We start from the raw sequence: 238057 nt of genomic DNA, 5'->3' as shown, positions 1-238057 counted from the left end.
CTTTATATAGCAAGTGTAATTGCCTTTGGTCAAGTCCTTCAAACTATATATTCCAAACTTTGAAAGCTCATTATATATGCAAACTATAAATTAGCTGACATGAAAACTTGAATGCGAAATGACTTCCTATATTGGTATAACCTAGTCTGGTTTCAGAGCAAAGAGGAGAACTGCAGATAATCTTCTTGTTTTGCGTTCTGCTATCGATCAACATGTCTATGCGAAATTTTCTCAGTCAAGCTGTAGTCCCAGTCGTAGGTACCTTTATTGTTGTTTTGTAGATTTTCAGAAAGCATTTGACAGGGTTTGGCGTACAGATTTACTTTGGAAATTACAGAAATATGGCATTAATGGTAATTTTTATAGCTTAATTAAGTCCATGTACGACAACATTAAGTATTGTGTGAAAAGTAACAACTGCTTTACTGAAGAATTTGACTCCAATTTAGGAGTTAAGCAAGGGTGTAACTTAAGTCCAACTTTGTTTAATATTTTTATAAATGATCTTCCCAGTACATATGGTTCCAGTCAGGACTGTCCTATCAAACTTGGTAAACTCCTTATCAATTGTCTAATGTATGCTGATGATCTTTTATTGATTTCAGAATCTGAAACAGGCTTACAAAGCTGCTTAGATAAACTTCATAGTTTTTGTCGTGAATGGAAATTGTCTATTAACATAAAGAAAACGAAAGTTATTGTGTTTAACAAAAGTAATCATCTTGTAAAAGGAGTTATATACACTCACTTACAATGGAGTGACTCTTGACTTAGTGAAAGAGTACTGTTACCTTGGTTTTGTCATTACCCCAAATGGTAGATTCAAAGGTAATTTTCATAATCTTAAATTGAAGGCAATATTGAAAGCTCTTTTCAGCCTTCGTAAGGGCCTTCAGAATGGTTCACTTTCTGTAAAAGTTGCATTATCACTCTTTGATAGTTTAATTGTTCCTATTATGACATATGGCTGTGAAATATGGGGACATGAAATTAATGACAAGTGTAACTTTCTCAATGATGTTAGTATATCTTTTTATAGATTTATCCTAGGAGTCTCTAAACATGCACCGTCTGATGGTGTTGTTGGAGAGCTGGGTAGATATCCAATTCACTTTATGGTGATAAAGCACATGCTCAAATACTGGCATAGATTAGTTTTGTCAGATGACATCTTACTGAGATCTGCTTATACATCCAGGTTGAATTCAGATTGGTCTAATTATATACAAAGCATTTTGAACTCTTACAGTGGGAGTGATATATGGTCTTGTGTTTGCAATATCAATTCCACAGTTAATAACGTATATGATAGTTTATGTGAAACTTATGATCAAACATGGTTGAGAAACATTCATAATGATACAAGGAAGTGTGGAATGCAGAGGAATAAGCTCCAAACTTACAGACTATTTAAGACAAAATTTGAATTTGAAAGTTACTTGCTAGATACTTACCTATAGGAGGTGGCTGACAAAACTAAGAATTTCGGATCACAACCTACAAATAGAACTGGGTAGAAGGTCAATTCCAAAAGTTCCTGCAAATGAAAGATTCTGCAAGCATTGTAAGTCTTTAGTTGAGGATGAATTTCACTTTGTGATAGAATGTCCAAAATACAGAGCTTATCGAGATAGTCTATTTTCATCCACTAGTTTGTATAATCCTGGCTTTCTTGATTTGAATGATAGAGAAAAGTTCATGTATATCTTTACTCACGAAAACAAACTACCTCTTGCCAAATTTATTTCTTGTACGTTAGTTCCTCCCCCAGCAGCAGCTTCATCCAGTGTTTCCTGAGTTTTGTAATTTTTGCCTTACCGCACTCCTTGAGTGTGTTGTTGAGCAATAAAGTAAAGTAAAGTAAAGTAAAGTATAATCATCAATGTACATAGCATGTTATACCAACTGTGATCAAATAAATCCAAGTATATATCCCTAATAAGGAAAGTTCATTAAATACACAAATTAAATTAAATTTACATGAAATTAATGTAAAAATGCTTAATGACATTTAATAATGTTCTATCACAGTATCTTTAATGTACATAGCAAGTTTCATCAATTTTGGTCATGGAACTTCAAATATATATCCTTAATTTCAAAAGGTCATTAAATATGCAAATTAGGATTTGGATGAAGTAAAAATGTGTAATGACTTTCAATATTCATATGCAATTCATATGCAATATGAATATGATGAGAAACTAAATTTCTATTTTTCGTGGCCTTATACATGGGAGTCTATGGAGATCTGTCTTATACATGGGAGTCTATGAACGTGTAAACTAAAAATATGCAAATTTCACCAAGATTTGCCCAAATTTGGGAAAGGTCACTCCTATGCACTTCCATACCAAGTTTCAAATCAATCGGACTTGTGGTTTCGAGAAGAAGATTTTTTGACCAAAAATGGGAGAAAATTACAAAAAAATTCATGAAAAATAGCAAGTCCAAGATACTGACCCAAGATGTGCACAATCATTTCATGTCAGCCCAAAGTACTTACATGCTAATTTTTCATGTAATCTGCTCAGTGGTTATTTAGTTTTTTCAATTTTGACTGTTTTTACATTTTTTCACTTAATTTGCATATTTTTGGCAATGACAACTTCATTTGAACAAAATCTCATCTACAGCCCATCATCCATGTACACACCAAATATCAAGCTGAAATGTACAGCGGCTTTGGAGTTTTTTATGTTGACGGACAGACATACAGACATACAGACATTTCCCTAGCCTTTAAGAATAGCTTCCATTGCCATATATACATATGGTTTAATCATATACTGGATAGTGGTAAATTTCCTGCATTCTGGAAATCAACATTGTTAGTTCCACTTCACAAATCAGGGGACAAATGTGATCCAAACAATTACAGAGCAATCACACTTTCAAGTTGTTTATCAAAACTTTTCACATCGGTATTGAACAAGCGTCTCTTTAAGTATCTAGAGGTCAATGATCTTTTCTCACCTTATCAATTTGGTTTTAGAAAGAATAGACGTACTTCAGACTGTGTATTTTTGTTAAAGACTGTAATTGATAAAATGTTTTCTACTAAAAGTTTGAAAAACTCAAGCTCAAACAAGCTTTATGTATAGCTTTTGTAGACTTTAGAAAAGCTTTTGATTCTGTTTGGAGAAAAGGATTATTTCTTAAAATGCAGAGATTGGGAATAACTGGTGGTTTCTATGATGTTGTAAAATCTATGTATGATAACACTCAGTACAAAATAAAACTACCAAAAGGTATTTCTGATGGGTTTCTTTCTACGTGTGGTGTTAAACAAGGTTGTAACCTTTCACCAACTTTATTCAATATTTTTCTGAATGATCTCCCAGGTATTTTTGGCGATATGTCTGATTTCCAAATAGATATTGGAGACCATAAAATGAGTTGTATTTTGTATGCTGATGACTTAATACTTATGTCAAAATCTGCAGAAGGTTTACAAAATTGTCTGAATAAGTTACTTTCTTATAGTAAATTATGGGGTCTCACAGTTAATGTAGATAAGACAAAAACAATGGTATTTAACAAGAGTAATCATTTCATAAACAATGTGCAATTTTATTTTGAAAACAATTTGATTGAAACAGTGAAACATTTTACATATGTTGGTGTTCTTCTTACACCAAATTCAAACAAAACCAGAATAATCTTAAAAACAAAGCAATGAAAGCTTTATTCAGCATAAAGAGGTCAATTTTATGTGAAAGAATGTTAAATCCTAGACTTTGCTTAAAACTTTTTGACACATTGATTGTTCCAATTCTTTCATATGCTTCTGAAATTTGGGCAACAGAAATCACTAGTACTGATAATTGTCTTGAAAGTCTTTGTATGTCGTTTTACAGATTTATTCTAGGAGTCAGTAAACGTACTCCTTTGGAAGGCATTATAGCTGAGTTGGGTAGACTACCATTAAAGATCTCACTTTATATGTCTGTTATAAGATATTGGTGTAGACTGAACAGTTTGCCTTCAAATCACATTCTTAAAAAGGCACTCACAGAAAACAGAAAAATTCAATCTCCTTGGGTGAAATTTATTAATCGCAATTTGGGGGATTGTAATCATATGCATGTTTTCAGTTCATTGGGAGTGAAATCATATTGTCAACTGAAGAAGAAAATAAAAGAAAATCTTACAAGTGAATATTTGGGTTCATGGAGGAGAAATCTGTTTGATGATGTAAGAAAAAATGGAAATGGTAACAAATTACGTACATATAGAATTTTCAAAACTGAGTTTGTCTTCGAAAATTACTCAGATTGCTTGTCTGACTTTACACTCCCTAAACATTTGTCCAAATTCAGATTGAGTGACCATAACTTGCGTATTGAAATGGGAAGAAAAAGTAAACCTAGATTACCTTTGAGTGAAAGAATCTGTCAGAGATGTGATTATAATGAAATTGATGATGAGTTTCATTTATTATTTTCATGTAAAAATCATACTTCAGAAAGAATTTTATTGGGACAATTAGTGGTACAGATTTTTGTAAATGTTATAGTCTCTTAGAAAAAGAAGAAGTTGTCAAAAAGTTAATGGAACAAAATGTTCTTGATCTAGCTGTACTTCTAAAGAATACAAATGTATGCTGAACCCTCCAGCAGCTCCGGGCTGAAAAATGTCCTGGTAACTTTTGTTCATTTGTCGTTCAGACTTTTACTGTTCTCTTAAAGAGCACATGTTTACACTGAGCTCAAGCAGCTCCAATGAATGTAATTAGTGCATGTTTCTCCTATTACAGAGATGAACGGTTGTTTTTCTTCCTCTGTATTGTTCACTTACATTTGTAACACATCTTGATGTACCATACCATACTCTCTGTTAGTATGTGTCGAGTAAATAAAGATTTATTGATTGATTGATATGGCTTAGTGGGAGCTAAAAACTTGTCTGTATGAGATATTCTAACGATAAAATATTACCTGCGAACCAGTTTTACGATTCAAAAAGAAAGTTGAGAAAGAATGGAGTTGTTGTTTTCTTCAATTTATGGGTGAACTTTATCATTTATCCGTCATCGGGTAGCATAACTTCGGCAATTAAGGGCTAAAATGTTGCGTTGTAACTACATAATGAGAAACGGATATTAAGAGGAGAGGTGACTAAATATTATAAAATACAAACCCCATTGTGTTTTGATTAACAGTTACAGTGATGTGAAACTTGGAGCACATTTTTAAAGTCGTTTTTAGCTACTATAGACTATAGTCTATAGAAGCTATTGGGATGGGTATCCGTCCGGCGTCCGTCGTCAGTCTGTATGTATGTATGTATATATGTATGTATGTATGTATGTCCGTTTGTGAGGCGTCCGTCCACTCAAATATCTTGAGAACCGCAGTACTTACTGATTTGATATTTCTTGTGTAGATGAAAAATATGATTTTGAGAAACAACTTTTTTTAATTTTTTGATATTGTTGAAAATAGGCAAATTAATGCCAAAAAAGGCGTTTTTGGTAAAAAATCTTCTTCTTCATAACCGCTGGTCAGACAGCTTTGTTATTTGGTATACAGGTCCCTAGGGATAACCCAACTTAGATTTGTTCAAATCATGATGAAATATGAAAATCTGTATTTTTAAGGAATTTTTTTGTCATTTTTGATCAAAATTTGACTTACTTTGTATGTAATTCTTGTACTGTATAAACCCTATCAATTCACCCAGAAAAAAATAATTAATATGATTTTAAATAATTGAATTAAAGGGATATAGTCGTCTGAACTGCGCCTGTGCGAGATTCTTGTTTACAAACAATGTATTTAGTGCACGATATCAAGATGCACCTCATCATCATAGCTGCAACATTTAAATTATACGATGATAGATTATGACAGATATGTTTTAACTTTCATCAATCACCATTGTGCCTTGGATACATTGTTGCCATGGGTGGTATGGGTCCCATACGACCTTTGAGCGCAGTTCCGACGACTATATCCCTTTAATTAGGAAATCATCAAAGCCAAAATAATAATTAGTGTCGAATTATCAGAAAGTTCAACTTTTTTTGACAGTTCATAGTGAAATGCTTACCATCTTGGAGGATTAAAAGATGTAAAGGCAACTTTCCTGAATCCCAACTTTGACATATTCTGAACCGTCATTTATTGTGCCCTGTATGTTATCTAAAAGAAATTGCTCAAAATAGTTTGTCATGATAGGATGGTCAAATAAATAGAGATAGAGAAAGTTCTAATTTCCATTTATGGTTGACTTGGTAAGGATAAAATAAAATTACTTTTTGAGGAAAAAAATAGAGTGGTCAATTAAAAGAGTGGTCAAAGTGATACAGTTTTTATGGTAAAGCTGGGCTGTAAGATTCCTCATGTGCTATTTATAGCAATTATGCAATCTGTGTAAACAGTGCAATGAAAGTGTTACATCATGCTTTTGATGACCTTAAACTTCTTAAGTTTCAAACATTTGTCTCTTCAGTGTGCTTTCTCTGAGTACGTACAGTCTCAACTTATTCAACAGAACTTACTTACAATGTTAATTTGAAAGTTAAAATGTGCTTGGTTAATAGGATGAAAATACTGATAAAAAGATAACGAGCTTAACCCTTTCACCACCATGGTTTGTCCCAAATCCATTGTTTTCTATGGTAAAGTTGGACCTGTATACAGGGAACTAGGGGTGAAAGGGTTAAGATTCTTTATAACCTGACAGATATGCTGTTTTTTTATGACGAAAATATTGATTTAAGCAAGTCTTGTTTACTTTAATTAGAATGTAATTAACTCTCGTTTATTAGCTACTATAGACTAATATAGTCTATCGAAGCTATTGGGATGGGTATCCGTCTGGCGTGCACAGTCAGTATGTATGTATGTATGTATGTATGTATGTCTGTTTGTGAGGCGTCCGTCCACTCAAATATCTTGAGAACTGCAGTACTTACTCATTTGATATTTGTTGTGTGGATAAAATTTATGATTTTAAGAAAATTTTTTTATTAATTTTTGATATTGCTGAAAATATGCAAATTAGCACCAAAAAAGGCGTTTTTGGTAAAAAATCTTCTTCATAACCACTGGTCAGACAGCTTTGTTATTTGGTATACAGGTCCCTAGGGATAACCCAACTTAGATTTGTTCAAATTGTGATGAAATATGCAAATCTGTATTTTTATGGAATTTTTTTTTCCATTTTCGGTCAGGCCATCCTGAAATGAGCTATCAAAGATATCCACCTTCTTCATCAATACATGTGTCACAAAACGTTATTCTCTACATAACACAGCAGAACTCTGTCAACTGTTGAGTTGCTTGTTTTTTCAAAACCGCTGGTCAGACAGTTTTAATATTTGGTTTACAGGTCCCTAGGATGACCTTATACTAAGTGAGATAGTTTCATACAGTCAGGAAATACTTAATTTTGTATCCATGTCTATAGTAGCTTCAGGGACTTTGGCCCCTTTGTTTACACTTAGGGAGCCATCATTATTTACTGCCTGGGGGGGTCGGAGGAATTGCTTTTGAAACTCCAAAATTTCGAGTAACCCCCCCCTGCCAACCATGACGTGTTTGAGTAACCCCCCTCTCTGCTACAGAAAATTTGAGTGACCCCCCCCTCCCCCCCAATAAAAAATTGGGAAAGTTAAATATCTATATAGTAAAATGGATTGCTGCTGCGACAGGCCCTGTACACACCCTGATTAAACCCTGTGGTATAGGTCTTTGTCGGAAGGAGGTTCCAATTGCTGTGGCAGGGGCTGATGTACAGGTCTGTATCCAGTGCTCTGGTGACATGCAGTTATTCTGGAGGATTTTTTTTCAAGAGGGGGAAGATGTGGTGCAAAAGTACCACAAGAGACCGCATAATCGGTCGCGGGGGGAGGTCAGGAGGGGGATGTCCCCCCTCCTGCCATTGGAGCTTTTGAAAAATAGAGATTAAAATGGTGTTATTTGGTGGCACTTGGGGAGTATTTTTTTCGAATAAAAAACTCAAAGGAAAATAAATCTGAGCCAGTATTCCAAAACTTACATTTCAGTTCACTGATTTCAACTATATTTTTTGAAACCAAAAAGATAGCGACAGACATACATTTATTCACATTTATTATTTATTATTATTTTCCTGCAATAAAAGATGGGTTTGTTGTCAAGGCATTCAACTGGCTTTAAACTTCATAGCATCAGAAAAAGCTTGCTTTACACATTTTCCCCTATCGGTAACCTATACAATGTAGAATATAGAAAGCAGACGTTTCTCATTAATGATCAGGCAAGTATATCAATCTTTAATCAGGAAATACTGAAAAATGTACTCAGTACTAGCCTCTAACATAAGGCTTGCCACGTTGAATAGCTGATCATTCTCGTCTGAAGATCACAATAACGTGAAACACATAGTATATATATATATATATATATATATATATATATATATATATATATATATATATATATATATATATATATATATATATATATATTATGTGTGTGTGTGTGTGTGTGTGTGTGTACACAAATACCGGGTATGAATATACATATCTTTACTATTATTGTTGTATTAATTCGTAACTCCACTAAATGCTTCAATACATGTCAACAAAATTGAGTAGCCCCCCCCCTTTCTTGTTCTCCACTTTTGAGCAACTCCCCTTGTAGCTTTCGATTTTTTGAGTGACCCCCCCCCAGGCCATAAATAATGACGGCTCCCTTATCATTCCATTAGACGCATGAATAATCTGATCTGACGCCGGTGAAGCTGACGCTGTAGCGTCATCATCATCCTCATTTTCGAGTGACCCCTGAGGCTGAGGATGAGTATGAGTATGACGCCAACTTTACGCTCGTTGATCCATTCCCCTGTCTGTCGTACTTTCTGCGCAGCGCCGTCTCATTTCGACGAGACGCTATGACCACAGCTGGTTTTATGAAGAGACTGAACAAAGTTTAACTTTAGTACAATGTAGGTTCGTCTATCGCCATGAGGCGTTGTCGTTTCAAAGTCCGCTTTGAAATACAAAACAGCTAGTTTTTTCGGTTAAATATAAGTTTAGCATTTTTTTCCATTGAAAAACTTTAACATAAGGATATTTTATCGATTTCAGCTTGTGAATGTGTTTACCAGAAATGTGACCTTTCAGTTCATTGTTTCGCCTGGTGGCGTGATGATTGACCCTTGGAGGACTACCTCCGCAGTCAGACACTCGCCACTCATCGGTTCGATATCAGCCTTTCGACCTTGCATTACCTTCCAACGGAGGTAGCACATTACAATATTATGGATGGACACGTAAATTCGAACTCATCAAACAATTTCCAAACTACTGTCGGGTCAACTGATGGCTTGTCACATCATCATTACACACAGGATGATGTAGCCTTTGTGTGTTCACAGTGTGGTTGCGTTGGACATACTGTAAAGGCCAAATCAACACCCTTCGCCGAAAAACAATCACATGTGTATGACGATGGAACCAGTAGCTATTTCTGGTAGGAATATATCTTGATTTTGTTTAGTCATAATTTGTTCTTGAACTTCTTGAAGAGTGTGATAGTGTGTTAGCCCTGCGTACAGGTCTGTGTGTTCCTGGCGTTATACGGCCTCCACCACAGCCCTGGAACAATGCAACGGTCCATAGAGATAACTGGGGACTCTGCAGCGAGATTCAAAATGGCGATCTCCATGGGTAAACAACTTGTCGAGTACGTTGCGTTTCAGAAAACGAGCGGTTTTGGACATAAGGAGAAGTTAATCGCATCTATTCTGGGGTTGGTTAGGAGGTAAAGGTAGGCAGGGAAAGGATTTTGCCTCGATGGTGATAGAGCAGAATTTCGGCCAAAAAGACCGTTTTATTTTTTGTTGCGGTCCGGATCCGGACCGCAGAGTCTCCAGTCATCTCCACGAACCGTTGCAGGGCTGTGGTGGAGGCCGTATAACGCCGGGAACACATAGACCTGTACGCAGGGCTAGATAGTGTGTGTGATTCTTATATACACTAATCCCATGTTCGGCTCGAAGTTGTACGGCTCCGCGAAAAACACTCGTATACGATGACGTCAAACAAAAAAATACCATGGGATTATATATTTATCACATGAACAGTCTTCTTATTTTTCTTTTGACGTGAATGGATCAAAATTATCGTACAACAAATTGCATGAATTTCGTCGCGATTTGTGTTTTACTTACGCGGATTACTTTCATTTAAAGAGTAAAGCGGCCCATCACCCAGGAGATACTTTCATTCATAAATCCCATCAAGCTGAAATTTGCTACATCAAATGGTATCTCCACCAACCAGACATATGGATTCTGTCACGTGAACCTGTCAATCATTGTCTGGCGCTGTACCGATGCCAAGGCAAGTTGGCCATCGGTACAGTGGACATAATCGTGCTAGCGACGGATAGCCATAGTATTCAGAGTTATTCAGAATATTTACAAATAGATTTATGAAGTAAATGCAACGACATGATCGAAACAGTAATTCTCATTGTCAGAGATTCCGTTGCTTTTCAAAATATCACACAAGTTTACGACCGTGGCGAGCGCGAAAGATTCCGTTTGATGACACACAGAGTGTACCTCATTGCATGTTTATGCCCACAACGCTGCCGTCACTGGTCTCTGCCATGCCGGTGTCAACTCGTTAATCCCGATCTCGGTCGTCAATGTTTTCATCTTAAAGTGTGAGTCCCACCACATTTTGAGGTTATTTTGTTTGACTTGAGGCGTATACTCTAGTTCTGGTTGTCAATGAAATTGGTATTAATAAAAAAAACATTTACACACAAACTGTTCAAAGCTTATTTGAGCGGTTTTTAGACGGTTGTATTGTGTTATTTTGACGAAAACACGGGAAAAGTTGCACTTTTCGACTTCAATCATGGCGACATTTTCCGGAAATTGCCGAGCTCGCCCCATTTTGGCGTAAGTAGCTGTGACGTCACTAATAGAACCCGTGATGGTGACATCGTGCATTGACTATGGAGATAGTGATAATTTCATGAGTGAAAGCAGTGCAACTGAGAATGTCATCCTCACAGAAGATATGACAAAGCTGTTCAGAATTTACAGGCCTGCAAATTTAACAGTCGGGACCTTAACCTAAACGAGAACAAGAGTGGAACTCTTGTTGACCGTCGCGTCTATGACAAGCCCACCGTGACCACAGTCAAACACACCAGTGCACTACCGTACACACAACCGCAAGCTACCAAAATATGAATAAAAGTCTGGAGTTGCCATCCCACTTCATTATTACTTCTCAACATAAATTGCCTCGTTCAAAATCTGTAATATAAAAATTTGAATTACACCGTGACGCTTGTAGATAAATGTAGTAGAGATCAAGTTGAAAATTGTCCACACACGTCTTTCCTATCAACAGCTGGAAGTGGAACAGGCTGAGGGTCATGTTAGCATAAACACCAAAGTAGTATTCTCGCCGAAAAATCTTCAGTTTGGCGTTATAAAACCTCACATGAACATTGGCACTTTTAAAAATATGCAACCGTGAAGACATGTCTAGCCAAATTCTCGGGAAGAGATAAATTAAAATTGACATGATGTAAATATCGGGTACACTGGCACCCGAGGCCGGGCGGCTCAGCTGGCCATTTCTGTGTCAGACTGTGACGGAGTGATCAGCTACGCTTCCGCAGGTTTTTTCTTGATTAAGTGTCAGCGATATAAAGCACAGTGTTCATTGTTTCATGACTGCGAAATTCTCAAAGAGGCCAAAATATTTCAGGGGAGACTTAGTCGAGCAGAAGGGAACAGATGACGACAACGCGACTGCTTCGTCAACAGTATGAAACTTTGCTACACGTTGTGTCTCTGTTACTGGCAGCGCCGTGCTGTATTATACACAACCTATAGTTCAGGCTCGCAGAGAGTCAGTTAATCACTACGTAAACTTTTTAGGAATAAATTAGATATCTCCTAACGTTACTAATTATAGAGTCACACATAATGAGATGTAGTACTTGTATTTATTTATTTAACAATCACTTTCGTAAAGTAGCTGAATCGGCCTTCAGTCCTGGTGGATGTAAACACGGCGATACTTCTCCGCGGGCCCCCGCATCCCCTTGACATGTTTTGGGCAACCTGTCGCAGTCTTGCTGCTGTTCTCGCTCTTGTCCACAGTTGATGATGATACACGCGAACGCTTCCTGGTGACAACAGTCGTACTGGTACGGCATTGCGATTACATAATTGATGTAATAAGTCCAGGAATTAAAGTCTATCTTACTGTACATCTGGCGGCCGAACCGTGTTTATTTGACGCGAAGTCACGGCACTCGAAAATGTGCACCGCAGAAAACACTTGTCTGAATGCCTCTTTTCCGACCCTTTCTTGTAATTTTGGCAAATGCGGCTAATACGGTATCCTTAAATGCAATAAACTGGCAATGGCTGCGTATACTTCAGCCACTAAAAGTGTAACTTCTCACCATGTTGAAGCCACAGCGGTAAAGCATTCGCTATGGCCGAGGTGAACACACTCACTCGTATGTTCTATTAGTTACGTCATTTCCAGTGGCAATGCCCGCGAATTCTGAAACGACCCAAATGGCAGCCAACTTCAAAGTCGCACAACATATTGCATTTTTATAATATTTAACCGCATCGTTTCCTTGGGGTGATGCACTTATTTGATAAAGTAGGGATTGCAAAATCATATAGCATGGCTCATTTTAAGCAAAATTAACTTTGAATTTATGCGGGACATACACTTTAAGGACTTTGATGTTTGCAGTGACATATATCTCACCCGTAGATACATCCTAATTTTACTTGACGGAAACTCTGTTTTGAGTGTTGTCTGAGTCAACTTTCGAAGTACATCGGATTCCACAGCACTGCAATGCATATACAGCTCAACAGTTGATGTCTTCGCTAGCGCTACAGCCTTACGCCGCAACACGTTTGATTCCGAGCAAGAATTTACAGAATTTTTTGTATGATGAAGGAAATTTATCGTTGTTAGTCGAATAACTTTATGCTTGTGCCTGAATGTCGCTTTCCCGAAGATTATACTGTACTCATTTATTCAGTTGAACTACTGTTGAGGTGAAGTGAAGATTTCAGGTTTATCGCCAACCGGGATCGCCAGGTACGACGTCCACATTGAGCCTTACGAGGCGACTCGACTGGATCAACGGTATCCCCATTTGATTCTCAGGAACAGCTATAGTTTTAGCAACTCAAAATTTCACTGGACATGGCTTCCATGTGTGGATCTATTGCGTCACCTTTTTTGAAAAAGTGTCATGAGAGCACGGCATCGATCATGACAAATCGGTCTATGTTCACGTCGCGACCCGCATGTATGAACGGTACCATGCAAGAAAAAAGTTCCGGTTGATGACGTACAACAGGGGTAATTCGGATTTCTTATCCGTCCTGTTCTACATCACACAGGTGGGAATTCGGGTCAGTTCATGTGATAAAGAGGTTTACAGTGTTTCCCCTGGGTTCCAAAATCTTGTAGCAAATTTGGCTAGAAGCCCTGAAACATTATTCGCCAAACCAGATGTTCAATTAGCCAAGCCGATATAGATTAGCCGATATAGATTAACCCTTTTCCTGCCGAGCGCCCTTGTCCGTTATCCTGCCAAGGCAGTAGAAAACCGCCCCATAATATGTGCCTGCAAAAGATTGGCTCTCCTGCATGTTATCCTGCCAGGCATTTTGGCAGAAATCGCCCATTTTCAGGGTTGTTTTAGCCGTACTTATACGTGTTAGACTTCGATAATTTCTACATGCCCGTAGACAGGGGAAGGAGCTCAAGGGTTACTGCAGAAAAAAATTGAGGTCACCGGCTTTGTTTGCCCCTGGGAGTGCGTCATTTTATTGCCGTTTCATGTTTATTTTTTCTGAAATAAACTCCTTCAGTATTGCGCACGTCCGCTAGGCACAAACATCACCTCACTCGTCTGTTAGTCAGAGACCCTGGGGGTCGTGCTAGGGGTGCGGCAGCACCGGCAAACCTGTCCAAGGGAATTTGCCCACCCAAATGGTACCAATCGACCAATTTTAGGGGTCTGGCTCATGGACTACAGTGGACTTTTGTCAAGTACAAAAATTTACGATGATACGAATAATTACTACGTTGTTTTGGCGACCCGTCATGACCCCATAACAAAGATCGATTGTTTATCTGATTCATTATTTCATCGCCCAAACTCTGAAATAATTGTTGCAGTTTACAAAAAAAATTAGTGCAACTGGATTTTTGAATAGATTACGTCGACTGAGACTGAACCAGCTTTGTAACTGAGGATCGATGAGCGACTTTTACGGCGTCGGATCGTGAAGCACGTGTTAGTGATTTCAAATAAAAACCCACAAAGATTGCAACATTGTAATAAAGGACGTCTTTTGACCAATATGACATTTAACGGATCTCGCAGGCACAGATTCAAACGAAATTGTTTGTTAGTAGTGAACAGAGAATTATTGAAGCGATGTCAAAGAAAATTCAATCCAGTTTATTTTCCTTCAATTTCGGCCCAGCCAGTGAACGGGCGGCACCGGCTCTAGACAATGACACGCCACAGTCACCCGAACCTGGCTCGGCCTCTGACATGTCCAGCCAAGAGGTCGCAAGCAGCCCTCCTGAGAAAAGCAAAATCCGCGATGGCGAGAAAGTACCGACCCGAGTGGGAGACGGAGTTCGTGTGGTTGAAGAAACAGAAACTGAAAATTGACGGCCATGAAGTCGATCGAATGTTTTGCTCTATATGCCGTTGCAGTGGAATGAATAATGCTTTCACAAGTGTTGAAGGATGTGGCGACCTCCAGCGATCGACGCTCACACGACATCGAGACAGAGAAGATAATAAAATTGCGGTAAAATCTAAGCCGCTGAAGTCACGCATGGAAACTGTCGTCAAGCAAAATGCTGATAGGAGAAAAGATTCGCACGCTGGCATGATTTGTACGGTTTATATGATGGCAAAAAACGAAATGGCAGATGATTTGTTTTCATCACTTATCGAACTTCAGCTACAAAACGACTGCAAGGCACTATTGGAGGCACCCCTGTACAAACACCACAGTAGCGTTTCTGAAATGCAAGAAGCAATCGCTTATGTTATAAACGAAGATCTTCAACCTGAAATTAACGCCAGTCCGCTAATATCAGTCATAGTTGACGAGACTGTAAATGTGACCATTGATAAAAAACTTATCGTGTTTCTGAGAATTACTGCGGACGCAAAACCGAAGAACGTTTTTCCGGGTAATATTACTATCCAAGCTGGTAATGCGGAGACGGTGACTGCAGCAATTTTTGCAGAGCTTGAGCGACGAAACATCGATTCAAGGAAGGTAATCAGTCTTGGCTCTGATGGAGCCTCGGTCATGACAGGTCGCCATAACGGAGTGGGAGTACGTATGTGTAGGGTAAACCCGTACTTGACACAAGTCCACTGCGCCGCTCACCGAGTCGCTTTTGCTTCGTCGGACGCTTCAAAGGGCGTTGAACAAGTAGCAATGTATCGACGTACTGTGAATTCTGTGTACAATTACTTCGAGTACTCTGCCTCGAGATACGAACGTTTGAGGGAACTTAACCGCGCACTCGACAATCTTGATTTCTTGAGCCTAAGACAACTGTGCTCTGTGCACTGGCTATCATTATCACGCGCCGTGAAATCAATTCAGAGCAATTGGCCAGCCCTTGTCATGGAGCTCGTTGAAGATGCTCGCACTAATCCTACTGCTGACGGAATTGTCCGAAAACAGTACGCGTTCATTGCTTGGACGCACACATTGGCTGATATTCTGCCGATCATGGATCAACTGAATTTGGTCTTTCAGCGGGAAAATGTTAACTTATCGCTGGTAAAACCCATGGTAAACGCTACGATTGCCAGCCTTGATGAATTACAGCGTGGTCAAATGTCAGGCGTCAATGAACGAAATTTTGACCGGGAATTTCGGGAGTCAAATCGCCACTTCAGAGGTCACCTCCTGACATATGCCAGTGACACCAATGTTGCAGCCTACGGCCGAGTACGGGTGGATTTTATCGCGCATCTCACCACAAGTCTGAGGGGTCGCTTTCCAGAGGAAGATCTCAATTTATTGAGCTGCCTTGACAAGGTTTTGAATGTCCGAAACTATATCCAAATGAAAACTTGAACGAGTACGCGATCGCCGAAATCGCAGTGTTGGCAGATTACTTCGGAACACCAAAGGTCAATGATGCTGGTGTGGCAATCGCGCCACTGCTTGACGGAAATCAATTGCGCGAACAGTTTGCCACCGTAAAGCGATCATTGTTGGGACACGGCATTGGAAACTTTGATGTTGCCTGTCGCGTTCTCATCGAAGATTACGGGGATATTTTCCCATCATTCAAATCACTGGCAAATGTGGCACTTGTTTTGCCGATGTCTAGTGTACCATGTGAGCGGGGATTTAGCACTCAAAGTAGGATCCAGACAGCCAGGCGATCTTGGCGTACAGACGATCATGTCAATACACTCATGCTAATTTCAATACACGGACCGCCATTAGCAGACTTCGACATCAATCGCGCGGTGACAACATTTAACACAAATGAAGAAATGATGAGGTTGATTGAAGACAGTTGTTGTGAGACACTAAAATGTTGTGTTGACTCCATACTGATATTTCCATGGGCATTTTGTCTCTCCGTGACTGCAAAGTTGTCTTCTAGTATCTCCGTCAAGCTGGTTTTACATGCAGTATAGTTAACCTTTTTCTCCTATTCAAAGATGTGAAGAATACTTACCATGTTTGTTTATTTTTCCCAGTCTCAGTAAAATATCGAGACTTGATTTATTGTTGACAAGGTGTTGAACGTTAATTTTGTAAAGGGCATGACCCCACTATGTAAACATGTAAAGCTTATCTGGCTTTCTACGTCAATGTGACAACTTGTTACATACAGTGTTCAAATAAATGGGCCATTACTCAAGTTTACGCGTGATTTTGATGTTTCGACGCGACATTTTTTATGGACGCGTCAAAAACATGCGCAGCCAAAAATCCTAGCGCGACCTCTGAATGTGTTTCTAATGAACTACCTGATGGCTATTAAAACAGAAAATATTTGCCATGCATGGTACATGCAGCTTTAAAATTTCACAGCAAGAGCTTACAATACGTAAATTAAGCAATAATATAGGTTTACTGTAATGTATAGCAATTGGTAGAACAATGATTTAGACAAATGATAAACGTGACATAACTTTAATCTTCTTACAGGCGAGCGCACACATTGACTGTGCTCTTCCTTATGCTTGCGGGATTTGTGTATGTAGCCTTGTTTGAATCTGTTGAAGAGGATACATCTTACAATGTCAAACGGTAAGCCTTGTCCTTTGTGTTTGTAAGATTATAGACAGAATACAAATGAATATGCAGGGTTAAAGGTATACTGTTACCTGTTCCAATTTTGCCACAGTTACCATGGAAAATGAAAATCTAACTAATCACAGATTTTAACACTTTTACTGCGTGGTTATACCAATGTGAGTTTATCATATAAGTTGAAGTCGATGGCGTCTGTATGTATGTGTGTATGTATGTATGTATGTACGTACGGTATGTCCGTCAACATCAAAAACACGCAAACCGCTGCACATTTCAGGTTGGTATTTGGTGTATGGATGCATCCTGGGCTATAGATGGGCTTTTGTTCAAATGAAGTCTGCATTGCCAAAATTATGCAAATGAGCTTACAAAATGTGAAAATGGTCAAGAATTAATATCTTGAGAACCGCTGTTTTGATTGATTTGAAAATTTGTGTGCAAGTACCTTAGGTGAACCTTATACAGTTTTTAGCGACGAAGTTACGTAACTGAGGAAGCTTATAGAGTTTGGAGAGGCGAAATTGACGTAATTTCCGTCAACAACTTCCGTAAAACTATTTTGTCACACCACGTGATCAGTGTTATTTGGGCATATACCATTCACCATGTTCACGTTGCACACTCACTATCAGCGAAAATACCAGATCGTGTTGAATTGACATTATAATTGAACTTAGAGCGTACGTGTGAGTGTATTGGCTTACAATAAAATGCGATAGACAATGATGCATTTACGTTAGAACGTCCATGCTCGATCATATTGTTTTTGTTCTGTCAGTGTAAATTACGAGATTGATGGATGTTGACGGACATCATGCGTGCGTTTGGTCCTGACATGCATGTCGTTTCGATCTCCTTTTTACTGTGCAGGGGAGAATGAATTACGTTCCTCATGGGTTTCAAATATGTCAAAAAATACGAAGTTTTGAGTGGATTTACGATTTCGTTTGTAAAATTACGAGCGAAAATTTCAGCTTTCCATTTCATCGGCGCAACCGTGCAAGAAACCTCAGTGTCCTACTACCTCCATGATCACATGTTCATGATGTTGTACCACACGAACATGAAAGGCGTGTGGAAATTTGCGTAGTGTTTTTTCTCATTTAATTTGGCAAATTATCAGCAAAAAACTCAATAATTCAAGGTAACCCTTTCTTCTAAATCGCTTCCTGGAGTTTCAAAGTCATACCAACGATAATGAGTGAAAAATTTCGATGCAAAAATCGTGCATCGACGAGAGTAATATGCGTAAGCTTAAAGAGACTGAGAGTATTCATAGAAAAATAGCCCATGATTCGAGCTTGGTTTTCCTGTTTTTCGTTTGAATTTTGGCCAAATAGTCGCTTTTTAGCGGGTTTTGAAATTTTTAAAGCATCTAAAAATATTAAAATTACTTTTCATTAACAAATGAAATAAAAAAGTAAGAAATTCGATTATTTATCTACAAAATAAAAATATTTTGGCAGGCTGAATCATATAGCTAAAAAGTGAGCAATCAATGTTTTGGACGAGTACATACCATGCTGCATACGTGTGAGTGATTTTTCGTGGGGATTCCCCGACCGTTCATTGCTGTGGCGCCCGGCTGTGGCGCTCGAATACGCAGTCAGTTTCCGTGAAACGGCATGAAATTTTCTTTCAGGCGAGGCGTTTCAAGTTACTCTTGAGAAAAGTTACTTATTTATCAGTTGTTGTTTTACTGTTTCATGACACATGTTTCTGATTCAATCACTTGTTGACCTGAAAAACAACGATATTTAAACACGATTGGAACTAATTTGGGATAATTGGATTGGCAAAATTTCTCAAGAATTTTAGAAATCTTTCTAATATTACACCATATTTGCTTACCATCTTTAAAATCTTATTCAAAATTTACGATGCTGTTGAAATGTTATGAGTAAGAATCAGTACATGATAGTATCTAATGCAATATTGTTCAAAACATATGAACAATATTCATATTTGAATGAAAATATGAGAGTTTGTCTGTAGTTTCCTTCCTACTGAAACACTAGTAATAATCTCAGTTTGTCACTTTTCCTCGACCAAAATGAAGTTGTTCGATTGATTTACAGTTAAGTCAGTCAGGGTCATACTCATAAAATTTGCCCTGACTCAATTTAGTATTTATGAAGCCCTAAATTCACGAAAAAGTCAGGGACATTTAAAGAGTGCCCTGACTCAAACGTCGTCAATTTGAGAAATTCTAAGCATTTTGTCCCGTTTCTTTAGTACATTTACACCAAAATGAATTTTTTTTCATGAAAATGAATCCGATGAAAGAGGTATGCAATAATCGTTGTGTTTTCGTTGTTTTGTTCGATGAGAACAATATTTCAAATTGTACACTATTCTATCATTTTGTAAAATTTCAGCTGTAAAAATTTCGATTTCCTTACATTTTCCTAATATGTACTCTCATCCAATTTTCCCAAATTAGTTCCAATCGTGTTTTTAGTACTCTTTTTCAACAGACTTTTAGTAAGTAGCCGCGGTACAGCTGCAGTGTTCGAAATAATCGGTGGCAATGGTGGCATTTGCCACCAAAAACTCAATCTGCCACCAAATTTTTTTTCTGCCACTAAAGTTTGGATCATCAACATCATGTATCAATCCTACGGCTTGAATGAAGGAACACTGAAGGAACACGCGTTGTCTGACGGCGGAAAAACTCATTAGCAAAAAAAAACAAACAAACTAATTGCGACATTTTGGCATGAATGAAAACATAGCGTGAATCCAAACTTGTGATTGGCTAATCTCCATATCGATGACAGCAGCTTTTGTACACTTAACATGTTGTTGCCCTATGTGATTGCCGCATATGCAGTCATACGGCACAAGATAAAAGCATGTTGTGACATTTTGAAAACAAAGCCAAACTGCAGCCATCATTAAATAATAATAAATAATTGCAATTCATTAGCCAGTACAGGGCTCAAAAATTCCTATCGCCCGACGATCGTGGCTAGTGAACTTTGCGTTCGGGTAAGTAAAATCAATATGCTTCCCGTCCGACGGGCAAGTGCACCAGCGGTTGAATCAACTAAGCTCTGGACAATTCAAGCTTGAAAACGTATTTCATTAGGTCTGTACACGCCTACAATCATTGTAAGTCCTTCAACTCTCTGAAGTTTTTTCTGAAAACCCTTGAAAATCCGCCCGACATCGCAAAATAATCGTTCTTGCTTTTGTAAAACACAAAAAGTCGTAAAAATAGAGTTTTGCGACATGTTCTCTCCGACGACACGGAGTGAACTCACTGTTTTGTATGTGTGCCGTAAAGTGGTATGCTCTTGACAGTGGTTGCCATTCTCTTTGTGCAAGTGTATGACTCGTATGACAATCGATCGGCTTCACGGGATAGTGTCGTTGCACCATGTGCTTGGTTAAAATGGATGTAAACTTATTCGAAGCCATGGATCTCGGCAATGCTTACTGTTCAACGTAATTAAATCAACACCCAGTTGAAAAGTACAAGTTAACATCGTAGTCGAAACGGGCTCAGACCAAGGAGGCCACATATTGCAGCTACGTAGTGTGTGAGATGCAGACAGTTTCAAATTACGTGACCTTGGTTGTTAGGGATCGGCTCTCACTTACAGAAAGCAAATCTGCACTGAAGAGTAACGAAAATGAAACTTGAATCTGCTCTCTTGACGAATACATTTATCAAAATAAAACAGCTGTGCTCAGTGAGCAAACATGTAAACAGGTAAAAGGGTTGAAGATGTACATGTGCGTATGCATTGGCAGATAAACACTAGCAGAGCAGTTGTCTGTGATCTCAGCTTGATAATAAAGAGCAGCAGCCAGCCATGCACATTGTAAATCACACAATCTTATAACTCTTATGCAAAGATTTTAATTTGGATTAGGTTGTGGAAAAATTCCAAATTCAAAGATGTTTTCTGGATGACCAAATCTACAGAAAATACTTAACCCTTTCACCACCATGGTTTGTCCCAAATACATTGTTTTCTATGGTAAAGTTGGACCTGTATACAGGGAACTGGGGGTGAAAGGGTTAAGTATTCTCACATTTCTTCTGCGACATTTCAGATTTGGTAATGGTCCTTCATTTTAACAAGAATGTAGTTCATGTTTGAATCTGTTTTTTCCCTCTTTGAATTCACTTCATGTGGCCAAACTCTTGCTCTCTGTTACAAATTACTGGTACAGCTATTAGAAATTTAGGGCAAGTAATTTTTCCTCTCGGGCAAGTAAAATTGAAATTCACGTGTCCCACGGTTAGTAAGTTTGAAAAAAATTTTCGAGGCCTGCAGTATTGGTTGACTTTTTGTGACGTGTACTCACCATATTTTCAAGAATTTATAAATTAGAATGAGTATGTGGCAATGACAAAATGTTTTATTATACCGATCACATGATATGTTAAACTGCGACCAGATTTTTCATAATTGCCACCTAATTTTATATCCGGTGGCAAACTTTTGCCACAAGAAATAAAAAAGTATTTCTATCCCTGAGCTGTCAGAGTGAACTTTGTAAATGAACATTCTGAACCATCGTGTAATCTATGCTTGGAATTTTGTTGCCTTTGAGGTTTATTCGTGGTTTTTTGTTTCTTTTCATCATCAAACATTGACAAGTAAGCTTGTAAAACTAGCCTTAAAGAATTATGTGTTACTTTCTGGTTTTGTAACATGTAAAGAAATAAATAAGTTGATTTCTTTTGATCCTTTCCACTTATTGGTATTTTTTCCTGGTTTAAAGTTACTAATATCCTTAACCTTTAGTCTCTACAATCTTAGAAAAAATGAAACGATTGATTTAATAAAAGAAACTTATTGTGACACATCAGTTTAGTCATTTTCATAACTCTGGTTCAAAATTCAGTGTGCTATACTCATATCTTGGCAGTGCTGAACTCTTCTATCATAGTATCTGCAATTGAAGAATTACTTCACGTAGAATAATTTGTAAATGTAAATCAGTGCTGTTTCCAACGTATTAGAACTTATTTTGTAATTACTACATGGCAGAACAAGGTCTTCTTCATTTACATAGAAGAAGAACAGTTTATTTCGCTAAAATGTGGTGAAATATGGCGAAAAAAGTCCCGCGTGTCAATAGCCAATTTTTGTCTATTGACAGGCGCCTGTCAATAGCCGGATTCTGTCTATTGACAGGCGCCTGTCAATAGACACTCTGTTATTTTTAATTGTCAGGGTGTTGCCAAATCTTGTGTTTATATAAGTATGTCCGATTCTGAGATGAGCTATATTGGCATACAAAAGGAATTTGTTGATAACTGACAATTTAATTAATACAGTCAATTTTGAAATTTACTCAAAACTTTTGAGACTGAATTTGAAATTTTACTAAGAATTTTCGGTAGCTAGAGGGGAAACAGACATACCAGTGTGATGGGCGGACCAGAAAGTCCATGGAAATCAAGCAGGTTGTTCTTACATGAACATTGCTGTTTGGTGTGTTGTTTTGTAATACACTATGCTAACATGTTTCAACACCCAAGGAAACATTTGTAACTTTATAGTCAATGCCTATTATTAAAATTATTTTAATTTTGTATCGGAATATCACAAAACAATGTTGTGATCATCGCAGTCCAGCTAGCTGTTATGAGTAAGCATGTGTACTTGGCTGGACCGATCAAATTACTGCAAAAAATCATTTCATCATCAATGACAAGCTAAAGTGACGTCTTTAATAAATGTGTCCATTCAATATCCAAAGAAAATCAAGGCTATCAATGACACGAAGAAAGTTTGTTTAGAATTATATTTTCGTTTTAAACTACAGTTCATTGATGCAGTGTTGTTGTCTGGCAATCCACCATCACAGCAGATGTAGTGCATGCAATACACAGTCCACATTGTCCAATCATGCGTGCTTATTTTCCTGTTATAATTCAATTGGGTCAGAATTTTGTAGCAAGGAACATACAAAATCTTGCAGATAAATCAATTTGGATGATCTATGTTGATCTATGCAAATTCCAAGTTTGGTGGACATGTGAAAATTATGTTTTTTGCCTTCATGTACCGTACAAGATGGCATGTTTACCAAGCTGGATGCTCACTGCTAAAATAACAATAGGTTTTATTACAGTTTCACATTTCAACCCTTTCTTTGCATCTTTCTCAGCAACATTCCCCAAACCCCTCTCCTTGCATCCCTACCGCTATAATGCACTGAGGAGCACAGTGTCATATCATTGACGCTATTTTATGAATATTGTGAAGATATCCTTAATTTTGTATTTTTGCTGAATTTTTTGTTGATTTTTCTCATTTTCAGTAAAAATTCTTCTCCGTTGAAACCGCCCGCCCAATAACTCTCAAATTTTGGTTAGATCTTTGTGAGGGTGTTACTCTTCTAATTTGTTAAAATTATGACAAAATTGGGAAAATTACTATTTTGGAGCAATTTTGTCATTTTTGGTCAAAAAATCTTAAACAGTATTTTCTTTTTAAAACCCCAAGACAGACAGCTTTTATATTTTGTACACAGATGTACAGACATGACAATAGCCAGATATGTGGAAATTGTCCTGAAATATACAAATTGGTATTTTTAAGACAATATTGTCATTTTGGGTCAAGAAAACTTGTTCTCAAAATTACTTGTTTGATAGCTTTGTAATTTGGTATAAAGCCCCGAGGGATGTTATTAGATAAATTTTCTGCTCAAAGTGTTGGGAAACCCCAAAATTTGTATATTTTAGGTAATTTTCTCAGTTTGTGACCTTAAATGACCTACACCAACCCAGGATATGTTGTGAGACAGTTTCGAAGGCTGTGAACATAATTTTGTCATATTTGGTATCAATTTTTAGGAAAATTTGATCCAGAAAACAAAGCTGAGGTGAATTTTTTCATTGCAGACCAATTTTTGCAACTTTTCTATGTAAGACATACAAGGACAGATGAGAAATTTGGATCCAGGATAATTCCAGATGTTGTAATCACCGCCCACAGTGGAAGGCATTTCACTATCTGTAACTAACTTAAGTGCTGTTTACATTAGAATGATAACACTCATAGCATTAATTAAAAACTCCCCAAGATACATACAAGATACATTTCCTGTAATCTGGCGTTATGTAATACCAAGGGATGGAACATTTGATATTCAGGAGGGGGTAGGGTCTAGAAGATTGATGAGGTAGCATTACTTTTTACCAGATCCCTTGTACATTTTTTTACCCACTTCCACCTTTTCTTTTTATCAAGCCTTCTCTGTCTATTTTTTGTTGTGGACATTTGCTAATGTATTTAGGATCTGCTTTTCCCCTTGCTATAGAAGTTGATATGCATGTTCCTAAAGATGACCTCCAGTACCTAAGTTGGAGACCTTATTTGCTTTTGTCATTCTTGTTTTTCCTGGTGTAAATATTTCTCAAATGGACCAATTCAAACCCAATGTGAGCACACTGTCCTGGACGGTATTTCTACAATACGTGCATTCCTGTGCGTAGTTTTCTATGGATAAATGGCCTTATAAATATTGGTTTACATGCATGAGCTGTATCTTTGTAATTATAAGAGTATTCGGGACAATTTTTCGGTGAGCATTGCAATATGACAGAGCATCATAAAAATGAACAAAATGTCATGTGACACACCTAGAAGGTCACGTGATCATGGCGGCCATATTGGATTTTACAAAAAAAATTCAAAAAATGTTGCATTTTTTGTTATTTCAATATATAAATGTATTTTTTCCAGTGTAACACTTTAAACATTAATACTTACGTTTTATTAACTCAAATACAGTAGGGGATACACATACTCTAAAACATATTCCACATAAATGAGATTAATATGCATATTTATTACAAGTTCATCTTCGAACAACAGGTATCATCTGACATTCAAAAAGAGAGCTATATTATATATAAGCTTATATACTGGTAGCTAGTCCGATGTGTAATTGTCATTGATAGATTGATGTCGTACAACATCCACAGGATACCCCATCAACGTTTGTGACGTCGGTCACAGGCCCTTTGTCGCACTTTTCTCTCAGCATGCTCAGGTGTCCTACCTTCTTGTCTTGCTTGCAATCTCTGTCTTTCTTCAACTGGTTCGGGAACATATTCAAGTTCGGTATGAGAGTTGTCATTAGTTCCAGAGACCAGCTCTGGAACTGTTAGTTTTTGCTCACTTTCCTTCTTTCTTTCTTTCTTTCTTTCTTTCTTTCTATCTTTCTTTCTTTCTTTCTTTCTTTCTTTCTCTATTTCCGGTTTTACTACCACAGAACATGCTATACACAAATTTTACCTCAATTACCCAGAATGTATTGCGACACGCTTATGATGTCATCGCTCAGCTCGGACGGGTTTTACGGGCATTTCTTGTTTGTTTATTTATTTATTTTTTATTTGGCATTGCTCAACTATCATATTGCGTTCAGTTATTAATAATTCTAGCTTTCTTTCGCTTTGTTTTTTGTTGCTTTTTGATTTTATTTTTCTCTAAATACTCGCCGTACGTGGCTATACTGTTTCGCCCGAATGCTCATGGGTTGAATGACATTAACAATGGCCGCGTATCTATCGCTTCGCTCGCACGAAGAGAGAAAATTAGCCTTTCCCTAAGTTTACAAGCGCGGCTGGGCACATCGTGTACCTAGGCGAGGTGGGTGTGCTCGAAAACGATGATCAATGCAAAATTTGGACTCAAAATCGGCTGTTTTGGCGGAGAAACTGCCCGACAGCCCTGCCATGCAGAGCTAGGCATTCATAGTGAACGTACTGTCTGTCACGCACCGGCATGCGTTGGCTGCACGTAAAAGCAACTCAACTTTCCAAGATCAAACGGCCAGTATCTTGTGAAAACAGCGACATAGCAATGAAAATTGTTTTAGTCTGTGCTTTTAATCAAATGCATGTGGCTCAATTTCAACGGCCTAGGTCCGATGTTTCCTCTCGTCTGATCATCGTCGTAAATCACACGCCTCTTTACGGCAACAACTCAGCGCTACCCGTCAAGCGATTGATTTTTGCGTAGGTCAGCTGAGCGAAAATTATTGCTCTGGCTCGCGAGAATGTCGTCTGATAAACATTTCCGTGCGTTGTCGCCCCTGTATGTATCTGTTGCGTTTTTACCGTACATGTAGGCATTTGTAATCTGTGTACTGTAATTCCCCGGACTGCCTTGCTTTTAGTTGTATTATGGTGTTTACTTAGCCCTGCGCTGTGTGTTCCGCTACAGCTAATCACCCCGCTCTGTGGTGAGCGGGGCGATTAGCTGTAGCGGAACACACAGCATCGTACGCATGCAGGGCTAGGTGTTTACTGCTATTAGCCCTGAATATTAAAATCTAAAGCACTCTTTCATTCTGCAGCTATCTTTGTCACACATTGTCTTGTTTCTTCCGCTGCTCTGGTCTCTGGAACTTCGCTTTTGCTTGCAAATGCTTTCTAGTTTGAAATTTGACTTCTGCTATCTCCGTCGAGTTCAGTTTCACGATCACTGACAATTCCACTATCATTGTCTAGAAAAAACATGCTCAAGGGCTTAGTCTGTGTTAAACTGTGCCCGCGTCGCCATTTTTAAATACCCTCTGACAGAAAAACAACAACTGTTCACATGATCCTTAAAAATTACGGCGGAGAAATGACCGAGTATGGCGGCATTTGTTTACAAATTTGGCGTGCATGCTCATTTAGGTTTGACCTCCACATCGTACGCTACGCCAGGCTTGAGGAAATAGTCAACAAATATGATGTAGATCAGACAAAGCCAACGTATATCGAACGCATATAAACGCGTACATTCTTGGGGCGTTTACGCGCCTCCCGCAGTCTGGCCGTTGGCGCAGAATGCGCCCTCCCGTGGTGCCATATGGGTTCAGCTACAGTTCTAGCAGTTCCATTTGGGGTAAATGTAAATATTGTAGTCCTATGAGGTGTGATTTGTTTTTGAATGAACATGTTTTGTCCAAAATATGCAATGAGCTAAAAAAGGCAAAATTTTGAAACTTGCTGAAGTTCTGTAACCATAGGCCAGATTTGGTTGAAACTTAGTACATGTATTCAGGTTCCTTAAACTATGCAAATGTGAAAAAGCCACTCTATGGGTAAGACGCACTCGATTTGCTCCAAGATTTCCAGAATTTCGACGTGTGAACGGTGTTAATTTCCGTTCAATCTCATACATGACAGTGAATGTATAGTGACTGCCTTTATGTCAAAAAAACTTTGAAAAACACTGTTATTTAACATAGAGAATGCATATTACCACAAAGCGTGGTTGCAGAATGTCTAGTTGACCTCTGTTCTTAATTTTAATCAGTGTTTGCTCCGGCTAAAATTACCTGCTAGCTATTCTGGCTAATTGAGACCAAAATTGATTAGCCAGAACTAGCCATCCAAATTTACATGTATTCGGCATTTGTGATTTTAGACAACTAACAGTTGAATATTTAGTGACAGTCACATTCACAAATATATACTCCGGTGGGTCCTATCAGCTGCTACAATACAGTAAGAAAAAATGGCAAAATAAGTTAAGAACAACTTTTACGGAACAAACTGCTTTCTTTATTACTTGACACATTCACAACAAACTTTATTTCCTGAGTGCTTTACACTTATGTGACTTCTGTATCACAAGTAAATCATTTACAGGGTAACTTCAAGATATTCTCTGCCTCAGTCATCAAGTGCTTTTATTTCTCTAATCACAGTCTAATTTTTGTACCAATTGTTCACTTTGAGAAACTGTACTGGTAATTACATTTTGTACACTTGGTGTAAACAGTCTCCTATCTCTATTGGTAGTCCCATGGATGTAAAATCCATGGTAGTCAAAACATTTAGTTTCAAAATAAAACTGCTCTATGGATGGGCCTTCACTAGCTATTCTCAACAGTGTGTCAACGTTTTCTGACTTACGTTATTTCTCAAGGATGTTTTTAGCTCCGCTGTCAGCGACGCGGAGCTTATCAAATAGGTTGATTTTCCGTCGTCGTCCGTCGTCGTCGTCGTCCGTCGTCCGTCGTCCGTCGTCGTCCGTCAACAATTGCCTTCTCCTCTGAAACCGCAAGTCCAATTGCTTTGAAATTTTATATGCAGTTCACTTAAGGTGACCTCACTTCAGTTTGTTCAAATCGTGGTGAAATTTGCATATTTGTAATTTTGAGGCATTTTTTGGTGTTTTTGGTAAAAAAATCTTCTCCTCTGAAACCGCTTGTCCGATTGCTTTGAAATTTGATATGCAGTTTGCTTAGGGTGCCTTCAGTCAGATTTGTTCAAATCATGGCGAAATTTGCATATTTGTATTTTAAAGGCAATTTTTGTCATTTCTGGTAAAAAAATCTTTAAAAATCTTCTTCTTCAAAACTGCCAGTCAGATAGCTTTGATATTTGGTACATAGGTCCCAAGGGATGATCTATTTCAGATTTGTTCAAATTGTGCAGAAATATGCAAATTTGCATTTTTAAGGCAATTTTTGCCATTTTTGGTCAAAAAATTTATTTCTCAAAAAGTACTGGTCTGATAGTTTTGAAATTTGGTATACAGGTTTCTATCGATGAACTAAGTAATATGTATTGAATTTCTGATGAAATCTGTAATTTTGTATTTTTGGGGCAATTTTTGCCATTTTTGGTCAAAAAATGTGTATTTCCAAAACTACTCATCCGATAGCTTTGAAATTTGGTATACAGGTTCCTACAGATTAACTAAATGATAGTTATTGAAATTATGATGAAATCTACAATTTTGTAATTTTGGGGCAATTTTTACCAGTTTTGGTCAAAAAATGTGTATTTCCAAAACTACTCATCCGATAGCTTTGAAATTTGGTGTACAGGTTCCTACAGATGAACTAAATTATAATTATTGAAATTATGATGAAATCTGCAATTTTGTAATTTTGGGGCAATTGTGCCATTTTTGGTCAAAACATGTGTTTCTCAAAAAGTACTGGTCTGATAGCTTTGAAATTTGGTATACAGGTTTCTACAGATGAGCTAAGTAATATATATTGAATTTCTGATGAAATCTGTAATTTTGTATTTTTGGGGCAATTTTTGCCATTTTTGGTCAAAAAATGTGTATATTCAAAACTACTCATCTGATAGCTTTGAAATTTAGTATACAGGTTTCCATAGATGAACTAAATGATATTTATTGAAATAATGATGAAATCTGCAATTTTGAATTTTTGGGGCAATTTTTCCTATTTTTGGTCAAAAAATGCGTTTCTCAAAAGTACTTGTCTAACAGCTTTGAAATTTGGTATACAGGTTTCTATAGATGAACTAAATTTGATCTTTTGAAATTATGATGAAATCTGCAATTTTTACTTTTGGAGGCAATTGTTGCCATTTTTGGTCAAAAAATTTATTCTCAAAAACTACTCATCAGATAGCTTTGGTTGACATGTTCTTAGAAATGATCCTATGTGATACATTCAAAGTATGATGAAATCTTCATTGCGTATTTTTGCAGCTTATTTTAGCCACTTTTTTCTGGCCACTGCATCGAGCTATCAAAGATTTCCACCCTTCTTCATCAACATGTCTCAAAAATAGTTATTCTCTACATAAACACAGCGGAGCTATATCGGCCGCTAGGTCGCTTGTATATCAATATTGAACTGACTCATATTAGCGGCTGCTTGCGGTGCATTCATGGCAAGTCATGTCCTGGTGTTTCTCAGGTTTCTTGAAATTGTCGTTCTCAGATCGCCTTCCGGATATTGTCCTGTCTGGCCGCCTGACACTTCGTATGTGGTACAGAAAAAACTTCTTCTCATTGTCAAACAATAACCATGGAAATTCAACAAACCATTCCTATGCAGTTTCCTCGTTTTTTCATAGCTTGTTTTACCCCGCAACTCGGCGGACAAGCTGCAGTCACAGTGAAATTTTCTTTTCCGCTGACTTGGAAGTTGTACTCGGACAGGCGCAGCAGTGGTGCACGTTGTATGTAGCTGCTTCTGAGGTTGCCGTCATGTCCTTCTCGTTTTTGTCACACTGGTTTCATTCTGTTTACCAACGTAGCGACCATCGGCTGCTGCTGTCTGCTAAGCTTTTGAAAATACCCCGGAATCAAATAGTGTTTTCTGACTGCGGAGGGCCATTGTTTACAAAGCACTATGCACTCGTCGTCACGAAAAATCGAGGTCACCGCATGCAGGCATCTGAAAGCATACCAAATTACTCCCTAAGTTACTGATTACAGTATACATGTATGTCTTAGACTGCGCACTAAAGCAAGGAAAGAATGGCTACCCAGGGATGTTGAGAAATCTCTCTGCCTGTCTGCTGCACTCTCGATCTGCGAATCAGCCCCCTGAAAAGTTGGGTTCGCCAGTTTGGCGAAGAGGGGCTAAAAACAATTCGCCAATCCGACATTTGATTCGCCATTTGACTGTCTGGTGAGCGGCAGCGGAAACACTGAATTTAGAGTAATTTTGTTGCTGAATGTTCATGGGTACTCATAACAAAGGGTTTTCTAGAGATAAAAACCCAGAAAAGATGGTTTAACAATGTAAAATACTTGCTCAGACTTTGCGTATATACATTTGTAACTTTTCATATTTCATCACCCAAAGTGAATGTCATTTGTTGTACAAAAGGGACATTTTTGGTCAAAATTACAGTGATCAGGGAAGTAAGTTTACCATATTTATATTTGAAACTTGTTGAAAAATTGTTTTTCTTTGTTGATATGCTTTGGTTGCACTTTTTAAACGTCAGTTTTCTTGAGTAGATTTTTCCAAACATGGCTAATTTTCATATTTAACCGGCCCTATTTTTGGTTATCCGGCGCCGCAAAGGCACATTTTGCAGTAAAGTTAAACTTCACACTACATTTAAGACTATCTAATTACCTTTCCTGCATGACCTTTCCTGTTTTTACTCACATTTGGTATACCAATGTGAGGTTATCGTATAAGCTGAATTGATTTACATGTCTGTATATTTGTGGGTATGTGCGGATGTATGTCCGTCACACACAAAGGCTCCCATACTGCCAAAGCTACCGTCTCAGTATTTGGTGTACAGGTAGATGTAGGGGTTGAGATGTGAATTTGTTCAAATGAACACATCAGTGTCAAAAATGTGCAAATGAGGTAAGAAAAAGGGAAATCCTGCAAATGTGCAGGAGTGGTGGCATGTCTATCCACTGACTTGACTCATTTCCTGTCATTGTTTATGAACTGTTACATATTAACAGACCTGCAGAAACCATAGACAGAAGAGGGGAGGAAGACCATCAGTAGAGGGGAGGAAGACCGTCTATGGTCAAACTAAGAGGGGGCTAGCTGCCTTTCTGCTATGCATGTTGCTAAAGTTGACATCCAGTACCTAAAGTTTCAGACCTTAATTACTTTTGTCATTCTTGTTTTTCTGGTTTAAATATTTCTTGTTGTTTTTCTGGTTGTACTGTGCAGAAATCATTGTCATAACATCAACGTAGAATTTTCCTGCACTGAACAGATAGAAACAACATTTATTGTTGATCTTTGGTACCCATACTGGTATATACCAATTTTGATCAAATGTGAGCGACACCGTATAATTGCGGTATTTTTTTAATTGCACTACAGCAGCAGTGCATATAGATTAACAATGCTTTGTAAGTTCACCAATAATTTTGCATCAGAATGACAAATCTGCCAAAATTTTTATTTTTCAGTCATTTTATAAATTTTCCGCGACGCAGAATTTGACAAACTGCCATATTTGGATGTGTTTACGTCAAATTTTCTTTGGTCAAAGATTAAATTATTTTGTAAAAAGAAGTTGCTTTACTTTAAGCATCATATTTGTTACAGAGTCATGTATTTCAGGGAAAACAAGCCTATTAAAATCTATAATTTCATCAATTTTAACTTTTTTCCAATACTATGACCTTTGGCCGCACGTGAGGTTTTATGTACACAAAAATCTTCATAACTTTTGAATGACTTAACCAATTTTGGCCAGATAAAAAGCAGTTTTCAACATTTTTCAAGCACTCTTTTGAAAGTGCATGAGAAAAGCAATTTAGTGATTGTAAAATTTTCACTTTGTATACCTTGAAACTTACAGTAAAGAGCCATATAAGACCCTTTGCCTCAGCCACGATAGAAAATTGCCATTGTTTTGTAACATCAAATTTGATTGGTCAGGAGTGGATGTCTGGAAGTATTTTGGCCAATAGAAAATGCCCAAACAAAACTACTATTCCTCTGTAAGTTTTGTCTAGCATGTCAGTACATAAGGATCTGCTGGCAATTTTCTGTTGGAATTTTCCAAACGTAGACAGACTATAACTGTGTACGTACATCAAGTAAGACGATAGTGAAAAGAAAGCAAATAGCTTAGAAAACAAGATAAGAGACACAAAGAAGCCCTGAGAGGATACAGAAACAGAACTGAACATCGTACAAATTTTGAAATTTACTTCAGACTTTTGAGACTGAATTTGTAAATTTACTAAGAATTTTCAGAAGCTAGAGGGGAAACAGACATACCAGTGTGATGGGCAGACCAGAAAGTCCATGGAAATCAAATAGGTTGTTCTTACATGAGCATTGCTGTTTGGTGTGTTGATTTGTAACACACTATGCTAACATGTTTCAACACCCAAGGAAACATTTGCAACTTTATAGTCAATGGGACATATTAATAAAAATGATTTAATTTTGTATCAGAATATCACAAAACAATGTTGTGATCATCGCAGTCCAATATCACAAAACAATGTTGTGATCATCGCAGTCCAGCTGTTATGAGTAAGCATGTGTACTTGGCTGGACCAATCAAGTTTCTGCAAAAAATCAATTCACTGTCATTGACAAGCTAAAGTGATGTCTTAATAAATGTGTCCATTCAATATCCAAAGAAAATCAAGGCTATCAATGACACGAAGAAAGTTTGTTTAGAATTATATTTTCTTTGTAAAGTTACAGTTCTTTGATGCAGTGTTGTTGTCTGGCAATCCATCATCACGGCAGATGTAGTGCATGCAATACACAGTCCACACTGTCCAATCATGCGTGGATGTTTTTAATCGGGTCAGAATTTTGTAGCAAGGAACATACAAATCTTACAGGTAAATCAATTGGGATTATCTATGTTGATCTATGCAAATTCCAAGTTTGGTAGACATGTGAAAATTATGTTTTTTGCCTTCATGTACAAGATGGCATGTTTACCAAGCTGGACGCTCACTGCTGAAAAAACAAGTCATCGTTGATGACACAGTCCCCACTTGTTAATGGGTACGTTGATTACAGGTCCTCAGAGAGGATAGAGTCCTCTTCATTAGGTCTATGATAAAAATACAGTACAGTCCACGCAGAACCTGTCATTGTGCTGGCATTTTGCCAGCACAATGCCAGCACTCTTAGCGCATTATGCCAGCACAATTGGGTGTGAAGTGCCAGCATTTTAGGAGCACTGTGCGAGCACTTTACGAGCACTGTGCCCGCACTGAACAAAATTTGCCCGCAAAGTGCGGGTATTGAACTCAAAAAATGTGCGCACAGAGGTAGTTGTCGGTGACAACATTGCTACACTTGCCTTACTGAAATAGCGGCGGCTTGGAGTAACTGAATAATCTTGAGTCCTAAACCGGCTCCAAACTCTCTTTGTCTGCCTAAGGCAACCCTAAAATCTTAGTCGTAAACAGGTCACAGTAAGATATTATCACATGCGTACAGTATGCGTAGAGCTCCGAAGAAATCTACCTCAAACTCTGCTGGACCTCGACACTAGACCTCTCATGAATCGTGGTCTAAGGTTGGAACACGGACGTGTAGACCTTGGTTGGACGTGCTTTGTGAAAAATTGCAACAAGTGAACATTATTGTAATACAAGAAATAAAGTTCATGACACATATTAGTAATATCACAGGCACAGACCACATATGCCAGGGGAATTTTCTGAATGAATTCGTTCGTCATTTGCCGTAGAGTAGTCATCGTACATGAGCTAAAGCATGATGGCAAAACCTGATACATAGAAGCACCAGATTGTAAACCATTTTATATGAGGGAGGGTGAAGAATAACAAGTTTTGAATTGTTGCCCGGTCAATTTGTTGTATTTGAAACAACGCATCCTTTTTACACAGGTAAGGAAACGCGAGCGACCAGGAAATAACAACTAGCATCGAAATAAAATTTGTTTTTGAAATCAACAGCTTGTATTTTTGTCCTGAACTTTTTACGATTACACGAACGACTTTGCTCTGGATCCGACTGTCTATAGTAGACACTGCAGTGAGCAATATCGAGTCACTGTCAGTGTCATACTGAAGTAAAGTCAGCGGTGATGTCATCAGAAAATGCAAGTGTTTTCATTGGCTTACTGATTTTTCGTGCTAATTCTGCCGTGTTTGTCGCAAAAAAAATTGGACTGAAGTTTCGAAGGTAGCCGAATCGGCGAACCATTTTGCTGAGATGCCAAGTCCGAGTTTTGTAGAGGGACCGTGGTCCGTGGATGTCACGTACAAAAATACATCCGCGGTCTGTCCGGTGCGTGTCCGTTTTCAAAAATATCTGAGCCATCACGCATGCACTGTGTTGAAAGAGGGTCAGTAGTACACTCTACCGGTACGACTAAACCAGGCACTGAGATGTTAGAATGTGAAACGAGAAAACCCAGTTCCAAAATGACCTATAAGTCGCGAACGTATCCAGACTGCAAACTGCATGGGATATGCCCTGTCCGATCTGGCATTTCCAAGCAAATATGGCTACCGCTAAGCCCGAATCTGCCTCTGTAGTCATCGTGTAAAATACAATTCTAGGTTTCGGTGACTTAAAGCTGGCGGCTTTATCCGACGGGGAGATATGACGACAGAAGTTCTAAACATTTATACAGGTCCTGTATTGTATTACGATGTACCGTCCCTCCACAGTTTGTAGAAAGTTAAAAGCATAACATTTTTTTTTTAAAGTTATATCGATGCGATACATACTAAAGAACTTAATCTGAGACTCTTTCTGTCAGTTTTGGGCTGCTGGTCTTCACAGCAACTTGCGTCTATCGGCTTTAAAAAACGTTAAAAATTTTCGGGGTAGACTCAAGTCGATAGTGTCTCCTGCGTGAACGTCTGTGGACTAGAACTGATCTTTGTTTCATGACGAGTCAAACATACATTGAAATGTAAATGTACCAAAATTTACAAATTGAAGTGACTTGACTGACTTATTTCGTGGTCAACATGTATTTGACGTTCAGAAGTGACAGATAAAAAATGTGAATAATTCCATTTTGTCGAATTGAAAGCCCTCTGTGGGACCATGGTCCGACAAAGTCCCATGGGAGCATAATGCTTCGAGGAATTCGCCTGCTATTCTTGGAAACTGCTGGTTTCCATAGCGACCATGCGATGTATAGACCATTGACTGTTGACCGATGCGGTCTTGTTCAATAAAACATTTTACATGCCGAACTTTCACTTTGAACCAAAGATTCGAGTCATATAAAATGATGGAAATAGCAAAATATACCAGAAAAGTTGTCATTGTCGGTGTAAAAACGCACTATACATTTTCCCATACATATCAAGGCTATATACTGTCAACATTATTCAATTCTGCAAACTCAAAGACGATGAACATGTAGGCCTACTTCGATAAATCGCGTAAGCCGTAGAGAATGTGTCATAAACAATAGATTTCCAGAAGTTCTCTGAATGGTGAAAATTGGTGTCATACATCTCTGCGTTAGCGCCCCACCCAAAACTTTTTATTGCAGTTTTAATTAGGTGTAATATTCAGACAATCACCGGTTCAGATTTTTTACTTTTTAGGGGGTGGAAATAAAAACATAATCTTTGAAATCCTTGTGTGAGTCATTTATTCCAAACTTTTACTCGTAATTCCTTCTTCAAATTTGGCGGCCCTTATGTGGACATTAACTTTATTTTCTTTTAGTTTTTGAATAGTCAAATGCATTGTCGACATTTAATACTGCGTCAAACAACGATTTAATCGCAAGTATTTTTAAATCGTACCGACTGTAACTCGGAAAGTTAGAGAATTTTTGGTGCTGATGTATCCGTGGATCAAGGCTGATACCAGCATGCGTTATTATCAAAAAACATCCAATGCCAGTACGTTAGTGTTTCTGCAAGTAGTGATTATACATCTGCTTTACTTCAACACTAAAATGTCGCTTTCTTTGACACGTTGATGCGAGAAACGACATCGTTCTTTCGTTACGACTACCCATTGCGCTGAAGTTATGACTGAAGTTGGCAGTGGGGAAAGTGCCGCCAATGTTAACAGTACCCTGTTTCAGCGTGGTTGAGTTCATCTAAACAATAACCCAGTTGCAGATTCGAAATGTTAAGTTCATGGATTTATGATTCCTTCAAAAACTTACGGAATTGGTTTTGTAAAAAAGTTATTTTTATTCCTTTAAAAGTGTTTCCGAACTTGATAGTATACACCAGCAATGTGATCGCAATTATTTAAACAATCATGCCGACGTGAATCTTTACTGTAAATTGTTGCATACTTCGATGACCTTTGTGACCCATTGCCTGATCATGCTGATTAGTGCGTAGACACTATTGAATAGGCCGAGGACAATGTCTACTCTGTGTGGCGATTGCAATCCACGTCAAGTCTTCAAGGTCATCTGGACGACAGTGTAGCAAAATTTGACGTGTTTCCCGGGCAACTCTTCCTGTTTCGGCCCCAAGCTTTTGTTCACAATGTAACCAGGAAAGTTCGTTCTTCTGGTACCTCAATGTGTACACTATACTTATTCGATGTGGAGGGAATGTCACCGCTCGAACGACTGTCACAAAATAAAACGACACTGAAGACCTGTGGTGACGTAATAGACTTCACTGTGATATACTAATAACGTTAAGGTTCCAAGACAAGAAATTTACCTTTTTTGCTCACGCATATGTCGCAGCGATGTCTGTGTGTCTGTGTGTCTGTCTGTCTGTCTGTCTGTCCGTCTCTCTGTCTGTCTGTCTGTCTGTCTGTGTGTCTGTCTGTCTGTGTGCTCAATATCTCAAAAACGGCTCATCAGATCAGAATTAAATCTGGTATATAGATTCAGTTTGCAAATGGCAAGAACTGATTAGTTTTTGGTGGGTGTGGCTTGCTTACTTTTTGCTCATTTGCATAATTAATGATTTTAGAAAAAGCAGATATATATTGACAACGATTGCACACAATTTGATGAGATTTGCTACAAATGTTGATCACACCAAGATATATCAGCTGTGAAAGATATCAAGGGGTGACATAAAGGATAATGGATAATTTGCATATTTAATGATCTTTCATAATTAGAGATATATATCTGATTTGACTTGATCAAAATTGACAAAACTTGGTATGTATATTGAAGACACTATGATTTAACATTATTGAAAGTCATTAAGCATTCTTACTTCATCAAACTCTTAATTTGCATATTTAATGAACTTTTGGAATTAGGGATATTTATTTGAATTGACTTGACCAAAATTTATGAAAGTTGCTATGTACATTAAAGATACTATGATATAACATTGTTGAAATTCATTAAGCATTTTTACTTCAGCCAAGACTTATTTGCATATTTAATAAACTTTCCTAATTAGATATATAAATCTGAATGGACTTTGCCAAAATTGATGAAACTTGCTATGTACATTGAAGATACTATGATATAACATTGCTGAAAGTCATTAAGCAGTTTTACTTCAGCCAAGACTTATTTGCATATTTAATAAACTTTCCTAATTAGATATATAAATCTGAATGGACTTTGCCAAAATTGATGAAACTTGCTATGTACATTGAAGATACTATGATATAACATTGCTGAAAGTCATTAAGCAGTTTTACTTCAGCCAAATACTTATTTGCATATTTAATAAACTTTTCTAATTAGATACATAAATCTGAATGGACTTGACCAAAATTGATGAAACTTGCAATACACATTCAAGATATTATGATATAACATTGTTGAAAGTCATTAAGCAGTTTTACTTCAGCCAAATACTTATTTGCATATTTAATAAACTTTCCTAATTAGATATATAAATCTGAATGGACTTTACCAAAGTTGATGAAACTTGCTATGTACATTGGAGATACTATGATATAACATTATTGAAAGTCATTAAGCAGTTTTACTTCAGCCAATTCCTTATTTACATTTTTAATGAACTTCACTAATTAGGGATATATATCTGAATTGATTCAACCGAAGTTAATGAATCTTGCAACATATATTGAAGATACTATAAAACAACATTATTAAAAGTCATCGTTTACTTCAGCCAATTCCTAATTTGCATATATAATGAACTTTCCTAATTAGGGATATTTATCTGTATTGACTAGACCAAATTTGACAAAACTTGCTATGTACATTAAAGATACTATGATACAGCATTGAAAGTCATTAAGCATTTTTACTTTAGCCGATTCCGTAGTTGCAAATTTAATGATTTTTCCTAATTAAGGATATTTATCTGTCTTGACTAGACCAAAGTTGACGAACTGCTTTGTACATTAAAGATACTATGATACGACATTATTGAAAGTCGTTTAACATTTTTAATTCAGCCTATTCATAATTTGCATATTTAATGAGAACATTTCAGTCAATTCCTAATTTGCATATTTTAATGAACTTTCCTGATTGGGGATATATACTTGGATTTAAAATTAATCTGTGGTGAATATTATTCATTATGTTGATCATAACACTTTAAATGAAGTTGCAAACATGTGGCAAAGGTTCAAATTTACACATAACTGCTATATATAATTAAACACGTGAGCATTTTCAGTTCATATCTGGTTAAGCTAGCAATTCTCTAGTGGTTAATAAGCTCTGAACCCCCATAAATTATATATTTTCGGAAAGCGTAGATGTAGGGGAACATTTTGGTCACCACATTGTCACCGTTGTTTACATAACTATCACGTGACAGGTAATTTGCATAACCTTTCAAAAATCGGTTTTCCCTATGTTTTGTTTCAATGCTTTGAGATATGTGGCTGAAATTTGTGTGAGTGCAAGCTGTTTTAAGGATCTTGAAGACATCTTCGTACTCCATGGGATTGATTGCATGATATACGCGGATGATACGCAAATTTATGTCATCTGCAATAGACCTGACGATATTCGTAATAACATTGAACTCTGTGTCGACGACGTCCGCAGCTGGATGAAATCTAATATGCTTGTACTGAACGACAACAAAACTGAAGTTATTCACTTCTCATCACGTTTAAAATCTGATGTGACAAAGCTAGACAGTCTGAGAATTGGTCAATGCGACATAATCCCTTCAATTTCAGTCGGAAATCTTGGCATTACTTTAAGTCAGGACGGTAGCATGTCTGACCATATCAATATGTTGTGCAGAAATGGTTTCTTCTCTTTGCATAGAATAAGTAAGATTCGTAAACTTCTTGACAGATCTACAACTGAAAAACTAGTCCATGCATTTGTGACTTCCCACTTAGACTATTGTAACAGTCTTTTGTTTGGTATCCCTTGAGGACAACTTGCTCGACTACAGTCTTTACAGAATGCTGCGGCGAGGTTAGTTTCTCGTATGCGCAAATTCGATCATGTCACACCCGTTCTCAAAGATTTACATTGGTTACCTGTAGAGGCCCGCATCAGATTTAAAATTCTGTTGCTTACATTCAAAATTATCCATGGAAATGCACCTATTTATCTGAGAGATTTATTAGATTTATATGTACCTGCTAGAGACCTGCGATCGAGTGACAAATAATGTTTAACCCAGCCCCGTGGCAACTTTAACAAGACCTATGGACAGAGAGCATTTTCAGTATGTTCACCCTTACTATGGAATGATTTGCCATTTGAAATTAAGACCGCCAGAAGTGTAGATAGTTTTAAGCGCAGTTTGAAAACCTACCTTTTTACTCAGTTTTATGTGTAATTTTCTGTTTTAATTTTTTAGTGTGGTTGTATTTTTAAATTATTTTATACAGCTATGTACAATGTGCTGAGACGTATGTGTAGTGCATTTTAAACAATTTTTAATAATAATAATAATCTTTCAAAGTGTGTCTCAGAATTTTTTTAAACCTTCTTAAACAATTTTTATGCCAGAAAAACTTCCAGAGCGGTGAATTTAACCCTGGTTGATTTCTTTAAAATTGTGCCTCAAAAAAAATAAGCAAGATATAAAAAATCTGAGACACTCTTTTGAAGAGCTTTGTGACAGCTTGCATTCCTGCAAGTTTGAGTCAGATATTTTGAAGTATAGAGACAAAACATAGGGAAAACCAATTTTTGATCGGTTATGCAAATTACCCGTCATGTGATAGTTATGTAAACGATGGTGACACTGTTGTTACCAAAATGTTCCCCTATATCCAGGCTTTCAGAAAATATATAATTTGCGGGGCTTCTGAGCTTATTAACCACCAGAGAATTGTTAGATTAAAAGAGGTCAATTTCTTGTCTTGGAACCTTAAGAGTAGGAGTACGATTCAGAACACACTGCACCGCGCATATTTTACCGAGTTTGATTTGATCAACAGAAAATACGACATGAGAAAGACATTTTTTTCTGCAGCAAATAGTTGGGGGCGGGGAACATTTGAAATTCGGTTCGTCAGGTGTCCACTTGAACGGAAAATACTATCAGAAACTGGCACAATGTTTTAGTTTTCGTCTCTAAAAAGTTGGGGTTGGAACAGTTTTTGAATATCAGACTTTTTTGGCATGGTAATGTCTTTGGCATTACATTGAAAATTAAAACAAACTGAAAGGTAAAAAAAAGAATTCTGTGAACTTCATAAATGCAAGTATCGACGAACTTCATACTTTGAATAAGCTAACGGTTTGTAAGGTGGATGAATCAATCACGCTGCCCTGAGAACAAAGTGTTGCTGGCTCCTCCGATGCTACTGTACTTTAATTGTCGTCGTAATGAAAGAACGACACAATTTCAGAAGACAGATGCACACGTCTGGCACTGAAATTCATGAACCTCTTTTCTGTACAAAAACTCGAAAGTAGAATTTTCTTGAGAATAACATAATCTGTCATCGGCCTTGGGCGCGCATGGATTTACAATCAGCATTGCGTATATTACGTGAAGTAGAAAATAAATTGTTTTCATAAGTCTCCGAGGTTCGTGTCAGTTTGATGATAAAATACTTTCGATCTAATAACACCAATTTCGGCAATGAAACACACCTTGTAGAAACAAAAACGATTTGATAAAGTAATTTTCGTAATCCAACAAATATGGAAAGAAGTAAATGCGCGAAATGGTTTTGAATTATATAATGACTCCGACACAATGATTTCCAAAAATTTCTTTATTCCCCTCCCCTTTAAAAAAAATATGAAAAAAATCTGAACGGCAGTTTTTCAGAATATTAATGTTATTAAAATTTTTTAGAAAGTCTTCAGTGGACGATAACAACATCAATATATTCGGAGAACCGTTGGTAGAAGTAATGTCAATGACACTTTTGTACTGATGTTTTGCTACGTACCAAAATAATTAGACAAGAGGGTTTGCGGAAATAAATAAAACTGAAGAAAAAAATCACATGACATGGTAAAAGAAAACGTTCGCTGTTTTGATCAACGACAATGGCAACTATTGAAGTAATTTGTTGCAATTTTCAACCTTTGTACATGACTTTACGTTCATGCTTTAAAGTCACGTACGTGAAGTCAAAATCAGCATGTGAAATTATTAAAGTTTACATGATTCTGAGATATACCCCCCTTTAGAGCATGCAATGTTTCCCACTGTTTATGCTCAGAATTCGATTTCATCCAGTTTTTCACCAACTACAACACTTTATTTCGAGTTGGAAAATCCCATGTGCCACTAGCTATTGTGTCAACCATTTAATCATGAATATTCTGGGTAGGCCACCGGCCATTGTTGTGCGTTAGCTTCTTTTGTTTGGCTTAACAATAGGCGCTAGCGCAGCTTCATAGAGCTCTCTAACGCTGCGTTAGCTCTGCGTTAGCCTTGCGTTTAACAAGGTCCGAAAGTGAGTTCTGAGCTGGACTGTAGGTCAATGTCCTTGTACCAACTTTGAATAAAATCGGTTGAGATATGCCTGAGTTATGGCTTTGTACATGAAAAAATCATAACAAAATGGCCGCACAGCAGCTATATTGGATCGTATCACAAAACAAATTAACGTGCATATGTATATCATTGGTCAATCTCCTTGTACCATCTTTGAATAAATTCACTTGATAAGTGTCTGAGTTATAGTTCCGGACATGAAAAAAACGTAACAAAATGGCCACACGGCGGCCATATTGGATCATATCACAAAAAACATCAACATGCATATATATGACATAGGTCAATGTCCTTGTACCAACTTTGAATAGAATCGGTAGAGATATGCCTGAGTTATGGCTCTGTACATGAAAAAATCGTAACAAAATGGCCACCTGGCGGCCATATTAAATTGACGTGCATAGCTATGCATAGCTAAACCATAACTCAGACATGTATCAAGCAAATTTATTCAAAGTTGGTACAAAGACATTGACTTATTGTATACATATGTACGTCGATTTGTTTCTCGATATGGTCCAATATGGCCACATGGTGGCAATTTTGTTATGGTTTTTTTCATGAAGAGAGCCATAACTCTGGCAAGTCTCAACTGATTTTATTCAAAGTTTGTACCTGGACATTGACTTATGTCATACATATACTTGTTGATATTTTAAACAGTAAGAACAAATATCGCTGCGTGGCTGCGATTTTGTTACGATTTTCTCATGTACTGAGCCACAACTCAGACATGATGTGTTAGGATAGTATGAAAAAATGTTTTGCAACATCCTGTCAATTAATTCCCAGTTACCTCATTTAATGACCTTTAGGATAGTGGCCTACATTGGTTTTATGTTTTCATCACCATGGAACTCATTCTTTGCCATTGAGTACCATCTGTATCAAAGTATTTTTATCACAGACCTAATGAAGACGACTCTATCCTCTCTGAGGACCTGTAATCAAAGTACCCATTAACAAGTGGGGACTGTGTCATCAACGATGACTTGTTTGTGCAATATTTTTGATTTACACATAATTCATTCTGGTGTGTTATTCTATAAAAATACTTTTACTCAATATATTTTGATAGCGGTTTTCAAGGAATATACACAGGCTTTCAATAGAAAATATCCTGTTGAGATCACCCATGACCCCAATGCTATAAATGATTAAGTGCAACTGTTCGGGCAGAATTTTCAAACACCTTGCAGAGTTTTTAACTTTCCAAAAATATGGTTAATATGATTTTAAATGTGTATTTTGATTTTCTCAATGTTAGAAATTTTCTCGTTTGCAAATCAAACATTGAGGATATTTTTCTTGAATCAAGGAAATATTCCCATTACTTGTCAGCTCAATACCAAACATGATCTTAAATCTAGATATTGATTTTCTTAACCCTTTGACCACCACGTTTTTTCTGACTAAATTTTGAAGCAAAATTTTTCATATTTTCTTTCATTTTTAATTGTTTTCCTTTTTCGGCACACAATGTATAGCATCACACTAGTTTTAGACTTTGGTCAAAAGTACTTAAAATTTTCATACATACTTTATTATTATTATTATAGCAGATAATAAGCAGGCTGTTTTGTGGTAGGTGTCAAAAGTTTACAATGGCCCTCAAAAGGTTGATGTAAGAAATAATATCTTGTTAGCAGAATTGAACACCTTAAAAATTTCTGGATAAAACTTATATTGAGAATATTTTTCTTGAATCAAGAATATTTTTCTTGAATCAAAAAAAATATTCTCATTACTAGTCAGCTCAATACTTAACATCATCTTGCTTGAATGGTTAGCATGATCATAAATCTAGATGATGATTTCCTTAACCCTCTAAGCGCGGATACCGAGAATTGCCGTTTAAATGTCCCTCTGCGCTTGCGCGGATACCGAGAATAGTCAGTTTTTATTAGCATAATTTATTCACGTTGATGTCCATTTATAAATACATGTTGGCGGGAAAACTAGCCAATCCATTAAAGGTACGCTATGTCCTTCAACTTCTGACCCGGGAAAATCCATGTCATGTGACCATCTGTGACGTCATCACCTGAAAATAGAACAGAAAATTAGTCGGTTAAATCAATTCAAAATGGCGGCCGCCGATGACATTTTAGCAAATATTTTTGCCGATTCTGACGATGATGCCATTGATTTTGAGGGATGGACGCTAGAAGAAATCAGATATGGGGATTTTCCAACCGAACCCTGCCAGAGTGACGACGAAAATGATCTTATTACTGAACATGAAAAGTCGCTCAGATGGGACGTGCACGACAACATCGAAGACGACCCAGCTGGCTTCACTGAGCTGCAAGTTTATTTTAAAGTGTGACCGAAATCTTGTGTTTTTGATCCAAAAAAGCATCTCATTTGGCATTTATCATCATTGAGGACATCACAGATCAATAGTGCATGAAATGTAGATAGTGTTTCATGTATGGATTGTCAATATTTGAACAACTATTCTCAGTACACAACAAGTGATAATTTCCAACGGTGATCAACTCGTTTAAGGTCGCATTTACATTGAAAATGGCTGCAATGTTTGTTGTTTACTTGTTGTTGTTTTTGTTTACTCATTCTATAAGAGACAATGATACATAGATAAAAAATTGTCTGAAGAAGTGCCAAACAACTTGAAATAATATTTTTGACGAATATAGATGAAGTTTGAAAGAAATTGACATTTTCAAGGAAAATTTTAAAAATTTGACCAAAATCGTGTGTTTTTGACCCAAAAAAGCATCTCATTTGGCATTTATCATCATTGATGACATCATAGATCAATAGTGCATGAAATGTAGATAGTGTTTCGTGTATGGATTGTCAATATTTGAACAACTATTCTCAGTACACAAGTGATAATTTCCAACGGTGATCAACTCGTGTAAGGTCACATTTGCATTGAAAATGGCTGCAATGATTGTTGTTTACTTGTTGTTGTTTTTGTTTACTCATTCTATAAGAGACAATGACACATAGGTAAAAAATTGTCTGAAGAAGTACCAAACAACTTGAAATAATATTTTTGACGAATATAGATGAAGAGTTTGAAAGAAATTGACATTTTCAAAGAAAATTTTAAAAATTTGACCAAAATCATGTGTTTTTGACCCAAAAAAGCATCTCATTTTGCATTTATCATCATTGATGACATCATAGATCAATAGTGCATGAAATGTAGATAGTGTTTCATGTATGGATTGTCAATATTTGAACAACTATTCTCAGTACACAAGTGATAATCTCCAACGGTGATCAACTCGTGTAAGGTCACATTTACATTGAAAATGGCTGCAATGATTGTTGTTTACTTTGTTGTTGTTTTTGTTTACTAAATGAGTATATTATAATTTTTTGAAGCTGAAATGTGTCAAAAGCAGTGTAAAGCTAAGTATCTTGATGTTTTTAGCTACTATAGACTATAGTCTATAGAAGCTATTGGGATGGGTATCCGTCCGGCGTCCGTCGTCAGTCTGTATGTATGTATGTATGTATGTATGTATGTATGTCCGTTTGTGAGGCGTCCGTCCACTCAAATATCTTGAGAACCGCAATACTTACTGATTTGATATTTGTTGTGTAGGTGAAAAATATGATTTTGAGAAACTATTTTTTTTAATTTTTAGCTCCCATAGCCATATGTATATATGGCAATGGAAGCTATTCTTATAGGCTAGGAAAATGTCTGTATGTATGTATGTCTGTATGTCTGTATGTCTGTGTGTCTGTATGTCTGTATGTCTGTATGTCTGTATGTCTGTATGTCTGTCCGTCAACATCAAAAACTCCAAACCGCTGTACATTTCATCTTGATATTTGGTGTGTACATGGATGATGGGCTGTAGATGAGATTTTGTTCAAATGAAGTTGTCATTGCCAAAAATATGCAAATTAAGTGAAAAAATGTAAAAACAGTCAAAATTGAAAAAACTCAATAACCACTGAGCAGATTACATGAAAAATTAGCATGTAAGTACTTTGGGCTGACATGAAATGATTGTGCGCATCTTGGGTCAGTATCTTGGACTTGCTATTTTTCATGAATTTTTTTGTAATTTTCTCCCATTTTTGGTCAAAAAATCTTTTACTCTGAAACCACCAGTCCGATTGATTTGAAACTTGGTATGGAAGTGCATAGGAGTGACCTTTCCCAAATTTGGGAAAATCGTGGTGAAATTTGCATATTTTTAGTTTACACGTCCATAGACTCCCATGTATAAGGCAGATCTCCATAGACTCCCATGTATAAGGCCACAAGAAATAAAAATTTAGTTTCTCATCATATTCATATTGCAAAAAGGATGCAGTGACACAATTTTTAGTCCCCACGGATGAAGTCCAGTGAGCTTATAGATTGGGTCATGTCCGTCTGTTCGTCCATCCGTGAGTCCATCCGTTCACACAGATATCTCGGATATTTTGACAAAATGTCATGTGACCTTGATGACCTTTGATCTCAAATATACATATTTGTCCATAACTCAGTAACCACAAGGGCTACCACCCTTCATATATGGTATGATGGGACAGCTTATGACGCCACATATTGTACCTCATTAATTATGCACATATCTAATTTTGAGCGAGCCAATAGAGCTAGAGGTCTGATTTTTGGTATATAGGGATAACTTAGCAATACAATTTTTTTGACAAAATGTCACGTGACCTCGGTGACCTTTGACCTCAAATATACATATTTGTCCATAACTCAGTAACCACAAGTGCTACAGCCTTTATGTATGGTATGATGGGACACCTTATGACGCCACATATTGTACCTCATTAATTATGTGCATATCTAATTTTGAGCGAGCCAATAGAGCTAGAGGTCTGATTTTTGGTATATAGGGATAACTTAGCAATACAATTTTTTTGACAAAATGTCACGTGACCTCGGTGACCTTTGACCTCAAATATACATATTTGTCCATAACTCAGTAACCACAAGTGCTACACCCTTCATGTATGGTATGATGGGACAGCTTATGACGCCACATATTGTACCTTATTAATTATGCACATATCTAATTTTGAGCGAGCCAATAGAGCTAGAGGTCTGATTTTTGGTATATAGGGATAACTTAGGAAAACAATTTTTTGACAAAATGTCACGTGACCTCGGTGACCTTTGACCTCAAATATACATATTTTTCCGTAACTCGGTAACCATAAGTACTATACCCTTCATGTTTGGTATGATTGGACACCTTATGACGCCACATACTGTACCTCAATAATTATGCGCACATCTCATTCTGAGCGAGCCAATAGAGCTGGATGTCTGATTTTTGGTATATAGGGATAACTATAGGAGAGAAATTTTTTGACTAAATGTCATGTGACCTCGATGACCTTTTACCTAAAATATATGTTTATTTCAATAAATAAGTAACCACTAGTGCTATGTCCTTTGTATTTAGTAGGATGGGAGACCTTATGACAACACACGCTTTACCTCATTAATTATGTACACATCTAATTCTGGGCAAGCGAATAGAGCTAGAGATCTGATTTTTTGGCATATAGGGATTAATTAGCAATATAATTTTTTTTTTCAAAATGTCATGTGACCTCAATGACCTTTGACCTTGATTATACATATATATGCATATCTCAGTAACCACAAGTTCTATACCCTCCAATTTTGATAGGATATTAGACCTTAAGATGTCACATCTTGTCCCTCATTTATAATGCACATATGTATTTCTTGGCTGGCCAATACTGCTAGAGGTCTGATCTTTTTTTCCCGATTTAGAACCATAACTTAGACATGCCTCATGTGTTTCAAATTGGGAACAACGACATAGACCTATGTGCCCATAGATCTCAACATATACACTCCAGTGATACTTCTTAATGACCACATTTTCCTGCCCCATCAAGACTATTACTCCTATTACAAGTGGGGACTATGTCATTGTAAATGACTTGTTGATTTAATGGTTGTATCACAGTATTCGATATATCTAATTCTGTATTTTTTCCATTTTATATTCTGAATAATTACATTAAACATATTTCACTGTCTCCAGTACATTTCATTTAAGTATTTTCACTTCATGCACTTTATCCCTTTCACACATGTTCAAATATCTGCCCAGAGAACAAACACTAAATAGTCCAGGATGGGAGCTACAGTGTCATTGACGCTATTTTTTGATATTGTTGAAAATAGGCAAATTAATGCCAAAAAAGGTGATTTTGGTAAAAAATCTTCTTCTTAATAACCGCTGGTCAGACAGCTTTGTTATTTGGTATGCAGGTTCCTAGGGATAACCCAACTTAGATTTGTTCAAATTGTGATGAAATATGCAAATGTGTATTTTCCAGGAAATTTTTTTTGTCATTTTTGGTCAAAGTTTGACTTACATTGTATGTAATTCTTGTACTGTATAAACCCTATCAATTCACCCAGAAAAAATAATTGATATGATTTTAGATAATTGAATTAATTAGGAAATCATCAAAGCCAAAATAATTTTAGTGTGGAATTATCAGAAAGTTCAACTTTTTTTGACAGTTCATAGTGAAATGCTTACCATCTTTGAGGATTAAAACATGTAAAGGCATCTTATTTCCTGCATCCCAACTTTGATATATTCTGAACCACCATTTATGTTATCTAAAAGAAATTGCTCATAATAGTTTGTCATGATAGGGTGGTCAAATAAATAGAGGTACAGAAAGTTCTAATTTCCATTTATGGTTGACTTGGTACTTTTGTGGAAAAAAATAGAGTGGTCAATTAAAAGAGTGGTCAAAGTGATAGGGTTTTTATGGTAAATCTAGGCTGTAAGATTCCTCATCTGCTATTTATAGCACTTATGCAATCTGTGTAAACAGTGCAATGAAAGTGTAACATGATTCCTTATAATGCTTTTGATGACCTTGAACTTCTTAAGTTTCAAACATTTGTCTCTTCAGTGTGCTTTCTCTGAGTACGCACAGTCTCAACTTATTTAACAGAACTTACTTACAATGTTAATTTGAAAGTAAAATGTGCTTGGTTAGTAGGATGAAAATACTGATATTAAAAGATAACCAGCTGAAGATTCTTTATAACCTGACAGATATGCTGTTTTTTTATGACGTAAATCTTGATTTAAGCAAGTCTTGTTTACTCTAATTAGAATGTAATTAACTCTCGTTTATTTGCTATTATAGACTAATATAGTCTGATGAAATATGCAAATCTGTATTTTTACAGAATTTTTTTCCATTTTTGGTCAGGCCATCCTGAAATGAGCTATCAAAGATATCCACCTTCTTCATCAATACATGTGTCACAAAAGGTTATTCTCTACATAACACAGCAGAGCTCTGTCAACTGTTGAGTCGCTTGTTTTTCAAAACCACTGGTCAGACAGCTTTAATATTTGGTTTACAAGTCCCTAGGATGACCTTAGTGAGATAATTTAATACAAACAGGAAATACTTAATTTTGTATCCATGTCTATAGTAGCTTCAGGGACTTTGGCCCTATGTTTATGAATTTTCATGAAATATTACCCAAAAAAATCGAATTTTTCATGAATTTTTAAAATTTTGACCAAAATCTTGATTTTTCACCCCAAAAATCAGTCATAATTATGTATTTTCAATAAAAAGGACGACACATATGAATGCGGCATGAAATGTAGATAATATTTCATGTATACATCATGGTACTCTGACATCATCTTATTGCAATAAAAACAATGTGAATGAGACAGTGTAACTTGTCCTATGTAGTCTATTTTTATTCAGCGCACCAAGGTATATCAATACATAAGGTATTCAGCGCTCTGAGGGTTAGTATAGGAAATTTTATCTTGCTAGCAAAACTAAATGTCTAAGAATTTCTTAATAAAACTTATATTGAGAATATTTTTCTCAAAGCAAGAAAAATTTTCTTATTACTTGTTCAGCTCAATACCAAATAAGATCTTGCTATTTAAGATGTTGCAATTTTTCTTATTAGAAGAAAAATTATCTCATATTAAGAAAATAATTTCTTGTAAGAAATTATTTTTAGCAGTGAGGGGGACTTTACATCAGCATATTACTTTGACAAAACTACATAGCAACTTCCTTCAGATAACAGACCTATAGGTTTGTAGGTCTTTAGAAACCTAAAGATTTTGTAGGGAAATAAACTTATAGGTTTGTAGGTCTATAGAAACCTAAAAAGGTTTCTGTAGGGAAATAACATACAGGTTTGTAGGTCTATAGAGACCTATAGGGTAATAAACTTATAGGCGATATGTTTATAGACCAGATATGAACTGAAAATGCTCACGTGTTTCATTATATATTGAAGTTATGTGTAAATTTGAACCTTTGCCACATGTTTGCAACTTCACTGAAATTATTATGATCAACATAATGAACAATAATCACCGCCGATTAATTCTAAAAGGTCATGAAGTATACAAATATGTAATTAGCTGAAATAAAAATATTCAAAGTTATTTGAATGCTCTTATTGTATCACCACTCTATATAGCAAGTGTAATTACCATTGGCCAAGTCCTTCAAGCCATATATGCCGAGCTGTGAAATTATAATTATAAATTAGCTGACATGAAAATGTGAATTGACTTTCAATATTGTTTTAACCTAGTACTTGGTATAATCATCAATGTACATAGCATGTTTTGCCAACTTTGATCAAGTAAATCCCGGTATATATCCCTGATAAGCAAAGTTCATTAAATATGTAAATTAGGAATTGGCTTAAGTAAAAAAGCTTAATGATTGTCAATAATGTTGAATCATGGTATCTGCAATATGTGTAGCAAATTTTGTCAACTTTGGTCAAGTCAATTCAGATATATATCTCTAATTAGGAAAGATCATTAAATATGCAAATTAGGAATTGGCTGAAGAGAAATTGCTTAATGACTTTCAATAATGTTGTATTATAGTGTCTTTAATGTACATAGCAAGTTTCATCAATTTTGATCAAGTCAATTCCGATAAATATCCCTAATTATGAAAATTCATTTAATATTCAAATTAGGTTTTGGCTGAAGTAAAAATGTCTTTTGACTTTCAATAATGTTATATCACAGTATCTTTGATGTATATAGCAAGTTTCAACAACTACAATCAAGTTAATTCAGATATATATCCCTAATTGGGAAAGTTCATTAAATATGCAAATTCGGAATTGGCTGCAGTAAAAATGCTTAATGATTTTCAAAAAATTTGTATCATAGTGGCTTCAATACATGTAGCAAGTTCATCAACTTTGGTCCAGTCATTTCAAATATATATATCCCTAATTAACAAAGTTCATGAAATATGCAAATTAGGAATTGGCTGAAGTTAAAATGTTTAGTGACTTTCAATAATGTTAAATCATAGTATCTCTAATATACATACCAAGTTTGGTTAATTTTGATTGAGTCAAATGAGACATATATCCCTAGTTAGGAAAGTTCATTAAATATGCAAATTAGCATTTATCTTTCATGTCACCCCTTAATGGTTCCCACTGCTGATATATCTTGGTGTGATCAAAATTTGTAGCAAATCTCATCAAATTATGTGTAGTCGTTTTTAATGTATATCCGTTTTTTCTAAAATCATTAAGTATGCAAATGAGCAAAAAGTATGCAAGCCACACCCACCAAAAACTAATCACTTCTTGCCATTTGCTAACTGAATATATGTACCAGATTTGATTCTGATCTGATAAGCCGTTTTTGAGATATCCGACCAACAGACAGACAGACAGACAGACAGACACACAGACGGACAGACAGACAGACATCGCTGCGACATGTGCTCACGTGTGTAAACACGTGAGCAGAAAACCATCGATTTCTATAAAAATATTACCTATAGGTTGATTGACCTATAGGTACCTATAAGTAACCTATAGCTAGCTATAGATACCAATAAGTTATTTGGTCACGTGTTTACACGTGAGCATATGTCGCAGCGATGTCTGTCTGTCTGTCTGTCTGTCTGTCTGTCTGTCTGTCTGTTGGTCTGATATCTCAAAAACGGCCTACCAAATAAGAATCAAATCTAGTACATATATTCAGTTAGCAAATGGCAAGAACTGATTAGTTTTTGGTGGGTGTGGCTTGCATACTTTTTGCTCATTTGCATAATTAATGATTTTAGAAAAAAAACGGATATACATTAAAAACGACTTCACACAATTTGATGAGATTTGCTACAAATGTTGATCACACCAAGATATATCAGCAGTGGGAAGCATTAAGGGGTGACATGAAAGAAAGTTGCTAATTTGCATATTTAATGAACTTTCCTAATTAGGGATATATGGCTGATTTGACTCGATCAAACTTGACCAAACTTGGTATGTATATTAAAGATACTATTATTTGATATTATTTTAATTTAATTTAAATTTATTTAATTTTAACTTTAGCCAATTCCTAATTTGCATATTTAATGAACTTTGCTAATTAGGGATATATTGACCGGACAGACGTTGATGAAACTTGCTACATGTATTTGGAGCTACTATGATACAACCTTTTTGCAAGTCTTTAACCCTTTTCCTGCCAGACAGTATTAAGACTATTACTTCCCCATCAGCCAAGTCAGTAAAAAGGGGTATTGAACCAAAACATGACGTATTTTCACCCGCTCGGCTTGGTATGTTCTAGCATCTTTAGTCCAAAAAAATCAAGTTTACAGTATTTATGTTTTCAACAGCCTTCAAATGTACAGTATTATGTTAAAATACACCATATGGAATATGTTGTGTTTCATTAATTTTAACCATCTTGACCTGATGGTGAAATATGGACTTGGCAGGAAAAGGGTTAAAGCGCAGTGGTCGTCGCGCTGCGCAGGCTCCTGAGGGGGTCCCCCTTGTTGACAACATATCCGAGAATGCTGCATGAGGTTACGGGTTGATTATTATGTTTGCGATATTGCCGCTGATATACGGTATGGCGGCTGATTTGTCACAAGCAAAATATTATTACCAACTTACCAAATCTAACACGCAATAAAAGGACAATTAATCTAAGTTCAATATCTGCTGAATATTGAACAGTAATTACACGCTGGATTGAGATCACATTTGATCATGATTTTCTTGAATCAGTTGAATGGGGCTCGCTCGAGCCATGGAGCTAAACACTTACCAGTACGCGTGTATATGCCAACAGACTATCAATGACCGGGCTCTGGTCTAGGACATGGCTAGCAAGGATGGGAACTTTCATTTCAAGTGGCCCAACAGCAGTACAATTGACAAGAATGCCATTGCTACAGAAATCTACAGCTCGCAGAGCAATGCCCGCTGCAGCAAGAAGCATCTGTTCCGTGGTCTGCATGAACATCGGTGTCAAGAGAACTGGGTATATGGTGCGCTACACTCGGCTGTGGAGAATCCAACTCCACTACAAAGTTAACCTCGTTGGGGGTGCAAACGAGAATTCGGAGTACAGGTATCAAGTCAAGCGAAGGACCTTTTATAGGTCTTCGTGATATGTGGAGGTTATCTCATTTGAAAGACCATTCAGACCTACCTGGCAATCAGGAGGTACAACAACGAAGTTTGCGTAGCACCGGTAGGCCTACACTAGCTAGCCGTTGGATCTCTGCCATGACCACTGTGCACAGGATCTCTCAATACGTCTCTATGTGTAGCCGTGCAATTTTCCTGCCAAATGCCGCGAAAACCCGCTCGTTTTGTATATTGTGTCCTAGCTGTCATTTGACTATTTCTTGCTACGTATTACTAGAAGAAGTAAGAAATGGTGATCAACAGTTGGTTGTGGGCCAAGTCATCGCGGGGCCGGTATGTTTTGCAGCTGGTTGTGGGACCAGATTCTCTTATATCCGTGTACGTCAACGCGGTGACCTTCTCGCTTATCGAAGTAACAGCATCTCCCGTGTCCTGCTCTGGCCACAGGGAATTGAGTAATCTTGTTGTTGTTGTTGTTGTTGTTGTTGTTGTTGTTGATGGTGATGATGATGATGATGACGATAATAAAAAATATTAAAAAACAATGTGTCATTCCTTGCTATTGTTTGTCGATGTTGTAGATAATTGTAAAAGAAAACTGTAATCGTGACCAAAAAACGATGTAGGTCGCCGAACGTCACTCCCGTCCTATTATACAACCAAGGGTGGAATCGAGATGCCCCTGATCAAGGCTCATCAGCCACCTTCAAGGCCCAGAAAAAACAACCCATTCACGAGCGATCGATTGAAATGTGCTATCATAGGCACTGAAATTTATCGAACTGACCTAATTTGGGCTTCACTTGAACTACCGACCTGCAAACGAGTGGAAAAACGGCGATTTCCAAGTCGTACCCGGTCAAAATCGATCACATTTGAACTTCCCGGTCGATGGTGATGGGTCTGTCATCACTGGGCATTTAAATTGACCAATTGGGGGCCCTGTAAAGGCTGCTTCGGCCAGCCGATTGTTTATGTTTCAATGCTCCCTGCTCGTACGCGTCCGTGTAACGTTCAAAAGTACGCGAAAAAGTAGAAATTCTTCATAGTCATGCAGATAAACGGATACTGTACTTACCAACTCTTTGTCAGGAAATCTGCCATTTTACGTCAGGATATACTGTCGATAGTTAGAGCGTACACTTCCGGGTATTTGAATTTCCCCCGTTACAAGAATACAAGCGTAATCAACATCCGGGCTCGTACTTCAGCGAGTGTACATTGTCGTTGTGAATGAGTATTCCAGGTGATAGTTTACAGTAAATGACGGGTTGATTTGTCATTGGTATCCATATAAGTATTATTCTACAAGAATGGAAATTGAATGAAGTTGAGACGGCGAAGTTTAAACTGTAGTGAAATTTTGCGTTGGGACAAGCCTCCACATGTATTAGTAATGAGAGCTGGCCGAAGCAGCCTTTACAGTAATTGTTTCACTATCAGTATCAAGGTAGCAATCTTACATGCAATGTTTTAGTTTTATCATAGAACAATTGGGTCTGTGGTATATTCACAGTCCATGTCATTCAATAGTTTAACAAGCAAATTCCCTTTTAAGTTTCACTGTTTTACTGTAGTTCGTTTTGTCGTGTGCTCCTTGTTATCCATTGTACTGAAGGTTGTATGAAGGTTACAGGCTGCTCACGCACTCTTCCAAATGATGATCTGAAGTAGTGTGCGCATTATGTGATGGGGTTCAACTATGGCGGTTCATTCATATCGCCGGGATGCCCAGGCAAACATTGAACATTGTTGTAACGAATAAGAAGGCGCTTTTATATATCCATGAACCCATCTATGGTCTCTATTTGGGTCGAATATTGTTTTGACTGAGGAATTTTGCTCTCGAAAAATGTGTAGAAAATGGCCGACTTTGTCCCTTTAATTAGTGTCAACTTAGCTTTACTACACTAATTCTAACCTCATAATTTGTACACTACACAGTGTTCTCACTGAATAAGGTAACAGGGGCAAATTCCGAGCGCCCCCTTGCCGGAAATGAAAAAGATTTATTTTTCTGAAAAATAAAATAATAAAATGTACGGGAAAAAAGTTGACAGTGATTTACAAGCAAAATGCAAGCGTGAGCGTCGATCCTGCAGGCTGCAATCGTAATTCTCATCAATCTTGCAAATCTCGCGAGTTTGTGATGTCATCCGAGATTATAAGCCCATGTGCAACTCTTCGATGGCAGCCATATTTGCATGGCTCAGGCCATAACGTTAGCCACGATCCCTCCATAGGGACCGTGCATTAGGTAACCGACTTAGCTGAGTAAACATGCCAAGGAGCTTGAGGGTAACCAAGGACATCAGAGTGCACTGAAGTTTTTAGTCCCCACGGACACCGTCCTGGGGGGACTTATAGGTTTGGTCATGTCCGTCCGTGTGTGTGTCCGTCCGTGCATCCGTCCGTCCGTCCGTTCATGCAGATATCTCAGACATGCCCAGGTCAATTTCTTTCAAACTTTGCACAAGGATAGTACCCTACCCCATACAGATGCACGTCGATTTGTTTCACAATGCGATCAAATTTGGCCGTGTTAGAGGACTTTTTAGTTTTCATCTCCATAGACTCCTATGTATAAGGCAGTCTCCATAGACTCCCATGTATAAGGCAGACCATAGACTCCCATGTATAAGGCAGTCCATAGACTCCCATGTATAAGGCAGTCCATAGACTCCCATGTATAAGGCCAAGAAAAATAAAAATTTAGTTTCTCATCGTATTCATATTGCAAAAAGGATGCAGTGACACAGTTTTTTAGTCCCCATGGATGAAGTCCAGGGGGCTTATAGATTGGGTCATGTCCGTCCGTGAGTCCATCCGTTCACGCAGATATCTCAGATATTTTGACAAAATGTCACGTGACCTTGGTGACCTTTGACCTCAAATATATATATTTGTCCATAACTCAGTAACCACAAGTGCTACATCCTTCATATATGGTATGATGGGACAGCTTATGACGCCACATATTGTACCTCATTAATTATGCACATATCTAATTTTGAGCAAGCCAATCGAGCTAGAGGTCTGATTTTTGGTATATAGGGATAATTTAGCAATACAATTTTTTTGACAAAATATCACATGACCTTGGTGACCTTTGACCTCAAATATACATATTTGTCCATAGCTCAGTAACCACAAGTGCTACACCCTTCTTATTGTATGGTATGATGGGACAGCTTATGACGCCACATATTGTACCTCATTCATTATGCACATATCTAATTTTGAGCAAGCCAATCGAGCTAAAGGTCTGATTTTTGGTATATAGGGATAACTTTGCAATACAATTTTTTTGACAAAATGTCACGTGACCTCGGTGATCTTGGACCTGAAATATACATATTTGTCCATAACTCAGTAACCACAAGTGCTACACCCTTCATGTATGGTATGATGGGACACTTTATGACGCCACATATTGTACCTCATTAATTATGCACATATCTAATTTTGAGCGAGCCAATAGAGCTAGAGGTCTGATTTTTGGTATATAGGGATAACTTAGCAATACAATTTTTTTTCAAAATGTCATGTGACCTTGGTGACCTTTGACCTCAAATATACATATTTGTCCACAACTCAGTAACCACAAGTGCCAAACCTTTCATATATGGTATGATGGGACACCTTATGACGCCACATATTGTACCTCATCAATTATGTGCATATCTAATTTTGAGCGAGCCAATAGAGCTAGAGGTCTGATTTTTGGTATATAGGGATAACTTAGCAATACAATTTTTTTTCAAAATGTCACGTGACCTTGATGACCTTAGACCTTGATTATACATATATATGCATAACTCAGTAACCACAAGTTCTATAAGCTTCAATTTTGATAGGATATTAGACCTTCAGATTTCACATCTCGTACCTCATTTATTATGCACATATGTATTTCTTGACTGGCCAACACAGCTAGAGGTCTGATCTTTTTTCCCGATTTAGAACCTTAACTTAGACATGCCTCTTGTTATAAATTGGGAAAAATGACATAAACCTATGTGCCCATAGATGTGAACTTATACACTCCAGCGATACTTTTTAATGACCACATTTCCCTGCCCCATCAAGACTAATACTCCTTTTACAAGTGGGGACTATGTCATTGACAATGACTTGTTATAGGAGGTTAGAATTTCGCCTGTGTATTCCTTCCCAAAGCAAAACGACCTATTTTTAGGCTCGGCCGGACGTGTATCAGGATTAGAGCACGGGAGTGTTATGGTGATAATTTTGCCATCGATGAATAAATGTATGTCTGTCGCTATGGTTTCGTTTTCAAAAAATGTAATCTTCATTGAAATTAGTGAACTGGAATAAAAGTTATGGAACACTGTCTCAGATCTCTTTTCCTTTGAGGTTTTTATACGAAAAAAATCTGAATAAAATACTCACCAAGTGCCACCAAATAACACCATGTTAATCTGTTTTTCAAAATCTCCAACGGCAGGAGGGGGGACACCCCCCTCCTGACCTCCGTCCGCGACCACTGATGCGGCCGCTTGTGGTGCTTTGGACCACATCTTCGCCCTCTTGTAAAAAATAGCGCCAATGGCACTTGATCACAACTGGCACATTGTGAAACTACTCTATCTCTGGGTACACCTGTACATGAAACACTGAATTGGTAGGTGCTGCGGGTTTGGAGTTTGTCAGTAAATGCACACAGAAAACAAAGTCCCGAAGTAGCGAATTCCAGCCATTTTCAAACCACACTGTTTGTCAGTGGGGTAAGCAATATTCGCAAAAATCACATTTCCAGGCTAATAGACTATGTTTTACGAAATCACACGTCCTTATTACAAAATAAAACGATCATTGTCTTTAAATCAATGCGCCAGTAAACAGGTCCAGCAGCTAGTTATGTCATCAAGTCTGTAATGTTAAGGGTCATAACAAATGTGAGAAATCTAAAACATTAAATATGTTGTTTTTTATCAATTTTATTACCAAAAGCGCATGAAAATCTCTGATACTTTGAATCAGCCATCCTGCATATTTGTAACATTCATCAAAACCTCATTTCTGTTCCACAACTCATTAAATAGTCCACAATGCAGGATTGGTGTACATTTTAAAACTACATATATGAAAGACCCCTAAAATCAATTAGTTAAAGGGGGGTTAGAAATTTCCCAAAACTATCTAACCGCTGCTCCGTTTGGCTCCATTTTTCGGATTCGGAACCTTGGAATTAGTCTGAATATCTCTACCAAATATCAATGCAGTCTGTTCAGCGGATTTTGACCTTTTGTCGTTTACGGAAAATGGACACTGTCCACCACTGGTTGAAGCTAACCCTATATCACAACTTCCAGTTGTGATAATGACCTATGGTCATTATGTTAAAAAATACCGCCAATGGCGCTTGGACATAATGACCGCCCAGTATTATTGGCATTTATCAACAACCACACTCACTGTGAATTAGACAGACCACGAAGTCAATGAGCAACATATAGCTGAAAGACTATTTTTCACATTGTGATTTTAAGCTCATTTTTATGAGAAAAGAGACATGTATATGTATATGGAGAAAAAGCAGAAGACATATTTGTAAATTGTTTGTTAAGTGACAATCATATATGCATCTCTTGAAATTTTGTGGTTATAAGGTATAACAGTAGTGTAAGAATAATGAGGTTAGAGTAAGTTAGTAAAGCTAAGTTGACAGTAATTAAGATTACAAAATTATACACTAAGCTGAGGAAATCTGAATGAAATAAATGTTGAAAAGTAGCAAAGTCATGGTCATCTTTTGTCTAATACCTTGTGTAAGTTCATGAACTTTACATAAATCTTGCTGTAGATTTGTTGCTAATGGGCAATAACTGTGTTTCAGATCATTTCAGAGCAATCCAAACTTCTCAAATAATTTTTTCCCCTGTAATTTGCTGTGAGAACACATGGACAGATGCTCAGGACTCTATGCTGGTGCTACCTTGATAACTAACCTACAACTTGTAACGTCATTGTCTAATCTCTTCACCCCAATTTCCTGTAGACAGGTCCACACTCTCCATTGATAACAATGGGTTTGGACCATACCATTGTAGTGAAAGACTGTAACATGTGAGGTTGTGGATACTTAATCTCTGGAATGTCAAAGTCTGTATATTGACTCAAGGATGTTTACTTAACAAATGCCTAGGGTCATCTCAAAAGTGAGGATCTAAACTATGAAATATGTTTTTTCTAATGCTTTTGATGCCCAAAAGACCATAGAAATCTGTTATACTTCGAATCAGCCATCGTGCATATTTCTAACATTCATCAAAACCTCATTTCTGTTCAACAACTCATAAAACAGTCCACAATGCAGGATTGGTGTACATTCCAAAACTACATATATGAAAGACCCCTAAAATCAATTAGATAAAAAGGGGGGTTAGAAATTTCCCAAAACTATCTAACCGGCGCTCCGTTTGGCTCCATTTTTCGGAATTGGAACCTTTGAACCAGTCTATGTATCGGTATCAAATATCAACGCAGTCTGTTCAGCAGTTTTTGACTTTTTGTCATTTACGGAAATGGACGACATCAAACACCGGTTTAAACCACCTCTATATCACAACTTCCAGTTGTGATAAAAAGTCCTGGGGAGAACACTGCTACTGTTATACCTTATAACCCCAAAATTTTTCAAGATGCATACATGATTGTCACTCAACAAACCATTCACAAGTATGTTTGCTGCTTTTTTCTCCATATACATATACATGTCCCGTTTCTCAGAAAAAAGGGCTTAAAATCGCAATCTGAAAAATAGTTCTTCAGCTATATGTTGCACATTGACTTGGTGGTCTGTCTAATTCACAGTGAGTGGGGTTGTTGATAAATGCCGATAATACTAGGCAGTTTTGGTCAAGAAATTTATTTCTCAAAAACTGCATGACTTATAGCTTTTATATTTGGCATACAGGTCCAAGAACTTATTTTAACCCCTTGACTACCAAGGCCAATGTATTTCTATATGAAATTTATTTCTCAAAAACTGCATGACTTATAGCTTTTATATTTGGCATACAGGTTCAAGAACTTATTTTAACCCCTTGACTACCAAGGCCAATGTATTTCTATATACCAGGCCCCTTATGTAAATATTGATAAAATCTTGGGTGTGGTCATTGCATCAATACTGCTTAGAGTAAATATCGAGTAAGTACCAATAAACCATATATTTTCTGAGTCAGCATGAAATTTCCCACTTTTTCATACATAAGGTTTGTATTTCTAGGTCACGTGACTGGTCACATGACTCGACATGTGACCAGAGTTGGCAAAGAATATGCTGGGGAAGAATATTTGAAGCATCAGGACTTGTCTTGAATCCATAAATTGACGCAAATTTGAATACAGTTGCAATTTCCATGGCATTGTCTTTACATATATGTAATAATAACTACCCTTTACTTTATTAGCTCCGCTGTCAGCGACGCGGAGCTTATCAAATAGGTTGATTTTCCGTCGTCGTCCGTCGTCGTCCGTCAACAATTGCCTTCACCTCTGAAACCGCAACTCCAATTGCTTTGAAATTTTATATGCAGTTCACTTGGGGTGACCTCACTTAAGCTTCTTCAAATCGTGGTGAAATTTTGCATATTTGTATTTTTGGGGCATTTTTTGGTGCTTTTGGTAAAAAAATCTTCTTCTCTGAAAGCACTTGTCCGATTGCTTTGAAATTTGATATGCAGTTTATTTAGGGTGACTTCAGTCAGATTTGTTCAAATCGTGGTGAAATTTGCTTATTTGTATTTTTAAAGGCAATTTTTGTCATTTTTGGTAAATAAATCTTTAAAAATCTTCTTCTTCAAAACTACCAGTCAGATAGCTTTGATATTTGGTACGTATGTCCCCAGGGATGATCTATTTCAGATTTGTTCAAATTGTGCAGAAATATGCAAATTTACATTTTTAAGGTAATTTTTGCCATTTTTGTTCAAAAAATGTATTTCTCAAAAAATACTTGTCTGATAGTTTTGAAATTTGGTATACAGGTTCCTATAGATGAACCAAGTAATATATATTCAATTTTATGATGAAATCTGTAATTTTGTATTTTTGTGGCAATTTTTGCCATTTTTGGTCAAAAAATGTGTATTTCCAAAACTACTCATCTGATAGCTTTGAAATTTGGTATACAGGTTTCTATAGATGAACTACATGATATTTATTGAAATTATTATGAAATCTGCAATTTTGAATTTTAGGGGCAATTTTTTTCCATTTTTGGTCAAAAAATATGTTTCTCAAAAAATACTGGTCTTACAGCTTTGAAATTTGGTGTATATACAGGTTTCTACTATAGATGAACTAAATCTGATCTTTTGAAATTATGATGAAAGCTGCAATTTTTATTTTGGGGCAATTTTTGCCATTTTTCGTCAGAAAATTTTATTCTCAAAAAACTACTCATCAGATAGCTTTGGTTAACATGTTCTTAGGGATGATCCTATGTGATATATTCAAAGTATGATGAAATCTTCAATTGTGTATTTCGCAGCTATTTGAGCCACTTTTTTCTGGCCACTGCATTAAGCTATCAAAGATTTCCAGCTTCTTCATCAACATGTGTCAAAAATAGTTATTCTCTACATAAACACAGTGAAGCTATATCGGCCGCTAGGTCGCTTGTTTATAGGTGTACCTGTTTAAGATTTTTCTCAAAAAATCAAAAAATAATTCACAATATTTAAAATACATTTTACTTTTAGGGAACAACATATCACATGACCATTCACATGACAGGTCATGTGACCAGTCATATTGACAATATGGCTGCTATAAAATTTCAAAGGGTTATAGTAAAAACTTATATTTCCTCCAGTTTCATTCACAGAATATTGCTGTTAATAAAACATATTTACATATTAATCATTTGTTTTCAAAAACAAACATTTCATTTCATTAAAAAAAGAAACCATAAAAATCTGCGCAATCGTAAGTACTTCTGAAAACTGTAAGCAATCAGTGCGACGCTTCTTTGATCAGCCTGACCTTTCAGGGTCAAGGTCATGGGTCATGACATTTGCTTCCAAATTTTGGCCATACTCAGACGTACGGGGACGCAATCACTTTCAGGCCAGATTGGAATACATCTATCTTAGTTATGCTGCGTGCGGATGCCAAAATTACAGGAATCTTAGGGAACAAAAATGAAACAAAATCGCCTATTTAAGTGTGCCGGATATTTCCAGCACTAAAGGTAATATGGGGCTGGATATATCTGGCGTTCAAGGTAGTCAAGGGGCTAATATGATCTATTGAAATTATGATGAAATCTGCAATTTTTATTATTTTGGGCAATTTTTGCAATTTTGGTCAGAAAATTTGAATCTCAAAAAACTACTCGCCAGATAGCTTTGGTTGACATGTTCTTAGGGATTATTCAATGTAATATATTCAAATTATGATGAAATCTTCACTCATGTATTTGTGGAGCTGTTTTTGCCACTTTTTTAAGGCCTCAGAAAGGGGCTATCAAAAATTTCGCCTTCATCAACACGTGTCAAAAGTAGTTATTCTCTACATAAACACAGCGGAGCTATGTCGGCCGTTAGGTCACTTGCACATTTATAGATACTGTGTTAACACTCATACAGTGAGTGTTTCAACATGTTTTTGGAGTAGAACAAGAAAGAAGAGTTGATATAAAACCTCCCCTACACCCTCCCCTTCACCGCAAAAGAAAAAGTAACTCCATTTTCATTTTCTCTAAATATAAGTTCATATCTTTTTTCAGGGGTGTTTTTGCTACTGTGACAGTGTTTTGCTTATTTGGCATGACACAAGCAAAAGATGGACCATTCAACCGTCCTCATCCAGCATTCTGGAGGATGATTTTAATGCTCAGTGTCATCTATGAACTCATATTAGTGTTTGTACTCTTCCAGGTGAGTGAATTTTACTGTAAACTGTAAATTTCACAGTTATTTCGTTGCAGCAGTTTTCAGGTCCTTGGGTTATTTTGTGTTCACAGCACTGCTAGAATGTCATTTTTAGCTCACATTTGGTATACCAATGTGATGTTATCGTATAAACTGAATCAGTTTATATGCATCCAATTTCATGTCTATATGTACATGTATGTATGTATGTATGTACGTATGTATGAATGTATGCATGTCCGTCCAAGTCAAAAACTCCTAAACCATAGCACCTACTGTCTTAGTATTTAGTGTACAGGTGCACCTAGGGGTGGAGATGTGAATTTGTTCATATGAACATGTCAGTGTCAAAAATATGCAAATGAGAGAAAAAAAGGAAAAATCCTGCAAACTGGTAAAACTCAGTAATCCTTGGTCAGATTTGGTTGAAACTTGGTATGTAGCTTCCTTCAGGTATTGTATATCAGGTGTGTACAACTGTGGATGAAATTTGGGTGTTTGTATTTTTTGGGTAATTTTTTTTAGTTTTTAGTCAAAAAATCTCAGAAATGACTCCTCCGATTGCATTTATAGTTGGTATCTATGTTCCTCGGGATGACCTCAGTTAAGTTTGTAAAAATTGTAGTAAATTTTTTGTATTTGTAATTTTGGGGCAATTTTTCAAATTTTTTGGTCAAAAATTTTTCTCCAAAAATTACTCATCTGATGCCTTTGATATTTGGTATGCAGGTTCATAAGGTTGATGAAAATGTGATGTATTCAAATTCCTATGAAACTTGCAATTTGTATTTTTTGGGCAATTTTTAGTCCTTTGGGCCTTTGGCCCAAAGTACTAATGTGATGACGCGGCCTCTGTTGTTGCATACAGTGGGCCGTATGCTGTGGACACAGGTGTCTCAGAAACGCTTCAGTAACTTTTTCTGAAATTTGGTCTGGTGGTCACTTTGGCATGTATCTCAAACGGTCTTTTTTCTTTTTTTGATTGAATCATTTTAAAGTCACTTTTTTAGCTTTTTTGTGAAAACCACTATTTTCAATTTTTCCTCAAAACCACTGATTTGATTATTGTGATATTTGGCATGGGTGTTCGTATAGTTGAAATGCCGTCAGAAATGTTCAAAATTTGGTGATACATGCCTTGTATTATTTTTAAACAATATTTTTATCCATTTTTATTTTATATTTACTTGATTTTGACTCGCTTTCGTTAAGTTTACCGTCTGCGCATGCGCACAACTCTTGGACAAAATCTGAGTTGAAGAATCGAATGGGACGCCATCTTGTTTCTCGGTCTGGGCACATTTTTTCTTTGTGAACGTTTCACTGTGTATTTCAATATGTTCTATAGTTATAAAGTTGACAGTGATGCACTTTTGCGGCTGTCTTGTATTTTTTGGTACGAAAGGGGCCTTTGATCGACTGAAGAATGATGGTACCGGCAGGCATATCAGTTCTACTGAGGAAGCAATCCACTGGCCCTCATAGGTCAGGGACTCACTTAGGGGAGAACCACTTGATTTCTCGGGGGGGGGGGGGTATGGAGGATTTTGAGAAAAAAAAATTGTCACCAGGTGAAATAAAAGAAAAAATAAGCCTGTAATGGCTGGAGAAAAAAAATTCTCATAACAGACAGAAATAAAAAAGGAATTGTCACAATGCAGTTGAAATGAGCAAAATTTTGGAAACTTCATTCTCATGTGTTCTTTGCTAGCATGCTGCCATAGGCAGCGCAAATGTTTTTACCACAAGCAATTCTCATGTGTTTTTTTTCCCAGCACTTATGATATAAGCATTCACTACTTTACACCTCAGTGCACTCGATGTTTTCCTTCCCTTTTCTGACCCAAGAAATCATATTTCAGGATTTCTGTTGCAATATCTCAATGGTACAGGCAATATCTAGATGGGACTATTTGACTTCTGTACATTGTGAAATTTTAAAACACAAGACAGGAGTCAATAAACTAGTGTAAAAACCAATATATTATTCTCTCAACATAAATATGTTAGAAAGATTACAAGTTGTCAAAGAAAAATTGAGGAACAACAAATATAATGAAATACAATGTGTGAGCCTTGTTTCTCTGACCACAAAAGATAACATCTCCCCTGAGAACTTCAAAGGAATTGACTGTTATAAAGAAAAGCAGGTATAGTACTGATCACTGTTGATTTGCCAAAAAAGTGTTCTATAATTTAAAGTTGTATATATACTAGACTTTCCATTTTGTTTTCATTCGTTGGAATGTAAAATGAATATATAAAACCATCCTGTGATATGTGAAACACTGGCTTAAATTTGAAAAATTGCACTGCTACTCCATTTGATAAAAAAAATTGATGCAGGTGTGACAGTTGAAATTAAAAAATGCTGTCTCTCTGACAAAAGAAGTTCCCATACCCACTTCCTGCATACCCCCCCCCCCGAAATCAAATGGGTCTCCCCTTAATATGCGCATGCGCATATAACAAGTTAGCGTTGTTTTGCAAGGACCAGCTCCTGGCAAGGACTTTGAAAAATCAAACCGATGCCGTCTTGTTTCTCGGTCTTGTGCGAATTTTGACGTTTTGAAGCTTTTAGCGTTTATTTGATGATGTTTTGTAAATGTGAAGTTCACAGTGATTGTATTTTTGTTGCTGTCATGTATTTTTTGGCACGAAACGCTCCTTCGTTACCTGCGAATCCATTGCTTTAGCGAGGCAATCCCACCGGCGGCCCGTTAGTAATAGCTGGGTGAGAGCGAGGGAATTCGCTCTGTCCTTCTACCGCCATGTCATAACAAACTAGCGTCGTTTTATGTTGATGTACTGTCCTTTCGACACAGCGATAACTTTAAGTTTTCTGTTGCTTATTTTGGGTAATTTCGACAGTTGTGCATTGATTTTGACATTGTTGACTTCGATCGCTAAAGACAGTGAGTGCTTTAGACTGTTGACAGTCCTCGTGCCTTCTTTTGACCGGAGTCACTTGCGGTAGTAATCCAACGTAGGCGATTGAGCGCCGAAGGCGCAAGGTCGAGTGCCGAAGGCACGAGCTTGTATAAATACCGAAAGCTACGCGAGACCAAGCAGTACAAGCGACTGGCGAGAGTCTATGTGTGCTTATGTTGACTGATTTACGCGCACTTCAGAATCACGGCATAATCCGACATGGTAATTTGGCATGATCATCAGATCATACATGATCCGAGATTGCACTTTAGCAAGGTCACGATAACTAATGTTGTTTGTTTCACTGTCGTTTAATACCTATATTTCCACTAAAAGACCATTAGAATTTCCTCCTTGCTACTTTGAAATTGTGCACTGGCATGCATGTAGTTGTCAACATCACTATGCTTGAATGTAGTAGACTCTTACTATGAATATATCGACTGTCACTGCATATTGCATATGTGTGCAAGTCACTCTATATCATATCAAAAAATGTAGTATTGCGACGTTTGAGCTGCCACAAGCCAGAATTTACAGTTTACGAGAAAGTTATCTTACATGTAAAACTCAGTTCTACTGTGAACAAAATGCAAGCTATGTTGCATAACTATGGTGAATAACATAATATTTTGTACCTATCACCGTGTCAGAAAATCAGAAGGAAACAACCACTCAGACAAACTCTGGTCAGGATGATACTGTCCAATTTTAATATTTGTCTCTCGGCACACACTAGATACTCATGACTGTAAAACAACATTTCCATATAATTGTATATTCAGTTTTTATATTTAGTTTGCTTTTCACCATATTCTATGTCCTTCCCTGCACTACATAATTCAAAATTAAATATTGTTTTTGGCCTATACATACTTGAGGGGTAAGCTTATTTAGTCTCATACATTAAAGATGCACTGTTGACCTTCAGAGTCCAAACTTTTTATCATTATATTGTAGATAGGTGTACACTCCAAATACTAAGTACAAGTGTGGTGAGTGTAACAAGCAAATGTTTTTTAGTCAATGGCCCAAATTTATTTTCTATTTGATGGACAATAAATACATGTGTAATCAATGCCAACAATCCAGTTTAAGTAATTTGGTTTAGATTAGCCATTGTCCATTATATTACAATAATTTGTGGCTAAATTTTCTCCCCTTCTGTATCATATAAGTTCACCGTTTCCTGTTTTAGATATTGTTGATCCTATTGAGTTCCATCTCTTATTCTTGATTCACTTTCATATTAACTTTCATTTATGTCCAAACAATTTTACTTTTTGCCAAATTTCACATTTATGGCAAATAATAAACAGTAAGGAGGCACAAAGGACGTCGGTGCCCCCGGGCCCCATGTTGTCATTCTTGGTCAAAAAAATGTATTTCTCAAAAACTACTCATTTGATAGATTTTATGTTTGGTATACAGGTTCCTAGGGTTAATCTTAATATGATACGTTGAAATCAGGATGAAATCTGCAATGTTGTAAATTTTGGGTACTGTAATTTTTGCCATTTTGGTCAAAAAATTTCTTTCACAAAATGAGTTTTTAATAGCTTTGATATTGAGTAGAAATATTCCTATGGACAATCTTAATTTAGTATGTTCAAATTATATCTTCTTCAATTATATATTTTTGCAGCTATTTTTGCCATTTTCGTGTGGCTGACCTGAAGATGGCTGTTAAAGATTTCCTCCTTCATCAACACATGTCACAAAAAGTTATTCTCTATATAACACAAAGGACCTCTATCAGCTGCCACTGAGGTCGCTTGTTTTAAATTTTCAGAGAAATATCTTTAATTTCCTGTTTTTGAGAAGCCTTCAAATTTTTGATGGAAAAAACTTAAAGAAATAGTCCACTGTATTGATTCCATAAATAAATATTATTTTGTGAAAAGATTTTCTGATATTTGGCAATTTTTTACCTACAGGAATTAAGAATACATAATAGGGTGATTTAGGGAGCTTGTCAAAATCAAAAGGCCAGTAATCTTACGTCGTTGTGCAAGACACCGTTTACAGACGCCTGACAATGCGTAGCAACGCAAATAAGTGTTAATTAGCTAATTACGCTCACGAATATCGTCAGTAGCTAATGAGCACGCCTGCACTGCAGCCGTCAGAAGCTTGTCATGTGGCTCTGTCGGGGTCACAGTTCAGATTAGGATGTCGCGCCGTGTCGTTACGTGTTATGCAGATCTACTTTGTGTCACCCCATCCATTGTTAATTTTTATCACAATCATGCACGCTCTATGCGATCTTGAATTTGTAATATAGTTGCTAGTGCAAGAAAAAGTGACAATTTTATGTGCAACATTCTATTCTTTACCATAATATTGTATTCTTTACCAGAGCTTTGAATGGGGGTGTGACGATGCCACATGAACCAACTCATTTTAATACTCAACATGGCTCATAATGGTACCGTTGACAACAGAAACTGTTCATTTTTGTCATTTGATGAAATAAAACAGAGAGTGGACTTGATCTTTTTTTGGCCAAAGTTAGTTTAAACAATAAAACAAGGGACTGGAAGCCATTTTGGCCAAAAGTTCCAACGACCCCAAGCCCCGATTATAAAACATGATATCTTTAGCTCTCATTAGCTCGCATTTGGTTATACCAATGTGAGTTTATCGTATAGGCTGAAGTCGATGGTGTCTGTATGTATGTGTGTATGTATGTAGGTATGTATGTATGTATGTATGTACGTACAGTATGTCCGTCAACATCAAAAACACGCAAACCGCTGCACATTTCAGCTTGGTATTTGGTGTGTGGATACATCCTGGGCTATAGGGATTTTGGGATTTTGGGATTTTGTTCAAATGAAGTCTGCATTGCCAAAATTATGCAAATGAGCTTACAAAATGTGAAAATGGTCAAGAATTAATAACTCAAGAACTGCTGTTTTGATTGCTCTAAAAATTTGTGTGTAAGTACCTTAGGTGAACCGTAAACAGTTTTACAAATATTGTGAAGATATCCTTAATTTTGTATTTTTGCTGAATTTTTTGGTGATTTTTCTCATTTTCAGTAAAAATTCTTCTTCTCTGAAACTGCCTGCCCAATGGCTCTCAAATTTGGGTTGGATCTTTGCGAGGGTGTTACTCTTCTAATTTGTTGAAATTATGACAAAATTTGTTGAAATTATGACAAAATTGGGAAAATTACTATTTTGGAGCAATTTTGTCATTTTTGGTCAAAAAATCTTAAACAGTATTTTCTTTTGAAACCCCTGGACAGACAGCTTTTATATTTGGTACACAGACGTACAGAGATGACAATAGTTAGATATGTGGAAATTGTCCTGAAATATACAAATTTGTATTTTTAAGACAATATTGTCATTTTTGGTCAAGAAAACCTGTTTTCAAAATTACTTGTTTGATAGCTTTGTAATTTGGTATAAAGTCATGAGGTATGTTATTAGACATATTTTCTGCTCAAAGTGTTGGGAAACCCCCAAATTTGTATATTTTAGGTAATTTTCTCAGTTTGTGACCTTAAATGACCTACACCAACCCAGGATATGTTGTGAGACAGTTTTGAAGGCTGTGAACATAATTTTGTCATATTTGGTATCAATTTGTAGGACATTTTGATCCAGAAAACAAAGCTGAGGTGAATTTTTTCATTGCGGACCAATTTTTGCAACTTTTCTATGTAAGACATTCAAGAACTGATGACAAATTTGGATCCAGGATAATTCCAGATGTTGTAATCACCGCCAACAGTGGAAGGCATTTCACTATCTGTAACTAACTTAAGTGCTGTTTACATTAGAATGATAACACTCATCGCATTAATTAAAAACTTCCCAAGGTTGTAAATAAAGTGGAATCTGTGTTTTATCACAGATGTGTTTTGTGATTACACCTAGCTATCTGCCTTCCTTACATCTTCACTGTCGTCCCCTTAGCCAATCGGCTCTTCTACCCATGACTGTTATCAATCCTCCTTCCCAGCCAATCAGCCACGTTTGCACACGACACTACATAATCAAGCCTTTGTCTCATCGCTCCCATTCATTCATTCATTCATTCATTCAGCCGCTGGGTTCATGCCATACCAGCGCCCTCCCCCCAACTCGTATCGCCACCGCGGTGATCCCTTGGGCGCGAGAACCTTGTCATCGTTCCATGTTTCCACCCGGGCTCGCACAGTTTACCTGTCCCCCGGGACCCCTCCCCCCAAGCCGTATCACCACCGCGGTGATCCCTTGGGTGCGAGAACCTTGTCTTGTTCAATCCACGTTTCCACCTGGGCTCGTACAGTTTACCTGTCCCCCAGGACCCCTCCCCCAAGCCGTATCATCACCGCGGTGATCCCTTGGGCGCGAGAACCTTGTCTTCGTTCCATGTTTCCACCCGGGCTCGCACAGTTTACCTGTCCCCCGGGACCCCCTCCCCCCAAGCCGTATCACCACTGCGGTGATCCCTTGGGTGCGAGACCTCGTCTCCGTTTCATCATGTTTCCACCTGGGCTCGTTCAGTTTACCTGTCCCCCAGGACCCCCCCCCAGGCCGTATCACCACCGCGGTGTTCCCTGGGTGCGAGAACCCTTTACTAACATCATTCTCAATTTCTTCCCTCCTTTTGGGGGTCACTTCAGTCATACTTCCTTCGTTTGGGCTTTGGATTCCATCCTGATCCCCATTTCTCGGGAATTCCACTCCTTTCCCACATTGCGGCCTCTCAGGATGGTTCATCATCAAGGTCATTCAGACCTTGACCCAAGGTCACCAATGACCGTTGCTCGGTTGCTTGACTGAAGGGGCCCTCTCCCATATATTTGCTCATATTTTATTGTAGGTTAGTTTGCTACTTCTATTTTGACTGTTTGTATTGTAAGTTTGACAGTGTATTTTGACAGTATTTAGTTTGAGATCTGCGAGGGCACTAGTTCTATGCCCTACTGCTTTATATTTGCCGTTTCATCTTGTGCTTTATTCTTTACTTTGTTGGCGTTTACATTCTCCTTTGCAATAAACCCTCCTGTCTTTCCTCAACTTAGCGGTGGTGTGTTCACAAAGTGGAATCTGTGTTTTATCACAGATGTGTTTTGTGATTACACCTAGCTATCTGCCTTCCTTACATCTTCACTGTCGTCCCCTTAGCCAATCGGCTCTTCTACCCATGACTGTTATCAATCCTCCTTCCCAGCCAATCAGCCACGTTTGCACACGACACTACATAATCAAGCCTTTGTCTCATCGCTCCCATTCATTCATTCATTCATTCATTCAGCCGCTGGGTTCATGCCATACCAGCGCAGCCTATCCCACCACCATCCCCTGTCTCCTCCTCTCTTTTTCCCTTTCTTTCAGGTGTCCGGGCTTTGGATTCCATCCTGACCCCCATTTCTCGGGAATTCCACTCCTTTCCCACATTGCGGCCTCTCAGGATGGATTCATCATCAAGGTCATTCAGACCTTGACCCCAAGGTTACCAATGACCGTTGCTCGGTTGCTTGACTGAAGGGGCCCTCTCCCATATATTTTGCTCATATTTTATTGTAGGTTAGTTTGCTACTTCTATTTTGACTGTTTTGTATTGTAAGTTTTGACAGTATTTAGTTTGAGATCTGCGAGGGCACTAGTTCTATGTCCTTGACTGCTTTATATTTGCCGTTTCATCTTGTGCTTTATTCTTTACTTTGTTGGCGTTTACATTCTCCTTTTGCAATAAACCCTCCTGTCTTTCCTCAACTTAGCGGTGGTGTGTTCACAAATTTCCTGTCATCTGGCGTTATGTAATACCAAGGAATGGAACAGTTGATAATCAGGAGGGGTTAGGGTCTAGAAGATTGATGAGGTAGCATTACTTTTTTTACCAGATCCCTGGTACATTTTTTTACCCACTCCCTTCTTTTCTTTTTATCAAACCTTCTCTGTCTATTTTTTGTTGTTGACATTTGCTTATGTATTTAGGATCTGCTTGTCTCATTGCTATAGAAGTTGATATGCATGTTCCTAAAGATGACCTCCAGTACCTTAAAGTTGGAGACCTTATTTGCTTTTGACATTCTTGTTTTTCCTGGTTTAAATATTTCTCCAATGGACCAATGCAAACCGAATGTGAGCACACTGTCCTTGACGGTATTTTTTATCAGTTGTTGTTTTACCGTTTCATGACACATGTTTTTGATTCAATCACTTGTTGACCTGAAAAACAACGATATTTAGTACTCTTTTTCAACAGACTTTTAGTATTGTTGCCGCGGTACAGCTGTCAAAATAATATCGTTTTAAAGTACATTTTGAGTGAACTTTGTAAATGAATGTTCTGAACCATCGTGTAATGTTATGCTTGGAATTTTGTTGCTTTTGAGGTTTATTCGTGGTTTGTTTAAGTTAGTTATATTTTGTGTTTCTTTCCATCATCAAACATTGACAAGTAAGCTTGTAAAACTAGTCTTAAATCAATTAATCAATCAATCAATCAGTCAATCTTTTATAACTCAACACACATTGACAGAGAGTGTGGTATGGTACATTTCAGATGAAAGAACAACATGTCCAAAACTGAACACCATCAAATGGATATTAAAATCCAATTAAATTGAATTTGAAGTACACATATAACTCTAACTGTAACCATGCAGCTAACTGTAGGTAGCTACTGAAGGGGTCAGCAAACACCAGAATTCCTTATACATATAGCAAGGTTTAGAAAATTCTGTTCCATAATCTTTTTCATCTCTTCTACTTTTTCTTCAACACTCATAGTGATAGAAAAATCTGTTCTGCTTTTCTGGCGCAAAATTGATCTCTCAGAAATATGACACTTGCATGTGAATAAAAATAAGTGAAACTCATCGTCTATTACATTACTATCACATCTCAAGCAAATTCTTTCATTTAAAGGTAAATGAGGTTTACATTTCCTACCAATTTCAACACGCAAATTATGATCACTCAGTCTATATTTTGTTTAACTTCTACGTAACCTGAAATCTGAAATGTCTCTTAAATATTTTTCAAAACCAAACTTGGTCTTGAAGATTCTATAAGTGCGCAATTTGTTACCACTTCCATTCTTCCTTGAATCATTGAAAAGGGTTGTCTTCCAAGTTTCTAAGTATTGATTTTCATACTCATTATTCACTTCTTACATAACTGAGAATAAGAATTTACTTTAAATTCACTGAAAACACGACTGTGATTGTAACTTCCCAAAACGTGATGAACAAATTTTGCCCATGGAGAATTGATTTGTATATTTTCTCTAAGTGCATTTTTCAAAATATGGTCTCCTGGTAAATTATTTAACCTACACCAATATCTTATCACAGACATATCGAGCTTAATTTTACAAGGAAATCTACCTAGCTCAGATCTAATACCCTCAAAAGGGGTGCACTTACTTTCTCCTAAAATAAACCTTAGATATGATATACAAAGACTTTCAAGGCAGGTATCAACACTAGTAATTTCCGTCCCCCATATTTCAGAACAATATGAAAGAATTGGGACAATCAAACAATCAAAAAGTTCTAAACACATCTTTGGATTCAGCATTTTTTCACACAATATAGACTTTTTAATACTGAATAAAGCTTTCATAGCGTTATTTTTAAGATTAAACAGATTTTGTTTGAACTTTCCATTAGGTGTAAAAACAACAACATATGTGTACTGATTCACTGCTTCAATCACACTTTTCTCAATAAAAAATTGCCGGTTCTTTATTAAACGGTTACCTCTATTAAATACATGTATCATTGTTTTTGTCTTATTGATATTGATTGAAGGGCCCCATATTTTACTGTAAGCATGCAACTTATCCAAACAATTTTGTAAACCATCAGCTGATTTTGACATAAGTATCAAATCATCTGCATATAATATACGATTTAATTTCTGATCGCCAATTTTGATAGGAGAATCAGAAATACCACCAAACTCGTGTGGAAGATCATTTAGGAAAATATTAAATAATGTAGGTGACATATTGCAACCTTGTTTCACACCACATGAGGAAATAAACCCATCAGAAATACCAGTTTCATTTTGTACTGAGTATCATCATACATAGACTAAACAACATTGTAAAAGCTACCAGACATACCCAACCTCTGCATTTTTAAAAAGAGGCCTTTTCTCCACACACTATCAAATGCTTTTTCTAAAGTCTACAAATGCCACATAAAGATTGTTTGATGAATTTTTCAATCTTTTCATGGAAAACATCTTATCAATAGCAGTCTATAACAGAAAAACACAGTCTGATGTACGTCTGTTTTTTCGAAAACCAAACTGGAAGTTAGAGAAAAGATTATTATCCTCAAGATACTTAATAAGCCTCCTATTCATCACTGATGTAAAAAGTTTTGAGAAACAACTTAAAAGAGCAATTGCTCTATAATTATTCGGATCACACTTATCCCCTGATTTGTGAAGTTGAACTAATAAAGTGGATTTCCAAACTGCTGGAAAATTGCCGCTTTGTAAAATGTGATTAAATAACTTAAGAATGCTACTTATACAAAGACTATTACTGACTTTAGTCATTAAAATTAGAATTATGTGTTGCTTTCTGGTTTTGTAATATGATTTCTTTTGATCCTTTCCACTTATTGGTATTTTTTCCTGGTTTAAAGTTACTAATATCTTTAACCCTTAGTCTCTACAGTCTTAGAAAAAAAATGAAACAATTGATTCAATAAAAGAAACTTATTGTGACACAGATCAGTCATTTTCATAACTCTGCTTCAAAATAGCGCTGATCGCAAATGACGTCACTGTTCTCTCTCATTAATATGCATAAATAAATATTTGTCCGCATTTTCCGCTTAAACGACGAAAATAAAACCTGCGAGTGCTAGAAAGGCTATATAGCGTCACACTTATTCGTATGAATTAATGACTGAGACTAAAAGCTGCAACAACAGCCGCTCTTACAATGACAAAATTTGTCTGAATTTCAGCATATTTGTCCGAAAGTCGCGCGCGTGCAGCTATATTTAGTAACAAACCCGGAATCGGGATCAACGCTATTCAGTGTGCTATGCTCATATCTTGGCAGTGCTGAACTCTTCTGTCATAGTATCTACAATTGAAGAATTACTTCACATAGAATAATTTGTAAATGTAAATCAGTGCTGTTGAAGATTATTTAATTGTCAGGGTGTTGCCAAATCTTGTGTGTATATAAGTATGTCCGGTTCTGAGATGAGCTGTATTGGCATACAAAAAGAATTTGTTGATAACTGACAATTTAATAAATACAATGGTTGACATGGAAACACTTGGTGTAGGTTATTTTTTCCAAAGTAGATATTCCTTCATCAAAATTTTGCTATGAACTTCATAAACATTTCAAAAATTTCTTAAATTTTCATAGCCAGTGGTAAACTAACAAAAGTACATTTCTGTATACCGGTATATGTACATGCCATGGCATGCAGGCTCTTAGCATATATACGCGTACGTGTACGCCATTCAATTCAAAGCAAGAAATTTGCGCAAATTGTTTTTTTTATCACATTTTTTTATCATTTAGAGTAATTTTGTTGCTGAATGTTCATGGGTACTCATAACAAAGGGTTTTCTAGAGATAAAAGCCCAGAAAAGATGGTTTAACAATGTAAAATACTTGCTCAGACTTTGCCCATATACATTTGTAACTTTTCATATTTTATCACCCAAAGTGAATGTTATTTGTTGTACAAAAGGAACATTTTGGTCAAAATTACAGTGATCAGGGAAGTAAGTTTACCATATTTATATTTGAAACTTGTTGAAAAATTGTTTTTCCTTGTTGATATGCTTTAGTTGCACTTTTTAAACGTCAGTGTTCTTGAGTAGATTTTTCCTAACATGGCTAATTTTCATATTTTACCGGCCCTATTTTTTTGGTTATCCGGCGCCGCAAAGGCACATTTTGCAGTAAAGTTGAACTTCAACGATTTTCATCGCCCAGTTAAAGCGATGAAATTCGTTTCTTCGCCTCGATAAGTTTATATGTGTGATGTGTGATAGTGAGCATGCGTGAGTGAGTGCTTCACGAACTCTACAACGTGTGGAGCGGTCTCAGTCAGAAAAATGTAACAACTTAGCCGGCTATTGAACCACTCTTTTTTGAGAGTGGGGATTTAGTCGAGCGGTTCTCTCGGTGGCCTCTCCGCTAGGCGACTGATGCCGTATGTTGTGGGTTCGAACCCGATTGAAAACTAGCCGTATTTTCTATCCTGGGTTGATAGCTCTGCTGGTGGACAGAATTGTCCCCGAGGTTATCGTTCGCCCAGTTAAAGCGATGAAATTCGTTTCTTCGCCTCGATAAGTTTATATGTGTGATGTGTGATAGTGAGCATGCGTGAGTGAGTGCTTCACGAACTCTACAACGTGTGGAGCGGTCTCAGTCAGAAAAATGTAACAACTTAGCCGGCTATTGAACCACTCTTTTTTGAGAGTGGGGATTTAGTCGAGCGGTTCTCTCGGTGGCCTCTCCGCTAGGCGACTGATGCCGTATGTTGTGGGTTCGAACCCGATTGAAAACTAGCCGTATATTCACACCACATTTAAAACTATCTAATTACCTTTCCTGCATGACCTTTCCTTTTTTTTCTAATTACGCTACAGCAGCAGTGCATATAGATTAACAGTGGTTTGTAAGTTCACCAATAATTTTACATCAGAATGACAAATCTGCAAAATTTGGCTGGACCAATCAAGTTTCTGCAAATATCAATTCACTGCCAGTGGCAAGCTTAAGTGACGTCTTCAATAAATGTGTCCATTAAATATCCAAAGAAAATCAAGGCTATCAATGACACGAAGAAAGTTTCGTTTAGAATTATATTTTCGTTTCAAACTACAGTTCTTTGATGCAGTGTGGTCGTCTGGCAATCCATCATCACGGCAGATGTAGTGCATGCAGTACACTGTCCACACTGTCCAGTCATGCGTGCATGTTTTCCTGTTATAATTCAATCGGGTCAGAATTTTTTAGCAAGGAACATACAAAATCTTGCAGATAAATCAATTGGGATGATCTACTGGTATGTTGATCTATGTAAATTCCAAGTTTGGTAAACGTGAAAATTATGTTTTTTTGCCTTCATATACAAGATGGCATGTTTACCAAGCTAGACGCTCACTGCTAAAAAAACAATAGGTTTTATTACAGTTTCACATTTCAACCCTTTCTTTGCATCTTTCTCAGCAACATTCCCAAAACCTCTCTCCTTGCATCCCAGCGGCTAAATGCACTGAGGAGCAACAGTGTCATCATTGACGCTATTTTAAAGGTATGCCGTTTGGTCAAGATTGATAATTCTGTTCAAAACTGGCTGCAATCTTACAGATAAAACAAAAGCAATGATCTTATAATCAATGTTCAAGAGACTTATTGGTCTCCAATTTTCCAAAACATTTCTATCATCTTTCTTGTGAATCAAACGAAGATGCGCATGCCTTTGAGAGTATGTTAGTTTACCACTTTGCATACCTTTTGAAATTGCTCCATGAACAAGTGGTCCAATACAGTGCCAGAATTCTTCGGCTGACTCGCAGCGTGTTTGCAAGGTTATATCTGATTGGTCGATTGTCACTATTCACAGCAACTTAGGGAGTTTATTTGTATTATTTCATTATAACGGTAAGATTCTGCCAACAGCTTCGAAATCGCTGCAAGTCGGCCCGAATTCTTTATAAAATTCGGCAGTCAGCCCATCTCTGCCAGGAGCTTTGTTTTTTTTAGCCTTTCAACTCCCTTTGAACACTCATGAAATGACAATGGTTTATCCAGTAAAAGCTTCTCTTGGACATTTAACTCATTTTCCAGGTGTACATCATTTAAATAATTATTCACAGTCTCATCAGAGACATTGTTGGACGAGTGCAGCTGTCGATAGAAACTATGTGTACCTCTAAGGATGTCATCTGGATTGTGAAGCACATTCTGGTCTACTTTGAGCTCAGTAATGTCATTTTGCATACTTCGCTTTTTTTCTTAATTCAGGAAATATTTTGTGGGTTTGTCACTTTCAACATACCACTGAGCTCTGGCTCTCACTTTTGCACCTTTTACCTTATCAGCATATAATTGCTTGAGCTCAAACTTGACATTTTCATACTCGTTTAAAACACAAGAATCAAGAGTGTCATCAATTTTCTTCTCAAGTTCAAGTTCAAGTTAATCTTCTTTTCTAAGACAGTAAACGATTACGCATTTTTTGCATACGTTGTTCAGAAAAACCAACAGAAAAATCTCTTATACTTGTCTTGCATAATTTTCAAGTTAAGTCAATGATACCAGCTTTGTACATTTCATTTTTTAGCAAATCAACATTCAATTTCCAGACACCCGGTCCTCTTTGATAACCAGAGATATTAATGGAAAGAAGAACAGCTCTGTGATCAGAATGAATCGTAGGCATAATCTTACATGTCTTGACAGAGTCAATATTCACCTTTGGCAAAAAGAAAAAGTCAAGTCTAGAGAGAACAAGTGGTGTCTTTTGACGGAATGTAAACTCTTTGTTGTGGGGATTTTTAAAATGCCAAATGTCGACAACTTTTAGAGTTGAAAAAAACGACTTAAGGGCAGAAATTGAGTTTTTCAAGTAGTTAACATTACCACCTTTTTTATCTTTAAGTTTGTCTAAAATACAATTGAAATCGCCAGCAAGGACAAGATTGTGTATTTCATTTGAGCAAATCCATCGTGATGTGTTACAGAAAAATGATTTCCTTTCACTTGGATTGTTTGGAGCATAAATATTCACAAAACTGAAAATTGTATCAGAAACTTTACAATTTACCAACAGCTTTCTGCCATCAGGAGTAGCATCAGAGGATATAAAGCTGACATTGAGGTTTGGCTGAAACAAAATAGAAACACCTTTACTGTTGGATGTGCCAAAGGTATGGAAAACGTGGCCTTTCCAATGGTGTTGAAAATCCTCTTCGATTTCTTTGGTTGTATGAGTTTCCTGTAGAAAAATCACCTGTACTTTCTGTTTCTGTAACCAGTGAAATACTGATGCTCTCTTTGTAGTGTCCCACAGACCTCTGACATTAAGAATCATACATTTTAACTCAATTTCACTCATTGCGTTCTGAAGTTCAGCAAATCAGTAGACAATGGTCACAGTTGTTTGTCTCTTTTCGTAGACTGTTGTAATGTAGGTGGCGACTCAGGAGGACGCTTCCTATTCGGAGAAACAGCGCCTTTCTCCTGATTAGCACATCTTGTTGAATTGTCACCACGTTGTTGACGTAGAAAGGCAACAATGGAAGATCGCAGCAAAGCCTCAAGGGATCTTGAACGTCGAATACTGGTAGCATTAGACGAAGAGGGTGCAACACCTTTGTCAATTCCACTACCAGGTGTTGTGTTGCTGACCTATGTCAGCTGGGCTTTTTCACCACTACGTTTTTGTTCGCCCCCTTGTTTATTCTTCCTAGATTTTCTCTTACCTGCCTTTTTAGTTACGATATTACCGGAGTTTGTTTTTACGTCAGTATTCACCACTTTTTGCACATATTGTAGTTACGATATTACCGGAGTTTGTTTTTACGTCAGTATTCACCACTTTTTGCACATATTGCTTGTCTATAAAAGTTTCCAAATCACCAATGGTCGCCGATGACACAGTTGACTCCTCAGACTGACTAGCAATAGAGGAACATTCTGCTTTATCAATATCAGAAGATGAGAGCAGATTTTTGTCTCTGACTGCGTTTGACATAATGTCATCTGTGCTGGCAGCAGTGATGGTAGTGTCGATTGGTAAACTGCTATCGGGTGGCAAATCTGACGTGGTAGCTACCGTACGTAAAACACTGAGTCAGTTTACCGTGTTCAGTACAATGGGAAGTTTACCCATATCTTTAAAGGGCCTATGACATGAAAATTAAAACCCATTTGAGCTGTAGCACAATCCATCTATTATCGACTTGTCAAATTTCTTTGCCATTTGTGCATTGCTTGTGCATTAAATTTGCATTTTAAGATGCGGTATTGGCTGGCAACTTTTACTGCTTCCACAATAATGCTGCCACCATGTTGTTACGTCATCAAAGGTACGCAGTTCACCTGCAGGCTGAGGTACCACCATACGCAGCAATGGCATTTGCTCCCACCTGATGCAGATTTCGATCGTATAAGCGAGCAGAGCGTTGGCATGAGTGACTTTTCCGAACCAATTGAGAAACAAAATAGGCGACAGTAATAACTTTCAAGTAGATATTAGGAATTGACAGCAAATTACACCGTATAAGCCAGCCACACACGAGAGAAAGTAGCTATGTACGCTGAGTAAAATTTCATTTGAAGCTGTTTGCTCAGCCATTCTCTTAACGGGAGATTTTTCGTGACTTCTTCCTTTTGTGCCGTTGTGCAAAATATTCAACATGTTTGGTATTTTTGCCTCGCTAGGCAAATTTCTCACAATGTGCACCGGATCGGAGAAAGTATTTTCCTCAATCACGCCCTTTTCACTGAAGCATGCATGTGGAGATCATATATGACACTGTGACAGTACAATGCAACGCCCGTACGTTGGCCCATAGACCCTCGAGGGTCTATGATTAGCCCAAAGCATTGAAACACAGTGGCGTGACACACGGTGAAGGATGGCGGACAAGATAGATTTATCTCTTTGTTGCGACTCGTTGAAAAATAAATAATTGTGGAATCTTAGGCTGTTATTTTGTTGACTTCCATAACTTGCAGTGGTCTTTGGTATTGAGATATCGACTTGTTCAAGTAAATCATAATAAAGGGCTAATTTCGTGAGTGAGTTGACTGACAGACGTGGCTGAGCAGTGTACACCCGGAGTGTACAATCACATGATCAACTTTACTGCATGTTTGAAAATCAACATTTTAGAGACTGGCACTATTAATTTGTAGGTTTTTTGCTCACGTGTTCACACACATGAGCATATGTCGCAGCGATGTCTGTCTGTCTGTCTGTCTGTCTGTCTGTCTGTCTGTTGATCCAATATCTCAAAAACGGCTGATCAGATCAGAATCAAATCTGGTACATAGATTCAGTTAGCAAATGGCAAGAACTGATTAGTTTTTGGTAGGTGTGGCTTGCTTACTTTTTGCTCATTTGCATAATTAATGATTTTAGAAAAAACAGCTATACATTGAGAATGACAGCACACAATTTGATGAGACTTGCTACAAATGTGGTTCACACTGAGATATGTTATTAGTGGGAACCATTTAGGGGTGACATGAAAGATAGTTGCTAATTTGCATATTTAATGAACTTTCCTAATTAGGGATATATATCTGATTTGACTCGATCAAAATTGACCAAACTTGGTATGTATATTGAAGATACTATGATTAAACATTATTGAAAGTCATTAAGCATTTTAACTTCAGCGAATTCCTAATTTGCATATTTTATGAATTTTGCTAATTAGGGATATATATCTGAATTGACTGGACCAAAGTTGATGAAACTTGCTACATATATTGAAGCTACTATGATACAATATAATTGAAAGTCATTACGCACTTTTACTTTAGCCAATACCAAATTTGCATATTTAATGAACTTTCCTAATTAGGGATATATATCTGAATTGACTCGATCAAAATTGATGAAACTTGCTACGTACAATAAAGACACTATGATGTAACATTATTGAAAGTCAAAAGACATTTCTACTTCAGTCAATTCCTAATTTACATATTAAATGAATTTTCTTAATTAGGGATATATATCTGAATTGACTTGATCAAAATTGATGAAACTTGCTATCTGCATTAAAGACAATATAAAACAATATTATTAAAAGCTATTTAGCATTTTCTCTTCAGCCAATTCCTAATTTGCATATTTACTGAACTTTCCTAATCAGTGATATAAACCTGAATTACCTTGACCAATGTTGATAAAACTTGTCATTTACGTTGAAGATACTATGATACAACATTATTGAAAGTCATTAAGCATTTTAACTTCAGCCAATTCCCCATTTGCATATTTAATAAACTTTGCTAATTAGGGATATATATGTGAATTGACTTGACCAAAGTTGACAAAACTTGCTACATATATTGAAGATACTATTACACAACATTATTGAAAATCATTAAGCGTTTTTACTTCAGCCAATTCTTAATTAGCATATTTAATGAACTTTCTTAATTAGAGATATATATTTGAATTGACTAGACGAAAGTTGACGCAACTTGCTATATACATTAATGATACTATGATACATCATTATTGAAAGTCATAAAGTATTTTTTCTTCAGTCAATTCTTAATTTGCGTTTTCAATGATCTTTTCTAATTACGGATATAGACTTGCATTTACTTGATCATAGTTGGCAAAACATGCCATGTGCATTGATGATTATACCAGGTTAAAACAATATTGAAAGTCATTTCACATTTTCTTGTCAGCTTATTTATAATTTGCATATCTAATGAACTTTCACAGTTTGGTATGTATGGCTTTAAGGACTTGGCAAAAGGTAATTACACTTGCTATATAAAGTGGTGATACAATGACAGCAGTCAAAGAAATTTAATATTTATATTTCAGCTACATATTTGTTTAATTCATGGCCTTTTAGAAATAATGTGGTGAATATTGTTCATTATGTTGATCATAATACTTTCAATGAAGTTGCAAATATGTGGCAAAGGTTCAAATTCAAACAGAACTGCAATATATATTGAAACACGTGAGCATTTTCAGTTCATATCTGGTTAGTCCCCATGGAGTTATAGGTTTGATCAAGTCTGTGCGTGCATGCGTGCCTCCGTGTGTGCGTCTATCCGTCTGTCCGTTCACGCAAATATCTCAGAGATACCTGGTGCGATTTCTTTCACACTTGCTACAAGGATTACTCCTTATGTCAGGCACATGCACATCAAATCGTTTTGCGATCAAACGTGACGGTCATTTTCATGGAAATGCAGGGACTATGTCATTGACAATGACTTTTTGAAAAAGAGCTCTATTTCTAAAGAGACTGCACTAAATTTGATGAAACTTTGTAAAGATGTTCATCACACAGAGCTCTGATAGCACACAGTCAGAATTGCATCAATTAATTGCTAATTTGCATATTTGATGAATTTTTAGCTCCACTGTCAGCGATGCGGAGCTTATCAAATAGGTTGATTTTCCGTCGTCGCCGTCAACAGTTGCCTTCTCCTCTGAAACCGCCAAGTCCAATTGCTTTGAAATTTTATATGCAGTTCAATTAGGGTGACCTCACATAAGTTTGTTCAAATTGTGGTGAAATTTGCATATTTGTCTTTTTGGGGGCATTTTTTGATGTTTTTGGTAAAAAAATCTTCTTCTTCTCTGAAAACGATTGTCCGATTGCTTTGAAATTTGATATGCAGTTTACTTAGGGTGACTTCAGTCAGATTTGTTCAAATCGTGGTTAATTTGCATATTTGTATTTTTAAGACAATTTTTGTCATTTTTGGTAAAAAAATCTTTAAAAATCTTCTACAAAACTACCAGTCAGATAGCTTTGATATTTGGTACATATGTCCCTAGGGATGATCTATTTCAGATATGCTCAAATTGTGCAGACATATGCAAATTTGCATTTTTAAGGCAATTTTTGCCATTTTTGGTCAAAAAATATATTTCTCAAAAAGAACTGGTCTGATACTTTTGAAATTGGGTACAGGTTTCTATAGATGAAGTAAGTAATATATATTGAATTTCTGATGAAATCTGTAATTTTGTATTTTTGGGGCAATTTTTGCCATTTTTGGTCAAAAAATGTGTATTTCCAAAACTGCTCATCTCTGATAGCTTTGAAATTTGGTATACAGGTTTCTACAGATGAACTAAATGATATTTATTGAAATTATGATGAAATCTGCAATTTTTAGCTCACATTTGGTTTTACCAATGTGAGTTTATCGTATAGGCTGAAGTCGATGGTGTCTGTATGTATGTGTGTATGTATGTATGTATGTATGTATGTATGTACGTACAGTATGTCCGTCAACATCAAAAACACGCAAACCGCTGCACGTTTCAGCTTGGTATTTGGTGTGTGGATGCATCCTGGGCTATAGATGGGATTTTGTTCAAATGAAGTCTGCATTGCCAAAATTATGCAAATTAGCTTACAAAATGTGAAAATGGTTAAGAATTAATAACTCAAGAACTGCTGTTTTGATTGCTTTGAAAATTTGTGTGCAAGTACCTTAGGTCAACCTTATACAGTTTTATGAATATTGTGAAGATATCCTTAATTTTGTATTTTTGCTGAATTTTTTGGTGATTTTTCTCATTTTCAGTAAAAATTCTTCTTCTCTGAAACCGCCAGCCCAATCGCTCTCAACTTTGGGTTGTCTCTTTGCAAGGGTGTTACTCTTCTAATTTGTGGAAATTATGACAAAATTGGGAAAATTACTATTTTTGTGCAATTTTGTCATTTTTGGTCAAAAAATCTTAGACAGTGTTTCCTTTTTAAAACCCCTGGACAGACAGCTTTCATATTTCTTACACAGACGTACAGAGATGACAATAGTTAGATATGTGGAAATTGTCCTGAAATATAAAAAATTGTATTTTTAAGACAATATTGTCATTTTTGGTCAAGAAAACTTTATCTCAACATTACTTGTTTGATAGCTTTGTAATTTGGTATAAAGTCCCTTGTTTGATAGCTTTGTAATTTGGTATAAAGTCCCGAAAGATGTTATTAGATAAATTTTCTGCTCAAAGTGTTAGGAAACCCCAAAATTTGTATATTTTAGGTACTTTTCTCAGTTTGTGACCTTAAATGACCTATACTAACCCAGGATATGTTGTAAGACAATTTTGAAGGCTGTGAACATAATTTTGTCATATTTGATACCAATTTGTAGGAAAATTTGATCCAGAAAACAAAGTGGAGGTGATTTTTTTCATTTTGGACCAATTTTTGCAACTTTTTAATGTAAGACATACAAAAACTGATGAGAAATTTGGATCCAGGATAATTCCAGATGTTGTAATCACCACCCACAGTGGAAGGCATTTCACTATCTGTAACTAACTTAAGTGCTGTTTACATTAGAATGATAACACTCATGGCATTAATTAAAAATCTCCAAGGTTGTAAATGTACTTCCTGTCATTTGGTCTTATGTAATACCAAGGGGTGGAACATTTGATATGCAGGAAGGGGTAGGGTTTAGAAGATCAATGATGTAGCATTACTTTTTTACCAGATCCCTTGTGCATTTTTTGCCCACTCCCACCTTTTCTTTTTATCAAGCCTTCTCTGTTTTTTGTTGTTGACATTTGCTTATGTATTTAGGATCTGCTTCTCCCATTGCTATAGAAGTTGATATGCATGTTCCTAAAGATGACCTCCAGTACCTAAGTTGGAGACCTTATTTGCTTTTGTCATTCTTGTTTTTCCTGGTTTAAATATTTCTCGAATGGACCAATTCAAACCGAATGTGAGCACATAGTGTCCTTGATGGTATTTTTTAAATTTTGGGGCAATTTTTGCCAATTTTGGTCAAAAAATGTGTTTCTCATAATGTACTGGTCTGATAGCTTTGAAATTTGGTATATGTATTGAATTTACAGGTTTGTATAGATGAACTAAATTTGATCTTTTGAAATTATGATGAAATCTGCAATTTTTATTTTTGGGGCAATTGTTGCCATTTTTGGTCAGAAAATTTTATTCTGAAAAAACTACTACTCAGATGATAGCTTTGGTTGACATGTTCTTAGGGATGATCCAATGTGATATATTCAAAGTATGATGAAATCTTCATTTGTGTATTTTTGCAGCTATTTTAACCACTTTTTTCTGGCCACTGCATTGAGCTATCAAAGATTTCCACCTTCTTCATCAACATGTGTCAAAAATAGTTATTTTCTGCATAAACACAGCGGAGCTATATCGGCCGCTAGGTCGCTTGTTTGTAATTAGGGTGATATGTCTAGAAATACCGGTACGGCAGCAATTTTGATGAAACTTGGTATTGATCTTCAGCACTCAGTGTCATATAAGTTTACGAAGGCACTTAGGGGTGTCATGTGAATTAATTGCCAATTTGCATATTTAATGAACTTTCCGAATTAGTAGGCGATGTCCAGAACCACTGCATCAAATGTGATGAAACAAGATACTGATGTTGATCTTGTAGTACTGTAATACTGTGTGAAGACATAAAGCAGTGTCATGTAAATTAATTGCTTATTTGCATATTTAATGAACTTTCCTAATTGTTGGGCTATCTCCAGAACCACTGCGTCAAATTTGATGAAACATGGTACAGATGTTGATCACTCAGTACTGTAATACCGTGTGAAGACATTTTAAGCAGTATCGTGTCAATAAGTTGCTAATTTGCATATTTTATGAACTTTCGTAATTAGTATGATATGTCTATAAATACTGCATTAAATTTGATGAAATGTAGCACAGATGTTGACCTTTTTGTGATGTAATAGTGTGCATGGATATGTAGAAGTATCGTGTCAATTAATTGCTCATTTGCATATTTAAAGAATTTTCATAATTAGGCTGATATGTCACGAAATGGTTCCTCAAATGTCATGCAACTTGGTACAGATCTTCTTCTCACATTGCTTTTACATTTGAATGAAGACATTTATCAGTGCCATTCAAATTAATTGCTTATTTGCATATTAAATGAACTTTCCTAATTAATGGGCTACATGTATGTCCAGAAATACTGCATCAAATTTGGTGAAACATGGTACAGATGTTGATCTCTCAGTCCTGTCGAGCATTTTTATAAGTTTGGATTACGTTGACAACACACGAACACAATATCCTAAGATAACATACGCGTTACGTTCATCAAAATTTCATTAATATTTACATACAACGCGAACTGCTGCAGACACAGAAATGGGTGAAGAGTTCAAAGTAAAAGAAAAAGTAACAATTTTTTTCTTAAATTTACATAAAAACAATAGCACTGGCTTTTTTGGCGTACTAAAAATAGATTTGTCGCATTCACTGTCAGTCCGGTGTGCGCCAACCGTCGTAACATTCAGACAGAGGAGGTAGTGCAGTGAGGTTACAGGTTCTATTTTTGATGGATATTTTGGATGGATAATTTGATGGATAATTTGTACCAGAAAACATGCAGTTTTGAAATAATCCAGACATGGATTACGGCAACTGTTATGAACAGTTGCAATATGGGAGCAGAGTGTGTTGCCCGATTCAACGAGAGCTGGACGCTGACACAGTGATTTTCGTCGCAGTCGCCAGGAATGATCGCATTGTTATTTGTAACTTCTTGGGCTACATCGTTAGAACACCCTGGTTTGTTATACTACAGCCCAAACTTTAAGAAGGAATATCTGACGTACCGTTACTGTGAGGAAGTTTAAATTTATTTATGTATGAACATATATAGTAGCTTCATTTTAAAGAGCGGTATGTCCCGTCTTGACTCCTGCTGAATCGATCAAGCAAACTACACAGTGTACTGTTACTCTATACAATTTTGTACATCATCATTCCCAAATAAATGTGTTGCTTCAGAGATTTCTTTCATCATCGACCGCTTATTTTCACCAAGAGGTGAGTTACAGACCCATACTTTATCTCTGTATCGAAATTCGAACTCGGCCTTTGAAACAAAGCGTACTGTTTGGGATTAAGTTCAGAGCTACATCGTTCAAATGCGCAATTTTCAAAAATGCTGGTTTAGGGGCCCGTTTTACCACAGCTATCAGTGCTAAAACAGTATTTCAGCATCGGTGGAATGAGCGCTCGTCCAATCAGAATGGCGCATGGTAGCATGCTATAATATAATGACTTATTTAATGACCCTATGTAATTAGGGTGGCTGTCCACATTTGTTTTATGTTTTCACTACCATAGAACTCATCTTTAACCCTTTTCCTGCCGAGCGCCCTTGTCTGTTATCCTGCCAAGTCAGTGGAAATTGGCCCCATAATATGTGCCTGCAAAAGATTGGCTCTCCTGCACGTTATCCTGCCAGGCATTTTGGTAGAAACTGCCCCTTTTCAGGGTAGTTTTAGGCTGCGTTCACAAAAAACGGTTAGGGGGGGGGGGCTGGAAGAATTCAGGGGGGGGATTCGAAAATTTTGGGGGTAGTGGAGGGGGGGGACTTGAAAATTTTGCTCTACCTGTAGGGGGGGGGACTTGAAAATTTTTTTTGGGTCCCTTTTGAGTTTTACATTTTCCAATTCCAAGTTTTTGTAGGTAATTCAATGAAAAATGAATACCATTTTTTATGTCATAAAATGTTGTAATGTTAGTAATAATTGAACAAAATCTAGAACCATTTTGTCACATTTCATGACTTTTATCTCAAAAAAAATCTAAACGTGTGATTTGTCGTAAAAAACAAACTTGAGCCTCGTAACAGGGCAGAAGCTGCAACTGTTAATGATTTCTGCAATATTTCTATGCAATATAACAACTACAGTTCTTGCAATATTTCTATGCAATATAACAACTACAGTTCTTGCTATCTCCCTACAGCATGCTCAAACACACAATATTTAGTTTGTCGACAAAGCCTGTATATATAAATATAAATATGTATTTGGTGATAATTTAATTGGAGTCCAGACTGACAGTCAGTTGTCAGTGATACAAATGCATGGTGCACATACATAGGCTGTGATAGCAAGCTGAATACTGGACAATTCAACATGCTGTAGGGAGTAGAACAAGAACGCAGTTGTAAAACTGAACAAAGATATTGCCAAAATTATCAAAGTTAATACAGCTACTGCCTACGGGTAGTGTCGCTATCAGATACTACCCTGCTACTGCAGTGTCACTGTCACTGCATACCTGAACAGTGACAGAGACAGCCCTGACTCTGGTGTACATGGTAGTTGAAGAAGAGTTTTGGTCAAATGACACTCATGACAGTGAAACTCACTTGTACACAAGATCAGGCCAGAGAGCAAAACATGGAAGAAAACATAGAAATGTTTGAATTCTGGCATATGAGAATAATCAAATATTAAAGAAAAAAGATGGGGTCACCATGCTTGATTTTCTAAATTTTCACACTCTTATTATAAAATGATACAGAAGTAAAACTTAAAAGAAAAAATATGTGACCAAATGGAATTATTTATTTTTCAACCAAATTTGCAATTATCACACCCAAAATTTCAGAGATTAAAACATTTATTAATTTGATGGAATATTTTAACCTTCGGGTATTGTCAATTTTGAGTAGCATCTAATTCATATAGGTCTTGTGGTTTTGAAACAATTTTTTCGTATATATATTAATTACCATATTAATTACTTCCATCATAGCCGACTGAACCATTGTGAAAATAACATTTATTTGATGGAATATTTTAACCTTCCGGTATTGTCAATTTTTAGTAGCATCTAATTCATATAGGTCTTGTAGTTTTGAAACAATTTTTTGGTAGGTCACTGTGCAATACAGCAATTAGCCAGAATTCACAATTTTTCTACTCTCTCATGATTGCATTTTGTGTGCTCTTCAACAGGAGCAATTGACCTGGCCAGAGTTGGATTAACTCAAGTTGGCTTTTAGACCAATAAATCTAAAAAATTCACTGATGCATTTAAAGAACTTGCCTTGGGAATATGACTATACAAAGTGCTAATACAGGTAGTGTTGAACACCTGTGAGCAGAACAGCGAAATACATGTTTATTTTTTCTGCGCTCACATCCTTTACAAATATGCTGGCCTGTGATAGTTGGGGGGGGGGACTTGAAAAATTTTGAATTATATATTTTAGGGTACTTAGGGGAGGGATCTGAAAAAAAATGAGATTTCAAATGAGATCGTTATTTGTGAACGCAGCCTTAGCCGTACTTATACGTGTTTGACTTCGATAATTTCTACATGCCCATAGACAGGGGAAGGTGCTCAAGGGTTACTGCAGAAAAAAATTGAGGTCACCAGCTTTGTTTGCCCCTGGGGGTGCGTCATTTTATTGCCGTTTCATGTTTTGTTTTACGGAAATAAGCTCCTTCAGTATTGTGCATGTCCGCTAGGTACAAACATCACCTCGCTCGACTGTTAGTCAGAGACCCTGGGGGTCTTGCTAGGGGTGCGGCAGCACCGGCAAACCTGTCCTTTTTCCCCAGGGTAGGATCAATTGAATATGTACCAGGGCTCGAAATAATACCTATCTGCCTGTCCCGGACAAGTGAAAGTACTTGTCCAAGTGGACAGGTAGGTTTTTACGCTCCCATATATGCATATATACATATGCAAATGGCGTCTGTGTGTATGTATGTAAGTATGTATGTATGTCTGTTAGTCCGTCCACATCAAAAACTCCTAAACCGTAGCACCTACTGTCTTAGTATTTGGTGTACAGGTGCACCTAGGGGTGGAGATGTGAATTTGTTCAAATGAACATGTGCCAAAAATATGCAAATGAGGGGGAAAAAAGGAAAAATCCTGCAAATGGCTAAAACTCAGTAAGCATTGGTCGGATTTGGTTGAAACTTGGTATGCAAATTTCTTTAGGTATTTAACATTATGTGTGCAAAAATTGGGATAAAATTTGCATGTTTGTATTTTTGGGTATTTTTTCCGTTTTTAGTCAAAAAATCTTGTTCTCTGAAATTGGTTGTCAGATTGCCATGAAACTTCATATTCATGTTCCTCAGAATGACCTCAGTCATGCTTGTACAAATTGTATTGATATTGTCATATTTGTAATTTTGGGGCAATTTTCCCAATTTTTGATAAAAATTTTTTAATCCAAAAACTACTGATTTGATAGCTTTGATATTTAGTATACAGGTATCAAAGATTAATCTCAATATAATGTATTGAAGGTATGTTGAAACTGGCAATTTTTTTTTTATTTTCGGGGCAATTTTTGCCTTTTTTGGTCAAAAAATTTTTCTCCTAAAACTTCTGATGAGGTAGCTTTGATATCTAGTGTACAGGTTTCTAGGGTTTATGTTAATTAGATATATATAAAATTAGGATGAAATCTGCAATTTTGTATTTTGTGGAGCAATTTTTATCACAACTGGAAGTTGTGATATAGAGGTGGTTTCAACCGGTGTTTGATGTCGTCCATTTCCGTAAACGACAAAAAGTCAAAAACTGCTGAACGGACTGCGTTGATATTTGATACCGATACATAGACTGGTTCCAAGGTTCCAATTCCGAAAAATGGAGCCAAACGGAGCGCCGGTTAGATAGTTTTGGGAAATTTCTAACCCCCCTTTTTATCTAATTGATTTTAGGGGTCTTTCATATATGTAGTTTTTGAATGTACACCAATCCTGCATTGTGGACTGTTTTATGAGTTGTTGAACAGAAATGAGGTTTTGATGAATGTTAGAAATATGCAGGATGGCTGATTCGAAGTATAAGAGATTTCTATGGTCTTTTGGGCATCAAAAGCATTAAAAAAACATATTTCATAGTTTAGATTCTCACTTTTGAGATGACCCTAGGCATTTGTTAAGTAAACATCCTTGAGTCAATATGCAGACTTTGACATTCCAGAGATTAAGTATCCACAACCTCACATGTTACAGTCTTTCACTACAATGGTATGGCCCAAACCCATTGTTATCAATGGAGAGTGTGGACCTGTCTACAGGAAATTGGGGTGAACAGGTTAGACAATGACGTTACAACTTGTAGGTTAGTTATCAAGGTAGCACCAGCATAGAGTCCTGAGTATCTGTCTATGTGTTCTCACAGCAAATTACAGGGAAAAAAATTATTTGAGAAGTTTCTCTCCTTTAAATAGAAGTATATTACAATTTAAACTTGTCATATGGATAGATTGCTCTCAAATGAGCTGAAACACAGTTATTGCCCATTAGCAACAAATCTATAGCAAGATTTATGTAAAGTTCATGAACTTACACAAGGTATTAGACAAAAGATGACCATGACTTTGCTACTTTTCAACATTTATTTCAATCAGATTTCCCCAGCTTAGGGCAGATCGTCCATGTAGCCGACACGAACACGAAGTTGTCTGTAACCTGCTACCAAACACTATGAAAAACAGTAAAGAATGAGCTACAAAATCACTATCAGTTTTAAGTTGCAGGTAGAATAATTCTGTGCCTTTGTATAAAATACTATAAAAATAGTAGAAAGTAAGGAACCAGCTGAAAGTTAGTAGAGGAGACCTTAACCGCATATCATTTGCATCTCATTGTCGGCCTCATGGACTGTGTGCCCAGCTTAGTGTATAATTTTGTAATCTTAATTACTGTCAACTTAGCTTTACTAACTTATTCATACCTCATTATTCTTACACTACTGTTATACCTTATAACCACAAAATTTCAAGAGATGCATATATGATTGTCACTTAACAAACAATTTACAAATATGTCTTCTGCTTTTTCTCCATATACATATACATGTCTCTTTTCTCATGAAAATGAGCTTAAAATCGCAATGTGAAAAATAGTCTGTCAGCTATATGTTGCTCATTGACTTCGTGGTCTGTCTAATTCACAGTGAGTGTGGTTGTTGATAAATGCCGATAATACTAGGCGGTCATTATGTCCAAGCGCCATTGGCGGTATTTTTTAACATAATGACCATAGGTCATTACTGCTGAACAGACTGCATTGATATTTGGTAGAGATATTCAGACTAATTCCAAGGTTCCGATTCCGAAAAATGGAGCCAAACAGAGCAGCGGTTAGATAGTTATGGGAAATTTCTAACCCCTTTAACTAATTGAATTTAGGGGTCTTTCATATATGTAGTTTTGGAATGTACACCAATCCTGCATTGTGGACTATTTAATGAGTTGTGGAACAGAAATGAGGTTTTGATGAATGTTACAAATATGCAGGATGGCTGATTCAAAGTATCAGAGATTTCATGCGCTTTTGGTAATAAAATTGATAAAAAACAACATATTTAATGTTTTAGATTTCTCACATTTGTTATGACCCTTAACATTACAGACTTGATGACATAACTAGCTGCTGGACCTGTTTACTGGCGCATTGATTTAAAGACAAAGATCTTTTTATTTTGTAATAAGGAAGTGTGATTTCGTAAAACATAGTCTATTAGCCTGGAAATGTGATTTTTGCGAATATTGCTTACCCCACTGACAAACAGTGTGGTTTGAAAATGGCTGGAATTCGCTACTTCGGGACTTTGTTTTCTGTGTGCATTTACTGACAAACTCCAAACCCGCAGCACCTACCCATTCAGTATTTCATGTACAGGTGTACCCAGAGATAGAGTAGTTTCACAATGTGCCAGTTGTGATCAAGTGCCATTGGCGCTATTTTTCTCATTTTTGGTCAAAAAATTAGTTTCTCAAATTTTACCAGTCTTATTGCTTTGATATTTTAGTAAACTGGTTCTTAGGGTTTTTGTTAATAAGATATATTGAAATTAAGTTGAAATCCATAATTTTGAATTTTGGGGGCAACTTTGCGAAACTTTCAGTTTTACTGGGATATCTTTCATTTTGTATTTTTAAGATTTTTTTTTGGTAATTTTATACCTACTGGAACTAAGAGTATATTATGTGGTGATTGAGTAAGCATTTGATATGGTAAACTGTATTTGGTGTTGAAATGCGGTAAAAAAATGCTGGCAGATTTTGAAAAAATTCCAAACAAATGCCAATAAAAAATTCAGCAAGAGAAGGTTTGAAAAAAAGGAAAGGTGGGAGAGTGTGGAAAAAAGAATGTACAATGGATCGGATAAAAAAGATAATTTACCTCATCGATCTTCCAGACACCATCCCTTATCAAATGGTCCACCTCGATGTATTCTTGTGCACAATTAACCATGCAGTGTATTTTACTTCAAGATGTCAAGTTAGGTAAGGATTTGAAAGGAATAGTCAAGTTCACCACAGTTTAACTTTATCTCTTGTGTCATCATCCTTGTGTAATTGGTTAAGTTTGTAAGTTGTTCCAGATGTGGATGCACCAGCTGTTCTGGAAGAAAACAATGTTTACTTTTCCCTGTAGGGTTTCTGTGTTGATGATTGTATGTTGAAAATTCTCCATGTATCTGGTGTATGGGCAAAGCATAAACATTGGTTGCATGTTATGTATTTCAGTCTATGTCAAATATTGTAAATGAAAAATCAAGAACAGTTTACTGTGTGCTTGTAAAAGATAACATATTTGTCAATACATAAACTGCCTTGCAGATTGAATGTCTTAAAGATTATCACAGAAGTAGAAAAGGAAAAGAAACTAATCAAATTGCTGTAACATATTCACTCTCAGTGCCTGTATAGGCCTATACTTAACTATTTTATCATCACATTCAGCTGTTTGTTATATCTTTATCACTCTCCATGGGCCAAGGCACACTTGGGGTCAATGTCATCACTCTGTGCCAGTCTGTGTATGTCAGTCTGTCTGTATATGTATGTCCATGTTTCATACAATTGTTGACTTGTTTTGATAACTATATGGGAGCGAACAGTGATGTTGTCACTATTTTTTCTGCCTGCAACCAGTATTTCAACCTATTGACTACAGCAAATATTCATAAGTTTAAATTTATATACCTTTTATATACCTTTTACAATTTTGAAAATCATTATTGGGATATTTACCTGTCAGAAAAAAGTAAAGGAAAGTTCGATAATGTCTAATCACTGTTTACAGGAGGCAGCCATATCGATTTATCTAAGGGCACGTCTCAAATCTCTTGCTATCTTGACACCGAGGGCGCTGTTACGCCAGTTTGCATATGATACAGGCATGAGTTTGTTGAATTGAATTGAAACTATGCTAGGTACTAGTATAGTTTCTTAAATAAATTATGCCATTTTGGACAGGTACTTTTCTCACTGGGACAGGTACTTTTTATTTTGACTTGTCCATTGGACAAGTCAAAATTGAAAAAAAGTATTTCGAGCCCTGCGCGCGTACCTTCAACGACTTGGCAGTGTAGGACAAAAACTAAGTTTTGCTGTTGTACTGACGGCATGGCTGAGCCATTGAGGCACAGCTTCCACATAGTTTCGCCCGCTCGTTTTGGAGTTGGCTTATGAGTGTTACCATTCATTACCGTCTTAATAGAGCGGTCCTCAGTCAGGTACGGGTTTGTAACGTCATGGCTTGGGCTGCAGCTAACCAGTGATAACCAGTCGCTACACCCAAGTTGTCAGTCTCACTATTGCGATGCACGGGTACGATGCAATATGCTTCCATTGTTCTAGCCATCGACGTCTCCACATGCCTGGCGGCCACAGCTAGCTGGTTTGCATAACAAAAGCAGTCCGTGCTCAGTACAGGCGGTATCCCCATAGCATTGACCTCATGTCCCCATTTGAATTCTCGGTAAGCAAACAGCGTACGTAGTTACCAAGTCATTGGCAAGAGGATACGTTGGCCTGAAAACCAGAGCCAATACTTCGGACGATGGAATAAATAAAAAATCTAAAGCCATGTCCATTGAATGGCACAGCCAAGGCAGAAGGACGTTGCCTGGCTTGAACTTGCATAGCTGCAGCCCAGCTTAATACTTCGGACCCAGTTTATAATGGTATTTCCGAGTCGTTCATATCCGTTCCATTGGAGGATCAAGTCGAGCCATCCCGTCAAAAATACATTCTCATTTTCAGTCACGCGCAACTGAAAAAGTGACTTTCATCTTACACCATCTGCACCATCTGCCAAGTTGTTTGCAAGAGGTAGCCTTCTAGATTAGCATTGCCGGGTTGGTCAAGTTCGGCAGCAATCTCTATAGTGCCAGGCAGCCAAGTATGTCCAACTCCGCCGGAAAACGTCACCATGCTATCCTGCCAAGTCCGCTAAAAAGCAGTAAAAAAACCCAGCCCTCCCTTGGGTGTGGGGGACTGGCGGACAGGTTTCTGCACCTTTCCCTGTCTATCAACTCTCTGCAAACCCATTTCGAGGGGAAAAGGCGTTCCTTGTCAGAAAACCTGTCCTCAGATGACCTCTAAATACACAGGGGATAGCAAAACGTAGTGCCGTCGACTTGGCAGGAAAGGGGGTACCCAAAAAGGGCCCGATTTCCACTGAGTTGGGAGAATAACGTTCACCAGCGCTCAGATTCTGGCTACACTGAATTTTTAGCAGATTTTCATTGACTAGGCAGGAAAAGGGTTAAACAAAGATATGCCTGATATAAATGCACATGGATGCGGGGCCGTGCCTTTGCCTCGTTTTGTCTCATTTTAATTGGCCGTTGGTATATGATGCCTGTCAAAACTTAATCACGTGCTATCAGGAGTAGGGGAATGGCGGGGTAGCTTTCTGTACCTTTCCCTGTCATCTGACTCCCTGCGAACCCATTTCGAGAGCAAAAGCCGTTCCTCGCCCAAAACCTGTCCTCAAATGACCCATAGCGTGCGCAGGGGTTTGCTACATGTAGTGCCATCAACTTGGCAAGAAATGAGGTACGGAAAAGTAGCCTGTTTTCCACCAACTTGGCAGGATAACGGCCGCGGCTGCTCAGATTCTGGCTTGCCACGTGCAACCAACTATACTGATGGATACAGCATTCTAGCCATGAGGTCAACCACCTTTGGCAACTGTTAATTTAGAGGTTCTCAATTTAGAGGTTCATTCGTGCAATTGTAGATTGTATGATCTTGTGAACTTTGATACGCGCATGCCTATTCAATCCCGATTACGTCACACGGATTTCAGTGGGAATGAGCTGTTGAACTGTACGCACTCGGAATTGGACGGTGACCAACCACAGTGCAGCTGGGCAAGTCGTAATAATGCCAGGACCGATCACTTAGCGAAGATAAATAAGTTGTTTACACACCAATTTCAAGCTGATTTAGACCTCAAGTTTCACTTTGCCGTATATTTTCCTCCTTGTTAATAACTGAGCGCCCATTCATTGGCAATGGTATTATCACTGTATGATGAAGTTTCGGAATGCGAATTAAGTTGAATTTGAAGGCGACGTGCAAAGTAACTGATTTCACTCCCAAAGTGTCCAGGTCGGTTCTGAATGTGTGACATACATGTGTTTGTAACAGCAGTGTATCTGTATTAAAACACGTATCTCAAGCATACTGAAGCTTCAACATATTTACTATGTGGTTTAACTTTAAATACAACTGAACGTCAAAACCCTAGTGTGGGGTATTCGGAAATAATCTTATGAAGCAAAAAGAAAAGCGAATTTCAAAAATCCAGGACACGTTTTTTGCCCAGTATACCCAGCCGTCGATTGCCGTAAACAGATCACCGAGGCCGATTGGAGATTTGTACCTACAATTTTTTGAGTAAAAAAACTAAAAAAAAACACATGTTTTTGCTTAAAACAACCGTATGTGCACTGTTTTAAAAAACTCACAAATTTTCTGAACTCTTCGGTGACCGAGTACAAAAAAGTACTACATGTTGGGTGTGTGACCACTTCTTCTAATAACTTCTATGTGAAAATGCGGATTGAAAATATGTGTCAATGAACCTGAGTCGCTACTGTAAAATACCATTTTCCTCATAGAGCTTTGAGAATTCCATTATTCCAGTAAATAACACAGCAGCCTGAAATAGTGCAATAAAACTCTTCACAGTCCATGTCATTCGATTGTTAAATCAAACTTCCAAGCAAATGCCCCTTGAAGTTGCACTATTTTACAGTAGCTTGTATGACAAGCATTTGTTTATGCGTGTGCTCCTTGTTATCCATTGTGCTGAAGTTAGTATGCAGGTCAGAGCGGCTCATGTCCTCCTACATGTGATGACATAAAATAGTGTGTGGGTTAATTCATTGTGTACTTGGGCTCAAACGTGGCGGTTGGTTCAAATCGTGCAGATGGCCTGACAAACATTTAACCTTTCCGTAAAGAGCAAGAAGGTGGTTTTATATATCCCTTTTCCTGCCAAGTCCATATTTCACCACCAGGTCAAAATGGTGAAAATTAATGAAACAAAATATATTCCATATGGTGTATTTTAACATGATACTGTACAATTGAAAGCTGTTGCAAACGTAAATACTGTTAACTAGATTTTTTAAGCTCCGCTGTCAGCGACGCGGAGCTTATCAAATAGGTTGATTTTCCGTCGTCGCCTGTCGTCCGTCGTTGTCCGTCGTCGTCCGTCAACAATTGCCTTCTCCTCTGAAACCACAAGTCCAATTGCTTTGAAATTTTATATGCAGCTCACTTGGGGTGACCTCACTTAAGTTTGTTCAAATCGTGGTGAAATTTGCATATTTGTATTTTTGGGGCATTTTTTGGTGTTTTTGGTAAAAAAATCTTCTTCTCTGAAACCGCTTGTCCGATTGCTTTGAAATTCAATATGCAGTTTACTTAGGGTGACTTCAGTCAGATTTATTCAAATCGTGGTGAAATTTGCATATTTGTATTTTTAAGGCAATTTTTGTTATTTTTGGTAAAAAAAATCTTTAAAAATCTTCTTCTTCAAAACTACCAGTAAGATAGCTTTGATATTTGGTACATATGTCCCTAGGGATGATCTATTTCAGATTTGTTCAGATTGTGCAGAAATATGTAAATTTGCATTTTTAAGGCAATTTTTGCCATTTTTGGTCAAAAAATATATTTCTCAAAAAGTACTGGTCTGATAGCTTTGAAATTTGGTATACAGGTTTCTATAGATGAACTTAGTAATATATATTGAATTTCGAATGAACTCTGTAATTTTGTATTTTTGGGGCAATTTTTGCCATTTTTGGTTAAAAGATGTGTTTCTCAAAAAGTACTGGTCTGATAGCTTTGAAATTTGGTATACAGGTTTCTATAGATGAACTTAGTAATATATATTGAATTTCGAATGAACTCTGTAATTTTGTATTTTTGGGGCAATTTTTGCCATTTTTGGTCAAAAAATGTGTTTTTCAAAAAGTACTTGTCTGATAGCTTTGCAATTTGGTATACAGATTTCTACAGATCACCTTAATGATATTAATTGAAATTATGATGAAATCTGCAATTTTGTATTTTTGGGGCAATTTTTGCCATTTTTGGTCAAAAAATGTATATTTCCAAAACTACTCATCTGATAGCGTTGCAATTTGGTATACAGGTTCCTACAGATCACCTTAATGATATTTATTGAAATTATGATGAAATCTGCAATTTTGTAATTTTGAGGCAATTTTTGCCATTTTTGGTCAAAAAATGTGTTTTTCAAAAGCTACTCATCTGATAGCTTTGAAATTTGGTATATAGGTTTCTATAGATCACCTTAATGATATTTATTGAAATTATGATGAAATCTGCAATTTTGAATTTTTGGGTCAATTTTTTCCATTTTTGGTTAAAAGATGTGTTTCTCAAAAAGTACTGGTCTAACAGCTTTGAAATTTGGTAAACAGGTTTGTATAGATGAACTAAATTTGATCTTTTGAAATTATGATGAAATCTGTAAATTTTATTTTTTAGGGCAATTGTTGCCATTTTTGGTCAGAAAATTTTATTCTCCAAAAAACTACTCATCAGATAGCTTTGGTTGACATGTTCTCAGGGATGATCTAATGTGATATATTCAAAGTACGATGAAATCTTCAATTGTGTATTTTTGCAGCTATTTTAGCCACTTTTTTCTGGCCACTGCATTGAGCTATCAAAAATTTCCACCTTCTTCATCAACATGTGTCAAAAATAGTTATTCTCTACATAAACACAGCGAAGCTATATCGGCCACTAGGTCGCTTGTTTGGACTAAAGATGCTATAATAGGCCAAGCCAAGTGGGTGAAAATACGTCATTTTTTAGCTCAATACCGCTTCTCACTGACTTGGCTGATGGGGAAGTGATACTGTCTGGCAGGAAAAGGGATATACTGGTACCTTGAAGCCATGTATGGTTACAATTTTGGTCTATTTATTTAACTCGGGATGTTTGTCATCAAAAAATTTGTAGAAAATAGCTGACTTAAAGGATACACTATAGCAGTGTGTTATGGTAGCATAGACAACAAAAAGTGACACTATTGATTTGGGAAAGTGAAAACCAACTGCTCCAATAAAGCAGTTCTGAAAGTAATATTCTGTTTACACAACTCATGTAATGATCACACCAAGTATTTAATCGTTTGTGTAGCTATATATTGGCTCATGGTAAAAAACAAATTGTAAAGTATATGTATGTCAGTTCATACAATCTTCATACCAACTTTGAATGAAATCAGCGAAGGTATGTTGAATTAAGGACTTTTGAGTCAATTATCATTTTCCTCTTTTTCTCCCTATAGACAGCTGATGATGCCAGGAAATTACTCAAATACTTAGACAAGGAACTTGGCAAACCACTTCCAGAAATCTCATATGGAGAAGATTGTACATTTTATGATCCAGGTCACCAAGATCCATTCCATAACTTCTGGGTAAGTGTATTAATCAAGTCAAGCTCTCTGTCGTAGTTTAGTGATGCTATTGACAATCAATCCATAAGCAGTATTATACCACACTAGGTTCATGGTGCAGTCATGCTGTAATCCTATTAAATTCAAACTCAATATATACCTACCGGGTCAACTTGCTTGGCAAAGAAGTGAAAGTTCAAAACAAACATACAAAATGCTGATGTTTTCTCCAGGTTTCTCTCAGAAGGGGGACTGTGCCCTCTGCTTGAAAATGTTTTTTGTTTTGTGGTTTTGTTTTTTGGGTTTTTTGGGGGTTTTTTGGGGTGGGGGGGGGGTGATTTTGCACTGATGGAGGGTGACCACAATAAATCATGCAAATTTAAGTTATGCAAATTGGTGGTTTTGGCCACATGGGGATATGCCAAAGGGGTCCTATTTCATCACTCACTCAGTCTGTATGTCAGTTTGTCTATCTCTGTCTCAACTTGTCCATTCATCCATCAATAGATTAGTGGAACTGACAACTCAAAAAATGGTCTGACCAAATAAGACGAGTCAAGGTATATGGAATGTTTGATTGAATATCCAGAACTGTGTGGAAAAATTGCTCAGTTAGTTTTTTTAAATAAATATATATTCCCAGTGATAATTGAGTGAAATCCTTGATGCTTCACGGACTTACTGTATTTGTGAAATGTTAGAATATTTTAAAAAAGAAAAAAGCATATAGATGTAAAATAACTGTACCAAATTACTTTCATTTTCCTTCCATTGCTAAAGATGTGATGATGTGACATCTACTTATGCACATACCCCGACAGATATCACACAGCAAACTGAAAAGGCCTCATTATTTTTTATTACTCCACCCAAGAATTGTGTATATATTCAAAGTCAAGGTCTATCCCTGAGACTTCTATTGACAAAAACCTAGCTGGCATACCCCGACAGATATCACACAGCAAACTGAAAAGGCCTCATTATTTTTTATTACTCCACCCAAGAATTGTGTATATATTCAAAGTCAAGGTCTATCCCTGAGACTTCTATTGACAAAAACCTAGCTGGAGATGGCAGTTACTTTTCCAGAGCCATCTCACATTTAAATTTTGGGTGATCAAAAATAATATTATATGGGGCTCAGCTCTTGGTGTCACGCCAGGGGTTAAGATGGGCAATGTTATTTGTATTGATTCATGATAAAAATAGAATTAATTGTTACTTCATATACGCTTGTATGACAACTATGCCCAGTTTCCCTCTGATGAAAGCAGTTCACGTACGTACACGGTACATAACGTCAAACCCTGCAGCAGTGCAGGTATAGATTTTCTGTAATGTGTAAAAATGTTGGACAAAAATGGGCAATTTTTACCATGATAACAGCCTATTGTGTTAAACAAGGGACGTATTATGCCATCGTTACCATTGCAATGGTAACCGCACTGTCCACCTTCCACTTGCAAGCTGAAAACTAGAGCGTTCCGTCTAAAAACTGGCAATTTTTGAATCTAGTTATTGACACAGGGGGCGCTTTCCTAAAATTCAATCCCAGCATTCTTTGCGTATGCACGACAGTTTTCTCCCATTGTCTATTTTTTATGCGTGATATTAACGATATTTTGTATCAGCGACTAGGTGGATAATAACACTAACTGTCTAACAAAAGAAATATTTTATAAATGGCATGTTATAAAATAATAATTTGCACGTTTCGTATTTGTTTATTTACAAGTACTCAAAAAAACATGGCGGCGCCCATGAAGGTAGGGTACACTTCCAGTTACTCGCATAGTATATCATGAATATGCGCATGCGTAGTCAATAAGCCGCTGGCGCGACTATTAAAGTATAGGAAGATCAAAGTTAGTTTAACATTTTACAAAAAAACATATTTGAAAAGATAGTTCAATTTCGTGGACAAATTAATGAAAATATGAGGTATGTAACTTAGGGTAGCTCAAACCCCCAACTTGGACCACTAACTGGGACTCCCAGTTGGCTCAAAATGCACTCTGGGACCGGTCCCAGTTGGCGTCCAGAACCAGTCCCAGTTGGCTTCCAGGACCAGTCCCAGTTGTCTTCAAAATGCACTCTGGGACCTGTCTTAGTTGGCCTCCATGACCAGTCCCCGTTTGCTTCCAGGACCGGTTCCAGTTGGCTTCCAGGACAGGTCCAGTACTCTGGGACTGGTCCCAGTTGGCCTCCAGGATCAGTCCCAGTTCACTTCAGAGACATGTCCAATTTGTGATCTAAGACCACTATGAAAAAAACAGTTACTGGTACTAGGTATCCCAAACCCAGTGTGCACTGAGATGTACCGGTACAATGTATCCATTGATGAAAAAAATAAAAAATGACCAATTTTTAAACAGTCATAACTTGGCTGTATGTTTGATATTTTTTACAAAATTAGAATTATATGAAAGTAAATTATCTCACCTTTCTATTGATATGAGTGGTTATCATGTGAAATCAATAAAAATTGCAAAAAACGTGCATAGACCCATCGGGTCACGCACGATCGCGGCCGTTACGGCTGCTCTGAACGCACTTCTCAAATCCATGAATTACAACTGTGTCATGGATCGCCCTCTTGCGCTCGATGTTGGACAGGCAAATTGCTAATTATAATTAAAATATTCTCTGAATTCAGAGCTGCCGATCGTGTATGTTTTTCTTGGCAACTATACCAACTTCCTGGTGAAATTTTGATTCAAAAACTTCAAAATGTCCGCAAATCTCCAAAACTTTAACCGTTTCCATCAAAAAATATATATTTTAAAAGCTCATTTTGTGAGTTTTAACTTCATTTTTCACTACCAACAATAAACACAGAGCGCGCCCCCATCGAACAGGGTGCTGCGATTATTTACCAGACTTCAAAATGGCGGCGATCAGCGATCTGTCTGAATGCGATCGCTGTCCTACGTCATCCTCAAAAATGGATGACATAATGACACTATTCCCTGAAATAAGTAAGTATTTTATGAAATAAACAAAAATTCAAGCCACCAAATGGTATTTTGTTGTCGAAAGTTCAGATTTACGAGGACCCATATGAATTGATCGCTCGTCTCTGTGAGATGCGTGTGTGTTCCTGTGGTAAAAATCAAATTATCGGCTGATCCGAGATGAGCAGCCTCGAGTTTCGGCAAGCGAAAAATACACCACTGATTTGGACATCGGTTGGAAAAAAAAATTAAATGATGGTAAAACTTAGTATTAAATGATCATAACTTTTTTTTCTCAAAAGTTTCGACAAGTGCAAGTAAAACTATCTATTTCATCGGATATATGTAATTTCTCTGAGTCTCTAGAAATCTAAGATGGCGTATATAGTCACTGGGTAGCAGTGTTTGACAAATGTGAAAACTCGGAACTCTGAAATAATTTTCCCATTCTAAAAAGAAACTTTTCTATCTTTTTAAACAAAGTTATTATCAAATTATGAGAAACTCCTGGATTACATAAATATTCTCTGGTACATGTATTTTAATAACCTCTAGAAAATATGTATCCCTGCAGTTTAAGGACTTGAGAAGTTGAGGTGATAGGAGTAGGCTAGTGCTACAACAAAATGCTTTGAAACTGGCCTCTGCATTGTCAGTTGTCTTTCCTAGGAAGTGATGTCATAGTATTAAATAATTTTTTTATTTCATTTCAGCTGATGATACAATGTATAGTCTCAGGGCTACATTCCTAGCTAGGGGTAGAGGTAGGTGTCAAAAACTGCCAGCGTTGCCACTAACTAATAGGCTCCTTCTGCAAGTTTATGTCCTGATGACAGAATGTAGTTCTTCCTGGGAGAAAGCACGTACTTGGCCCAGTATGCTGTTTCCACACTACCCTCGTCACCTCTTTCAGTCACACATCAGGGATGCTGTAGATAGGGCACTCAGTCAGTCAGATGAGTCCAGAAAGGAATTTTATGATAAGACAGCAGTCAACGTCAATTATATAGGCAAGTTTTCAATGAAAGCATGTGCATGACTTTAGCGAGTTACCATCATCAGCAAGGGAATGCCATATGACGAATGGTTTAGTGCTAGAACTGTCTGAGTTTTTTTCAATCTGAAAAGCTTACTAGTGTGCATTTGATGCACTTTCTGCATACATTAAATCCAGATCTTGAATCAACTATCCCTGACTCAAAATTTCTCATGAAAGAAATTGATAGAGTATGACACAGGTTCCGCAAACTTAATAAGAGTAAGTCTTGTGATAATGACGCAGGGGATAGTTTCAAAGAAGAGATGTTCTGTGTAGATTGCAGTCAGGCTGCTCCTTCCACCTTATCAAATTCCAAGAAAAAAATCAAGAAATGTTCTCCCTCAAGATCTGGTCACAGGAGTACTCAGAGGACAGTTCAACTGAAACACAGAAAGTTAAGATATCTGCCCTGACAGATGTTGTTGCAGAAAAACAGAGAGAAGTTTACAAACTTTCAAAATGCATTGAAGGAAAAACTAAAGCAATTCAGAACACAGAGACAAAAAAATCAGAGTTAAAAGCAAGAATTGTTGCAAAGGAGAAAATGATGAGAAACATGCAAAATCAGCTAAGACAAGTGAAATGCACAGCAGACTACCAACGAAACTTGAGAAAGTTAAAGAAGTTAGAGAGACAGGAGCAGGAAATTAACACACAAAGAGACACAACTAACTTTGATAAAGCCAAAAGTGCACAATTAAAGGGCCAAGTTCATGGATCACAAACTCTGCATAGTAAATATAAGCTTGTCAATCTAACTAATACAGAAAGAATGAAAATATTGTCCAGTCAAGTAAAGAGTTTGAAAGCAGAGGTCTTAGACCTTCAGGGGGCATTGCATAATCAACAGAGTAGTGCTTGTTCTTTCCAAACTAGGGAAGGGTCTAAAAATAAATACACTGATGCTTTAGAAATGTGTTCTATGGAATTAGCAGGTGAGTGTGAGGTATCATCCAAAAATGTCAAAAAAGGTATTAAATGTGTGAGTAAGTGGTTGCATGATGAACACATAAATGACAAGGACCTCCCCTGTGCTTCTACAGTACAAAATTTTGTAGACAGAGCACATATTTTGGCAAAGTATCAACAGGGATCACTTTGGGGCGCGATAACGCGATATTTACGCTCAAAAATCAGAAAAATCGCATTCAGAAAAAATCAATTGGGCAAAAAAGTCGCTTAGATAATTCAAATGGCGCGTACGTGATACCTTTACGCGATCTAAATTCATCGGTAACATTTGGCAGGTTTTCAGTAAAAAACTACTCATTGTGTGGCCGTAGAGAGCGCTATAATTACGCTAGAAAAAAGCTGTTGCAGAGTTACCCGTTTCAACAGCGTTTGTGATTGGTTTCCAACAGGAAGTTTTGCGTTCATTGACAAATCATTGGAGTCGATACAGCAAGTGTTCATTGCTGATGTACAGTGTGTTGTCGTCGCTCAAAATGGCGCTTTCGAAGGAATATTCGTGTCCAGTACGAGTGGTAGTGCGAAGAAAAAACAAATATGCACTATTCTGGACTACTGTACTTCCATTACTCCCGCACTAGAAAGTATGGATTTGATCGCCTCCGATTACAACTACACTCAGAATGACAGTTTTCGGACAGGGTAGTGAATTTCGCCCAAAGCCGTTTCATAAATGACGAGCACAACGAAATCTTATTACCATATCCATCGAAACTCTATTGTGTTTATCCTCAAACTGTTAACACCGACAGAAGTGGCATTTAGGGGGTCAAAGTTGCCAAATTTTTGCCCCCATGTTGAGTGCATGTAATCGGACTGCTATCGCAGTAATCGGATGTCGTATTTTGAATGTGATAAGGGGCTAAATATTGATATTTTGAAACTTCGAACCCTGATTTTCAATTTCGATGTGTTTAGAAAACTATATGGAAATATTTCGTGATAATTAGTTACGTTTAATCCATGGACGACGCAACTATATTTCAACGTGTATAGCGCTTCTAGATATCGGACACGGGCTGTCCCAGTGTGTTGCGTTCTACACCTCGTATTGTACGATGTGGCTAACTTCACCAAGTTTGTAGCACCCGAAATAGCTTTTACCAAAAAAAAAATCCAAAACGGGACGGCAGCGTCACCTGACTTAATATGCTGTAGCATGAGTTGTAAAACGCTATCAAAACGGAGCGAAGTGAGTATAACGAACAGCATGTCATTAAATGTTTGAAAACTGAGGTCATCCGAAAACTGTCTCACTGAGTGTATTGTTATGCAAATTAACCAATATGCAGAAAATAAGGGAAAGTTAGGTCCGGTTCCCACAGACTTTGAAATTCTCCCACTGTTTTTTTTCATGTGCGATTTTATCTCATGCCGTTCTTGAGCCAGGGTAATCCCTGTATCAAGTGGCAGAGGAAGGCTTTTTAACAGAGCGGTTTGACTTGCACACTGATTGTACCTCACGCCATCAAAGAAAGATAATTGGTAAACAAATAATTCTTGAAAAAAAAACAACACAATGTCACTTGGTTTTTCGCCAGTTGCAGTCGAGAATAGCTCCACTTTACTGGACAATGTTATCTCAATGATTGATGAATTGAGTGATTTATATTCAGAGTGTGATAACCTTTAGCGTGATGCCATTTTCAAAACTTTGCTTCAGAAAATGTTTGCTGTAATGGGTGACAGATCTAGTGTAAACAAACATTTAATAATCTTTTAACTGAATACAAAACTGAATATTTTGGAACAGAAATGGACACCCACTTTTTATTCTGTAATGCTCCTTTTCTTCTTGGTCTTAGCACAGCTGTTGAGTCAAAATTGAGGGAAATCGAACAACAACTAGTGTTAGAGCTAGGTCACGGTTTAGGTCGTGATGCCTCATCGAAATTCCAGAGATTCACTAATTCAGCCAAAAATTAAGACGAATAAGAGTTATGGAGATAGAGCTTTCTCGGTGTGTGCTCCTAAGCTGTGGAATAAGCTACCAGAGGCCATTCGATCAACCAACACTTTTAATAATTTTAAATCGCAGGTCAAAACTTACCTTTTTAAAACAGCTTTTTAGACTTTTTATTGACAAAATGTTTTTTAAATTTTAAATTGTTTTACCTTTGTGTATTTTATAGACTAGTGAACCAATGCATTGTATGTATTTTATTGTGTTGTGTAAAAATTTTTTTCAGATTTTAACTGTACAGCGTATAGAGATAGTGTATTCTATGTTATACGCTTTAGAAGAATAAATTATTATTATTATTATTATTCCACTCAGCCTCAGGTTTAGCTACTTGTAGGTTTGTCAGGACAGGGTGTGATGTGCTAGGACCAAGAGGAGATGAGAAAAATGGTTGCAGAATGAAGTGGTTGTCCTTTCTGGGTGAAAACCTGAAAAAGAAGTCATAGAAAGAAGTTTTAGAATGAACCGCTTAAATAATTTCTTTCTTGGAGCTGCCACTTTAGTTCATCATGCCACAGAAATATCAGATTTCCTAACAAATTACTTTGAGACCACGAATATGAAACTTGGAAGTGTCCTACTTGATTGTTATTGTCAACAGCTAGTTGCATTGACAAGAGCCCTTGGGATACTGTATTATAAAGTAACAGGTCCATTTTGGTCAATGCTACAAAGTGATGTTGAATATGTTGACCAATATATCTATATTCAAGCAATGCTTGAAAAGTTTAAAGAGTGGTCAACAGATTCAACATCACTGATGGCAAAAGACCAAAATGGAGTGTTCGGTGACATATACAATCCCCTTTAAGATGAAGTCTATGACAGCTTGTTCTGTGATGATTTCACTACTTCACCACTGACTAAAAGTACATTGGAAAGCTTGATGACATCATTTATTGTGGTCACTGAACGACAACTTGTAGACTTCTTCCCAGGGGGAAAGTACAGTTCAAAACCCACCCAGGAACTCAGAAATTAAATGAAACATTGTAAATTGACAAATCTGGTAAGTGAATATGAGTTTGGGGATCTTGACTTTGGCATGTTTAAACGTCGACATGCATCACTGTTTTGCCATTCAAGTATACAAATGGTGAAAACGAATCGCACCATCTCAGAGTGGTTATTTTCTAAAAGCTTTGATCAGCAACAACATTTGCTAAAATTTGCTCGATCAAAAGCTTCAGCAATGCGACAAAAATATAAAATCATTGAGAAAGATGTTAAAATTAAAACACAAGAGAGATTGGAAGAGTGTCGTAAAAAAAAAACCAAGAGAAAGAAGTTGCAAAAGCAGCTGGTCTGCAAACCATCACAGCATGTGTATTTGGTCATGGTGGACCATGCAAGAATGCAAGTGATGTTGCAAAGGTAATGTCAAAGGCCACATCTAAAACACAACAAACCAGCATTCTGAAAAATGAAATCAGATATGTTACAAAAGTGTTAGGTAGAAAAGATGACAGGCTAATAATGGGTAGAAAGTCATTTGATTGTCTCAAAACAGATTTTATTTCTTATTTAAATTCCAATCCTTCTGCAGCTGCAGATAATCATTCATCTGATTTTGCACAACAGTCTGGTAGTCTGCCTGAAAGTAGGAAATGAAAGCATGATCAGATTTCACCTGTTTTGGATTCCGAATCTGATTTAGAGCCTGTTTGTTCTGATGATGAGTTATCTGATAATGAGGAATCTGGAATTTTCACTATGAATTTACTCGTCAGGGTGTGCCTGTAGCAGTAGCTTACGATCAAGGTTATTTTATTGGAGAAGTTGTGGAAGCTAAATCAGGAGAGTTAGCAACAGTTCAATACATGACAGCAGGGTACAAAAATACATTCAAGTGGCCCACTGTTGTTGATGTTGATGAATATGTGATATCAAAATTTGTGTTTCATGCAGAATTTAGCATTATTCTAAAAGGTAGATATTGTGTAGTATCTGACTTGGCTGTCATAGAAAAGAGGTACAGTTTGTACAAGAAACTTTTTATGGCTTGCTAGCTAGTTAGCTAGTTACAGCTTGGAATTATTTGTTATTGAACTTGATAATAATACAAATAAAAGCTAGAACTTACCTTGAAATGCCCAAAGTACTAATGTGATGGCGCCGGCCTATATGCCCAACATAGTGGGCTGTATGCCTTGGACGGAGGTATCTCAGAAACGCTTCAGTAACTTTTTCTGAAATTTGGTCTGATGGTCACGGTCTTTTTTCTTTTTTTGATTGAATCATTTTAAAGTCACTTTTTTAGCTTTTTTGTGAAAACCATTATGTTCAATTTGTTCTCAAAACCACTAATTTTATCATTTTGATGTTTGGCATGGGTGTTCGTATAGTTGAAATGGTGTCAGAAATGTACAAAGTTTGATGATACATGCCTTGTATTATTTTTAGTCCCCGCGGACGAAGTCCTGTGGGGACTTATAGATTGGGTCCCGTCCGTGCGTTCGTCCGTCTGCAGCAGTTTCTCAGACACTGCTGAACCAAATTGTTCAAACTTGGCACAAAGGCATAGCACTATGACCTAAAGATGCACATCGATTTATTTTGCGATACGATTCAATATGGCCGCAAGGTGGCCATATTTTTGCGATTTTTCATGTCTTTGAACCATAACTCAAACGTCCTTGAACCAATTCTGTTCAAACTTGGCACAAAGGCATAACACTATGGCCCACATATGCATGTAGAATTATATTGTGATACAATCCAATGTGGGCATGAGGCGGCCATTTTGTTTGCGATTTTTCTTGTCTTTGAAACATAACTCAAACATCCTTGAACTGATTCTGTTCAAACTTGGCACAAAGGCATAGCACTATGACCTACAGATGCACATCGATTTATTTTCGACACAATCCAATATGGCTGCAAGGTGGCCATATTTTGTGCTTTTTAGCTCCGCTGTCAGCGACGCGGAGCTTATCAAATAGGTTGATTTTCTGTCGTCGTCCATCGTCTGTTGTCGTCCGTCAACAATTGACTTCTCCTCTGAAACCGCAAGTCCAATTGCTTTGAAATTTTATATGCAGTTCACTTGGGATAACCTCACTTAAGTTTCTTCAAATCGTGATGAAATTTGCATATTTGTATTTTTGGGGCATTTTTTGGTGTTTTTGGTAAAAAAATCTTCTCCTCTGAAAGCACTTGTCCGATTGCTTTGAAATTTGATATGCAGTTTACTTAGGGTGACTTCAGTCAGATTTGTTCAAATCGTGGTGAAATTTGCATATTTGTATTTTTAAAGGCAATTTTTGTCATTTTTGGTAAAAAAATCTTTAAAAATCTTCTTCTTCAAAACTACCGGTCAGATAGCTTTGATATTTGGTACGTATGTCCCTAGGGATGATCTTTTTTAGATTTGTTCAAATTGTGCAGAAATATGCAAATTTACATTTTTAAGGCAATTTTTGCCATTTTTGTTCAAAAAATGTATTTCTCAAAAAATACTTGTCTGATAGTTTTGAAATTTGGTATACAGGTTCCTATAGATGAACCAAGTAATATATATTCAATTTTATGATGAAATCTGTAATTTTGTATTTTTGGGGCAATTTCTGCCATTTTTGGTCAAAAAATGTGTATTTCCAAAACTACTCATCAGATAGCTTTGACATTTGGTATACAGGTTCCTACAGATGAACTAAATGATAATTGTTGAAATTATGATGAAATCTGCAATTTTGTATTTTTGGGGCAATTTTTGCCATTTTTGGTCAAAAAATGTGTATTTCCAAAACTACTCATCTGATAGCTTTGAAATTTGGTATACAGGTTTCTACAGATGAGCTAAGTAATATATATTGAATTTCTGATGAAATCTGTAATTTTGTATTTTTGGGGCAATTTCTGCCATTTTTGGTCAAAAAATGTGTATTTCCAAAACTACTCATCAGATAGCTTTGAAATTTGGTATACAGGTTTCTATAGATAAACTAGGTTATATATATTTAATTTCTGATGAAATATGTAATTTGGTATTTTTGGGGCAATTTTTGCCATTTTTGGTCAAAAAATGATATTTATTTCAACAATGAGGAAATCTGCAATTTGGTATTTTTGCAATGGGGGCAATTTTCCCATTTTTGGTCAAAAAATGTGTTTCTAGAAAAGTACTAGTCTGATAGCTTTGAAATTCGATATGCAGGTTCCTACAGATGAACTAAATTTGATCTATTGAAATTATGATGAAATCTGCGATTTTTATTTTTGGGGCAATTGTTGCCATTTTTGGTCAGAAAGTTTTATTCTCAAAAAACTACTCATCAGATAGCTTTGGTTGACATGTTCTTCGGGATGATCCGATGTCATATATTCAAAGTATGATGAAATCTTCAATTGTGTATTTTTGCAGCTATTTTAGCCACTTTTTTTCTGGCCACTGCATTGAGCTATCAAAGATTTCCACCTTCATCAACATGTGTCAAAAATAGTTATTCTCTACATAAACACAGCGGAGCTATATCGGCCGCTAGGTCGCTTGTTCATGTCTTTGAACTATAACTCAAATATCCTTGAACCAATTCTGTTCAAACATGGCACAAAGGCAAAGAACTATGACATACATATGCATGTATCAATTAACCTTGCAATAGGAGCCAATATGGCTGCAGAACTGCCATTTTGTTGGAATTTTGCATGTCTTTGAAGCTTAATTCAAAGGTCATTACACTGATTTTGTCCAAACTTGGCACAAAGATCATGCACTATGGCTACGTATACATGTCAATGTACTCGTGACATGTTCCAATATGGTTGCCAGATTGTCATTTTTCCCCAATATCGCTGCCAGATGGTCATTTTTGGATTTCTTCATGTTTTTGAGGCTTAATCATATGCAAATATTCCTTATCCAATGTTGTTGAGACTTGGTACAAAGATAAAGTCCTATGGCATGCATATGCATGTCTACTAATTTACTGCTATGATCCATACGGTCAATAGACAGCCAATTTTGGTGTGATTTTTTTGTCTTTAAAACATAAACATAGGTCACTGTCCTTCGATAGACTGATTTTGTTTAAACGTGATATGGCTGCATTCTTGTGCACATTAATTTGTTTCATTATATGATCCAAAATGGCTGATTACAACAACATGCTCGATCCCATACCATTTCTAAAATTCCACCAAACCATGTGTACAGTATGTGCCATCATGACACTAGAGGCAGTGAGGGCATTGTTATGTGTGATGTAATCAAAAGTTCCTTCAATGGTCATTACCGGCAGAGATGGGTCAATTTTATTGAACGTTCCTCAGATTACTTTATTATGCAAGTCACAGGCCTGATGCACCCGTTGCATCAATGTCATTCCACAGCTACCTAGACCACAGCTACCTAGACACCAAAGATGTAGTATACCAGAGTTGGTCCTTGGTCCACCCAAGTAGGGTGTAAAATATTTATTTACACCCTACTTGATTGAAACTTTTCATTTTATTTTCTTTTTAAAGTGGAAGTTCACCAAGGATGATTTTTACATATGTGCTAGCTTTGTGGTCACTTACCCTGGAAAAGCTATTTTCGCCATTTATAACTTGCAAGATTTTTTACAAAAACCGATAGAAATAATACAGGAAGTTGCCCATGTAATTTGAATCATGGGAAAAAAGCGCCAAGCTTGGAGCTTGCATAATGTGATATGGAAGGGACCATTTCTCCATGGGTATGGCATTGTCCACACATCCATGCTTAAACAAGTCTGTGGGTTTTAACTTTTGTTTATACTGAGTATCCTTGCATACACGATGATTCACTTTTAATAAACTGTCCACTGTCAGATTTTGTGTTGCTGTTTACCACTGTGTTACTGTGAGTGGACAATGTGGGGGCCATACCTGTCCGGAGATAGTCCCTTCCATATCACATTATGCAAGCTCCAAGATTGGAGCTTTTTTTCCCATGATTCAAATTACATGGGCAACTTCCTGTACTATTTTAACGGTTTTTGTAAAAAATCTTGCGAGTTATAAATGGTGAAAATAGTTTTTCCTGGGTAAATGACCACAGAGCTACCACATATGTAAAAATCATCCTTGGTGAACTTCCCCTTTAAGTGATTGGCAACTTACTGATCACCATTTGGTGAAGAGATACAAAGTTTATTTTCTGTCATTGTCAACTATATTTTTCATTCAATACTATATTCTCAAATTTTTTCTATTTCTTCAAGTGTGTACAATGCATGTATATATGTCTGTCCATGTCAAAAACTTGACCAACTTCCACACACTTCACCTCACCAACCATCCAGCTACTGACTAATTGCTGGGTCATCCATTTATTTTTGCAAAATTTTTAGTCCCAACATAACCCGTACAACACACCACCTATCATACACAAGACCACAATCCCTAATGATGGACCTAGATGAGGATATGTGCATAGTCTGTCTGCTGGTTTTGGACCAGATTTTCCCATCATCATTACCATAAAGTCAAATAATAATCATTTCCAATTTTAGACATAATTTTGTGTCAATCAATGAACTACAAGCTACATAAATTCTGGGTGGAACTCAGACTCTCAATGTACATTACCCTATCACCTAACACAGACATCCCAGTCAAACCACTCTGCTGAAGCTCACTTTTAAGTAGTAGTTCACCAAGCGTCCTATAGTATAGTGTGGTTGTTACAGATTTTCTGACTCGGATCCGCTGCATGGTATAGAACTCATGAGGCACCCTCATACAATAAACACACACACACACCAGGCATTGCTCACAAATTTCTCACTCCTTTACTTGTGTTACCATCCATATGGGATCTGCTGCATGGTATAGAACTCATGAGGCACCCTCATACAATAAACACACACACACACCAGGCATTGCTCACAAATTTCTCACTCCTTTACTTGTGTTACCATCCATATGGGAGCGCCACAATGTCATTGATGCTATTTTTAGCTCATATTTGGTTTTATATATAAATACCAAAAAGAGCTTGTATGATGAGTCTAAGTGGCGTCTGTATGTCTGTATATTTGTGGGTATGTGCGGATGTATGTCCGTCACACACAAAGGCTCCCATACCGCCAAAGCTACCGTCTCAGTATTTGGTGTACAGGTAGATGTAGGGGTTGAGATGTGAATTTGTTCAAATGAACACATCAGTGTCAAAAATGTGCAAATGAGGTAAGAAAAAGCAAAATTCTGAAACAGGCTTGAAACAGGATTACTCCCCTGACTTGAGTCACTTCCTGTCATCGTTTATGAACTGTTACATATTAACAGACCTGCTCAAACCATAGACAGTAGAGTGGAGGAAGACCGTCAGTAGAGGGGAGGAAGACCGTCTATGGTCAAACTAAGGGGGGCTAGCTGCCTTCCTGCTATGCATGTTGCTAATTTTCTAGTACCTAAAGTTTCAGACCTTAATTACTTTTGTCATTCTTGTTTTTCTGGTTTAAATATTTCTTGTTGTTTTTCTGGTTGTACTGTGCAGAAATCATTGTCATAACATCAACGTAGAATTTTCGTGCTCTGAACAGATAGAAACAACATTTATTGTTGATCTTTGGTACCCATACTGGTATGTACCAATTCTGATCAAATTTGAGCGACACTGTATAATTGCGGTATTTTTTTTATCTGCCACAATTATAGGTAAACACTGCATTTAATTTATCCCAATTAAGGCCAAAGTACGGTAATTTAATTCTTTGTTTGGACATACTAGGTTTTTTCTACTGTCAATGGTTTGAATAGGATTTTTCTGAGTAGCTATTCTGCCTACAACTCTTTGTTTACAAAATTTCACATCTTGTAGTATAACTTATGATGATCACAATGAAAGGAAGTTTTTGATGATTTTTTAAAGACACTTGTGTTGTTACACGGAAATGTCAAGAAAATATAACTTACTGGTATTTGTTTTAATTTTCTTGTAAGTGTTTTTGTACCGCCTTCCCACTCATGTTTTCAAACATTTGAGTGGGCGCAAAACAAAGAATTTTATTACTTTTGCCTAACTGTGATGTACACAATCTTAGCAATAGTGTATTCTGTGCTGTGGTGTGTGTGGAAATCTTATTGATTGAAAGACCATGTACTTATGAAAAAGGGAGATGAAAATAACTTTACAAGACTAGCAACTCATCAAGGCATACAAACATTAAACGAAAACTCGCCATGTTTAATAGAATTGCAGTTCATTTGAAATATGAGTGATATCTTAATTTGGACCTGGTTTTATTAGTCCCCGCGCTAGCGCAGGGGACTAGTAGATTAGGTCCCCTCCGTCCGTCCATGCATCCGTCTCCAATGATATCTCGGTCATTTGTAAAGCGATTTTAGAACAACTTGGCCTCAGTATAGTACCCTATGACCACTCAATGCACGTCACTTTTTTTTCACAAAATAATCCAATTTGACCACCAAAGATTCACTTTTTTAGGCTATTCAGAGCTACATCGTATGAATAAGGATCCAAAATTAGCCTTGACATCTGGTATTCAGACTCATATTTTCTGAATCCGAATCCGAAGTCATGTCCATCCCTCATCTGTAACCAGCCATTTCTCAGTCATTTCTGAAGCGATTTGTCAACAACTTGGTTGAAGTATAGTACCCTATGGCCTTCCAATGCACGCCTGTTGTCTTCACAAAATACCCAATTTGGCTATCAAGGATTCACATTTTTGGGCTATTCCGAGCTACAACCCCTGAATTAGAATCTAAAATTACCCTTGGTGTCTGGTAATCAGACATGTTTTCTCTGAAGCCGATTCCAAAATAAATGTCCTTGCAGCAGTACAGAATATCAATCAGCTGTTTTCACTGTGTTCACAGTAAGTTATCTTAACCCTTTTCCTGCCAGACAGTAATAACCGTATCACTTCCCCATCAGCCAAGTCAGTAAAAAGCAGTATTGAGCCAAAACAACATGTATTTTCACCCACTTGGCTTGGTATGTTACAGCATCTGTTGTCCAAAAAAAAAATCAACTTTACAGTATTTATGTTTTCAACAGCCTTCAAATGTACATTTTTAGCTACTATGGACTATAGTCTATAGAAGCTATTGGGATGGGTATCCGTCCGGCGTCCGTCGTCAGTCTGTATGTATGTATGTATGTATGTATGTATGTCCGTTTGTAAGGCGTCCGTCCACTCAAATATCTTGAGAACCACAGTACTTACTGATTTGATGTTTGTTGTGTAGATGAAAAATAGGATTTTGAAAAATTTTTTTTTTTTTTTTTTTTTTTTTTTTTTTTTTTTTTTTTTTTTTTTTTTGATATTGTGGAAAATAGGCAAATTAATGCCAAAAAAGGCGTTTTTGGTAAAAAATCTTCTTCTTCATAACCACTGGTCAGACAGCTTTGTTATTTGGTATACAGGTCCATAGGGATAACCCAACTTAGATTTGTTCAAATTATGATGAAATATGCACAGATGTATTTTTAAGGAATTTTTTTGTCATTTTGGGTCAAAATTTGACTTACATTGTATGTAATTCTTGTACTGTATAAACCCTATCAATTCACCCAGAAAAAATAATATGATTTTAAATAATTGAATTAATTGGGAAATCATCAAAGCCAAAATACTTTAGTGTAGAATTATCAGAAAGTTCAACTTTTTTGACAGTTCATAGTGAAATGCCTACCATCTTGGAGGATTAAAACATGTAAAGGCAACTTTCCTGAATCCCAACTTTGACATATTCTGAACCGTCATTTATTGTGCCCTGTATGTTATCTAAAAGAAATTGCTCATAATAGTTTGTCATGATAGGGTGGTCAAATAAATAGAGATAGAGAAAGTTCTAATTTCCATTTATGGTTGACTTGGTAAGGATAAAATAAAATTACTCTTTGAGGAAAAAAATAGAGTGATCAATTAAAAGAGTGGTCAAAGTGATAGGGTTTTTATGGTAAAGCTGGGCTGTAAGATTCCTCATGTGCTATTTATAGCAATTATACAATGTGTAAACAGTACAATGAAAGTGTTACATGATGCTTTTGATGACCTTGAACTTCTTAACTTTCAAACATTTGTCTCTTCAGTGTGCTTTCTCTGAGTACGTACAGTCTCAACTTATTCAACAGAACTTACTTAACAATGTTAATTTGAAAGTTAAAATGTGCTTTGTTAATAGGATGGAAATACTGATAAAGATAACCAGCTTAAGATTCTTTATAACCTGACAGATACATATATGCTGTTTTTTATGACGTAAATCTTGATTTAAGCAAGTCTTGTTTACTTTAATTAGAATGTAATTAACTCTCGTTTATTAGCTACTATAGACTAATTTAGTCTATAAAAGCTAGTGCGATGGGTATCCGTCCGGCGTGCACCGTCAGTCTATATGTATGTATGTATATATGTATGTATGTATGTATGTATGTATGTATGTATGTATATCCGTTTGTTAGGCGTCCGTCCACTCAAATATCTTGACAACTGCAGTACTTACTGATTTGATATTTGTTGTGTGGATAAAATATATGATTTTGAGAAACTATTTTTTATTAATTTTTTGATATTGTTGAAAATATGCAAATTAGCACCAAAAAAGGCGTTTTAGGTAAAAAATCTCCTTCATAACCACTGGTCAGACAGCTTTGTTATTTGGTATACAGGTCCGTAGGGATAACCCAACTTAGATTTGTTAAAATTGTGATGAAACAAATCTGTATTTTTACGGAATTTTTTTTTCAATTTTTGGTGAGGCCATCCTGAAATGAGCTATCAAAGATATCCACCTTCTTTATCAATACATGTGTCAAAAAGGTTATTCTCTACATAACGCAGCAGAGCTCTGTCAACTGTTGAGTCGCTTGTTTTTTCAAAACCGCTGGTCAGACAGCTTTAATATTTGGTTTACAAGTCCCTAGGATGACCTTAGTGAGATAATTTCATACAGTCATATATCCATGTCTATAGTAGCTTCAGGGACTTTGGTCGGATGGGTATCCGTCCGGCGTCCGGCATCAGTCTGTATGTATGTATGTATGTATGTATGTATGTCCGTTTGTGAGGCGTCCGTCAACTCAAATATCTTGAGAACCGCAGTACTTACTGATTCGATATTTGTTGCGTAGATGAAAAATATGATTTTGAGAAACAAGTTTTTTAATTTTTTGATATTGTTCAAAATAAGCAAACTAATGCCAAAAAAGGCGTTTTTGGTAAAAAATCTTCTTCTTCATAACCGCTGATCAGGCAGCTTTGTTATTTGGTATACAGGTCCCTAGGGATAAGCCAACTTAGATTTGTTAAAATTGTGATGAAATATGCAAATGTGTATTTTTAAGGAATTTTTTTGTCATTTTTTGTCAAAATTTGACGTACATTGTATGTGATTCTTGTACTGTATAAACCCTATCAATTCACCCAAAAAAATAAATAATATGATTTTAAATAATTGAATTAATTAATTAGGAAATCATCAAAGCCAAAATAATTTTAGTGTAGAATTATTAGAAAGTTCAACTTTTTTGACAGTTCATAGTGAAATCATGTAAAGGCAACTTTCCTGAATCCCAACTTTGACATATTCTGAACCGTCATTTATTGTGCTCTGTATGTTATCTAAAAGAAATTGCTCATAACAGTTTGTCATGATAGGGTGGTCAAATAAATAGAGATAGAGAAAGTTCTAATTTCCATTTATGGTTGACTTGGTAAGGATAAAATAAAATTACTTTTTGAGGAAAAAAATTGAGTGGTCAATTAAAAGAGTGGTCAAAGTGATAGAGGTTTTATGGTAAAGCTGGGCTGTAAGATTCCTCATGTGCTATTTATAGCAATTATGCAATCTGTGTAAACAGTGCAATGAAAGTGTAACATGATTCCTTATAATGCTTTCGATGACCTTGAACTTCTTAAGTTACAAACATTTGTCTCTTCAGTGTGCTTTCTCTGATTACCTACAGTCTCAACTTATTCAACAGAACTTATTTGCAATGTTAATTTGAAAGTTAAAATGTGCTTGGTTAATAGGATGAAAATACTGATATTAAAAGATAACCAGCTGAAGATTCTTTGTACCCTGACAGATATGCTGTTTTTTATGACGTAAATCTTGATTTAAGCAAGTCTTGTTTACTTTAATTAGAATGTAATTAACTCTCCTTTATTTGCAATTATAGACTAATATAGTCTGATGAAATATGCAAATCTGTATTTTTACAGAATTTTTTTCCATTTTTGGTCAGGCAATCCTGAAATGAGCTATCAAAGATATCCACCTTCTTCATCAATACATGTGTCACAAAAGGTTATTAGTCCCCACGGACACCGTCCGGGGGGACTTATAGGTTTGGTGATGTCCGTGTGTGTGTGCGTCCGTGCGTCCGTGTGTCCGTGCGTCCGTCCGTTCACGCAGATATCTCAGAGATGCCTGAAGCGATTTCATTCAAACTTTGTACAAGGATTTTTTCATATGTCATACAGATGCACGTCGATTTGTTTTGTGATACGATCCAATATGGCTGCCAGGCGGCCATTTTATTACGATTTTTTCATGTACAGAGCCATAATTCAGGCATGTTTCAACTGATTTAATTCAAAGTTGGTACAAGGACATTGACCAATGTCATAGATATGCACGTCAATTGTTTTTGTGATACGATCCAATATGGTCGCCGTGCGGCCATTTTGTTATGATTTTTTCATGTACAGAGCCATAACTCAGGCATATCTCAACCGATTTTATTCAAACTTGGTACAAGGACATTGACCTATATCAGACATATGCACATCAATTTGTTTTGTGATACGATCCAATATGGCTGCCAGGCAGCCATTTTATTACGATTTTTTTCATGTACAGAGCCATTACTCAGGCATGTTTCTACAGATTGTTTTCAAAGTTGGTACAAGGACATTGACCAATGTCATAGCTATGCACATCAATTTGTTTTGTGATACGATCAAATATGGCCGCCGTGCGGCCATTTTGTTACGATTTATCATGTTCAGAGCCATAACTCAGGCATATCTCAACCAATTTTATTCAAACTTGGTACAAGGACATCGACCTATGTCATACACATGCACATTGACTTGTTTTGTGATACGATCCAATATGGCCGCCGTGTGGCCATTTTATTACGTTTTTTCATGTCCAGAACCATAACTCAGACATGTATCAAGCAAATTTATTCAAAGTTGGTACAAGGAGATTGACCAATGTCATACATGTGCATGTTAATTTGTTTTGTGATACGATCCAATATGGCTGCTGTGCGGCCATTTTGTTATGATTTTTTCATGTACAAAGCCATAACTCAGGCATATTTCAACCGATTTTAATCAAAGTTGGTACAAGGACTTTGACCTATGTCATACATATGCACATTGATTTGTTTTGTGATTTGATCCAATATGGCCACCATGTGGCCATTTTATTACGATTTTTTCATGTCCTGAACTACAACTCAGACATGTATCAAGCGAATTTATTCAAAAGTATTTTTATCACAGACCTAATGAAGAGGACTCTATCCTCTCTGAGGACCTGTAATCAAAGCACCCATTAACAAGTGGGGACTGTGTCATCAATGATGACTTGTTCTCTACATAACACAGCAGAGCTCTGTCAACTGTTGAGTCACTTGTTTTTTCAAAACCGCTGGTCAGACAGCTTTAATATTTGGTTTACATGTCCCTAGGATGACCTTAGGGAGATAATTTCATACAGTCAGGAAATACTTAATTTTGTATCCATGTCTATAGTAGCTTCAGGGACTTTGGCCCTATGTTTGGAAAACTTGAAATTCAAAACAATCGTCTGTATTTTTTTAAATGTATTCTCTAACAATTGAACAAAGACATAAGTAATATCTTTCTCTCAACTTGCTGACCCTCCGTTTCAAGTAATTATAGTTTTAACAAATGACACTTTGAAACATTAAAGGAAATGAGTCTTCCGCTTGACTGTTTATGATCAAAGGCGAATGAACCTTCCGATCTCCAAAGTCTGAGCATGGACGTACGGTAGACCATGGACGTCCATGGGTAGACAAACGCATGTATCCCGGGCATGTATCCCATCGTCGGCCGATTTGCAAACAGTTGGAAAGAGTAATGGAAAGGGCTAAATGTAGAGCTAAAACCATCTTTATACAATTCTGGTCGCTGTATCATGGAGCTTATACCGAGTAAGAGTTAAATTGTGGTACCAGTGAACTCCTATAATATTGCAAACCTAGTAAGCCTATACGGAGCAGTGCACAACTTTCCAACACGGAAACCATATCTCCCGCCCGACGCATGGTCATTCAGAAAAGCCTACCACAATTTCACAGTTTTGCATGCATTAGCAGTTCAAACCACACCGTCTCCTACCTAGTCTGCGTAAGCTGAACTTCTAGTGCTAATATGCACGGATCGGACCGCTATCGATAGCCGCGACGGCAGCTAACTTGAAACAGCCGCCATTTTTGACATCTCTGTACAGTGATAGAGAGAGTACCTTTGTCAATAAAAAGGTATATTTCATAGTGTAAGTACACTCAGCAACGTAGCCTTAGCATTATGAGTATAGACAAATATTTCTGTATAGCACAAGATTGCTGATTGGCTAAGACTGGAAGATTCCATTTAGTAGGGACTGCTGGAGTCAAAGCGAGACCCAGTAAAAACTTTAGATTGATCATGCATAGCAGTTCGCTGTGAGAGTTTCGTGGTCGCTGTAGAACAACTTTGTTATGCACCAGCAAATTGCGTCTTTATTAACACCTTTGAAGTTCAAATCCTTTGAAATTGCACTATTGTAGACTTTGCGGAGTCCCCCAGCGTCCAGCGTGCGCGTAGCAGAACAGGACATTAGCATTATAGCAATGATTTTTTAGTCCCCGCGGACGAAGTCCGGCGGGGACTTATAGATTGGGTCCCGTCTGTGCGTCCGTCCGTCCGTCCGTCCGTCCGTCATCAACAGTTTCTCAGACACTGCTGAACCAATTTCGTTCAAACTCGGCACAAAGGCATAGCACTATGACCTACAGATGCACGTCGATTTATTTTGTGATACGATCCAATATGGCCGCGAGGCGGCCATTTTGTTGCGATTTTTCATGTCTTTGGACCATAACTCAAACATCCTTGAACAGATTCTGTTCAAACTTGGCACAAAGGCATAACACTATGGCTTTTATATCCATGTTAAATTATATCACGATACGATCCAATATGGGCGCGAGGCGGCCATTTTGTTGCGATTTTTCATGTCTTTGGACCATAACTCAGACATCCTTGAACATATTCTGTTCAACCTTGGCACAAAGGCATAACACTATGGCCTACATGTGCATGTCAAATTATTTTGCGATACGATCCAACATGGCCGCGAGGCGGCCATTTTGTTTGCGATTTTTTCATGTCTTTGAACCATAACTCAAATATCCTTGAACCGAGTCTGTTCAAACTTTGCACAAAGGCAAAGCACTATGGCATACATATGCTTGTCAAATTATATTGCGATACGATCCAATATGGGCGTGAGGCAGCCATTTTGTTGGGATCTTTCATGTTTTTGGATCATAACTCAGACATCCTTGAACAGATTCTGTTAAAACTTGGCACAAAGGCATAACACTATGGCCTTCATGTGTATGTAAAATTATTTTGCAATACGATCCAATATGGGCGTGAGGCAGCCATTTTGTTGCGATTTTTCATGTCTTTGGACCATAACTCAGACATCCTTGAACCGATTCTGTTCAAATTTGGCACAAAAGCAAAACATTATGCCCTTCATATGAACGCCACTTAATTTCATGATATGATCCAATATGGCCGACAGGCGTCCATTTTTTTGCGATTTTCTCATGTCTCTGAACCATAACTCAAACATCCTTGAACTGATTTTGTTCAAACTTGGCACAAAGGCAAAGCACTACTATGGCATACATATGCATGTATCAATTAACCTTGCGATAGGATCCAATATGGCTGCAGAACTGCCATTTTGTTGGAATTTTGCATGTCTTTGAAGCATAATTCAAAGGTCATTAAACCCATTTTGTCCAAACTTGGCACAAAGATCAAGCACTATGGCACACATACATGTATACATGTCAATTTACTTCGTGACATGTTCCAATATGGCTGCCAGATTGTCATTTTTGGATTTTTTCATGTCTTTTAGGCTTAATCATATGCAAATATTCCTTATCCAATGTTGTTGAGACTTGGTACAAAGATAAAGTACTATGGCATACTTATGCATGTCTACTAATTTTGTGCTACGATCCATATGGTCAATAGACAGCCATTTGATTTCAATTTTATAAACATAGGTCACTGTCCTTCAATGGACTGATTTTGTTTAAACGTGATATGGCTGCATTCTTGTGCACATTAATTTGTTTCATTATATGATCCAAAATGGCTGATTACAACAACATACCCGATCCCATACCATTTCGAAAATTCCACCAAACCATGTGTATAGTATGTGCTGTCATGACACTAGAGGCAGTGAGGGCATCGTTATGTGTGATGTAATCAAAAGTTCCTTTAGTGGTCAACACCGGCAGAGATGAGTCTTTTATTGAACGTTCCTCAGATTACTTTATTATGCAAGTCACAGGCCTGATGCACCCGTTGCATCAATGTCATTCCACAGCTACCTAGACACCAAAGATTATAACAAAATGGACAAGCGGGGACTGTGTCATCAACGATGATTTTTTGGATACACGTATTTGATCAGATCGGTACTTTGACAAACTCAGCTTCAAAAAAAAGGTGTGTAATGATTTTCATTTGCCGTGACTAAGCGTCACTGTCAAGATTACGAAGTGTAAATGACCTACCATTTGTATTGTACATTTTAATCATGGCAAGTACGCAAGTTGCTCGCTAACAATTGACAACTACAAGCTTCGTTTCCATCAAAAACAAAGAGGCAGCATTTCCAATTGCAGGGGCGGCACATTAGCTAGAGGGGCGGTCACAAAAAAGGGGGGGCCCGCGCCTCAAAAACCCCCCGTGGAGAACCCTGTAGTGAAGTCGAGATTGTTGATACATCTATCCAAAGACACATTGCTTGTGAAGTAGATATTGTTGCTACGTCTATCCAAAGACACATTGCTAGTAAAGTAGAGAATGTTGCTACATGTATCCAAAAACACATTGCTATAGAAATTGTTGCTACATCTATCCAAAAACACATTGCTAGTAAAGTAGATATTGTTGCTACGTCTATCCAAAGACACATTGCTAGTAAAGTAGAGAATGTTGCTACATGTATCCAAAAACACATTGCTATAGAAATTGTTGATACATCTATCCAAAAACACATTGCTAGTAAAGTAGAGATTGTTGATACATTATCCAAAGACACATTGCTAGTAAAGTAGAGAATGTTGCTACATCTATCCAAAAACAAATTGCGATAGAAATTGTTGCTACATCTATCCAAAAACACATTGCTAGTAAAGTAGAGATTGTTGATACATTATCCAAAGACACATTGCCAGTAAAGTAGAGAATGTTGCGACATCTATCCAAAAACACATTGCTATAGAAATTGTTGCTACATCTATCCAAAAACACATAGCTAGTAAAGTAGAGATTGTTGATACATTATCCAAAGACACATTGCTGGTAAAGTAGAGATTGTTGCTACATTTATCCAAAGACGCATTGCTAGAGAAGTAGAGATTGTTGCTACGTCTATCCAAAGACACATTGCCAGTAAATGTAGACATTTTTGCTATGTCTATCCAAAGACATATTGCTGGTAAAGTAGAGATTGTTGCAGCGCTACAGCTATCCAAATACACATTGCTAGTAAAGTAGAGATTGTTGGTATCTATCCAAAGACACATTGCTGGTGACTTACCATAGAAATTGTTGCTATGTTCTCCAAAGACATATTCTTGTGTCTATTACTATTAGCCACTCCTAGACTTGGAAAATGTAATTACTATCAGATTTGTAAACTTTTACTGTATTACATTAACAGAATTTATATTTTATGGGGCCTTTGTCATTGAAAATGGTGTGTTATTGTAGATTATTTGCAATATCACACAGCCAAGGCTACAACTGAAACAGTTTCCTTTTCTCGAAAAGGCTGACAAGTTTCATGGTGGTTTTCCGTGAAAAATCACACTGAACTTTTTGGTCAAGATTTCTACCAGTATGTGCTTTGATTTATAGGTTTATAATAATATTAGGATATGTGATAATAACATTGTATGTGCAAGTGCTAGATGAACTCTACAGTGTGTAAAGGGGTTGCAGTTTGAACTTTGTAACAACTAATCTTGATTATTGAATCACTCTCCATTAAGTGTGGTGATTTAATAGCCAAATGGTTTTGACTGTGATGTGTAAGCTGGATGCAATGAGCTCTTGGTTGTGAGGTCAAATCTGATTTAGAATTAACTGTTTGAACTGATAGCTTCAAATTTGGTTAGTATGGCTTTACGTATACCAGTTATCCTATTAGCGTTTGCCAAAATAGTAATAATTTAGAGTGTGTAAGGTGTGTTCAATCCCAGCAAGACAGCAGAGGTAGTGTCATGCCTTCATGATACTTATTTGTCCAAATGAACTTATGCTTGTGACATTAGTGCATTGCTGTTTCAGCGTGTCTTAAGCTCTCTCATATTATATGCTTACAGGAAAAATGGGACATGTTTGTGATCGCTCATATTTTAGGATGGTATGCAAAGGTAGGTGCACAACTACTTTAAGTGAACATTGAAAAGTACAGTATCATGTTTTACAGATTTATTTTATGATACTCTGTACATTCATTTTTTGCATATGTCGCAGCAATGTCTGTCTGTCTGTCTGTCTGTCTGTCTGTCTCTCTGTCTGTGTACTCAATATCTCAAAAACGGCTCATCAGATCAGAATCAAATCTTGGACATAGATTCAGTTTGCAAATGGCAAGAACTGATTAGTTTTTGGTGGGTGTGGCTTGCTTACTCTTTGCTCTTTTGCATAATTAATGATTTTAGAAAAAAATGATATATATTGACAACAACTGCACACAATTTGATGAGATTCGCTACAAATGTAGATCACATCAAGATATATCAGCTTTGAAAGATATTAAGGGATGACGTGAAAGATAATTACTAATTTGCATGTTTAATGAAATTTCCTAATTTGGAGTATATATCTGAATTTACTTGATCAAAATTGACGAAACTTGGTATGCATATTGAGGATACTATGATTTAACCTTATTGAAAGTTATTAAGCATTTTTACTTCATCCAAATCCTAATTTGCATATTTAATGAATTTTTGAAATTAAGGATATATATTTGAATTTACATGATGAAACTTGCTATGTACATTAAAGATACTATTATGTAGGTCATTTCCCCCACACTCATCATGACCTGAGTTCAATTAGTCTAGAACATTCTCAAGGTCACTGCCCTTGATGACCTCACAACCTTGAATTCAATTAGTCATGTTTGGAATGTTCTGGAAAGTTGATTAGTTGTGTAAGGGAGATAATTTTAGAACAGTAATTAGCATGTCAATAAAAGTTCTAGATTGTTCTTATATGCCTTTATAAAAGGGACGTGCTCAGCTTCCAGTCAGACTTTTGGGGATCGTGTCTCTTGTGTGTTACTAAACTCCAGCAGTAGTCATTCTCAAGACCTTTCAAGACCTTCACTGCCAACGCTGGATTTATACTGTGGACTTTGTGCAGCTTCAAGCCTGCAAGGACTGTTCATTCATTCGACAGACTGTTACAACTCTGAGACTGGAGCTTTGCCGTCCCAGCTGAGATAAGTAATCTGTACACTTTTAAAGCTTGTACTATATCCCTGACTTAGCAATTGGTTTTATTTTTGTAATAAATTTGTTTAAACGTTAACAGCTGAGTTCACCCTTTTGTTCGTTTTCTCTGCACGTAACAAAATTGGGGGCTCGTCCGGGATCCGAATATTTTGAGCCGTTTGACAACATTTTGCCTGCCTTTTCAAAACTACTGTATACTGTGAACTCAGCAAAATTCAATCAGGCGGAATTCAAGCCAGACGAATTTATGGATGACCTTGATCAGGACGCATTTGATTCCCTCAAAAAAGACAACCTCATTGCACTGGCCAATTTCCTTAAAAGTAGATGTCAAAAGATCTATGCGCAAGCGGGAAATACAGTACCACATTGCAAAACATTTAGTTAATTTAAGCCAATTTGAGGAATCCACCTTGAAAGATTATAGCCGAGTCTCCTTTTGAACTAAGACAATTGAATAGAATGCAGACAAATTTGGAGATAAGAGACTAGAATTACAAATGGGGGAAAAGACAGGCAAAAAAAAAAAAAAAAAAAAAAAAAAAAAAAAAAAAAAAAAAAAAAAAAAAAAAAAAAAAAAAAAAAAAAAAAAAAAAAAAAAAAAAAAAAAAAAAAAAAAAAAAAAAAAAAAAAAAAAAAAAAAAAAAAAAAAAAAAAAAAAAAAAAAAAAAAAAAAAAAAAAAAAAAAAAAAAAAAAAAAAAAAAAAAAAAAAAAAAAAAAAAAAAAAAAAAAAAAAAAAAAAAAAAAAAAAAAAAAAAAAAAAAAAAAAAAAAAAAAAAAAAAAAAAAAAAAAAAAAAAAAAAAAAAAAAAAAAAAAAAAAAAAAAAAAAAAAAAAAAAAAAAAAAAAAAAAAAAAAAAAAAAAAAAAAAAAAAAAAAAAAAAAACAAAAAAAAAAAAAAAAAAAAAAAAAAAAAAAAAAAAAAAAAAAAAAAAAAAAAAAAAAAAAAAAAAAAAAAAAAAAAAAAAAAAAAAAAAAAAAAAAAAAAAAAAAAAAAAAAAAAAAAAAAAAAAAAAAAAAAAAAAAAAAAAAAAAAAAAAAAAAAAAAAAAAAAAAAAAAAAAAAAAAAAAAAAAAAAAAAAAAAAAAAAAAAAAAAAAAAAAAAAAAAAAAAAAAAAAAAAAAAAAAAAAAAAAAAAAAAAAAAAAAAAAAAAAAAAAAAAAAAAAAAAAAAAAAAAAAAAAAAAAAAAAAAAAAAAAAAAAAAAAAAAAAAAAAAAAAAAAAAAAAAAAAAAAAAAAAAAAAAAAAAAAAAAAAAAAAAAAAAAAAAAAAAAAAAAAAAAAAAAAAAAAAAAAAAAAAAAAAAAAAAAAAAAAAAAAAAAAAAAAAAAAAAAAAAAAAAAAAAAAAAAAAAAAAAAAAAAAAAAAAAAAAAAAAAAAAAAAAAAAAAAAAAAAAAAAAAAAAAAAAAAAAAAAAAAAAAAAAAAAAAAAAAAAAAAAAAAAAAAAAAAAAAAAAAAAAAAAAAAAAAAAAAAAAAAAAAAAAAAAAAAAAAAAAAAAAAAAAAAAAAAAAAAAAAAAAAAAAAAAAAAAAAAAAAAAAAAAAAAAAAAAAAAAAAAAAAAAAAAAAAAAAAAAAAAAAAAAAAAAAAAAAAAAAAAAAAAAAAAAAAAAAAAAAAAAAAAAAAAAAAAAAAAAAAAAAAAAAAAAAAAAAAAAAAAAAAAAAAAAAAAAAAAAAAAAAAAAAAAAAAAAAAAAAAAAAAAAAAAAAAAAAAAAAAAAAAAAAAAAAAAAAAAAAAAAAAAAAAAAAAAAAAAAAAAAAAAAAAAAAAAAAAAAAAAAAAAAAAAAAAAAAAAAAAAAAAAAAAAAAAAAAAAAAAAAAAAAAAAAAAAAAAAAAAAAAAAAAAAAAAAAAAAAAAAAAAAAAAAAAAAAAAAAAAAAAAAAAAAAAAAAAAAAAAAAAAAAAAAAAAAAAAAAAAAAAAAAAAAAAAAAAAAAAAAAAAAAAAAAAAAAAAAAAAAAAAAAAAAAAAAAAAAAAAAAAAAAAAAAAAAAAAAAAAAAAAAAAGAAAAAAAAAAAAAAAAAAAAAAAAAAAAAAAAAAAAAAAAAAAAAAAAAAAAAAAAAAAAAAAAAAAAAAAAAAAAAAAAAAAAAAAAAAAAAAAAAAAAAAAAAAAAAAAAAAAAAAAAAAAAAAAAAAAAAAAAAAAAAAAAAAAAAAAAAAAAAAAAAAAAAAAAAAGAGAAAAAAAAAAAAAAAAAAAAAAGAAAAAAAAAAAAAAAAAAAAAAAAAAAAAAAAAAAAAAAAAAAAAAAAAAAAAAGAAAATAAAAGAAAAAAAAAAATAAAAATGCAATTACAAATGGAAGAAAGACAGAGAGAGAAAGATAGGCAGGAAAGATTAGAAATGGAAGAAAGACAGAAAGAGAGGGAATTGGAAATGAAAGAAAAAGAATTACAAATGGAAGAAAGACAAAGGGAGAAAGAAAGAGAGGAAAAAGAAAGGAAAGAGAATTAGCAGAACAACGACTGCAGTTAGAAATGAGACGTTTAGAGCTTGGAAAGTCAGGAAAATTCTTCCCTTCAGACAATTTTGACATCACTAAGCATTTCAGGTTAGTTCCCCCTTTCCAAGAAAAGGATGTTGATAAATATTTCCTTCATTTTGAGAAAATTGCTCAGAGTCTGGATTGGCCTAAGGAGTCCTGGTCTATGCTTTTGCAGAGTGCTTTGGTGGGTAAAGCCAGAGAAATTTACATTCAGTTGTCAGTAGAGCAGGCTTCAGATTATGATTCTGTGAAGGAATTAATTCTCAAGGGTTATGAGTTGGTGCCTGAAGCTTACCGTCAGAAATTTAGGGATTGTGAGAAGGTGAAAGATCAAACTTACGTTGAATTTGCTCGAACAAAAGAACAACTGTTTGACCGTTGGTGCTCTTCGGAAAAGGTCAGTCAGAATTATGACAAATTACGACAACTTGTTTTGATTGAGGAATTTAAAAGGTGCATCCGGAGTGACATCAAGACGTTTATCAATGAACAAAAGGCAGATACATTAGAGGTTGCTGCACGTTTGGCCGATGATTATTCATTGACCCACAAATCTTCATTTCTCAGCAAACCATCCCAGTCCTTTTCCTACAGAAACAATGCAGGTAAATTTAACTCCTCCTTTTCATCCAAGAATTTCTCAAAGGACAGTAGAAAATCAAATGACAACAGTTCACAAAATTCAAGTAACACTCCCACATCATCAGATCCCAAGTCTCAATCTCCTTCTGAAAAACAGTTTGGTACACTTTCTTGTAATTATTGTAAGAAAGACGGCCATTTAATGTCAGAGTGTTTCAAATTGAAAAGAAAACGTGAAGGTCAAACAGGTCAAAGTGGATCTAAGCCCACCGGCTTTATTTCTTCATCAACTCAATTAGAGTCTAATAATGTGTGCAACACATTTTCTGAGGTTAAACCCCTCTTATCCCCAATTAATGAGGTCAAGGTCAATTCTTCACAAGATAGCATTATGGGTATTTTCGAACCATTTATTCATGATGGTTTTATATCACTTTCTAGTGATTTTTCTTCTGCTACCCCTGTCAAAATTCTAAGAGATACCGGGGCTTCCCAGTCTCTTTTGTTGGCAGATACCCTGCCGTTTTCTGAAAAGTCATTTTCAGGTTCTAAAGTTCTTATTAAGGGGTAGATTGTAATGACTACATTCCTGTTCCTCTCCATAATGTCTATTTGTCTTCGGACTTTGTTTCTGGACCTGTGACTTTAGGTATTAGGCCTTTTTTGCCTTTTGAAGGGATTCACCTTCTTCTTGGAAACGACCTTGCTGGGGACAAGGTCATTACTAATCCACTTGTGACTGATAATCCTAATTTAGATCAGGATCCAGAGCCAATTGAACAAGAGATACCCGATTTATTTCCTTCGTGTGCAATTACTCGAGCCATGTCAAAGAAAACTTCCGAGAATCAAAATACTCTCAAGAATAATGTCACAGATGTTGACTTAAATGACACCTTTCTCAGTCAGGTGTTTGACACGGATCATTCCGTTATCCCTCGTGGATTTGAAACTTCCAGTAAAACTTCTGCTGACCAAAGTCAGACATTTTCTAGATCAAATCTCATTGCAGAACAACACAAAGACCCAGATATTTTGTGTTTGTTGACAGGGTAGATGATGAAGGTAAAACTTCAGATAGCTCTGTTTCCTATTATACAAAATCTGGTATTCTCATGCGTAAATGGAGACCTCCAGATGTCTTGGTTGATGACGACTGGGCTATAAAACATCAAATTGTGGTTCCAAAGCCCTACCGTGCTGAAATATTGCGCCTGGCCATGAAACCCCCTGGGCTGGTCACTTAGGAGTCAGGAAAACTTATCATAAAATTCTCAGTCACTTTTATTGGCCTAATCTCAGGCAGGATGTAGCACATTTCTGTAAAACTTGTCACACATGTCAAATGGTAGGAAAGCCAAATCAGACCATTCCAAAGGCCCCTTTACAGCCAATTCCTGCATTTCAAGAACCATTTAGTAGGATACTAATAGACTGTGTTGGGCCCCTACCAAAAAACAAGATCAGGAAATGAGTACATGTTGACAATTATGTGTACATCAACTCGGTTCCCAGAAGCCATACCACTGAGAAATATAAAGACAAAGACTATAGTGAAAGCTTTAGTCAAATTTTTCACTTTATTTGGCCTCCCTAAACGTGTCCAGTCCGATCAAGGCTCCAACTTTATGTCTGGAATTTTTCAACAAGTAATGGATCAGCTAGGCATTAAACAGTATAGGTCATCCGCCTATCATCCAGAAAGTCAGGGTGCTCTTGAGCGATTTCATCAAACTTTGAAAAACATGATTAGGACCTACTGTTTAACACAGAGAAGCAGTGGGATGAAGGAATTCATTTTCTGCTCTTTGCTGTTAGAGAGTCAATTCAAGAGTCTCTTGGTTTTAGCCCATTTGAGCTTGTATTTGGACATACAGTCCGTGGCCCACTTAAGCTCGTTAAAGAGAAATTCCTATCAGACGATGATGATTGTCTGAATATTTTGCAATATGTGTCAGATTTTCGTACAAAACTCTCTAAAGCATGTGAATTAGCCAGAGAAAATCTGAGTCATCTCAGCAGTCAATGAAAACCAAATATGATAAAAACACCTCAAAACGGAAGTTTGAACCAGGTCAAAAAGTTCTTGTTCTACTTCCAATTCCTGGCAAACCACTCCATGCTCGTTACTTTGGGCCATACCTAATTGATAAGAAATTGAGTGATTTAAATTACATCATAATAACACCTGACAGGCGAAAACAAAAACAGCTATGTCACATAAATATGCTTAAGCCATATTTGGATAGGGATAATCCTACTATAACTCAGCCTGTCAGTGCAGTCAGTTCAAGCCATTATGAAGATAGTGATACTGAAACTGACTTGAGTGAAAATACTCTAAACTCAAAGCTGGGCTCGGTCAAGCTTCAGAACTCAGAAATCCTGGAGAAGCTGGAGTCTACAAAGTTGGCACACCTCCAGCCAGAACAACAACAACAGGTGAAAGAACTGCTCCACGAATATAAACACCTGTTTCAAGATGTTCCAACGAGGACAAACGTCACCCATCACAACGAAGATGTCTGCGACAGTAATCCAGTGGAACAACATCCAGACGGACTGAATCCTGCAAAAGCGGAATATCTCCAGGAGGAAGCCAAGTATTTGCCGAACAATGACTTTATCGAACTCAATAAAAATAACTGGACTTTACAATGCATACTTTATGCCAAATTCAGTGCCATTTCGAGTTTTCCGATATCAAATTTCAAGAGGATAGTCATGGGACCGATCATCCTGTTTGCTATTTTTAACAAATTTTGCAAATTTAACAAATCCCAGAGAAACTACTCTACAATTGAAAAAGAGTGTTTATCTTTGATATTAGCTTTACAGCATTTTGAAGTTTATGTTACTTCTTCAAATCAGCTAATAGTGGTTTATATTGATCACAACCCTCTTGTTTTTCTGCAGAAATTTAAAGGCAAAAATCAGAGATTGCTAAGATGGAGTTTAATGTTACAGGAGTTTAATCTTGACATTAGACATATCAAAGGCAGAGACAATTTAATTGCAGACTGTCTCTCTCGTATTTAGAGTTTATTGTTGTTCACTTTCAAGAAATTTTACTTTAGAGTAAAACAAAATTTGAGTACTTAAATCCTTTTCAAGATTACATTTGTAAAAGAAAGATTTTTCTTTGAAAAATTTTCTTTTTGAAGAGGGGGTGTGTTATGTAGGTCATTTCCCCCACACTCATCATGACCTGAGTTCAATTAGTCTAGAACATTCTCAAGGTCACTGCCCTTGATGACCTCACAACCTTGAATTCAATTAGTCATGTTTGGAATGTTCTGGAAAGTTGATTAGTTGTGTAAGGGAGATAATTTTAGAACAGTAATTAGCATGTCAATAAAAGTTCTAGATTGTTCTTATATGCCTTTATAAAAGGGACGTGCTCAGCTTCCAGTCAGACTTTTGGGGATCGTGTCTCTTGTGTGTTACTAAACTCCAGCAGTAGTCATTCTCAAGACCTTTCAAGACCTTCACTGCCAACGCTGGATTTATACTGTGGACTTTGTGCAGCTTCAAGCCTGCAAGGACTGTTCATTCATCCGACAGACTGTTACAACTCTGAGACTGGAGCTTTGCCGTCCCAGCTGAGATAAGTAATCTGTACACTTTTAAAGCTTGTACTATATCCCTGACTTAGCAATTGGTTTTATTTTTGTAATAAATTTTGTTTAAACGTTAACAGCTGAGTTCACCCTTTTGTTCGTTTTCTCTGCACGTAACAATTAAAGATACTATTATGTAGGCTAACATTATTGAAAGGCATTAAGCATTTTTGCTTCAGCCAATTCCTAATATTTGTATTTAATTAACTTTCCTAATTAAGGATATATACTTGGATTTATTTGATCAAAGTTGACATAGCATGCTATGTACATTGATGATTATACCAGGTTATACCAATATAGGAAGTCATTTCGCACTTAAGTTTTCATGTCAGTTAATTTATAGTTTGCATATCTAATGAGCTTGGAATAAGTTTGGAATATATAGTTTGAAAGACTTGAACAAAGGCAATTACACTTGCTATATAAAGTGGTGATACATTGATAGCAGTCAAAGAAATTAATTATTTTTATTTCAGCTAATTACATGTTTGAATACTTAATGACCTATCGAGTTAATCTGTGGTGAATATTGTTTATTATGTTGATCATAATACTTTTAATGAAGTTGCAAACATGTGGCCAAGGTTCAAATTTACACATAACTGCAATATATAATGAAACACGTGAGCATTTACAGTTCATATCTGGTTCTGTCATATATAACGCTTCCCATTGATTTACATTTTCATTTTTAGAGTTCATATTTATGCCATTAATAGACCCAGTTATTCCCCCAGTATGACAATACACATAGTAATACATACCGGTAATGTCTGTTTCTCAAGCGTCTGATATAAGAGGTAGGATAATTAACAGTTTGCATTTTAGTGCACATTTGGTATACACCACATTTTGTATATGTAAATACCAGTATACCAAAGAGAGGTTATAATGGTAAGTCGGTTGCATCTCCTAAACTCCTAAACTAAACTCCTAAACTGCAGCACTACCATCTTAGTATTTGGTGTGCAAGTGCACCCATTGTTAGTCGGTGTCCGTGGGACTTATAGGTTCGGTCATGTCCGTCCGTGTGTGCGTCCGTCCGTGCGTCCGTCCGTTCACACAGATATCTCAGACATGCCCAGGTCAATTTCTTTCAAACTTTGCACAAGGATAGTACCCTACCCCATACAGATGCACTCGATTTGTTTCACAATGCGATCAAATTTGGCCGTGTTAGAGGACTTTTTAGTTTTCATCTCCATAGACTCCTATGTATAAGGCAGTCTCCATAGACTCCCATGTATAAGGCAGACCATAGACTCCCATGTATAAGGCAGTCCATAGACTCCCATGTATAAGGCAGTCCATAGACTCCCATGTATAAGACCAAGAAAAATAAAAATTTAGTTTCTCATCGTATTCATATTGCAAAAAGGATGCAGTGACACAGTTTTTAGTCCCCATGGATGAAGTCCAGGGGGCTTATAGATTGGGTCATGTCCGTCCGTGAGTCCATCCGTTCACGCAGATATCTCAGATATTTTGACAAAATGTCACATGACCTTGGTGACCTTTGACCTCAAATTTATATATTTGTCCACTACTCAGTAACAACAAGTGCCAAACCTTTCATATATGGTATGATGGGACACCTTATGACGCCACATATTGTACCTCATCAATTATGTGCATATCTAATTTTGAGCGAGCCAATAGAGCTAGAGGTCTGATTTTTGGTATATAGGGATAACTTAGCAATACAATTTTTTTTTCAAAATGTCACGTGACCTTGATGACCTTAGACCTTGATTATACATATATATGCATAACTCAGTAACCACAAGTTCTATAAGCTTCAATTTTGATAGGATATTAGACCTTCAGATTTCACATCTCGTACCTCATTTATTATGCACATATGTATTTCTTGGCTGGCCAACACAGCTAGAGGTCTGATCTTTTTTCCCGATTTAGAACCATAACTTAGACATGCCCCTTGTTATAAATTGGGAAAAATGACATAAACCTTTGTGCCCATAGATGTGAACTTATACACTCCAGCGATACTTTTTAATGACCACATTTCCCTGCCCCATCAAGACTAATACTCCTTTTACAAGTGGGGACTATGTCATTGACAATGACTTGTTGAAGATGTGAATTTGTTCAAATGAACATGTCAGTGTCAAAAATATATAAATGAGGTAAACAATTGGAAAATCATGCAAATTGCTAAAATTTTGTAACCGCTGGCCAGATTTGGCTGAAACATGGTATGCAGGTTCTTTAAGGTGACTACAGTAAGATTTGAGCACAGTTTGATGACATTTTTAGGGACCCAAGCCACCTATAGGGCTTCCGCCGCTTCTTTGTCCACCTAGATCTCTAAAACGGCTGAACGGAAACTTCTCAAACTTGCAGGGCTTAATTGTGTCACTCGTGCACCTGACCCTACAAATTTTGATTGGTCACGTAACCTGGCGGCCATATTGGATTTTCCAAAAAACTAAAAATGGCTTCTCCAGAATACCTGGGGGTCTAGTCAATTTGAATTTTTTTGTATAGCAAGCATGGCCTAAGGTTTTATGAATTTCCAAATAAAATCACATGCGGTCACGTGACCTTGGCCGCCATATTGGATTTTCGAAAAATACCCATTTAATCTTTAAAAATCTTCTTCTCCAGAACTAAAACACCGATTGACCTGAAATTTTACTCATGTCATCCTTAGAGTGATCTCTTTCAAGTTTGCAAAAGACATTTGAATCGGTCACGTGATTTGGCCGCCATATGTGATTTTCGAAAAATCCCAATTTAATCTTGAAAAATCTTCTTCTCCAGAACTAAAACCGATTGAGCTGAAATTTTACTCATGTCATCCTTAGAGTGATCTCTTTCAAGTTTGCAAGAGATTTTTGGATCGGTCACGTGATTTGGCTGCCATATTGGATTTTCGAAAAATACCAATTTGATCTTCATAAATCTACTTCTCCAGAACCAGAACAACAATTGAGCTGAAATTTTACACATATCATCCTTAGAGTGATCTCTTTCAAGTTTGCAAAAGGCATTTGGATCAGTCACGTGATTTGGCCGACATATTGGATTTTCGAAAAATACCAATTTAATCTTTAAAAATCTTCTTCTCCAGATCCAAAACACTGTTTGAGCTGAAATTTTACTCATGTCATCCTTAGAGTGATCTCTTCCAAGTTTGCAAACGACATTTGGATCGGTCTCGTTGTTTGGCCGCCATCTTGGATTTTGTGAAAATCAAACTTTAATCTTAAAAAATCTTCTCTTCCTGAACCAACGCTCCGATTTAGATGAAATTTTACTCACATCATCCTTAGTGTGCTCTCTTTCAAGTTTGCAAAAAACATTCTGATCGGTCAAGTAGTTTGGCCGCCATATTTGATTTTGCATTAAAGATATGATTACCAATGAAATCTACAGTAACTATGAGATGATGTTCAAAATCCTTCTTGAGGTAAAAGATACAAAAGACTTTTCCAAGCTCAAATTTTGCACAGAATATCATCAGTGCAAGAAATTGAAAACATGTTTATCGCTTGGGCCCCGCCAATGCTGCTTGCAGCTTTAATTAGGGGCCCACGCCTACCGGCTTGGCCCCCATTGGTTTTAATGGAGTTCAATATTCTTCTTCTTCTTCCTCATCTTCTTCTTCTACTGTCACTTTTTTGTCACTCTTGATCTCAGAAATCGCATGACATAAACTTCTCAAACTTGCAGTGCTAATAGCTTCTTATTGGTACTCGTGCATATTATCCTTAAAATTTTGATTGGTCATGTGACCTGGTGGCCATATTGGATTTTCCGAAAACCTAAAAATGCCTTTTCTTGCTGACCTAGGGGTCTAGTCAGTTTGAAATTTTTAGCTCACATTTGGTTATACCAATGTGAGTTTATCGTATAGGCTTAAGTCAATGGCGTCTGTATGTATGTATGTGTGTATGTATGTATGTATGTACAATATGTCCGTCAACATCAAAAACACACAAACCGCTGCACGTTTCAGCTTGGTATTTGGTGTGTGGATGCATCCTGGGCTATAAATGGGATGTTGTTCAAATGAAGTCTGCATTGCCAAAATTATGCAAATGAGCTTACAAAATGTGAAAATGGTTAAGAATAAATAACTCAAGAACCGCTTTTTTGATTGCTTTGAAAATTTGTGTGCAAGTACCTTAGGTGAATTTTTATGAATATTGTGAAGGTATCCTTAATTTTGTATGTTTGCTGAATTTTTTTGTGACTTTTCTCATTTTCAGTAAAAATTCTTCTTCTCTGAAACCGCCAACCCAATCGCTCTCAAATTTGGGTTGTCTCTTTGCAAGGGTGTTACTCTTCTAATTTGTTGAAATTATGAAAAATTTGGAAAAATTACTATTTTTGAGCAATTTTGTCATTTTTGGTCAAAAAATCTTAAATAGTATTTCCTTAACCCCTGGACAGACAGCTTTCATATTTGGTACACAGACGTACAGAGATGACAATAGTTAGATATGTGGAAATTGTCCTGAAATATAAAAATTTGTATTTTCAAGACAATACTGTCATTTTTGGTCGAGAAAACTTTATCTCAAAATTACTTGTTTGATAGCTTTGTAATTTGGTATAAAGTCCCTTGTTTGATAGCTTTGTAATTTGGTATAAAGTCCCTTGTTTGATAGCTTTGTAATTTGGTATAAAGTCCCAAAAGATGTTTTAAGATAAATTTTCTGCTCAAAGTGTTGGGAAACCCCAAAATTCGTATATTTTAGGTAATTTTCTCAGTTTGTGACCTTAAATGACCTACACCAACCCAGGATATGTTGTGAGACAATTTTGAAGGCGGTGAACATAATTTTGTCATATTTGGTATCAATTTGTAGGAAAATTTGATCCAGAAAACAAAGTTGAGGTGAATTTTTCCATTGCAGACCAATTTTTGCACCTTTTCTATGTACGACATACAAGAACTGATGAGAAATTTGGATCCAGGATAATTCCAGATGTTGTAATCACCGCCCACAGTGGAAGGCATTTTACTATCTTTAACTGCTTTTTGCATTAGAATGATAACACTCATGGCATTAATTAAAAAATCTCCAAGGTTGTAAATGTACTTCCTGTCATTTGGTCTTATGCAATACCAATGGATGGAACATTTAATATTCAGGAGGGGGTAGGGTCTAGAAGATTGATGAGGCAGCATTACTTTTTTACCAGATCCCTTCTACATTTTTTGCCCACTCCCACCTTTTCTTTTTATCAAGCCTTCTGTTTTTTGTTGTTGACATTTGCTTATGTATTTAGGATCTGCTTCTCCCATTGCTATAGAAGTTGATATGCATGTTCCTAAAGATGACCTCCAGTACCTAAGTTGGAGACCTTATTTGCTTTTGTCATTCTTGTTTTTCCTGATTAAATATTTCTCGAATGGACCAATTCAAACCTAATGTGAGCACATAGTGTCCTTGACGGTATTTTTTATATAGCAAGCATGACCTAGGATCTTAAGAATTGGCAAATAAAATTGCATGCGGTCACGTGACCTTGGCCGCCATTTTGGATTTTCGAAAAATACCATTTTAATCTTTAAAAATCATCTTCTCCAGAACCAACGCACCGATTAAGCTGAGATTTTGCTCATGTCATCCTTAGAGTAATCTCTTTCAAGTTTGCGAAAGGCATTTCGATCGGTCATATGACCTTGGCCGCCATATTGGATTTTGAGAAAATCATGATTTAATCTTTAAAAATTTTCTTCTCCAGAACCAACACACGGATTCGACTGAAATTTGACATGTAACATTTTAAGTGTGATGTTTTTCAAGTATGCGAAAGGCGTTTTGATCGATCACGTGGTTTGGCCACCATATTGGATTTTTAGAAAATCGTGATTTAATCTTTAAAAATCTTCTTCTCCAGAACTAACGCACCAATTCGACTGAAATTTGACATGTAACATTTTAAGTTATTAACAAATATGATTTAGATTACATGATGTATGCTGACGACACCCAATCCTATATTACATGCGACGGTAACCAGGTTTCCATTGCCACGATTAAGTCGTGTTTAGACGAGATTCGGGGATGGATGAGGGTCAATATGCTTGCACTCAATGACGGTAAGACAGAGGTTGTACATTTTTCCTCAAAATTTGGGATTGAGGGAACTGTCCCTCGTTGTAATTTTCGGATTGGTGATGTCAGTGTATATCCATCTGAATCAGTTCGCAATCTAGGTGTTACAATGGACTCTGCCTGCACCATGTCAGACCATGTTACAAATATTTGTAGATCAGCATCACATGCGATTTGGAGGTTAGGAAAGATTCGTGATCTTCTCGACCAACGTACCACGGAGAAACTTGTTCATGCCTTTATTACATCACGTTTGGATTACTGCAACAGTCTTCTTTTTGGTCTTCCGAATTTTGAAATACGTAAACTCCAGGCTATTCAAAATTCAGCCGCCCGGCTTGTTAGCAGAAAGAAGAAAAGGGACCACATAACACCAGTACTACAAAATTTACATTGGCTTCCAGTCCAGAAACGAATTGATTTTAAAATTCTTTGTTTCACTTACAAAATTCTAACAGGCCAAGCCCCCGACTATCTAGAAGAAATGCTAACAGTACGTCATACTGGTCGTACACTTAGGTCCCAGTCTAGTGGTGCGATCATTTTGCATCAGCCTGTTTGCAACACGGCTTTTTATGGCAATAGAGCCTTTTCTGTATGTGCTCCCCATTTGTGGAATGCTTTACCATTTGAGATAAGGCTTGCTAATTCTTTTAACAATTTTAGAAGTCAGTTAAAAACTTATCTTTTTAGATCATTTTATTCCTAGACACTTTTTAAAATTTTACCTCTTTGCATTTTATCGGTGTTTTCTCGTAATTTTTATTTATAATTTACCTCAGCTCTTTTTTACTGTTGTGTAAAGCGCATTGAGATTTTTATAATGTAATGCGCTTTATAAGAAATAAATATTATTATTATTATTAAGTGTGATCTCTTTCAAGTTTGCGAAAGGCGTTTGGATCGGTCATGTGATTTGGCCGCCATATTGGATTTTCGAAAACAACCAATTTAATCTTCAAAAATCTTCTCCTCCAGAACTAACACACTGATTGAGCTGAGATTTTTCTCATGTCATCCTTAGAGTGGTCTCTTTCAAGGTTGCAAAAGACATTTGGATTGGTCACGTGATTTGGCCGCCATATTGGATTTTTGAAAAATACCAATTTAATCTTCAAAAATCTTCTTCTCCAGAACTAACACACCGATTGAGCTGAAATTTTACTCATGTCATCCTTAGGCTGATCTCTATTAAGTTTGTAAAAGGCATTTTGATAGGTCACGTTGTTTGGCCGCCACCTTGGATTTTGTGAAAATCAAACTTTAATCTTAAAAAATCTTCTCTTCCTGAACCAACGCTCCGATTTAGATGAAATTTTACTCACATCATCCTTAGTGTGCTCTCTTTCAAGTTTGCGAAAACCATATGGATTGGTCACATGGTTGGGCGCCATCTTGGATTTTGAGAAAATCGCACTGTAATCTTTAAAAATCTTCTTCTCCAGAACAAACACACCGATTGAACTAGAATTTAATTCCTGTCATCTTAAGTATAATGTCTTTCAAGTTTGCGAAAGCCATCCTGATCGGTCACATGGTTTGGCCGCCATCTTGGATTTTGTGGATATCACACTTTAATCTTTAAAAATTTTCTCCTCCAGAACCAACACACCTCTTGAACTGAAATTTTAATCGTATCATCTTAAGTATGACCTCTTTCAAGATTGCAAAAGGCAGTTCAATCAGTCTCGTTGTTTGGCTGCCATCTTGGATTTTGCAAAAATCACAATTTACTATTTAAAGCTCATCTTCTTAAGAACCAACACACCAATTAAATGACATTTTAGTCATATCTGAGCACTTTATTGTTTCTGATAGGCAATTGGATCGGTGAAGTACTTGTGCAGCCATATTGGATTTTGCATAAAATATGCAATTACCAGTGAAACATACCGGTACAGTAACCATGAGATGATGCTTAAAATCCTACTTTTCGAGACTTAAATTTTGCATATAATATGATAAGTGCAAGAAGTTTAAACCTTGTTATCAGCTTGGGCTCCGCCAAGGCTGCTTGCAGCTTTAATTCTTCTCCTTCTTCTTAGAGGCCCAAGCTGACCGGCTGGGCCCCCATTGGTATTGCTCGAGTTCTACTATTTCCACTTCTTCCTCCTCTTCTCCTTCTGCCGTTTCTTTGTCCACCTAGATCTCTTAAACGGCTAAACGGAAACTTCTCAAACTTGCAGGGCTAAAGGGTGTCATTAGTACTTGTGCACCTGACCCTACAAATTTTGATAGGTCACGTGACCTGGCGGCCATATTGGATTTTCCAAAAACCTAAAAATGAATTCTTCAGAATACCAAGGGGTCTTGTCAATTTGAAATTTTTTGTATAGCAAGCATGGCCAAAGGTCTTAAGAATTTGCAAATAAAATTGCATGCGGTCACGTGACCTTGGCCGCCATATTGGATTTTCGAAAAATACCAATTTAATCTTTAAAAATCTTCTTCTCCAGAACCAACGCACCGATTTAACTGAAATTTTACTTATGTCATCCTGAGAGTAATCTCTTTCAAGTTTGCAAAAGACATCTGGATCGGTCACGTGATTTGGCCGCCATATTGGATTTTCAAAAAATACCAATTTAATCTTGAAAAATCTTCTTCTCCAGAACCAACGCACCGATTGAACTGAAATTTTACTCATATCATCCTTAGAGTGATCTTTTTAGCTTCGCTGTCAGCGACGAGGAGCTTATCAAATAGGTTGATTTTCCGTCGTCGTCCGTCATCCGTCGTCGTCGTCCGTCATCCGTCAACAATTGCCTTCTCCTCTGAAACCGCAAGTCCAATTGCTTTGAAATTATATATGCAGTTCACTTGGGGTGACCTCACTTCAGTTTGTTCAAATCGTGGTGAAATTTGCATATTTGTATTTTTGGGGCATTTTTTGGTGTTTTTGGTAAAAAAATCCTCTCCTCTGAAACCGCTTGTCCGATTGCTTTGAAATTTGATATACAGTTTGCTTAGGGTGACTTCAGTCAGATTTCTTCAAATCGTGATGAAATTTGCATATTTGCATTTTTAAGGCAATTTTTGTCATTTTTGGTAAAAAAATCTTTAAAAATCTTCTTCTTCAAAACTGCCAGTCAGATAGCTTTGATATTTGGTACATATGTCCGTAGGGATGATCTATTTCAGATTTGTTCAAATTGTGCAGAAATATGCAAATTTGCATTTTTAAGGCAATTTTTGCCATTTTTGGTCAAAAAATGTATTTCTCAAAAAGTACTGTTCTGATAAATTTGAAATTTGGTATACAGGCTTCTACAGATAAACTAAGTAATATATATTGAATTTCTGATGAAATCTGTAATTGTGTATTTTTGGGGCAATTTTTGCCATTTTTGGTCAAAAAATGTGTATTTCCAAAATTACTCATCTGATAGCTTTGAAATTTGGTATACAGGTTCCTACAGATGAACTAAATGATATTTATTGAAAATTATGATGAAATCTGCAATTTTGTAATTTTGGGGCAATTTTTGCCATTTTTGGTCAAAAAATGTGTTTCTCAAAAAGTACTGGTTTGATAGCTTTGAAATTTGGTATACAGGTTTCTACAGATGAGCTAAGTAATATATATTGAATTTCTGATGAAATCTGTAATTTTGTATTTTTGGGGCAATTTTTGCCATTTTTGGTCAAAAAATGTATTTCTCAAAAAGTACTGGTCTGATAAATTTGAAATTTGGTATACAGGTTTCTGCAGATAAACTAAGTAATATATATTTAATTTCTGATGAAATCTGTAATTGTGTATTTTTGGGGCAATCTTTCCCATTTTTGGTCAAAAAATGCGTTTCTCAAAAAGTACTTGTCTAACAGCTTTGAAATTTGGTATACAGGTTTCTATAGATGAACTAAATTTGATCTTTTGAAATTATGATGAAATCTGCAATTTTTATTTTTGGGGGCAATTGTTGCCATTTTTGGTCAGAAAATTTTATTCTCAAAAACTACTCATCAGATAGCTTTGGTTGACATGTTCTTAGGGATGATCCGATGTGATATATTCAAAGTATGATGAAATCTTCAATTGTGTATTTTTGCAGCTTATTTTAGCCACTTTTTTCTTGCCACTGCATTGAGCTATCAAAGATTTCCACCTTCATCAACATGTGTCAAAAATAGTTATTCTCTACATTATTCTCTCCTTTTCTGTCATTTACTTTTTATTTTTCTGTTTTTGTATATGGATTATTATATCTGAAATAAACAATAATAAAAAAAATAATAATAATAATAAACACAGCGGAGCTATATCGGCCGCTAGGTCGCTTGTTCAAGTTTGCGAAAGACATCTGCGCAAGTGAGTTAAGGCAGGGGTCCAGAACGAATTTCGAGCTGAATTTCATTTCTCAAAAACCGCTGGTCATATTTTGATGAAATTTGGTACACATACGTAGTTTTGATAGCTCTTTCAGTTTATGTCATTTAAATTTGCATAAAAGGTGTCACGTGATCTTTACCCCGACATTTACCCACCAAAATCGACTATTTTTTATTTTTTATTTTTTTAATTTTTTAACATGCAACTTTATTCGAAAAGAATAAAACAAAGAAAAGTTACAAAACAGAAGCAAGACAACTCCGACTCCTCTGGAATGTACTAATTGCATTTGTCATCGCAGCCTTTTTGTGTTCGGACTCATACTCGTATCTCAACTTATTTAACCATTCCACTTGTCTCGGTAAAATTTTGCGGCATTTACAATGGAAAATATATCTTTTAGTAAATATAATTAAAACATTTTCAATAGCTTTAAACTCTGGGTTACCAAGTAAGATATCAACTTTAACTAACCCATGGAAAATTCCACTTTGTGTTCTTAATAAATGAATTATGTCATTCCAAAATTGATAATTAATTGTACACTCATAGAACAAATGTTCAATAGTTTCAATTTCTCTCTCGCAAAACGTACAAAGATCAGAATCAGAGATATTTCTGAGAAAAAGAAATCTTTGTGTGGGAATAATCCTATGTAGAAATTTAAATTGAAAATTTCTGAGAGAAAAATCATTGGTCACTTGAAACGGCAATTTAAAGAAGATACTAAATGTATCTGTCCTAATTTCATTCCGTTCACACCATTTTCTTACAGCTTTGAATTCCTTATTTTTACTCAAAAGTTTTTGACTCAGTAATTCGTATGTATTTTTACATATTGCTGTTCCTGGCTGTGGTAAAAAACGTAATTTACACATTTTCAAATTTTCAATATTCTCCTTGATTGTTCTTTTCCAATGTCTAGGTATTGCAGAGATTAACCGATAGTAAGTAATACAGTCTATAGGTACATGATAAATAGTCTTAAATTCTCTATAACTGAAAAAATTACCATCAGCCCGATTAACAAAGTTGTGTACAAAAATAACCCGCTGATCATACAAAGCTTTTATAAACACAATGTTTTTTGCCATTCTTATGGAGGGGTGAAACCAGACGACTTGATTATAATAATCTGTAGGGTTATTCGGGCCTGTAGTTAGTCTTGCCCAGCAGTCGAATACATCGCTCCAGAAGGCATTTGAAGAAAAATTATCTCCCGAGAAAAACTTTATCTGCTCTGTTCCAAAGTAGAATAATAAATTCACATCTAGTTTTAACGAACTACAAAACAGCGTTTTCCATTTACGAGAATAAGTATGATCAAGTAAATTGTAAATCCATCTTGCTTTGAGGGAGTGTGCAAATGACTTGATATCAGTCATTCTCAATCCACCGTCCTTGATATCAGATTGAATTCTCCTCCTACTAATCTTGTCTGGTTTCCCATTCCAAAGAAATGAAAAAAGGGATATTTTCTAAATCTTTAACTTGCTTCTCTGAAAGACTTGGAAGAACTGACATGATATGAACTAATTTTGGCAGAGCTAGAGTCTTAATTACCGTAATTTTCCCTGTGAATCAAATTCTTAATATTTTCTATTTGTGGGTTATAATTAAGATCCTCCATGTCATTCAAATCAACATTAAATTTTACTCCGAGTACAGTGAACGGCTCGTCAATCCAACATAGTTTTTTTCGGGAAGTAAAATCCTGCCACAGTGGCGCGAAGAACCAATCCAGGTCACTTTAGTTTTGTCATAATTTGGGTTCAGTCCAGACACGTCTGCAAATCTATCTAACGTAATCAAAGTTTCTTGCAATGATTGTACTGAACCGTCCAGAAACATAAACATATCATCATACTGATGATATGTTGATATGGCATACTGGCCAAGTAAATACTCTTTCTCATTTACAGAGATACCAGCAATTCTCTTATTTGATTTACAAGCTAGAGCCAAAATTTCAACTGCTACCAAAAACAAATAAGGGGACAAAGGGTCACCCTGTCTAACTCCCCTTTCAAGGTTGAAAAATGGTGAGAAGTCGCCGTTATTCAAAACACAGCTTGAAATACTAGAATAAAAAATTGATATCCACTTACAAAACGAATCTCCAAAATTAAAAGCCAGAAGTGATTCTCTGATATAGTCCCATTCCACAGTATCGAATGCTTTTTCAAAATCCAGCAAAAGTAACATTCCTTGAATTTTGTGAGATTTAGTATGAGCCAGCATATCATAAATTAATCAAGTGTTTTCCCCAATGAAACGGCATTTCAAAAATCCCTTCTGATCCTCACTAATAATACTTGGTAAAACCTTTTTCATACGGTAGGCAAGGGCAGCAGATCCAATTTTGTAGTCTGTGTTTAACAGAGTAATTGGGCGCCAATTTTTAATGTAAAATCTACTTTTGTTTGACTTTGGAATACAGGTAATTACACCTTGTTTCTGTGTATGAGACAAGCTACCAGACGAGAAAGCTTCATTTAAACATCTAACTAGAAAAATACCCAAGTCTGCCCAGAAAAATTTGTAAAATTGAACGGTGAAACCGTCACTACCAGGGGACTTCCCATTTTCCATCTGTTTCAAGGCATTGGCACATTCTTGTAATGAAAAGAGCCCCCCAAGTCCATTTTTCTGATCTTCTGACAATTTTGGTATTGGACAATCGTGAATCATTTTAAAATCCCTGTCACGGCGTATACTTTTTTAGTCCCCACGGACACCGTCCGGGGGGACTTATAGGTTTGGTCATGTCCGTGCGTGCGTCCGTGCGTGCGTGCGTGCGTCCGTCCGTGCGTGCGTGCGTCCGTCCGTTCACGCAGATATCTCAGAGATGCAAGGAGCGATTTCATTCAAACTTGGTACAAGGATTACTTCATATGTCATACAGATGCACGTCGATTTGTTTTGTGATACGATCCAATATGGCCGCCAGGCGGCCATTTTATTACGATTTTTTCATGTACAAAGCCATAACTCAGACATGTTTCAACCGATTTTATTCAAAGTTGGTACAAGGACATTGACCAATGTCATAGATATGCATGTCGATTTGTTTTGTGATACGATCCAATATGGCTGCCAGGCGGCCATTTTATTACGATTTTTTCATGTACAAAGCCATAACTCAGACATGTTTCAACTGAATTTATTCAAAGTTGGTACAAGGACATTGACCAATGTCATAGATATGCATGTCGATTTGTTTGTGATACGATCCAATATGGCTGCCAGGCGGCCATTTTATTACGATTTTTTCATGTACAAAGCCATAACTCAGACATGTTTCAACTGAATTTATTCAAAGTTGGTACAAGGACATTGACCAATGTCATAGATATGCACGTCACTTTGTTTTGTGATACGATCCAATATGGCTGCCAGGCGGCCATTTTATTACGATTTTTTCATGTACAGAGCCATAAGTCAGACATGTTTCAACCGATTTTTTTCAAAGTTGGTACAAGGATATTGACCACTGTAATAGATATGCATGTCAATTTGTTTTGTGATACGATCCAATATGGCTGCCGTGTGGCCATTTTGTTACAATTTTTTCATGTACAGAGCCATAACTCAAACATATCTCAACCGATTTTATTCAAAGTTGGTACAAGGACATTGACCTATGTGATACATATGCACGTCAATTTGTTTTGTGATACAATCCAATATGGCCGCTAGGCAGCCATTTTATTATGATTTTGTCATGTACAGAGCCATAACTCAGACATGTTTCAACCGATTTTTTTCAAAGTTGGTACAAGGATATTGACCAATGTCATAGATATGCATGTCAATTTGTTTTGTGATATGATCCAATATGGCTGCCGTGTGGCCATTTTGTTACGATTTTTTCATGTACAGAGCCACAATACTCAGGCATATCTCAACCGATTTTATTCAAAGTTTGTACAATGACATTAACCTATGTCATACGGTACATATGTACATCAATTTGTTTCATGATATGATCCAACATGGCTGCATGGCAGCCATTTTGTTACAATTTGTTCATGTCCTTTGGACACGTACGATTTTATTCACCAATTTTATTCAAACTTAGTGCAAGGACATTGACCTATGTCATACATATGCACATTGATTTGTTTTGTGATACAATCCAATATGGCCGCCGTGTGGCCATTTTTTTTCCCGATTTTTTCATGTCCGGAACCATAACTCAGACGTGTATCCAGCGAATTTATTCAAAGTTGGTACAAGGACATTGACTTATTTATACATATGTATGTCGATTGGTTTCACAAGGTGGTCAAATATGGCCACATGATGGCAATTTTGTTATGGTTGTTTCATGTCGAGAGCCATAACTCTGGCAAGTCTCATCTGATCCTATTCAAAGTTGGTACATGGACATTGACTTATGTAATACATATACGGTACATGTTGATTTTTTAAACAGTAAGATCAAATATCGCTGCATGGCAGTGATTTTGTTACAATTTTCTAATGTACAGAGCCATAACTCAGACATATTTCCACCAGTATCATTCAAAGTTGGTACAAGGACATTGACCTATTTCACACATATGCTCGTCAATTTGTTTCACGTCATGTAGCAGTAACATGTCAATTATTGAAGTTTTGTAAGTAGGCTGATATGTCAAGAAATACTGCACCAAATTTCATGAAACTTTGCACAGATGTTAAGCTCACATTGCTTTAACATTGAAAAAGACATTTATCAGTGTCATTTTAATTAATTTGTAATTGCATATGTAATGAACTTTCCTAATTAGAGTGATATAGCCACAAATTAATACAACGTCAAATTTGATGAAACTTGATACAGATGTTGATCTCATAGTTTGTTGTAAATACTGCGTCAAACTTTATGAAATATGGTACCAGTGATAATCTATTAAGTATTAGGATTGTATGCAAAAAATTTTTGCAACACCCTGTTGATTAATTCCTAGTTGACTCATTTTATGAACTTTAGGATGGTGGCCTACATTGGTTTTATGTTTTCATCACCATGGAACCCATTCTTGGCCATTGAGTGCCATCTGTATCAAAGTATTTTTATCACAGACCTAATTAATGAAGAGGACTCTATCCTCTCTGAGGACTTGTAATCAAAGTACCCATTAACAAGTGGGGACTGTGTCATCAACGATGACTTGTTTTGTCTGGTAAAGTTTAGAGTAAAATAGCTGAACTTGTTGTAGAATTTCCTTCTGATTGGTGGTTGTATCGCCGTTATCTTTTATAATTTTACCCATCGTTCTGTTCATTGAACGACGTTTCTCAAGAGCACAAAAATACTTCGAGGGTTTTTCACCATACAATGACCAATTTGCCTTGGAGCGAACTAGAGCACCATGAATTTTACTTAATCTCCACTGTTCAAGTTCGTCTTGTTTCTCTTCGTATTCATTAATCTTATTTATATCTTTCAAGTTATGACATTCATTGTGTAGCCGTTCAATTTGTGTTTCAAGTTGGCGTTCTTTTTCACAGAAGCGTTTTTTCTGTCTCGCAGCAAATGGAATTGTCATACCTCGTATTTTAATTTTAAGTGTCTCCCAAAACAGCTGGTCACTTACTGAAAAATGAACTGTCCAAGGGTCGTAATCTGATGAACTTGGGGAGACATTATAGTCGTTTACTGTTTCCTTAAGCACATTTTTAACAGAGTTTACATAATTTAGGTCCCTTAAAAGATCATTATTAAATTTCCAGAACCCTTTCCCTCTCTGAATATTACACAACTGAACGTTCAGGCGGATCATTGAATGGTCTGACCTGTAACCCGGAGCAATGGTTGATTTTTTCACCATTGATGCAATATCAGGGGTGACTAAAAAATAGTCGAGCCTACTCTGTTTAAGGTGGTTGGAAAGGCTATTTTTGCACCAATTCTTTTCTCAGAGTTAATGTCAAGTTTCAAGTGTTAGAATCAAGATATTTAGTTCAAATTTTCAGGATAACTCCCATAGTTAATATTATCTCCAAAGAATATAAAAATTGTATATTTGCAGCCATGATTTTGAAATATGACACCAGTAAATATTAAAATTTAATTTTTTATATTTTTTTTACATATTTGAATTTAATAGTAATTGGATAGTATTAATATTACCAAATTAGTTATAAATATGTTGACACTATTTATTGTAAGATTTGTACGGCAGGATTTGTAAATAAAATTTGTTTTTATGATTTTACATGGGTTTATATATCAAAAAATTATTAAAAATTCTTTCAAATTTCAAAATGTGATTTTTCAAAAAGTACTTCAAATACAGGAAAATTGTGCCGTACAAATCTTATCTGTAACCTTGTTAATAGGCTGTAAAAATTCCATGTCCATATCTCATTTCAAAGTTGGATTAAATTGGTATACAATTATGTAGGAAAATTGTTATTCTGTCAAAAATGTTGAAAACAAGCCATATTTGCACCCCTCCTTTGAAGTCATAGAGGAGTTTTTTTTGTTAATCTCACTTTTGACACCTCTTTGACACTCAAAGAATCTAAAAATGCATTTACAATAGTAGTCACTCACTCTGAATGCCAGCACCACCTTGTCAAACTTTCCTGAAAAACAGCAAATAATGACTTTCCCTTTTCAAACATTTTATTAACAGCTAGGGGACCTCTACCATAGTTAATACACTAAGGACTCCCCAACTTCTTCTTATTTGGTCAGTTTTTCAGAAGTTTTAACAGGCTATAACTCTGCAATGCCTTTGTGCCCAAATGTCTAGTTTTTTTTATTCCACAGAGAATGTTGACTACTTTTATATTTTAATAGTTTTGTTGAAATTTATAACTGATGCTCTAGCCTTTCCAACCACCTTAAATGGTGTTCTCTTATACCACGTGAAACCACGGGTGTTGGGATAAAGTTCTCGCCAAACATCGACTAAACTATAATCCTCAATCCATGTATCTATTTCTAATTTGGCGGCTTGATTATTACGATGACTGTATCCATGGGTATCACTCTCATAATTTCTAACTACGTTCCAATCACCACAGATAACACAGGATTCATTGTTGATCTCGTCTAAAATATTACGAATCTCTCGAAAAAACTCAGGTTTATCCTCATTTGGGCCATAAAGATTCACTAAATTAAAGCGTTTGTCAGACATTGACATATCTAAAATAATGTAACGGCCTTCATTATCAAGTATAGTCTTGTGAATCGTGTAGTCGATATTTGGCATGAACAGGACACCAACACCCTGTTTATTTTTAGCTTGTGTATTTGGATTCATTACACATGCACCGCCCCATTCAATTTGCCATCTGTTTAAATCGGGTTCAATACAGTGAGTTTCTTGAAGGCAGACGATCGCACATTTTTTCTTACGTAACCATGAAAAGACATCTTTCCGTTTTTTGAAATCTGCCAGGCCGTTTACATTGAAGGAAATAATCTCAATACTCACCATAATATCTTATAATGAACGAGAAAACAAGATACATTCTCTCATTTAAAACTTTAACCGTGTAGACAAATTTGATCATTATTTCGACTCTATTTTGAAGCAGAGGAGTTGGCAAAGACAGGACCAAAAAAGCAACGAGGAAAAACATCGAACAGCGCAAAACAACATAAGCAGGAAAAACTAAAACAACAACTGGCGCCCCACAAAAATGAAAAACACTTCAAAAGAGCTAGCACAGAAAGAAAACATCAAAGCATCTACGGCACACGTCGACTGTTGATTAGGGTGATGCACAGTACGTATACAGAATGGCTCTACTTTCCTTGCTTTTCATGACGTACACATTCCCATTTCTAGTGTATGCTGGGAACCATTTGTTCGTTTTGACGAATTTTCTGGCTTCACTGAAGATTCGGGAGTTCTGTTTGGTCAAGCTCTCGTTGATGTAGATCTGCACGGATGACGTGTGGAGTCCGAAGTCTGTAGGCTTAATATTCCTAAGTTTCTTGCTCGCACGTAAAAAACTCAGAGCCATAAACTGAGATTTCCATTTCACCATAATAACGGGGACACCAAGGTTCTTGCGAAGGAGGGTATGACAGTGATCTATGTCCCATGGGTTTACATTGATACCTACGGCTTGCCCGATTTTGATGACTTGGTCAACGATGTTCTCGAAAGATGGAACTTCCACGTGCAGACCATGAATTTCGTTGCAGTATCGTCTTGAATATTGTTCCGCACTATTTCTTGCAGAATTTACATCCTCTATCTACTCCTTCACACGGCCCAACTCACTTTCCAAAACAAAAATAAGTTTATCATGGCCACTGACTGTTTCATCTATATATGTGAGAGATTTTCTCATGTCTTGCATTTCAGTTCTAATCTCAGAGGTGCTAGTTTCAATTTTATCTTTGAGCTTCTCATACAGTTCTGTCAACGACAACTCACCTTGCTGACGTGGCACGCCTGGCGAGGCCATCTTTCGTCTTTTGTCGTACAGACTGTTGTCGCCAGATGAACTGGAAGTTGAAAAGGCCTTTATTTCTCCGTTTTACCATCAGTACGACACCCCTACTTGAGCTTCACCAAAACAGAATGTTTACAAACGCGAAATAACAGTCGACGTCCACCGCATTGCTTGAAAATTACGAAAAACACAGGAGCTTCTCAAAACATGGTGCGTCTGACATCGTGGCATTGAGGGCGCCCCTAAAATCGACTGTATTATGTATCAGCATATTTCATCTTGTAAACAACGTTTAAACTTTATTTTTTCGACAAGTGATATTAGAGTAGAGTCAAGTCAATCGACTAACATACTTCACCAAGGAAATTTCGGAGTTAATGCCCTGATATTTCTGCCAAATACGTACAATTTGTAGGAAGAAATCAATTCTTGCCAGCAACAAATTTCATCATTGAGTTGCATTTCAGAGTGCGATTCGGGCGCGTAACTTTAATAATAATAAGACATATTTTTGAGAGCTCCCCCCCCCAACAAGCGCGAAACTTGCATATATCAGATGTATATCAGAGATATCTTTATGTTTAATGATTTTCGGCGCGCCCTTTGGGCGCGTTATTTTAAATTTCAAACATATTTTTCAGCACGCCCTTCATCCGTATTACTTTCATATATCACATATATCAGAGATATCTGGATGTTTAATATTTTTCGGCGCGCCTTCAGGGTGCAGTATTTTAATGTATCAGATATATGTCAGAAATATCTTGATGTCTGTAAATTGAAAGTAAGTTTTGCAAAGTTTACATGCACTAAAATTTCACAAATTTTGCATTTTGTCTTATAACAGTTCTGAAGATCTGGTTATGCATAAAAAGAGTGGAATATATTCACAGCTCATTCAAAATACTGTATTCAAACTTTAGAATTGACACTTTTAAGGTCCTATCTTACAACTGACATGACAACCACCTTTTATTTTACCTTTGTCGTGCACAGGGGGTCACCCTGTTTTCAAAAGTTGGAAAAGGGAGGTCAGCCACTTTTTGACACCGGCAAAAAATAATCCACCCCCTGGCCGAAGATACTGACCTGTCCCTAACATTTCCTGTCAAAGGTCAATGACTTTTAATGCCATAACTCTAATCTGAAGAAAGTTTAGCTATAAAAGTAATACCATCACACAATTCCATGTTCCTTACGTATTGCCAAATATGAGTCATGTACTTCTCCAAGGTTAAAAACCACTCCTTCAGCAAGTCCAACAAGGAAAAAAATTCGATATCTGCAGTAAGCATGGTGGTATTGTCATTACCAACATTTGCAGATCCAGTCTCACACAACGGATGTAAGTCTGCATTTGTGTTTAAATTTCGCAAGACATTTTCAACGTTCTCGGTCAAACATCTTTTGTGATATTTAATACCAATGGCTCTAGCATCCTTTGGATCTATTGCACCACTGAGTCTGACTTTTAACAAGTTTGATTTTCCTTGGTTTACTGCCCTTTGTGGTTTTCCCGAGTATTGAGTGAAGAAACCTCATGGAGAGGACCCAAAGAAAACCTATATTGTTGACAGAAAAAACACATGCTTTTGTCATATGTACTAGCTGATGGTCTAGTGAAAGCAACTTTATGTTCAGATGAAACAACACATTCCATAGTAGATGAGGTTTAAAGTTGCTTACCTGATATTATAGAGCTATCACCTTGCTCTAATGATTTTTCATAGCTCAATTTTGCTCTCTGGAGTAGACCTAGCGCCTCTGTGGCAAGTATTTGCTTAGCATTCCCTATGCCAGCTAGCACCACAAGCTCGAAGGGAAAAAGAATCATCATCCCTGAGTCTTGAATTTATTTCTGGAAAGACACCATCACCAAATACACCTCTCTGGTGAACAAACTCCGCACAGTGTCATATGCAGTGGGATTTGACAGAGGGCTCACCACTTGCTTCCTGACGTATCAGGCATAAAGAGAACGTTCTGAAACAGACTTTACCGGTAAGTCTGTTTCAGAGCGTCCTGTTTTTCAGAGGAATGATATGTTTTTCAATACTGAAAATTTTGACGAAGTTATTTGCATGCAATGTCAGTTATGTGAAACATTTATATATGAAACGCAACCACTAAATGTTTACTATTCCATGACATTACAATATCGAGTAAATAGCCTTTGGATAACGGTTTCTGAGAAACTACTAACACTGTCTTTGACTTCTCTTGTCATCTTTAACCCTAAATAACCTATGGACTAAACCTGTGTCTCAATAAAGAATCAACCTATTGTTAATGTGTCATTTTTCGTACTCTATATCAATGTTCTACCAATGGGAGTCTTGGTTAGTACAACATTGTGTGTACTAGAGTTGATTTTCAAAACACACAGGCAACAGCCTATATTTCTCAGTCAAGAGGCTTAGTTTTGATAAACGGCTTCTACATGTAGCCTCTGTTTAGCAACAAGTCTCTAATCCCAGCTATTGTTACTAAGGAAACATCCAAATCGTTTTACATGACTTGGAGAGAAATGCGAGGAAAAGGGATGACTTACTCTTACTACAAGCAAAGAGTACACTGCTAGCTGCATAGTAATCCAGTCTACACTAGTTAAATTCTGCGTAGAAGTCTGGATTTTACAACCTTGCAGAGCTGGTAATACTGCGGACGGCTTACGCTGAAATGCACAGAAATTGATAAAATAACGTCTATGATGTAGTTGTCAAGCGCAGTGCATGTCAGAAACCAATCCGTGTCATCAGTGCATGGGAAATGATGGACAACTGCAACACACACAAATCCTTGTAATTGTATATAAATCCATATAAAACGGTAAAAAAGATCCAATAATGCCTCAAACAAGGTTTTTTAAATCTATCATGAGCTGTTTAGTTCCCCTACACCACTGAAGGTAGTTTGGTCAACGATTATAGCCAATTTGTATGCACTACAATGCTTAATCAATGGAATTTGCCCAGTAACGAATGACCTTGAATTTGACCTCGACAAAGTGGAAAGAAAAAATGCCAACAATGTATTTTGGACTGTCCAGGTATTAAGGAACAAAATGATATATGTTGACAAGAGTCTTCACGAAATGCACACGGAAGCCAAAATCACGACAAGTGACCCCGGACTATACCTAGAACATGATAGTTTGGAGAACTAATGATTTAAATAACTGGTCATCAGTGTGTCATTGCACATCGAATCGACAAGTTAACGTTTATTAGCAACTTCGAAGTTTTACATCACTCACTGATAAGTTGTTTTTTACACAAAAACACATTCTTGGGTGAGCAGACCGTGGGGAAAACTGACCGAGTCAGAATTGGCGCAAAAGATTATTCAGACTCTGTGCATCCTCGTCTGTGCCTGATGTACACACCTCTCTAGGTAATTCCAGTTTCTTAATCGAATCCTATGTCATATCGTAGTGAACTCCAAGCTCAGATGAGTCCCGCAGATTGCATAAACTTTGAAGTTCTACACCCTTTACTATAAAGTTGTTTTATACGTGCGAGGGATAGACACCACGACTAAGTCCAACAGCTGCGCAAAAAGTTTTCTTTCCCCTACAGTAGTCAGATGTACAGTAGATTACTGTAAAGGATGTCCAAACATTGACAGAAAAAGATGTGTCTAACATCTCCCAAATCCGGTCTCAACCTGGTTAGGTATGACCGTGGTTCCAGCCATGTGTCTTGTCAGTTTTACAAAACTATCTAACCAACTATTCGCATTGGTGCATGTGCCATGTCCTACTTAGGCCTAATAGGTCAAATTAGGATGGAAAATTGAAGATGAAAATACTTTTGCCGACTTGTCAGTTTTTATGCAGCAAGCGATGAGTTTGTCAGCTCAAAGATTGACTGGCCGCCGTCAAAAGTACATAGATTATTTTGTCATATCCTTGCTCATAAACAGCGCTATGCTTGACTCACAAACCACGATTCCCAAGGCATCTTGGGTATTTTGTTTACCCATATGGATCATGTGGGCTTGAACAAAACATTTCTAAGGTCAAAAGTTTCCAGTTCTGGCTTCCGGTCTGACGGACCACATCGGGGCACTGATTCCACAGCTTTGATTTGCGTTCTACAGCTCAGAGAAGCAACCAACGAAATCATAGATTGGCCTGTCCGCATTTCAACATGTCAGAAAACTGTTGGCGTTTGTAAAATTGGGAAATGTTTTTTATTAAGTAGGTTTCTGTGGACACAGCTTTAGAGAGTTTCTCCCCTTCCTTTTGTTATACATTGCTGGTGCGTTCGTTGTTGACTTTGTCAAATTTAATCCTGTGATAATCTGGTGACTGTGTCCACAGATTAGTAATTTACCCTTGTTTGCTTTGGCGAATTAGGCAATCAAACACATCAGACGCAGCACAGTGATAAAAGTTTTCATACGATTGTCAAAGGACAAATATGTGACACAGCGATGCGGACGGAGATAAATAAATCGTTACAAAACCAGTTCTAACATAAGACAAAGACAACAAATGTTGGCAGTATAAATCTTTATTGGCAATACATATCATAGTCAAACGTATTAAAATAAAATAAACCATAGCAAGAATAAACCTACGCTGAGAGCAAAGACACCCTAGCCGCGCCCCTACCCAAGGGAACTGACATTTTTACCACCCCTCCCCCCAATGATTATACCAGATTATAGCAATATTGAAAGTCATTTCGCATTTTCATGTCAGCTAATTTGTAATTTGCATATCTAATAAGCTTTTACAGTTTAGCATATATAGCTTGAAGGACTTGACCATAGGCAATTTACATGTGCTATATTAAGTGGTGATACAATGACAGTACTCATAGAAATTAATTATTTTTATTTCAGCTAATTTCATATTTTAATACTTAATGACCTTCTGAATTGATCTGTGGTGAATATTGTTCACGTTGATCAGAACACTTTCAATTAAGTTGCAAACATGTGGCAAAGGTTCAAATTTGCACATAAATGCAATATATAATAAAACACAAGCATTTTCAGTTCGTATCTGGTTGAAAACTGCTTGTAGTGTGCAAAAATAATGAAAATCAAATTCATCATATGTGTAATATGTTAAAACACGGGAAGTCAGCATTGTGCTCTCTGTGTTTGACTTTGAATGCGATATAAATTGTAAATTATTATTGTTTTGATTTCCACCCATTATTCCATTTCAAAATAGCAGTTTTGCTTTGCACTGGCATATCACACACTGTTCAATGTACATAGTGATGATCACAAGCCTTTGACTGAAATAGCTACTCAGCTTATTCATACATAAACGAAACCACATGCATCTGTACAAAGCCTTCTATCAAAGCTTAATGCACCCTAATTGGTTAGACCTCTGATCTTCAATCATAACATTTAGTTTTAATTACTAGTTTTCTAAAAAGTTTTCTCAGTATGACACACTGATTAATAGCTAATTTGTATACTTGTGCAGTACTATACTAAGATTCTAATTAGATTTTAGTAATACTGAAAGTTTGAATTTGTGATTTGTCACAATTATTGCTATTCTTTGATTTTACTTGGCTTTACTTACTATGCAGAATGTTTAATGACTATAAGAAACGTATTCATAGATTATTTGCATATTTAATGAAACTGTGTGATTAGGCCATATTACAGAACACATACACAGCAATAATAATTTACTTTGTTCAATTTCAATTTTTCTCAGATCATGAACCAGGTCCATTACTTTCATTGAATTATTTTATTGCAGATGACAAGTAAATCTTCTCAATATTATTGTTCTTTTCAGACAATTATGATCCGTGACTTCTGGATTTGCCACATACTGAGTATCATGTTTGAATTCCTTGAATATAGCTTGGAACATCAGTTACCCAATTTTAGTGAGTGTTGGTGGGATCACGTAAGTATTATAATTATAAACAATTCAAATCTTCACACATTTATCATATACCCTTATGAACAGCGTGCTAGTCGAAAATGGTTTGTTGTAAAATAGGTATATCAGTTTACTTCAGTGAAGGAGCTGCCTGCTGAGTTTGGTGGATTCTTTATCAGTCTTCGGGCTACAAAAAAGACTCTTGATGAGGTAAACACCAGAGTATATAACAAACTCACAGCAAAGTAGTTGGGTAATTACCTAATTTGGTGTACAGAATATACTCACCTCAGCTGTTAATATTTTTACATCCTTGTGTGTTCCATGTCTTTCTTTACACATATCAAAGGCTGTCAGTTCAACTCAGACTTTGTTTCTGCTTTCATTTATATATTCCAACTCCTTCCAACAAGTACATTCAGTGTTTGCTAAAACGCTGCATTTACCAACTGGTTCAAATAACTTTCATGTTTGTCAGCATAATTCATTTTTAGCTCACATTTGGTTCACCAATGTGAGGTTATGAGCTGAATCAGTTCATTTGCATCTGATTTGTATGTCTGTATATTTGTGGGTATGTGGGGATTTATGTCCGTCACACACAAAGGCTCCCATACCGCCAAAGCTACCATCTCAGTATTTGGTGTACAGGTAGATGCAGGGGTTGAGATGTGAATTTGTTCAAATGAACACATCAGTGTCAAAAATGTGCAAATGAGGTAAGAAAAAGTGAAATCCTGCAAATGTACAGGAGGCATGCCATTGAGAAACAGGCAAACTCCACTGATCTTGACTCATTTCCTGTCATTGTTTATGAACTGTTACATATTAACTGACTAGCTGCAACCATAGACAGTAGATGGGAAAGACCGTTTATACTAAACTAAGAGGGGCTTGTTTCTGATATGCATGTTGCTAAAGTTGACCTCCAGTACCTAAAGTTAGACCTTAATTACTTTTGTCATTCTTGTTTTTCTGGTTTAAATATTTCTTGTCGTTTTTCTGGTTGTACTGTGCAGAAATCATTGTCATAACATCAACGTAGAATTTTCCTGCACTGAACAGATAGAAACAACATTTCCCTTACGAAAAAATATGGCTTCTGGCACATAGTTGTGCATGCTAACCCACAATAATTGTGGATACCAAGCTGCAACTGTTTGTGGCTTATAAGCAGGTTATTCATATTTTATCATGCAAAGATCTGTTCTGGCACAGTTTTGCGGTATACAGGCCGCTGTGATTGCAGGCGATATGCCGCAAAAAAATGGGGCTGGGCTTTTAGCGGCATAGAGGCCGCTGTGATTGCAGACAATATGCCACAAAAAATGGTGGGGTAAAAGGTTTCATGGTAAAATGCTGGTATGCATGCTTCCTGTGCTACCCCCCCTCCCCAACCATACCTGCATTTGTACCTACCTGTTTTATACTAGCCAGGTATACTGGTCCCATACACTTCACATCTTCATTTGTTTTAAGGGACAGTAGCTGTAACTTATGATGTTGTTCTTTTAACTTTTGTGTATTGAGGTAACTTTTCACTTTACTCACTTGGCAAAATGGGCAAAAATCAAGACACATAACAGTATAAAAATACTGCATAAAAATTAAGTTACAGCTACTGCCTTTTAAACCGCCTACTCACAGATGCAAACAAAAAAAAAACACTTACCATATATCTTCACGATAATACCCCATTGTTTATTTTGATATGTAAAACAATGATGTTGGTACACAATGCTGGACCACTAAGAAATTAAAATAAAATCAAAATTCAATAATCTAATGAGGTTCATGTGAAAAACATAACAGAACACGTCTAAAAGTCTGCATTTGATTTTTCACATTATACAAAGTTGTTTTCGATGCCATCCTAATGTTTACGATCTTGTTCTGAAACTTCACATTGAATGTTCCTGTTGATCCATTGGACTGTTCAGCTTCATGGCCTTTGCCCATACACTGAGAATAAAAATGATAAATAACAGACAAGGATATTATACATGAGCGAGCGACCATTCTGTTTCATAAGTATAGGATAAAGCCCGAGTAGGAGGGCTCTTCTGGTATATAAAGTCCAACCCATCGATAAAATGTCAAGGCCGCAGGCCGAGACATTTTATCGTAGGGTTGGACTTTATATACCAGAAGAGCCCGAGTAGGAGGGTGTTATCCGACTTAAAAACTATCCCCCCTAACTGATATATTTTCGTTTTCAATGTGTTTACGTCAACCGTCCCCTTTGTCAATGTAACATGTTTAGGATATGAATTAAAACTTTTATTTGTGAAATAGCCTTCCAATGTAATGGAACATTCTATAAATGCCCTAGGGCACATTATATAAATGCCCTAGGGCACAGCAGAATTTGTATTGCAGCTGGTTTCCGCTGTGTTACCAAATTTGAATATTAAAACGTACCAGATGTCTACAGAATATGACATGTTCACTTTTGATTGGACAGTACTTTACTACGGCGCTGTCATTCGTTTCTGGAATTTGGTGACCAAGGCTTTACGAGTAGATAAAACACCCTGAATTGAGCACTCTGATTGGTCAATCAACAGTAGATAGTTTTTAACTTCCTATACATGTATTTCTATTGCATACCACAGCGGTCATCGCATTGCTGTCTATCGAACCACAAAACGACTGTGATTTGAATTCAGTAAATTTTGATTGGATTCAAACTCACAACGTACGGCATACAGTCACCTTAGTAGAGAAGAAATCACAGTCAAGGAAAAATCTGTCGACCAGACCACAGCCCCTCGACCACTCCACCCTAGTTATAATGTAGTCTCGAATTGTGTGAACCCTACACACTTCCGTAATATTCAGGCAGAGGTTATAATCGGTAGTTCCTGGTGTAAAAGATAGTTTATATATGTTTCTCTGATAAGCCAACGACTAAGCAAGTGTTTAACCATCCCGCCCAGTGTTTGCCAACAACCAACGTCACTACGACGTTGCCTATTGTGCGCCCACGGCGCTGGACTTTCCTCTTTAAAACCTGTCATGGATCGATGGATTGCTCTCAAATGATCTGAAACACAGTTATTGCCCATAGCAACAAATCTATAGCAAGATTTATGTAAAGTTCATGAACTTACACAAGGTATTAGATAAAAAGATGACCATGACTTTGCTGCCCTACTTAATCATCTTGCCCCCTTTAATTGACTTATATAAATTTCGAACACCATGGTATGGACCGATTCCTGTGATGGCCTTTTAACAAACTTTTAGCAGTAATTCAGTTTATTCCTATCTTAGCTTCGATTTCTACTTTCAACATTTATTTCACTCAGATTTCCTTAGCTTAGTGTATAATTTTGTAATCTTAATTACTGTCAACTTAGCTTTACTACACTTATTCTAATCTCATTATTCTTACACTACTGTTATACCTTATAACCACAAAATTTTCCAAGAGATGCATACATGATTGTCACTCAACAAACCATTTACGAATATGTCTTCTGCTTTTTTCTCCATATACATACCTTTTCTCACAAAAATGGGTTTAAGATTGCAATGTGAAAAATAGTCTTTCAGCTCTATGTTGCACATTGACTTCATGGTCTGTCTAATTCACAGTGAGTGGGGTTGTTGATAAATGCCGATAATACTAGGCCGTCATTATGTCCAAGCGCCATTGGCGGTATTTTTTAAAAATAATACTGTTATCCATTTTAGTTTATTTTAATTCATAATGACAGAAGGTCAATATGTTATTGTGATGGGTTGAGTTGCGTCAGACAGTGAAAATTTTCCAACTGAATAGACTCTGTTCATATTTGTTACAAATCTTCAGACTATGTTGAAGGTTTCGATTTGTTAAAATGGAGCCAAACAGAGAAGCGGTTAGATAGTGTTGGGAAATTGCTAACCCCCTTTTTTAAAGGTGGAGCCTCCCTTTAAAAGGACACGAAACTATGGCGGCATTCATTGTGTAAGTGGACTCCAAACAGGCAACAAGCGGGTACATGCTCCAGAAAATGCCACCTTTTAGTTTTCCCTGACTGCAAAAATGCAGACAGACTGCCAAGCGGTCAGCGCGAAGCTGCTGCCAATCGAACTCTGTTGTTATATTCAAAGTCTAATGTGACTAGAAGACAATTTTGTAGGAAATTTGAGCGTTGGTGGTGGGGAATCAATGACCGTTGGCGATTTGAACCGACCATCAATCAAACGCTTGTATAAACTTTGTTTGCAGGATTAGCAAAAGGTGACAAAAAGTTGAGATCAGTTTGTGTAATTAATGGTATAGAAATCAAACATCGTACCTGCCAAGTGTTTGACTGGGAGGAGAACTCCACTAATGCGAGAACCTGGGATTGAAAAGTGCGGCTTTAACTAATTGATTTTTAGGGGTCTTTCATATATGTATTTTTAGAAGGTACCAGGGGTATACCAATCCTGCATTTTGGACTGTTTTATGTGTTGTGGAACAGAGATGTGGTTTTGATAAATGTTAGAAACATGCAGGATGGCTGATTCGAAGTATCAGAGATTTCCATGCTCTTCTTGGCAAAAAAGTGATAAAAATAACATATTTCATATTTTAGATTCTCACATTTGAGACGACCCTAGGTATTTGTCATATGACTTAGTCACATGACTAACTACTTGACCTATTTATACGCGCATTGATTTCAAGACCAGATGTTCTATGTTCATGATATAGTGGCAGAGATTTGTAGTGTTGTTCAAACTTGGTCTGTTAGCATGGAAATAAGTCAAATTCATGAAAGAAAGGTATATAGACCTCTGGCCAAAAGACCAAAAAAAGATGTCAGGTGTGTCGAAAATAGTAAGCGCATCCTGCCTGACATGTGGCACCGGCCATATATCAATCTGTAAGTCAGATAGGTAGTGGTCACAAACTAAGGCCCAATATCACCGTTGCCATCAGCGATCATTTGTCGAAGAGAGATATTGTATTTATCTACCAGCTTGCGATACCTGCCAAAAAAGTGTTTTAATGTAGAGACAAGTCTTGCTCTGGTGTAACCTTAATTTAACAGTTTGTAAGAGAGATGGCAATGTCTCTCTACAAAATCACCATATGAACTGCATGCTCTTGCATATCGAATAAGCTGGGACATGTATACCCCATAAGCTGGTGAGAGTGCAGTATGACTGATGAGGTGTGGAAAATTGATTATACTAAAGTTGAAATCATCTCTCATGTCATATAGCCTAGTAGAAAGGTGACCATTGGAGTCAAATTCAGGTAACATGTCCAAATATGGAGCAGAAGAGACCGTTTGTGTAGTTTCTTTAACCCTTTTCCTGCCAAGTCTGTGAAAATCAGGTTACTTTTCCGTACCCCGTTTCCTGCCAAGTTGATGGCACTACGTGTAGCAAACCCTTGTGCACGCTATGGGTCATTTGAGGACAGTTTTCGGACGAGGAACGGCTTTTGCTCTCGAAATGGAGTCGCACGGAGTCAAATGACAGGGAAAGGTGCAGAAAGCTACCTGGCCATTCCCCTACCCCTGTGGGGGACTGGTTTGTTTTTGTGGATTATTAGCGGACTTGGCAGAAATGCACGGTGAAGTATTCTGGCAGAGTTGGACGTACTCAGCTTTGAGGCACTATATAGATTGCGGCTGAAATCGACCAACTTGGCAACGCTAATCTATAAGGCTGTACTAAGACCGCCTCAGCTGGCATTGCAATTTTTAGCTCCCATATATGCATATGTATATCTGCAAATAGGAGGTATTCTTATAAGGTGGCAAAATGGCGTCTGTGTGTATGTATGTATGTATGTATGTATGTATGTATGTCTGTTAGTTCGTCCAGATCAAAAACTCTAAAACTGCAACGGCTGCCATCGTAGCATTTGGTGTACAGGTGCACCTAGCGGTGGAGATGTGAATTTGTTCAAATGAACATGTCAGTGCCAAAAATATACAAATGAGGGGGAAAAAAGAAAAATCCTGCAAATGGCTAAAACTCAGTAAGCATTGGTCAGATTGAGTTGAAACTTAGTATGCAGATTCGTTTAGGTATCCTAAATTAGGCATGCACAAATTAGGGTGAAATTTGCATGTTTGTATTTTAGGGTAAAAATCATGTTCTCTGAAATCGATCGTCGGATCGCTCTGACAGTTGATATTCAGGTTTCTCAGGATGAGCTCAGTCAAGTTTGTACAAACTGTGTTGATATTATCATATTTGTAATTTAGGGCAATTTTCCCAATTTTTGGTCAAAATTTTTTTTATCCAAAAAGTACTAATCTGATAGCTTTGATATTTGGTATTCAGGTATCTAAGATTTATCTCGATATAATGTATTGAAGTTAGGTTGAAACTGGCAATTTTTAGCTCCCATATAATATGCATATGTATATATGCAAATGGGAGGTATTCGTATAAGGTGGAAAAATGTCGTCTGTATGTATGTATGTATGTATGTCCGTCCACATCAAAAACTCCTAAACCGTAGCACTTACTGTCTTAGTATTTGGTGTACAGGTGCACCTAGGGGTGGAGATGTGAATTTGTTCAAATGAACATGTCAGTGCCAAAAATATGCAAATGAAGGGAAAAAAGGAAAAATCCTGCAAATGGCTAAAACTCAGTAAGCAGTGGTCAGATTTGGTTGAAACTTGGTATGCAGATTTTTTTAGGTATTCTAAAGTATGTGTGCAAAAATGGGAAAAAAATTGGGATGAAATTTGCATGTTTGTATTTTTAGGGTATTTTTTCCGTTTTTAGTCAAAAAATCTTGTTCTCTGAAATTGCTCATCTGATTGCTATGAAACTTTATATTCATGTTCCTCAGAATGACCTCAGTCATGCTTGTGCAAATTGTATTGATATTGTCATATTTGTAATTTTGGGGCAATTTTCATAATTTTTGATAAAAAATTTTTTTATCAAAAACTACTGATTTGATAGCTTTGATATTTGGTATACAGGTATCTAAGATTAATCCCAATATAATGTATTGAAGGTATGTTGAAACTGGCAATTTTTTATTTTTGGGCAATTTTGCCTTTTTGGTCAAAAAATTTTTCTCCTAAAACTTGTGATCTGGTAGCTTTGATATCTAGTGTACATCTTCCTAGGGTTTATGTTAATTTGATATATTTAAAATTAGGATGAAATCTGCAATTTTGTATTTTGGGGGCAATTTTTCTCATTTTTGGTCAAAAATTTGTTTCTCAAAATTTACCAGTCTGATTGCTTTGATATTTAGTAAACAGGTTCTTAGGGTTTTTGTTAATAAGATATATTGAAATTAAGTTGAAATCCATAATTTTGAATTTTTGGGGCAACTTTGCGAAACTTTCAGTTTTACTGGGATATCTTTCATTTTGTATTTTTAAGATTTTTTTTGGTAATTTTATACCTACTGGAACTAAGAGTATATAATGTGGTGATTTAGTAAGCATTTGATATGGTAAACTGTATTTGGTGTTGAAATGCAGTAAAAAAATCCTGGCAGATTTTGAAAAAATTCCAAACAAATAAATAAAAAATTCAGCCAGAGAAGGTTTTACAAAACGAAAAGATGGGAGAGTGGGGAAAAAAGAATGTACAATGGATCGGATAAAAAAGATACTGTAATGTACCTCATCGATCTTCCAGACACCGTCCCTTATCAAATAGTCCACCCCGATGTATTTTTGTGCGCAATTAACCATGCAGTGTATTTTAGTTTAAGATGTCAAGTTAGGTAAGGATTTGAAAGGGATGGTCAAGTTCACCACAGTTTAATTTTATCTCTTGTTTCATCATCCTTGTGTAATTGGTTAAGTTTGTAAGTTGTTCCAGATGTTGATGCACCAGCTGTTCTGGAAGAAAACAATGTTTACTTTTCCCTGTAGGGTTTCTGAGTTGATGATTGTATGTTGAAATTTCTCCATGTATCTGGTGTATAGGCAAAGTGTAAACATTGGTTGCATGTTATGTATTTCAGTCTTTGTCAAATATTGTAAATGAAAAATCAAAAACAGTTTACTGTGTACTTGTAAAAGATAACATATTTGTCAATACATAAACTGCCTTGCAGATTGATTGTCTTAAAGATTATCACAGGAGTAGAAAAGGAAAAGAAACTAATCAACTAATCAAATTGCTGTAACATATTCACTCTCAGTGCCTGTATAGGTCTATACTTAACTATTTTATCATAACATTCAGCTGTACGTTATCTCCATGAGCCAAGGCACACTTGGGGTCAATGTCATCACTCTGTGCCAGTCTGTGTATGTAAGTCTGTCTGTATATGTATGTCCATGTTTCATACAATTGTTGACTTGTTTTGATAACTATATGGGAGCGAACAGTGATGTTGTCACTATTTTTTTATTTTTTTTATTTTGGGGGCAATTTCTGCTAAAACTACTGATCTGGTAGCTTTGATATTTAGTGTACAGGTTCCTAGGGTTTATGTTAATTAGATATATTGAAATTAGGATGAAATCTGCTATTTTGTATTTTGGGGGCAATTTTTGTCATTTTTGGTCAAAAAATTTGTTTCTCAAAATTTACCAGTCTGATTGCTTTGATATCTAGTAAACAGGTTCCTAGGGTTTATGATAATATGATGTATTGAAATTAGGTTGAAATCTGGAATTGTGAATTTTTGGGGCAACTTTGCGAAACTGTCAATTTTACAGGGATATCTTTCATTTTGTATTTTTAAGACTGTTTTTGATAATTTTATACCTACTGGAACTAAGAGTATATAATGTGGTGATTTAGAAAGCATTTGATATGGTAAACTGTATTTGGTGTTGAAATGCGGTAAAAAAATCATTAGAAAACATAGCTGAGGTGACTTTAGTAGGTTTGGTTTCCAACAAATATATTCCAAAATTTGTTCAATGTTTAAGAGTATCAAGGTTGTAAATAGTTGACACACTTCCTGTCATCTGATCATTGTATATCTCATGCAAAGATTGTTAATACGAAGGGATGGACCATTTGATATCCTGGGGGAGGGGGGTTCCTGGCAGATTTTGAAAAAAAAATCCAACAATTGTCAATAAAAAATATCAGCCAGAGAAGGTTTGACAAAAAGAAAAGGTGGGAAAGTGTGGAAAAAGAATGTACAATGGATCGGATAAAAAGATAATGTACCTCATAAATCTTCCAGACACCCCCCCTTTTATCAAATGGTCCACCCCTGATGTATTTTTGCAGGCAATCAACCATGCAGTGTATATTAGTCAAGTTAGGTAAGGATTTGAAAGGAATAGTCAAGTTCACCACAGTTAAATTTCTTAACTTTATCTCTTGTATCATCATCCTTGTGTAATTGGCTAAGTTTGTAAGTTGTTCCAGATGTGGATGTACCAGTTGTTCTGGAAGAAAACAATGTTTACTTTTCCCTGTAGGGTTTCTGAGTTAATGATTGTTTGTTGAAATCTCTCCATGTACCTGGTGTATGGGCAAAATGTAAACATTGGTTGCATGTTATGTTTTTCAGTCTATGTCAAATATTGTAAATGAAAAATCAAGAACAGTTTGCTGTGTGCTTGTAAAAGATAATATATTTGTCAATACATAAACTGCCTTGCAGATTGATTGTCTTAAAATTATCACAGAAGTAGAAAAGGAAAAGAAACTAATCAAATTGCTGTAACATATTCACCCTTTGTGCCTGTTTGCCTATATTTAACTGTTTTATCATAACATTCAGCTGTTCGTTATCTCCATGGGCCAAGGCACACTCAAGGGCCAATGTCATCACTCTGTGCCAGTCTGTGTATGTCAGTCTGTCTGTATGTATGTCCATGTTTCATACAATTGTTGGCTTGTTTTGATAACTATATGGGAGCAAACAATGACATTGCCACTATTTTTTGCCAATGGTGCAAGATGAAAATCACGGACTTAGTCCTGATTGACGGAAAGTGCGGACGGATTTTGATGGGCTCGACTTGATTTGTTCCTCTGATGGAAGTGATTTGAATGGACTTGAGCAACACTTGTGAAGGGTAACTGCTGCTTTTAACCGACTTGTTACCTTCTCGAAAAGATTACCACTCAGATGTCATACGTTGTCGGCTGCATTTCACTCTTGATGTTCAAGCCGTGCAATGGAACACACTGCCTTGGCCTTGCCATTCACAAACAAGGCATTAAATATTTATAACAATTGTTCACTGACTTGGCGGCTGTGGTTTGGTGCGTGATTCATTGTTTACCGACTTGTTACACCTATGGTGTCCCAATGAAGTTTGGCTGACGGCCGTGTCTAACTGTAGTTGGCAGACCTGTGTTCGGTTGATACGTAGTACGACCGACTCAGGTAGAGGTACCAGTCAGTACATTCTGGGGTTTACCCACTCGGGTGTCAATGACGGGTCTTCCTCACCACTGATGGCGTAGACATGCTGGCCATGTTATTTGATCAAGCCATGTTTGCCCAACAGACGAGGCCAAGACAGCCCTTGGCAATTTTGGCACCTTCGATGTTTGACCGCCTTAGTTGGGTAAGCCGCCCGGAAGGCAACAGTTATGACCCAAACAAGCCCATGAAGCACTGTTTGTATACTGTACAAGAACGAGACATCCAGTCCATTACTGCTTAATGGGCGATCTTTCAAGTTGGCTTGTCAGCAACTTGGATGGCAATACGCCCTGCTCGGGTGTACTTAGAAGGGACAGAGGTTAAAGATACAGGTTTCCCACCCATACTAAACACGGACTTTGGCCAATGTGCTTGGGTGGCAGGTGCATACTGCTACGTACCCAGCTGGACAGAATGTCAGTTGAGATGCTAATGACATTAACTTTGTTATGCTAACTGCTCGGGGGATTGGCATTGCAAATCTCGTCAATGTTTGTTAATTTGTTAACCAAAGATTAAAATAATAAGAAATTGTAAGTTGAGTGAGAAAGAAGTGTAAATGTATGCAAACTTATGTAAATTACCCAATTTCTTGGCTTCTTTTTTCTCCCATTTCAACATTTAAAAAAATCAAACTTCACTCTGACTGCGTCAAATTTGTGAAACGCTCAAATCATATTATCTAAACTATGTAACAAAAGAACAGTTTTGTTTGGCTATTAAGCCCTTACATTTTGAATATGAGTCATTTGGGGGTCGCCAGAGGGCATTCAGGTAGAGATATATCGTACACTTTGTGTCTCGAGTATTGCCCTATTTTCTGCGTTTATACAGAACTTTTTCCACAACAGACTTTACGACCAGTTACTTAAAGTAGTCTGCCATCACTGTGCATATATAGAAGTGTGGAGAGCGAGAATTGGTTCCTTCAAGCAGCCACCGAGTGGGACAGCTGTCTGTCATCATTGCGCCAACAGCAATGATATGTGCTTGGCTGTTCGACTTATTCTTCTATCCATGTTACTGTTATCCGGTGACATCTGAGTAATCCGAGACCATCCGACAACCAGTTATACCAATTCTTCTCACGGCCCGACACATCATCAGCAGTGAGGAAGATGGAAATAGCCATTCAGGAAATTAAATCGTGGACGACTCAAAACAAACTTCAACTAAATGATGGTAAAACTGATGTCCTATTAATTCGATCCCAATTTGCTCGAACACTTCATCCTATCAACTCTATCAACATTGGATCATCTGTCATTCAGCTTGTAAGTTCAGCCCGTAATATCAGAGTGACTTTTGATGATCGACTCACCTTCAGGAAGCATATTGCCACCACATGCAAAGCCATCTACTATCATCTCAGGAAAATTGGTCACATCCGTCAATATCTCACAAAAGAAACCTGTCAGATAGTTATGCATGCCTTCATCTCATCCAAATTAGACGACTGTAACGCTCTCCTGTTTGGACTACCTTCAAAGGACATCAAGCCACTCCAACTTGCCCAAAACACTGCAGCTAGGATTGTGTCAAGGATAAGGAAATCTGACCACGTCACCTCTACACTTAAGGAACTTCATTGGTTACCAGTACAATACAGGATCCATTGCAAAATTTTTCTGATTACATACAAGGCATTAAATGGAACTGCTCCTGTGTATTTATCAGATCTGCTTCACATCAAACCTTCACCTCGCTTACTTCGATCAAATGAGAAAAGTCTTCTTCATGTGCCACGGTGTAACCTGCAAACGTATGGGAAATGCTCCTTCTCAAGATGTGCTCCCGATTTGTTGAACAGTCTTCCGTCGGAACTTCGCCAGTCGCCTTCATTGATCACCTTAAAAAGGCCTTGAAATCACATCTCTTTGAGAGAGCTTTTTGATTTTTGTGTTCTTGTTCAGCGCCTTAGAACATTACCTCGTAATGGATTTTGGCGCTATATAAATGCTTTTGATTGATTGATTGATTGATGACAGTAGATATACAGCTTTGGTCAAATTGAAATTAATGCATCAGAAAATTAGATACATATGCCACCTTCAAGAGAGATCTTGTTTTATAAACCATATTTAACCTGTATTGACAAAGATATTTTCGAAATTACACAATTTAGAACTTCTGCTTATAATTTGAAAATTGAATCCAGGCACAAGAATAATATTCCAAGGGCTTTAAGAATATGTGAAATGCGTGAAGGTGACCACATTGAACACGAGTTGCACTTTGTACTTGTCTGTCCACTGTATAATGAGCTGACACAGAAATACATTCCATAATATTACTTTAATCCACCTCTTGTACATAAGTTCAAGATATTCAATAATTGTCATCTCATGATGCAAATACACTAAGGAAACTTAGTAGGTTTATTTGTTATGCCACAAAACTCTATCCTCTGTACATTTCTATAGCGACCAGTCTATCATTTATATATATTGGTTTGTACATTTTGGCCGAAGGCCATGAGTACTGACATTATCTTATCTATCTATATCAGTCATTTCAATTTTGCTTATCATGATTGTTATCAGGTTTTCAACATGTTCTCCAGTGTAAATGAACTATGAAATTTCATAAAGTAGTATCAAGTTTTTGATTTACTTGATTTTCATCATTAACACCAAACTTGAGGTTTCCTTCGTGAAGCATGTACCCTTTTCATCCTTCAAGTAAACAACTGCTACCACACAAAACTGAAGATTCTCTGCTTTTTAGCTCCACTGTCAGCGACGCTGAGCTTATCAAATAGGTTAATTTTCCGTCGTCGTCTGTCAACAATTGCCTTCTCCTCTGAAACCGCAAGTCCAATTGCTTTGAAATTTTATATGCAGTTCACTTTGGGTGACCTCACTTAAGTTTGTTCAAATCGTGGTGAAATTTGCATATTTGTATTTTTGGGGTATTTTTTGGTGGTTTTGGTAAAAAAATCGTCTTCTCTGAAACTGCTTGTCCGATTGCTTTGAAAATTGATATGCAGTTTACTTAGGGTGACTTCAGTCAGATTTCTTCAAATCGTGGTGAAATCTGCATATTTGTTTTTTTGAGGCAATTTTTGTCATTTTTGGTAAAAATATCTTTAAAAATCTTCTTCTTCAAAACTACCAGTCAGATAGTTTTGATATTTGGTACATATGTCTCTAGGGATGATCTATTTCAAATTTGTTCAAATTATGCAGAAATATGCAAATTTGCATTTTTAAGGCAACTTTTGCCATTTTTAGTCAAAAAATATATTTCTCAAAAAGTACTGGTCTGATAGTTTTGAAATTTGGTATACAGATTTCTATAGATGCACTAAGTAATATATATTCAATTTCTGATGAAATCTGTAATTTTGTATTTTTGGGGCAATTTTTGCCATTTTTGGTCAAAAAATGTGTATTTCCAAAACTACTTATCTGATAGCTTTGAAATTTGGTATAGAGGTTCCTACACATGAACTAAATGATATTTATTGAAATTATGATGAAATCTGCAATTTTGTATTTTTGGGGCAATTTTTGCCATTTTTGGTCAAAAAATGTGTATTTCCAAAACTACTCATCTGATAGCTTTGCAATTTAGTATACAGGTTCCTACAGATCACCTCAATAATATTCATTGAAATTATGATGAAATCTGCAATTTTGAATTTTTGGGGCAATTTTTGCCATTTGTGGTCAAAAAATGTGTTTCTCAAAATGTACTGGTCTGATAGCTTTGAAATTTGGTGTACAGGTTCCCACAGATGAAGTAAATGATATTTTTTGAAATTATGATGAAATCTGCAATTTTGTATTTTTGGGGTCATTTTTGCCATTTTTGGTCAAAAAATGTGTATTTCCAAAACTACTCATCTTATGCCTTTGATATTTGGTACACAGGTTCCTACAGATCACCTTAATGATATTTATTGAAATTATGATGAAATCTGCAATTTTGTAATTTTTGGGCAATTTTTGCCATTTGTGGTCAAAAAATGTGTTTCTCAAAAAGTACTGGTCTGCGCAAGTAGGTTAAGGCATGGGCGTCAAACGTTATCATGAATATGCATTAGGGTCATGAATATTAATAAAACAACACTGCCCACACATGAAATCTCTAAAATCATATCACAAACAAAGTTCCTAACTGGAACATCATCGAGCCAACGAAGTGACAAAGGACACACTAGTGTTCACAACAAAAGATAGCCCATAAGCACTGTGTGGAACTTCGAACACATAGAATAGGCCGATCATCGCGTACAAACGAAATCCATACATCAGCCATCCTGAGGCCAAAGTCCACGATCTGCCAAAGTCCACGGCATGAGGAACGAGGTGACAAGGGTAAATGAACAGAGTCGGACACAAAACGATCCAAATATGAGTATTCTTGCTTCCCTGCAAGAAGAATGCAGAGATCAACAACATAGATACAATATAAAATTAAGGAAGAGATGTGCTTTCATGGAGATACATTTGGTATCTCCATGTTTATATAAGCCACTGAGGAACGAACTGGTAGGAAACGTGGGGGTCAAAAGGTCACGGTGGTCTGAGACATACTTCCACGTCTCACCATGGCTATAACAACCAATTTGTTAATTTTCTCACCAACAACCTTACCCGATACAGACAGAAAACACATTGAAGCACAAACAAGACGAGAGGGATGATGTGTGCAGCCACTTTCCAACTTAAAATTACAAATTGTTTCGGTAACAGGCGACGGGGTCATGACCTTTTGGATTGCTTGCGAGATGGCCCGATCGCGCACAAAGCGACCAGATTTCTTTCGAAAATTCCAACTTGTAGATCGCATTTTTTTCCTGAACTTTTGCTATCCCCAAACTAAGGCTTAAAATATCTTTACAACAATACCTTAAACATGTATGATTTGGTAGCGTGTCTTTAAAAAATCACCGAAACTCAACCAAGAATTGACTTTTCCTACAAATCGTACGTATTTGGCGAAAATTTGAGGCGATTAACTCAAGAATTTCTCTTTGTAAAGGATGTTGATCGATTGTACTAAACCCATTCTATTATCATATGCCGGAAAAACATAGTTTAAATGTGGTTTACAAGTTGGAATATGCCGATAAGTAATATACGCGATTTTGGCGCGAAAATGTCAATATAAAAATCACGTGACACCTTTTATGCAAATTTAAGTGACATAAACTGAAAGAGCTATCAAAACTACGTATGCGTACCAAATTTCATCAAAATATGACTAGTAGTTTTTGAAAAATGAAATTCAGCTCGAAATTCGGTCTGGACCCCTGCTGGACCCCTGCCTTAACACTTTCACTGCGTAATTAATTTTTATACGTGCATTCCTGTGCGTAGTTTTCTATGGATATATGGCCCTATAAATGTTGATTTACATGCATTAGCTGTATCTTTGTAACTATACTAGGATTCGGGACAATTTTTTCAGTGAGTATTGTAACATGACAGAGCATTATAAAAATTAACAAAAAGTCACGTGACTCATCTGGAAGGTCACGTGATAATGGCGGCCATATTGGATTTTACAAAAAAAATTCAAAAAATGTTGCATTTTTTGTTATTTCAATATATAAATGTATATTTTTTCAGCGTAACACTTATAAAATTACTACTTACATTATATTAACTCAAATTAAGCAGGGGGAATACATACTCTAAAACATATTCAACATAAATGAAGTAAATATGCATATTTATTACAAGTTCATCTTCGAACAACAGGTATCATCTGACATTCAAAAGAGAGATATATTATATATATGCTTATATACTTGTAGCTAGTCCGATGTGTAATTGTCACTGATAGATTGATGTCGTACAACATCCTCAGGATACCCCATCAACATTTGTGACGTCGGTCACCGACCCTTTGTAGCACTTTTCTCTCAGCATGCTCAGCTGGCCTACCTTTCTGTCTTGCTTGCACTCTCTGTCTTTGCTCAACTGGTTCGGGAACATATTCAAGTTCGGTATTAGAGTTGTAATTTGAAATTCGACTTCCGCTATCTCCGTCGACTTCAGTTTCACGATCAGTGACAATTCCACTATCAATGTCTAGAAAAACATGCTCAAGGGCTTAGTCAGTGTTAAACTGTGCCCGCGTCGCCATTTTTAAATACCCCTGACAGAAAAATAACAACTGATCACACGATCCTTACAAATTACGGCGAAGTGACCGAATATTGCGGTAATTGTTTAGAAATTTGGCGCGCATGCTCATTTAGGTTTGACCTCTACCTCGTACGCTACACTAGGCTTGAGGAAATAGTCAACAAACATGATGTAGATCAGACAAAGCCAACGTATATCGAACGCATATAAACGCGTACGTTCTTGGCGCGTTTACGCGCCTCCCGCAGTCTGGCCGTTGGCGCAGAATGCGCCCTCCCGCGGTGAAAGTGTTAACTCACTTGCGTGATAGCTTTGAAATTTGGTATACAGGTTTCTCTAGATGAACTAAATGATATTTATTGAAATTATGATGAAATCCGGAATTTTTGATTTTTGGGCAATTTTTTCCATTTTTGGTCAAAAATGTGTTTCTCAAAAAGTACTGGTTTAACAGCTTTGAAATTTGGTATACAGGATTCTATAGATGAACTAAGTTTGATCTTTTGTGATTTTTTGGGGCAATTGTTGCCATTTTTGGTCAGAAAATTTTGTTCTCAAAAAACTACTCATCAGATAGCTTTGGTTGACATGTTCTTAGGGATGATCCGCTGTAATGTATATTCAAAGTATGATGAAATCTTCAATTGTGTATTTTTGCAGCTATTTTAGCCACTTTTTTGTGGCCACTGCATTAAGCTATCAAAGATTTCCACCTCCTTCATCACATGTGTCAAAAATAGTTATTCTCTATAAAACTCAGCGGAGCTATATCGGCCGCTAGGCCGCTTGTTTGAAAATGTAAAGTATGAGGGATTTTCATGTCATCTTTGATAAGAAATTACTGTGAAAAAGTATATTGGTTATGTGCAGCTCCACCATAAATTACAGTTTGAATACTTGATTTGAACATGTATTATTGACAGTGGCTGTGTGTTTTTATTTCAGTGGATAATGGATGCCCTTATTTGTAATAGTCTTGGCATCTATGCTGGCAAGAAGACTCTTGAGTACTTGAACATGAAGCAGTATAAATGGGTTAATTTATGGAAGATACCAACCTACAGGTCAGAAGCTTTTATATTATTACAATTAGTACAATAGTCTGAAATTTTCTTTGAACTGTTTATCATCCTGCAAAATAGAAACAAAACAAATGAAAGAAATAGTTCACCACATTTTCACAAGGTGTATGATTGAAAGTGCATCCAGACAAAGCCTGAATAACATAAGGATTTGGCCCTGAGTCTGTCTGTGTAGCCACCTTTAGTCATTTCACAGATATACCAACACATTTTTAACTTCTATTTTACTCATATCATTATCAGTGTGAGCACTTTCAAATTTGCGAAATTTAAAAATTATCCTCTCTAGAATCAATGCACCATTTCATTTGAAATTTCACTTGTATCATCCTTCATGGTGAGTACTTTCAAGTTTGCGAAAGTATGTCTATAGGTCACATGGTTTGGCAGCCATATTGGTTTTTCACAAACTTCAACAACCACAAGATGCAGTGTTTCTGCTGCCCGCTCTCCCAATCGCAAATGCGAGAAAAAAGTAGCATTTGGCGAGAAGATTTTGGCAAAAATTAGCCAAACTTATAAATCAAAAATTGCAATATGACGTCATAATGTTTTCTGTCTGTGCGCTGCCCTGCATACAACAGGGGAGTGACAGCCATGCCATTGTCAGCAGTGAAGGACATGCGCATAGTGACGGTGAAACAAAGCAAAACGGCAAACTTTCCTTTTTAGCGACAAAGTTACATAACTGAGGAAGTTATGTACTGAGGAAGTCAAATCTTGATCATGATATACAAAAAAACTACAGACTGGTATCAAACCTGCCATTTCTTTCAAAAGTTATGGAGAAGATTGTTTCTGAAAGGTTAATTCATCATCTACATATCAACGAGCTTGGCAAATCAATGCAGTCTGCATACAAAGAAGCACATAGTACTGAAACTGCCCTGGTACGAGTTTAAAATGACATACTATTACTAATGGCAATGGATCAACAAAAAATTGTCATGCTTGTCCTCCTTGATTTATGATCAGCTTTTGACACAATTGACCATGCTGTTCTGCTTACTCGTGTGTCTCAAATGGGTATCAATAGTTCTGCTCTGGCCTGGTTTGAATCCTATCTTAGCGATCATTATCAGAAAGTTTGTATAGGGAACTCTTTTTTGAAACCGCAGAAGTTGAAATTTTGTGTACCTCAAGGCTCAGTGTTGGGACCAATTCTGTTCATTATATACATGTCTCCACTTGGAAATATCATCCGGCGACACAATATACAGTGCCATCTATTTGCTGATGATACTCAGTTGTATTTAAGTTTCAAAGTAAGAGACACTCACAAGAGCATCTCTCACATGGAGGACACAATTGCTGAAATACACAGATGGATGACTTTTAATTTCCTGAAGCTAAACTCTAATAAGACTGAATTGCTGTTCTTTGGATCACGACCTAAACTTTCCCTTTTCAAATTTCCGTATATTCAAATTAATGGTTGTACTATTATGCGAACTGCAACAGCCAGAAATCTTAGACTTCAATTTGATCGTCTCATGAATATGGATCGCCACATTACAGAAACCTGTACAACAGCCTCTTTTCACATCAGAAGTATTAGTCTGATCAGAAAGTACCTTACAGAGGACACTGCTAAATATCTTGTCCACACACTGGTGACATCTCGGATCAATTATGGAAATAGTCTCCTGGGCAGGGAATTATGGAAATAGTCTCCATAGACTCCGCTGTATAAGTCAGTTCTGCATAGAATCCCATGTATAAGGCCAAGTAAAATAAAAATTTAGTTTCTCATCGTATTCATATTGCAAAAAGGATGCAGTGACACAGTTTTTAGCCTCACGGATGAAGTCCAGGGGGCTTATAGATTGGGTCATGTCCGTCCGTCCACGCAGATATCTCAGATATTTTGACAAAATGTCACGTGACCTCGGTGACCTTTGACCTCAAATATACATATTTGTCCATAACTCAGTAACCACAAGTGCTACACCCTTCATATATGGTATGATGGAACACCTTATGACGCCACATATTGTACCTCATTAATTATGTGTATATCTAATTTTGAGCGAGCCAATAGAGCTAGAAGGCTGATTCTTGGTATATAGGGATAACTTAGCAATACAATTTTTTTAACAAAATGTCACGTGACCTCGGTGACCTTTGACCTCAAATATACATATTTGTCCATAACTCAGTAACCACAAGTGATACAACCTTCATATATGGTATGATGGGACACCATATGACGCTAAATATTGTACCTCATTAATTATGTGCATATCTAATGTTGAGCGAGCCGATAGAGCTAGAGGTCTGATTTTTGGTATATAGGGATAACTTAGCAATACAATTTTTTTGACAAAATGTCACGTGACCTGGGTGACGTTTGACCTCAAATATACATATTTGTCCATAACCCAGTAACCACAAGTGCTACAACCTTCATGAATAGTATGATTCATCGCCTTCACTAATTAACTTCTCTTGCTTGACATAGAGTGTATCTAATATTTTCAGGTTTCAGTAGAATAATATTCTGAATAATTTGATTCGTTAAGATAGCTAAAGGTATTTTTTACACCTTATGACACCACATATTGTACCTCATTAATTATGTGCATATCTAATTTTGAGCGAGCCAATAGAGCTAGAGGTCTAATTTTGGTATATAGGGATGACTTAGCAATACAATTTTTTTTTACAAAATGTTACGTGACCTCAATGACCTTTGACCTGAAATATACATATTTGTCCATAACTCAGTAACCACAAGTGGTACACCCTTCATATTTGGTATGATGGAAGACCTTATGACGCCACATATTGAACCTCATTAATTATGTGCATATCTAACTGAGCAAGCGAATAGAGCTAGAGGTCTGATTTTTGGCATATAGGGATTAATTAGCGATACAATTTTTTTTCAAAATGTCACGTGACCTCAATGACGTTTGACCTTGATTATACATATATATGCATAACTCAGTAACCACAAGTTCTATACCCTCCAATTTTGATAGGATATTAGACCTTAAGATGTCACATCTTGTACCTCATTTATTATGTGCATATGTATTTCTTGGCTGGCCAATACAGCTAGAGGTCTGATCTTTTTTCCCAATTTAGAACCATAACTTAGACATGCCTCATGTATTTCCAATTGGGAACAACGACATAGACCTATGTGCCCATAGATCTCAACATATACACTCCAGTGATACTTCCTAATGACTACATTTCCCTGCCCAATCAAGACTAATACTCCTATTACACGTGGGGACTATGTCATTGTTAATGACTTGTTGTTTTGTAAAGCGCCTATGGGCAGACTTTTTGGATATATGGCACTATATAAATTTTTCAGTTATTATTACTAGTTGACTTGAGGAGACAAAAGTGACGTCATTGCTGTCAACAGCTTCCGTAAAACAAATTTGTCACCCCACATGATCACACTGTTACGTAACGACTACCATTACGAAAATACCTCTGCCGCTGGAATAGCTAAGTCAAGGTCACTAGAAAAGACTGAAGACGCAGCTGAAAAAATGCTGAAAATATCAACGGATGATAATAACCACGATGATGTTGACGGAGCAATTGGAAACACTCCGAAAAAGCCCAAGGTGACACAAATTTCAGAGGTCATGGCTGCTGGGTAGAGAGTCTTGGTTGAAATATGATGATCGGAAACACTCGATGTTTTGCAAAATCTGTCCACAAAATCACTTTTCAAAACCGCAAGGTCGTACGCTTGTCTCGAATGTCGCGATCGTTTGACGTTAATATCAGTACGAATGAGTATTGTTTCACGGTGACATTTACACCTTCACGCGATTGATCGATGATATTTCACCATGTGTTCTAAAACTTACATTTTAATCACACATTTGTTTTATTGAACATAACATATAGAGTTTCAAGTTAACAAACATATTAATACCGATAACATGCATGTATTTGTATGTACCTCACTATGTATGTTATACGGAACAAGTTACAGTCAGTCAGTCAATTTTTATCACAACTGGAAGTTGTGATATAGGGTTAGTTTCAACCGGTGTCAGACGTCGTCCATTTTCCGTAAACGACAAAAAGTCAAAAACCGCTGAACAGACTGCATTGATATTTGGTACCGATATTCAGACTGGTTCCAAGGTTCCGATTCCGAAAAATGGAGCCAAACGGAGCAGCGGTTAGATAGTTTTGGGAAATTTCTAACCCCCCCTTTTAACTAATTGATTTTAGGGGTCTTTCATATATGTAGTTTTGGAATGTACACCAATCCTGCATTGTGGACTATTTAATGAGTTGTGGAAATGAGGTTTAGATGAATGTTAGAAATATGCAAGATGGCTGATTCAAAGTATCAGAGATTTTCATGCGCTTTTAGTAATAAAATTGATAAAAAACAACATATTTAATGTTTTAGATTTCTCACATTTGTTATGACTCTTAACATTACAGACTTGATGACATAACTAGCTGCTGGACCTGTTTACTGGCGCATTGATTTAAAGACAAAGATCTTTTTATTTTGTGATAAGGACATGTTATTTCATAAAACATAGTCTATTAGCCTGGAAATGTGATTTTTGCGAATATTGTTTACCCCACTGACAACAGTGTGGTTTGAAAATGGCTGGAATTCGCTACTTCGGGACTTTGTTTTGTGTGTGCATTTGGATAAAAAACGTGTATGGTGTGATCAATCCGTTCAGTGAGAGAACAAAGGACTCTTACAACAGCACACAAATGAACTGCAGACCAACTTTGATAAGCCCCTATCACTTTCCCTCCAATCTTCCAATATCCCTTGGAAAACTCCGAGGTACTTTGGTCAGAGAGCATACACTGTGCCTGCTGTGCTATCTCCATTCGATCTCCCTATGCAAGCTTCTGCATGGATCAAACCATTTTGCGCCAGTTTACAGCTACCTGGCTGTTTGATATCGGTGTATTCAACAAGCTCATGGCACACTTGTTATATATTACAAAACAATAGGACACTGGAGGTCCCGAGACAGTATGTATGTGTGTATGTATGTATGTACGTACGTACAGTATGTCCGTCAACATCAAAAACACGCAAACCGCTGCACGTTTCAGCTTGTTATTTGGTGTGGGGATGCATCCTGGGCTATAGATGGGATTTTGCTCAAATGAAGTTTGTATTGCCAAAATTATGCAAATGAGCTTACAAAATGTGAAAATGGTCAAGAATTAATAACTATAGAACCGCTGTTTTGATTGCTTTGAAAATTTGTGTGCCAAGTACCCTAGGTGAACCTTATACAGTTTTATGAATATTGTGAAGATATCTTTAATTTTGTATTTTTGCTGAATTTTTTTGGTGATTTTTCTCATTTTCAGTAAAAATTCTTCTCTGAAACTGCCAGCCCAATCGCTTTCAAATTTGGGTTGGATCTTTGCGCAGGTGTTACTCTTCTAATTTGTTGAAATTATGACAAAATTAGGAAAATTACTATTTTGGAGCAATTTTGTCATTTTTGGTCAAAAAATCTTAAACAGTATTTTCTTTTTAAAACCCCTGGACAGGCAGCTTTTATATTTGGTACACAGATGTACAGAGATGACAATAGTTAGATATATGGAAATTGTCCTGAAATATACAAATTTGTATTTTTAAGACAATATTGTCTTTTTTGGTCAAGAAAACTTGTTCTCAAAATTACTTGTTTGATAGCTTTGTAATTTGGTGTAAAGTCCCGAGGGACGTTATTAGATAAATTTTTTGCTCAAAGTGATGGGAACCCCCCATATTTGTATAGTTTAGGTAATTTTCTCACAGTTTGTGACCTTAAATGACCTACACCAACCCAGGATATATTATGAGACAGTTTTCAAGGCTGTGAACATAATTTTGTCATATTTGGTATCAATTTGTAGGAAAATTTGATTGCGAAAACAAAGCTGAGGTAAATTTTTTCATTGCGGACCAATTTTTGCATCTTTTCTATGTAAGACATACAAGAACTGATGAGAAATTTGGATCCAGGATAATTCCAGATGTTGTAATCACTGCCCACAGTGGAAGGAATTTCACTATCTGTAACTAACTTAAGTGCTGTTTACATTAGAATGATAACGCTCATCCATTGTAATTAAAAAATCCCCAAGGTTGTAAATATATTTCCTGTCATCTGGCGTTATGTAATACCAAGGGATGGAACATTTGATATTCAGGAGGGGGTAGGGTCTAGAAGATTGATGAGTTAGCATAACATTTTTACCAGATCCCTTGTACATTTTTTTACACCCACCTTTTCTTTTTATTCAGCCTTCTCTGTCTATTTTTTGTTGTTGACATTTGCTTATGCGTTTAGGATCTGCTTGTCCCATTGCTATAGAAGTCGATATGAATGTTTCCAAAGATGACCTCCAGTACCTACCTTTCAGACTTTATTTGCTTTTGTCATTCTTGCTTTTCTGGGGCGACTCGCAGCGATTTCGAAGCTGTTATCCAATTGGGTGGCTGAATCTTACCAATATAATGAAAACAATACAAATAGACTCCCTAAGTGGCTGTGAATAGTGACAATCGACCAATCAGATATAACCTTGCAAACACGCTGCGAGTCAGCCGGCTTTTCTTGGTTTAAATATTTCTCGAATAGACCCATTCAAACTGAATGTGAGCACACTGTCCTTGACGGTATTTTTTAAAAAATACTACCTGCTTGATTTTTTAATACTGCTCAGTGTTTACATATTGAATAAAATTTGTTTACAGTTAAAATCCATTCTTGTCCCGTGTCACTTTTCCCCAGCTGTCAGCTACAAATGCCAGGTGGCTATTCTTTAACATTTGAAGTGCAGGCACAATCAACAACTTCTCCTCTATGTCAGTATGTAGAGCTAACCCATTCAAACTCCCATATGGCCAAGAGTATATGTGCCAGTGAAAACTCTTCTTATAGGTTTGAGATTGTCTGTCTTTAAGTTGGTCTGTATGTATATGATATGATTGTGTGGGTGTGTGTACTGACAAACTCCAAACCCACAGCACCTACCCATTCAGTATTTCATGTATAGGTGTACCCAGAGATAGAGTAGTTTCACAATGTGCCAGTTGTGATCAAGTGCCATTGGCGCTATTTTTAAAGATATACTCACCTGTTGAAAATAAAATATGTTGAACAGACAATTTCATTAGGGCTAAATTCCAAGGTTTTTCAACTTTTTTTTTGTGTAAAATATTCTGACTACCAAGACTCTTCTGTTGACTACCAACTTTTGAAAATGGTAGTCAGCCTGACTACCATCACTAAAAGTTAATTTCGGCCCCTGTATGTGTCACAGTACAATAAATTACCCACAATGCTGTTCGATTTGTACAAACGACGATAACTAATTAATTATATTTATTAAAAGTACGTTGAAATATTGTAGTATAAATTTCAAAGAAACCATTAAATAACCGTAAAAGTCACATTCTGGAGGTACTACAAATGTCACACTTTTGGGAAGCAGGTTATTACCAACTGAAGGGATCATTCTCTGAAAATACTTAGCATGTAAATTTCTTTGTCTTTTCTATTTGGAAAAAATCAATATCCTTTTGTTTCATAAAACAGGTGCAACTAGTCTCCCTACTTTTCATCACTTTATTCTGTATGGCTGAGGACACAATCAGTGGAAAATTTCGGCTGACTCGCAGCGTGTTTGCAAGGTTATATCTGATTGGTCGATTGTCACTATTCACAGCAACTTAGGGAGTTTATTTGTATTATTTAATTATAATGGTACGATTCTGCCAACCAATTGGATAACAGCTTCAAAATCGCTGCAAGTCGGCCCGAAAATTTACAAAAATCCTTTCTCTTCTCTCAATCAAGCACAATTTTCTTAATCCTTTAAAATGGGAATTGAGAAGAAAGGTGTTTTTAAAAGTACGTTCTCAGAATTTTTTCAAGTGGTCCAGGAATTTGTCTACACATGGGAGACATGGTAGACTTCACAGGAGAATCTACGTTGGTACAAATCATGATGTATTGTGGGAAATCTCCAGTACTGTGTGTGTATGTATGTATATATGTATGTATGTATGAATGTATGTATGTATGTATGTATGTATGTACGTACAGTATGTCCGTCAACATCAAAAACACGCAAACCACTGCACATTTCAGATTGGTATTTGGTGTGTGGATGCATCCTGGGGTATAGATGGGATTTTGTTCAAATAAAGTCAACATTGCCAAAATTATGCAAATGAGCTTACAAAATGTGAAAATGGTCAAGAATTAATATCTCGAGAACCGCTGTTTTGATTGCTTTGAAAATTTGTGTGCAAGTACCTTAGGTGAACCTTATACAGTTTTATGAATATTGTGAAGTTCTCCATAATTTTGTACTTTTGCTGAATTTTTTGGTGATTTTTCTCATTTTCAGTAAAAATTCTTCTCTGAAACCGCCAGCCCAATCGCTCTCAAATTTTGGTTGGATCTTTGTAAGGGTGTAACGCTTCTTATTTGTTGAAATTATGACAAAATTGGGAAAATTACTATTTTGGAGCAATTTTGTCATTTTTGGTCAAGAAAACTTGTTCTCAAAATTACTTGTTTGATAGCTTTGTAATTTGGTATAAAGTCCCGAGGGGATGTTGTTTGATAAATTTTCTGCTCAAAGTGTTGGGAAACCCCCAAAATTGTATATTTTAGGTAATTTTCTCAGTTTGTGACCTTAAATGACCTATACCAAACCAGGATATGTTGTGAGACAGTTTCGAAGACTGAACATAATTTTGTCATATTGGGTTTCAAATTGTAGGAAAATTTGATCCAGAAAACAAAGATGAGGTGAATTTTTTCATTGCAGACCAATTTTTGCAACTTTTCTATGTAAGACATACAAGAACTGATGAGAAATTTGGATCCAGGATAATTCCAGATGTTGTAATCACCGCCCACAGTGGAAGGCATTTCACCATTTGTAACTAACTTAAGTGCTGTTTACATTAGAATGATAACACTCACGGCATTAATTAAAAAATTCCCAAGGTTGTAAACACATTTCCTGGCCTTATGTAATACCAAAGGGATGGAACATTTGATATTCAGGAGGGGGTAAGGTCTAGAAGATTGATTAGGTAGCATTACTTTTTACCAGATCCCTTGTACATTGTTTTGCTCACTCCCACCTTTTCTTTTTATCAAACCTTCTCTGTCTATTTTTTGTTGTTGACATTTGCTCATGTATTTAGGATCTGCTTAGAAGTTGATATTCATGTTCCTAAAGATGACCTCCAGTACCTGAGTTGGAGACCTTATTTGCTTTTATCATTCTTGTTTTTCCTGGTTTAAATATTTCTCGAATGGACCAATTCAAACCGAATGTGAGCACACTATCCTTGACGGTATTTTTTCATGTTTAGGGTCATTACTCAGACATGCACAGACTTGTTTTGTTCAAACTTGGCAAAAGGACAATGTCCTATGACATACATATGCATGCCAATTTTTCTTGCGATAGCCCCCAATATGGCCGTCTGGTGGCCATTTTGTTGCGTTTTTTTTGTGTCTGACTCTACAACACAGACATGCCTGATCTGATTTTGTTAGCTCCCATTTGCCATACATATATGGCAATTGGGAGGTTATATGGTTGAAAAAAGTGTATTTGAGATGTCTGTCTGTATTTCTGTATGTATGTATGTATGAATGTATATATGTGTGTGGGATGTCTGTCCGTCCAACGCAAAAACTCACAAACTGCTGCACATATTAAGCTGAGTTTAGGTGTAGTGATGCCATATATGGTGTAGATATGCCTTTGTTAAAATGAACTTTTTTTAGTCTCATAGATATGCAAATGAGGTAGAAAAACGGGCAAAAATGGTAAAAATCAATAACTCAGGAACTACTCATCTGATCATTGTCATATTTCGTTTTTAGGTACCTTAGGTCCAACTCATTTAAACATGTAGATTTGATGTCAATATTTGATGCTTTTTATTTTTAATGAAGTTTTTCTTTCTTTTTTTGCCATTTTAGTAAAAAATCTTTTCTTTTCAACGAATGGTCAGATCGCTTTTAAATTTGGCGTGCAGGTGCCTTGTGACAACTCAAAATAGAATTCATCAAACTTATGGCAAAATTTGCACATTGTATTTTTGGGCATTTTTTGTCATTTTTGGTTTCAAAAATCTTCTTTGAAACTGTGTATGCCATTACTTTCTAATTGTGTGTGCAGGTTCCTAGGAGTGACCTGAAGATGACTTAGTGAACTCAGGCGAATTTTGTGGTACTTTTTTCCATGCTTTCAAATTTAGTACACAGGTGAAATGTAGTAGGTCATTCATTCAAAGTCAAGTATGCAATGTTAGATGGTAATGTTTGAACTGAATTTGACTTGCATTGTATGTAACTCTTGTACTGTATAATCCCTATCAATTCACCCAGAAAAAAATAATTAAGATGATTTTAAATAATTGAAGATTTTATAAGGGCATGAAATGCCTGATGTAAAATCAGAATTATATGAAGGAGGACTTCGTGAGATATAACAGGTGTCTGGCCATTCTACCTTAAATTATCAACTTTCAAAGATAGCCATGATCGAGATCGGCAGGTGGTCATTGATTGTGAACGGCACTTTGACCACTGAGGATGTCAACACATGGCTTGATAAACATAGAAACTAAAAGACGTGGTCCTCCTGTCATTCAATGGCATCAGTACAAGTTCCTTGACTGTTCTGGAATCATGTAAATTCAAGGTAAATACCAAGACCCACTCAGCAGTGGTATTACGTAAGCGTAAGCCTTGTCTTATATCGGTGCTCGTCGTCGTTACTCCTTGGCCATGAGTCAGTTCAGATTGGAAATTAAATCCATGTGCCATGTGTGAGATAAATAAGTAACTATGAGACATGTTGTAAGTTTCTCTGCTACTTTTAATCTACCGTTTGTTCATTAAGAAAGTACATAACATGTATGTAAAACGGGAAAGAGTCCAACCCCTCTTGCGGAGCGGATACAATTGAAAAACTACGTAAAATATTGTCCATGTACTTGGAACCATTTGGGCTGCTTTTCCCAGATACGTTGATTTCTGTAAGAATAAAATAGTAATCTGTACAGATTAGTGGCATGGCAGCTGGAGTGAGATATAACAGAACAACAGGATGGGTGGGTGGGACCTGTTATATCACACTCCGTCCTCCTTCATATAATTCTGATTTTATATCAGACATTTCATGCCTTTATAAAATCTTCAATTATATTTCAGGACTTCGTTAGATATAACAGGTGTCGTTTAAAGCCCTAGTGCAGCCTTGCCAAATGTACTACTGGTATTCACAGTTTGTTGGTAGTAGCATTTGTTGAATGTGGTACAACGTGACCAGTCTGCAGTGTGTAGGATGTCATCCAGGGAAATACCCTGACGTTTTGCTGCAGATGTTGCAGCTCCTCTTGTCGAATGAGCCTTAAATTTAGATGCGTTTATACCTGCTCGTCCCAAAACAAGTTTTACCCATCTAGCCACTGTGCAAGGTTTTACTCCTTTGTGTGGTTTGATGAACGACCGGAGTAGAGGGTCTGGTTTAGATTTATCCTCAGTCGCTCGCCATGACAATGTCCTTTGTACATTAAATAGTTTTGCATTGTGTTACACATAATTTAGGAGTGTCTGGAAAAGTAGGAGAGAAAACTTCTTTCAGTTTCCCAGAGGCCCTGGTTTTTGTTAGGCCTGGTATCGTAAAAGTGACACCCTGTGGTGAAACTCTGCAGAATCTACTATCTATACTGGCTAGTTCTGATGAGCGTTTAGCCGCCGTGAGTGCCATGAGAATAGTTAATTTCAGAGTCAGCTCTTTTATTGAGAGTGACTGGTTGTCTGCCTGTGATATCAGATGGTTTGTCACCTTGAAACATCCCAGGTGACTGTATAGCGAGGCTGAGGCGGACGGTTTGTCTCTTTAAATTGTTGGCAAATTAAGGGATGTTGCCCCACAGGAATGTTTTTAAAGGGCTTATGACATGATTTCCAAAATTTTTATTTTTCCCTTCAAAAACTCAGCTAGGGGACCTGTCTATGGATTGCATATTGTGTCAGTTCGGAAAGATGTGCGCGAAGGGCGAAATTTGACTCCCTTTTCTTGCTTGGTGATCAGGGGGCCTCTTCGCACCCGAGCCAGACAGCGGTATTTGCATATTGACCAACAGGTAGAATTGACGTCATTTGTACAACGCTATTGTCACGAAAGTGTATTTAGCGGTCCTTGCATAAATTAGACCACAAACAAAGTCAGCTATATAAACAGTGCTCACAGACGCCCAGTAAACACTGGCAAGGAAGCCACACCGGCGGTCCAGCTGCAGGGACTTGTCAAGTTGCTTCCAGCGAGGACAGTGTTGACCAGAATTCAGAAAGTGATTTCGAGGGGAATTAGCTTAAAGACACATAGGCAACCCCAGGCATCCGGGACGAGTGGTTCAAAATCAGAGTCAGATTCTGACTCAGATTGACAAAGCGCGAGTAGACAAAGCAATGGAATGCTCGGGACAGATTTGACAGTACGACGAGCCTACTTTTCATTTCTTTGTATGAAATAAGACAGTATCAGTCATAGTTTGAACTTTTCACGGTTGAATTTATTTTTAAAAATGTGGAGCGATCCCGCGCCTGAGTATTTCGATTCAATGCATTGCATGTTGTAGCTGCAGTAAGCCTACAGTACACCATGAGTACATTCATGAGTACACTCAGTGTGCAGTTTTTGGACGACCTCAGTTTTCGGACATGCAATCACATTCTGTTCGTCGGACTCACTTCGCTCCGTAATGATAGCGTTTTTACAAGTTGTGTAACCTCATATTAAGTGAAGTGATACTGCTGTCCCGTTTTTGATAGTTTGCTTAGTAGAAGCGATCGGGCTATACAAATTCTGCGATGTTAGCCAGACCATACCATAAAAGGTGCCAAAAGCAACACACAGAGACAGCCCATAGGTAAACGCCAAAGACATCGAAATATGGTTATGTCGTATATTAAACGTAACTAATTATCATGAAATATTTACATTCAGTTTTTTAAACACATTGAAAATGAAAATTGGGGTTTTGAAGTTTCAAAGTATCAGCATTTAGCCCCTACTCACTTTCCAAATACGACGTCCGCTTATTGCGATAGCAGTCCGATTACGACACACTAAACACGGGGTCAAAAATTTTGCAACTTGACCCCTATATACCACTTCCATCCTGTTAACACTTTGACGATAAACACAAAAGGTATGGCACGGTCCCTCCACAAAATGAGGGACCGTGGGTATGGTAATAAGAATTCATAGTGCTCGTCATTTATGAAACGACTTTGGTTGGGCGAAATTCACTACCCTTTCCGAAAACTATCACTCTGAGTGTAGCTGTGTTGGACGTCGACCTTTGACAGAACTATCATTTCCTTGGAGCACGAGGCAAATGGTGCAATCGACCCATGTTCCCATGCATTTTCAGAGCAAACGAACCCAGCAAAAATGATGCGTTAGGCCTATTTTGTACATGTTTTGATGAAGAAAAACAAAGAAAGCTTGTCGCCGCATTGTCGGGTTGCCATTTTGAATCGCCGTCTTCACCGTTCACAATTGTGTAGAGACGGGAAGCTTCCTGGCTCGCAAATGTTTCCCGATGAAATTTCCCATATTTGGCATAAAAGCATAGTACACCTAATCAGATACCCTGACAAGTCATTTTAATTTCAGTCATTTTAATTTACTCTATCGGCGCGGCGATCGGCCGTACGCGACATGTGACCGTTGGTAATCTCCTGAAAAGACCATGTCACTATAAAACACTAAGCTTACAATGTTCTCTCGTGCGTTGCGCGCCTGGTGTACGTTCTGAGCAAAGGAAGCCCTTTCCTCACACCTTTACGGACATGAGATTGCGGAGGTGTGAAAGACTGTTTGCCCGTATTAAAATAAGTCGTCGGCTCAACTTCGAAAAGCCGAAAAAAGTCGAACAAGTTGGGTTAGGGGTACACGCCCGCCCGTAACTTTTACTTGCGTTTTATCTGGACAAGGGGGGCGATACGCAATGCAAGACAGTGACGTAGGCTAACTTCAAGACCCAAAGAGTGATTTTACGTTTGGTTGTATGGGGCATGTCATAGGCCCTTTAATTTTCGCCTGGGCTGATGATATCGCTGATCAATAGAGGTTCAGCGTACTGTATTCTTTGCCGGCCTTGTATTGCTATGTAATGAAACTCAAAATCTCATTTATAGTTGTGTGAAAGGGATCAAGCGCTCAGCTATCACACCAGCTACTCCATTTCCGCCATGCACTGTCATACTGTTTATTTGTTGACTGTCTGACCGATCCAACTAAGAGGTCAGTAGTGTCTTTTGAAATGCCTTTGTCAGTGAGAGATTTCCTGACACTTTCCATGCGGCTAAGTGCATGGTTTTGTTGGAAATTAATGGGTTCTCATCCTCTTGAGGATTGAGGAGGAGCCCCGGCCGTATTCTGATTGTTAATGGTTTGTCTATTAGGAGAGTCAGAAGTGTTGGGTACCAGGGTTGCGCCTGCCATACTGGCGCGATCAGTACGATTGTTGCTCCCTCTGTCATATTTTCCGGAGGCATTTCCCTATGAGTGCGAAAAGGGGGAATGCGTAGCAAACTCTTCCTTCCCAGGGATGTACTAGTGCGTTCATTGCCAGCGCACCCGGATCCGGTTTCCAACTGTAATAATGTTGCAGTTGGTGGTTTAGTCGATTTGCAAACAGGTCTGTTGATAGTGGACCCAATTTGGAGTTTATCTGGCGGAATACATGTTTGTCTAATTGCCAGTTGCTTGAGTCGAGGTCGACCCTGGACTGCCTTGTCTGCCTCCACATTCAGTTTCCCTGGGATGTGGTCGGCAGATAGTGTTATTCTTTTCGTTAGGCACCATTCCCACAGATTTTTTGCTAGTGTTACTAATGTGTGGGATCTTGTGCCCCCCATTTTGTTAGCTCCGCTGTCTGCAACGCGGAGCTTATCAAATAAGTTGATTTTCCGTCGTCGTCGTCCGTCAACAATTGCCTTCTCCTCTGAAACTGCAAGTCCAATTGCTTTGAAATTTTATATGCAGTTCACTTGGGGTGACCTCACTTAAGTTTCTTAAAATCGTGGTGAAATTTGCATATTTGTATTTTGGGGGCAGTTTTTGCTGTTTTTGGTAAAAAAATCTTCTTCTCTGAAACCGCTTGTCCGATTGCTTTGAAATTTGATATGCAGTTTACTCAGGGTAACTTCAGTCAGATTTGTTCAAATCATGGTGAAATTTGCATATTTGTATTTTTAAGGCAATTTTTGTCATTTTTGGTAAAAAAATGTTTAAAAATCTTCTTCTTCAAAACTACCAGTCAGATAGCTTTGATATTTGGTACATATGTCCCTAGGGATGATCTAGTTCAGATTTGTTCAAATATAGATATTTCTTCATGACTCAGTAATCACAAGGGCTACACCCTTCATATTTGGTATGATGGGACACCTAATGACGACGCATCCTGTACCTCATTAATTATGCATGTATCTAATTTTGGGCCAGTCAATAGAGCTGGAATTCTGATGTTCGGTATGTAGGGATAACTATGAGATACAATTTTTTTTGACAAAATATTATGTGACCTGGGTGACCTTTGAACCCAAATATACATATATGGCCACAACTCAATAACCACAAGTGCTACATCCTTCACATTTGGTATGATGGGAGACCGTATGGTGCCATATCCTGTACCTTATCAATTATGCACATATCTAATTCTGGGCAAGCCAATAGAGCTAGAGGTCTGATTTTTGGTATATAGGGATAACTATGGGATACAATTTTTTTTGACAAAATGTCACATGACTTCAATGACCTTTGAGCTCGATTTAACAAATACCGAACTCGTCCGAGTATAAGCCCCCGGTTCGGCAACACTAAACAGCAGTAAAACTAGGGGAGGGGCTTATACTCTAGCAACCCCACGTTATCTGCCATGCACGCTTAATTAGTCCCCACGGACGGTGTCCGTGGGGACATATAGGTTTGGTCATGTCCGTCCGTGTGTGCGTGCGTCCGTGCGTCCGTGCGTCCATGCGTCCGTTCACGCAGATATCTCAGACATGCCCAGGTCAATTTCTTTCAAACTTTGCACAAGGATAGTACCCTACCCCATACAGATGCACGTCGATTTGTTTCACAATGCGATCAAATTTGGCCGTGTCAGAGGACTTTTTAGTTTTCATCTCCATAGACTCCTATGTATAAAGCAGTCTCCATAGACTCCCATGTATAAGGCAGACCATAGACTCCCATGTATAAGGCAGTCCATAGACTCCCATGTATAAGGCAGTCCATAGACTCCCATGTATAAGGCCAAGAAAAATAAAAATTTAGTTTCTCATCGTATTCATATTGCAAAAAGGATGCAGTGACACAGTTTTTAGTCCCCATGGATGAAGTCCAGGGGGCTTATAGATTGGGTCATGTCCATCCGTGAGTCCATCCGTTCACGCAGATATCTCAGATATTTTGACAAAATGTCACGCGACCTTGGTGACCTTTGACCTCAAATATATATATTTGTCCATAACTCAGTAACCACAAGTGCTACACTCTTCATATATGGTATGATGGGACACCTTATGACGCCACATATTGTACCTCATTAATTATGCACATATCTAATTTTGAGCAAGCCAATCGAGCTAGAGGTCTGATTTTTGGTATATAGGGATGTTTTAGCAATACAATTTTTTTGACAAAATGTCACATGACCTTGGTGACCTTTGACCTCAAATATACATATTTGTCCATAGCTCAGTAACCACAAGTGCTACACCCTTCTTATTGTATGGTATGATGGGACAGCTTATGACGCCACATATTGTACCTCATTCATTATGCACATATCTAATTTTGAGCAAGCCAATCGAGCTAAAGGTCTGATTTTTGGTATATAGGGATAACTTTGCAATACAATTTTTTTGACAAAATGTCACGTGACCTCGGTGATCTTGGACCTGAAATATACATATTTGTCCATAACTCAGTAACCACAAGTGCTACACCCTTCATGTATGGTATGATGGGACACTTTATGACGCCACATATTGTACCTCATTAATTATGTGCATATAATCGCAATCATACCAATCCATAATCCAATAACACTAGGTCAAAATTTGTAAGACAATAGTTGTAAACATAGACACAAAACAGCACAGAACAGACAGTAAATAGACGGTACACAAACAAAGTCATATTCATGAAAGAAAGATATATGGACCTCTGGCCAGAAGACCAAGAAGTGATGTCAGGTGTTTCGAAAATAGTAAGCGCATCCTGCCCCACATGTGGCACCCGCCATATATCAATCTGTAAGTCAGATAGGTAGTGGTCACTAACTAAGGCCCCATGTCACCGATGCCATCAGTGATCATTTGTCGAAGAGAGATATCGTATTTATCAACCAGCTTGCGATACCTGCAAAAAAGCGTTTGAATGTAGAGACAAGTCTTGCTCTGGTGTAACCTTGATTTAACAGTTTGAAAGAGAGATGGCCATGTCTCTCTACAAATCACCATATGAACTGCATGCTCTTGCATATCGAATAAGCTGGGAAATGTATACCCCATAAGCAGGTGAGAGTGGAATATTACTGATGAGGTGTGGAAATTAATTATACTAAAGTTGAAATCATCTCTCTTGTCATATAGCTTAGTAGAAAGGTGACCATTAGAGTCAAATTCAAGTAAAATGTCCAGATATGAAGCAGAAGAGGCCGTTTCTGTAGTCTCTTTAATCTCCAATTCTGGAGGATAAATCATAGCGAGATATTTACTGAATTCAGAGTTATTCAATGAAATAACATCGTCTATGTATCTAAATGTAAGGTTGAAAGTACGAGCTACAGAGACCTTTTTCTGCTTGATAAGGTTCTGGATAAATTCTGCCTCGTATGAGAACAGAAATAGTCGGCAAGTAAGGGAGCACAGTTAGTGCCCATGGGAATTCCTATACACTGTTGGAAAATGTGTCCTCCAAATTCAACAAATATGTTGTCAATGAGGAAATCAAGCATACTGATAATGTCTTTCTCGGTATAAAACACTTTAGCGTTAGTTGTATTTTTAACAAAATATGTAGAATTATACCCTAATACCACATATTTGTAACGGCGTGAACCGTTTTTGTAGAAAAATGCTTGGTTGATGATGTTTTTCAAGCGCTCTTTCAATTTATCATGTGGTATTGTGGTATACAATGTGGAAAAATCGAAAGTTTTAATAGATGTTATTTTTGAAACAGATCTTGATTTCAAATTTTCCAAGAGATCTTTCGAATTTTTTAATATCCACATTTGATTTATACCACTCCGAGAAAAGACAACATCACAGTATGATTGAAGTCCCCGTTTAACAGTACAAAGAACAGAAGTCAGTATCTTCGATAACTCTGTTGTTGAACATTTTGAAGATCCTGCGATAAACCTAGCTTTGTAAGGTGTTTTGTGGAGCTTTGGTATCCAGTATAAGCTAGGCAACTTATTATGGTCATCCTTTGTTGTAATATTAAAATTATCCATGAATGACTTATGATTTGCCAAAATTTCAGAATTGTTGAACATTGATTGTCTGTAAGTGGAGTTGGTGGAGCTCTTAGTTACACCAAGTTCGTCTATAAGACATTCAAAATAATACTTCTTACAGACAAATACAATGTTATTGGCAGCTTTATCAGCAGGGACGACAACATATTTGTCATGGATATCATTCAAACACTTAACAGCATCAGGATCTTTAAATACAGAATAGGGTCTTCTGCAAACATGTGATCTTAGTCGACCAATACGGCCACGCACTATTTTCCTCACAGATTTGACCCATTCTGACAGTGTGTCCAGCTCTACATCCTCCCTTTTAGCCCATTTCCTGGCATATTCCTCAACTGAGTCCATAATGATCTTAAAATTATGGTTCCAGTTGATCCTGCGAGGTTCTCTGAACTTGGGTCCACAAGATAATATCTTACGAAGGTGGTGATGTTCAACCAAGTTCAGATCACCAGTGATGACATGGCCAACTGGAGTATATTTGAAGGGAGATGTAGAGCAGTCACAGGATGCTGGTGTTTGAAGGAATTCATCAATTTTTAAGTGCTGCAATGCCTTATTGTAATTGAATATTTTATTGGAGATTGTCTTGGTGTATTGATATGACAGAATAGGTACAGACTGGTTCTTAAAGTATACAGGTATAGTTGATGTAACCTTTTTGTTGTGTAGTATATTGCTGATATTAATGGCATCAATTCCTTTGTTAGTAAATGGAAGATGTATGAAATGACGATGATCATCAGTCATAGGTTCAGCACGAACAGGCTTGTATAGTCTGTATAGTGCAATGTCAGCAATAATACTGACCAGTCTGTACGTTTGTTTGTTCAGATCTGTCAAAGACAATCCCAATGCATAGACATGCAACCTTCTCAAGTCCTTGATGGAAAGAGCATATAATGAAGTACGAATGTGATGGAGACCTAAAGGCTTCTGCAATAAAAGAAGCAGTTCATGAAATTTGTCATGGCAATTGGAGGTAGCTGATGTATCCAATTTAGGCCGATGGTAACGCCTATGTCCATGACTACGTCTTCTACGGACAGAAGACTCAAATAGGCCCATCACATTCACTTCTGAACAACCAGGACTCGAGAGATTGCCTATATCTTTGATGTTGTCATTACAACCATAAGGCATTGCGGTACCTAACTGTCTAATCCAGTGGTATTCTCTCTGTCTACGGAATGGTGAACTAAGTGTGGGGCTGTTGGTTGGATGGTATATTTTTTCAAGAATACGGACACGCATAGACAAAGTGGAGTGATCGTCCTGGTTAAAATGCTTATAAAGTTGCACATCCAAAGATCGATTCACTCCACTGCGATGTCCGTTCATTCTAGATCGTAAGCTGTTTCCTGTTTCACCAACATAAATGAGCCCACACAATGAACACTCAATTCCATAGATTATGTTTTTTGTTGTGCAATTCAGAGGTTCCAGACATTTGGTAGAATAGGTCTTCCCTGTCAAACTACTACTGAACTGTTCTGTAGTGATGAGCATACTACAAGTTTTGCAGTTTTTAATACCACACTTTGTGATAGAACCTGTATAATCACAAGCTGGAGATGACTTTAAACAGTCCGTCAGTAGCAATTTGCATGGTGTAATTGTCTGGTAGCTTTCTCCATTTCTGTGATAAAAATTGCCCTCTGATTGCACGTATGATGTCTTAGTAACATCCCGAAGGATAATCCGAGGGACACACGGATTTTGAGCTACTGTGCCCCGTGTAGCTGGTCGGGACCTTGTTAACCCGGGCGACGTCCCAGCCGGTATGAATATATCTCTTATACAGTCCTTCATTATCATGTACAAGTACCAGGTGGATGATGCCCTCGGGGACAATATGTCCACCAGCAGGAGCATCGACCTGGTCGTAGTAAAATAATCGCAATCATACCAATCCATAATCCAATAACACTAGGTCAAAATTTGTAAGACAATAGTTGTAAACATAGACACAAAACAGCACAGAACAGACAGTAAATAGACGGTACACAAACAAAGTCATATTCATGAAAGAAAGATATATGGACCTCTGGCCAGAAGACCAAGAAGTGATGTCAGGTGTTTCGAAAATAGTAAGCGCATCCTGCCCCACATGTGGCACCCGCCATATATCAATCTGTAAGTCAGATAGGTAGTGGTCACTAACTAAGGCCCCATGTCACCGATAATTTTGAGCGAGCCAATAGAGCTAGAGGTCTGATTTTTGGTATATAGGGATAACTTAGCAATACAATTTTTGTTCAAAATGTCATGTGACCTTGGTGACCTTTGACCTCAAATATACATATTTGTCCACAACTCAGTAACCACAAGTGCCAAACCTTTCATATATGGTATGATGGGACACCTTGTGACGCCACATATTGTACCTCATCAATAATGCACATATCTAATTTTGAGTGAGCCAATAGAGCTAGAGGTCAGATTTTTGGTATATAGGGATAACTTAGCAATACAATTTTTTTTCAAAATGTCACGTGACCTTGATGACCTTAGACCTTGATTATACATATATATGCATAACTCTGTAACCACAAGTTCTATAAGCTTCAATTTTGATAGGATATTACACCTTCAGATTTCACATCTCGTACCTCATTTATTATGCACATATGTATTTCTTGGCTGGCCAACACAGCCAGAGGTCTGATCTTTTTTCCCGATTTAGAACCATAACTTAGACATGCCTCTTGTTATAAATTGGGAAAAATGACATAAACCTATGTGCCCATAGATGTGAACTTATACACTCCAGCGATACTTTTTAATGACCACATTTTCCTGCCCCATCAAGACTAATACTCCTTTTACAAGTGGGGACTATGTCATTGACAATGACTTGTTTATGCTAATTTTATGCACAGTTTTTTTCAACACCACTCGATCTTTCTATCGCTTTCAAAATCGACTTACACATGCAAATAAATTGATTGTACAATCTCTGAATACAGAACTGATATTTTGGTGAAATTTCAGTGTCAAAAAAAACCCCAAACTTGCAACAAAGACGTCATGTATGCTGCTGATCAACAGTAATGTGAACAGGCATGCATTGCCTAAACGGAAAGGCAACTCAATATTCTAGTATCAAATACGGCTAGTTTTCAATTGGGTTCGAACCCACAACATACAGCATCAGTCGCCTATCGGAGAGGCCACAGAGAGAACCGCTCAGCTAAATCTCAACTCCCAAAAAAGAGTGGTTCAAAAGCCGGCTAAGTTGTTACATTCTTCTGACCGAGACCGCTCCACATTTGTAGAGTTCGTGAAGCACTCACACATGGACGCTTACTATCACACATTGCACATACAAACTAATCGAAGCGAAGAAACAAATTCATCGCTTTAACTGGGCGAACGATAACCTCGGGGACTGTCTACATCTTGTGAAAATAACAACATAGCAGTGAAAATTGCAATAGTCACCAGGAAAAGTCTTCACAAATGAAAGGATAATTGCTTCAAACAAAAGAAACTGCATGTTTCGAGCATGAAGACATCGTGGCCGTCAATAAACAGTGGCGGACGTGAGTGAGACTATTCTATTTAGGCGACGGGGGTGAGCAGGGTCAAAGAATCAAGATAGTACTGGGAAAACATGTCATTTTCCTTACGATGCTGTCAAGGGAACTCCAGTTTTACAGGTGCACCTAGGGGTGGAGATGTGAATTTGTTCAAATGAATATGTCAGTGCCAAAAATATGCAAATAAGGTGAAAAAAGCAAAAATCCTGCAAATGGCTAAAACTCCGTAAGCATTGGTCAGATTGGGTTGAAATTTAGTGTGTAGATTCCTTTAGGTATTCTAAATTATGTGTGCAGAAATTTGGGTGAAATTTGCATGTTTGTATTTTTAGGGTATTTTTTTCTGTTTTTAGTCAAAAAATCTTGTTTTCTGAAATTGCTCTTCTGATCGCTTTGAAAGTTAATAGTCATGTTCCTCAGGATGATCTCAGTCAAGTTTTTTACAAATTGTATTGATATTATCATATTTGTAATTTTTGGGCAATTTTTCCAATTTTTTTTCAAAAATTTTTTTATCCAAAAACTACTGATCTGATAGCTTTGATATTTGGTATACAGGTATCTAAGATTCATCTCAATATAATATATTGAAGTTAGGTTGAAACTGACAATTTTTATATTTTTAGGGCAATTTTTACCTTTTCGTGTCTATTTATAGACAGAGAAGGTATTAGAGTTGAAAACCAGTATGCTGGTATCAACTTCTACTTCCGTCTGTCATTACTTCCGTCTGTCAAGATCCGTTGACGTCATGTCATTGTGATTGGTCATATCATAAACTGGTGGGGGTGTTCATGGTTCAGGTTGAGGAGTAGGAGAACGATTTTGAGCTGTGAAAAAAAATCAAAAGGGACTTAGCGGCATAGCCACAGTGTTACGCCTTTCTCCAAGGTTTCTTAGTTGACTACGATATATTACAGACTACTGAGCTGACGTTAGGGGTACTCACTTTGTGTTTGCTCACTCTGTGTGCGCTTGTGTTTGGTACTGAGTTGCGTGGATATCCCTGATATGGGCCTGTTGCATAATCTGCAGATGATCATATGCCTCTGAGTCTGAAAACTGTCATTGTGTAAGCCTGTCGGCATTTTCCTAGCATTTTTTCTCATTTAATTTTGCAAAATATCGGCGAGTACCTCAATATTTCAAGATAACTATTTCTTCCCAATCGTTTCCTGGAGTTTCAGAGTCATATGAACGAAAATGAATGAAAGTTTTAGACAGGAATATCGGACGTCGGCCGTGTTCAATGTTTACAGTGCAATCAGAAGTTTATGTGGAGGGAATAACTAACAAACACTGTTCATGATGCCCGCCCTCTAGAGGCAGACCTTCCTATATGAAGTACCACATTTGATGCTTGTGGAAAGCTTGACCACACAAAGGAGCATTTTAACTTTTAGAAAATGACAAATTGAATAAAAAGGTATTCTGAAAATGTCAAATACAGAGGAAAAATGCGCAAATATTCAAAATAAACAGGTTAACTGACTTGTCAGCTATAAAAAACAATGAAAATGTTTATGACAAAAGTTTTTGAGATGCGCACATTTTAACAAATACAGAAATTATTAACATTATAAATATAAGACCAAACTATTTTTTCAGGGATGGGACAGGTTGGAAATGAGGGGTGAGATACTAAGGCACTCCTATTGCTGCATGTGGATGCAGCCACACCATTTCATTTACAGCATACTTATTCACTGTGTTGTGTTCAAGTTCCATATTGTACTGACTGTCATACAAGGATAACATAAGCAAATCAAATCAAATTAGAAAAGGATCAATGCTGTTGTGTGGATTTTGCTGAACATGGCTGATTTTAATATTTCGCCCTATATATTTGGTATCCAGCAAAGGCATATTTTGATGTTAAGGGGGAGACCCACATTCGCAGACACTTTTCTTTAACCTGATTTTTCACCATTAAAATGAATCTTTAACCCGATATGTAGTATATGTTTGGGTAGCTCGACAATTGAAGATTATAAAAACTTTATGAATATTTCAAAACCTGTTTTTGTGTGTTTGTTTTGCTCAAAAATGTGTGTTTTTGAGTTTTTTCACTTAAAAAAGTGTAAGTCCGAGAGGGTGATGGCCATTGGTGAGCCGTTTACTGCAATCGATAGCAGGGTAAGGTGTGTAAAAAACCGTGTCTTGGATTTTTGATACTCCGCTTTGTTTTTGCACAATTAGCCTTGAAAGTGAGAAGTAGTGGATTCTGAATAAATTAACGGCTTTTGTCCACATTTGGCACGATATCTTTTGTTTCTGGAACATTATCGGCATTCTGAGACACGGTTTTGTAGAAACAGTCACTAACTACAACCTGTGCGAAGATAAGGCTAATCCGTCAATGAGGCACCAAGTTACACTCTCCAGAAGTTGCGATACATTGACAAAAACGGAACGGAGTAAATCGCAGAAATGTGTATGCGACCCTTGGAGTCGCACAAAGTCAGCTAAAATTCCGGTTCGCTCACATTTTCGGTGAAAATTCCCAGCCCATAATGAAGTACAGGACTTTTTACACAATTGTCTGAATTTGTGGTATGAATGAAATGATACATGACGTGAAAATTGGAAGAAAATGAACACTGAAACGGCCAGTTCGCGACGTAAGCGTTAGGCTTTATTTACACAACTGTCATTCCGAGCTAAATCTGGGGATAATCTTCTTGCTAAATACAAACTAGCGTATTAACTGTGCACTGTAGTGTACCAGGTAAAATTTGATTATCAAGCGAAGAAATGGCTGGCTGCGTATATACTTCGTAAAAATTATGTGATTTTGCATGCCTAGTCCGATGACATTGTGTTTTCCTCTCTTTTGGTTGCGCAATCGTCACCGCGTTTTCAGCTTCCTGCCCGGAGAGAGACACGTGACAATGAATATGTGGTACATACCGACAAAGACGAAGTTCATTCAGACGCCATGTTGCGTACGTTAGCTTTTACGTTCCGTACTGCATGTTGAAGTACGACCACAGTCCGCCTTGAACATGGCATGGAGCTAAAAACGGACACCTACATGAACGCGGTTTCCTACCTCAGAAGCACCAGTGCCGGGCTAACTTTGTGTTGTGCCAGGTTAGAACCCATCGTTAGGCTAAACTAAATATAGCACCTGACAATATCTGGTATCTCAAACGATTTCCTAATAGTAAGATAAAAAGTTGGCGAAAAACTGAAATAAATCGATTCTGACACGAAACTTGAACAATTCTAAAAGCGTGAATCTGTGACCGCGCTGATATTAAACTGAATGCGTCATTCTAAAATCGCGACGGTCGAATTTTGTACAAATAATGAAATGCGTGAACTTCCTCGTCAGTCAAACAGTTGAATATCGCGTTGGCTGATATGTGGAAACGAGCATTCGTCGTTCTCCGGTGGTGACTGTCCATTGAACTACTATGATAACGACGATACACAGACCAGCAGCACTCTGTTTTTCAGCGTGATTGAGTTTATCCACAGGAAAAAGTAGTTGCTGATTCGGAAAGAGCACGTTCATGGTTGTTTAATTGTTTTCAAGTTCATGGAAATTATTCTATCATTTTCAACTTTGGTTTCTTTAAATTCACCGCATAAGTTTATAATTACCTAATGACAATTCAATCGCAATGATTTTAAAGCTATACCGACATGAATTTGTGCTGTGAAATATCGCATACTTTTCAATAGAGATTGATTTCAACCCTGGACTTCGACTCACTTCATGAGCGGTCCGCCAATAAAAGTTCAGTTGATCGAGACAAATTATGTCTGCCGTATGATTAGCTTCGGTACAGATTGAAAAAAAAATGCAAGGTCAACATTGTGTTTACATTGTAAATCACGGCATCAATCTAATGTAATATAGCAAAACTGTACATGCGTTATCCCTCTGTGCCCGCATAGAACTTCACAATAAGCTCACGTTTCCAAACCGGGCAGAGCAGACACCGGTGCGATTTTCTCGTTATAAAATTTCGAACTATTGGCATATTTCTAATTTCTACGGAGAGGAATGTTGCTCGCCCAACTGTCGAAATAAAAAGACGTCGCAACTATTTTCACAAAAAAATATAGAAAACTTGTGGTGACGTACAGGCTAGGAACGTAATCTTCATTGCATGCTTTACGTGTAAACCGTAATGTAAGAGGGGCCGGTATCAGTTTTAGTTGCCGGATTTCACTGGGCATTTGCAGACGTAAAAAAATCATCTGACATTTTTATCATCAGTCGCAATTAGTTCGGAGCGGGATCAATTTTGAATGTCGGACTTCATTAGGTGCAGACAAACATGTATACTGTTATCAGAAAAAGACGTAATTTTTGGATTTTCGGAGTAGCCTAGTTTGATTTGGGCGGGGTCATTGAATGTCAGACTATACTTTGCATCGAGTCCACGTCATTTGTTAGCGGACACAAATGTACGTTTTGGTTTTCGGCGGCGATTAATTTTGAATGCTGGACTTTATTTGGCAAACATGTAAAGACAAAGACCTACTATTTGGATTTTCGGCCGTTATTTGTTTTATACGGGAACATTTTTATTAAATACGTGTCATAGGAAAACGAGGTAAAAATAACGTAAACTACAACGAGCAGCCTCTCTGTTGTGCGCAAGATGTATCACAAGTTTTTGTTCGAAGCTCAGTTTAGTCATAGACCCTCGAGAAAAACGGGACAGGCAACTTGTTGAATGAGTAAGCGTTCTGCGTTACAGTCCTCGCTTGCGACCATTTCCAGTTTACACCTTTTCAACGCATCGGAAACTGGAGTTTTAAGCCTGACTGTAACTCTGACAATTTTAACTGTCCTCTCATTCCCGGCCATATGCTTGATATTTCGCTTTTGTGAACCATGCTTTTGCAATCGACGGCTACCTTCAGCATGTTCAGTAGCCGCGACATACTTCCTGCCGGCAGCTGGGAAGAAGACTGACGCATGCGCACTTCTCCGGACGGAATTAACGTAATCTACTTGCGCTTTTGAGATAGCCTTGACTAATCTGGAAACCGTTAAGACATTAGAAAAACACGGCACGCGAACTGGCCTAAAATGTTCATTTTTGTTAAAATCTAACTCATTTCCGAGTATGTTATGGTTTCAAACTTATCGTCCACTCAAAGGCCATATTAGACAGATTCAAAATTTACCATAAAACAAAAAATGACCAAAATCACTCAAGGAAGGTGGGTCTACCCCTTAAAGGTATGGAAATCGATCCCAGGGCCTAGGAGTGGCACATGTAAAACAGTGTGTATCTTTGCGTCAGAGGCGGAATAAACTATGAGTGTATCTATTTATCCAGGAAATCTTAATCCCGACTGCTATGTTTGTACGCATATAGAGCCAGCCAACGTTAGAGACACAAAAACAACACTGGGAACAAACAGGCAGTGGCTTTGAACAAAATCAATGTACCCGGTACTTCACCGATATTCGTAGCTTGACGCATTTTGAACATAGCTCGTAACAAGGGGCAGAGGAAAGCCAATGGAACTACGTGAATAACTATAACAGCCACTCATGTAGTTGGTGCACAGTGGATATTTTTTGGATCAACAACTTTGACGGATGATGGACTGACCTTTCCCCCTGCAAGCAAATTATTATCTTACTCGATTCAGCACAAAATTTTCGTATTGACTGTTGACGCGGTGTTTACAGTTGTTACATGGTGGCAAATCCTAGTCGAATCGACGACTGCTGCGTAAACAGTCACTGAATAAACTTTGCACACATTTACGACCACTGGATATTTTTACAGTTTTTAATCGAAAACCGTCCGTATATGCGTATGACAGTGACAAAAACAACACAAGGAATCTGGCATACATTGTTACAGAATTACTTTGACCAAAAAATTCACCTAAATTCCGAACGATGATCATACAGAACTCTGCAGGTTTCCGGACTAAACGACCCCAAACCGACCGGATCTCAGTCAACTGTACCGGGCTCGACGTCTACTCTGTCAGCGTCAACTCAAACTTTCATTCCAGACAACTTTACCCAACAAACTGGCAATATACTAAATTTACGTTGAAAAAAATTCAAACTGTGTATCGTATTGAAAAAATCTTACCGGGGCCACGGAGCAAATTAAAAAGCCAACAAACCCCAACAGAAACATTGGAATGGTCATAAGTGTGCAAGGTCGCTGTATTATATGTCAGGGTAAAAAAATTCTAGCTTTTTCAGGACGGTGAAAAAGGCGGGGCAGAATTAGACAAGATTACGACCAGTGTGTTACCGCCGATGGTACATAACGTACTGTTGATAGCAGGTAGCTCGGTGTCCAGTGATAAACACGATTCCTAATATACCACGGCTGTTGATTTGAACTGCCTCCGATCGAAAATTGTCAATACAAAGACATGATGTCAATAATTTTGCGAGATTATAAGTACCCGCTGTCTTCTCGCCAAATAGCTGTGATCAAGATCATTATGATAGAAGCAATTGACCGCCGAACACCTGCTTGCTCTTCTTATACACAACGTGTAAAAATGGGTTATTCCTGCTGAGAAATACGACAGCAAATATTGCAATGTGAATTTCTTACTATCTTCCTCGCAATGATTTTTTCATCTGTGTCTATTTTACCATGGTTACTGGACCATTTCTGACGATTTTTACTGACAAAGAATCAGTTCACACCTATCGTGGGAACACATTGCAAACACGTTCAAAAAATTTTCAACACATGAAAGATTACCGTAATCCCCTCTCCAAAGATGTAGGAAATGTATAATTGGCTGTTTATCATGAACAATCCCGAACTGCAGCCTTTAAATACAAAATGATTTTTCTTCTGAACAACAACTGTTCCCGACAACTTTACAATCGCACTCCGGTCATCACATGACGGTTGTAACCGTACATGTGCTGCCGCCAATGGAGAATCAAAAATTCAAAAGTCAAAAAGTATAGAAAAAAATATCAATATCCAAGCAATGTAAAACAGAGTAATTTTAACAGGGTCAATTTATTGTATATTATAAAAAATCTCCAGGCCACTCAGAACATCGTAAGATTATGATCTCACTCGTTCGAATACTACACTCACACGGTAGGGTAAAACTGGGAACTCAGATCGTTATATACTGCTTCCGCCAAGCGAATCCGCTTAGCTAAAGATGGTAAAATGAACATAATTATTATTGCTAGTCTCTGTAAATTTTGCCGACTATTCGTTAGTAGTTGTAGTAATCAATAGTTCAATAATGAGAAAGATGATTCACAGGCACAACTTTTAAGTGTGGTGGACCATTTATTAGTAACTGAATATTCCCGTCGTCATTGAAAATAGGGACCAAAAGCATAAAAAATTCCTTCAAAAGTTTTACTGCAAGCAAACATGTTGTAGGAGAAAATGACTGAACTATTGACAATGGATGTCAAAAAATTGAACATGTCCAATGATTTTTCATGAATAACCTTTAAGTCGTAAAAGAAAGAAGAATACCCAAAGAAAGTATTCTGATTACCTTTATTTAAACAGTAATGCTCTGAAACTCTTCTCTTTGTTCATTGCATTTCTGAATAACCAGAAAATATGAATGGAAGCTATTGTAGTCATATTGCATTCAATTATGCAAATTAGGCCTTTTGTATTAAAATAATTAGCATGCAAATTAGGTCAACCTCATATCTTTTTTGGTATGGAATTGATAATTCTTGCAAAACCTTAACAATTTCATATAGAAAAAATTTGTTTATATATGAGCTTAAACATAAATTTTGTCTGAAATATTGGAAAAACTGCGAATATATGCAAATTAATAATTTGCATAATATTTATTGTTATGGATATTTAGAAAATAACTTATTGAACTTTACTAAATTGTGTTGCAATGAAAAATGAAAAAAGTCACTGGAATTCAGTTTACATGCCCAAATTGTGAGTATAGCAGTCATTTTACAGGCCATATATAGCTAATTTGAATATATGCAAATTTAACCAATTTGCACCCCTTATATTTTCCTATACTTTTAATATGTCATTAGTGAGACCTTTCCAAAGGTCATGGTGAAAAAATAATTTCTGTTGCAATTAGTCCTAGGTTAAACCCTAAATTGACTGGACTAGAATCTATGTACCAGATTTGATTCTGATCTGACGAGCCGTTTTTGAGATATTGAGTACACAGACAGACAGACAGACACACAGACAGACAGACAGACAGACAGACATCGCTGCGACACATGCTCACGTGTGTCAACACTTGAGCAAAAAATCAGCCAGAGAAGGTTTGACAAAAAGAAAAGGTGGGAGAGTGGGAAAAAAAGAATGCACAATTGATTGGATGAAAAAGACAATGTACGGTACCTCATCAATCTTCCAGACACCCCCTTTATAAAATGGTCCACCCCTGATGTATTTTTGTGCACAATTAACCATGCAGTGTATTTTAGTTTAAGATGTCAAGTTAGGTAAGTATTTGAAAGGAATAGTCAAGTTCACCACAGTTAAATTTCTTAACTTTATCTCTTGTGTCATCCTCCTGTTAAGTTTGTAAATTGTTCCAGATGTGGATGCACCAGTTGTTCTGGAAGAAAACAATGTTTACTTTTTACTGTAGGGTTTCTGAGTTAAACGCCAAAGTCCCCTTCAAAAGGGGGATTATGGTAAGACTATGCAGATGTGAAAAAGCTACGCTACGGGTAAGACGCACTCGATTTGCTCCAAGATTTCCAGAAATTTGACGGTTGAGTGGCATTAATTTCCTTACAATCTCATACATGACACCTGTCAATGTATAGCGACTGACTTTATGTTGAAAAAACGTTGCAAAACACTATTATTTAATACATAGAACGCATATTTTCACAAAGCGTGGGGCCAGAATGTCCTTTTGACCTCTGTTCTAAATGTTAATGTATGCCGCCCATCATGATTACTAAAATTCAAATTGCGGCCTGGACGATCTTGATTCCTGCTGAGCACAACTAAACATACGCATACACAGCCACATACAACGTACATGATAAGACACATGTAATGAACACGCAAGAAACATCATTTTCTTTTCGAGTGATTGGTGGTCTTGAAAAAAAACGTTTTGTATGTGTTCCTGTAAAAAGTTATGAACATTGAGAGTCGTCACACGTCGTTTTGAAGGCAATGAAAATTTCATTTCTTCCTTCAGGCATCGAAACTGAATCTTTTCACTCACATTTTGAGGAAGTACCTTTGGCATTGTGACAAGTTTGGTCATTGTTTATATCAGTTGATTCAATTCAGTTGAGCTGAGTGGAATTGAAATTTCAGTGTCGATTACATCGTTACCACTGTTACTGGCTACGTCAACATTGCATTGTAGATCGATCATCCATACTTGAGTACTCATTGACGACGACCATGGCCCTGCACAGCTGTCCTGGGGGACTCATCAGCGTCATTTACTTTCTTTACCAATGTATTTCAAAATACTTTGCTGACCATTGTCACAGATTACTAGTAGTTTCCTTTTGTTGAAGTTTCTGGCTTACATATCGTGAACAGCAAGCAGCGTATATAGTATTCAAATATGCAGGCTCATCTATGGAACTACGGACAACTTTTCCACTACGTCTCAGTCACATGTCATTTGCATATTACGAACGGTCGTTGATGTTTTCCGAGGTTACCTATCCGAGGTAACCGGATATGCAACCTGCCCTTACTATATTTCGGGTCATGATGTTGCATACCAAACTCTAAACTGGGGATCGTAACGTTTTAAATCAGTTTTACTCAAAATTTCTTCACGCTTTTCTGTGATTTGTTCGAAATACCAAAATTACACCGAAAATAAACTTACAAATGAGTGAAGATTTGTTTTTCAAATTCACAAGTTTTTTTTTTCCGTTGCAAGCTGCGTGTAACCCGGCCGCGCGACGTCTTTTTACCAGTGACTGGCTATTATCTACATCACTGCCAACCAAAAAAGCCATAAAGCTACAAACAGTAGAAGGTTCTAACTTACAATTGCTGACGATCACAATCTGCCATCGTCCTTAGAGACTATAATCTATTTGCTAGACTGTCCCATTATTGTTTATATGTCTAGTTTGCGCGCTCGAGCACGAGATGTTCAGGGCTAGATTTGAACTCAATACAGTGCTCGAGGAAATTCTCTCCTGAACTAAGTGAAGACCTTCATTTTCTATCTTCCTTCCGAAGCTCGTAATACTATGTCCATTTCAACTACTGGCTTCAATCACAGCGCCTTCACATTCAAATCACCCGCTGCTGTTGTGAGAAAGTAGCCGTTCCATGTTGAAAGCGGGGGTTGGAACCAGGGGGTTGAAAACCGGGTCCCGTTTGAAATCGCAACGGAGTATGCACACCTCTACTCAGACGCAAAAAGGTTAGCAGAAATTCAGAGATGTATTGAAAGCCGTACATCGTTGGTGTTTATTGAGTAAATTGTATGATGGAAATTTGTCTCCGAACTCGGCGATACATGAGCGAACGACCATTCTGTTTCATAACTTCCTATACATGTATTTCTATTGCATACCACAGCGGTCATCGCATTGCTGTCTATCGAACCACAAAACGACTGTGATTTGAATTCAGTAAATTTTGATTGGATTTGAACTCACAATGTACGGCATACAGTCACCTTTAGTAGAGAAGAAATCACAGTCAAGGAAGGTCTGTCGACCAGACCACAACTCCTCGACCACTCCACAAACCCTAGTTATAATGTAGTCTCGAATTGTGTGAACCCTACACACTTCCGTAATATTCAGGCAGAGGTGATAATCGGTAGTTCCCGATGTAAAAGATAGTTTATGTTTCTCTGATAAGCCAACGACTAAGTAAGTGTTTAACCATCCCGCCCAGTGTTTGTCAAGAACCAACGTCACTACGACGTTGCCTATTGTGTGCCCACGGCGCTGTACTTTCCTCTTTAATGATCGTATGCTGAAATCTCTCCATGTATCTGGTGTATGGGCAAAATGTAAACATTGGTTGCATGTTATGTATTTCAGTCTGGTCAAGTATTATAAATCAAAATTCAAGATTAGGTTTCTGTGTGCTTGTAAAAGATAACATATTTGTCTGATCTCGATACATAAACTTGCCTTGCGCATTGATCATCTTGAAAATTATCACAGAAGTAGACCAGATATGAACTGAATGGCCTCGCGTGCACATTTTGTAAAGTACTTCTTGGGGTATTGGCTTTTATGAAGAAGGAAAATGTGTCAATAGATGACAAAATTTGTTCCCGAATTTCTCAAAATCATCTATGCCGCGCCGTGTAGCAGCAAAATGAGTTCGTGACCTTTGAAGTACGCGTTTCAAAAAATAAATACCCATGGGAACCTGCTCACCACGCCACGCAACTCATGTACAGCTGACTATGGTGCACTTGTCAGGCGATGGTCGATGATTCTGGTTATTGCCTATATTGTCAAGTTCAATGCCTAATTTACGGAAACACGAACTCTGTCTAGTGTATTCGAAGCTCTGCGTACAGGTTGTGCACACGGCCTCTACCACGTGGTGTCCTGTGGACAGTGTGGTACAAGCCGTCGGCCTACCACCGTATCGCCGGGAAACGCAGACCTATTGTACGCAGGAGCTAGCCTACTGCTGCTGATTTAACATCAATGCCTCATGAAAAATTTGTCATTGTTGGTTCTGTAGCTAATACAATCTTGAAAAGCAACTTAAAAGACACAGACTGTCAATACGTCGCCATAATATTATGCTGATCTCAGCGGAACCATGCCGGAATATAAATTCGCTGACACACACACAAGATTGAAAAGTGTCACTCTACATCTCATTCTCAGAGAAAAATGCATTGATCAAATATTATGACGCTTACCTTCGATAATCTAGCTTTTGGTTCGCTATGTCCAGAGTAACCCACACGATTCTTAAAGTCAAACGTCGACACGACGACATCAACAGTCAAAACTCAAGATTAGCGATCACCACGGCCGAGTGACTGAATTCAGAAATCACTTTGTGTAAAATGTTTTAGTATAGCGCCCTCAAACATACTTATTTAGCCTCCCATAGACTTATACAGGCCACAAATTTTCTTTTACTCATAACTTGATAAATTCGCAAAGCACAACCACCAAAAACTAATCAGTTCTTGCAAATTTGAAGAACAAATTGTGTGCGAAATGTGATCGGAATCTGCCAAGCCGTTTTTGAGATATCGTGCTAACAGACAGACACACACACACACAGAAACGCCTAAACCATAACCTCGCTGCGCGCATGCGCACGCGAGGTAAAAAGGGAAAGAAACTAATCAAATTGCTGTAACATATTCACCTAGAATGCCTGTAGGCCTATATTTAACTATTTTATCATTACATTCAGCTGTTTGTTATGTCTTTATCACTCTCCATTGGCCAAGGCACACTTGGGGTCAATGTCATCACTCTGTGCCAGTCTGTGTATGTCAGTCTGTCTGTATGTATGTCCATGTTTCATACAATGGTTGGCTTGTTTTGATAACTATATGGGAGTGAACAGCGGCATTGCCACTATTTTTTAGGGCTTCTAGCCAAATTGGTTACAAGATTTTAGAACCCAGGTGAAACACTGAGATGATATTCAAAATTCTTTCTTACAAGAACCATAAAACCATTTAAAGCTCAAATTTTGCACATAGTGTCATAAGTGCAAGTACTTTCAATCAAGGCAAATGCTCGGGCCCCGCCAATGCTACTTGCAGCTTTAATTGTTCTTGTTCTTGTGTTACTGATATAAATAAGACTCCCAAATAGAGTGCTATAATTATTGTTTTCTAGAAATTTAATCTTCCTCTTGTAAACTTCATGACTAACTCCAAAATGTTTACACCAGATGCTGTTTCTTTTCTAAATATTTACTGCATGAAATTGATTTTATTTTATTTATTGATATTTACAGTGGTAAAGTAAAGCGTATTGCAGCCCAGTTTACACCCTACAGTTGGACCAGATTTGATTGGAAACCAACTGCCAGCTTCAAACGATGGATAGCAATGCTGATTATAATCACAGTTGTGAGTATTAATTAATGCATTATTAACTAGAATGGAGAAACAAGTTATAGAGACCTTACTGTTGGTTGACTTGTTAATGAACCTTGTATGTGACTGTTTCCATTACAAAAGGAGAGTAATTAGGAAAATGTGGTAGTTTCATTTACAACAAACTGAAGACATCTCCAGTAGTTTCCCTATAGACGGGATTTTTCAGTCTTCTATTTTTCTCAGACTAGTTCATCGCTATGAAGGAAAATCAAGACAGAACATTCTTAAATCTGTGTTCATTTTAATACGAGGTCACAGATTTGATATGAAGGTTTTGAATGATATAGCTGATTTTTAATGATTCCACAAGTAAAAATGAACAAATTGAATATTCTGTATCACTATCACTACGTAGCTTAGGTCACACGAGATTTCGCAGCACCTACTACCCAGCATTCAGTGCGCAAAACCCTACGCTGGTATGCCCAGCACTTTCAAAGTTGGTCCGAAAATTCGGGCTAAAATTCTACCTTTTGTAGTACTATATGACACGTTTCTCTATAATTAGAGATTCTTTGTAAAATCCCATTAGTTGGAGAGGTTTTCAGAAAATTCTGAGAACATTTGTGGACGATACCCACAAATTTGAAGTGTCGAGCGGGAACTCCGGTACATGTCCAGTGGGTCCCCACGTGTACGTGACAAACAATGGATGTAAAGGCAAGCAGTTCGAGAGCAGGCGAATCTCCTGCAGACAAAGAGACTCCCAAAATGGGGAAATCTTCAGATAAACTGAAGCCAAAAACATCAAAACCTCCTGCCTTCAGCAAAAAAGGTGAAAATTCACAACAATGGGCTAAACCATCGCCAAGGCCTGGAGGGTTTCCGTCAGCGGGCACGTCATCAGACTGCAGCATAGCCGCTGGCCTGGCAAATGCTAATACTGCCATAGACGTGATGGAGACGGGCCGATCAGGCATAAGTGAGCTTTCTGAGGTGGCCGATGGGCGCCGAAATAGCAGTGGGCAATGTGTTGATGGCAGTTTCTTTCATGATTTCGCGAAGGATATGAGCTTTATTCGAAACACAATGTTCGAATTTGCAACAGTTATGGAGGCGGCAAAATCCAATATGGCGGCCATGACGACAACGTCTACGCAAAATGCAGCGAAGCGACCTGCAGACGATAGAGACATTCAAACACATCGGCATGCAAAAATGCCTTGAGGCGCCAAAGGTGAAATTCCTATGGAGACTTCAGACGATACTGACATGGACCAACTCTTAGAACATGTAAATGAAGACAAAGGTGAAGAGTTTGATCAGGCTCCCGCAGACACCAGAAGTGGAAGCATTGAAAGTCAGCCTGAAGTTAAGGACGACGTATCACTGTTAAATGAGTTAAAAGAACTCTAAGAGATCGAAGGGGAATGTACTCCCGCTATAAACCAGTCCATAGCTGACGTGGTTAATAAAATGCTTCACAGCAAATTCTCCGATGATAACGCAAAACGTAAGTTCGAAGCCTATCATCGACCCCAGAATGTGGACAATTTAGCAGTTACACGTGTAAACGAGGCGATCTGGACGCAATTGAATAAGACGCCCAAGTCCAGAGATATCCGTTTGCAAAAGGTGCAGACTGCTCTGACAAAAGGGATGATACCCCTGGTCATGCTGTTGGACAAGTTAATAGCCGGTAAGAACACCCCTATCAAAGAAATGAGACAGTTAATGGGCGATGCTCTTGCTTTAATTGCTCATGGCAATTACGAACTGAATCTGAGGAGAAAAGAACTAATGAGACAGGAAATCCACCTGAAATTCAGACAACTATGTGGAAAATCAACTCCAATTACTAAGATGTTGTTTGGAGACGACTTATCAAAAACGTGAAAGATATGAATGAAACCAACAGATTGTCACACAATGTTTACAAGGCCAGTCAAAAAACTGGCAACGACCGTACGGAAGAGCTCCGTACGGGTACTGCAACTACAAGAACAGATACCAACAGTATCAGTGCAAGGAAGGTCCCAAGAAAAGTCTGTATGGCCAAGGTCAAACTCAGAAATTTCGGGACAGCTACAAGAAGCAGTGATGGCATCTCCTAGAGTGAGTAAGTCAATTGTCAATTTTTCTTGCCGTAACTTAGAAAACAATTTTCAGGCAGGCCAAATAAAACACTTTGTTGAGGAATGGGAAAAAATTACCCAGGATAGAGCCATAATTAGAACAGTTGTGGGGTATAAAATTGATTTGAAAAGCACCCCCTTCCAAGAATACAAACCTAACGAGTTGAAATTAACAGATAATGAGGCAACAATCATGGATACTGAAATTGACAAACTTTTAAAGAAAGGTGTCATTGAACATGCATCACACGCAAATGGGGAATTCATTTCCACAACTTTCCTTAGAAAGAAAAATGACGGTTCTTTTCGGATGATTCTTAATTTGAAGAAATTTAACAAAAATGTTGAATATTACCACTTTAAAATGGAGACAATTAAGTCTGCAATTAGCCTCATGAAACCAGGTTGTTATATGGCCAGCATTGATCTAAAAGATGCATATTACTCTGTACCCATTCATAGTGATCATAGGAAATACTTACGATTTAACTGGAGAGGAAACTTATTCCAATTTACTTGTTTGCCAAATGGGCTAGGTTGTGCACCACAAATCTTCACAAAGATAATGAAACCAGTTTTTTCTACATTAAGGAAAATGGGCCATTCAAATACATCTTTCATAGATGACTCTTTTCTGACCAGTGATAGCTTTACGGAATGCTCTAACTTATACGGTCAGCCTGCTAGACAGGTTGGGGTTTGTACCTCATCAAACAAAAAGTGTATTCATACCATGCCGAATCATAGTGTTCCTTGGTTTCTTACTTAACTCAGAGAATATGACAATATCTCCTACTCCGGAGAAATCATGCAAAATAAAAGATTTGTGTGGTTTTTTATTGCAATGCCAGCATATTAAAATCAGACAATTGGCAGAACTAGTCGGGTGTCTTGTGGCCATTTTCCCTGGCTCCATGTATGGACCATTGTACTACCGACGATTAGATCTTGAGAAGAATAAATAGCTGAAACAAGCAAAGGAAATTTTGATGCAATGGCAAGTTTGTCTGAATTGGTCAAAACAGACATAGAGTGGTGGATTGCAAATGTTGACACCGTATATAATGTAGTCTCACATGGAAACCCAGAAATCACCCTCTCTTCAGATGCCTCCAAAAAAGGGTGGGGAGGGGTGATGGGAGACCAGGTAACCAATGGGGAATGGACTGAAGTTGAAAAAGACGAACATATAAACCATTTAGAGCTAAAAGCAGCATTTTTCTCACTCAAAGCTTTTTGCGACAATGCCCGCAATACTCATATTGCTCTATTGATAGATAATGGCAGTTACTTATATCAATGATATGGGTGGAAAGAAAATGTGCTGCTCTGAGATAGCTAGACTAATTTGGGAATGGTCAATACACAGAAATATATGGTTGTCAGCATCATACATACCAGGTAAAGCCAATATTGAGGCTGATTCTGCATCCAGAGTGCACAATTCAGATACTGAATGGGTGCTTGACTTTAACATCTTTCTCAGAATTTGTGAGAAATTTGGAAATCTGGAAATTGATTTGTTTGCCTCGCACATAAACTACAGACTAAAACCATATGTTTCCTGGAAACCTGACCCTGATGCTCTTGTTGTAGTTGCTTTTACTCAAAATTGGAGTAACTGGTTCTTCTATGTTCTTTCAGTGTGCTTCGCAGAGTTCTGCAGAAGATTCAGCAAGATGGAGCCAAAGGCATTTTAATCCTCCCAAACTGGACAACACAGAGCTGGTTTACAATGTTGACAGCTTGTCTGATAGCAGACCCTGTAACTTTGCCAAGAGCAAGAGCCTGTTGACTCTACCACACAACAGGACAGCAGTTCATCGGCTTCACAGAAAAATGACTCTGATGGCTTGTCTTGTCTCAGGCAATCGTTTAGAAATCGAGGACTATCAAGCAAGGTTACAGACATCATGCTCAAGTCATGGCGAGCTGGGACCAAATCTCAGTATAAGACATACATTAAACGATGGCAAGCATTTTGTAACAAAGGACAAATTAATCCCTATATGCCAACTGTAGCAGATACTCTGAACTTTCTTGCAGAACTCTACGACTGTGGACTTGGTTATAGTGCTATTAATACAGCACGTTCAGCATTATCTACGTTTATTGTGTTTGAAAATAATGTTCAGTTCGGTTCTCACCCTCTTGTTGCTAGCATTAGGAGAAACCTCCATTAACTTAGGAATACCCGACTTCCCTAGAGGATCAATTTCACAGACATGCCTTTCCTACAATGGCACTACAATGGCACCAGCTGGATTAGATAAACATAACGATGGAACATTCACACCTTGGGGATTAAAAGTCTTCTGTTTGTCACCCGAGTTGGTCAGGCAAGAACTCGGATTTCAGGTACCATGCAAGTTAATGCAGCCTTCCCCTCATGGATTTTTAAAGGGTGTGTTTCAAGAGAGACCAGCATTACCCAGATATAATATTACTTGGGATGTTGGTATAGTGTTAAACTTGTTGCGACGATGGTCGCCAGTTAAATATTTATCGTTAAAGAGGTTAACTTTAAAGTTAGTGATGCTATTGGCATTGTTAATTTGTTGTCTGCTCAAAGAAGCCAAACTTTACACTTGCTGGATATACGTAACATGGTTTACTCAAAGTCTTCTTGCATCTTCAAGATTGCTGATCTGATCAAACAGTCTAAGCTCAACTGCCACTTGGGTACGTTAACATTTCCTGCATATCCCCCTGACAGGCGATTATGTGTGGTGACAGTACTGAAAGAGTATATATCTCGCACATCAGTTATGCGTAAGAATGAGACAAAGCTATTCATTAGTTATGTTGGAAAACATGCAAAGGTATCTAGTGCTACAATAGCAAGGTGGAATTGTTTTGGCTGCAGCAGGACTCGATATGAACATATTCAAAGCTCACAGTGTTAGAGCTGCTAGCGCTAGTGCTGCAGCATATTCATTGTCAATCACCAATATCCTGAAATCAGTAGGTTGGGCCAGTGAACAAACTTTTGCAAAATTTTACAAGAGACCAGTTGTTACCCAAAATCTTGGGAAAGAAATACTGGATAAATTTATGAAGTAATACTGCATACTTGTCTTGGAAAGGCAGAATTGTTGGTTGTAGGATCATAAGAAAATAAAGTTTGTTCTTTAGACTATATTGTGGTTTTTGTTTACCATATTAAGGCTCATGGATACAACTCTGAACATCTCGTGTGACCTGAGCTACGTAGTGATAGTGATACAGAATTTGAAAATTAAACGAGACTTACCTTAAGTCGAAGTTTGATTGTAATTCTGTGAAGCTATCACGTAGTAGCTCAAGAGGTCACAAGCCCAACGTAAGTGGGAATGTTGAACCTTTTACATGTATATTCTGAGGTTATACCCTCCCTATATATTTGGATATTTGTATCCATTCCGCCGGATGAAAACTGAATGCTGGGTAGTAGGTGCTGCGCAATCTCGTGTGACCTCTTGAGCTACTCAAGGATGACTGAGGCTGTGTGCCGTGTGCAGAGAAGGAGCTGATAGGCAGATAGAGACTATCTCAAGAGACATGCTACGTCTGATAGCATCTGGACGCCGGAAGGAGCAGTGTGGCAAGTCCACAAAACACATCTGTGACAAAACAGAGATTACAATTTTAAGGCAATTTTTGCTATTTTGGACAAAAAATGTGGTTCTCAAAAAGGACTGGTCTAATAGCTTTGAAATTGGTATACAGGTTTCTAAAGATAAACTAAGTAATATGTATTGAATTTCTGATGAAATCTTTAAGTTTGGGGCAATTTTTACAATTTTTGGTCAAAAAGTGTGTATTTCCAAAACTACTCATCTGATAACTTTGAAATTTGGTATACAGGTTCCTACAGATAAACTTAATGATAGTTATTGAAATTCTGATGAAATCTGTAATTTTGTGTTTTTTTGGCAATTTTTGCAATTTTTCGTCAAAAAATTTGTTTCTCAAAAACTGCAAGTCTGATAGCTTTGATATTTGGTAAACAGGTTCCAAGGGATTACTTTAATGTATGATTTATTGAAATTATGGTGAAACAGCAATTTTCATTTCTTTGGGCAATTTTTGCCATTTTTGGTCAGAAAATTTCATTCTCAAAAAGCTACTCATTCGATAGTTTGGTTGACATATTCTTAGGGATGAGCCAATGTGATATATTCAAATTATGATGAAATCTTCAATTGTGTATTTTAGCAGCTATTTTAGCCACCTTTTTCTGGCTACTGAAATAAGTTATCAAAGATTTCCACCTTCTTCATCAACATGTGTCAAAAATACTTATTCTCTACATAAACACAGTGGAGCTATATCGGCCATTAAGTCACTTGTGTAATGACCTTTTGTAATCAGGGGGGCAACCCAGATTGGTTTTTCATTTTCACCACCGTGGTATGGATCAACCCCATTGTTTTCTGTAGTAAAGTTGGGCCTCTAAACAGGGAATAAATGTTTGTAATTTGCGATCTATATTCTGAATGACTGCACTAAATCTAATGACACTTGCTGCAGATCATACAAAGATTTAACAATCAAGACAGGAATTAAGTAGTATCAATAGCTAATTGTAGTAAGTCTCTTGTGCGATGAACATCGGGGCATCGTTGGATTATATATTATGTTCTGTTTTTTTTTATCGCAAGAGCCATTACTAAGACATGAATGGACTAGTTTCTTGTTGATAAGTTGAATTGGACATTTCAAGAGCCAGTGTATGACATACCTAATTTTATCGACTCGGTAAAATGACATAATCCGGTGCCCTTCATACTAATGTCTTCTTGTTAACAATACAATCGAATATGGACATCGTCACAGATACGTCTATGGTACCCTCACATTGTTTTTCATGTGCATCATGTTAATACTTCAATATAGTTACTTCAACTGACATATTCCCAATTACACTTTGGGACTTTGTCATTGTCAATGACGTGTTTGAACAATGTATCTCAAAGGGAATCCCTAATCAGAAAATGATTGACCCAACAGTAAGTACAACCAGATATGAACTGAAAATGCTCACGTGTTTCAATACAATTTGAACCTTTGCCACATGTTTGCAACTTCATTGAAAGTATTATGATCAACATAATGAACAATAATCACAGCCGATTAATTCTAAAAAGTCATTAAGGATACAAATATTAATTAGCTGAAATAAAAATATTAAAGTTCTTTGACTGCTGTCATTGTATCACCATTTTATATAGCAAGTGTAATTACCGTTGGCCAAGTCCTTCAAGCCATATATGCCGAGCTGTGAAAGTTCATTAGATATGCAAATTATAAATTAGCTGACATGAAAATGTGAAATGACTTTCGATATTGTTTTAACCAGGTATAATCATCAATGTACATAGCATGTTTTGCCAACTTTGATCAAGTAAATCCCAGTATATATCCCTAATAAGCAAAGTTCATTAAATTTGTAAATTAGGAATTGACCTAAGTATAAATGCTTAATGATTGTCAATAATGTTGTATCATGGTATCTGCAATATATGTAGCAAGTTTTGTCAACTTTGGTCAAGTCAATTTAGATATATATCTCAAATTAGGAAAGTTCATTAAATATGCAAATTAGGAATTGGCTGAAGAGAAAATGCTTAATGACTTTCAATAATATTGTATTATAATGTCTTAGTGTCTCTAGCGGCAACGTTCATCAATATTGATCAAGTCAATTCAGATAAATATCCCTAATAATGAAAACTCATTTAATATGCAAATTAGGAATTGGCTGAAGTAAAAATGTCTTTTGACTTTCAATAATGTTATATCACAGTATCTTTGATGTATATAGCAAGTTTCAACAACTACAATCAAGTTAATTCATATATATATCCCTAATTGGGAAAGTTCATTAAATATGCAAATTCGGAATTGGCTGAAGTAAAAATACTTAAAGACTTTCAAAAATGTTGTATTATAGTAGCTCCAAATACATGTAGCAAGTTTCATCAACGTCGGTCCAGTCAATTCAAATATATATCCCTAATTAGCAAAGTTCATTAAATGTGCAAATTAGGAATTGGCTAAAGTTAAAACGCTTAATGACTTTCAATAATGTTAAATAATAGTATTTTTAATATACATACCAAGTTTGGTCAATTTTGATTGAGTCAAATCAGACATACATCCCTAATTAGGAAAGTTAATTAAATATGCAAATTAGCAACTATCTTTCATGTAACCCCTTAATGGTTCCCACTGCTGATATATCTTGGTGTGATCAACATGTGTAGCAAATCTCATCGAATTGAGTGTAGTCATTTTTAATGTAGATCCGTTTTTTCTAAAATAATTAATTATGCAAATAAGTAAAAAGTATGCAAGCCAGACCCACCAAAAACTAATCAGTTCTTGCCATTTGCTAACTGAATATATGTACCAGATTTGATTCTGATCTGACCAGCCGTTTTTGAGATATTGGACCAACAGACAGACAGACACACGGACACACAGACAGACAGACAGACAGACATCGCTGTGACATATGCCCACGTGTGTAAACACGTGAGCAAAAAAGATGAAAGTAATGGGCAGATACCAATAAACTGTTTTTTCGTGGTTTTCTTTACAGACTTTGGTAGCAAAGTTGAATTACTTTTACTTAAAGTTTGTCCTGTGGCTCAGCCCTCCACACTTTCTCAATCTGGTTCGAGTCACACTGTTTTTACCTGTTGGTGCATGTGCTTACAGGGAGGCATACCAATATCTTGAAGATCCGTAAGTATTGCATTGTGATCGAGGTATGTGAGAGGTGCTGAATTGATAAGATGCGAGTGACAGTTGCGAGTCATAAATGGTAAAAAGTATGACTTGCAAGTGGTGGCATTTGTTCAAATGAACTTGTCAGTGTCAAAAATATGCAAATGAGGAGAAAAAAGGAAAAATCCTGCAAATTGCTAAAACTCTGTAACCGTTGGTCAGATTATGTTGAAACTTGGCATGCAGGTTCCTTTAGGTTTTCTAAATTAAGTGTGTAGATATTGGGATGAAATTTGCATGTTTCTTTTTTTAGGGTAATTTTTAGCTCCGCTGTCAGCGACGCGGAGCTTATCAAATAGGTTGATTTTCCGTCGTCATCCGTCGTCGTCCGTCAACAATTGCCTTCTCCTCGAAACCGCAAGTCCAATTGCTTTGAAATTTTATATGCAGTTCACTTGGGGTGACCTTACTTAAGGTTGTTCAAATCATGGTGAAATTTGCATATTTGTATTTTTGGGGCATTTTTTGGTGTTTTTGGTAAAATAATCTTCTCTGAGACCGCTTGTCAGATTGCTTTGAAATTTGATATGCAGTTTACTTAGGGTGACTTCAGTCAGATTTGTTCAAATTGTGGTGAAATTTGCATATTTATATTTTTAAGGCAATTTTTGTCATTTTTAGCTACTATAGACTATAGTCTATAGAAACTATTGGGATGGGTATCCGTCCGGCGTCCGTCGTCAGTCTGTATGTTTGTATGTATGTATGTATGTATGTATGTCCGTTTGTGAGGCGTCCGTCCACTCAAATATCTTGAGAACCGCAGTACTTACTGATTTGATATTTGTTGTGTAGATTAAAAATATGATTTAGAGAAACTATTTTTTTTTAATTTTTTGATATTGTTGAAAATAGGCAAATTAATGCCAAAAAAGGCGTTTTTGGTAAAAAATCTTCTTCTTCATAACCGCTGGTCAGACAGCTTTCTTATTTGGTATACAGGTCCCTAGGGACAACCCAACTTAGATTTGTTCAAATTGTGATGAAATATGCAAATGTTTATTTTTAAGGAATTTTTTTTGTCATTTTTGATCAAAATTAGACTTACATTGTATGTAATTCTTGTACTGTATAAACCCTATCAATTCACCCAGAAAAAAATAATTAATATGATTTTAAATAATTGAATTAATTAGGTAATCATCAAAGCCAAAATAATTTTAGTGTAGAATTATCAGAAAGTTCAACTTTTTTTGACACTTCATAGTGAAATGCTTACCATCTTGGAGGATTAAAACATGTAAAGGCAACTTTCCTGAATCCCAACTTTGACATATTCTGAACCGTCATTTATTGTGCCCTGTATGTTATCTAAAAGAAATTGCTCAAAATAGTTTGTCATGATAGGGTGGTCAAATAAATAGAGATAGAGAAAGTTCTAATTTCCATTTATGGTTGACTTGGTAAGGATAAAATAAAATTACTTTTTGAGGAAAAAAATAGAGTGGTCAATTAAAAGAGTGGTCAAAGTGATAGGGGTTTTATGGTAAAGCTGGGCTGTAAGATTCCTCATGTGCTATTTATAGCAATTATGCAATCTGTGTAAACAGTGCAACGAAAGTGTTACATGATGCTTTTGATGACCTTGAACTTCTTAAGTTTCAAACATTTGTCTCTTCAGTGTGCTTTCTCTTAGTATGTACAGTCTCAACTTATTCAACAGAACTTACTTACAATGTTAATTTGAAAGTTAAAATTTGCTTGGTTAATAGGATGAAAATACTGATAAAAAGATAACCAGCTTAAGATTCTTTATAACCTGACAGATATGCTGTTTTTTTATGACAAAAATCTTGATTTAAGCAAGTCTTGTTTACTTTAATTAGAATGTAATTAACTCTCGTTTATTAGCTGCTATAGACTAATATAGTCTATAGAATCTATTGGGATGGGTATCTGTCCGGCTTGCACTGTCAGTATGTATGTCCATTTGTGAGGCGTCCGTCCACTCAAATATCTTGAGAACTGCAGTACTTACTGATTTGATATTTGTTGTGTGGATAAAATATATGATTTTGAGAAACTGTTTTTATTAATTTTTGATATTGTTGTAAATATGCACATTAGCACCAAAAAAGGCGTTTTTGGTAAAAAATCTTCTTCTTCATAACCACTGGTCAGACAGCTGTGTTATTTGGTATACAGGTCCCTAGGGATAACCCAACTTAGACTTGTTAAAATTGTGATGAAATATGCAAATCTGTATTTTTACGGAATTTTTTTTTATTTTTGGTCAGGCATGAGCTATCAAAGATATCCACCTTCCTCATCAATACATGTGTCACAAAAGGTTTTTCTCTACATAACACAGCAGAGCTCTGTCAACTGTTGAGTCACTTGTTTTTTCAAAACCGCTGGTCAGACAGCTTTAATATTTGGTTTACAGGTCCCTAGGATGACCTTAGTGAGATAATTTCATACAGTCAGGAAATACTTAATTTTGTATCCATGTCTATAGTAGCTTCAGGGACTTTGGCCCTATGTTTATGTATTTGTCAGTACTTAACCACATGGCTGGCTGACAGCTAAGTAAGTTGACGCATTCTATTGATGCTTTGTAACTGAATATTTACCTCACAGCATTGTACAATTTTGTAAATCTAAACTTTTGTTTTTTTCCTTCTCTGTAGAACCTGTAAGAAATTTGGCCAACAAGCCTGGGTTGTTGCTGCAACTGTTACCACTGAAGTCCTTATTGTATTGAAGTTTGACCTTGAGCTTGTACTAAAACCAATGCCAACCAAGATTATGTGGTGTTGGATTGTGGGGCTCTCTCTGCTCAGTGGATGGACAGTATGGAACTTCTTCCTTCGTCCATACATCAAACATTACTATTCTCATAAAGCTACATCTGCCAACTTAATAGAGGGTGATGATATTTGTGAATCTGATTCTCAGCCAAAACATTCCTATGAAGAATACAATGGGATGATGACAAGATTAAGAATTAAGAAAAAAGATAATTCAAGTAAATAAAGACAATAACAATATGACCAACAAAAGCATACAGTTTTGTACTAGTCTAGCATGTTTAATCAGAAAGTCAGAAATTAGGAGCTTAATAACTTGTTTATTACTTTGTATTCCAGATTGAAGTGCTTCATCCTTACATCACATACCAGAGACACTCTGTCCTATGTGGCCACTCTGTCCATATTTATGTATTTTTCCAGGAATTAGCATCCTTTTATGTCCAAAGACTGCATGAATGATATATTTTGCACTTGGCATGGTCAGGGGAAAGTCTAGACATGAAGAGATTTTTGCATATGTAGATGGAATGATAACTTATATTCTCCACCGAACAAAATCCTGTTAGGTTTGTAGATAGGACACAATCCCTATGTGTTTGTCAGAGAATGCAGTGATCTAGTCATTTTTCAGACAAGCATAAAGTGGTCATAACGAGTGACCATTTAGTCTTGAAATAGTTTGTGTTCAGAGAAATACACAGTCATACATAGTAGTACATACTCTTCATTTGAATCAGTTCATGGACATTGCAATGCAGCTAACAGGTACAATTAAACAGCAAGGACCAAAGGACTTATGGTTTGGGTTCTGTGTGTCAGTCCAAACACATATGTCAGGCATGCTTGTGCCAATATCTTTCAAACTTGATACACTATGGCATACATATGCACGTCCGTTGTTTAGGGATTTGTATACATAGTGTTGATATGCATAATTTGTGATTTTTAGCTACCATCTATGGACTATAGTCTCTAGAAGCTATTGAGATGGGTATCTGTCCAGCATCAGTATGTATGTATGTTTGTGAAGATGTCCGTCTTGTCAAATATTTGGAAAACCTCAATAATTACAGATTAAAGTCGCTGCAAAATATGATTATGACAAACATCATCTTTTGGTTTTTTTGTATTGTTGAAATATGCAAATAACTCAAAAAAGCTGTTTTTGGTAAAAAATCTTCATAACCACTCATCAGACAGCTTTGATATTTGGTATACAGTTCCTAGGGATGCCCTATCATAGATTTGTTCACATTGTGATAAAATATGGAAATTTGCATTTTTAAGGCAATTATTGTCACTTTTGGTCAAAAAATCTTTACAAATCTACTTTTTCAAAACTGCTGGTCAGACAGCTGTGATATTTGGGAGAGAGGTTTCTAGGGGTGACCTATTTGAGATGTATTGAAATTGTGTAGAAATATGCAAATGTGTGTTTTTAGCTCCTCAGTTTTATTAGTCCCCACGGACACCGTCCGAGGGACTTATAGGTTTGGTCATGTCCGTGCGTGTGTGCGTGCGTCCATCCGTCCGTGCGTCCGTCTGTTCACGCAGATATCTCAGAGATGCCTGGAGCGATTTCATTTAAACGTGGTACAAGGATTACTTCATATGTCATACAGATGCATGTTAATTTGTTTTGTGATACAATCCAATATGGCTGCCAGGCGGCCATTTTATTACAATTTTTTTCATGTACAGAGCCATAACTCAGGCATGTTTCAACTGATTTTATTCAAAGTTGGTGCAAGGACATTGACCAATATCATAGATATGCACTTCAATTTTGTGGGTGATACAATCCAATATGGCCGCCATGCAGCCATTTTGTTATGATTTTTTCATGTACAGAGCCATAACTCAGACATATCTCAACCGATTTTATTCAAAGTTGGTACAAGGACATTGACCTATGTCATACATATGCACGTCAATTTGTTTTGTGATACGATCCAACATGGCCGCCAGGCGGCCATTTTATTACGATTTTTTCACTTACAGAGCCATTACTCAGGCATGTTTCAACAGATTTTATTCAAAGTTGGTACAAAGACATTGACCAATGTCATAGCTATGCACATCAATTTGTTTTGTGATACGATCCAATATGGCCACTGTGTGGCCATTTTGTTATGATTTTTTCATGTACAGAGCCATAACTCAGGCATATCTCAACCGATTTTATTCAAACTTGGTACAAGGACATTGACCTATGTCACACACATGCACATTGATTTGTTTTGTGATATGATCCAATATGGCCACCGTGTGGCCATTTTATTACGTTTTTTCATGTCCAGAACCAGAAGTCAGACATGTATCAAGCGAATTTATTCAAAGTTGGTACAAGGAGATTGACCAATGTCATACATATGCACGTTAATTTGTTTTGTGATACGATCCAATATGGCTGCTGTGTGCCCATTTTGTTATGATTTTTTCATGTACAAAGCCATAACTCAGGCATATCTCAACCGATTTTAATCAAAGTTGGTACAAGGACATTGATCTATGTCATACATATGCACATTGATTTGTTTTATGATATGATCCAATATGGCCACCATGTGGCCATTTTATTATGATTTTTTCATGTCCTGAACTACAACTCAGACATGTATCAAGCGAATTTATTCAAAAGTAATTTTATCACAGACCTAATGAAGAGGACTCTATCCTCTCTGAGATCCTGTAATCAAAGTACCCATTAACAAGTGTGGACTGTGTCATCAACGATGACTTGTATACTGAGGCGCTATTAGAATTGAAAACCAGTATGGCAGCGTCAACTTTTACTTCCTTCTGTCAAGATTTGGCCAATTAACTTTGTCTGTGTGTTCATATGTCATGTGACAAACTGGTGGGGGCCAATTAACTGGCTGTCAACTTCAATGTGTTTTGGTACATAGGGATAACTATAGGAGCAAAGTTTTTCAACAAAATGTCACATGACCAGCCACTTCCTGTATTAATTATGCACATACCTAATTCCGGGCTTAATAATAGAGCCAGAAGTCTGATTTTTGGTATGTGGGGATAACTATGGGATACAAAATATCACGTGACCTTGATGACCTTTGACCCCAAATATACATAGATGTCCATAACTCAGTAACCATAAGGGCTACACACTTCATATTTGGTATGATGGGACACCTAATGATATATTTCGACTCAGTAAATTTGTTATTGTTGTTGTTGTTGTTGCTATTATTATTGTTGTCGTTGTTGATAGTATTTGCAGAAAAGAACAAAGAAGATTACATGCGTCTACATACGAAATTCTGGTATCTTTAACTGCTCCAGTTCACCCATAGCGAGAGAAAGTTCTTTCCAAAGACATGAGAAACTTACGTTACTGCCCGGTTTTCACGCTGGGCCCATTCGTTCAGTATGGGCTCTGCTGTTGGTTCGATTTGAAATGCGCCCACGTGACTTAATCTAACGCAGAGTCTTTTAAATCTGGAATGTAAGAGACGACCAGATGCACTGAAAAACCTGCTGATTTCTCGACTTTTCATCGGTAAGAGGTAAAAATGTTTGAGTATGACTAATGTGCTTTGACCCTACGTCGAATTTTACAACTTTCGATACTTGCAACAATAATAATAATGACAACAAATTTACTGAGTCAAAATATATTTTTATTTTTCTTAATTTTTAAATCTTTAATCATCATCATCATCATCATCGGAGATTGAATACCCTATGATGGAACACCTAATGATGACACAACCTGTACCTCATTAATTATGCACATATCTAATTCTGGGCAAGCCACTAGAGCTAGAGGTCTGATTTTCAGCTCACGTGTGTAAACACGTGGGCTAATATCATAGCGATGTCTGTCTGTCTGTCCGTGTGTGTGTGTGTGTGTATGTTAGTGTGTCTGTCTGTCTGTCTGTCTGTCTGTCTGTCTGTTTACACGATAACTCAAAAACGCCTGAACGGATTCAAGTCAGATTTGGTACACAGGTACCATATGCTACTTGCAAGAACTGATTAGATTTTGGATTGTGTGGCTTGCATATTAATGAAGTTATGCAATATTGTTTTTTTCCGTACAATGGTCTCCCTATGGAGACGGTAATGAAAGCGTAGACATATATCAAGAAATACTGCACCAAATTTCATGAAAATTTTCACAGATGACAGTCTCAGAACATTGTGATTATACTGTGAGTGTCATGTCAATTATCTTCTCATTTGCATATTTAATGAACTTTTGTTATTAGGGAGATAACTCTGAAATTCCTGCACGAAACTTGATGATACTTGCAACAAATATTGATCTGATATACACCTAATTATACTTATAAGCATTTGGCAGTGTCAAGTTAGAAAATAGCTCATTTGCATATTTTATGAAGTTTTATAATTAGTGATATAACTCCGATGTAACTTCACCAAATGTGATGAAATCTGCTGCAGATACTGATCTGACTGATATCTAAGTGTAGTGTAAAGCATTTAGTAGTGTGAAATTAATTAAGGGTTCATTTGCATATTTAATGAACTTTGTAATTTGTGATATTACTCTAAAATTACAGCGTTAAATTTGATGAAACTTGCTACAGATGTTGATCTGATAAATATGCAATTGTACTGAGAAGCATTGAGCAGTGTCAAGTTAATAATTAGCTCATTTGCATATTTCATGAAGTTTTATAATTAGTCATATAACTACATCAAACGTCGGGAAAACTGCTGCATATACTGATCTGACAGATATCTAACTGTGTTGTAAAGCATTGAGTAGTGTAAAGTTAATTAACTTGACACTGCTCAATGCTTCATGGGACAACTAGATATAAAATAACTACATCAAACGTCAGGAAAACTGCTGCATATACTGATCTGACAGATATCTAACTGTGTTGTAAAGCATTGAGTAGTGTAAAGTTAATTAAGGGTTCATTTGCATATTTAATAAACTTTGTAATTAGGTATATAACTCTGAAATTACAGCACCAAATTTTGTGAAATGTGCTACAGAAATTGATTTGATAAATATTTAATTGTGCTATGAGTCATTGAACAGTGTCAAGTTAATTTAGGGTTTATTTGCATATTTAATGAACTTTGTAATTAGTGACATTACTCTAAAATTACAGCACTAAATTAAATAAAACGTGCTACAAATGTTGATCTGATGGATATCTAGTTGTCCCATGAAGCATTGAGCAGTGTCAAGTTAATTAACAGCTCATTTGCATATTAAAGTTTTGTAATTAGTGATTAAACTCTGAGAGTACGCGAAGTTGAAAAAACCTGCTACATATAGTGATAACATATATCTTATTGTTCTGTGAAGACTTCTATTATTAATGAACCTATTGTAAAACACGTGAGCATATTCAGTTCATATCTAGTTTATAGGGATAACTATGGGATACAATTTTTTTACAAAATGTCACATGACCTCAATGATCTTTGATCTCAATTTCACGAATACCACTGTAGCCTTTCATCCTTTTTTGCTCACGTGTTGATACACGTGAGCATATGTCGCAGCGATGTCTGTCTGTCTGTCTGTCTGTCTGTCTGTCTGTCTGTCTGTGTACTCAATATCTCAAAAACGGCTCCTAAGATCAGAATCAAATCTGGTACATAGATTTAGTTTGCAAATGGCAAGAACTGATTAGTTTTTGGTTGGTGTGGCTTGCTTACTTTTTGCTCATTTGCATAATTAATGGTTTTAGAAAAAACTGATATATATTGACAACAACTGCACACAATTTTGATGAGATTTGCTAAAAATGTTGATCACACCAAGATATATCAGCTTTGAAAGATATTAAGGGGTGACGTGAAAGATAATTACTAATTTGCATGTTTAATGAAATTTCCTAATTAGGAGTATATATCTGAATTTACTCGATCAAAATTGACGAAACTTGGTATGCATATTGAAGATACTGTGATTTAACCTTATTGAAAGTCATTAAGCATTTTTACTTCATCCAAATCCTAATTTGCATATTTAATGAATTTTTGTAATTAAGGATATATATTTGAAGTTACATGACCAAAATTGATGAAACTTGCTATGTACATTAAAGATACTATGATAGAACATTATTAAATGTCATTAAGCATTTTTACATCAGCCAATTCCTAATTTGCATATTTTATGAACTTTCCTAATTAGGGGTATTTATCTGAATTGACGAGACCAAATTGATGAAACTGGCTATGTATATTAAAGATACTATGATAAGAACATTATTGAAAGTCATTAAGTATTTGAACTTCAGCCAATTCCTTATTTGCATATTTAATGAACTTTCATAATCAGGGATATTTATCTGTATTGACTAAACCAAAGTTGATAAAACTTGCTATGTACATTAAAGATGCTATGATTCGACATTATTGACAGTCATTAGGCATTTTTACTTCATCCAGCTCCTAATTTGCATATTTAATGAATTTTTGAAATTGGGGATATATATTTGAATTTACATGACCAAAATTGATGAAACTTGCTATGTACATTAAAGATACTATTATGTAGGCTAACATTATTGAAAGGCATTAAGCATTTTTACTTCATCCAATTCCTAATGTGTATATTTAAATTATTTTCCTAATTAGGGATATATACTTGGATTTATTTGATCAAAGTTGGCATAACATGCTATGTACATTGATGATTATACAAGGTTATACCAATATTGGAAGTCATTTCGCACGTAAGTTTTCATGTCAGCTAATTTATAGTTTGCATATCTAATGAGCTTTCAAAGTTTGGAATATATTGTTTGAAGGACTTGACCAAAGGCACTTGCACTTGCTATATAAAGTGGTGATACAATGATAGCAGTCAAAGAAATTAATTATTTTTATTTCGGCTAATTACATATTTTAATACGTAATGACCTATAGAGTTAATCTGTGGTGAATATTGTTTATTATGTTGATCATAATACTTTCAATGAAGTTGCAAACATGTGGCAAGGGTTCAAATTTACACATAACTGCAATATACAATGAAACACGTGAGCATTTACAGTTCATATCTGGTTGCATATTTATTTCTCTATTGCCCCTGTGCACCGAGATGTCTCGAAACCCGGTCATCGCTGCTTTGCAGCCATATTTCATTCTTCTTTTAAAATACAAGTAAGTCAAGGTTTTCGTGATAAATCTTTACACACTGACAAATTAAAAACTCTACAAACAAAATATATGAATTTATCAGTTGTCATCATTAGTGAAGTTAGCATGGTTGGTAACAGTTTATTCAAATTTATTAATCTCCGTCTTCAAGAAATTAAAGGAAATAAAGATATTTGGTGGTGTGTCAATAGTCTCTGTTGATGATATGTTGCAACTCAAACCTGTCATGGATGGATGGATTTTTGAAGATCTATACCAGGAATATGGCCCTTTATCAATAAACCTCTGGAAAGAGTACTTTATAGTGCATGAACTGACAGATATTATGCGACAGAAAGATGATAAACATTTTGCAGAATCGTCTCAGAGTTGGCCAATATACACAAGAAGATATAAAACCTACTTCAGCAAAAAGGCTGACGAATTTTCTAGTCAAGCAGATCAATGTGAAAATACAAGTCACTTATATACTACAAATGTAAATGTTGAAAAGTACAAAGAAGCAATTGTCACTAGAGTGCTGACAGAGAAATTATGGTGGCTCACCTGCATTCCAATGCAGTAAATGGTGCTTACTCACTTTACTAGGCGCCTGATAATAAACCGCCACATACTCCATCAGGACAGATTAGTGTTAATGTATGCACCTTATATTAACCCTTAAGATGCGATAGATTTTCATGCCATATAGCCTCCCATGCCAAGAACTTTTTGAACCAATAAACTTGACATGTTACTCTTCTTTTAGACAGTGTGTTTCCTTTGATTGGAAGCCCAGCCAAACAACTCTGAATTTCAAAGATCAGGAAATGAAGAAGCTTCGAGTAGTCTTTCCATGTTTAGTTTAGCAAATCAGGGATGGGAAAATGGGCTTAAAATGCACATTTTTGAACCAATAAATTGCCGTAGCTACATCAGATAATGTCATTATTTTAGTCCTTATATGGACCTGAAGTGGGTTCAAAGGGTAAGGAATGGATTTATTTGTCAGGTGACCTCTTAAACGCGGGAAATCAAGTTCCAAACTTTGCCATAGCGAACCTCAGGCCGTGTACGGATATATCCGTGCATGGCGTTTTAAGGGTTAATGAGCCGAATCATGCCATATATACAATTAAATGTTTCTAACACAAATCTTGTGTATCCCATATCCTAACCCCATGCATCCAAGTCAATTACTGCTTACCAACAACCAACTACTTCAACTGGCCTCACATTTGAGGAGCTTCAGTGTCCTTGACACTACTTTTTAAGCAATTTTTGTCCTTTTTGGTCAGAAATGTATTTCAGGAAAACCAGTTGTCTTAAAAGTTTGATGTTTGGTATACAAGTTTGTAGGAATTATCAAAATGATATATATTGAAATTATGATGAAATGTATAATTTTGTATTTTTGGGTGCAATTTTTGCCATTTTTATGAGCTTATGTGTGTAGCACTGTGAATTAAGTTATAGTGTTCTTAACTCTGAAACTTGCTGGAGATGTTGGTTGTACATATATTAAACTATTCAAGAAGACAATTTCTCTCAACAAACAGCTAATTTGCATATTTAATAAACTTTTGCAGTTAGTGTCACAGGAGTGAAACTGCTGATAATTGTTAGGCCAGGTGAATCAGTATGTATTTGTAGATATTGTGAGTTCAAGCCCCTGAAAAAGTTATGCATCTAGTAAGACTTTCAAATTTGATGAGACTTTAATACTAAATATGTTGTTCTTACAGAGAAGTACTGACACTGAAAAGCATTTAGCAGTATCAAATAATAATGAATCATCGTCACAGAAACCACTTGTCTAATAGATCTTTAATGCTTCAAGATTTTTTCTCAAACTGCCTGTATAAGTGTCCACCTTATGTGAGAAACAGATGGCAAAAACACTATAAGCATAAATGGCAGTTTTTAGCGACAAAGTTAAGTAACTGAGGAAGCTTATAGAGTTGGTAGAGGCAAAATTGACGTCATTTCCGTCAACAGCTTCCGTAAAACTATTTTGTCACACCATGTGATCAGTGTTATGTAAATTATGATGAAATCTGCAATTTTTATTTTGGGGGCAATTGTTGCCATTTTTGGTCAGAAAATGTTATTCTCAAAATACTCATCAGATAGTTTTGGTTGACATGTTCTTAGGGATGATCCGATGTGATATATTCAAAGTATGATGATATCTTCAATTGTGTATTTTTGCAGCTATTTTAGCCTCTTTTAATCTGGCCACTGCATTGAGCTATCAAAGATTTCCACCTTCTTCATCAACATGTGTCAAAAATAGTTATTCTCTACATAAACACAGCGGAGCTATATCGGCCACTAGGTCGCTTGTTGTGTAATAGATGTTGCTTTTTGCTTATACAATGTCTCACTTTGCAAATTCCCAGTTTACTAACAAATTTTGAAATTTATTTAAACTTCTGATACTGAATTCGTAAATTTACTAAGAATTTTCGGAAGCCAGAAGGGAAACAGGCATACCAGTGTGATGGGCGACCAGAAAGTCCATGGAAATCAAGTAGGTTGTTCTTACATGAACATCCCTGTTTGGTGTGTTGATTTGTGACACACTATGCTAACATGTTTCAACACCCAAAGAAACATTTGTAACTTGAAAGTCAATACGACAGATTAATAACAATATTTTAATTTTGTATCAGGATATCACAAAACAATGTTGTGATCATCGTGGTCCAGCTGTTATGAGTAAGCATGTGTACTTGGCTGGACCGATCAAGTTTCTGCAAAAAATCATTTCACTATCAATGACAAGCTAAAGTCATGTCTTTAATAATGTGTCCATTCAATGTCCAAAGAAAATCAATGCTATCAATGAAACGAAGAAAGTTTGTTCAGAATTATATTTTCGTTTTAAACTACAGTACTTTGATGCAGTGCGGACGTCTGGCAATCCATCATCATGGCGGACGTAGTCATGCAATACACAGTCCACACTGTCCACCCATGCGTGCATGTTTTCCTGTTATAATTCAATTGGGTCAGAATTTTGTAGCAAGGAACATACAAAATCTTGCAGATAAATCAATTTGGATGATATTGTTGATCTATGCAAATTCGAAGTTTTGGTGGACATTTGAAAACTATGTTTTTGGCTTCAGATGGCACTTTACCAAGCTTGACGCTCACTGTCAAAAAATACCAATTGGTTTTATTACAGTTTCACATTTCAACCCTTTCTTTGCAGCTTTCTCAGCGACCTTCCCAAATCCTTTCTCCTTGCATCCCTGTGGCTAAATGCCCTGAGGAGCACAGTGTCATCATTGACGCTATTATCTATACTTGCTATTGATTGTATAGAGAGTGTCTGTAAGTATGAGCCATACTGTACTGAAACACTTCGTCTGCCATAAAAATACACTGTATTGCCAAAGGACATCAGCACTCGCTATATCTGGTATTATGCTATGTACATCCTCAGTACCATCTACATCTATAGCAGCTACAGGGACTTTGGCCTTATGTTTGAAAAAGTGCTCTGTTTCTTGACAGAAAGCCAAAATTTGATGAAACTTTGAATAAATTTTGGAAATGGAGATTTTGGTCACACTCAGCATTAGTAGCATGAAAAGATGTATCTCAGATTTGTTTTGATTAACTGTTTATTTACATATATAATGAAGTTTCATATATTGAGGTGATAGGTCAAGAAATATTAAAATTTGACGAAACTTGGGACAGATTGTGATATAACAGTCTGAGAGCTTTAACAGTGTGCTAAGACATTTAGCAGGATCATGTTAATTAATTGCTAATTTGCAAATTTGATAAATTTTTACAACTTAGGTGATATGTTTAGAAATTCTGCCGTAAATTTCTTGCAACTTATTCAGACGTTGAACTCTCAGTACTGTATTTGTATGCCAAGACATTTAAAAGTATCACCTCAATTAAATGCTAATTTGCACATCGGATGAATTTCTGCAATAAGGGTAATATATCTCCAAATACTGCAGCAAATTTATGAAACCTGGTACAGACATTAATGTAGACATTTTGCAGTATTATGTCCATTAATTGCTAATATGCATATTAAATGAACTTTCCTAATTAGTGAGCTATATTCTGATATACTGCATTAAATTTGATGAAACTTGGTACAGATGTTCATTTATTTATTTATTTATTTGTTGCAACTGGCTTAAAGCAGGGGCTCACTGAAAACAACAGGAGCAGCAAAATTATGCTTGGCACTGGAACTGCAAATAAAAACATACAGAAGAGCTACATGTAGTTGAAAAAATCAAACAAGGAAAACAAGCAATTGTTATCAACTAAACCATATTGTTAGAGACTAAAGCTGAAAAGGAAATGTTAGTTAATTTAAAAACTTCTTCCTGCTATCTGCTATATCAGTTAAGAAATGTCTGAAAAAGTTGTCCATTTCTTTGTACAGATCTTTCTTGTAATTCTTTGTTGGATCACCAAGGAAAAAAGATATCAACTCGTTTTTTTTCTCTGAAATCCTTGAGTAAGTTCAATTCACTATTATTCAACAGCATTTCTTCAGTATCAGTCATTAATTTTTGTCTTTCTGTTGTCCACTGATCCCATTTGAAAAGAAAATGCTCCAATGTCTCGTCGTCTTTTCCACAGTAAGGACATGTGCAATCATCTTCATTGTTTTCCTACCTTCTCTTTTCATATTTCAGACCAAGAGTATATGATCTTTCTTTAAACTTTAATTGAGCACCCTTGAAATCATCAATAGATTTTAGATAATCTTCACATTGAAGCTTGTTTTCAAATCTTTGATAGTGAGCTAGGGTAGATATTTTGGTCATATTTTATCTCCTCCATTCATTTTCATCATAGTCAAGTATAATTTGTTTAATACATTATGGGAAAGCGCCATTAACTTTGGCATACCCTACTTAGTTATCAGCGGATCAATTTCACAGAGCTGCCTTTCCTACAATGGCACTACAATGGCACCAGCTGGATTAAGTTAAGATAACAATGGAAATTTAACACCTTGGGGGATTAAGGTGGAGCTGCATGTTGCCAACACAGTTTTTTTTTTCAAGGCAATATTTCTCATCAAAGATGACAAGGAAACCCCCTCATACTATATATTTTGGGCCGACTCGCAGCGATTTTGAAGCTGTTATCCAATTGGTTGGCAGAATCTTACCGTTATAATGAAATAATACAAATAAACTCCCTAAGTTGCTGTGAATAGTGACAATCGACCAATCAGATATAACCTTGCAAACACGCTGCGAGTCAGCCATATATTTTCAACAAGTCATCGTTGATGACACAGTCCCCACTTGTAAATGGGTACTTTCATTACAGGTCCTTAGAGAGGATAGATTCCTCTTCATTAGGTCTGTGATAAAAGTACTTTGATACAGATGGTACACAGTAAGTGAGGCTACCCACAATTCTCCATGATCTGTACACACGGAGATCACTCACTGAACTGAAGCAAATTTCTTCTGTACACAGAGCGGCTTGGTCCATATTTTGAAATTCTGGGACCATAGTTTTGATAATCATAATTCTCTGATTTCTCACTGTGAATAATGAGAAGATCAACCCCTTTTCCGCGGAGGAGATAGCAGTTTTTTGACAGCCATATGCAATATTTTCAAGGACACTAAGTTGCATCTGTGTTGGCAAAAGAAAGGATATTGTTTATTTTAAATGTCTGTAACAAAGGAAATTTGCATGTCTGACAAGTGGTATGATGAGACCATCTTAGTTGCTGATAACTTTTGCTTGACAAGTGTACAATTTTTAGCACCTTCAAACGTGGAATTGTTATTCAATTTACTCCTGAATTTTTAACATAATCAATAATTTTGGACCATAGTTTTAACCAATAAGTCTAAAATTAAATTTTAAGTTTCAAATTGTTCAGAAACTGATAAAATTGAAGAAGCCTTTAGAAAATAATGTCTGGGCACACAAATCAAGGGGAATTGTGGGTAGTCTCACTTACTGTGTGGTACTCAATGGCCAAGAATGAGTTCCATGGTGATGAAAACATAAAACCAATGGACCACTATCCTAAAGGTCATTAAATGAGTCAACTGGGAATTAGTTGACAGGATAAAAATCATAACAAAATCGCCGCCACACAGCGATATTTGATCTTACTGTTTAAAAAATCAACACATACCCGGTATATGTATGATATAAGTCAATGTCAAGGTACAAACTTTGAATAAAATCAGTTGAGACTTGCCAGAGTTATGGCTCTCGACATGAAAAAAATCATAACAAAATTGCCACCATGTGGCCATATCGGACCACATCGAGAAACAAATCGAAGTACATATGTATACTATAAGTCAATGTCCTTGTACCAACTTTGAATGAATTTGCTTGATACATGTCTGAGTTATGGTTCAGGACATGGAAAATCAAAAAAATGGCCACACAGCGGCCATATTGGATCGTATCACAAAACAAATCAATGTGCATATCTATGACATAGGTCAATGTCCTTGTACCAACTTTGAATAAAATCGGTTGAGATATGCCTGAGTTATGGTTCTGTACATGAAAAAATCGTAACAAGATGGCCGCCTGGTGGCCATATTGGATCGTAAAAAAAACCAAATCAATGTGCATATGTATGACATTGGTCAATGTCCTTGTACCAACTTTGAATAAAATCGGTTGAAACATGCCTGAGTTATGGCTCTGTACATAAAAAATCGTAATAAAATGGCCGCCTGGCGGCCATATTTGATCGTATCACAAAACAAATTGACGTGCATATCTATGACATCGGTCAATGTCCTTGTACCAACTTTGAATACAATCGGTTGAAATGTGTCTGAGTTATGGCTCTGTACATGAAAAAATTGTAATAAAATGGCCCCCTGGCGGCCATATTGGATCGTATCGAAAAACAAATTGACGTGCATCTGTATGACATATGAAGTAATCCTTGTACCAAGTTTGAATGAAATCGCTCCAGGCATCTCTGAGATATCTGCGTGAACGGACGGACGGACGGACGCACGCACGCACGCACGGACATGACTAAACCTATATTGAGTCCCCCCGGACGGTGTCCGTTGGGACTAAAAAGCAGAGATTATAAAGTTTATTATCAAATACCTATGCCCATATTGCTACATCCTAGTGACGTTCACCATAAAATATCAGCAGTGATATTTCACAGTAAACATTCGGCTACTTGAAGAAAACCAGAAACCAACTTCAACAACTATACACCAACCAACATAACATAGAACAACAACAGTCTTCAATCAATAGGTGTTTGCACGACAAAGTAGTCCCACGGAGTCTGCAAATTAACCTGAAAGCTCAAGTACCAGGCCATAGACCAGATCAAGCGTTTAAATCAAAGTGGCGCGAACGGTGCCAGTGGGCTCAAATTTGTTGAACTTATCAACAATTACCTCCCACTGCGCCAAGAAGAAAATAACACGAGAATAGAGGACACAATCAAGGCAGCCAACGAACGCATCAATGAAATCAGCGACGCTGGGGAGAAAAAGAGAGCAAAACAACTACTCACGAAACACATTGAATCATCGAAGAGAACCATAAAGAAGATACATCGAAACAACAAACGCTCTAAGCGTTAAAACAAAAACCCATACCAAACGGCCCTTTTCAGGGCCAACAACTACTCCAAAAAGAGAACTACCAAAAAACCAATAAAAATGCAAGAAAACACACAAACACATAAAAGAAATAACAAAAACCGTAACAACATAAGAAAGAAATACAACACGAAAAAAACT

General features: G+C 36.7%; 1 protein-coding gene across 1 annotated transcript; it reads left to right on the top strand.

The window, feature by feature from the left end:
• The first annotated feature begins 9106 nt into the window (after positions 1 to 9106).
• LOC139136135 (phosphatidylserine synthase 2-like) lies at positions 9107 to 230503 on the top strand. Its single transcript, XM_070707625.1, has 10 exons — positions 9107 to 9464; positions 17224 to 17325; positions 63551 to 63701; positions 100747 to 100878; positions 126390 to 126440; positions 158835 to 158948; positions 176292 to 176410; positions 211447 to 211561; positions 220253 to 220398; positions 223071 to 230503. Exons 1-10 carry the CDS (start codon positions 9253 to 9255, stop codon positions 223414 to 223416), a joined length of 1488 nt encoding a protein of 495 aa, XP_070563726.1. The 5' UTR covers positions 9107 to 9252; the 3' UTR covers positions 223417 to 230503.
• Positions 230504 to 238057: the final 7554 nt, after the last annotated feature.

The sequence above is a fragment of the Ptychodera flava genome, chromosome 1, assembly GCF_041260155.1.
Source record: "Ptychodera flava strain L36383 chromosome 1, AS_Pfla_20210202, whole genome shotgun sequence".
In the NCBI taxonomy this organism is placed as follows: domain Eukaryota; kingdom Metazoa; phylum Hemichordata; class Enteropneusta; family Ptychoderidae; genus Ptychodera; species Ptychodera flava.
Note: the sequence above shows the minus strand (reverse complement) of the source record. Positions and strands in the feature narration are given on the sequence as shown.

Coding starts and splice junctions, on each gene's coding strand:
- LOC139136135 (XM_070707625.1), top strand. CDS start 9,253: ATGGATGGACACGTAAATTCGAACTCATCAAACAATTTCCAAACTACT. Junction 17,326..63,550: donor ACATCTTACAATGTCAAACG/GTAAGCCTTGTC, acceptor ATCTTTTTTCAG/GGGTGTTTTTGCTACTGTGA. Junction 211,562..220,252: donor TGCTGATTATAATCACAGTT/GTGAGTATTAAT, acceptor TTTTCTTTACAG/ACTTTGGTAGCAAAGTTGAA.